At 45.6% G+C, this 284,679-nt stretch overlaps 5 protein-coding genes across 28 annotated transcripts; 3 read left to right on the top strand and 2 right to left on the bottom strand.

Moving 5' to 3' along the window:
• Positions 1–18,125: 18,125 nt before the first annotated feature.
• On the bottom strand, positions 18,126–82,756 carry COL6A3 (collagen type VI alpha 3 chain). The gene is made up of 46 exons (XM_075430646.1): positions 82,613–82,756; positions 74,153–74,301; positions 72,597–72,704; positions 68,208–68,810; positions 60,997–61,599; positions 57,569–58,168; positions 55,724–56,290; positions 52,375–52,995; positions 50,647–51,246; positions 49,465–50,067; positions 48,492–49,088; positions 46,829–47,175; positions 46,398–46,476; positions 45,914–46,059; positions 44,460–44,552; positions 43,955–44,008; positions 42,855–42,926; positions 42,138–42,164; positions 41,975–42,019; positions 41,823–41,876; positions 41,579–41,641; positions 41,106–41,171; positions 40,367–40,420; positions 39,734–39,769; positions 39,139–39,201; positions 38,767–38,829; positions 37,993–38,055; positions 37,373–37,435; positions 36,544–36,594; positions 35,973–36,008; positions 35,805–35,867; positions 35,597–35,659; positions 34,921–34,953; positions 34,781–34,817; positions 34,662–34,673; positions 34,006–34,499; positions 33,284–33,383; positions 32,081–32,779; positions 30,727–30,835; positions 29,737–30,017; positions 28,192–28,452; positions 26,401–26,475; positions 24,049–24,228; positions 23,883–23,936; positions 19,083–19,253; positions 18,126–18,887 (listed from the first exon to the last, which is right to left on the bottom strand). The coding sequence occupies exons 2-46, from the start codon at positions 74,238–74,240 to the stop codon at positions 18,847–18,849; spliced, it is 9,138 nt and encodes a 3,045-aa protein (XP_075286761.1). The 5' UTR covers positions 74,241–74,301; positions 82,613–82,756; the 3' UTR covers positions 18,126–18,846.
• A 22,576-nt stretch (positions 82,757–105,332) lies between these two features.
• MLPH (melanophilin) lies at positions 105,333–137,536 on the top strand. Of its 3 annotated transcripts, XM_075430856.1 has the most exons (17): positions 105,333–105,801; positions 109,836–110,057; positions 110,272–110,408; positions 111,826–111,864; positions 114,054–114,148; positions 115,203–115,331; positions 116,703–116,898; positions 118,242–118,402; positions 123,001–123,084; positions 124,733–124,924; positions 130,200–130,394; positions 132,596–132,751; positions 132,866–132,958; positions 133,449–133,514; positions 133,692–133,749; positions 135,102–135,199; positions 135,601–137,536. In XM_075430856.1, the coding sequence occupies exons 1-17, from the start codon at positions 105,692–105,694 to the stop codon at positions 135,625–135,627; spliced, it is 2,058 nt and encodes a 685-aa protein (XP_075286971.1). In that variant the 5' UTR covers positions 105,333–105,691; the 3' UTR covers positions 135,628–137,536. The 3 variants fall into 3 exon arrangements, with proteins under 3 accessions (XP_075286971.1, XP_075286973.1, XP_075286972.1); XM_075430858.1 differs by lacking the exon at positions 130,200–130,394; XM_075430857.1 differs by lacking the exon at positions 133,449–133,514.
• A 2,551-nt stretch (positions 137,537–140,087) lies between these two features.
• On the top strand, positions 140,088–140,670 carry PRLH (prolactin releasing hormone). Its single transcript, XM_075429616.1, has 2 exons — positions 140,088–140,202; positions 140,498–140,670. Exons 1-2 carry the CDS (start codon positions 140,088–140,090, stop codon positions 140,668–140,670), a joined length of 288 nt encoding a protein of 95 aa, XP_075285731.1.
• Positions 140,671–142,254: 1,584 nt separating this feature from the next.
• Positions 142,255–150,766, bottom strand: RAB17 (RAB17, member RAS oncogene family). Of its 5 annotated transcripts, none has more exons than XM_075430283.1 (7): positions 150,677–150,766; positions 146,627–146,823; positions 145,642–145,801; positions 144,101–144,252; positions 143,562–143,687; positions 143,260–143,353; positions 142,255–142,758 (listed from the first exon to the last, which is right to left on the bottom strand). In XM_075430283.1, exons 3-7 carry the CDS (start codon positions 145,781–145,783, stop codon positions 142,646–142,648), a joined length of 627 nt encoding a protein of 208 aa, XP_075286398.1. In that variant the 5' UTR covers positions 145,784–145,801; positions 146,627–146,823; positions 150,677–150,766; the 3' UTR covers positions 142,255–142,645. The 5 variants fall into 5 exon arrangements, with proteins under 5 accessions (XP_075286398.1, XP_075286401.1, XP_075286400.1 ...); XM_075430286.1 differs by lacking the exon at positions 150,677–150,766 and adding an exon at positions 150,163–150,206; XM_075430285.1 differs by lacking the exon at positions 150,677–150,766 and adding an exon at positions 149,126–149,253.
• A 15,791-nt stretch (positions 150,767–166,557) lies between these two features.
• Positions 166,558–282,681, top strand: LRRFIP1 (LRR binding FLII interacting protein 1). Of its 18 annotated transcripts, none has more exons than XM_075431156.1 (25): positions 166,559–166,708; positions 215,348–215,434; positions 222,642–222,659; positions 226,623–226,670; positions 228,300–228,344; positions 228,862–228,912; positions 232,530–232,562; positions 233,664–233,711; positions 236,217–236,273; positions 240,419–240,499; positions 242,800–242,865; positions 249,831–249,908; positions 257,484–257,516; positions 258,335–258,460; positions 259,665–259,736; positions 261,917–262,087; positions 263,040–263,132; positions 263,626–263,718; positions 264,917–265,009; positions 265,724–265,865; positions 275,846–275,892; positions 276,834–276,951; positions 277,438–277,517; positions 278,183–278,287; positions 279,714–282,681. In XM_075431156.1, the coding sequence occupies exons 1-25, from the start codon at positions 166,619–166,621 to the stop codon at positions 279,822–279,824; spliced, it is 1,986 nt and encodes a 661-aa protein (XP_075287271.1). In that variant the 5' UTR covers positions 166,559–166,618; the 3' UTR covers positions 279,825–282,681. The 18 variants fall into 18 exon arrangements, with proteins under 18 accessions (XP_075287257.1, XP_075287259.1, XP_075287260.1 ...); XM_075431158.1 differs by lacking the exon at positions 166,559–166,708 and adding an exon at positions 208,005–208,076; XM_075431142.1 differs by lacking the exons at positions 275,846–275,892; positions 276,834–276,951; positions 277,438–277,517; positions 278,183–278,287; positions 279,714–282,681 and adding an exon at positions 267,539–271,013 and having other exon boundaries at positions 166,558–166,708.
• Positions 282,682–284,679: the final 1,998 nt, after the last annotated feature.

The following is a 284,679-nucleotide window of genomic DNA, read 5'->3' as shown; positions in this document are numbered from 1 at the left end:
GGTGCAGATCTCTCCACTTCCCAGCCACATTCATTTTATTGCCTTTTGCCCATGTGCCAGCTCTCTATTTTTTTCTCCTTCTGTGAGAGGTATCGGAGTCAGCCTGTGGTCGAGTTTTCACGTTGTAGGGATGAATAAACCCATCTCTCTCCTCGTGCCCTTGCAAAAAGGCTCTCAGCGGATTGGCCTGAGCTGTGCATTTGCTGACCCCAGAAAAGGGAATGGATCCTCCAGAAATGGTGTTTTTGTGCAAGTCTGAACTTTTTTAAAAATTAAGAAAGCAAGCAGGAATGTCTTTGGCTCCTTCATCCATCAGCTTGGCCTAGGTGACACATCCCTGCACACTGGGAGCTGGGGTTTACCTGCTGCTTATCTGCGGCCATGGTGGGGAAGGAACTCGGAAACCTTGCTGCCAGCCAGCTCGGCATCGCACCCCTCTGCTCGGGGCTTGGGCTTTTTCCTGCCCCCTGTGAGAAGTAGGTGGGGTATTTAGGCTTTCACTATTTTTTTTTTTTTTTCCTTTTAAACTGTTTCATAGAAAAACTTGTTTTCTCCTGTCCGGAGGGTTAGAGGAGGGAGGAAGGATAAAGGTTTTTCAGCTTGAATCAGTTCAGAAGCAGGACAGGGAAGTTTTTTCCAGCGCAGCCCAGCAGCATGCAGTTACCTGCCAGCTTCACGCCCCGAGTGGCTGCCAGGAAAGTCAGGCTCTCATGCCTGGCTTTTATTTGCTGCGAAATATCGCCTGGATGTTTCTTCTGAAAAATGACAGGGCAAACAGCCAAATAATGAAGCTTTTGAGGACACGTTTTCAGCCCAGCAGTCAACCCTGTGCCGCTGGAGGAGGGATTTTGGACAAGCAAAGGGCTCTGCCATGTCTTTTCATACTGCGAAGTCCCCAGAAAATCAAGGGGGGCAAAGTTAAAGTAAAGCTCGAAGTTTTTCCCATATTAAGGTATTACTAGATTAAGGTATTACTAGAAAGCACTGAGTTTCTTTAAGCCCAGCTTGGGCAGTCAGTTGCTGTTTCAAGAAGGTGTTTGGCCGTCCCTGTAAAACATGAGAAACTGTGCGGTACGGTAAAGCTTTCTGCAGAAAGTAGTGTAAATGAAGTAAAGGAAAAAGATACTAATTGGAGGAAATTACTAGAAATTCTGCCTTGGATCAGCCGGCAGCAACCCCTGAGTTTCTGGAAAATGGCACAGCCAAGGGCTCAGGCTGCTGGCTGGGTTACTGGCTGATTTTTACTGTTTCCTGAGGACTGGCCACGTTGGTAGGGCTGCAGTGGGCATCCAGTGTGTGATTGTGTCAAAGCTCGTTTAGCAGCTTGGTTAACGACTGGGGTGGTACGAGTCACTGTGAGTTAAAAAAAAAGACCATGTGTCACTTTTTGCAAATGGCTTCCAGAAAGCAGCTTTTGGCCAGGAAAATGAGACTACTGGATAAAATAGGTGATAGCCATCTGAGTCGCTCGGAGTTCAACCTAGTCTGTTTTACTCTTTTCAAAGAGAAGCAGCTTGGGGCTGCCCTGGAAAAGGTGCATCTCCTGGGTGTCCTTGTGGTGCTGGACAGGGAGAGTCTTGCCGCTCATATTTCTGGGGGTCCGAATCCGTCTGGGGCTGCGTTGGCCACACCTGGGCCATGAGGAGGCTTCCTCCCTCCCGAGCGCTCATCCCTTTCCCAGCATTTGGATGCCCAAAAGCTTCCCCAGCTGCCAAGAGCCCTGCAAGGACCAGACCATGATTGGTGTTGAAATGGGCTAGAGCTTTGCTGCTGCCCTTTCCCTCCGAAAGTCCGTCTGTAAAAGCTGTAAGGCTGCAGTAAGGGTTTGCACAGTAAGGGTTTCCTCTGGGAGAAACTGACCCTACCAGAAGGGGTCATAAAATATTTTCCATTTTAAACAGAGAGTTCTTCCTCTCGCTCCCACCCCACCCAGTCTTCACTCTCCCTGCTCTGTGGGGAGCTGCTGATGGGGTTTCATTGCTGCCTTGTGAGCCCTCGAGCCTCTCCAGAGAGTCGCTCAGCCTCTCTACATCAAGAAAAAATACAAAGCCACCAGCTACAAATAAAAGGCCCTGAAAATGCTTTACCACTAATCGGGTGTGTTGGCAAGCGGTGCTTGCGTCATGGTGGTTCCCCTCCAAAAAAACCCCATTTTACAGCTCTTCTTCCCCTCGCCTTGCTGATGGGTCCGAAATCAGAGCAGCCAGTGTTGTTCTTTCCTGCCAGGAGGGTGAGGACCACCATCACCAGCAGTGTTTCCCTAAGGCGAGGGCTGACGGGACCCAGTGAATGGCTCTGCCTTGGAGACAGGCGAGGTGACCCCGGTGGAGGAGGGACTAATGTATAGATGCTATATAATCTCTGGTGTCAGCAGGTGGCACTCCTACTGCTCTCTCTCTGCATATACAGGGCTGCACGGGAGCGGAAACCTGTAGGATTTCTGGCCGCGGAGCAGGGAAGGTATCTGGGGATGGGAAGATCTTGGTCCCTGAAGCTGCTGCACTCACTGGAACTTGAACTGTTGAACTGTTTCTGCCTTCTGATTCCTAGCAAGGTTGTTAAAATTAGACAAAAATAAAGATACAGTTTACCCTCGGTCTAGGATAATGTCAGTAAGAGTTGGATGAGTTTTGCTTTCCAACTTTTCAACACCAATTTATAATCCGAAATAGTAAAATAATTATTTTTCAAAGCTCTCCCAACCCCAGGACATCTGAGCACAAAAATAAACGGGCAGCAGAGGGGAGCTGAGAAAGGGCAGCCGGCCCCGTCGGCGACGCAGTGCAGCTGGCACCGTGACTTGCCGTGCAGACACCCTGCCGCCAGCACACAAGAGCCAGCAAGTCCCCAAAGCCGCGCAGCATCGGGAAAAGGAAGGATTAATTACTGTTAATTGCTTTGAACAACAGCTGGATAGTCAGGGAAAGGGCTCTTCCCCAAGAACAGGGGGTTCCCTGTCTGCTGCAGCCCCGTGGACCGTGCAGGAGGTTGCTCTGGTCCCAGTGCTCGCTATCTTATTCGATATTCTCTATTGAGAAACAAATTACTTTAGGCTCACAGGCTGGTTTCATTCTGGTGGACCTTGAAGCTTGATGCATAAAACGGTGACCAGCTCATACACCCTCCACTACAGCCACAGCCCAGGGGATGTACTTCATCCCACTCTGGGCTACAGATGTTTTAGGAGATGCTAGTGCAGCCCTCGACATCTCCTGAATATGTGGTTTGACTCGCTGCTTATTTCCAGCAAGCTGGTAGAAGGCCTGGAAATGGTCTATGAAAGTGGCTCAGCAGACAGACAAGTCCTGGGTTTCCCTTGTATATCTGTATGTGCCACACGTGGTCCTGAGGAGGGAGCACTGCATGCGTGGAGCCCGACGGTGTCCTATGGGACCATGTGCACGGCAGCAAAGCTGCTGCCTCTGCTCACACCTAACCTAAACTCCCTGCTGCAATTTAACTGCAGTCTGATTTATCTCCACTGCTATACAGAGGGCAATTTACTGGTTTTACATGCGGACTGGGAATACACAGGGGGAAAGGCATTTCCCTGCTCCTCCTTGGGGTTTGTTCTTGGTTTCGAGGCAGAAGAAGTGATTTTTTAAACTCCCACAAGCATGGGATGAGTGCAGGAGTGAACACGATGCTTCCCAGGGTCGTGGTACCTGGTGTTCATCGTTAGGAGGATTAGGTTCACGTTTTTAATAGGAAATGTGTGCTGATGCTGTAAAACTTAGGGCTGGAAGAGATGCGTGAGGTCATTGCATCTTTTTTCTGTGTCAGTGCAAGACTTCCCCTTCAGCCCTTTTCCAGCAGATTTCCAACTCTCTGTGCACATCCCCAGTGGCCGGGCTGCTACTGCCTCTGGGCTGACTGCAAGCGGCTGATGCGCTCAGTCCTGCATCTCCTTCCCTCGGTAGCTGGATGATGCTCTCACATCATGCTTCTCATTCCTCCTGTTTGCTCTTCCAAAACATCTCCGCTCCACTCCCTTCTCTGTGTCCCCACCCTCCCATCTCTTCTCGTGGGTGTCCTGCCCTGACCCTTTGCCACACACAGGGTTTGACTTTCCCGGCGCCGGCGCTGGCACATCGGAGTGGCTTCAGGCAGTGATGACAGCTGCCTGTGAATCTATTTTTTCACCCCATTTTAGAATAGGATAGCATCCCTGTGGGCGATGCATGGGGAAGCAGACCCCTGCTCCACCCTGAGCTCCCCATGGCACACTTCTGGTTCCCACGCTAATGAGAAACAGCTTAAAGCATGCTTGAACCTCACTCACTTTTCGCACAGTTTCAAGAGATTAGTGGGGCTGGGTTTACTGTCGGGAAGAAAGTCTCCTTATCTGCCTTGCCTCACTAATAAATCACTTCCAGAAAATCCCAGCTCAGGTGGGACGGCCGTAGCTGTGCCAGAGCTGGATTTTCTTAGTCACCCCATGCTGGTGTTGTTGATAAGGTTTGCAAGGTTTGCTGGGTGTGGGCATACAACCTGCCTCCACCACTGTGCTCTGCCTGCTGCTGAGGACGAGACAGCCCATGGGGGGTTCTCTGAGGGTCCACAGGGACAGTACAAATAAAATCCTGCCTTGTAGATGCTTTTACAATTCCCAGAGGATAGTTTAGAGGCTTTATCAGTGGTTTATCACAAAGTGAGGTGAAGAGTACTGGAATATCTAAAGTACAGCTGACGTACCAAAATAAAAGATGCTTCTTCTGTCAGGCCATGTCATAGCTGACCTGGGGAAGCAGATCTTCAGTGGGGGCACAAAACATGGCCATAGTACAAGAAGATGAGAGGAATAGGTGTTGTGCACAAATAGAGCAATGAGGAGTACGTGGGGGTTTGGTAAAAGAGTTCATCTGTGGCAGAAGCATATTTCTGCAGTATATGTGAAATTTTTCAGGAAAAATGTAACAATATTTTTCACTGGATGGACCTGCTGTGATGTGAAGAGGTAGGGGATGAACTACTTCTTACGCTGTGCTGTGGGATCCTGTCTCCACGTGGTGGTCCTGGTCTTGTGGGAGCCAGAGGAGATGATGACAATCACACAAATATTGAAGCTGTTGCTGTTGTTGACCAAATTCTCCTCTTTTTCCATCAGCCTGGCCCTTAGAGCAAGAGACGTCGGCCGTATCATCAACAAGGGACGTCATCCAAATGTCATGCGAGGATTCATGGCCGCAAATCATCCTCCTGTCTTAACCAGCTCAGAGAGGAGACCAGCCAAGCAGGGTCTTTAAAAACACTTGCTTCTCCAAACAGTGAGTTATTTACTAGCATCCCTCACTGTCTGAGTGCGTGCTGCTGTATTATCCCCGCCACAAGCCTCACAGTCAGCTCCTTTGCCCCTCTCCTGGGCAAAGAGGCAGTTTACCTGATTGTACATGTATTAAATAGATGCAGGGGTCAGAGCACTTTGTATGAGCTCAAAAGACTTTGAAGCTAATATGAATTTTTCCCTCATTTCTGGATTTGACAGGAGCGCAGTTTTCAGCAGAGAAGGGCCTCCCTTGGCTCAGTGGCCTGCCCTGGTCTCTTTCCCACCCCTTGTCACCTCTGTGAGCTGCTATAGACTCATGTGGACTTGGCTTGAAATTTTTTCTTTTTTCCTTTTCTTTTTTTTTCCTTTTTTCTTTTACCTTTTTTCTTTTTCTTTTATTTATTTTTTATATACATATATATTTTCTTTTTACTTTTTCTTTTTACCTTTCTCTTTTTTCTTTTTTTTTCTTTTTTTTTTTCCTTCCTTTTTTCTTTTTAGTCCTCCTTTTTCTTGTGCTGCCTTTTCTGTCTTTCTCTTTCCTCCTCGGTCAGGCTGGCAGCATCCCAGGGATGAGCTAATGTGGCTCGCCGCTGGGTCCCGGATCTGCGTGGGAGGCAGTGAGATGATGCTCGGCCGCAGCTCAGCGCAGTGCTGGCCACAGCTGGGGTCCGGCCCCAGCCCAGTGAGCATGGAGCTACTGTGTGCCACCAGAGCCTGGGCAGGCACGGGGCAGATACAGACACCTCGGCGCTCATTTTGCTGGTAGTGCTGGAAAGGGATTGCAAAACTCAGGTGGTGTCTGATCCTGAGACCAGTCTCAGGTGCTATATGGAGGAGCACAAGGGAAAAACATTGCTGCACCCTGCAGAGAGGAGTGGGACTGGCTGCCGCGAGGCCAGGGTGATGGGCCCTAGGGTCTGGCTGAAGCCCACCCCATTGCGAGGCGGTGAAGCCTGCGGGAGGGTGCTGAGCGAGGCCACCCCTGCTCCCCAATTCCTGCCAGGCAGATTGTGACAGGATGGCATGAAATTTCCAGCACGGGGAAGTGATGGCAGCTGCCAGAGAAAGGGGTGGGTGGGCTGATGGCGGGGTGAGCTGGGGGGACCCCAGGGAAACAAATGGCTCTGGTGTGCTGACACTGTCCTGGCTCTTTGCAAATGTGCTCTCTCTCCTCTGTAAGCTGCCTTTCAACTTTGCAAGCAAGCATCCCTATGGAAAGACTCTCTCCTCACCAAAAATAAAAATTAAAAATAAAAGAAATCGAACCAGGGAGGGGTTGGGCAGCTCCTTATGTTTAAGGAGGACCTCCTGGCCACCAAGGTCTGAGGTGGTCAAGCCACAATGACTCCTAGGGATGGCAGCAGGCAGTGAGGGGTCCTAGCAATTCATAGGAGGTGCAGAGCATCTCACAGGAGCAGGGGGATTAAGCAGCAGAGTAACGGCTTGTAGGGGCAATCTGAAACACAAGTACAGGCTGGGTGGACAGTGGCTCGAGAGCAGAACTGAGGAGAAGGACTTGGGGTACTGGTGGATGAGAAGCTCAACATGAGCTGGCAATGTGCGCTTGCAGCCCAGAAAGCCAACTGTATCCTGGGCTGCATCAAGAGGTGTGGCCAGCAGGTTGAGGGAGGGGATTCTGCCCCTTTACTCCACTCTTGTGAGACCCCACCTGGAGTCCTGCGTCCAGCTCTGGAACCCTCAACATAGGGAGGACATGGATGTGCTGGAGCGGGTCCAGATGACGGCCATGAAGATGAATAGAGGGCTGGAGTACCTCTCCTACGAGGACAGGCTGAGGGAGTTGGGGCTGTTCAGCCTGGAGCAGAGGAGGCTCCGGGGTGACCTTAGAGCCGCCTGCCAGTACCTGGAGGGGCCTACAGGAAAGATGGAGAGGGACTTTTCACAAGGGTGTGTAGTGATAGGACAAGGGGGAACGGCTGTAAACTAAAAGAGGGCAGATTCAGATTACATATTAGGAAGAAATTCTTCACCATGAGGATGGTGAAACACTGGAACATGTTGCCCAGAGAAGCTGTGGCTGCCCCCTCCCTGGCAGTGTTCAAGGTCAGGTTGGATGGAGCTCTGAGCAACCTGGGCTGGTGGAAGATGTCCCTGCTCATGGCAGGGGGGTTGAAACCAGATGATCTTTAAGGTCCCTTCCAACCCTTACCATTCTATGATTCTATGATGTACACCATAAAAGATGGCTGCCGTTTGAGGCCCAGGCTTATTTCTTTCTTGGCTGATTGTGTTCTCCTCCATTTCCATCCTATCACCCATGTCTGTAGTGTATCTGTCATCCTCCAGCTGCTCAGCAGTCTGGACAAGCCTCATATATTTTCATGTTACATTTCTTTTTTTCCTGTTGCCAACCCCAAAATAAGGCAATTGGGTGTTATTCCTAGGGGATGGGTCAGTGACAAATTTGGGATTGCACCATCTCCCTTGGGATAACCAACTCCATCCATTTGCAAGTGGCTTTGCAACATATCCATAAGATTTCAGCAATGCTTATTGGAATAGGTGTGTGCTCATTTTAAAAAATGCCAATATTTATCTCCTTAAACCAGCGTTATGCTTTGCCTGAAATCAGGTGTCCAGAGGTGCCGGTTGTATCTCATGGCAAAAGCTCCCACTGGGTCTCTCTCCTGAGGCAGAAGGTGGGTGAAATCACAGTGCAAGGTGCCGTGCAGTGGCCTGTGCTTGGACCAGTGGTGGTCACCAGAGTTCCTTGCCAAAGCATTTTCTTGCAATGTTATCCCTGTTGTGGTCCTTTGAGCCAGAGGAGGATTGCCTTGGGTGCAGATGTACTGATGCACAGAAACAAGTACATAAAAAAGGCAAAGAAAACACCTCCTCAGCCCCCTTTCCACTAGACCATTGAGAGATCCTGCATGTCTTGCTTTGCATGACCTGCCTGATACCCTCAGCTCTATGCAATACAAACCTGCTCTGGTTTTATTTCAAAATACTCTAAGAAATGTAATTCTCTGTTGTCCCCAAGTGTTGGGAGCTCTATGAAGCAGAGAAATGACCAGAATGAGGCCTTAAAGATGCTCTCTCCTTCTCTGTCCAGCTCTGTGCATGTTCAGCTTCCAGGTTTTGAACCTTCAATGCAAATTTATGACCGATGGAGAATTATTTGTGTTTTGTGCTCTCCCATACTGGGCTGCCAGAGTCTTGCGATGGTGCTCAATAGGAAGCTCGCTGCGAGATGCTCCTTGGGCTTCACAACATCGTCTTTCCAGCTTTTCCAAAGTCCACCATGGGTCTGTAGCAACACTCCCAGGGATTTACAGCTGGGAAATAGCGGTGACCTCCTGAGAGAGCCTGATGTCACAAGATTTTTCAGCTTGATTTCCAGAGCAGTGGTCTGGATGTGCTTCAAAATTCTGACTGCTTTTTCCAAGCTGAGATGTTGCTTGGGATTTTTGGGTTTTTTTTTTTTTTTAGTGGACTCTCCTTTCCCCAGAACTCAAGCAGTCTTGTGCAATCGGTGTCCCTTCGTAGACAAGTCTGTGAAAAATGCGGAGATTTCCTGAGAGCAGTGCAGTGGAAATTCTTGAGATTTCTGGTGCAGACAGACACGGAGCTGGAGCAGGGAAGGAGGAGGCATTGGTTTAAGACATGGATTTTCTGCAGAAGCAAATCCTTTCTACTCATCCTCTCCAGTCTGCATCTGCAAAAGGGTTATTGATCTCATGGTAAACCAGAACTGTGGGTAGACTCAAGCATTTGCCACTGTGCCTAGTTTTCATTGCTACTTTTCTGCCTCTGGCAGTATGGGGGTTTGCAAAAGGGTCTTGGACCTTTCCCTGTCATGCACATCACAGTCAGCTCAAGCCAGGCCTGGCCATACACGCTTCTCCCTGATGTGCAGGAGATGCTCTCGCCAGCTTCCAAACATCCAAGTGATTTCCATCTGTGGAATGCCAAAAGAGCAAAGGTGTGATGAAAGCTCGTTTGAGGTAATGGATTTTGGTGGTGCATGGCTGCCACCTCTTGTGCCAGGTCCTCCCATGCTGCTGCTGAGGCTGGGGAACTCATCATAGGCAGCCTCTCGCCTGCCTGGAGGAGCCTGGTGGGATGCGCAGCACCACAGAGTAGCAAGGGAGGCTTTGCAAACAGAGCAATGATGATACCCCGACTCAGGGGCCGCTCCTGCATAGGGAAACTTGTCTGGGAAAAGGTTTGAGCCCACGTCTGCAAAGAGGGGAGCCAGGAACATGGGCATTCGAGCATCAGCCCACCACTGGTTCAGTAAATCCTTGAGCCCCCATGGAAGAGAGCTGAACTTACTACTTACAGGCACAGGCTGTCAAAGACAATTTGCAAGCAGGGATGTTCCCATCCCTGTCTTTACGTGACCACCAGCATTAGACAGCCCCACGATGGAACACAGCTGTAGGGACGATGCACAGGGCTGACCAGAGTACAGCCTGCTCTTTTGCAATGAGTTTGGCTCTGGACTATGAGCAAAAATGCCTTTTTATTCCCAAAAATAAAATTTAAAAAAGAAAGAAAAAAGCAGGCAGGATTCCAGCAGCTGCCTGTTGCAGCAGCAGCAGCAGAAGGGTGGAAATGAGGTGCCAGTTTCAGTGCACTGCTTCCTCATTGAGCGATGCTCAAATGCCTGCGGCCAATAATGAAGTCTCAAACTGGGGACTTCGGATGGAGGGGTGTCAAATGGACCAGGGACACCTTAAAGGGATTAAAAAAGCTATTGAATGGCACCTAACTGGGGAACAAATACACTCTGAGTTATTAAATGGAGACGTGCCGGTGATGGTCATTGGTTCCCAAAGCCATGGAGTGTTGCAAGCCCAATGTGGAAAGGGTCACCATCCATTTCCCTATCCTCACTCTCCTTCCCAAGGCAGCTGGGGCTGGCCCATGTTGGAGGCAGAAAAAAGAGCCAGATACAGCTTTGTTCAGACTGGGGGAAAAATACTAAAAATTGGAGGTAACCCTCAAGTCAGGCTCTTTAATCTGGGGTTAACCCCATCCCCAAGTCCGCGCAGGCATGACACTTGCCTTTCTCACTGGCCTCTCACTTTCAGGATTAAGATGCCTTTGATACCAAACACTTCAGAGCTTGTTAAGCTCTTCCAAACAGCAGATATTTTTCTAGCCCTAACAAAGCTTTTGCACTGGGCTGCTAAACCCGACTAATCCGCCCTGTCCTCCTGGGAAGTGGGCGAAGAGGGGCTCTTTGGGCTGCATTGTGAGGATGCTCTGACTGGCCTATTTCAAGGAATAGCCTCCCTTGGGAAGAGAAAGATAATTTTTCCTTGCTAGGAGAATTAGCACTTGTTTCTAAGACCATGGGCAATATGCAGATGTCATGTAAAGCAGCTGCTACGAGCTCCGAGATTCCCATGCTGCACTTAATCTTTGTTGTACCAATGTGCAAAGAGCTGTAACTGTCCTCAGAGACCTTTTCTGGTGAAGTTTTTCAGGGCAATGTTTGCATTTTTAGGTTCCCCTTTGGACAGCTTTCTGCTTTTTGTCCCAGATTGACACCTACAACCTGCTCTGCATTGGCAGGCATGAAGAAGGAGTGCAGCTTCCAGGCTGCTCCTGGGCGTGCTCCTCTGCCTTTCTCCCATGGCTACTTCCATCCTGGGGGAGAAATAGCATTAAACAAAATAGCTAAGCTCAGTGAGAAGCCAGTCTGGGACCACCTGCATCCAGTGCTGGGGGGCATTGAGGGCAATGCAGAGCTTTTGCCCATGGTCTGCATCCCAGGGAAGAGGGATGGGGGACACAGAGCAAGAAAGCATAGGGAAAACGAAGGAGAGTTAAAATGCAATTGAGGCTGGTGGAGATTTTAAGTAATTATTTTGGAAACAGCTTCAGGATCTGGCATCTTTTTCCTGAGTATCAAACTGTCAGCTGGTCCATCCAAAATCTACCCTTGCATAACTCCGAGCACCACCAGCCCAGGAGCCCAGGGAGGTGGACCTTTCGCACCGTGAGCCCTGCGGGGACCCCAGCACCCAGGGCAGGAGCACAGGGTCGAGCTCACTGGTTTTTCCAAAATCATTTCTTGTGTCTAACAGCCTTAAAAAATGAACTGGGGCAAAATGCAATGCCATGAGAGCAGCAGAGCTACAGGTTAATGGGAAATATCAGGCTCGCTATATTTAATCCTTCTGCTGCAAAATGCTTCTTTTAAATCATTGATCATCTTTTACTTAGAAAATCATTCTTACCACAAAAATTGCCAGATTTCCGGGGAAAAAAGTGTGAGCAGTGAGTAAGCATATTTAACTTTCCTTTCCAAATGGTTCTTGTTTAAACTTTAAGTTGCTAGACAGTAAGTGGTAATGCTGTCATCCGAGATTTATGTGTCCTGCAGTTAAACGGTCAGTAAATACAAGGATACTTTAAGGGCTGGAGTAGGGAAGCAGCAGCAAGCCGGGCAGGGGAGCCTGAAACACGTACGCCATAGAGGAGCGGCCGCAGGAGTCCAGTTATTTCCAAAGTAGGCTGTGTCATGCCCTCTGCAATATTCCAGTCAATTTAATGCAATGCTCATTTTTTTTCATTAGCCTCCAACGCAATCTCCCCATCTGCAGAATTAATCACTGCTGGAAAACTAGGCAAATATTTTAGAAATAGCAAACTACTGCTTTCATCCCTAGCAACATTATTTCAGGCCTTTCAGTTCCGCTCCATTTCATTGACCAAGCTCACAACTTCACAGATCCCAATTATAAGCTATATATTATATATTAGTTACATACATGCTTAAATATTTTCTACCTTTTTATAAGAGTGACAACTAATATGGCCTTTGCCCACTGGGATATCCTAAAATTGAGACATTTGCCTCTTAGGTGAGATCCCCAGCAGCACACTGGGGTGCTTTCACCCCAAGTTTGGAAGCTGATTTTGGTGTCTTTGAGAGCTGGGTGTTATTCCCAGGGAATTTCCATGCCTCTCTAGGTACTGAGCTGGGAGGGTCTCAGTTTGGAAATCCCCGTTGCTTGCACTGGCCTGGGAAACCACACCATGTGGTCCGCCCTCGGCAGAGCCTTCCCAAGAGCTTTTCATCACAGATGGCCAGAAGATGCCCCATCCCTGGGAACGCAGGAGGAACCTGCACAAGGCAGAGCCTGTCTCTCTCCCACACATCTCACTCCCTCCCTGGGTGGGAAAAGTCCAAAAAGATGGGTGCCTTGGCCTCGTTCCCCCTATACCTGCCCTTCCCCAGCCCCACTTTCCCAGACAGCACAGCAAAAGCTGTGCCTATGTGCAAATGTTCAATCATCTGCCCAGGTTATGTCTTTATAATATCAGATTTTAATGGAGTAATACAGTGAAGTCATCACAGCCGGCTGCACTTTTCTTTCGGCACGGTCGCTATAGCAGCGAAGGTCAAAACAAAACATATAGTTCACCAAAGCAAAGTTTCCTGGCTGATGGTGTTCATTTTTCTTTATGAGCTGACTTTGGAAGACAGCGGAGCAGCAGCTAATGGAAACTCGAACGTCTTTCTCTCTCCCCTGTCTGCTCCTCCGTCTCCGCGGCAATCGAGATAAAGGTTAGACATCTGGTTCGGATCTGCTCTGTTTAACTGAAGAAAAGACCCGCTCCTGCTGTCTCATAAATCATCCCGCAGCTGGAGCACAGTCTCAGCTATTTGCTGGGGTTGTTTACCCCACCACATCCAATTTAGCCATGGGTTTTGCTTTTGGAAAGCCTGCGCTTCCAGTGAGCTGCCTGTTGCCATTTTGTGAGCAGTCCCTGCCTGCTGGGCCGGGGCTCTGGGTGGGTGGAAAGGGCTGAGAAGTCACCATGGGTTTAAAATTATCTCGGGATTTAAAGCCATCCGGGATGCTGGTCTCGGTGGCGGGCACGCTAGCAGTGGTCAGCTCAGCTTGCGGGCACGGCGCTCACTTGCAGTGAGCTCTCTGCAAGATGCTGCTCCTCAGGAGAGAGCACCCTGCCCCAAAGTGCTTATGGGCGCGCAGGGACCGTAACACATGGACAGAAAGCAAATTATCACCTACAAAACCTAACATCTTCCAGATCCCCTTATCTCAGCTTATCCTTGTTACTTGGAGGTTCAATGACTTTAGGGTTGGGAGATGTAGTATTTCCATCTCACAAGCAAGAGGCTGAAGCAAGAAGGGATGAAGGGTAGGGTGCTGGCCACACAGAAAAGCTGTGGCCGAGGAAATGCCCACGTGTAATCAAGACACTTATGTCTTGATTATCTGACTATCCTTTCTCCAGGCTCAGCTGTTTCAAGTTTATCTGCATCTATGCTGAAGCACTTGGCTACAGTCCTAATTTCCAGGAACGCCCGGCATGGAAGACATCCTTTTCCTTAAACTCTTGACCTTGCAATGTCAACACTCAGGGTGTGGGGTGTTGCTTTGGTGTGGCACTGCTGGAAAAGCCGCCTTAACTGAAAGGAGCTAGGCAGGTACATGGGTGTATATGTGTATATACATCTATATACTTTTAGACTGGCGTCTTTTACTGATGTAATAAATTTAATAGTGGATAATAAAATGTGTCAGGGACACTTTCCCTCTCCTTGTAAAGGTTTCCCAAGAAGGCTATGATTAAATGCAAAGCTACAGCATTAAGAGAACCTAACAATGCACACAAACACCGGTGCCTTCCTAAATTTAAGGGTCTGGCTGCAAAGCTTAACTCAGCTACATGTCCTACTCTTAATTTTTTATGATACCGTCAGTATCATAAAAGGTTATGTCTCTGCTCTGGGGTTGAACTCTGTGGTTTTCACCAGCAGACTCGTAGCTTACTTGTATCCAAGGGCAGCACTTTCATCCAAAAGCCTCCAGGTTTCAATTACAGTGTGTGATATATGAGATTGGCTATTGCAAAATCCGTGTACTAGTTTGTCCCAGGGACTGTCCACTCTCACCCTTTAGGGCAGTTATAGGATTGCCCTAAATCTCTAGAGTTTTCTGGGAACAGGCTAGACAAACCTTTGCAAGGCTGATACAGGTCAGGTTGACCCTGCCTTGGAGACCTGCATAAAGTTCAAGCAAGTCTTGGATTTAATGCTTTGTCTGCAAGTCCTAATGCTAATTCTGTCCCAGACAGCAGAGCTACCAGCCTTTATTTTACCAGTGACCCTCCTCACAAAGTGTTTCACACTCAGGTTGCCCAGAGGAAACCACAATGTCCTACATCCCCTCCTGTATCCAAATCTCCTTTTCTTAGTGGGTCCTGGTTGTCTGAATGTAGGCCCCTGCTGCAAGTAAAGATACTCAGTGTTGGTTGACAATACCTGCATGGGGTTGGAGGACACAGTGAAGGTTATGGGGACCCCATGTGCACCATGCAACTGGTGTCCAAGGGTTTCTGAAATGACACATCATGCCTAGATGCAGGCAAACCTATCCCACACATATTGTCTGTATGTATGGTCAGACCTGCCTAGCGTCGCTTCATGGTGCCTCAGGGCATGAGTCCCACAGGCAAGTTATGGTAAAACATGTAGCCAGGCCTATCCAAAAGAAGAAGCAAGCAGGTCGGAGTAGGAGGAGGATGCCAGGTTACCCTTTCCACTGACTCTGAACTTTTTTATCAGACGTCTTGACAATTAGCAGAAGTGGTGTAGCTGTTGTGGTCTGGCAATGAGAGATGCAGTTTATAGAGAGCAATAGTATCTTTTATTAGGCTGATGTGCTGCAAGAAAGCAGGCTTTCAGGCCCGTCACTACAAGAAAGTTGCTGGAGCGTGTCCAGAGAAGGGCAACAAGGCTGGTGAGGGATCTGGAGAACAAGTCTTATGAGGAGCGACTGAAGGAACTGGGGCTGTTTAGTCTGGAGAAGAGGATGCTGAGGGGGGACCTTATTGCTGTCTACAACTACCTGAAGGGACGTTGTAGTGAGGCAGGTGTTGGTCTCTTCTCCCAGGTAACTAGTGATAGGACGAGAGGCAATGGCCTCAAGTTGCGTCAGGGGAGGTTTAAATTAGACATTAGGAAAAATTTCTTTACTGGAAGCATGGTCAGGCAGTGGAATAGGCTGCCCAGGGAGGTGGTTGAGTCCGCATTCATGGAGGTATTTAAAAAATTTGTAGATGTGGCAGTTCAGGACATGGTTTAGTAGGAATGGTGGTGTTGGGTGGATGGTTGGACTCGATGATCTTAGAGTTCTGTTCCAACCTATGATTCTATGCAAGTCCCATTCAGGCCACAGCCCAAGAGTTTGAGAGCATCAGCCCAGCCATGGGGCACATCCTCCAGTGGCTCACTCAGAGCTCATGCCAAAATATGGAGAGACTTTCTGAACAGCACTAGACCACAGAACAAGTCTTCACCAGGAGACTTTGCTTCCAGTGAAGCTCTTTTATTTCATAACATGCCCTCAGCTTATGGGGAAATGCTGGGCTTTAGTCCAGCTTTTATAACTTTGCTGTCTCACTTTCAGGCAGGGGAGGAAAACTGATGCTGTACCTTTCAAAGCAACGTCATGGGCATTTTTGATGCAGGAGATTTAGATGGGATGCCTGCATAAGAAGTTCAGCTTAAAGGACTATGTCCTCTGGATTACAGCACATACATCCAACACATCTGTCGAGTTCATCAACACAGTATCTATATTTCTTTTAGGATGCTGCAAAGAAATGTTTCACAACAGGATGGAAACTGTTTAGCCAGCGCTAATGTGTCTGCAGAAAAAACACATTAGGGGAGCAGCCAGCTAGATCCGCAGCACAGGGGTGCTAATAAATGGTGGTGGGAGATGGCGAAGGCCACCCCAAGAGCAGCAGGGTGCAGCTGTCAGGGATAAACATCGGCAGCCAGGAGCGGAGCGTGCTGCTTGGGGCTCTGCCGGGCTGGGCTGAGCTATTTTTACTCCTGGTCTGGTCCTGCAGCCACGCTGGCAGATGTGCTCCCAGCTGCAGATGACTTCCATGTGTAATCCTGCGCGTCCGCTGGCCAGGGGCCCGGGGTGTAACGTGCTTCCTTATAAGGCTTGGGAGAGGCGACTGCAATGCCCCACAGCTCCAGGGATGAGCGGGGATGGGATGGGGGGCCCCTTTCCAAGGTGCCTGCTCCCTCCGGCATGCTGTGAAAACCCAGGCTGCGGCTTTGCGTCCTGTTAGTGCTGTAACAAAAGCAGCTTTCCTGGGAAATGGAGGTGGCACCGGCATTGGGAAATCCTCTCCTGTGCTGCAGAGGGGTGGGAAGCCAGAAGGAAGGATGGTTTGTGGGTAGCTTTAACCTAGCTGCAACTTTAATACCCTGTGAGAGCAAAAAAAGAGGGTGTTCAACATGGCCCTGTGCATGGTAAAATGCAGGGCAAGCTGCTCTGTCCTCTGGAACAGCCACAGCTGGGTGCAGCCATTACAAGAGCCAATTATCATAATAAATAAAAAAAGTTACCCGTTCCCCTCCTTTTTCATAAAGCCCTTGTGATGTTCTTGGAGAAGGGGCCAAACAAACAGCTCGGCTTCCCAAGCACGGCTGCCAGGGCTCAGCTTGTCCCCACTCAAGCAGTGTCCCTGCCATTCCCAAGCGCTCTGCAACTGGCTTGGTACTGATGTGGAATTTTGGGAGCTGGGCTGCTCTATGTGCCAGGAATTGCATAAAAGCTAGGACACCTAAAAATGTAAATTCCTGCAGGGACAAAGTCTGGAGCAGCCCTATGCCCTCCCCTTGCCACAATGGATCTGCAGCCCTACTCACCTGCACAAGTCAAGGTGAGCCTCTTGGACCCTCATGGATTGTGTGCAGCACTGAATGGGGAACCTGAGGTGTCTGGCCAGCTTAATTTAGTCTTGTAAATGGTATTATGGAAGGCAGATGCTGTTGGGAGGGCTGCTTTCATAGGCATCGTGTACAACATGTGTGGAGTGTCTCGTTGGGATCCTTGAGTGCCCACCTGGAATGCTTCAGAATGTGGCAGCCCAAAGTATCAGGCAGGTGACCACCAGGTCACCTGCTCCTCGTGACAATCCCACTCCAACCCATGGAGGAAGACACTGGATAAGCACTAAATTGTAAGCTTGGTCTCCTTTCCAGGATTTAACCAATTCAACCCTGTTCTTCCGAAGTGAGTGAATGCCCTCTCTCCTGTGGACCTGCTCTGGTTTTGACATTCAGCTGCTCATCCAAGGTGTGTGGCTGCAAGGCTCACGTCTTCCTTCTGAGCATGGCCACCGGGCCATGGGCGCTGTTATCAACCCCTCGTCTGCATACCACAACTGAGGCTCCAGGAAATTCCGGACCTCAGTTGCACAGCCCAGAGCTGCCCCATGCCCTGGAGGGGTCAAGTACATCTGCTTCATGCTTTTACGGGGGATTTTCTGTAAATTTCAGCTTCCTTGGGTGAGTTCAGATAAGAATAGGAATATTCCGGGGTGAAAATCATCATTGGTATGGACAGCAAAGCAGACACCCGAAAATGCCCACGGGGTCATTGAGCCACGCAGGTTGGAAAGGACCTCCAGATGCCTCTGGTCCAGCACCCTGCTCAAAGCAGGGCCAGCTGGGGCTGGGTTGCTCAGGGCCATGCCCAGCTGAGTTGAAGTTCATCTAGGGCAGAGATTTCACCACCATCTCCCGAGTCATCCCAGTTTCCACCTTCTTCCAAGCTGAAAAACTCCAGGTTGTCAGCAGCATCTCAGTGATGTCCCCCTGAACAGCCATACTGCATCCATCCTCCCTTTAAGGGCCACTGGGATTTCCCCCCAGATAAATGGTTTCCAGACCCTGGACTCCACTGATGCCCACCACAGCTTTTACAAAGACAAAAACATGAGTTTCTCAAAACCTCCTTTAGACTTTATTTAAAAGTTCTTTGTATAGACTTCCTGACACAATAAAAATAAAATCCCCCTCCCACCCACTGTCCCCCCCCTCAATTGCTTTGCTTTGTATTTTATAAAACATACAACATCAGAAGAATGCCAGAGGCATCCTACACCACATTTAAAAATTTGTTAACTGAGGCCTTGGTCCCAGCAGTGCATTTGCATTCGGAAACCTTGCTTCCTTTTCCTTGCTAGTTCAGTTGGCCACGTATGTTACAAATGCATACAAGAGAACTAGTTTGAAATCTAATCCAGCAAAAGGAGAAAAAATAAAATAAAAAAGGAAGAATGAAAAATCAAACCGCTTGTTTATCAGAATTAGCTACTCTCTTACACGAAGTCTTCCCCTGTAAAGTTATGCTCAGTTATGAAAAAGATAAAAGCAAGCATGTAACAGTTGTAGTGAAATTATTATGATTTTTTTTTTGTCTTATTTTTACAGTGCCTTAGACAGGCAGACTGCCAGAATCGGAAAGAGAGGGTAATTTAGAGACATGTTCAGAGACAATAACAATCTGCAATTAGGTAAATATTTGGTAATGTTGAAGATATACAATATAACCCAGACACATGTAGCACTCAGTCCACAAACAGTTTAGCACCGTATTGATATGCAGCAAAACACTTTTTTCAAGGTTTGCATGGAAGTTAAAAGCATGAAATAGTGCAGTGCAAGGTAGTCTATACCCTTAGCTTCTATAGGGGTAAGGTGGCAACGGCTGATGCTCCTGACTGTCTCAGAGGTATGTGTTGGCAGGTTGCTGGCTCTATGTTTCTATTGTCGTCACCATGCCAGGGTTGATATTATCTGAAAAGATTTGGTGGAAACAGAGAAAATAAATGAGGTTATTTCGAACATGGGAAGCCGTGCATGATATTGAGGGAGGGGAAAGAAGTTAATTGCCAGCACCACAACCACTCTGATGTCACTACAGCCATGCACCAGACTGGAAACACCAGGGACTTGGCTGGCCCCCTCTCCAGCCACCCGTACGCTGCTTACCAGGCATGCAAACTTTTTCACAATCGGTCTTTGTGTCAAATCTGTTCTCATTGCCTCCGCAGCCGCTGTGCCAGAACCGGGCACAGCTTTTGGTCTTGGGATCATAGTGCCATTTCAGCACAAAGTCCTCGCATGGCCCCTTGTCTTTCTGTAGCAAGCAGATCTCCTTGACTGTGGATAAAAGCAGGCGCAAGAAGAGTCAGCAACAGCACCCCTGGGTGAAACACAGCCTCGCTGAATGTATTTGCATGGCAGAGAAACGCCCGCAAGCAGGGCTGGCATGCAAGCTCAGAAAGTGAAACCTCAGCACAGACTTTGCACATCTCCTGTGACTAAATCCCATCTCACAGTTTGCAAAGAGAGTGTCTGTCTTTAGATGCCTTTGCCAAAGAGGACACCAGACCTCATCCACAAGCCCTCGGCCGTGTTGCTGTCATGCAGCCATGGAGCGATGCTGAGATGAAGAAAGAGTGCTGCAAGGCAGCGCTTGCCTGCAAATCCACTGGATTTGCAGGAAATTAGTTGGCAGGTCTCAGAAGTAAGAGAGGACTGGATGGGCTGCAAGGGAAAATATATTTGCACCATCATTTTCCTATTAAAAATACTGGCTTCCCCTGAAAAGGGAAATCTTTTATGTGAAGGTGCTCCCGGACATAAGACACGCTGCCCTGTGGCATCCTGCATCCCTTGCTGGGTGAGCAGGAAACTAAATAACAAAGTACTTGGATGTGTTAAAATGAAATTGCCAAATAAAAAAGTAAAAAAAATTAAAAATCTGAGATTAGCCACTGATGTACCCCCAAGTCACAAACAAAGCATCCCCTGCAGACAGGGATGCAAAAGCAGCTCATGCCATCTCTGCTCAGCACAGTGTAACCATCAGCCATCATAGTTAGTCCTGGAAAAGCCTTGTTACCATAGCCCTGAGTCAGGCAGATCCCCAAAATTTCTGGTATCACGCTTATTGCTGCCACTTATGAGCGGTACGGCTTCAAGCTGCTGGTGTCCAGCCTTGGGAATGAGTAAAATCATTAAGACATCAGTCAAACAAGTATCAGTAAAACAGCCAGCACTGAAAAATGAATGGAGACGAGGAAGTGTCAGATGGGCAAAGTGTGGAGTTCCTCTTTCTAGAGGGGTATTTGCAACCAGGACTCTTTTTTTAATTAAGAAAAAAAAAAAAAAAAGTCTTTTACCTTCTTCTTCTTGTTTTTTTTTTTTTTGATTTTTTTTTTTTTTCCAAAAGAAAAGATAAATCAATGCGTGTACAGAGTACACCAGCAATGACTACTGGGGAAATTCAGGTCTTGAAGTTATCTTCTGATAATCTTATCTTAGGATCATGCCTTTTGGCACCAGGTGCCAGAAATCAAGCTACTTAATGGGCTTGTCTCTTAAATTGTGGTTAATAGTCCCAAATATAGTGGAATATATACTGAATATAGGAAAGAGTATATAGATATAGGGTGACTATATAAAGAAGTGTATTTGCAAGCAAGTTTCTTTGCGGTCTGATGAGAGCAAAGACATACTATACACTTCAAAAGTTTTCACAGGAAGAAGGGCGCAGACGATTATCCCTGAAATCTTGACTAGAAAGTAGGTCTGGCAACGGATCCTAGGCAATAAGAAAGCCCTGGCAGCGGGTTTACTTTAAAGGAAATTGCAGCTGGTGCTGGCAGTTGCCCAGAGCCGAGGAACGTTCGAGGAGGCCGGGATGCTCCTGGGATGGCCCCGGGGGGATGTGGAAATGCCCAGACCAATGTCAGGCATGCTTCTGGGCAGATGCTGCCAAGCGTCTAAACCTTTTCTGCCCACTCATTTTAATTGCATTTTTCCCTCTTCTTGTGCATTCAGAAGTCCCTCCGTGCCATGAGCAACTGAGGTTGTGGAGTCTCCCTCTCTGGAGATATTCAAGACCAGCCCAGACAAGGTCCTGTGCAGCCTGCTGTAGGTGACCCTGCTTCGGCAGGGGGGTTGGACTAGATGACCCACAGAGGTCCCTTCCAACCCCTACCATCCTGTGATTCTGTGATTCTGTGAATAGATCACTGCCAGAACAACGCTGTGGTCAAAGGGTTCAGGCTCAAGTGGCCTGGGCTGCGGTCATGACGGAGACTGGGTGGTTTGTTTGAGCAGCGGGTTTACTGTTTAGACAGGAGGAGCTGGGAATATGTCCTTTCTGAGAGAGGAGACATATCTGAAGTGACACTCCTGCCCATTGTCCTGTTCTAAACGCAGCTGTTTGAAGCAGGATTTCTTTTTCAATCTCTGTTTTTCCTTGGAATTTGAAATCAGCATTTACCTTCCAATTCAGCTTTGCTTTTAGGCTCCTACAGCCAAAATCTTCCCCATGCCTTTGGCAGGCTCTTTGCCTTTTCTATTCGGATTTTTTTTTTAAAGTCCATCTTCCCTTCTTTCCTGCCTTCCAAACTACTGAAAGCCACCAGATGTGGATACAAGAATGACTCTACCGCAAACCCTGCGCACCCTTTCCGGAGTCCAACCAGTAATCAAAACATTCAGCTGATGGGAGGTATAATACAATTTTTCTCTACGGCAGAGGGTCCAGGCAGCCCAACTTTCCCCTCTCCTTCATCCCCTTTGAGAGTGGAAGCAGCCTTTAGGAGAAGCAGTTGAGTGGGGAAATTCAACCACCACTTTAGAGGCAGATCTGGCTTCAGGAAAGCTGCAGAAAGTTTACTTGAATCATGATCTTCAGTTTTTCTGCCCTAATATTCACACCACAGGGGCTTGTGCCACTCTCCAGTTGAAACCTGGAGCACCATCAAATACCGTATAGTGACTGCTCCAGCTGGACCACTTGATGGCAATTTAACCAAAACCTCCACCCCCTACCAAAAACCCCAAGCCCAAAACACAATAAGTGAAACAAAAGCTTAACCAAAAATTTCAAAGAATTGATGGACACAAAGAACTAGGGAGCTAAAACATGTTTTAAGATGTGTCTGGCTCTGGCAAGTTCAAAAGATGGGGGTAGCCACTGTAAGCTGGGGTTTCAGTTCATCCTGTGGAGAAAATGTGCCTGGGCTCTTCAGTTGCACTCACATTTAGTTTTGTGATGGTAAAAACAAAAACCACCAAAACAACAACAAGAAAGTTAAAGATTATCACAGGATTTAAAAGGCTTCAAATGGGAGGTGGGTCTCGTGCACATTTTTGCACCCGAAGAGCCCTAAGCTTTGGGAGACCAACTCATTTCTCTGTGCTGCACCTGGCTCTGGTACCTGCTATGAGCTGAACTGAGAGCCCGACCCAACACCCAGCATTTTAAGAACTGAGCTGCACGTGAACTCCAGTGTCTCTTTTTCCATGGTGGATTCAAGCTCTGGTTTTGCAGAGAACAAAAAGAGAATAAAGTGGCAAATAGAGCAGGGGACTCCGGCAGGCAGGCAGAGAGGCAAACGTCCCTTCGGGGCCCCTCAGTTGCTTTGCTTGACTATCTGCCCAGGGCAGAACGGTGCCAAGTTCATGAAATATCACTTTAGCCTGAACAACAGTTGCTGGAAACATCATCAAGGCATGTGATGATGATCAGGAGGGGCTGGTCTATGGGATGGGGCTAGCAGAAACATGCACCCTCTGGAGAAAAACACATCAGGGAGGCTTCCCTGCTCTGTGAGGGTGAAACCCCGCTCTAGATTGAAACTACAGGTTTCTGCACAAGCCCTACGCTGCTTCTTCTGGCTGAGAAGTCCTCAAGCTGCAACCAATGAATCTTTGTCCATGATTCTTGTTTGCAGCCCAGAAGCACCTTACAATCTCCTTTTGCAAGCAGCTGCCACCTCAGGCATCTCCATGGCTGGTGGCAGCCTCCTCCTCACTTGCCTCTGTGTCTCTGCAGGGGCACCCACAGCTGGACGTGGGCTGCACAGCTGCCAGTGGCAAAAATTCAGGAGTCTGATTTAAGGAGCCTAAAATGCACCTAAGAAAATTAAATGGGTGGGAGGGGTCCTTAATTTGCCTTTACAAACCCTGTCATGCTCCTACAAGGATTAAAGCCCTGCTGTTATTAGCCAGACTTTGCTTCACCCCTAGGTTTCCATCCCGTCTCTGCAAAGGGCTCTGAAACACTACTAGAAGGGGGAGGTTGCTATGATAAGCAAGGCTTTGCTGGGGTCAGGTTCCCATCCCAAACCCTTGCTTAACCAACACAGGTGATTCCAAGCCTCTACTTCCTTCCCAGGTCTTCAAGAGGTTTGCAAACACAGCTCCTTAATCTCAGAAACTGCTTGAGGAGAGGATGTCATTGCCATTTTCTTGTGGGTGCCTCCCTCAAATTTGATTTTTATCTTTTGATACAAAAGGAGAACATCTGCACAGAAGACCCAAGCCCCACGGAGTAATTTTCCATCAAGTGTTTTTCTTACAGGCAGTGAAACATTTACAATTCTTTGCATCTCAGCAAAGGCACACAGCTGAGTGGTAGTGTTCGTTAGTTATGCAGTGATAACAGAAACTGCTTTGGAACTGGGCCATGCTCCAGTTCAGCAACCCCACACACTTCTCACGAAATCCAGTACATGATTTTGCCGTATAGCTGTGGATTGCACCCAGGTCGTGCAAGCGTGACATGTGCTGGTGTGACAGCACGCATGCAAGGTGACTTGCTCATGCAAAGCAGATGGTAGGGCATGGTCATGTCAAGGAGCAAATGAAAACCAAGTCTATACTACTGATGATCTTGTACTAGACAAGCTTGGATGCATGCTATGAAATGGTCAAGGTGAAATAATGGATTTGCTTTGGTTTGTGATTATTATTTTTTTGGGGTGTTACCTGGTGATAATCTCTTCCCAAGGTGTGGCTGCTGCATGGTTTTCTCAGCTGCTGCTGGAGGAAAAAGTGCATGGGTTAGGTTTTTAAATGATATTTTCTCTCCAATCCAAACATTATTTGACAGTATGAGAAAATACAAAAGGATTAATCCCCACGTGGTACTTACATGGTTTTAAGCATTTGCTAATGCACTCAGCTTCGGCCTCAAATCTATTGCCATTACCACCGCAGCCACCATACCAAGCCTGCCTGCAGATCTTGTTTTTGTAGTCAAAGAACCACACAATCTGATAGTCCTTGCACTGCATGCCCATGTCAAAGTCCAGCAAGCAAGGGTCTGGCCAATCTGCATGTCAAAAGGTGCAAAGGTTAAGTGACTCTCAAAGGGTTAAAAGCCAAAAAAGCAAAGAGATTGAAAAGAAAAAAGAAAAAAAGCCCAGTACAGGACAGGTGGCAGTTCCTTGTCGTGTGATTTCTCTTGCTGAACGCAAACCTTCCCCAGCCTCCAGCTTGCCTCTCCTCACTCTTCACTTCGTTGTACATCCAAACCCCAAGTCCCTGGACCAAGGTGGTGGGACCCCCTTAACTTCCCGCTGGTGCATCCAGGATTGAGGCCTCACACAACTCCCCCATTTATTTTCAAAGCTGTTTGTCTTGGCAGTAACTTTTAATCCTTAAGTGTGTTTAGTTTATCTTTAGAGGCAAAGCCGCACCTGGTAGACTTTCAGGCTTGATGGGGATTTAAACATATGTTACTTTCCTGCCCAAAAATGATAATTTAGGTACAAATCCCCAGAGTTTTTATTAGCAAAGATATGCCAACTATGCTAGCAGCTGCCTTGCCTTGTAAGGAGGGCAGAATTTGGAGCTTCCTCTGAGGTCCGTAGGAGTATTTACGCATGGATCTCTCTGGTTGTAGAGAGGACTAGAGAAGGCTCGGCTAAACAACCCGCCCCAAATCCCCTGCCCTGTTTAATGTTTTTAGCCTCTGGAGAAACTTCAGACTAGCACCCTTAGGGAAACATTCCCCCAGGCTGCTGGCTGCCATAAATCCTCAAGCAGAGACGTTTGCTGCAAGTGGATCAACAAGAGGAGCTGAGATTGAGAGGTCTGCGTTGAGTGACCACACAGCACATCCATTTTCCTTCAGGCAGACCTACACAAACCCTACACACCTTGTTTCCAAAGGGCTGGCACACAAAGGACTAAACAAAGCCATGGGGGTGCATGTCACCTGGTGAGGACAAGCCAGATGGAAGCTTCAGAGGGGATGTCAGTGCCACAGAGAGGGACTAAAGGAGTGGGAACACATTAGAACAGTGGGATGATGGGACATGCAGCACGGCAGCAATGAGATTGTCCCTGCCTGGCACAAGCGCTCAGCCCCTCTGCTACAGCAAGCACCAGTGGTACCACCATCCAGGCATGAGGGCCACACTCACACTTTTCAATGCGAGTAGACAGACCCCAACACCCAACAGCAGCTTTGCAGCTCTCGTTGGCCGAACACACTGAGCAGCAGCATCTCCCCATGCTCCCAAATCATCTCAGGAAGAAAATGAGCCACAGTGCAAGCAAAATGCTTAAAGAAAAACATGAGAGTGATGATTCAGGGATGAATTTTGGATGCCAGATCTATAGCTGGTGCCTGCGACACAGCTGTGCTGCTTTATGAAGGCTGAGAGCCCTTCCAGACCCTTGGAGGAAGGGTTGCAGCCTGGCATTTACAGTACAACGGAGTGTAATAGCGTTGATATAGTGACCTTGATGTCAACAAAAGCAATGAGATGATGTATTAACAGCTACAATGATTATGGGTAATTAACACAGGTTAACTGGATTAACGACAGAGTAGGAGCTGACAGGTTGCTCATTTAGAGGTTTACTACATACACCACTGATGGCAGAGAAACAGGGGACGGGCAGATGGGTGAAACTGGAGGGAAGCTACCAATTAGCCAAATTTATGAAAATGTTTGACACTAACTTCCCTGCAATCCCTGGCTGTTGGTCAAACCCTTGTTGAGAGTTGTGTGTTAAACCAAGGAGCCAAGATCTATTCTTTGCCCCAAATGGGGAGGGAGACTGTGAACAAGCATCAGGTAATGTTTTGCATCCACACCTGCAGCTATGCATGCTGGAGACACCATGGGGCACAACCTGTACCTGGATAGCAACCAGCACTTGGACCTGGGCTCATCTCCCATTCTTGCGATGGCAACAGCACCTGATTTGAGGCCCCCATGAGGTTTGCAGCAACTTCAGGGGGCTCTGGGTCCAGCAGAGGGCATAGACCCCAACAGACAGCTCAGGTCTGCATGGACAAGGCTGTCATCTCGCTCATAATCTGCTGGCTCTGCAAAGCGAAGGACTTGCAGATCCTTTGGTCCTAGCCGGGCTCTGAGAAAAGCCGTGTTTGCGAGCAGGCAAGGGGAAAACCAGTGCAAACGGCCAGGCTGTCGGTGAGGGTCCTGGCAGAACCCCACAGCCCACCACTCCCACCATCACCCATACTCACCGCTCTTGGGCCCTTCCAGCGGCTCAGTGTTGAGCATCATGTTGGCCAGGGACACCTTGGGCTGCGCTGGGGTCTCTGCGGAGAAAAAGCAGCGGGATCAGCCAAGGGGAAAGGGATCTGCAGCAGCGCCCTTGGCGCACCCATAAACAAGTTCACTGGCCCCAGCTCCAGCACGGGGGACGCACACAAGTTGCAGGAGTCAGGTCTGGATCTGTTTACTCTAGCACATACATTTCAGAAATGTTTATTGGAGGCAGCTGACAGGATGAGTAAACCGCAACCGCCCAGCCACGTCAGGAAGGGTTCGCCTTGTTCTCCTCAGCCGGTGGCTCCACTGCATGATCAGGCTCATCCTCAGAGGTGACTGCAAGGGAACATCCTCAGGGCCTCACACAACTGCGTTGGATGGCCCCCATTCACCCTACAACATGTGACTGGGCAAGGGCTCTAAAGGAGCTGTTCACAGCCTCTCTGTAGCCAGTTTACCTTTGCTCCTCTGGCATTAGAGATGGCAGAATAAAATTGGCATCCTCCATGGGAGAAAATAGTCCGTGATGGATCTTCTCTTGTTCCACTGCAGCCCTCAAGCAAAGTCCATGCATTGCATGCCTCTCCTTGATTACACTGCTCCCACACCCCTAGGAACTATGTTGTTGGGACCAGGGGAAGAAATCCCTCATCATGGAAAGAAGAACATGGTTCGTATTCCATCTTGCCCTGCATGACTGTATCATATTGCATCATGCCCCTTTCCAGGGCAACCCGTGGCTCATTTTCCATGAGGCTGGAGGGCAGGAGGGGGCTGGAGTCACAGGAAAAGTTGAATTTGCTTTTCTCTGGTGGAGGGTATAGGTGTGGGTAAAGGGGACAATCCTGCCCAGGATAAAGGTCACAGCTTGTGACCATAGAGGGCATCACTGCTGCTTGCCCAGTTTGTTCCCATTTGTATGGGAAATGCAGCTTCCCTGGGCATTGAGAGATCCAGCTCAGCGCATGTGGATGTTACTGAACACTGAAGTGCTACTGGCACTGAAGCCAACGGAAAGGCTCTCCACGGGCACTGAAACTGGCTCTGAAGTGCCAGAAGCAGCCAGATGCAGCACTGGCAGGACCAGCACTAACTTCTCCACACCATCAAGCCAAGCCACTTCTGTGCCAAACTACATTAAAAAAAAAGGCTGTGTCTTACATAGCAACTTCTGGCCACACCAAAGGGTTTGGTGAGGCTTTTGTGTGATCTGTCTGCATGGAGCTTGGATCCCCAAAGGACTAAACCCTCCATTTAATCTCTTTATGGGTTTTTTGGGGGGTAATATTGTATGCAAAGCAGATAGGTGGTTATGGAAATGGCAATCAGAGAAACAGCTTTTCGTGCTTATTTTGCAATCAGGCTGGACTGAACTTACCCTGTGTTAATCCAGTTTGACTCTTACTATTAATTACAGCAATGCCGGCTGGAGGCAGCCAAGACCCATTGTGCAAAGCCTCCTGCACGCACAGTAAGACAAACCCCTGCTCTGGGCCTGGCTTTAATTCTCCTACAATCTGTGTCGATTTAACACCACTGAAGTGTCAGCTTGAGTTTGCCAAAGGAACACATTTGCAGCGTTTCATAACTGGGTCCTGCTGCTGGTCCAGAGGATGCCAGACATGCAGTGACACAACTGAGCACTGCGAGGGCTGGATTGTTGGTACAAGCTGATTCCCTGTCCCTTACACGTTTTTTTCCATTTCTTGTGTCCATTTTTTGAAAAAATAAATGTTTATGTGTTTTCCTCAAATGGTACTTACTCGTGCTGAAAGTCCCTGCATAGGTTACTTTAGGTTGAGATTTCTGGTAGCCAGTAATAACGACAAGGTATTTCTGTCCGCTTCTGAGTCCTTGGATGACGTGCTCAGTGCCAGTCAGGTTTTGCTTCTGCACAAGAGAGTGGTCATGCGCTAAGGTGATGGTGACATCAAAAGTGTAGGCATTGTGTGGTTCAGGGCTGGCCCAGCGCAGCCTGACACTGTTCTCCGTGACATCTGTGATCTGGATGTCATGGGTCTTTGCTGCAACGCAAAATCAGAAGAAACACTAAGCAAGGACTTGAAGAAGAAATGTCTCAAGGAAAGAAGTGTCTCAGTGCTGCAGGCTCTCCTTTCCAGTCCACAGCAAATAGATTTATCTGCAGCCAGTTGTGGCATATGCAAACCAGGTTGTGACTTTGCTGTCTCACATGTCCAACCCAACACACTGCAGGAAGGCTTTTTTTCATAGCCTAGATGATTTATCAAGTGATTTATTTACTTTTTAATGATCCGCTGTAATCTAGCAAATCAAAGCAATTTTTTATGAGATTTACACAGCCCGAAATGTGATTCTCAGCACAACTTTCCCAACAACTGTAAACATGTCCAGTCAGACCATTCTCTAGGGTGCAACGAATTCACTAAACTGCTGACGATCTTCAAGCAAAGCCTGCTTAAGATCAAACATAACCTTAGACAGGTCAAAGAAGCTATTCGAGAATAGTTTTCCTGCTATGGCAGAGTATTGGATGAGACCTTTATAAATGCTCCTTGGAAGCAACAATGGAGCAAGAAACACCCAGAAATGTTTGGTCCCCACAAGCTAATGAAAGCATTAACCTTGCAAAAGCTGATTGCTTTTATTTATTGCTTTTTATTTACTATTTATACGGGGACATGCATTCATTGAGTTAAGCGTCCCTGTGCTTTGACAGATGTTCTTTGTTACTTGTTCAGCTAGTGCAGAGCTGCCTGCACCCCCTTGCAAAAACACATGGGAAAGCTCCTTTGCATGAACTGTGCTCACATGGAAGAGCTTTAGCATTCCCAAATAGGTCTCCACACTGATTCAGTGATGAACTAACTGAGCTAACTATTTATATTAGCTGACAGAGAATTCAAACAATGCCATTGCATGAATCACCATAAATAGCAAAACTTAGCCAAGGGGTAATGCTACGAGGAAAACATAGAAAGCAAATGGGCCACGCTAGAAAAAGAAGTGTTCTGTTGCTGTACTACTGAGCCAGGCAGCAGATGATGGATTGTCCCAAGTTTAGATGTCCTGCTGGTGTTTTACCTAGAGGCAGCCTGTCTCCCACCCAGATTTGCACAAAATTCTTGACACAACTTGACAGAGCCTTAACCCCCCCAGTGCAGATTTCCAGTTTTGAACCTAAAAACTTGTTTCTGCAAGCACAGACTTTGGCCCCCTGGTGACATTTCCCACAGGAATAATCCTCTCAGGGAAGAACAAAAACCACAACCCACTGTGGTACAGAGAAGTGAGAGGCACTGTTTGCGTGGGGAGAGCCTTTCACGTACCGCCTTGTCTTCTCCTGCCGCCTGCAGCGGCAGCTGTGGTGCTCGTGGTGGTGCGCCCGGTGGCTTTGGTGTGGGCGGCAGTTCTTGCTGCACTCTGCATGGTGGCATTCACCTGGACCGTGGTGCTGGCTGTAGTCTGGTCGGTGACCCTGGTCTGGGCCGTGGTGCTGGCAGTGGTCGTTCTGGCGTGGGCGCTGGTGCTTGCAACAGGCTTGGTGCTCGCACTGACTGTGGTGCTGGCACTGAGGGTCTGGATTACGGTCGCGTTGGGTGCCGCGTACCTGTCAAAGCAAAAGCGTTTGATACGGCTTTTCTTCCTCCCCCTGTATGAGCAGAATTTTGGAAATGGAGAGGATTTGACACAGAATCCATTGGCAAGAACCCCCTCGAGGTCAATAGTCTTCATCAGCTTTAGATATGCCCATGGTCAAGCAGTGAAAAGTGCTGCAGAGCCCTGCTTATCACTTGGGGCACAAGTCTGTCTATGCACCAACTTTACACACGGAAGAGTGAAAGCAGCAGACAGTTCTGTAGCATGACTGATTTCAAGGGGCTCAACCTGCTACAGCCAGACGAGCTCTGTGCCAGCGAAGAGTGAGTTTTGGTGACACAAGCTCTCACTTCTATTCAGAAAATATTAGGATATATTCTATGATAGATCCTGAATATCAGATAGCTCAGGACAGCCCAGCCTCTGAAAATAGTTCATGGAGTGAAAAGCCCCAAATTAATAGTAATTTCTGGAATTCCTGACCTGCGTGATGACAGTAGCATATACCTCCTTCGTATCCTTCATACATATATAAATACAAAATTTAACAGTTTTTTTGACATAGCACAAAAGAAACTGGTAAAACACTGATAATCCTGATTGTTAGTGTTGAAGTTGCTTTTTCTTTCTTTTTCCAAACCGGGACAGGGAAGTGAAAGTTTCTCCTCTGAACAGGCGGCTAGCAAAGCTCATTCTTTTGCAGACAAACCACTACTTACACTGCTTTGTTCCCAGCATGCCCAGGGTTCAGGCTTTTGGCTTGCTGATCACTCTGGAGCCACTCACACTGTTTCCTTATCTCCGGAGACAGGTAGAAAGCAAAGTCGCCTAGAAACAGAGGCTGGCATTAAACACTCTTGTTGAGGATGGTGGTTACCTACCAGAACCACATTACATGTATTTCTTCTTGATTTAAAAAAATCTCTTCTCTTCTTGCTTGCTCTGACAAAAGCTATGGAATATCTCTTGATGTTTGGCGTGGTAACTGCAGCATCCTGGGCTGGGAGATTTGTTATTTCAATTTACAAACATGAGAGCAGGAACTACAAGACACCAGAGGGCTGTATGTCTTAGTCTGTTACATGTAAATAGCTTTCTTGTAACAAGGCACTTCTAACCACACAGTTAATGTTTTTTCAAGAGTTAGGATCTTCCAGGACCCCTGTAAGTGGCAAATGGAAAAAGCAAACTGATAAAACCTAAACATTTATTTTCAGGGAAAGATGTCTTCATGTTTGCTTCCTACTTAGTGCAAGATATTCCTGAATCAGTGGTTTGTTAGCCCAGTAGACTGATTTTCAGGACTTTTTTTGATAGAACTATCTTTCCTAGAAAAGGCACAAAGTCCTTGCTGGCCAGGTCTGTATAGGATCTCTGGCATCTGGCTCTAGCTGGAGATCCAGCCTGGGATCTCTAGATAAGCTGCAATGCAAATTTTCAAGGCACAATCTGCACATCCCAAACACAGCAGCATTATTTATCCCTGAGCAAAGCATCCTGTTCATCTGGTCCTTAAATCTGCATACAGCAAATCCAGATCTCAGCATGAGCCATCCAAATGCCTGCTGGATGTGATGTTTATGCTGAAGTAGGGAAGAGAGATTTGCTGGGTGTTCAGAGAGCTCGGGGGGAGAGACAGTAGTCTGCTGGGCTGCAGAGGGTCAGGAGCCCCATCAGGACCAGACCCTATGGGATATGTTGCAGATGTGACCAGCAAGCCAGGCAGGATTAGGTCAGATCCCACAGATGAACCCATGGAGATCAAGTCAAACCAGACAGAAGTGCAAACTCTATTTGGTGGACCAACAGACAGCATGGGATGGGATGGGGAGTCCAAAGTGGACAAAACCCAGACATATTCCACCAGGTAGACCTATGAACAGCAACAAACAGACCAAACAGTACAGAACACAGAAAAAGAGACCATTTTCAGTCGGCCCCACTACCGGAAAAGGTGGTCAGGCTAAAGCTCACCCAACCAACAGGCAGGTAGGCCAAACTTCGCAGATTAACCCATCTGAGGTCACATGTTGCCCTTTCCATAATACTTTGGCTGCAGGATGTTATACTTACTTCTGATAAAAGATGGCAGCAGTCTCCCAAAGCGTAGTAAGGGCTCTTCATGAAGCTCTCCTGGTTTATCAACCAATTTGAAGAACACATCATTTGGCTCGCTAGCCAGGCTGTAGATATCTTTGACATTCACCTTCCTGCCAATGCCTAAGACAACAAAGAAGTATCCTTTGCATTTTGCATTGATAACAACCTTCTGCAGGTACTCAAGTTCTTGTTTGTTCACTTTTCCAGTCGTCATCAGAACTATGACTTTTAGATCCCGAGGGTTTGGTGCGTTTTCAAAAATATGAGTCATTGTGTGTTCAATTGCACTTCCTATAGCCCTCGTGCCATGAAGCTGGGTCATTTGGTTGTGTAGGTAATTAATGATCTTCTCTTTGGATCCATAATCAGTTAGTGAAAACTCAGTTTTTACTGGTGGGAAGCTTGAATTAGTTTCATATTCGTAAGGAGCTTGCTGGAGAACTGCCACTCTTGCATGGTGCTGAGATACTTTTGGCTCAGAGCTGATTTCTAGGTTACTTATGAGGTGGGAAATGTACTTCTTCATCTCGTTGAACTGCAGAGGGGTGGTGGACTCTGAGCTATCGATGATGAAAGCTATGTCAGTGTCTACATCTGTTGGGGCTGCCCTTCTGTCTCTGAATACAGGTCTCTGACTTCCAAAACCACAGACAGGATCAGGGTCACACACATCTAGGGAAGAAATACAGCAGATTTCAGCTGGAGGAACTGAAGATGAACCTCCCTCATCATTATAAAAATCTCTTGTGTCATATGAAATACTATCAAGCCACGGAGATTCACTGGGCCGTTAGTTCATACCAAAGTCTTTTCATCCCAAAGTACATTTAGTTATGCATTTAGTATCTTTATGCACTCCTTTGTCCAAAGGGAACCCTGAAGCGCTCTGTCATAAATGGCAGAAGGCCATATTTTTTAAAGCATTTAGCTATTGGTATTTGGGCTGTAAAAGTGGGAACAGCCAAAAAATAAGCTTCTCTTTACAAAGTGGAGAACACCCAGTGAACCTCGTTCACAATGCCCATGTTTTCTGCTCATCCTAAAAATATGAATCCCTTGTCTTTGACAGCTAAAGGGCTGACTCCCAACTGGGCTTCCCTTCTGCACCACTGACAACTGACTGCTGCATGACCAGAAGGATTTGGCACTGTCTAGAGGAGAAATTGGATGCTTTACCCAGACAAATGTGACAAGTCAAGAGCCTCTGGATAGTTTCATTCAGCTGACTGGCACTGGTTGGAAGAACAATTGCATGTCCAACTGCTGTGTTGTTGATCTGGTTAGATGCAAACAGAAAAAAATGGTGTTAGTTATGCTGCCTTCAGTTATTTTCAGTTCAAAGTAGGGAAGGGCAATCCACAACGCTAAGAGATTCTCTACTCGGCACGCTGCTTTTGGTAAATCCTACTTGGAGGGGTCTAATGGACCTGCATCAGTTAGTGGGACTAGTTTAGAGACATAAACTCCAAGAAAGCGAGTCAAGCACTTGAACCAGTGCTCAGCTGAGGCTTTTTTGTTGCTTTAAATCTCCGTACTTCCTTTCTCTCTGCCAATGGTACATCTACCTTCCCACCCTTTGCCTTGCTGTCTAAGTCAGACCTTTCTCACTATAGGGACTGTCTTTTCTTCTCTTTCATACCACACCTGGGGCCATGTTCTGGGAAAACAAATGACTCCTCATAACCTCACTAGCTTTTCACAGCATATGCCATGTTTTGGATTTCTCTTGCAACAGACATGACATGGTGAGTTTGGCCAGCAATACTTTCTGAGTGCTAAGCACTTGAAAGGTCTGTGGAAGACAACCGCCACCTGTAGGAGCCAATGCCATCAATCTCCCCAGCAAACCAGACTCAGATCATGAGTGGAAAAGGAAAGAAAGGGTGAATGACCCCAACCTCCAGAGCTCTGATGAGAACTGGGTCCTGCCTGCTGGTGAGGAACACGGGCATGACCCCAGCATCGTAGAGTTTCAGCACAGCATCATTCAGCTGCGGTGAGGCGCTTGTGTCCCCATTGCTGAAAAAGACAGCCACCTTCCTCATAAGGAAGCCACTTCGGGCACGCTTGAAGGTATTCCTGGCCACAAAGGACATGGCGGTCTCCAAGCTGCGTGGCTTTGTGGTCAGGGTCGCCTGGAAGTTTTGGATCTGCTGAAGGAGGCTTGATTTCTTCCTGGCGTCAGCAAAGCGGATCTCTGTGGTGACCTCATTGTTGTAGGTGACCAGAGCCACCCGGGCACCCCGAGGACAGTTGCTTTCAGCAATGGTTAAGTTGTTGACCACTCTGAGCACCGTTTGCTTCATCCTGTTGAAAGCATCCCTCACAACGCCCGAGGATGTGTCGATAGCGAAGGCCAGCTCGGTTGGGAAGACTGGGCACTCCTTCGGACCTGCCAGAAAAGTGCATTGGGAACAAATAGTGCCCCAAATAGTTGTCAGGGTGCAAGGGCCACCTCCTAGTCAGGAGTAAATTGTTCATACCACATACGTGGGGAGAGAAATAGTTCTGGCACACGGTCACACTGGGTTTTAAAGGACTGAACGTGACTTACCATAGCAGCAAGCTGTGGAAAAGATGAGGAAAAAAAGCAGTTTGGTCAGTGCCATTTGTGTAACATGATGGGCATACAAGGGTAGTGACAGGGAATTAGCAAAGCACTGATATACTCACGACATTTGTCTTTGATGTTCCGCACAAGCGCACATTGCTTTAGAAAATAAAATGAAAGAGAGAGAAAGGGAAAAAAGAGATATGTGACACAGCCAGCAAAAGAGTATTTCAAAACAAGAGAGAAATGATGCCACACTTACGTCTCTGGATTCTCCTTTATCACCTTTAAGTCCCTGTTTAAAAAATAAAGTAAAATTGAGCGTGATGTTTATTTTCAGGGTGCCCCATGAACCCATTTGGAATAATTATTTAACCACGGGTCATGCAGAAGCTAAGGGGAAACCTGCCTGTTTTCAGGTGCATTTCCAACAACAGGAAGAAATGTCAAGAGTAAACCTATCTGAAGCCAAACCCAAAAGGAACATTTACGATGCTTTAGGGTTCATGTGCAAAGCAAGCCAAGTCACTTCAGCTTTTCTAGGGCATTCTGTGCCAGTCAGATTTGATCATGGACCATATCCTGCATGGGGTGATAAATGAGAAAGAGCTGAGAACTTCCTAGGAGTGGTGTGCTGCCATGGGGAAAGCCTAGTGTTTAGTAAGAGCCTGTCTCTTGACTTTTTCCTTCTGCTATGCATTGCGGTTTGAGCACGGGTGAATATTTATCAATGATAAAGAGCTAGTTAGGAATTTAAAAAGACACATCAAAGACAAATAAAGAGGAATTTGCCCAACTTGAAATTAGAAGGAGATGGAAGTGGGCATATTATTCAACCTCTGGCACCAATAAGGACCACTGCATTTCTCAGAAAGGCAATTTGGACTCTTTCAGGGGAGGAAGCTAGAGGCTCCACCAGCAATGCAATGAACACCTACAGATGGTCCGGGGTATCCAACCTCTCCTTTCTGACCAGGTGTCCCAGGATCTCCCGCATTTCCCTAGACAAGGAAAGAGCAAAGAAATCGTCTCCATGAATATCTGCAGGACTCCCAGGAGCATGGATCAACACTTAGGGGGAAAAGATGCCCACGTCTTTCATGCAATTCATGCAGAGGCAAAAAAATGTGTCATGATCCAGCTTACTCTGCGGCCTCTGTTTCCTTTAGGGCCGGGGCCTCCAGCACTACCGCGGTCACCAGGTCCACCCTAGTTGGGGAAAACCACAAACAATAGCTCTAAATCTGCACAGGACCATAGGTAACAGCTACATTGCTTGGAAAATGAATGCATAGCTCATGGGCTGCACCGTACCTTGGGCCCTGGGTAGCCTATGAAGCCGCGTTCTCCCTGAAACAACATAAGGGTTTATGTGAATACAGGGTTTTAGAAAATGAACCTTATTCTGCAGGCAGATTTGTAACAAATGAAGGAACTAAATGACAAAGGAAAAAGAGAGTGAGACTGCAAATTCATTTTGCAATTTTGTTCCTCATAAGATTAACAAAAAGCAAACAGCTACTCTTCTTAAGGTCTGATTGCTTGTCTAAGGCTCATTTAAACTGTAGAGGGAAAATCAGAGATGCTGCTATACTGTTTTCAGAGTCGAACAGACATTCATGGGGCTTTCTGGCTAGAAGGTGCAAAAAGATTATACCTCCTCCTTTGAGAATGTTGATTTATATAGGCAAAACCAAGACAAAGACAAAGGGGAAAGGTTTGAAGACTCTTGCCTGATTTTCTTACCAGGGTACACATACGGCTGATTTTTGTTACTGTATGTGTCTGACTTTACCCAGGCTTTACCCTTGCACTGAAGACCTTGGCTACTTTCTTGCCCTTGGTAACTCACGTTGGTAGATGGGCAGGCTGAGCATACACCTACCTTTCTGCCTTTAGGACCTGGGCCACCAATTGCATCTCGTCCATCATCACCCTAAAATTGGAAAGCCAAAGTCATTAATATGCAGTCATATGTGAATAGCTTAAACTTCACAGATCCAGCGGCATCAATAGAAAGAACCCACTGATGCCACAGGCGTTTGAGAAGTTCTTCCATAGATAAAATTATTACAAGAAAAAAAAAAAGCACAAAAAGGTGGTGCTAAAACTACAAATCTGAATTAAAACCTACTTAGTATACACACATAATGTGTAAAACCTAGGTGGAAGTCAGCAATGGGAAGAAGGTTAGGAGGTCAGTCAATGCTAGGGGCGTGCTTGTAGCTGTGTCTAACCCAAGCTTGTCCTCCCTTGCTTTCCACAAACCACTTTTTCCTCAACTGGCTTCTCACTATACAGAGTAATGAGAATCAGGCCCCATGAAAGGGCTCACTTAGTCCATACCTCCTTTTAAAAGGTTATTTTATACTAGTACACAAGGTCAACTCAGGGTGTCTACCCATGCCTCATGCGATGAGCAAGAACAAGGCCAAGCAATTCTGGACAACCTCTGCCCTGCAGAGGGATCTCTGAGATGTTAAAAGTCATTTTTCAAGTGAATATAATTCACCTCCTCAAAGGGACTACTGTTACCAAATATGCTCACACTAGCTGCAGACATAAGGCTGATTTCCCTCTCTTATATTATACTATGGAGGATGCAAAGACCATAATGGAGCTAAGCTCTCCACTGTGAAGGGCTGTGACTGATTTGCCACAAGAGAGGGTTCAGCCCAGCTTCCTTAACGATATGAGTGCATGATCACACTTACCATCTCTCCTCGTGGGCCCTGCTGTCCATTCGGCCCTTTGGGTCCAGGGTTTCCAGGCTCACCCTGAAAACAGGAGCATCTGTTAAAGCATATGCTGAAACTCCAGGCAACTCTGAGCCTTTCCCAGGCCCGTCAGCACTGATTTCTTTACATAGACCAGTCTGCAGTGGTCCTTGCAACAGAAAGTCATGGCTGGACCTACATGGCCAGCAGGGCTACAAAACACTTGTTCTTTAGTGGGATCTTTGGTGAGTTCAGGAAAGCTGAGCAATGGGACATGGGATACCAACCAGCTCCCACCTCAGAATGGTGTTTTCTTTTTATAAACACTACAAAAATAAAAACTCCCAAGCTCTGGGGATTTTGCCAGTGCAAACAGACAGTGGAGCAGCCATGGAAATGAACTAGCGTGTCTGAATCTGAAGAGATAAAACCATGTGGAGGGTCTGGAGAGATCCAGCACGACCACCTTCCCATATAGATACCAGCTGAGAATCCACCCTGGAAAATTAATTTCTCTCCAAGATGTTAATCTCCAGTATTTTTTTTAAGCTCACTCCTATTCAGAAGCAGTTCACTGCTGTTTTAGTTTCTTATGCCCCATGCTCATGAAGACATACCTTGCGTCCCAGGGGACCCGTCCTGCCCCGTTCTCCTGGGGTTCCTGGTGGTCCACTACCAGCCTGGAACAGAAACAAGGAGACACACATTGGCAACGCATCAATATAACTGGGTGCCAGAAACTAGGGGATTGGGTGACCACAGAAATCATGTGTTTACTACTAGTGCTGGTGCCCCTCAAGGCAGCTTAGGAAACTCAGAAGTCTAATTCGTGGTTGGGAAGAGCTGAAGGACTGGGTCAGCTGAATGAGATAGCAGCAGCAACCTATATGGTCCCCAGAGAAAACCCCTGGAAAAGGGGTAAGCAGGAAGGGCAAAGTCCTGCTCAGGATGGGGAAATGCAAGATGTGTCTGGCTTTATGGCCATGAGTCTTCCTGGGATGGGCAGCAGGAGGGAGAAATAAATGCATGGGGGGGGGGCTTCAGCAAGCATGTGAGATGGTCATGTTCCAGCCTCAGCGGCTGAAATCACACCATGGAGGATGCTCTGCCAGTCACTCAGGGATGTTCTTTAATTAAAATCGCAAACAATAATGGGCCAAACGCTGAAATCTCAGCCCCTTTGTGGTTGCTTTTAACTCTTTCTCTTTTGTAACTCTTGATCAAGAAACCTTTGTCATAAGCTGAGAGGAGAGTGTTACAAGAGACTGAAACAAAGTTGTGGTTCTAGAGAGGGAAACGGAAAGATGCATTGGCTGCATCTTCTTAGCTCAGCAAGATGTTCTTGCTGAGCACAGTTGGGTCAATGGTTGAGAAGCAGCAGAAGGGTTTACCCTGGGTCCAGGAATGCCCTGCTCTCCTCTTATGCCTGGCGTGCCAATCTGGCCAGGTGGACCCTGTGTGGGGAGAAAAGAGAGACTATGTCAAAGCACATGGGCAGAAATACATCAGTGCTACACAAGATGGCAAGGGAAAGCAAAAGCTACATTGCCCAAGAGATGGTTTTCAAACACATCACAGCTCAGGAGGTGTGAATGCAATGGCAGGCTTGATGTCCTGGGGCAGGACAGCCAGGCCACATCACACCCAAAGATACCCAAATCCTGACAGTCCTCACTGCTGAAACTCTTTGAGGGAGTAGCTGTGATGAAAGAACACAACAGCATCATGATATAAGACATTCACTTCAGCATAATCTCACTGACCTGTGGCCCTCTCATGCCTTGTTCTCCAGCTGGTCCCGCTTGACCAAGTGAGCCCTTGGTACCCTTGAAGTGCAAAACAGGATAACACAGGTTAGCATGGGGGGACATGGTCAACACCATAGGGAGGGAAGAGGAGATTTCAGGGCATTTACATCTGCATAAAGAGCAGGGAAGAACAGTTATTTTAGGGAAGAACGGTTGTTTGGGGTTTATTTTCAGAATACAGTTATAGCAGAGAATGAGCACAGAACTGGCAGGGTAATTTGGCTCCTGCAATCAACAGGCATCAATCTCCTTCATGCTTTGGCCCCATTAGACTTCTCCAGCAGCACACGGAGACAAAGCATCTGAGCAGGGAATGCTGTGGAGGACGGGCACCCCCAGGGACAGGGACGCCTGGTTTTGCACCGAATCCAGCAAGGAGCATACAGGGAGACGAGCTGAAGGAGGAGGAGAGAAATTTGGAGGAGCGAGGAGGCAGAGTTGAAGATGCAAAGCCTGCATGTCTCTTCTCTTGGCACATCCCTCTGGGTGCTGGGGCTGCCTGGCTGGTGGAGTGGCAGGAGCCCCAGGTGTCATCCCCACCATTACTTACCTTAATGCCTATCGGTCCCCTTCGTCCTGTCATACCCTGCAAATGAAGAAACGATGAGACTTGTTACACAGGTGTGAACGCACATGTTTCTTTCTTGCTTTTAGATCTGTGTATCGCTGCTTCTCTTAGTCCAAAATTACATTTGAATAGTTTAAACTACTCAGGGTTTATGTTTTTCCAAAATTACATTTGAATACTTTAAACTACAAAGGTGAAAAACTTTGGCGTGTTTTCTCCTTCCTTGCATCCCTTGACCCTGCGCATAGGTGAGTTGCTCACTTGTGCGTGCAGGAGCAAGTGCTTTGCTACTGGTTTATGCACAACCCCTGGGACATGTGCTCCGAGTGACAGGCGGCAGAGGAGCAGCAGGCAATGCATCCCTGGTGCAGCTCCACTGATCTCAGCCGAGTTACTTGCATGAGAATAAAATCAGGATTAGACCTGAAAAGTCTATACAAGCAGCAAACTACCAGGCATTTTCCTTTTGTGGGTTTTTTTTGGTTTTTTTTTTCTTTTCTCTTTTTGTTTGAACTCCTGACTCTTGTAAAAACAAAACATGGGGGAAGGCAGGAGGGTAAAAAGTTATTGTCAGTCTAAGCTTGGCTCCCACTGACGGCAGGTCTGGTAGCTCACCTTCCTCCCGACTCCACCTTCTTGGCCATCCAGCCCCACCGGTCCTGGCTCTCCCTAACAGAAAAGCAAAACTCAAGTGAGAGCCCTGAGATGAGCAGACACCAGGAAAACAGGTTCAGTTCTCAAAAAAAATGGGTCCTTTTGCACTATCACACACGCTGCTCGATATGCCAGCATCGGTGGAACTCACAGAGAATTTCTGTCAAGTTTCTGAGCTAGCATAAGACGACATTTCCATTCTTTGGAAATGTCCTTCTGACATTTGAAGAAGCATTTTTTATTCTGAGCTGATAAGAAAACAAATGGCTTTTAAAATTTTCCAACACCCATGTGGGGTTGCGGGTTTTTTTCTCAAAGGTTTCAGGTAAATCAGGATGTTCTGATTTGATATAATCGAAACAGTTCTCTGCTTTTGAATAAGACCCACAAGAACATACTAAGTTAATTTGCAAGTACAAAGTTGTTTTCAGTTACCATCTCTCAGAAGGCATTGTAAAATAAAATAATTTAAAAACAAAAAACACTTTTTACACAAAACATCTTCTAAACTGACGTCTTCTCAGAGAGAAATTTTTGGTTGCAAACCAACAACATTTTCCGGTGGAAAAATATTCCATCGTACAAGGCATGATGAGTTTAAGGAACTTGCACCTTTTTGGCAGCATCATTTTCTCTTACTTTCTCTGTCCCATCCTATTGTAAAACTAAAAACCAGCTAAAGATAACAAAGAAACTTTACCATTGGTCCAATTTCACCCTTTTGGCCTCTGGTTCCCCGTTGAGTATTGTCAGCTCCTGAATCTCCCTGAAAGCAATAAAGCAATGAGAAACATCTGTGTAAATGGGACATGGAAGTCAGACATCATAAACTGCTCTGCTATAGTTCAGAACCAACATTTCTTTTCTTTTATTTTTATTTTTTTGACCAAATTAGATGAAGTATTATTGGTGCTCTTGGACAGACATGTCTTTTCAACTGAGAAATAATATTCTTGAAGAAGAGGAAGGGGAATTTTAATATAATGAAACAGTGATTGACAGGTTGGTATCAAGAGGCATAAGTTACCCACATGTCATCTCCAAGTCCTTACTCTGTCGCTGGACCTACGCCTGTCAAGCGCCATTTAATAAGCCTGAGTACACATTTGCTAATGCCACCAGAACCAGTGGAAAGTGGGGGGAAAACCAAGAAGATGACTTAGCAGTATTTACCGGGTCTCCACGGAGCCCGCGGTCACCTCGTTCTCCTCGTTCGCCTTTAGCTCCCTTATCACCCTGTGGGAAGAGACAGAGAGTTAGCAAGAGCAGCCCTTGCCTGCTGAAAGCATCTCTGCTCCCGAGGACCTCTGCCCAGGTCCTTGACCCTGAGGGGAGCATGATGGCTTTCCACCCTCCCCTGGCTCAAATCCATCTTTCACCATCATTTAGCCCCATCATAAATGCAATAAAAGCCTACCCTCCTGCCAGAGTACCCCTTCTCTCCAGAGGAGCCGGGCAAACCCTTGTCTCCCTGCAAAGGAAAAATATTTTAGAGGAGTATTTGCCACTTTTGAGGCCCTGCCACTGAAATTTCTTGTTATAAAGAGAAAAGGAATTGAAATGACTGACCTCTTCTCCATCAATGCCATCCAGACCCATTTCTCCCAGTTCACCCTGCAGAAGAGAGGCAAGGGGCAAATGCTTACCGAGGGAAAGGAGAACAGGGAGGGGAATATCGATGTGTCCATACGCTCACGCTCACCACTGAAGCATGAGGAAATTAGCTCCATACCTTCTCTCCTGGGAATCCCCGAGAACCCTAAAGAGATCAGAAAAGGGAATTATTTTTAAATATGAATCCAGATCCAGTCTTGGTGGTTTTGTCCAAGGCTGGACAGCTTTTTAAAGAGACTCAGTATCTCAGCTGCAACTAATGGTCTTGGTTCATGCACTCCTCTGCTCCCTGCCAGAGGATCTTGTGGTCGGAGCAAATAGTAGGAAACATCCCCTTAATATTGCTGAATATTTCCCGTAAGTATTATATGTTTCAACACCTTTTCTGGCTTGTGGCGTGGCTGCTGTCCTGAACCATTTTCTCAAGGTTCCTCTTTAAAGCAGCAGGCATAGTTCACTTCTCTCCTTCCTCCCCAAAAACATATCTCCACCCTCATGCTGTCCCACCCCTGGGAAAAGACACACACATGCCAGTTCTTGGTGTTAAGAACAAATTCATTTCTTTTTACATTTTCCCCCTAGAGCCAGACTTCAGAAAATAAATCAGCTTTGTCTGCAGACTGATCCTGGGTCGCTGGACTGCCCTTTTGCACTTCATAGAAGCGCTAAAGCCATGACACCCACTGAAAGCCTTGGTTCTTGGCCAGACAGACGCCACCACTTGGGTGGACTTGGCAGCTGTTGCATGGCATCCTAAAGCAGCAGGAGTTGCCTTCAGTGGACTCCCACCAGCCAGATTCTGTGTCTGCTTCGTGCAGGCTCCTTCCACACGTACCTTGGTTCCTCTGTGTCCGGGGCATCCCTGGAAACCCTGCGTCCCATTCACACCTGGCGGTCCACGCTCACCCTGTTGCATGGAGGGGAAAATGCAATGGTCAGGGTTTGCCTGCTCAGGACATTTCTTTAGCTAACCATCTCAGCAAGCACGGGAGGTGGCTTGGAAGCACAGGAGCAAATGGAGCATCAGGTTTTGAAACGTCAATGTCCAGCCACCCCACCATTGCCTGCCCAAAACCTGCATCCTATAGAGGTGAACTGCAATTGTTCATCACTGAGAAGCATCCTTGCTAAACCTTCAGCTGTGAAAGAGCTTTACAAAACTTCTGCTTCAAAAATAAAATGACAAGATGAACCCCCTCAGAGTTCTGCGTAGATGTCTAATCCCATCCCGACCTTAAAATCCCAGGAAAACTTTGCATCGCATGCGGTATCTGAGAGCAGCATTTGGCTCCTGCCTGTGCTATTGGAAAAGCAATGAGGACTGCCAGCTCCTCGGCCTCGACTTCACCTCCTGGGTGTGATGCGTGGGGAGTTGTTTATTCCAGGGATGACATGGATTCATGAAGTAAGATTTTGGATGAAACAGTGCTAGTGAGAAATCATGGGACTCATGTTGTCTGCCACTGTGATGGATAGAAACACTCCTTCTTGGTCCCATTCTCGGACTCACTCATATCCTTCAGCTGTATTTGATGTGGACAACTTTGGCATAGGCTGAAGCTTTAATGAAGTTGGGAAATTTGTTGTGTTCATAATCACTCTGCCCTGCTCACAGGTGTTTGGGACCAGCTGCAAACATTCCTACCTTCCTTGGAAGAACAGCACAGAGCTTGGTCACATCAAATAATGGGAGTTATTCCCCCATCATGCCTTCTCCAGCTCTCAAGGAGCTCCTCGCTGACCTTCTCCCAGAAGCAGCTGGGACCAGCAACTCAGGCTGTCGGGTGGGGGAGACACAAAGTTCTGCTTGCTCTCTTGTCTAACCCACTGCTGCATCCCCAGCAGAAAATATTTAGTGAAAAAGCCTCCAAATGCTTCACTATGTTGAAGTCACTAATCTGAGTAGTACTCTGCAGAGCAGGGGCAATCACTTACCGGTCCTCCTTCATCACCAGGATAGCCTCCATAGCCAAGATCACCCGTGGCACCCTAGAAGACAGCAGAGAGGATTCTGCATTTCTTTCATAGTTCTGTGATCTCCCTCTAAAATGATTCTCAATATTTCCCTAGATTTGCACAAAGGAGCTGCTTGGTCAACTGTGTAAACAAGTTAATGAGAAAAACCATCTCCCTTTGATGTTCCCAAACTGTCCACAAGACACTTCACCCCCTCCTTCCAGCCACTCATCCCTGCCTTCTTGGTTGTTTTACAACACAGAAGCTGTGAGGAAAGGGAAGAAGAGCAACTTTCAACTGCTGTGCATTGCCCAGGGCCAGTTTTAAAATGGGGGGGGGGGGGGGGGGGGGGGTAAGTGGAGATGACTTCCCCTTTTGCACCAGCCAGTACAACATGCGCAGCCTGCACGTTATCCACACATCACCACTGTGATGGACACTGGCCTCGCACGGGGACACTTCATCCTCAGGTGAAGCAACCTACCTTTGGTCCTATGGGGCCTGGTGCACCTCTGTCCCCTCTCTGCCCTGAGCACTTGCACGGGACCTTGCAGCACGTCCTCTCTGCGATGTTGTCCTGCAGCAAAACGCACATGGCACAAAGGGAAGGTGTTAGAAACCTGGCAGAGACCCAGCTCCATAACTACTGCAAGCCCTTGGGTCTATGCAATTGCTCCTATGCTGAGCATAAGGTTGGTCCAGAAGCATTTTGGGGTCTGTCTGCCTTGACACAGCCACAACGGCAGGAGAACAAGGTGTGTGTTGGCAGACTGGGTAGGCTGCATGGCTAGGAAGCAGCAAAGTTATCTTTTGTGTATGGACAACAGAGGCAAGGGTTTAAATGGGAACTGCGTGGGGCAGAAGTTGTAGAGGGCAATTAGTAGAGACCAGTGCCTGTCACTGAAGAGGGCAATCTTGTCTCCAAAGAAACAAATCCTGGCTGTGGAATAGGCCATGAGAAAGTCATTGCAGTGAGTACCTCACCAGCAACTTGCAGGCTGAGAACAATTTGTGAGAACACAGCGAAAGAAAAAAAAGAAAAAAGAAAAAAAAGACACTAATTCAGAGAAATAGCAGCTTGGTTTTGCATCATCCAGTAGAAAGAAAAAAAAATAAAATCACTTTCTTTGCCAAGTACATTGCTGGCTGCAAACGTTTCCTGCCAACTTTGCACATTTACATTTTGAAAGGATTTTCCTAGGCAACTGAGTTATGTGGGGATGGGCTGAAGACTAATTTTTATCCCACAACCCAAAGTTCACTCCCAAGTGGCTGTACTTTGATTTTCAGAGAAGGGCCCGGCAAGGTTACCACAGAAGTCAGTAGGTAAACCCAATCTTATTAAATCTGCTAGAGAAGGAGCTTAACGATGGTGGTAGCAGATTTGAAGTTGGGAGGAACTGGACATACTGGGGTTAATAGCAAATTAATTATTACCTAGAGAGGTACTAGATTCATGGAAGCAAACTAAATCTATGGAGAAGAAAGGAAAACTCCTTCATCTGGTAAAAGCATGTCCAGAATACAGACAGTGTATCAACGTAGGGAAAGAAACCTAGAAAGCAGTGCTTCTGCAAGAGATTTAACACTGACAAGGCATGACAGTGCATTACCCACAAGGTTAAAAAAACTAACAGTATAACTACAGGCAGAGAGCAGGCTTTTTGATGGCATCTCGTCCTATCCGCTTTGACCTAATCCAGTGCACTGTAGCTTCTGCTGGAATAGGGCTTCTCCAGGAGCATTACAAGGCAGCACCATGACCTGCTCCTAACTTTATGTGCTATGGCATCTGTAAGAAGAGCTGCCGAAGGTAGGGAGAGGAGAGGACAAAAGCCAAGAGGGTATAATTCAGCCTCAGTTCAGCCCTGCAGGAGATCCAGCCATTGGCTTTCCTCCAGTGTTACAAGGCAGCACTGCCTGTGCCAAGTCACTTACGAGCTGCTCTGCCAGCTCGAAATCCAAGTCCAGCAGATTAACTCTGAGCGGTCTGTTGTAGGTGAATCCACGACCAAACTCCAGCTGCATCACTTTGTCAAAATCGCTCACTCGGTCCAGCCCGACGAAGATGAGAGCACTGACACCTGAGAAGGGGGAAGCAGAAGGGGCTGTGTGATGGGGCGAGGTGCTCTGCAAAGCCTGCACGCCCTCCCCTCCCCTTGTAAGGATGGGTCGTTCTCAGACTCTTTGATTGCAAACACAGCTTATTCAACCTAGAACAAGCATCTTCAAGAATATTCAGTGCAAATTACCCACACACTTAGCTGCCAGGGAGAGCAATGAAGAATAGCAAGTGCATGTAGAAATCATTAAATCCGTATTCATTACTGTCAAAAGCTGGTGGATTCAGGAGAAAGGGTGGTAAAATGGGCCGCAAGTTAACATGGACTATAATCATTGCCTTGATGAGTAAAAAAGTTACCTTCTGTATGCAAAGCAGACGAGGCAGCCTCCAGCTGATCTATCGAGTCATCTGCACCATCAGTAAAATGGATTATGACCTGGGAGAGAAACAAATTTACCTCAGAACCCAGAATATTTCAGGTGTGAAACACAATCAATGTGCAACCTGAAGGACCTTCCTCCAAGCGACATTACATCTCAGAGGACATGAGGAAATTGCTATGCCCTTTCCAGGCCACAAAGCTTTGCATTTTTGTGCCTGATTTCGGTACATCATACCATACAGGGGAAATCTGGAAAGAAACAGTTTTCAGCCAGCTCATGGGTACTGGCTGCAATAAATTTATTTATTTAGTTTATTATGCATTTACCGTTGCTTTGCCAACTAAAATACATCGGAAGTCAGCTTTCCTGGCCAACACCATCCCACTGGCTTTGGTTTTGACTTACCTTGGTGCTGCCAGAAGGTGCAGATCTGAATTTGTTCAGGTAGGACTGCAGCGTCTCTGCCGTGAGAAAATAGGGCCCGCGAGTGCGCATGCCTTGAAACCTCTCAAAGAGCTCTGGCTGGTACTCAGAGAAGTCCAGTCCCTCAACTGGTGCCCCCCGAGCCTGGGCCATGATGGCTACCCTGACGCTGGGCGCCTCGTTGCCACTGCAGCTGATCTTCTGCATCTGCGTTATTCTGTTCAGCACAGACTCAACTCTGGACTCCAGACCTCTCTGGGAATTAAATATATTTTGGCCAGGCCCAACATCTGTGACATCGAAGCCAATTATCACATCTAAGTCACAATCTGAAAGGGAAACGCAGAAAAAGAAGGGAGAGGAGAACATCACCATTGAGCAATACAACCATTGCTTTTCAAGTAATGACTTTCCTAATTATTCTGTTAGTCATTAGAGAAGACACTCTCTGCATTGAGAACTGCTACCATTTGATACACAAGTGCCTCGGGCTTCCTTTCATCACAGCAAGGAAAACGTGGGAAGATCTGCATATATTTATTTTCCTGTGCAATTGTTACTTAGCATTTGGATGAGCCGACTAAATCAAGTCCAATAGAAATTTGTGTTTTCATCAGGCAGCCAAGACTGCTGCTTTCTCTCCACTGTATGAAAAACTGTTGCAACACTGTGGAAGTACCTTCTGCCTGTGCTTGAAGAGGTCACGGGGACTTAGAGGGAGGAGGCGACAGCCAGATGACCGACCTCAAGTGCCTGGAAGGTGTAGATGGGAGTTATATGCGCTCAATTTTTCATCTCGTCTGGAGCTGCTGCTCAGCTCAGGGCTGCTGTGGCTCTCCTTCAGCTTCTCCAGAGATTTGGGAGCTGCCTCTGCTCAAAATCCAGAAGGCTGAGCCGGTCAGTTGTGCTGGCAGTAGGATTGGCCATACTGTCGTAAGTTAAAGCAGCTGCTGGGAGTCTGGTCCGATGGCAATACCAGCTTGCTTACTCACCCCAAGTAGCCAAATAATGGGATTCCTTTGTAAGGCAATTTTACCTTAAACTACAACCACTTGTGCCCTAGCTTTTTCTCATATAACTGTCATGAGATCAAGTGGGTACCCTGGATAATCTGGCAGGAGAAATTCTGATTTCCAGCACATCATGCATGCCAAGGACTTAACGGCCAAGGAGTCCAGTTAGCTTGTTATAAATGCAGTGGGCAAAACAAAGACCATCACTTTTCGTTTTGGCACTAAACAAGTTGGTCTGCCAATGTGCTAATGGCATCATATGCCTGCACATCAGGGAAGGAAGTTAGTGAGATTTAGTCTAAAGGCAGTTAAATAATGGAACCCCTCTGATGCAGTGGTAGGAGGCCAGTGATTTACTGTCTGCCTGCCATATCTGAAAGTATTCCACCACGACTGCACCTCTGTGGTAATGGTACACCAGTCATTCATGTGCTGAAGCACACGAACAGGCAGCTTTTGTACTAAAGGCTTGCAGCCTACCACCACACTCATGGAGGAGGTCTGAGCCCATACTGCACCTCAGGCTATAGGCAAAGCACAAGAGCGGGATAGGCAAGTCCATCAAAATGCGTTGGATATTAAAAGCCACCCTCAGGAATGACCTGGGCACATTATGAAAGGATTGTGCTTACCTCTTGTAACATCCGTTGGGCACAATTTCTCCTGCATAGCAGCTTCCAGTGTAACCAGGACCTGCTCATTCAGCTCAGACAGCTCCTGGGCTGTTGCCGCTCTGAAACTTGTGGCACTCTCGCTGGCAAGCCTGCTGACTTCCTTCAGGTCAATGTTTTTTAAGCCTACTGCAAATACCTTGACGCCTTTCTGCGTGATTTCCAAGGAGGCACTCGGCCCATCATCTGAGGACTTCCCACCCGTGACAATGAAGGCAATCTGAGGCACCCTCTGGTCAATTCGGCTACCGGCCTCCTTCACAAAGTGTTTTGCCTGGATATGCTTGATGGCTGCACCGGTATTTGCCACTACACCACCTTTGTAGACAACGTTGCTGATGGCATCTAAAATCTGAGGTTTGGTGGAGTAGTCCTTGAGGAAAAACTCATCGGTGACATCTGAGTTGTACTGGGCCAATCCTACCTGGATAGAGTCGCCATCCCTATAAATGGCATCCACCACAGAGTAGACAAACTGGAGAACTTCTTGGAAGTTATCTCTCCCCAGATTGATGGAGCCATCCAGCAAAAACACAATATCAGCCTGCTTCTTACCTCCTGAAAAGATTACAAAGAAAACACAGTTATAAATTGTTTGCAGCATCTGTAATATTTAAGATGCTTAGTGCTTTGTGAAGTAGTTTCTCTCCTGTGTTTCTCTCTCCTTTCTACCTCTTTAGAGTCTTTGGCATGATTTTACAAGGAGAAAGTTTTTATACACCACTTTATACACTTCATACAACATTACTTGTTTTTGTGGTAGACACCGTCATCTCATTTACTTCTTTCCTATGCTCAACAAAATCTTCTTCAAAGTGTTCTTTAAATCAATGTGACTAAAGGGTTGGGAATCAAAAGGTGTTATTATGGAATCATTTTCACATTCTAACTGTGCTCTGTCCAGAAAAGTCTGCAGGATGAGTAGTAGTCTTACCAGGTCCTAAAAATCGAGGGGTTTCTGTTGTAGGTATCGGAAGTTCTTCAAGAATATTCTGCACCTTCTTTTCTAATGTTGGGAGTCCCGTGAAGTCCTGTACCACAAGCACACGCTCAGGATCATTGGTAATGACCTGCAGCTGGCCCCTGTCCACGTTCCTGGCTCCCACACCCAGAGGCTTAATGCTTGTTGAAGTGATCACGTTAGCAGGCCTGTTTACATCATCCTGGGACCGGTCTCCAAGGATGACAACTAGATGCTGGGGCACTCCATCTTCTATCCTGCTCCCTGCAGACTTGATAAAGTAGTTCTTCACTGCGTAGTCTAGGGCTTTGCCAGCGTTCACGGGGGACCCCCCTCTAAGCCTCAAGCGGCGGATGGCTTGCAGCACGGCATTTTTTGATTTGTGAGTCTTCAGGTAGAACTCAGGGAAGACGTTGTTGCTGAACTGCACCACGCCAATTCGCACTTTGTTTGGCCCAACTTCCAGCTGCTGAACAATTCTGCTGATGAAATCCCGAATGTGAGCAAGTCCATCGGGCCTAACGCTGTCGGAGCTGTCAATGAGGAAGACTACGTCCTTTTCATCACCAGAAATAACTGCAGGGAAGCAAGGAGAGAGGAAATTACTCATGTGCCAAGTCTTTGCTTAAGCTTTGCTGGAGGATTTCTGTGCTATCTGCTCTTGTGTGACGTAAAACTGCGCGGCATATTTTCACAAACTTTAGGCACAGTGCTATGGGGAACGTCTCCAAAAGGGCTTGTGTGTTAACAGTCTGCCTAAAATTCAAAGCATGAGTTACTCAGAGCTTTATCTGTTTGACTCATTAATGCTCTTCTCTGGATTTGTCAGTGTTTCCAGCTTCATTTTGCCCCAGATTTATGTCTCTTTCCTAGAGAGCTGCTAAACGGGAATAGATGGTATTTGACTTGAAAATGAAAATATGTAAAATATTTAGGTACTTTACTTGAAAATCAAAAGTTATAATGTATTTAGGTACTTGGTTAGAATTTCCACATAACTAAAAGTTTTCTTCTAAAACTGTACATGTGCTACACCTTTGCTTTTTACTAAGGAAAACCTCAGTTTAGAGAGAAAGGATGGAAAGTTATTTACACATTTGGGCAACATTTACTTGAATAGCAGCCCAGAGGCAGCCGGTGTTGACAGAGCCTTACCTACGGGGGGTTGCACATCTCCCAGCAGCCGTCTGATTTGGTCCCCAGTCAGGGTTTCAATAGGAGTCAGCAGCTTCTGCTCAAGGCTGGGCAGTTCCTGGAAGCTGGAGACTTGGAACACGTAATCAGGACTAAGGGAAATCTGTACCATCTCCTCAGGATCCACATTCTTCGCTACCACCATAGGTGCCACCCCCACTTGTTTGACTTGCAGCGATGGGTACTCTAAGTCATCGTCAGACTTTCGGGAGGAGAGGATGACCAAAAACTGAGGGACACCTTCCTCGATGCGGCTCCCAGAGGGCCGGGTGAAGATGGTCTTTGCCACAAACTCAAGGGCCTCCCCCACATTCACCTGCTGGCCCCCCTGCGGCCGCAGACGTCTCACAGCACTCTGCACCTCATCCTTGGTGGAATGGGCATTGAGCAGGAATTCCACGTGGGGATGCTCACTGAACTGGACCACTGAAATCCTGGTGGTGTCAAAACCCACGTCCAGGTTGTTCACTATCCTCCCAATGAGATCACGGATAAGGTAGAATTCCTGGGCAGCATAGCGGGAGCCATCAACCATGAACACGACGTCCCTCTTCACACCCGCTGCAGGAAAAAAAGCAGGAGTCAGAAGGTGCATCAGGCATTGCTTATGGAATGCAGCTAAGCTCAGCATCTACATCACTGGCCCATGCCTCTGGCCGTGGGGAAGGATGCTCATTGTTTCATTGCCTGTGATATCTCCTGGGAGCCCCAGCAGGCAGCTCTGGGTTCAACCCAGGCACAGGACCAATCTGCTAGACACATCCCCAGGCAGGGCAAGAACAGCAACTTCCAGAGCAAAGGAAGAAAAAAGGGAGCTGGGGAAAGCTGTAACAATAATTCTTGATGGGATCTCCACCCAAGGAAACGTAGCCTGGTGATGCTCCTTACTCAGGGCAGGTTGCCAGGCAGCCTGGGGTTGGTTTACACTCAGTACCACCCCTCCTTCTTTGACTTTGTCCTCTAGGAAAGCTTCTATCCTATTACTCTCTCAGCTTCTGCCCTTCCAGTATGACTTTTTAACTTCCTAATAAAATGTTTTCTGCAATGGTAATTCAAGTCAGAGCCTGAATTATCGCCAAATATCACACTGATAAATGGGGACAGAGGAAAGAAGTCTGTCTCTGAAGGGAAGGAAGTAGGATGGTGGACTTCAAAGGGACTGATCTGGGGCAGGTACCTTTCATCCCAGGCATACATTGGCTGGATTTCATTCCAAGCAAGACCAGAAGTGGAAGGATCCTTTTCCTGAAGCCCGCTTCCAGTTTCCCTTCCCCCAGTGAATGAGAGTAGCAAATATAAGACACATCAGCAAGCCTTACATTTAGCAGAAAGCTGACCTTGATTTATAGTGGTGTGAAGGCGTCCCTGCAGCATCTAAATTTACATCCCAGGAGGAATAGCATGGACTTAAAATACATCAACTTAAAATAAGATTAAGGTGATAGCATTCACTTTGTGGGTCTTGCATGTGGATACAACATGGACCACCTTGAGCTACTGGGATTAAAGGTGGCTCTGCTTAATTACACAGCTCCTACCAAACCTGAGTACGTCAACAGTCAGACCAAGATGGACTTGGAGTCTTAGCTGTGACCATCTTTGCTTTTCTCAGTTTGTGTTGCAACCATGATGTTACTAAACATCATATTTTGCCGCTGGGTCTCGGTGCAGACACAAACATCTTCTCACCTGGGCTGGGTGATGTAAAAACCAGATCAGGGGCAAGTGACTCTATCTCTTTCTTGGTCAGCCGGATGACTCTGTTTGAGACGACCTGCTGCACCGTATCCAGCTGGCTGAAGTCAGGCACAGAGATAGCAAAATCTGGGAGGAAGGAAATTGTCTGCAGCTCTGTGAGGTCGGCATTTCCAATCCCGATGCCAAATGGCACTGTGCCACTCGTCTTCAGGACCACTGAGGGCCTCCTCACGTCATCCTGGGACCGGTCTGCGGTCAGCAGAATCAGGAACTGTGGGACACCCTCTGCTATCCTGCTGCCACTCGACACTGTGAACACATTCTTGATGAGATAGTCGAGGGCTGCTCCTGTGTTCAGAGGAGATCCTCCCATAATCTTCAGCTCCTGAATGGCGCTGATGAGATCTGCTTTGTCTTCGTGGGTGTCAAGTAAGAACTCGGGTTGTATGACATTGCTGTACTGTGCGACGGCAACACGGACCTTGTCACGACCTATATCCAGGCTTTCAACAACTCTTTGGACAAAGGTCTTCAGTAGAGGGAAACCACTTCTGACACCATCCGAGCCATCGATTAGAAATACCACATCCTTCTTCTCACCTCTCTCAACTACTGTTTGAGACAAGTAAGGGTAGGGGGAATAAGTGAGATTCTCTCTTGCAGTGATTATTATTCTCCACATACATTGAAACAGAAGACTGTAAAGCTTGGGGAGGGGAAACTGAGGTGTGAGGATGGGTGGTTCGTTTCCTTTGCCATCAGGTGCAATCTGTGGTGAAGAGGCAGATGGGTGGAAGTCGGTGGAAACCGCAGTGCAACACATGCCATGCCTTACCCACCGAGTCATAGAATCATAGACTCATAGGAAATAGGGTGCCAAGAGACTTCGGGTGCCATCCCCTACCTGAGGCTGGGAGAATATGTTCGCTCCCAAGGGGGCTGGGAAGCTGGTGTGTGGCTTTGCAATATGCAACAGGTGTCTGGGCCATCAGGGATATTCTACTCCCAAAGAAAACGGAGTTTCTGAAGGAAATGGCATACTAGCGAGCAGGTGCTCACAGGGAGCCAGTGAAGAGAGAGAGAAAGAGAGAAAAGCTTTTCTGAGTCATCACTGAACTTAGAAATAAATAATCCAGCACATGCTCAGACCAAATAAGCATTTGCTGGAAAGGACATCCAACTGAAAATGCTGAAATGCTTTTCTAAAATGCTAGACACTGAGTTATTTTTTTTTCTTACTAACTTCAAGCACTAAAAATATGCTAATTGTGACCAAACTCTCCTTTTTAAAAAAAATCAAGACCATAAAATGTCAAAGATCAGGGAACTCTTGATGCATTCTGCTATTCACTAACAGAATTGCAAAGCTTTGATTTAGCCAAGCAGAAAACATCACTGCCTCTCAAACACAGCAACTGTTGGATGACATCCCCAAAAGTTTTGTTGGCTTGTTTATAGCAGGGTCAAGTGGGACAAGCAGGAGCATGATCTGTCCCTCAGAAGAAAATCTTAAATATTTGCTTATGAATATTGGACATATAAAGAGTTAATGAGGGCAGTCGAAGTCTTAATGCAGACTTCAGATCAAGTTTATTACTTAAGAAGAATGTTGGAGACATGGTGGGTTAATGTATAGGACTGGAATATTAATATAAGTTCTTGAGCAATACAGGTAGCAAGAAGGAGCAGACATAGCCTGGTGTGTCCAAGTCTCACACACTTCCCTGAAATTCAGAAGCAGGGGAGAAGAGTCCTAACAAAAGTGTCTATGTAGCAGATATAGAAGAAAAAAATATGGGTACTCTTATGAGGTGGCTCTCTTTTAGCCAGGAATACTAGGAAAAGTAGATGGATGTAGCTATTTGTGAGCAATTAGCATAATTATTCACAGTACTTGGTGGTCAAAGGGATGCAAAATTATCTTGACAAGAGAGAAACGGTTTGAAAAGGGAGGATGCAATTCAAGAGCACTAGTTGCATTAGTCTATGTTGAGGCAGCAGCTTCACAAATAATGGAAGGGCAATGACTCCACAAGGAAAGGATGGGGAAGAGATGACCAGGGGTCACCATGGTTACGCTCTGCTCATTTGGAGTAGGCTGACATTGGAGAGACGAGGGGGAAAATGTAGAAGATCTACAAGACCTTCAGGGAAAGACTGAATGATTGAATGAGCTGGGTACAAAGATGGTGACATGAAGACCGAGACAAGATGTATATGGCAAGCTTAAAGTAAATGAAAGGCTGTCACACAAAACATGGGATTCAGAGAATCATAGAATGAGCTGACGTCTATATCCTTGAGTTGAAAGAGATGCAAAAGGATTAAATTACGACTAGGAAGGCAGAGGTTTCTCATTGAAGGAAACTATCTACCAATAAGGAGAAAAGCAATTGAACAGATTGATTACGGAGGCTGGTGAAATCTCCTACACGAGAGGGTTTTCAGAACAGATTAAACCAATGTTAGATGGTTCCAGATAAGAAGATGCTGTTGGGGACAAGGGTATGTAACAGATGGCACCCTGAGATTTCTTCCAGCCCTATTTCTTTTTTATGTTTCTATGATTCTAAGTCCATCTGCCCAGGAATTTTATGGCGAGGTGACGTGGAAGTTTTTACCATTTTCGTTGTCCCCAACTGCTGTTGGGAGATGGGTTAATTCTCAAATTAGGGCTGCCTCAGGAAATCACAAAGCTGCACATGCATCATTTCCAGTGCTGCAGTGTCAATTTATAATTGTGTCCATGTGATTCTTTTTGTGACTTCTTTTTATTCTTTAATTAATACATACTCATCTACTGAGCTTGTAACAGTAACTGAGCCAAGAACATCTCACTTATTGGTGCATAGGTACAAAATGTAGAAACTACCATTGTATCCTGTGAGAGATAACGGAGCAAGAGTGAATCCAGCACACTGCAGTGCTCCTTACTCACTGCCACTCCTCCAGAAAAGGATGAATGGAAAGAGAAATTGAGACAAGCCTTTATTTGCTTCTTCTAGACCTTGCCCAACATTGCACATCAATTTATGCAAGATCTCTGGGGTGATGACTCTCTGTTATTTCAGGTTTTTACCATGTTTTACACACTGGTAACAGAACCTACTGCAGCTCTTGCAGCTGAAGAAAAGTTTTTCTCCTTATTCTTTTTTAAAATTCAGTTTGGACCCTAACAGTTTGCTGGATCAGTTTCCAAACAGAGAAAAATTGAAGTACAATAGCAGTTTCTACATAATCGTTTTAAACATCACCAGAGACAATCACCCCAGTTCCCAAATTGAGGGGGGCATGTAAGTGGTGTCTGACAGCCTCTTGGAAACCCAGGAGGTCCCTGTACCTGCTGGCTGCAGCTGGATAGTTTTCAACAGGTTGACTATGTTTGGCTGAAGCTCTGAAATCCGAGGGAGGGAGTCGACATTCAGAATGAACTGTGGGGCATAAACGATTCTTTCCAGCTCTACTGGGTCAGCATTTTTGGCTTTGATAGCAAAGGTCACGACTCCAGCTTGCTTCAGAGCATCTGATGGTTGCTCCACATCATCAGTTGATCTCCCAGCAGCAAGGAGGACCAAAAACTGAGGAACCCCTTCTTCGATCCTGCTTCCACCTTCCTTCACAAACAGCCTCCTTATAGCTTCATCTAGTGCAGCTCCAATGTTCATTTGCTTCCCAGTTTTTATCTTCATCCTTTTCACTTTGAGAAGCATGTCATGCTTAGATGGGAGTTCGGCAAAATCAAATTCAACTTGGATGGTGTCACTGAATTGAGCCACAGCTACTCGTGTGGCATCTGGACCCACATTCAGGTCAGAAATAACTTTGTGTACAAAGTCCCGGACAGCAGGAAAGCTACCCAAGAGGTTGGCTGAGCCATCGATCAGGAATAAAATATCTTTCTTGCTTTCTAGAATAAATTCACAAATGAAAAGAGGGGAAAAATATGAAGGCATTTTTCTTCTTAAACGTTATCCTAGAAACTTCTCTGCAAATTAGCTGGGTTTCAATATGCAAAACAAGTGATTTTCATTTACCAGAGTATTCAAAGTCTACAGGACTAAACAGTACCTTTGACATTTATCTGAGGAAAGGGATGTAAGGACACCTCTCTCCAAGGACTCAGTAAATTCAGGCACCAGACAGCCATCTCATGTATTGTATCACATCATATTAGTCATGTCATAAATTGGCTGTTTCAGATTACACCAGTAATGTTTATGTTCTAGCAATCTGTTTATAATACAGGCATGAAGAACAACAGCAGTGAAGGGTTTTTTTTGCTATTTAAAGGCTCAGTAGATAGTGAATAGACATTAGTTCATACACACATACACAAAGCATATTCTATGATCTCTTAAAGTACTTCTCCCAGCTGCAACACAAGGAGGCATCTAAATCCGTAGGCAAGTTATAAGTTTGAGAGGAGAAAAATCCTTTTGCCTGTTTCAGGTTGATGCCCTGTTAATTCCAATTGAATGTCCAAGGCAAACCCAAACACCTCATACCTTTTGTCTTAACATCTTTCATTTTCAGCTTAATGGTCTCCTTTCCGTACTTAGCAATCCTGCTTGTTTTAATGTCATCAGAGGCACTTAGCCACAGTAAGAGAATTAGTTAAAAAATACCTGTTTAGAAAGGGTTAAACTTGCCTATAGCTTTTGGGTTTAATGTTAGAGGCTAACTTTGAATATCTGGAGTCAAATTCAGCCTCTGTGACAACCTGCTAACAGTACTTTGACAGAGGCATTCCGAGGAAGGATGCAGCCACCCGTACCTGGCTAGACCTCTCTTTCTCTGTGCTCTTTGGCACGGCTTTAACTTTTCCACACCACTCCTTGTGGCCAAAAGTGCTTGCTCCCATATCCTGAGCTAGTGCAAATGATGCATTTACAGGCTGTGTCACTCTTACAGCAACAAAAAGGGAACACCTGAGTAAGTGACTAGTGGGCATAGATTCACTCGGATCATTCTTCGGTCCTGACCTGCCAAAAGACTTAAAATTATGCTGTCTTCAAAGTGTGCTAGCAATGACTTGAACAAAACCAAGAGCTGACTGTATTTAAGGTTAAGCACAGCCCTAATCACTTTGATGAGGCCTTGGACAGATGTGAAGGTATACACTGGGAACAGTCAAGAGCAACAAGATTAACTCAACGCAGTCAACATGAAGGAAGGTAGATATTACCTGTTGGGGCGAGTGGAACTTCTTCCACACCTCCACTAACATATGTTGTTATAGGCTTATTTAACTCCTGGGGTAAAGCTGCCAGAGCACTGAAATCATCCATATAATACACCATTCTTGGATTAAAGGCAATCTGTTCGAGTTCTGCCTTATCCGCACTCCTAACTCCAACAGCAAAAGTCAGTACTCCAGCCCGAGCTAATTCATTGGAAACTTGCAAGAAGGGATCGGCAGACCTCCCTGCTGTCACCAGGACTAGGACCTGCGGCACTTGTTCATTTATTCTGCTCCCACCAGCTTCCGTGAAGTGATTTGAAAGCACAAAGTTCAGTGCAGAGCCAGTGTTCAGCACTGACCCCCCCTTGGGCCTCAGCTGCCCCATACGTTGAATTATGTCTGACTTGGTTTGGTATGAGTACAGAAAGAACTCAGTTTTAGGAGTGTCGCTAAATTGAACTAAGCCAACTCGGATTTTGTCACTGCCGACATCAAGGTAGTTAACTAGGGTGGCAACAAAGTCACGCACAAAGGGGAAGTTGGCATTTCCAACGTTGAGTGATCCATCCAAAAGAAAGATGATATCCCTTTGGGTTACTTGAACTGCAGTAGAGCACAGAAAATAACATGAGACATTACAGAAAACAAAATAGATTTTTTTTTCATGTGTGCATACAGCATACACTGTACACACATGTAAACCTTGTTAGGAGGAAGAGGGAAGAGTGGGAGAGAGAGAAGAGAAAGAGCATGATCAGCACATAATTAACAAGGACCTTGCTGGAAATGACTACATTTGGCAGGGGAGGCTTCTGACTGGTATTGAAACATCCTTTAAACGTCAGGTTTACCAACAGGGCTCAGTCTCTGCCATGGTAGATGTTTACAACGGCTGCTAATGCCAGAGCTGTAAGTTCAGGACCTGGTCCTTAGCTGGCAAAAGCCAGCCTCATTGATTTTGGTGCAGCAATGCTGATTTAATGCCTGCAGACACCCTGCTTATCTACACATCACCACACATTTACTCGGGGCTTTCCAATGAAACTTTAGGGAACGTTTCTGCTTTCTGGCACCTGAAGTATGCTTTGACACCTAACACTATCACCACCTTGTTAAGCAAGCACTTGTTCCACACGGATGTTCCTGTGCATCCCTAGGTACAGAGAACCATGCCCTGCAGTGACTTCCATGGTCACTCTGTGCAGCCATCAGCAACGGGCATGCAGTGCAGGCTTAGGCTCCACTTGCATGGGAAAATACTTCTGCCAAGTCACCAATTTTGTCAGTATATTGAATGGGGATTAAACATACCTTTTACTAATAGGCTTAGAAAAGCTGGTCCAGAGGAAACTGCATCGGCTGCCTGATACACCTATGTTTTCAATGTCTGCATTTGATGATGTCTGCAGTTGCAGACATCCGTTTTGTGGGCTGTTGAATGGGGAGAAATTTCCTACTTTTGGCAGTAACCAGCCAGTTCTTGGCTGCTTTTTTAAGGTTAAATCCTTCCTCGGCTCTCTCCCAGCATCTGAGCCCCAAGACACAGATCTGCAATGTCACCCCAAAGACACCACAGGACCACCCTCCTGTGTTTTTTTCTTTAAACACAGCATGTCCAGATGACAGACCAAAATGCTGAAACTTTAAATATGATCTCAGAGAACGAATCAGTGGGCTCATCCAATGCATCCCCTGGATGTCTTCCTCCAAATAAGCTATTTGGGAACATATCTATGCCCATTGCTAATGTTGTTCAATAGCTGTCTGTTTAAAGCATTTGCCTATGGGTATACGGCTATATTCATCCATCTAGCTAGCTTGCCTTGTGCCTGTAAGCTTGCTGTCGTATATATAAAATATAGAAATACTAAGATATTAAAACCAAAACGGAGAAAGGGGCTCTTTGGAGTGCAACCATTGCTCTCAGATTTGATAGATAGTCTTGGCTTTCTGTATTTTTAATTTTTCCCAGAAAACCATCATTCAAGGCCCAGGGTGAGACAATATCTAGTTGAAATGTAGCAGTCTGCCTAGTGTCAAAATCAGTTTTGTTACTAATTATAGTCATTTTATGGGGTAGGATATGATTACTTGCTTATTGTATATGTGAATAGCTGTGAGTACAGTAGAGTAAAAGCACTGCAAAAAAAAGAGAAGCTGTATGAATCAGCTTTAAAGAACAAGGAAGTTTAGGAACATTTTTAATTTACATTGAAAAGTAAAAATGTCAGATTTGGTGTATAGCCATGCAAAACTGTATTAGCAGGAAACACATTCTGAAAAAAGGCTTATTAAATAATAAGTCCCGTGATATTCATCTTAATTAAGGACAAGTATTGGCAAACTGATTTTAAAATAGCTGCTCTTCATGTAAATCAGTCATAGGGCTTAACTCTTTAAGGACCCTTTCCAAAAACTCAGTTTCTTTTGCACTGTGGTTTATAATTTTAAATTACTTGAAGAAACTAGACATAAATATGGGCATGGTTCAACACCCACTTAAGCCAATAGCAACCTCATTATTGACCTTACTGGGAGGTGAAAGTCCTGTTTGTCTAATGTTTATACGCCATGGGACAGAAATGCAAGGTTCAAATATGATCCAGTGCAACATTAATTCAACCTCAAGCATCTCTATCAGGAAGAAATCCTGAGAAATTTGGTATAAAATCTCTATGCAGCTAGAACACCTCTTGAAATGCATGGGAAACTGCCTCAAAAGACATGACTCTGGCTATTGGATTGCTTCCAAAGTCTACTGATGTCAATGGCAAGACCAAGTAAAAAGAATCCACTGGCTTCATGGGGCTTTGGAACATCTTCTAAACAGATTAAATTAAAATCAACACTGCAATAGTCTCGTATGCCTCTTAAGGCCTGAGCTGAGTAAATGATAAGAAAACTAAATATGTTCTTAAAGGGTGAGTTTCAGTCCAACAGTGTCAGGCTAGCTTTCTCTGAACATCTCCATGAACAAACTTGCTCATTTTCTTTAAACTCAGAAGTAACTTTTAAACTTTCTTGAGCAAATATGTGCTACGGATGATTTTCAAACTGGGGAAGAAATTATAACATTCACAGTGTGTCCTGCTCATAGGTTACACAAACCTGAAGCAAGAGAAAAAGCCTCCACCGAACGATTTCAGTACCTAACTAGTAATGCACATCTTTCACGTCCAGACCTTTAATTGTTGGTGACAAACAAGGAATGGGACAAAAATCTCCAGGAAGGAATGACAAAGCTGTAATAACAACCATGCTACCAAATTCACTGATCTTTTCATGCATGTTTTGCAAATCAAAGAGACAACACATAGCTATGCTGAAACATGTACTTTGTGCTTTTTCCTCCTTATCTCTACATGTCATAGACTAAGAGTTGACAAAAATAGAAACCATATCTCCGTAACTAGAACAAGGTAATTAATTACCTGATGGTGGTTCTTGGATAATCATTCCTCCAGAGAGCGTTCGGATAGGTGACAGCACGTCAGGAAGAATGGCTTGCATGGACGGAGTGCGGAAGTCACTTGGGTTAAACACAAAATCTCTCTCATGGGCAATTTCTTCAAGTTCTGCCAGGTCTGCATTTCTTGACCCAATAGCAAGGATCACTATCCGGTTCCTTTTCATCTCCGCTGCAGCTTGGTCAACAGCATCCCTGGACTTACCACCAGTGATGAGCACCAGCATGGGGAGCACTCCTTCCTCCATCCTGCACCCGGCAGCACTGGTGAAGAAGTTGTTCCTCACAAAATCCAGTGCCGAGCCAGTGAAGAGTGCGGTACCACCCATGGGCTTCATTTTCTTCACATTAGCCATCACATCCTTTCTGTTCTGGTGGGTATTAAAATAAAACTCCGGCTTCACAGTGTCTGCATACTGTGCCACTGCAACTTGGATCAGGTCAGGTCCAACCTCCAGCCTTTGGACAATTTTGGCAACAAAATCACGAATAGAGTTAAAGAGGCCAGTCCCCAAAGCAGTAGAGCCATCTATCAGGAAGACTATATCCTTCTTGTTCACTTCAATAACTGCAAGTAACACATGAATATAATGTTAGAAGAAGCCTTCTCCACAATGTGCGCATCAATTCTATGACAACAGTTCAGCAACATTTAAGACTCCTTATTTGCTTGAAGTACTTTTACTCTCAACACTTTTAAAAGGGTCTTGCTTTCAAAACTTATTTTTTAGGTTCTAGCAGAGGGCTAATAAGAAATCTGATTGAATGTTTCCCTTTTCTAGAACACCGAAGAGTTGCAAGAATTGCATTGTTTATAAAACTTTATATTAAAATGCATATACATGTCAAAACAAGAAAGAAAGGCAAACAGTCAGGAGAAATCTTGGCACTCAGCTGGCATATGAGATAAAATAAGCAGGTGATGCTCCCTCTTTCTGCAGTGGACCCATCCGAATTATGCCAGAGAGTGGTTTGGTCTCACTCAGGATTAGGTTCCCAAGAGCAATGACACAAGAACAGTCTCCACTTACTCAACATACCTGAACTTCAGGTCATCACATCCTACATCTTATTCCTTGTCTAATAAAAACAAATTATGATTTTTTTTGGCACAGCTAGCCCAGTCATGGAAGAGTTGAATTATGTTCTGGTTGCCATGTCTTTAACAAAATGAGTCCCCTAGGCTGTAATCTCTGAAACTTTATTACTGACGATGGCATAGGACACAGAAAGAGCACAATTAGCTTCCCAGTTTGCTGGCTAAGTCTGAAGAAAGATAGTTAGGAGGAAAAAAATGTGTTGTGATGCATTGGAACCAAAGCACCATCATATTTAATACAGCAAAGGTACATAAAAAAACAGTATATGTTAACAAGAACAATACCGTTATGATGCATTATACGTGCTCTTTATGAGAGATAATTTTAACAGTCTTTTAGACAACCCTCCATTATTCTTTGAAGCAGTGAGCCATGGGTAGTATTGTCAAGAATCCAATTCACATCATCACCTCCTCGATTTCATGCCATTGAAGCGAAAAAGGAAACCTTGTGTGGCTTCCAGATTATGCTGGAGTGTTATGGACCATTATGTCACATTGGACTTGGGGTGCCCTTAAATTGCCTACCCACCTAAGAGCTCCTGAAATTGGGTCAATATTCAAGGTAGCAGATCCACCACCTCCCGGGCTCACTGCTATGCCCAGAGCACAGTCTGGGGGAAGAGGAGACCCAGCACCACCAGGATCTCACACCCCTTGGGGCAAGTGGTAGCAAACACTCTCTTGTCCTGCCAGGATGGAAAAGGGCAATCCCTAGCCCCGTCAGGGCTCCCCTGCTTGGAGGCTATTTACTTTGGATTTGAACAAAGAATGAAGCTTTGGCTGCAGTCCTCCTTGGCCGGACACCAGCTGGCCATGGAAAGCAGTGCTTCCAAAGGCTGGCCTCCGTCAGGTTTCTCATTATGGGTGAGTGCCGTGAGATTGGGCTACCCCAAGGAGTGATTTAGTACTCGAGTTGACATCTGTGGCTCAGCTGCCCCCTGTGCCCTTGGACCCCGAGAGACCTGTCTTCACCACAAGGAGCCAGCCTTTGCAAAAATCTCTTGCAGAGTCTTGCTGGAAATTGTTCAAGCAATGACCGATTTGAAAATTTGAAGCTTACAATAGTCCGCTGTGGTGGTATCGGACACAAAACGGTGAGACCTTGCATGAAGTGAATGTGGTGGTGCCCTCCCTGAGCCACAGCCTCATGTGAGATGCTGGTGGCTTGCAGTTGACTGCACAGACTGTCAAAACAGAGCTGCTCACAAAGTAACACGGATTTGTTTAAACTATCCTCATGGGGGACTTCAACCACCCTGACATCAGCTGGGAAGACCATACAGCTACGCAGGCGCAATCCAGGAGGTTCCTACAGAGCATCAATGATAACTTTCTGATGCAAGTGGTGGAGGAACCAACAAGGAAAGGCGCGCTGCTGGACCTCGTGTTAACAAACAAGGAGGGACTGGTGGAGGACGTGAAGGTTGGAGGTAGACTCGGCTGCAGTGACCATGAAATGGTCAAGTTCAGGATCCTGCGTGGAGGAAGCAGGGCGATAAGCAGGATCAAAACCCTGGACCTCAGGAGGGCTGACTTTGCCCTCTTCAAGGAGCTACTGGGAGGAATCCCGTGGGCCAGGGCTCTCGAAGGCAGGGGGGTCCATGAGTGCTGGTCGCTTTTTAAACAACACTTCTTTCATGCACAGGAGCAATGCATCCCCCTGAGAAAGAAATTTAGCAAAGGAGGCAGGAGACCTGCATGGTTAAACAAGGAGCTTCTAGCGGAGATCAGGCAGAAGAGAAAGGTGCATGGAATGTGGAAAGAGGGACAGGCCACTTGGGAAGAGTACAGAAACGTAGTGAGAGCATGCAGGGATGCGACGAGGAAGGCCAAGGCTCACCTGGAATTGAAGCTGGCAAGGGATGTCAAAAACAACAAGAAGGGCTTCTTCAACTACATCAGCAGCAAAAGGAAGGCTAGGGACAACGTGGGGCCGCTGCTGAATGAGGCGGGTGTCCTGGTGACGGAGGATGCGGAGAAGGCAGAGCTAATGAATGCCTTCTTTGCTTCAGTCTTCAGTGCTAAGACTGGCCCTTAAGAATCCCAGGCCCCGGAGGTAAGAGAAGAAGCCTACAAAGAGGACGACTTTCCCTTGGTCGAGGAGGACTGTGTGAGGGATCGCTTAAGTGATCTGGACATCCACAAATCCATGGGCCCCGATGGAATGCACCCACGAGTGCTGAGGGAGCTGGCAAATGTCATTGCTGAGCCACTCTCCATCATCTTTGAGAGGTCCTGGAGGACAGGAGAGGTGCCCGAGGACTGGAGAAAGGCCAATGTCACTCCAATCTTCAAAAAGGGCAAGAAGGAGGACCCAGGGAACTACAGGCCGGTCAGCCTCACCTCCATCCCGGGAAAGGTGATGGAGCAGCTTATCCTGGAGGCCATCATCAAGCAAGTGGAAGAAAAGAAGGTTATCAGGAGTAGTCAGCATGGATTCACCAAGGGGAAATCATGCCTGACCAATCTGATAGCTTTCTATGATGACATGACTGGCTGGGTAGATGAAGGGAGAGCCGTGGATGTTATCTACCTTGACTTCAGCAGGGCTTTCGACACAGTCTCCCATGATATCCTCCTAGGGAAGCTGAGGAAGTGTGGGCTGGATGAGTGGTCGGTGAAGTGGATAGAGAACTGGCTGAATGGCAGAACTCAGAGGGTTGTCATCAGCGGCGCTGAGTCTAGTTGGAGGCTGGTTACAAGTGGTGTCCCTCAGGGGTCAGTACTGGGCCCAGTCTTGTTTAACTTCTTCATCAACGACCTGGATGAAGAGTTAGAATGTACCCTCAGCAAGTTTGCTGACGACACCAAACTGGGAGGTGTGGTAGATACACCAGAAGGCTGTGCTGCCATTCAGCGTGACCTGGATAGGCTGGAAAGCTGGGCAGAGAGGAACCTGATGAGGTTCAACAAGGGCAAGTGCAGGGTCCTGCACCTGGGGAGGAACAACCTCATGCACCAGTACAGGCTTGGGGTGGACCTGCTGGAGAGCAGCTCTGCGGAGAGGGACCTGGGTGTCCTGGTGGACGACAGGTTAACCATGAGCCAGCAGTGTGCCCTGGCTGCCAAGAAAGCCAATGGGATCCTGGGGTGCATCAAGAAGAGTGTGGCCAGCAGGACAAGGGAGGTTCTCCTTCCCCTCTACACTGCCCTGGTGAGGCCTCATCTGGAGTACTGTGTCCAGTTCTGGGCTCCCCAGTTCAAGAAGGATGAAGAGCTACTGGAGAGAGTCCAGCGGAGGGCTACAAGGATGGTGAGGGGACTGGAGCATCTCCCCTACGAGGAGAGGTTGAGGGAGCTGGGCTTGTTCAGCCTGAAGAAGAGAAGGCTGCGAGGGGACCTTATAAATGCCTACAAATATCTGAAGGGTGGGTGTCAGGAGGATGGGGACAAGCTCTTTTCAGTGGTGCCCAGTGACAGGACAAGGGGCAATGGGCACAAACTGAGGCACAGGAAGTTCTGTCTGAACATGAGGAAGAACTTCTTCCCTCTGAGGGTGACGGAGCACTGGAACAGGCTGCCCAGGGAGGTTGTGGAGTCTCCTTCTCTGGAGATATTCAAGACCCGCCTGGACAAGATCCTGTGCAGCCTACTGTAGGTGACCCTGCTTCGGCAGGGGGTTGGACTAGATGACCCACAGAGGTCCCTTCCAACCCCTACTATTCTGTGATTCTGTGATCCCCTTCCCAGAGCCATGAGATTTCCAGTATTCATCCCCCAACCAGGTTTTTTCGTCTCCAGGGAGAGAGCTGAAAACAAGAAACTTTCCAAAGGGATACCAAAGGCTGAAATCCCTGCTTTGTATCACCCAGGCAAGATGTCCAAAGTGCTTCCTTCAGTTGTCAGCAGCTAGATACCCAAAAATGGAGACCCTGGAAACTTCTGGCTTTATATAGAAGTTTGTGGGAAACATCAAAGGGGCTTTGCAGAGATGAGAGGCTGGGAAGAAATAACTCCCTCCGCTAATCATTTCTCTTGCAGCTCTCAAATCCTGCAGTATGTTTCCTTAGAGAAGAGGAATGCAAGAAACAAAACCAAAACCCACAGGAAGAAACACCCCACGGTGCTAATTTCAATGGACACAATTAAAGCAAAAGCATTTAAGGAAGGCTGTACATATCTCATAGGGTCTGATCCAGAGCCCAGTGAAGCCAACGGCAAGTCTCCCAGGAATTTCAAAGGATTTGGGATAAAAGCATTTGTAGCTTTGACTCTAAAAGTTGGGAAAGTCAGAAAGTGTCAGCATCAAACCCAGCCCTGCATAGCTCCCTCCTCGCTGCTATCTCAGCTGTCTTTGGTGTAGCACTCCACCTAATTTAATCATTCAAGCTCCCCAGTAGTTAAAGGAGAGGGGAGAGGGCATTTCAAGTCATCTGTTCATCCCGGGAGGACTAACGTACAGCCAGAGAGCTAAAGTGAAGTGAGGTGACTTTAGTACTTCAGAGGAACGCTTGGCATCTCAATGGTTTGGCATCCATTTCAGGCTGCAGTAGGTGTCCCAAACCAGTGCTTTACACTGCAGACTTGCAAGGTACTGGTGTGAATCAAACAGACCAGTCAAAATTAATTTCCATGGACATTAGGCAAAGGAAATTCCCTAAAGCTCCTTTGTAAACACCAACCTCTCCATTTAGCATATCCATCTATACGTGATTGTACAGGCTGATGCTGCTGTAGTACCTTCTACAGATGAACTTGTATTTTAAATGAAAAATATGCAAGTGCAGATGAACCCGTATGTACCAACATTTTAAATCTTGCTATTCAAATAGCATTAAAAAGAAAGAGAGGTTTCCCATTGACTTGCATGGGTTCTGGCATGCACATTTTAGCTAGACACACACACTTCAGCTTATTTAGCTAAATATGGTTCTTGTGGGGTGCTACAAGCAAAAGTTCTTTGTGTTCTTTCCTGGAATAATGAAGGCAAGGTCATAAAATGATCTTTCAGGAAAATTCCTCCCTTTGATTTGAGCCATGGGATAGCAATCATGTTTAGACATAGATCAGCGAAAACATCTGGAATGCAGTTTTATATGTCAACATACATCATGAGTTGAACAGTATGTACGGAACTCCAGACTGGCACTCGGATCCCAAAAGTGTTGTTCATATTAAGCGTGCTGGTAGTTAATTGCAGCAACTCCAGCCTGGCCCTTCTCAGAGGCCTCTGAAACATGACATATTGTGTCTTTCATAAAGCCTCTCTATCAGTAAGTTTAACTTAGTCACAAAAATATAGAGTGAGAAACTCTTTATCACCTACTTGCTCCATAAATCCAGATATTCATAGTTCTACTGCACCCAAGCTAATACTGGTCCAGAAAAAACATCAATGGGGACTTGAGAGTGACAGAGGGACCTAAGTGGAATATTGACACCTATGTTTTCGTTTCCCATGGCCTCACGGAACGCTGAAAACTTTCTCAGCTTATGGACTGAAGAGAAATACATGTTAGCAAGGTAAGGATTTCACTTCAGAAGAGCTAAGGGCTGTTTTGCTTTGAAGTTTAACAAAGGAATTTCACCCTTTTCCCAAGGATAGTGCACAGTTTCAATGAGGTATGTAATTTTACTGTTTTAGTAAGCTGATAACTTCAACTCTGTGAAATAGGATCCGTTTAACATCTCTGTTAGCTTCCCCAGTGAAATTTCATTCTGATGACAGTTTCAATTGACATATAATGTACACTTATGTGATAGAAAAGTTTTCAGAACTGAACGTGCTGCAGTATTTACCACGGGGGTGCTCAGATGTTTATATATAAAATACATATATATATATAAGGTTTATATGAACTTCTTTATACTCTGCTTGTGTTTTTCTAAACCCCATGCCATGCCAGTTACTGACACAAAAACCTCACAAAAGATAACCTACTGGGCAAACAAGTTTCTGTACATTAGCCGCAGGACTATTTGTCTTTCACATTGTTTCTCCATAACCAGCCCAGAGAGATGCACTGCAAAAATAAAAAATCTAAATTAAAAAAATAAATATGTTTTTAAAGCGTGCAAAAGCTCATTCATTCAATGATTCATCAAAATGCAACAGTCTAGAAAGGCATACATACCTTCAGTCACAATGGTTGGGGCCTCTAACAAAATGAGTCTTTGGGCCACTCCAACAATGTTGGGCAGTAATAATTCTCGAAGAGCATCAAGGTTACGGATATCCAGGGCAGTAAATGCGAAGCTTCCATCAGTAGCAATCTGCTGCAGCTCTGCACTGTCAGCATTCAGGACCCCAATACTAAACGAAAATATACTAGCTTGCTTCACCGCTAACAAGCCCTCTCGGATATCATCACTAGACTCTCCACCACTTATCAGCACTAAAATCTGAGGCACCGCTTCCTCTATCCTGCTGCCTCCTGCCTGGGTGAAGAGGTTCTCAACCACAAACTCCAGTGCCGCACCGGTGTTCGCTTCCTCGCCACCGCGGAAGCTAAGTGCCTTCACGGCATCGAGAACATCCGCTTTTGTGGAGTAGCTGTTCAAAGCGAACTCGGTTCTGGGTTGATCACTATACTGCACCACCCCAATGTGTATTTGCTGAGCTCCAACTCTGAGGCTTTCAATCAAATTTACAAGGAAATCACGTATGGCTTGAAAATTGACACTTCCGATGTTGTCTGATCCATCAATAAGGAAAATAAGGTCAGCAGACTCTTGAGCTTTAAAAAAAGAAATGCAAAAGGTGAAAGCATTAAAATGAGTGATTACATGCGGTTTTACAGTGTTCTGACATGTTTCTTGGAAAACCAGTAAGAAACACGAAAATGAGAAAACAAAACACATGTTCACTGAGGAGGTGATGTTTGCCTCTTAGTTCTGCATTCTGATTGAATATGAGCTCCCAGCCCCATCCCAGTAGCATCTGCTGCCCATCAAGAGATGCCTTGAGCGGATGCAACCTGGGCTGGTGGCTGCAGTTACATACAGGTCAGCATTACTGGCACACGAGGAGAAAACTTGGCAAACCGTAATTTTTGGAAATCTAGATCCATTCCATCAGTGACCAGCACTGTCCAAGTATTTAGATAGAGACAAAAGCAAAAGGTGGGTTTGGTGGCAATTCACTCTGCAGACAGCAGTTGAGGACAGTAATATCTGTAGGAAGTTTTCCTCACTGCAGTCTCTTTTTTTTCGGGGAAAAAAGGAAGAAGCCACCATTTACTGGGTACATGGAAAGTTTCGGCTTCTCTCTGGCAATTCTGCTTTTTTGACGGTTAAGACCAGCAGATGAATGTATTGCCTTCTCCCAACATGAATGATCATTTTCTGAAATGCCTTTGCTAGAAACAATCATAAAGGTTTTGGTTGTGATTCTTGCTCTGTAATTCTTTTACCAGCTGTCCAGCATACATATTATGGTATTTGTCCAGCAAGCTGACCCACACAATTGTCAAACCATGCCATGCACAAATTGTCTTGCATTAATTACTTTGCACGAAGATGCATTGATTATCAGTAGAGGGTTCTGGTCTGTATTTTTCATATGGACTCTGGATATTCAACCAAGGAATGCAGAATCAGGTTAAAACAGGGTGATGAAATCAGTCATGACACAATTATCCAACTCGTTGTGACCATACCCAGATGATCACAAGCACCTGCTGACAATATACACACACCAAACAAAATTTTTATTGTTGTTGAAGGGAAGCATTTTTGCTGTGAGACTTACTGAAGCAGGCCCAAAATGCCCTGGTGTCTGCTCTTACTCCTTTTACTCAAGTGATCAAGTGACATCAATGTCACCAAGAACTCTAGGCATGCAATACGGGGGTGGGGGGGTGGGGGGGTGGGAGAAGACCCCAAAGCATGCTCAAGTGTTTCTATTTTATTACTCTCCAATATTGTCAACAAATCAAATTTCAGACTATTCACAAATGACTGACAAGCCACTTTTGGAAGTCCCATCTGACTTTCAGCTATTGAAAGCCAAAGGTGAAGCTAGTAGTAAAACTGACACATAATCTCATGAGGTCAGGAATAAACCTGTGGTCTTTGCTAAGAACCAGCAATCTCAATCAATTTTTTGCCTGTTTAGTTGTTTTTCTAGTAGATGTTTTCATACATCACAATGCCACCAAGAGATTAAAAAATGCTCCAATTCCAGCGACAAAGGAGAAGGCTCTCCAGGGCATCACCACTTCCCTGGGCCAGCTCAACAGCCAGTGTTGGCTTGGAGAATATCAGCGCTGTTCATAAATGCAGGGGGCTCCAGGATTTATTTAAGCATCACTAAGTCAAAGTTTAGGGGTGCTTAATGTTAGCTTTACAGTGCTATTTTCAGTTAGGATGTACACTTCTACTTCATCATGTAAATGAAATGGAAATCTCAAAACGGTTGTACCCAGCGCTGTTTTAGATACCGTAGACATCTTTATGAGAAACAAAATTTCAGAAACCAATGAGTGTATTCACAGCAGCATGGGTCAGTTCCACAGGAGAGAAAATAGATATGAAATCATGGATGCGTTGGATAATTTGTCATCACTGTAAAAAACTCTTGTACTTCAGTGCGCATTTATGGAACAAGCCGGTGCTGGAGAACGAGTAAAAGCATGCTTGTTACACAACTAAGCAAGGAGGGTCAGATGAGACAGACAGCTAAGATTTAACAAATACATCAGGGCAAACTTGGGGCTGACTTTCATACTTACACTAGTCAGCTCTGGGGACGGCCACAGACCATTCTGTTTCGTATTACGGTTTATTTCTAGCATAACATCCACAGCATTTTGATACATTTCAACGCTACATTGAGTTATCAGCTGGATAAATGCCTTAAACTCTTATGCAAACAATTAGTTGTACCATGTTTTGCACACTGTTGTCATCCAATGTTTAGGATTGGTAAGATCTTTTTCCATGTTTACTAGTATTCTATAGATTGCCCGTGCAAGTAACACAGGGACAAAACTACAACAGTAGAAGTAGCTAAAGTGGAAGGGGGAGGGGGGGAGGAAATGTTTACAGAAGTTATCTTTGTATAGAAATGAACGTGGAAATGCATGATATGCACGAAGTAGGAATTTGCCATTAAAGCTTTTATAGAAACCTCTGTGACTCTAGATGTTTATATGCTACAGAGTCACCTGCTGCCATGCCCTAGAGGACAGCCAGCCACCAAAGACCAATTCCCCTACTGATTTCAACAGCAAAGCACTGGGGTCCTTCATGGCGAAGATGCTGAACAGCTACTGCATTGCTGTCAGAAGGCTGGGTATAGCATGTTTTTTCAACATATATTGACATGATTTTCTTAGAATTGGCGAACCTCATGTCATCTTTCTGGGGCAGCCGCTTTCCTTCCCTGTGGCTTTCATGTGATCAGGATATTTGCCCTGTCAAGCACTTTGCACAATAAAAAAACACACATGAGCACAGTCTTTTGGTGTTGCTTGGTGTCATGCAGTGATGGAGAGCACCCAATGGGGCTGGCGTGAGGGTTAATCAGGCAAGACAACACAGGGGGATTAATGTTACACTGCCTCATTACACTGCCATTGCCTTACATCACCCCACAAGCTATTGACCTTCAGATGGAGTCTCAGGAATAAAAAGAAAGGTTTGATCTCCGGGACTTCTGTTTTGAAACACAACAAAGCTCTCAGAAGGCCCTTTCCATGCTGAAATTTCATAAACAGAGAAGGGACTGAGGAAGATTCTCTTCTTTTTTTTCCAGGCAAATTGGGCCCCTGGCTTGCGGTCAGCACAGATCTGTTGAAGCCAACACGGTTTGCAGAGAGGTTTCAGTTACAGGAAAGGTCCAGCACTCTGGCAGGTGGAAGGCACCAGCTTGTAAAGAAGGGATTTGAGTGGCATCGCAAAAAGGGACTCCAACCACAAACCTTCTCCAAGCGGATGAGGACAGAGGCTCAGTGCCAGCTCAGGGATAGGATTTCAGCAGAGAAGTTCTCCACTGAACTGCGTTTGCGGTCTTCAGCCAAGAACATGACTTTTTGGAGTAGCACATTGCCTACCTCCCCCACTAGCTGCAAGAGGACATCCCACATAGTGTTCCTGCAGCCAGCAGCGACCTTCTTGGTCTCCAGAGTGTTTTCTGTCAGGGTCTCACAGAGTCACCAACACGGTTGGTGTGTTCATCCCCTATTTCCCTGCCTCTGGGATGGATAGGATGGGGCAATTTAATAACTCTACAGAGCTCCCTATGTTTGCATTTCCATGACATGAGTGCAAAAGGATGGCCATATAAGGGGCCACTGGCTGTCCAAGGGCTCCTGTGCTACCTCCTGGCAGCTCTGGCAGGCATGCCAGCTCAGTCTGCAAACAGTGGCATGCTCAATTGCTAAAAAGATGAGGCCACACGCTTCAAACCTTTATTTTTAAACCTCTGAACGTCCATCTCAGTCTTGCCCCTACAAAGGCTTCAAACAGCACAACGCCAGCAGATACCATGCTGATGGGAGCCATCAGCAGTCGGCCATTACCTGTGATGTCTTTAACCAGTCCTTTGGCCCCAGCCTTTTCTGAAGTCATAGATGAACGGACACTCGCCACTAAATCTCCAACTATGCCATGGAGAGCAGTAAAATTCTCTAGGTTGAAAAGGTGCATATCGAAGGGTTCGTTCGCTATTTCCTTTAACTCCCCTTCCACTGCATCCTGCACGCCGATCGCAAACATGTTTACATGGGCCGATTTAAGGACAGATGATGGCAGAGCCACATCATCCCGGGATCGTCCGTCCGTTAACACTATAATAACCTGGGGAACGCCTTCACTGGCTCTGCTTCCAGCAGCTTTAGTGAGATGGTTCTCGATTAGGTACTCTAATCCTTTTCCAGTCTTGGTGCCTCCCCCCATGTAAGGCATGTTGGCAATATGGGACAGGACGTCTTGGGTAGAGGGGTAGGTATTTAACTGGAACTCTGTGTGGGGGTTTCCGCTGAACTGGACCAGTGCAAAGCGAAAATCATTTTCTCCCACATCTAAAGCTTTTACAACATCATACAGAAACTCTTGAACAAGTTGGAAATGTTCCTTCCCAATGCTCCAAGAGGAATCCACTAGAAATATTATATCAGCCACGGCAACGGTTTTGACAGCTTTAAAAAAACAGATGGGGTTTTATGATTTTCTATTGGTCAGCACAAGCATGCCTCCTCCTCCTCCTCGCCCAAATAACCGACGGCCTCTATCGCATGGTGAATATGAAGCTTATCTTCCCCTTATCACCCGCAGACAAACAAGCAGAGCTGGGGAATAACTGGGCAGCCATCAGCGCCCTGACACTGCAGGCATTGGGGGGCAGGAGGGAAGCAGCATGTGACCTACCCTTCCCAGGGAGGGGGCTGCGAGATGCTTCTCTCCTCCCAGACCCTCGCTGCATGGGTTTGGGCACCAGCCCTGAGCCAGACAAAGATGCCTGTGGCTTCACATGTGAATTTAAGCTCACTCAGCTTCAAGTCTCCCATGGTCTCCTGTGCTTTTTTTCTCTGGCTCAGGGCTTTGCTGGCTCCACGGCAGTGCTCGAGGAAGAAAGAGCTGCTCAATTTTAGCAGCCTAGGTGCTAGCGTGGGTTTTCCATATTTTTCCTGATGCTAATACCGCCTTGTGAAACGAGCTCTGGTCCCAACGGCACCAGTGCCGCTTCTTAAAAAAAACATATATCTTTTCTGCAGGTCCGTGGCAGTGCTCTCCTTGCTGCAAAACACCCTCCTATACACGCAAGGAGGGCAAGAAAGCTCTGTCCAGGAGAAAACCCTCTTGGGGCCACCCGGGGTGCGTGTCCTGCACCCCTGTCCCCAGTAGAACATCCTCAAAGGCACGCCACCTACCAGCGACATGCTCGGGAAGGCACTGCACGTGTTGGCCAAGGTTTGGGTCCAGAAGGACCCTCAGATGAGTGGGAGCTGAGGAGCAGAAAGTAAATCACAACGTACCATCGACATGCATGTTAAAAACCAAATGTTGCGAGCATCTCGGTGCAAACTAGCGGTATGTTTGTACAGGGTCGAAGTTGGATAAAGCAGTCTGCTCTTACCTGCTTGCTGCTGGGCACAAACCGAGCAGAAGCCTGACAGTAGGAGACAAAATATTACCACAAAGGGCAAATGTCGATGTTTCCTCATTTTGGTCTTTTATCTGAGTTTTCCTTTCAGTCTCTTTGTTTCAAAGCACCGAGTGTGAGACCTAATGGAGAAAGAGAAGGAGAGTGAGAAACAGCAGCAGTGCTGGCCAAGGATGAGATAGAAAAGCCAAACCATGTAGCTTTGTGATGCTTTTGTGGCACTTTAGTAGGAAAATAAAAAATTGTAATGCTGGACAGTCTGCTTTATAGCAAGCATTTCTTTGGAGGAGGAATCGTCACTCGCACAATTGGCATTTAATCACTCTGTGGACTTAGATGGCTTTCTTCTTGTCTATACTGTTCCAGGTAATACCCACAGGAATATGGTCAGCCTAGGTTTCTACCACCAGGCCTCAAAATATATGATGGCCTCTCTCCTGTGCTCCTCATCCATGGATGGCCACCTGAAACATCTTGACCAATGTGTTCCCTCTTGCTGCTGCCCTTTCTTATTTTATTTTTTACAAACACCATAATAATTGCCCTGAACATCCGTCTTTGCCTCAGCTCACCTTTCCAGCTGTCCCAAATATACAAATGGAAATTTAATTACTCCATACCCAAGTGAGTCACATAATCTGGCTGTACAGCAAAAAGCCCTCAGACTCCCCCAAGCTTGCAGCCTTGGAGGTGGAATAGTCTGGGCCAGCTGATCACATTTTGGAAATGCATCAAGAATAATATTGTACATGTCAGAGCCAAAAATATAATTTATGGAAGTTTCTTATCTGTGATCCACCTGGCAAGTCTTTTGAAACAATGTCTCTTTCTCTTTACTTATTCTTCATTTCCAAGCCTACAAAGCAGAAACCAGCAAGGCTTGCTTAACCAAGAAAATATCCTCCCAAAAGGGAAAGCAGTAATTTAATACTTTTCATTCCCCAAAAGGAGCTCAATTACTCATATGAGCCAAAAGTGATTCAAATATACCAAGCTATTAACTGGGTCATGATTAAAAAAAAAAAAAATAATTTTCTCATAACCATGCTTACCAACTCCATCAGCCCAGAGAGATATGACTAGTACAAGAGCCTAAGGGGGTTGGTGGGAAGACTAAACCCTCCTTAAGGAAAACAATGGTAATTACACAGATGGCTACTGTTGGCACCTGCAAACAGAACCAGGTGCTGGGAATTAGGGAAAATTCAGAAATAAACATCTGAACAGCAGATCCCTCTTCCACCGAAGAGATACTCCTCAGGGCTATCAAACAGGGGTTCAGTGGAAAGGAGGGGACAATGTCCATCTTGTTTCCAGAAACCCAGCATGATCCTGACACTTCCACTAGCTCCCTGCATGTCAAAGCTGGGTTGGGGTCTGGACTTCCACAGGAGAAGGGGTTTGCAGCATTCACTCTTCCAGGTGCTCCAAATGGTATTTATGAATGCCATATAACATGAGTCAGGCAAAAGCTAGCCCCTGCCTTTCCCCCCACAATTGTGTATAATAATAATCACACCAGGTGGAGAGACGTTTAATAGGCACCCAGAGCCAGCAGCTAGCACGCAGCATTAATTAAGATGTGACAACTCTTCCCTGTTATTGGCAACTACTTGATATATAGAGGCAGCTGCTGCAGCCCAGAAGTATCACCATCATTCGTAGAAAGACCAAGAAATCATCCTTGTTAGCTAGCACCAATCCATCCATCCATCCCCCTGGCTATTTTTTTCCAAGGCAGTCCTTCCAGTGCCTCCAGTGGGAGTGAACCTGCTCTGCTGGACCATGTCACTGATTTACAGCTTGCTCACCCAAAGGATGCATGGGGAGGAGAAAGCTGGGCTCTGCTCCCCCATGGGTGCAGGAGCTTCCATGGGCATCTCAGCAGAGTTCATCCCCTGAGCACACAAATACAGAAAGGTCTGTATGTCCCAGAGCTGAGGCTTGCAAAAAGCACTGAGCTTGTGATGACCACCCATGCAACCATCCATCCAACCCCATCAGAGCATATTCCCTCTTGGTAGAAGAGGTTTATGGAACGGCTGCAATTTTTTTGTGATGGACTTGCCTTGCAGCATCCATTGGGAGTAAAATGCTGCTACAAATGAATGAAAAATGTGAAATAAAATGCACACTGTGGAAAAACAGCCCATTAAAATAATGTATGCTGTAAAAGTGCTAGTATTTCTTTTCCGAAACACAGGAAGTTATGTTATCATCCTGTTTATTAGCTGCTGGCTTCCTAGCTCTCTGCAGTCACAACAGCTGGGGGTGAACAGAGCGTCAAGATAAACCAGTGAAAATTAATGTTTTGCCAGCTAGTAAATGACAGGAGCAAAGCAAACATTTGGGGTTTCTTTGGTCTGAGCACTGAGCAGCTGCAAAGAGCCTTACGGGGCTGTTTACAGCCATGAAACACAGCAGAAGGGAAAAGCACATCTCCCCGGTGCTACAAAACCTCCCCTGCCTGCAACACCTCCCATGACCCTCCCATACTAGTAGGCAACTGGACTTTACATTGAGTGAGATTTCCAAAGTCCATGGTGGATCTATACCTACATCTATAAGGCTCCTTTGATTTGAAACCCCTTGAAGAACTGCCTTGCCCATGTTCATATAAGGAGCCTGGGGGAGAGCTGGGGCTGAGCTCACCTCTATTAGGTCCCTTTGGGTTGTGGTTTGGTCCCAGAGCCTTGTGGCAGAGAAACCAGATGTGTTTTAGGTATCTCCACCCTAGAAAACCCAAACAGCTGAATCGTGGGTCAGCCCTCAGTGCACCATGAGATAAACTTGGATATCACACTATACTAAAACAACACTCAGTCACAGGCCCTGGCCAGCTGGGAAATACAACACGTGTTTCAAGCAATAATAAAATGGCTGTTCTTTTTAGTCACCTTCTTTTCTATTTTAGCCTTTAGGAGGCCTCCGGCTCTATTTGCAGCTTACTCCATGGAAGCTTCCTCTGTATTTATGGCTGTATGCAAGCAGGAAGTCTTGTTCATCAATAAGAGATAAGTTTTAGCATCACACTTCCCCAAAACCATCTTAAAAGCACAGAGGCTGAGATTAGTTACTAGAAGGAGAGAGGCAGCAAAGTCTTGCAGAAAGAGGTGGTTGATGTCTCTTAGAGACTGACTGATAGCTTATTAGAAGAGGCCCATTCAAGCACAGGTACTCCCAAGCAGGCTTTTCCTTTCTATCCCCAACGCCCTCCACAGCACCCTGGTTAGCAAAGGAGAAGGAATTGTGTGCTCACAGGGAGGGGTGGGTGAGGAGATGGCTGTTCCTGCAGGGATAGCTCTGGAGAAGAAGCAGCACAGACAGAAGGGTTTTTTGTAGAGGTAATGTGCTTTGGGGAGGGGGTTGAACCAAAACTCTGCTTGTATCTGGTTTGACTGTGTCAACAACAAGTCACTGACTCAGTGGGAGGAGTGGGCTTAAGGCAGTAAATGATGTGATTTTTATTGTTTCGGTGTTTAGAGGTAGTAGGTCTTTCTTGGCTTGCCTTGGTGAGGCACAGCAAGTAACTTGCTTTGCTCAATATGCTCTTGCTTTGTGTCCCAGACTACCACTGGTCACAAGATGGAGATTGTACCAGCTTGCAGGCAGCGGAGGATAAAAACAGCGATGTGAACTTCTGTTAATTGACTTTAATTCTTGATTATGGCAGGTATCTGTTTTACAACTTAATTCTCCTGGATTATTGTTATTTTTAATAACTGTGTTTTCAACAAAACAATTTCATCCTGAATTATTTTTTAATGAAAGTTCCTTGCAGTCCTTGGGGGTGAAAGCTCTGGTGGAGCTTTTGATATGATCACTGGAAGCTAGAAAAAAAAAATGCTGAAAAACCTGACAACTAAGAATTAGCACCAAAGTGTGGGTAGCTGGTCTCTTAATAACTCATGTGCAAAAATATTAACTCATGTAGTCTTCAATAATCTGAAGTTTTTATGTCTGTCTAGAATTTATGTAGTGTGGTGACCTCTTAGTATCACAGTATGTCCTCCATTTCATCAGAAGATATACATCTGTTACTAATAATGCTTTCAAAAGGCAATCATTTCTGCTACTAACTCAATGAAGTGATTTCCTTAAATATTTTTCCCAGCAGCTATTTTTTGCTTATTGCATACTTCTCTGTGCATAAATTTTTACATTTTACATAATTTTTTGAGTGCATGTTTCAAATTAACTTTCTAAGCAACCATTTGCTTGTGTGTGTTTTTCACTACAGTGTATTTAAAATAAAATCTGTAGAAACGCAAAGCAGATGAGTAGACTTAAAAAAAGTAAAACATAAAAGGCAGGAAAATCACTACATTACTACAGCTGTTACATATCACTGATTTATTATATATATCTCAGCTGTGCTGGCTGGCTTTAAGAGGAAGGGAAAGTATCTATGGCTTTGGAGTGAAAAGAAATGTGATGTGTGACATCTGTAGAAATGGATGGGTGCTATGGCAGGTAGAGGGAATAATGTTGTTGCAAAATACCCCTTAAATCTGAAGTCCTGGCTGGGCAGTGCTTCAGGCACTGATGCTATCTGTCTAGCTGGACTGTAAGAGAAAGTAATCAGCACAGCTGGATCTGTCGGAGCGTTTTTCTGTGCTAGCATTTTGTAGTTGCTTGATGCTTTTCTTCAAGGCTAAAGGACTGATCCGGGCAGAACTGACTCTTGGGGTATGATAACCAGCAAATCCAAAGTTAGTGATTCTTTTTGTCAAATCTGTTCCCATCGGATCTCCCTCCCCATGAAACGCTGCTCACCTCACCGCAGCAGCAGTCTCTGGGAAATGACAGAGGACCCAAAGCAGCTGTGGTAGGCAGAGCCATGACTTGTGTGTTCTTCTGAGGACAAATGGCCTAAGTTTGGGCAGCCTGTGCAGATTTTCTAGCTGGCACAGCCAGGGACCTTTGGGGATGCCTCACTGTCCCAGATCACAGTACACGTGGTCCAGTGTTCCTGCCTAGCCCTGGGGCATCTGCAAGAAATATCTTGACTAGAAGCCTGAAAAGCAATTGTAGCCCTTAAATTCGCTCTTGCACATGGGAGAAAGAGGGGAATTTGTACCTGGGTCCCAGCAGCTTTTCTGACAGATCTGGCAGGGCATGAGGTGCAGGAGATGAGATGCTGTGAGTGTCCTCCAGACCCTTCTAGAAGTCTACCCCATGGACATGTCAGGGTCAAAACCAAGGGGCCTCTGCCTTCATCTGCATTTGCTTTGTGGGGATCTCCCCATGCCTCAATATCACCCTGTTTCCCAGCCAAAATGCTTGGCCTGAAATCCCTTTGACTTGGCTGTTCTCTGCTATGTGCATGTCCCTGGGAAGCAGAAATGAAGCCATGAGGCTGCTGTAAGCCTTGCCAGTGACTCAAAAGTGGGCCCTGGCCACCCAGAACAATTATTTGCAGGCCCAGCATTGGGCTACACATCCAGTTTTGGCTGTGGAGCAAGTCAGGAGGAGAAACAGCTCCCGAAATCCTGATGTGGAGCCATGGTGGCACAGACTGAATTCTAGAGGTGATGCATACTTCTCTCTCAGCTGGATGAATGAATCCTCCCTTGAATTTATCTGCACTGTGAAGAGGTCTGAGCTGGGTTGAAATGTTAGCCAAAAGCCACTCCTGGGAGTGATTTGGACACCTAGGAGGCTAAATGCCATGATTTTTCCATGTGAAATAGCTCAGTCACCTTTGAAAAGGGACAGGAGTGTCCCAAGCCTCTAATCTGGCCACCACTTGCTCATATAGCACAAAATCTCACCTGGCCCCATATCGTCCAGGAGAAGTAAAGATACTTCTGGAGACTCAGAATGAGCTATATAGGCCAGATCCTGAATTTGTTCACAGCTCCAAGTGGAATCATTTCAGTTTGCACCGGGTCTTTTGAAGGGTTTCCATTAACATTGCTGCCATCTGGCAATGATGGCACTGGGAAGGTGAGGGTGGTTGGGCTGAGGGCTGCTCCTGAAAACATTTCTTCCTACAAAGGTAGACCTGAGTATTAAAAGCAAACAACCTTAAAAGGTTGGAAAATCTTCCTGCTTTTGCAGATGTCTTTAGCTCTGACTTTGAAAACCAGCATTCAGTAAAGCAGCAGAATTATACTGCTTTTATATCATACCCAGGCAAGTTCGCTCGGTGCTAGTGCTAAATATGAATCAGAAATTCACTTCTGTTCTTATAAGCATGTTGTTGGCTTGAAATCTGGTTGTTTTCCTCATCTGAGGACTGAGACTAAAATAGAGTAGTTAATAAGAGGAAAGGGAGTATTTGCTAAAAAGGAGAGGAAACTCCCTCAAAGATCAATGACTCTTTATGTATAGTAACCTAAGCCTCCCAGTGCCTCTCCACCCAAACAAATCGGCTCCTTAATGTGGAACACAGATCACTTAAAAGGTGGAAAAAGTGATGGGCATGCAGAGGAGCAGGGCTGGCCGTGATTCACAGTGGAGAGCAGGCATGCAATGCCACCCGTAGCCAGCCCCGCTGCTGCGCACACCCAGTGTGGGGGCAGGTTCGTCCCCTTGCTGCAAATCAAATGCGTTCAGGCTGGGGGAATACAGTCCAAGGCTGGCAAGACTGCAGTTACCCGAGTTTGCACTGATGGAAGGAATAAGATGTTCCCTTCCCTCCTGTTCCCGGACAGGCACGTAGCAAAAGTTAGGAGAGGAACAACATCTTTTTTTTCTCCTTGACTTATGGGAATACAGTGGGAGCTGGTTTAGCTCGCTCTGAAATCAGGGAAAGTCAATGCTTTTGAATGGAAAACTGTAAAGACTTCTGAAAAAACAGAAAGGGAACTGGGGAGGCAGCTGAAAAAGGGAAAGGGAATGAATGAATGATGATGCGGCAGCAGCAAGTGCGCAGCCCTGTGCTCGTGTCTTAGAAATGCCATCGCATTCCTGGTCATGGTCAGCCTCTCTGTAAAGACTAGGGTGGCATGAGGGTATAAAGTTGGGGATATAAAGCCTCTTTACCTGAGCTCTGGTACTGGTGAGTTAAGGGATGGTGCTGGGGAGGTGCAGAGCTGGGTCTCTGCTCTGCCACTATATTCCTATGTGGCCTTGGAGGAGTGCCCCAGGTCTTCACAACAGCCTTTGGCTGGAGTCATCTCTCTGACCTCCACAAAGCTCCCAAACTGGGTGGCTGTGCCCCTAAAACAGCACTATATAAGCACAGTAATTATCCAACTAACAATACTGCTTTTTTTTTTTTTTAAGCTATTAAGTAACGGGGTAAAGCCAGAAGTTTGAAAAATGCAACATTCCTCCCCTGAGAGTGTACGTGAATCATTGCAGCAACCAGAAATGAGCTGAGAGTTTCCCATTGCACCCGCTGGAACCAAAGTGGCTTTGGCCACCTCCGCTCCAGCCCGTTTTGGCCACTGTGCCTGTTCAGGAAACCAATTTGGCTGCAACCCTTTCTTGTTCCGGGCGCTGGTTGGGAAAGGAGGACTTTGCTGAGCCAAGAGGGACAGTGGTGGGGTGTCTCCATGATTAGTCATAGCCGCCCCCTTGGCAAGAGCATTGATGTGTGCAAAGCCCTGGGGAATTGAGGGCAACTGGGGCTATGGGGTGAATGAGTTGGGAAAGGCAGGAGGGATCAGGAATGGGGCTGTGGAGAGGAGAGGTGGCTCCATTCAAGGCTGGAGAGCCCCTGGGGAAAAATATCTAACATTTGGCCAATTTCCCTCTCCGTGGATGACAGTGAGAGGATAAGGATCATCCCTGGAGCCACAACAGTGCTGGCCCACCCTGGAGCAGCGAGGACATTCCCAGCAGTGGGAGCTGCGTGGGGTGGATGAGCTGACAAGCATCTCTGGCTCGTTCATCCTACCTTGCCGTGAGGCGGGAGGGGTGAGGGCTGCTACCAAACAACCCCAGCCCTGAGGGCATGCCTGGGGAGCAGGAAACACCTGTGAGACACCCTCTTAGCCAGAGTCCTTGCAGGGTCCCGTGCATGCACCCACCTCCTCATGCCCAAGCAGCTCCCTGAACCACTACATGTCCTCCTTGGGGCACCCACCCCACCACTTCCCGAGCATCTCTCTCCCATGCCACAAAACTGCTGCTGCAGTGACTTCAAGGCATCAAAGGCAAACACCGTCCTGCAGCAGCAGGCGAAAAACCCTGCTCAGTGCCTTGAAATGAATGCAATTCCCCCGCACTGGTGGGGCCATGAGTGTCCCCGTGCACCTGCGGTGGCTTGGCGAGGAGGCTCCTGGTGTGAGCGAGCCGGCTGCATCGCTGTGGTTTCCCAAGCAGAATGCAGACCCTGAGGTAGCTTTGCTCTGAGGACACTGCTTTGCTCAAAATGCCTTGAAAACTCCCCAAAGACTAACACCCTGTTGATGAAGGGAAACGCAGCACAGCAGCTGCTCAGCCTGGGCTAAGGGTCCCCGCGAGGAAAGCAACACTTACCCCTGGGCGAACCTCAGAAAAAGTTATTTATTCCAGGATTTTCCACTCCGAAGCGCCTCTCACCCTTGCTTCATGGCATGCCAGTGCTGCTCAGCCTCCCCGGTCCCCGCTCGCCGTGCTCGGTGGGGTGCAAGCACTGGTGGGGCGAGGGAAATGGGGGTGCGCTGGTCCCCGCGAGCCGGCTGCCACGGGTCTGAGCGAGGCCGGAGGAGGCGGCTGGCGCGGGAGTGTCGGGGGGCCGGGCGATCCGGCGTCGCAAATGGGATCCAGATGGTTGGTGCTGGCGTTCCCGGGGCTGAGGTCAGAGCTGCTCATGACACGCGGTCCCCCCCCGCCCCGGGGGACGCCTCCGCACTGTGTGGCTTCCCCTTCCCGCGCTGGCCCTGACATCTCCAGAATGCTTCTCCTTGTTATCGGTGAGAAGAAATACATAAAAGAAAAACGTCCCGCAGGGTCGCAGGAACTGATTTAACTATGCCTTTTGGTCGGGAAGGGCTGGACTTGGATGTTTGCAGGAGCCAGGATGTGCCAAGGACCAAGCCAAGTTACGCGGGGCTCTGGCAAAGCGTCGTTTGGAGGTGCTCGAGGCTGCCGAAAGCTCAGTCTCTCCCCCTGCACAGTTACGAGCATCAGCGCAGGGGAGACAGTCTCTTCTTAATGCAGTTTCGTATTTCCATGTAACAGGGATTTTTTACTTGCCCTGATGGTGAGGAAGAAGTAAGGGGATTATGTTATAGAGTAACTTGTAAAGAAAAGTTAGCCCCTTAGCATAAGGATAAATATTTTAAAGTATAGATAGGCTAGTGTGAAGTTTCAGATAAAAGTTTGAAAGTTCCTAAAGGTTTTTTTTTTTTAAAAAACTTTGCACTGTGAAAAAATACCTTTAACCTTTCATTAGGCAGACCGTATCAGGCAGGTTTGGGGACTAATTTTATTCCTCTGCTTCAAGTGACAGCATGTCACTGGTCAAAATTAAACATTTTGGTCTGTACTGGGTTGTGTTTTGCAGGAAATTCTGCTATGGAAACATTAATTCTTATCTTTTGCCCTTGTTTGGGTCCATATAAGGCTGGAACTGAGATGGTGTCGCTGGAATCAAATACTCAAATTCTCTTCATTTCAAATGGGGATTTATGATGTTTGCTCTAGGTTTTGTGCTGTTTGAAAGACTAGCCACATAAAGAAATAGCTGGAATGCTTCAGGAAAGTGCTGAGCCCTTGAACTGATGCAACAGCTCATTTTAGAAATGGTGCTTGGCTTGGCGCTTGCTGAGACTGAGCGCCAGCCTTGTGGAGGGATCCAGTGCAAACATCCCCAGCCGCACCCCTGAAAGCAAGCAGGGTGTCGTGTCCCCCCCCCCAGATCTGGCAAGCTGGAGCTCAAAGGCAGGGTGTTCCCAAATCATAAATGTGCCCAGCAAAGGGAGCTGCAGCTCCTCACTGGGTGTCAGAGGGCAGCTGAACAGGTGATGGAGGAAACGGGGTCTGCTGGAAAGCAAAGACAAACACATAACAGCAGCCAAGAGGGGTGAGGGACAGCTGCTAGAGGATAAAACATACATGATAAAGGTGCGCTTTGCTGGCCGAAGTGTCCAAACTGAATTCTTTTCCTTCTAAATTTGGTTTCAAGTGGGAGAGCCCAGCTGGGATGCTGCAGTGGCACCAGCACAACCCTATAAATCAGCAGCTTGTGGCCATGGGCACTCATACCCTGTTACCAGCCTCTTGCAGAACAGGCAGGCCCAGGCGATGTGCTGCCCTGTGTTTTCTCCTTTCAGCCTATCCTTGCACAGTAGTCAAAGAAGGGAGATGGGGTCTCAGCTGAAGGGACTATGGGTGTGGGAAGCTGTGCCAAAACCCACCTGGAAATTAGATGCCAGCTCTGGAGCAGCAGGCTTGGAGTCAAAATTGACCTCTCTGATGCAGATCGAGTGCAGGAAAAGCTTTTCTTTTCTGTCGCAGAGGGGAAAAAAACCGATTTCAGAGGGGAAGCAATAAATGCGCTTGAAATCACAAGTCCCGTACCCTTGCTGTCACCTCTCCTGCACATGTCTGTCTCTCTGTCATCTGTACGATGCATCCAGCAAGAATTACATCCACCGAGTGGGGCCCAGAAGTTCCAGGTTGTCACCACCAGCAGAAACCAGGATAGTTTGGTCACACAAGCTAAAAGGCAGCTGGGATCTGTATTGCAATTAGTTCAGATAACCTTCAGAAACCACAGTTTTCTGCATGGATGGCAATGAAGGAATGCAGAAAAACAGTTTTAAGTGACTGGGAAAACCAAAATAATAAAACACAGAAAAGCTCCAGCCACCCCAGAACAGTAGTGAAAAACAGCCGAGGTAGAGGATTGGAAATAAATAGTGTAACAATATTGACAAAATGCATACAACCTGCATACGCCTATCATAGCTTGATTGAGAACATCTTTAACTTGGAAGTTAGTATTTATTCTATTCGCATCCTGCATATGTCTTAATATGGTTTCAATATTGAAATGACTTTTACCAAGTGCTCCAATAATTAAATGAGACTATAAGAGGTCTTAAATTCCCATCTGATTGCCTTTGTGACTGTAATAACTCAGCTGAAAGGTTTTCCTTTCCAAAAAGGGGCTTTGTAGCTGGCGTGCAGAGGGAGAGCAGCCAGCCAGGATGCTGAGGGTGTTTCAGGGTGGATTTATTTTTTTTTCCACTTACGATACTTTTCAATCCTTCCTTTAGCAGTTCTCTCTATATTTGCGTTGGTGATCCCCAGCAAACCATTTCCCATCCGCCACGGCATCAAGGGCGGACGCAGGCAGGTCCCCACCAAGGCTGCTGCGATGTCCCAGGGGGAGAGCAAAACCTCTGGGGACACGGTGACATCTGCAGAGGCAGACTTATTTCCATCCCCAGACACCAAACAAACCCTCTCTGATAATTGGTAAAAGACTGAATCACATCATGTCGGTAATTTCTAGAAGCAGCTGGGGCTAAATTTAGCAAGATTTCCTCCCTGGTGTATTAATAACTAGACGTGATTAATGCTATGAGTCAGGAAGAGGGTTTTGAGGAATTCTCTTTCTACCCATGACAAAATGCCCTGTATGCTACATCCTTGCCCGAATGCAAAGGGAACCTTGACCCCAGAATAAGGGTCTCAGCTTGGGACCCTTAAAAAAAGGTCAGTGAAACAGGCAGGGAGTGGTGAAATTTTGTAGTTCTTTTCTGTGTGCCGATGCACTTTGGCTGGGCCATTTCCACCCCCAATTTGAGAAACGCTCTGCAGATTCCCCCCGTGTGATTCACACAAGAAGAGTGGCCGGCTCTGTGTCACATATGTGTGGGGACACCCAGGAGCTTCCTGCCTTGGCTCCATGCTTGAGCACCATCTACTGGCTTTTCCTCCAGGGACTCCTCAGGCATCCACCAACCCCAAGGTCACCTTCTTCCCTGAGAATAAAACCTGCTCCTGCAAGACAGGGCTGCTGCATACTCTGAAATTAGTGGGTACTGCCAAAACCAAGGGTTGTTCTGTTATTTTTCCATCACCAGCCTTCGCATCTGCACAGCGGACTGAAGGCACAGGGTCCAGCCATGGCCCTCACGCTGCCATTTCAAAGAACAAGATCTTTCTTCTGCTTGCAAAGCAAGGCAGAAAGCTGCTGTGCTCAAACAAGGGCAGAGCTGCAGATTGCATTTTCATTTTGCTCACACTAGATGGTTTTCATTAGTTCCAAAGGATTTGCTGCTGCTTCCATCCAAATACTTCCCCCGCCACCAGCACCCCGGTTAGGAAGTGGTCCAGGAAATATTTTCTAAAGCTTATTTTGGTTCTGCTTTTCTCCTGCGCTTTCTGTTTGTCTGTCTGCCTCTGCATAAATGTGTCCTGATGTATTTGTGCCACATTTGATACTAGCCTCAATGCTGAAACAACCAGGCGGAAATAGCAGGAGCATCTCTAGAGCGTGCAGAGAAGGTGGGGAGAAAGTGAGCTGGGCAGGTTAGGGTGGGAATTAAGGCAAGAGAAGAGCCACTTGGCTCTGCCATTCCCATCCTGCAGTGCTGGCAAAGAAATTAAAACACCTCCGCAAAATGTCCCTCCTATCCTCAAGGACAAAGTTCTGATAGTGGGTTCAAGGCAGACTGTGCTGGGAGGGATCTTGGGAAAGGCTTGGTAATGCTAGGAGCATCTTAACAACCTGGGTGCAAACCAGGCTTAATTGCAATCAAAGGCACATGCCCTAATTGGCACCAGGGGAGGGAGGTTCGTGCCCCAGCACAGGTCAGTGGGGTGAATATTACTGCGTTCCCAGGGCTCCCTGGGGTAGTGTTGGGGGAACTGTAATCTGGGGATCTCCTGGCTGTACGATCACAGGTAACTTGTCTGCTCTAGGTTCCTTGTCTGTGGTACAGTGGGTTTTGTCTCCCTAGCTTATGTGAAGGGTGAAAAATGGGGACTGGCGTGACTGCTGTAGGAGAAAGAGCTGTTGTATGGAGTTGGGCAGAGGCTGCAGTCTCATGGTCTTAGCTCTCACAATTTTGAAAAGCAACAGCAGGAAAAGCCTTAAGAATGAAGCTGAAAATTTCAGCATCTCCCATGTGACTGGAGGGAAAACCTTCCTAACAGAATAAATGGTTTAGGGCTAATTGAAAAGTGGTTTTCTTCCTTTTTTACCTCTTCTTTAGTGTTATCATTTAAAACCAAAGCTGCAATACAAGCTTCACCTAGTAGGGTTTATTAGGAGTTATTTTTATGAATTTTACTATTTATTAATATATATTATTAGTGGGGGTACTGAAATGCATTGTACTGTGTGTCTTCTTTTTTCCCCAAACCAAAGCTTTTATAAATCTCTGTGTATGCTAGAAAACACTTTTGATAAATCAGTGATTTCTTAAAAGGATGCCTGTTTTGTTGTAACATGTCTGAGGCTAATACTGCTAATAAATCACAGCAACGGGCTAACTCCAGAAGAAGGAATAAAAGCAAGCCTACACCAGGGCTGCATGTATTATCTGAGTGTATATATATATTCTTAATCTGTGGCCTATAGGAGAGATTGTAACTCAAAGAAACTTTGAGCCCTGACCAACTGCATCCTGCAGAAAGCCCTCCCGCTGGAAGGGCTTTTCAGTGTCCGTGATGACAAGGAACAAACTACTCTCAAATATGTAAATAATGTGAATATTTTCCCCTCTAACACAATGCGTAGCTTGTGGGTCAGTAGACTGTAATGTGAACCATGATGCTCAGCTTCTAGGAAAGATGCTAGCTGAGCTCTTTTTCAGAATAAAAGATGTGTTTTGGCCAATATAGACCTTGTCAGCTGATGCTTTGGGTTGCTCCTGTTTTCTTGCATTAGATACTTCCAGGTGATGCCTTGCTAAAGGGGATCAAAAAATCTTTCAAAGTCGTGGCCTCCGTGTCCTGTGGCAACTTTGAAGTCCTGTGCTGCATAAAAAGCTGTTTGAAATGGGCTGAATTTCAAAGGTTCCAATGAAACTTCCCTTTTTGTGATGGAAATGACTGTTACTAATTACTGGTGAGAGAAGTGAGGTGGCTTGAACAGAGCTGGAGTCAGGGAGAAGCCAGAAATACTCGCTGCCCACACGGGCGGGATGATGTAACGGCAGACGAGCTGAGGAGGAATTATAGGGAATTATTCATAGCTATGAATGAGTTATATTAGTCGGGAAGATACGGGGGGGAGGAAGACCTGAGGTTTTGCTGTAGCCAGTTCCTTGGAAACTTGTGGTCACTGCGCACCAGCGGTAAAGAGAAAAGAGGGAGATGGCGGCACTGGAAATGTAAAGCTCTGTGTTGATGTACCATATGTCTCACTCTCCAGGGTGTATGTTCTTGATAGGGGTCCCTATTGAAGGAATAAGAATATATATTTTTATCTTGCCTATGTGACCTTTTCCATGATAAATGGAATTTTTCACGAGCAGCTCTTGCTTGTGGGTAGGGTGAGAAGAAAGCCAAGGGAGCAGCAATGCTGGGGTCTGAAACACCCCATGGGGATTGTGACCTACACCCCAACCTCACCAGGGCTGCTGCTTCCCCCCAGGGGCACCAGGTCCTTAATCAGCCCTTGCCATGCTTTCCTGCCAGGTGATCTGTCAGAAACACTGCTTCTTTTTAATCTTTGGAGCTGATGCTAAGATGAAGAGGCTTAATTCAGGTGTGAAAATTGGGCCACTCCCCTGAAATCAAAAGAACTATGAATTAAGGGGAGAAAACTCCCACATTTTGCTCAAGGTAATCACATGGATTTGAGCAGGGCTGAATCCCCACTCCCCTTTCCATCTCTCACATCATGTAGCTTCTTGGTTTCCTCCCTGGGCTTAATTTCTCCAGCTTCATCCCACAGCTTATAGTCACTCTCTGGTCTCTTGGGCATTAATGTAGGACTGGTATTTTCTTTCCTGAGGGTGTGATTGACTGCAGGAGCCAGAGGGTGCGGGCATCAAAGTTTTGCCTCCTGCAGAAGCATGCTGCCCTCCCTGGGGAGAGTCATGGTGGGCAGAGGTGGCTGCTGCTCCCCAGGGCATCACGGATCTGCTGCAACACAGAGGGTGACACCTTATTTCTCAGTGATAACAAAACAGAGTGTTTGTTACTGAGCATCCCCACGTTGCATTGTATCCTGGCATTGCTGTTGCTAAAGGTACTGCAGGGTGGGATGCACTTGCTTCTCCTCCACAGGGAAGGTCCTTGCTGTCCCCAGCTGGTTGGCACAGGGCTTCTCATGCCAGGGAGTCCTGCTGGGTGAACACGGGGGTCCAGGCTGTGTAATCTTTCTCTCTCTCTTATGAACATTGCATCACTTGTTGGAGAGTCAGTATTAACAGTGTCTCCACATTGTAGCTGTTTTGTTTGGAGTATGTATATGGGCAGTATGTATTTATTCCTAAGCGGCTTGTCTGTGATTTGCACCGAGCATGTGGAACAACTTGTGCATAAGATCTTTGTGTCTGAGGCCTCTGGAGACACCGAGTTTCTAACAAAGAGGTAAAACTCTGTTGTTTCCACTGTGCCTTTTGCTGCTTTGAGTAGAGCTGGTGAGGCATCATTTGGGAGATGCTGAATTTTCCCCTGTAAATGGCTAAAGCTCCTTTGGAAACTAAAAAGCCAAGGTTTTTGCCCAAATCCATCTAGAAACTCACTCAAAGTATGGGTACGTTTCTGGCTGGTCTAGGCGGTTTCCAGAGTAATGTGTTTTTCTGCATGAGCTGCATCAGAGACGCAGACACAACCTCAGTCTTTAGTTGGATAGTTTTTCTTTAAGCAAGCACCAGTTCCTCAGCACTGCCAGGTTATTCACACACAATAAAATGCACACAGGTAAATACATGGAATTAACTTCAATAGCAAGCCTTGTTGTCCTGTAGCTCAGTTTTGGGGAGCAAACATTGAGTGCAAAGGCTCAGGGGGTTATGGAAACATCTCCTAATTACTGGGCAACCTCTGTGGCAATGAACCTTTCCCCATCTGCAAATGTAGGCATCCCTTTAGGCAATGGCCTCCTCCTCTTCCCGCAGGCACCTGCAGCTCTGGCGGTGCTGGGGCCACCAGGCTGCAGCCCCTGGGTTGGGTATGTCCCTGGATGTGAAAGATCAACCTGTCCCAGGGCAGGAAGAGGTGGAGACAGCTTTGCATGGTTACAGTTGCTGTTTACCACCCTTTCCAACCGCTCATGGCAGAAACGAGTGGAAAAAAAGCCTTCAGCGTTCCTTATAAAACCCAGAGCCAGCAGGCTTGCCAGCCTTAGTAATGTGTCCTCCATCAAATGCCTCATTCATTCATTCTGCAGTGGCAACACGTGAAAATCGCATCATTTCCTCAAGGCAGAACAACAGCATGCTTGTCCCCAAAAAAGCCCCGCACCACCTAGTAGCAGGTCACCTGTCTACTACAAGCAAGCTAGAACGGGGCTGGTCTTTATGGGACCAAGCATCTAGGCAAGTGAAACTCAGGAGGAGTGAGCCTGAGTGCCAGCAAAGCCTGATGGAGTTGTTCTGGCTCCCTGTGGTCCATAAACAATGTTGCCAGGCACGCTGGCCCGTTCCTTCTGGGATAGCACGTCACCGCTCCTAGGGAGGAGGCACACAGAGAGGGTGAGTCCATGGCAGATGATGCTCTGTCCAAATTTCTTGCTCCCAAACCAGCTATGAATGGGTGCTCTGTGCCATCACCCCAAGGGTTTGCCCGACAAGGCGAGCTTTCCCCTGGTCACAGCAGAGTCCAGCCTAGTGCTGGTCCTTTCATCTGAACCTGCTCTCCAAACCTCAGATGCTGGAGTATTTGAGCGTATCAAGCCTGATCAGCTTTCGCAGGGGATGTTTTATCCTCTTGCAAGCAAATAGTCTAATTCAACACCCTCCAAATACATGTAACTTCCGTCATCCTGTCCCAGTCTCAGACTATCTGCAGGGTCAGATGGTTTTATTGTGAATTTTCAAAGTGGGGATGACTTGGAGCTGGATTGAAGGTGACTATGCTGGGGGCTGTCTGCCTTTCACCAGGTAATGAGTCATTTCAGTAAAAATATGGAGCAGTCAAAACTCTGCTTTTTCAGTCTGATAAATGAGGTGGATTTAGCAAACATTCTCCATCTTAAACACCTGTTTTCCATCAAACTTTCTGGTAAATGCTGGATCAGCAGAGGCTTGCTGGCCACAAAAAGCCACTATATGAGACCATTGCTGGGCTTTGTAAAGATGTGACAAAACTGCAGCCCAGCAGCTTTGACAGAGCGCTGTTGGCAAGCAAGGTAGCCATGTGCCAGGGCAAGGCCTCATATCTGAGATAACGGATGCTCCAGGTCAAAACCCAGCCTTACTTCCATGGGATGCACCAGACTGCATCAGCTCTTGTAAGACAGAAGGCTGCATACTACCAAGCTCCTCTTCCTCTGTGGGGACGGGTCCCAAAGCTTGGATCTTCTTGGTTTATTCTGTGTGTGATTTTTCCTATTTTATCTAACACTCAGGGGTCTCTGGTCCTCCAAACAGAGGAGGTGAACAAGTGGTGGATGAGAACCATCCACAAACATTAGCATTTCTTTCATTGGTTTCCTCTCCCAAATCACAGTTAATCTGCGTTAGGCTTCCTCCCCGCCTCCCCGCCTTTGGAGCAATCTTATACTTTGGAAGATTTATTTGTTTGTTGTCCTTTGGCACTGGCAGCTTTGATTCCTCCATCCATTGAACTTATTGTTCTTGAACTAGAAAGATTCACATCCAGCCTGGCCACCGCTGACATGTGTTTTTGCTTTGCGGGGTCTCTTGCATGGAGGAGCAACTTTGGCAGGGAGGCAGTGGCAGGCACTGCAGGGAGATGGATCTTCCCAGCTTTTGCTTTGTTTGCAAGTGAAAGGTAGAGGGACCGGTGACCAGGAAAGGTGTCTGGTGAGTTACTGTTTTCGTCAGTCCTCCCAGGAAAGTGAAATGCCGGTAGGTTGCTGGCTGTCCCAAAATCATTCCTAATGTGAGTCAGACATCAAGGTAAAAGCTAAATGCGTGCATTGTCCTCAAAGCAAGGGTCCAGAGATGCATTACCCTACCTGGGATGGAAACCCAGAAATTAAAGATGAAATCAATGTCTACCAATTTTCCCCTAGCTCCAAGAAGTAATCTCCATCTCTTGCTCTACTGAAACCTGCTAGCATATCTGCGGCACCATCAGCTGCAACCTGGTCCTCTGGCTAACCTCATCCTCCAGCCTCTCCGCCCAGAAATGGCTTTGGAGATGAAGCGGAGCTCATCCTTATGCCTGGCTTTGAGGAAGCCTCATGGCAGGACTACCTCTCTTGCTGTACTGATTCAAGATGAAGTTATCATCAACCAGAAAATAATCATGCTAAGTACTGGGTGTTTGCATTCCTTTTTTACCTGTAAGGTAAACATTATCCACTGTGAACAAAACGCTGCTGTCAGGCTGGGGCTTAAGCTTTAATGTATGGCCCTTTCTAACCCATATGTCCAAAATCACATTGAGCACAAATATGGAGAAGACGAAAGCAACTTGTAGCTATCTCCAGGAGGAGGCAAGAAGAGCACCCTGCCGATGAGCTATTGAGGCAGGGGTTTAAATTCCCGCATACCCACCCACTGCTCCAGCTCCGCATGCTGTTCTTGGCACAACCTCCACTGGGCTGCCCCTAACCTTCTGAGGGCACCTCCTCTGGTGACGACAGCATTTTGGATGCTAACATTGTAAGGACTGACCTAGTGATGGCTGGCCATGCCAGCACTCTCCTGGGGGTCAATGTATTATTAGGATGCAGCTCAGAACCTGTCTTTAGCTGGAGATCCCTCCAGCACAGGGCACGCGGCAATGGATAATGTCCTGCAGACACACAGCCCAGGCTGCAGAATCGGCGTCTGAGGCTGTCCGTCAGCTTTTCCAAATTGCCATTCCCCACCCCGAGTTTGGGCGCACACACCAGAAGCTGACCTATGGCAGGGTATTTACTTGATGCCCAGACCAAGGAGGGGACCCTACTGCATGGCAGCTCACAGTCCAATCCCTGGGCCACGGTGCTGTGACAGCCTTGCAGAGCATCCCACTTCCTCTTCACCTCCAAAACCTGGCACCGAATGGGTATTAAAATACCAGCCGTTGCCCCTAGTTCAAGGGAGAATGCTGGGGCAGAGAACAACCCATTGCAGAGCTAACACCGAAGGTTTTTTGTGGATCTGAAACATAGGCTCGGTAATTCGACCTCCTCCTCTGCTCTGCAGCAGGGAGACTTTGGCAGAGTAGGAACGTGCAGTGATGTACAGAGTACAGCATGTACGTCGCTCGTGCTGACAGCAGCATGTTCTCACGAATTTCTCCACTGATCTATATCCTTGAGCAAAGCTGCCACTAACGTCTGTCTCGCTGTGCCACAGAAGAGTGCAAGCCTCCTCAGAAAACATCTGGTCATCTAGTTTCGCCAGCTCTCCGCTCTGTGAGTCCCTGGATCAAATTAGACGCTCTCGGGCTGAATGAAAATCCATTGTACGTGAAATAATCCCCTTGCGTCTCGGAGCAGGCAGTGAGGATGTCTGCAGGGTGCTGACGTTTCATCTTCCTGGAAGGGGTGATCTGGCCGATGCCTTAACAGCGGGAGCACTGTTTCGGGTGAGATGATGCAGTAACTGGATACCTAGAAGTGGGATGATCTCCCTGCACCTACGGCATCAACCCTGGCAGCTATATAAATCCCCCACGACAGGAAACAAGCCCAGAGAGTGTTCATGGACCTCTTCTGTGTTCAGCCTCTCCCAGGGCTTGCTGACTTCTGTGATGTTTTGGGGGCTTGGGGTGTCACAGGTAAATTGCTGTTGCACCAAGTGGCTTTAAGCTGACCTATATGGCTATAGAGATACAAGGTCCTGTATTGATGAATGCCTTAGAGGCAGTGGTTTCCTCCAGCTGTGCTTTGGTGGAGACCAGGACCACTGTTTTGGGTCAAATCTGTGCAAGGTGCTGTATGAACATAGGGTGGGAAATGACCTCTGTCCCTAGGGGCTCTCTGTCCAAAGGACAAGACCAATGAGGTCAATGGCACGAAAAGAAGTGGAAAACACTCATTTCCCCCCCAAACTGAGTACTTCCATATCTCAAACTGGTGGTCCACAGGCATCATAACATAGCTGGCCATAAAGTTTTTAACTGAGGGGGGGATGGGGAAGAGGGTATGGTGTATTTAAAGGAGGACGCTGCAGGGGGGACTAGATGTACAGAAAACAAGGGTCAAATCTTCTTTGATATTTAACAGCAGGAGTGATTTTTACATAAATGACCTGAAACACTTCACAGAAATGCCAGTTTGGCCTGTATTCAACTAAGATGAGAAATACCAGAGAGAGGGGAGGAGATTTGAGATTTTTTTTCCCCCGTAAGAGGCCAACCCTGGCCGGAATTCACTGGTCATGGGATAGCAGTTGGGATTTTCCTTCTCTACCAAGAGAAGGAACAGGGAGGAGAAAAAGGCAATTGTAAGCCCTCCCCGGAGGCTGAGACAGCTTTCCAAAGGTAAAAAAAAAAAAAAAAAAAAAAAAAAAAAATTAAGAGGGACTCTTAGAGATGGTGTTTGTTTCTTTTCCATGGTTTAAGCTTTTGGGAGGGTGGGGAGGACACCTCTCCCTTGACAGTACCTGGCAAAAGAGCAGTGAAAAACTTGTTTATGAAAAAGAAATATGCAGTGTCTTCAGTTATAGACAAAAATCCCAGTGTTTTGTCTCCATGCCTGGCCCAAAGCTGGGGTGGTGGAGCATGCGGAACGTGTCCTAGCTCAGGAGGCTGGGCTGAGCTGCTCCTGGGTGCCACATCGCTGGAGATTGTGGTTGTCTGAGGTTGCAAAGGGGGTCTTTTAGATAAGTCTGCTGGAAAGGAGGCCCTGGGTCTGGTTAGTAGGAAGAAGACAGGCAGAGCTGTTTGGTGTGTGATTTTGGCCATGGACTCCTTGCTCCTGGCTCAGAGCTCATTTGAGTGATGCTTCCACCTTTGGGTGATGGCCCAGTTTTGCTCTCTCTGAAAGACTAAGGCAGGAGGCTTCAGCATGCAGAGCTGAGCCAAACACCTCCAGCCCTGAGGTATCATTTGAGGTGATGAAGGGGTTAATATACTCTACAGATAGCTGCTCTCACTGCTGGGCTGACAACCAGAGGGAGAGGGAAAGGGAAGGCATCAAGATGTGCATCAGGGATGCAGATTTCTCTCGGGGTCAATGTACAGTGCGGAAATCGCAGCACTCTGCCTGGGAGCAGCAACAAGTGAACCGCTTTTTCAAAGCGACAACCCTTTTTAATATAAGGAGTTACTTTTGGTGTGCTGGCTTGCTGTATTTTTTGCTGGATTCCACAAGGTGGCACAAGGAAACTGTTCTCTCCGGAGCAGCATCCACTGCTGCTCGGGCTCCCCAGACTGCATCTTTCAGCACAGGGTCTGCACCAGCAATCTGTTGGGGGGCTTCAGCTCTGGACTCCAGCAGAACTGAAAAAATCCTGCATGAGGATTATTATAACAGCTCAAGCACTGTTTTTCTGGGTGCGCAGAAAGCACATGCTGAGCAGGGTGATGAGCAGCATATTGCTTTTGTTGCAGTTGGGAGCTTGCAAAAGAAGGAAAGATCTGAGGCTGGTCATATTTTGGCTGCTGCATCCATGTGGGGATATGTCCCCTTCCCCATAGATGGTCACAGGGCCCCTTCTGATGTTGGGTACTCGCAATGCCCCGGGCCCTGGTGCACCCCAGGATGAAATGTGAATTACACCAGAAAAACCTGCAAGAAAGTGAGCCCGACTCTGGCTGGAACTTTGTCAGAAGTGCCGGTAAAGCAGGAATCCACAACTACAGATGTACAGGAGGTGGTTTTTCTTTTATGAAGTGGAACACGCTTCCTGGTTGGGATGGGCTAAAAAGTTTCCCTTTTCCTATCAATTGAAGGACTGTGGCAAGACACCTCTGCCTCTCTCGCTGCTCACTGCCGTGGTGCTGCTTCTAAAGTCTGGAGTCATGCATGTTGTAGCCTGCCAACTCTGTCATGCCCCACAGACCATCCTTTACCTCTTCAGCTGGAGTATTTCTGGGTGGCAGCTCCCCTCTCCAGACCAAGAAAGTCATGCCCACTTCAAGCCACCGGAAGTTAGAACACTTCAGTGTTGCATCTCCTTTCTACAGAAAAATCCCCAGGCCGCCATTTCAAACCATGCCACAAATACCTTTCCTGCACCAGCCTGCTCTCATCATTGCTGTTATTCCCAAAATGAAGCAGGCCTGGCAGCTCAGATTGAGTGTCAGGACTCGTGTGGCTCGCCCAAAACCACACAGACCCAGCGAGGCTTCTGATTTCCCTTCCAGCTTGCTCGCTCATCCTGCCTCAATGGCTGGAAGAAAAGACAAGCAGCTTATGTTCGTTTATGACCGAGTGTAACAACGTCTTGATAAGCAGATGACTTATCCGAGCATCTCCAGCGGCCGAGGGAGACAAGCTGTATCCTGCAGAGCCAGCGAGTCACGGGTAGTTTGTGCGGTTTAGAGAGCTTTGCTGGGGGGAGGTGTTTTATGCCAACTCACTTCTATCATCTGCTCGTTGCTGTGCAAGTCGCCAGGTCCATGTTCACCTCTGTGGAGCCAAGGCCTCATGTTGCTGGGGGTATTTTTAGGTGTGAGGAGGTGACAAGGCTTGCAGAGGCTTCAGAGAGGTGGCTGGCATTTCACAGACTATGAAGCACCTAAAATCTGACAGAGACAAAGGTCTCTTGCCCTGCTTATATGGCTGGGATGGCAGAGGTGCTGCGGAGGATGTAGGTTAGGACCTGAGCTGAGGGACCTCACTACAAAGCTAATGCTGAGCTGCTGGCTGGGAGCTTCATGGGTGATGCTTAGATGAAGGACCTCATCCCTCAATATTTCCACCACTCAGCCCACACTGCGGCAAGCTGGCGATCTCAGCTGCGAGTTCCCAGAAACAGGAGGGGCAGGCAGAGCCCAGCTTTGTCCCCTGGCACATCCCGCAGCCCTCATGTGCCCCAGCCAGGCCTGCTCGGGCACAGCTATGCCTGCCCCAGCCAAAAAGCACTGCCCTGCAGCATGGACCCTCAGGGCTGGGTAAGTCTCCGAGGATGCTGGATTGCACTACTACTGCATCGTGTATATATATATATATATGCAATATGTATGTAATAATATGTAATGTGGGCACCCTGGGGTGATGCAAGTGGCTCCAGATCCACCTGGGCGAGTGGCACTCCAGCGTGGTTGCCCACAGGTGTAGGCTGTGAGTGATGGAAACAGGATAAGAGCTGATGTTGGCTCCATGACCTGGAGCAGCAGACGAGCAGGAACTGTGACAAGAAGCTTAGGAGCCAGATCCCAGCTTGAACCTTCTCATAAGACACTTGTTAGAGCAGCAGGGAGCAGCCCTCCAGGCTGTCACTTCCCCAGGGATGGCGGGTACATGGGCTCTGGGATGTGCCCTGCCTTTCTTGCATTGCCCCAGGCAATGGTGCCAAGCCAAGTTAATGCAAGGAGCTTTCCAGATTCAGGGAGCGGATAATTGTGAGAAGGATTCTTTCCTCACCCTCCCCTCTCTGCAGCCTCTTTGTATTTGGAAGAAAAACTCGGCCTTCCCTCCCTCTGCCTCCTCCAAGTCCTGGCAAGTGGCCACCTCACCCCAGCAAGGCGATGGGAGCCAGCAGCCTGTTCAAAAGAGGATGGGAATAATGGTGTTCACTGGCGGTACAGGGAAGAGACAGATGCATGGAAACTCATTAGAGAGCAGATCGACCGGCGAGGCTCTCCTTAGGCGACCTTGCTGGGAGCGCTCGCACGGCGCCAGGGCTGCCGGCTGCCTCTCGTTGGTCCTTCCCATCCCTCCAGGGTCACGTCTGGTAGGGAGAAAAGCAACGTGTTCTGTCTTTTCTAGCTGGAAGGTGTCTCGCATCTTGAACAAGGAGGGCACTGAAGCACTGGGACAGCTTCAGGACGGACCAGGGAGCCTCCTGGAAGCTGGAGCTTCAAAATAGACCCTAGGGCAGGTCAGCAGGCTGGAAACAAGCTGCAGCTCAAAACAAACCATGTGGCTGGTGCCCAAGCCACCCAGCTTGAAAGCAAAGAAGGGTGATGTCGAAAAGCATGGTAAGACTGGCATGGGGATAGCTGCCAGGGCAGGCAAAGCCGGAAGGTGCCTAGGGCTGGGTGGCAAGAATGGAGCAGGTCTCCTTTGAGGGCAAACTGTCACATGGAGCTTCTTCAGGCTCTCTGCTGGCCGATCCAAACCCAAGCCACAGCAGGTAGCATGGACAGCAATAAAAAAGCCATGTGCTTAGGGAGAGGATGAGTTTTGGCTGGACATCCATGGAGCTGCAGGCCCTGAGGCTAAGCCAAAGGCACTGCCCATCCGCTTGTCCCTAGCCTTAGGGCTCATCTCTTGGGCTCTGCATCTTTGTTTCCATGTGTCCATCTGACTGCCCAAACTTTCTCCAGCCCAAGACGTGCCTTCCTCCTTCACAGCCTTGCTTGGATAAAGGCAGAGACATCTCCGAGCAGGATGCACCTGGGCAGGTCTGGGAGTGCTGAAGTGATATCTTACATAGGATTCAGTTACTGGGAGGAAACAGAAGAAAAGATTATTACTTGTTTCAACATTTATTGAAAATAAATAGAACAATAGTCTGAAAACATCCCACACCATGGGCACACACCTGCAACCAGTGACTTAGGCACAATGAGCCCATACAGACCTAACAAATTACCTCGGAACAACTTTCAGACTCTAGAAAGGGAAAAACATAGCAAGATTAACAGGCAGGGTGAGGGAAGGAGAGTTTTTGGTGCGGTCGGCAGAGCTGTGCCAAGCTGTTCTTCAGCAGCAGTGATTGGATCTGACCTCTGCCCTCTGCCACCTCCTTTTAACCTCTCCAGGGTTAAATATACTTATTTTCTGCATAATGGCTCAAAAGTCATGTCTCCCTCCTGGTCAGTCTCCAGGTGTAGCTTACCTATGCCCCTTCATTGTGGGACATGATGCTCCTCATGGGGCTGAGACATGCGTCGTGTGCAAGGTTTTTGGGTAAAAAGTAACTAGGTTTTAGGATTTTCATGTTAAACAGCTCTTTCTGTGCACTCACAACTACTTAGTTGCTGTTTGCAGTGTTTGAATGTTGAAGGCAAGAGAATATTGATTTTGTTTGTGACATGGTGACTGGGAGCAGCATTTGGGAAGCAAAACTTAAGCAAGTTCCAACCCCAGTTCCTGTGAACCTCAAACTCCCCATTCGGTGAGGGGAGGATGCTCAGGGTACACAGGGATTTCCAGGGCGGAAAGCATCCTGCCTGGCCTTGGAGAGGCTGTGGTTTAGTCCATGGGGTCTGCACTGGGGTCCTCTGCCTTTCCAGGGCCTCAAGGCTTTCCTCACAGAAGATGATGAGCCCCTTCCCAGTCCTTTGTCCCGATCACCATCTTGGGTGGGTTAAAAAGCAAAACTGAGCTGTGATTGCTTGTGTAGGCAGTCAGCAAGACCTCCAGGAGAGTTTCTGGTTTGGGGTTTCCTGCTGGTAGTAACGGTCTGCTCTTCCTGTTCCCAGCTGTGAAGCATTTTCCCAACTGTTTTTAGGCTTAACTTTTCCTCTTTTTGACACCTGTGGATCTCCACTGATCTTCAGGGACTTCTGGTGTGCTTTAGGCAAGTTAAGTCCTGTATTACCATGCCTCCTTATGCTGTCTCCCCAACATCTTCTCTTAGCGAAAAGGCAGTAGCAAAGGATGAGTGTTTGAGGTCTGTTTCTTCTTTGCAGTGATATCAGCGTCTTACCATGGTATAGACCCCTCTGGGCTTTAGCAAAGCAGGAAGGAGTTCAATGATGACAGCCTGTGCCTTCAGACAGCCTGGAGCAAGCACCCTAGACATGCATAAGCTGCTTCGTTTCTCAGGCAGTTAGCTCTTTAAAACTGTGTTTGTTTCATTTTTGACCCTGCTAATTGTCTGAACAGGAACATCCAGTTAGTTCCCTTACTCGATAACTGATTTTCTTCACGTCTTTGTCAATGCTCAGTCTGTTTCCAGTATAACTGGAGAAGACTCCAGCCCCTTCCGCAGCATTGCTTGGATAGTGTTAATCCAAGTCCTTGCTGCAGGCTGAAATCCCAGGCACAGCATAACAAAATTTAAGATTTAAAGGGAAAAAAAAAAAAGAAATTGTCAGGATGACCCTCTTGAGCCTTTGCTGGCATTGCTTCAGTTTAATGTCTGCAGCAAAACTTCCACTTCATCATTGTCGAAATGTTGTGAAAAACTCTAGGTTTTACTGCGAACTAGATGGGACTATCCTGGAATAGTGCAGCTGGTCCATCCCCTGCCTTGACACAAGATTTCTGTGGCCTATGCTGTGTTTAAGCTGTTTGCAAAGACCTTCACCTCCACCAGTGATGAATGAGGAGTCCTCAGGCTATTCCAGACTATTGCAATGGAGGGTATTTGTACATGTGGGTTAAGCCCAGCCCTCTGAGACGGGCTGAGACATAGTCTGCAGAGGGAAGGGGTAGAAACTTGGCCATCGTGATGTGGTCTGGTCTCCTTGTGGAGCACTAGGAAGGACAGCGGATCAGCTCTCTTGTCGCTAGCTGTAGGGGAGTGGGAATGGACTGGCCTGTCCAGAATGAGCAGTCTCCTCCATCCTAGATCCTGTCATCTTTGAAGTATCAAAGTACTCTTGGCCCAATCCACCAGCATTTCGCGTTTAGGTTGTATTGAACTGCTGGTCTCTGGCATAACTCCCACATCAGTCTTATAGTAGGCAATGAACTTTACCTGGACTCAGGTGCTGACCCTGAAGGTGTTTCTCAAATCACATCTCCCAGACTGCAGGTAGAATTCAGGCACAGTCTCCACAGTCTGCATAGCCCAAAACACTCTTTGTTTTCTTCTGTTGCTGCTGTGTTGTAATAGGACATAATCCATTAAGGCACCTGTGATAGCCTTGAATACATGTTGATTTGGAAGTGATTTACTCATGTTTGTTCAGCTATTGTTTACCTTGATAATTCCTACAAGCTGTAAAGGGTGACAGCCTTTGCCGATATTTTACCACCTGTCCAAAGGCAGATGCTTGAATTATATTTTTTCATCACTGCAAATGACACATTCCCAAAGGACCAAGCTCACCTACCTTGCTAGGGAAAATATCAGTCCTGTGAAAAAACTTAATTTCTGGTGGGAACTCTCCCAGCTAACTTTTTCTTAGCGAATGTCTGGGTTTCTCTTCATATTAAGGCACTAATTAGTGAATAGAGGTTGTGGCATTTACACCTTTGCAAAGGTGACCTGGAAGCAGAATAGGGACTGTTTAGTCCACTCGTGTTGTTAAAACACGTGAGGAAAGAGGAAATAGTGCCTGGTATGTGGGAATACAAGGCTGTGAGCAGTTTGAGGGCAGTATGGAGAACTTGAATCAGGCTTTGGTGCGTAGTCCTCCCTGTAAACAATGCAAAGATGCAGCGCTGCTTATGTCAGGTTGACAGTAGACTTGTGGCATAATCTGTCAAAAATATGATTAGATCCGTATTAGAAAAATTGGGGTAGATTAAGGAGAGAGCATGTATCCTACTGCACTGCCATCCAGACTAAAGCTCCATAACACTCACATAGTTAGGAAAAATGTCCTTACATCTTCCATGTTATAAATGATACTCCACAAACTTTGTTTTCTAGTCCTCTGTGATGGCAGTTTTCTAATTGCAATGAATGTCAGAGCATCATTTTCTGTGATAATTAATGATGAATGGACATTTTCTTTAAGTGAGGCCATTGGGGTCATTCCAAACAAGATGTGCTCATGCCATAACATAATTAAACAGCTGTATTAATAGATAGAACCCATAATGATACCTCGTGGGTCACATACAGAAATAACAGCGGCGTTGTGCACTCCTTCCCTGTCCTGTTTGCTCTGCTCTGGCATGACGGGGATGAGAAGAGATCTTTGTAAAACGGCCAAGAAGCTGAAGGGAGAAGGAATGCCGCCTCAGCCATAAGAGATCTCATGACTCTGAGGTGATTGCAGGGGGATGGTGGGAGAGGCCGAGGCACCCATGAAATTGCCAGCACCAAAGGCTTCCTTAGGGTCAGCAGCAATCTTTGTTGCTGCCTTGTTTGTTGGAGCTGCCCTGCTTTTGATATGTTGCTTTGAACAATGATCTTGTGTCCTCTCTGCCTGTGGCTTGGAGATGAGCTGGAGCTGCTGGTGAATACTCCTGGTCTGACTCCACCTGGCTTTTGGAAGCTCCTGAATCTTAGCCAGATGCTTGGGATGACCCTATGCCAATGGGAGCAGCAAACACCCATGGGAGTTGTCTGTGGAGTGAGGAGCAAAGCTGGAGTAGGCACCATTGTAAATGAAGCCACGCCCCAAGCATCATTTCAGCAGCATATCTCAATCAGCCTGTTCGTTGTTGCCTGCATGGGAAGACCCTGTTTTTCCTGTTTTCAAAGCCAGGTTGGATGGGGCTTTGAGCAACCTGATCTAGTGGAGGATGTTCCTGCCCATGGCAGCAGTGTTGGAACTAGATGATATTTAAGGTCCCTTCCAACCCAAACTGTTCTGTGATGATATGATTCTATGAGTCATAGAATCAAGGCTGCAGGTGTACCACACTGTGCTGTGGTCGCCCCAGCATTGTGATCCACGACAAAGCACTGCTTGTGCAAGGTGGAGGCAGCACGGTGTATCTTACTCCTGCATCCCCAAGTGCCTTCTGACCATCTGTTTCAGAGGTGGCTGCCTGTTTTACATGCACGGTGGTGGGAACCTTTTGTAGGCATATCTTCCCTCTGCAGCACTTTTGGCAGCTGTTAGGAAAATCATCTATCATTATACTTAGAGAAATTGTTTTTTTTCCCCTTGATTTGGCCAGGCAGGGCCCTCTGCACCTGGAGATGCCAGGCTGAAAATGAGGATGGAGGAGTCAGAGTATTGGCTGATTTCACTGGGGTGGCATTTGCTGTCTTTAGAAGTGACTGAATAGTGTCTTCATCCATCGGGTTGGTTGAAAGCTGCTTAGGGGTACACTTCCAGTTATCAGCAAAAACACTGTAAAATGGACAGCTAGAGAAGGTCCAGACCACTTGTCCTGTATATCAGTTCACAGCTGTCTCACAAAAGATTACCAAGAACTGCAAAGATAATAGCTCATGTGAATATTCTTTTTAAAAGAGCTGCCTTGCATCTAGAAGAGCATATTTCTCTTACAGAAGATACCCCAGAAATGCCATTCTTCCATCCTCTGGCAAGACTGAAAATCAGAAATAGAACCGAGCTCCATCCATACCTGGTTTCCCAGGAGAGGCTTAGCTTGTAACACTTCTCTCCCCCATTGTGCCACTCAGGTGCCTGGAGCCGCAACAGAGCTGGGCTTGAGGCCCAGTTGAGCCTCCACCTAATAGCAAACACATAACTCACTTTGCCCTTTGTATCCCCACTCCTGACTTCCACCCAGTGCACACGTGGTCATCGCAGGCATTGGTGAACTTCATATGACGTTGTCTGGCCCTATGACATGTGATAGTGTCTGTGTGGGTGGCTCCAGGTTTGATTTTTTGTTGTTGTTGTTGTTCTTTTGCATGAGTTCATAAGATTTGGGAGCCTTTATTTGTGGTTGGATGATGGGGGAAAGAGCTGTGAGCAGGCAGGTTTAATTGTCCCTTTCAAAGCAGAGGATTCCTGAAAGCTGGTGGTTGCTGTGTCTGAACCACTACAAAATTCAATAAACTGCTTTGAAAAAGAAAAAAAAAAAAAAAGAGTCTTTCTTTGGTGGTACATACACCACCGAGCTGGGGGAGGAGAGTTTCCACAGAGAGACGCGGTTCCCAGGCCAACGTAATACATGAAATTTATTCTGCAGTCCTGCACCTGGAACGTTTCCCATGTGGTGATTTTCTGGTTAAACCAGCACTTTTTGGGGGTATCGGCACTGCTGAGCACTTGCATTTTTCACGTTTTCATTGCTTAGCAGGCCACGTCTTCCTGGTTTTGTGCAACTTCCTCGTCCTTTTGAAGAGAGCACTCGGATCTGGGTGGCACAGACTCCAGTGTTGGCGCGCTCCTGGCATGATTGTACCGACAGGCCCTGGAGCAAGATCTCGTTGTGATGTTAATTAGTATCTATTGACCCGCTCTGCTGTTCGGATGCAGTGGGGTGCACGGCCTCTCAAACACACTTACGTAAGGAGCAGCCCAACTGATGTCTGGCTCCTGCCAACAAACTAATTGCTTTTGCTGGGACTGCATCTCTCCCGGGAGAGGAGCTAGAAATCAATTTCTGGCTTCCAGTGAAGATCATGCGCTCCTGGTATCCAAGCTCAACCTTGCATCTGTAATCATTGCCTTTTCTGCATAAAATTCATCCAAGTTTGGATTCAAAATCCTTTTCTGGCTCTGTTCATAGAATTTAATCTAATCTTTGTCTCAAGTGAGTTACCGGGGTGGATAATTTCCTGCACCCCATGGGCAAGCGCCGTGTCTGAGCAGCCGGGAGGCTGATCCTACCAGGCAGAATAGCTTTCCTCTTCAGTATTGCCATCTTGCTCCCTGTTGCAATACCTGTCAAGGGAAAAAAAGCATGTTTAGTATCAATATTTTCTCTGATGAAGATCAGAAACAGGTTTCTGTTAATATACAAGGTCCCGGGAATTCCTGCTTAGACACACAGGGAGTGTTTTACTGAGCAAGAGAACAGCATTGGTAGCTGGATTATTGCAATATATATGCCTTGAGGTATGCGATGTGTTTAGCGTTTTTCTTAAAATCCTGTCAAACTATCTTTTCTTGCTAACTGTAAATAAGGAGTCTACTGTATCCTTATTAAGCTGTTTGCTACAATCAAAGCTCAGCTTCCCAAACTGCTGTGAGAGCAGTTAGCAAATGTGGGAGACCTGTCCCCGGTGTGTCTGTACTGGTGAGGGGAATCCAAATGCACTTGACTTTTCCTTACAAATCTGTTGGGTGGAGGATGGAATTTGGTGTAACGAGATCAGATACAGAAGAGCGATCCCGGGAGCAGAGGGTCGTGGTGGGGCAGGACCCACTGCGATGTAGCTGGTCCCCGGGGTGTGCAGACACAGCTCCTCCCGGCGATGCTCAACCCCCTCCCGAACCCCGTGGCCTGCCTTCCCCGGGGAGGCGTTTGAAGGTTTCGTTTGATTCGCACACCCTGCATAAAGCAGGCAGCTAATCTGAGAGTAAACATCTCCTTTAACTCCAGCCAGGCGGACGAGGTCTAGAGCTGCCGGCAGCTCTGGGCAGGACTCTGGGGGAAGGCAGGGCTGCCCGCCCGGGTGGCCGGGAGTCCCAGCAGGAGATAGGCACCACGCCAGTCCCGCTCATCGCCCGTCTCCACGGGCAGGCTCGCCCGGCAGACCGGCTGTGGTGCTGCCAGGAGCCGGCTGGCCTGCCCGCAGCTCTGCCTCTGCCCGTTTATATGGGCAGCCACGGAGGTGGGGCTGAGCTCTTCGCCCTCCGTCAGCATCCCAGGGTACGGGAGAGTGAGTGCTTGGGTTAGCGAGTAACGGGACCAGCTTCAACCCTCACCGGGACGAGATGGGGAGGAAGCTGGATCTCTCCAAGCTAACCGATGAAGAGGCCAAGCACGTTTGGGAAGTTGTTCAACGGGACTTTGATTTGCGGAAGAAAGAGGAGGAACGGTTGGAGTGAGTATCTGCTCTCCGGTCCGCGAGGTTGGGTGCAAGCAAGTTGTAGCCGCAGATCCCTTTACATCCTGCTGCATGTGTGTTGTAGGAATAAAGCAAAGCATTGCAGAGGAACAGCCAGGACCTGGCTGCTAAAAGCAAACCCAGTGGTTAACAGATTACGTTATCAGCGGTGAGGTGATGCGTTCGGGCTGCAAAGGTGCAAACGGGCACTGTGCCATCAGCGGTGACGCAGATTGGTGTCACTACGGCAGTTTGTGGGGACAAATATCTGGTCCCCACTCAGGAAACGCCTTTCTGAGGCTTTCTGCTGATGTGGCTCTCACAGGGAGACCTTAACTTGGAGCAAAGGATGGGATTTGGCTCCCTTGTTTTTGTTTTATATGATGGTTCTAGTGCGTTTAGGACAGGAGGGGTATTCATTGATTCAGTGGGTACTGCGAGTCCACAGACTCCTGAAAAATAACTGAGAGGAGTAGTAAACCTACTGTACTAGGCTTAAATATGCTATGCAGGGGGCTGTGCCGTTGTAGGAATGTTTTAAGGGGCCACAGGGAAAAGACTGAAAATCACTGGAGCAGTAAATGCATGCTCTAAGTTCTTATAAACAGGGCATTTGACAAAAGGGCTGTTTAAAAAAAGTTCAGTCAGATTAGATTAAATTTTGAGCGTGAGAATTTGTGGGGTTTTAGACCTTGATCATTAACTACGTCAGGCATTGAACTTGATCATTTCTTAACTTTATTTCAAGAAGCTGCAGCATCCCTGTTCAGGGTCTGACCAAGTTCTCAGTATTATCCCAACGGGATGACCCATGCTCCTGGGCTGGGTTTGGGCAGTGCTGCACCCCCACCGAGCCCTCATACCCTCCTAGCTTCCAGTTTTGTCAGCGAGCGCTGGTGCTGATGGCATAGTGATGCTCTAGGTACTGGGAGCTCAGTGGGTTCTCTATCAGATCCGTAGGAAAAGATGAGGGGTGAGAGCCATCTTCCTTCCTTCTTTTGGGATATCTGCATCTGAGCTGTGGAAACATTCCCAAAAGCTTGCTGTTGTGGGTTTCCACGCAAAGCTGCGTGGAAGCCTTCTCCGTTTGCACCATTAGCCAGAGAAAGCTCTCTGTCACATATTTTTAAACCTCCTGATTATTTTTGCCTAAGAAAACCCAGCCTGTGTGGGAGGCAGAGATAACTCAGTATCATGATCTACTGCCTTCCTCTGCTGGTAGCTCTGAAGTGCAGGACAGAGATCAGACAAGGGTGTTTAAAAAATATTGTCACCCTGGAAAGGGTGAATGTCTCCCTTGTGATAGATCTGAGATCTGCCTGGAGGAGGAGGTGGAGACCTACGTTGCTGTGCCCCGCAACAAAGAAATGGACGAGGTGAAGTCCTTATCTACTTGACCTCACCACCATTCTGGCTAATCTGAGTCTGCTCTGATGCCGGGAGGCTCCCAGATTGAGTACCCTCCTACAGGAGGTGCAAGAGGTTGTGCAAGACACGGGGAAGGTTTCAGGATGCTTCTACCTGGATGCTGTCTACCCTAAGCAGCGTTCCCTCTGTCCCAGCTGTCATGGCTTTTTTTTTTTTAAATTTTGTCATTTAATCCTGCCCCACAGAGGGTTGGCATTAACCTAGAGGTGCCTGGCACTGCCTAAGTCTCTAGGGTAGAGTTTGGTTGCCTCTTTCCTCAAGCTCAGCCACAGCCAAGTCCATCCACCAGATATTTCTGTAATATCTGGCATAGACCAGACCACCAGTCTGGGAAAATCTGCCACACTTCTGCATGCCGGATACGGAGCTACGTGAACATTTTCTGCCTGTAGCAAACTGGGATTTAATGTGATGTTATGGGAGACCCTGCAGCCATTCACCCTGCTCCCTGTCCTCTGACCATCCCCATTTGCTTTTCTATGTGTTTGCTTTTCTATTCACTGGGCTTGTCTCAACCTGCAAGTCTTGAGGAAATGTTTCCCCCCAGCTTGGTCTTTTTCTTCCCTTTCTGCTGCTTCTCTGCATTTTCTTTTTGGTAGAATCTATTCACCATCAGCAGACAAAGGATTCAGCTGGCCAGTAACTGCACAACCATGCGAGGGTAATGCTTTGCCCAAGAAATTGAATAATGGCCACTTTGTGGGCACTCTCCCTGCTTCTTTCCATCAACATCCCTGCCAGCAACCCCCCGTTTTGTGGACAGCTCTCCTGGAGCTCAACTGGACCAACCCCACTAAAGTTTCCATCCCACTGCTGCTGATTTATTCTGCCGTGAGCAGAGCAGGGAAAGGGCTAGCTTGCACTCCTGCCAGCTAGAGAAGACAAGAGACATATGATTCCTACAGGTTTTAAACTGGTTTGGCTGAGACTTGTGCTTTCTTCGGCAGGTCTCACGAGGGAGGGGAGGTGAAGGGATCCAACCAGTCTCTAGGAACCAGAAAAAGCAGTCTAGTGAAAGATTTGAACCTGCTGGAAGCAGCCTGAGCACGGGGTGGGAAAGGAGCACTGAGCCCAACCTAATGGTTTGCTATTTGGGGGTTTGTTTTCAGTAGCCACATATAAACTTACTGCTGGACATTTGCACAAGGTCATTTGAAACACTGGTAGGGCAATGAATAGCTGAATAATGAAACTAGGTGCCCAATTCAATCTTTATACTGATTTTTACATGTCCCAAATCCTCAGTTAATGCAAGTTGGTATCGCTCCAGTGTAACAGCAAAAACCTCCTTAACGCAAGTTGGTATCACTCCAGTGTAACAGCAAAAACCTCCAGGCATGCTGGCAGTGAGCTGGCAATAAGTCTCCATCAGAAAAAATGGGAACTGATCCCTAAAGTGCAAAATGATTTGGTTAAACAGAGATTAGCCTGATTTACATTCATGTCATTTCCACCATCAGCCACATCGCTGCTCCCGTGGATGTCCCGGCACCGCGCTGCCATGCCAGCAAGGCTACTGCTGCGGTCGTCCCGGAGTCCATCTGTCTCTCTGGTGGCTGGGGGGTGTCGGGAGCATCACCAGAAGCCTCATGGCCCACACTGTGCTCCTGAAGCAGCCTCCAAACCTGACTACTTGAGTTTTTTTGGCCCAGGCTGACTTCTGCTCTGGAAAATGTATCTTTCTAACCCTGCCTAGACAGAAAACAACCTTCTAGGACCTTCCCTACAAGTCAAACATTGCCTGTCAGCCATAGCCCCAAAGGCAAACATATCTGAGGTAGTGCGTGGCATGGAGAACAAACAGAAAGCCTTTGGGTAGTGCAGCAGGTCCCCACCGGTTTGGCAGGCATTTCAGCTGGCCCTGGCTGTCACTGAGGGTTCGGCCTCGCACAGGCACCTTCTTGCTTAGGGATATGGTCTAACAGCCAGGTCTGGATAGCGAAGGAAGCTGGTAGTGATGGAGTGCGAGGAGAAGGTGCTCTTGGAAAGCTTTCATGTTGGCCAGGCTTTCATGGGACTGTCATGAGCATCTCCTCCAGGTGCTGTCCTCTGAACAGCCAGGACCTTGTTGCACATCACTTCTGCCATCCATAAAAGTCTCTGCTGAATTAAGCACTGAAGGACTAGATCAAAACCCCTTTTAATTCCCTTTAATCACAGATTGCTTTTTTTTAAATCTGAGAATTCCAGAAAGCTTTTAATTCCCAGCTTCAGGCTCAAAGATTGTGTTATGTTGGGATGCAGCCAGAGACTTTGAGAAGAGCTGCTTTCCTGACATTCCTGGGATTTATGATCCATACCCTGTAAAGCAAACAAGACCGGTTTTGGCACAATCAAATCTGATCTTAAATTTAACAGCAGCAGATCTTAGTGTGTAGTAACCTGCCCTGAGTCTGGAGCCCACTTCTTTGTTCAGCTTATTTAACTCGTGATATGTTTTTTATTAGATTTGCCCTACAGCTGTTTCCACAAGCTGCTGGTCTCAGGATGTTCCCTGGAAAATCATTCCTGAAATGATTAAGGCATGACGGCTTTGCCATGTGAGAGTTCGCAGTGAAATGCTAACAAAAACAAGTTCCTGTGTTTTGGGATGTTTTCCACAGGGACCTGAAATGCAAGATAGACCAGGAGAGCAGCAAGAGAGAGTTCCTGACAAATCAGTCCCACCTCAACGAAACCCACTGCGTCCACTGCCTCCAGCCCTTCAAATTCCTGCTGAACAGCAAGCGGCAGTGCCTGGACTGCCACTTCCACACCTGCAAGAACTGCAGCCGCTACAACAAGAAGGAGCAAGGCTGGGTCTGTGATCCCTGCCGCCTCTCCAGGTACTGCTCCTGCAATGGAGGGCGAGGGGCAAGGCGAGCTGAGGCTTAAGAAGAGTCACCCAAACTCAGCATCCCTTTATGCTGGTTAGAAACTAGCTATACTGGTTAGAAAACAGGCTGGTTTTTTGTTAAGAGATGGTTTCTGAGTGAGGGTCTGGTCACCATGAGCATGGCTGGACTGGCTCACCTTTATGTGCATCCTCTCTTTGGGTAGGATCGTGAAGATTGGTTCCCTGGAGTGGTACTACGAACACGTGCGATCCCGTTTCAAGAGGTTTGGAAGTGCCAAAGTGCTGCAGTCCCTCTACGGCAGGCTGCAGCCAGGCCAGGGAGTCAACTCTGCATTTCTAGGTGAGGAGGAGAACTGGGGTTTCTTCTGCCCTGCTGTGCACAGGGCATCTGTGCAGCACCGTGCTGGGATGCACCAAGGGAGGAACATTAGCATTGATGCCTCTCGGAGTACTGTGTGGTTTTGAGACAGTGCAAAATATTTGGGGGAGGAAGCAGAAGTTCAGAGTGGTGCTTGCATACTGGGAGCAGCAGAGCAGATGTTCTTCATGGGCTCTTGTTTCCTCTTTTAAGCTTTAAGGTTTTGCCACAGACTTGAGAATATCTCATGCTTAGTTTTAAAAGTCTCATGTCCTGCAGTTTTTGAGTATGTAAGCATTGCAGGTCTTGTTTTTCTTTCCTTTATCTCTTTTTGCCACAGGGGAGAGCTTATGAAATTAACCCAAGTTTAACCTGCAGGTCCAAAACATCCAGCTGGCTGGATAAAGCCAGCACTCATTTTTTCACATGATCTAATGATTTTTACAGCCAATCTGATGATGCTCTGGCACTGATAGAACTGTATGAACGTTAGTGAGTTACCTGTCAATATAGCTATGTTGTTCAGAACTTTACTGATCTTTAGTATTTCTGAGATCGGTTCAATACTGCATAAACACACGATGAAATCTGTTGTTAATATGGTATGGTAGCTGTTAGCTGCCATCCGTACAACTGCTGCACTGCTTTGTCTATTGCCTTTGAAAACCAATGCGGACTTTATTCCCGTCTTGTGGAGCCACAGAAAACTTTGCACAAATACCATACACATGAGCCAATTCAACTGGTCCAATAGTTCTTTTATCAAGGCCACTCATGGCAGAAATATCAGAAAGAGTGTGGAGGGTTGTGGCGTCGAATATAAGATTAATGGACTGAGAGACAGTTTATACAGCGTTCAGTCTGAACATGCATCAGACCACACAGAAAGGACAATCCAAGAGGAAAAAGAAATCTAGCATGAGGATAACAGTGCTTTAGGCTTCTTTAAATTGAGGTTCTGATGTCTTTTTCAAAAAGAAGTGAGTTTGTTGTTATTACTTCATTAACACCAGTGAATTGGCTTGACCCTTGAACAAGCAAGAATCTCCTTGTAGGATGTGTCTCTGGTTGCAGGAGGTACAGCAGAATGATGCAAGGCCATTGCATTTTGTGTGGCCGTCTCCTGTTGGCTGTGCCTTCCCCTGCTGCTGCACTCACAGGCATGTTGCATCAGGACTGTGGAAAGGGTGTCAATAAGCTCTTTGACTTCTAAAAGTCAAATCCTGTCTCCAAATGTCTGTATTGTTGTTCTCTCTAAAGAGACTTTCTGATCATTGTGCTTTGTGATGGCTAGAGAATGAGAACTCCAGTTAACCATAGCTCCAAGGATTCTTTTCTGCAGGGTACCTGGAGAAAATGTGCTTATTTATTTTTTCCCACAATTTTTCTTTTCATTTAGGTCTCCATGACAGAGTTTACAGCCTGCCAGACATTAACAGTAAGTGAAAAAAGAGGATTGCAGCATGTGGCTTGCAGTTCAAGAGAGGTTTCCAATATCTTTTTCGCTTCACACCCTCTGGCTATGGGCACTCCAGCATGGTTTGGTGTGGCTGGACCAGGGAGGGTGTCTCTCCACCGTGATCAAAGTGGACTGTAATGTTGACAGTTGGACTTCATGATCTTAGACGTCTTTTCCAACCTATGATTCTATGATTCTATCTCTTGCACTGGTGCACCTGAGGTCTCCAAGGGTAGACTTGGATACAACAAGGCTCTTATTTACACATTAAACTTGAAGCTTGCAAGTACTCATCATCTCAGTGCACCTAGGTCATTGTCACAGAACCTGATTTAGGATCCTGCTGACTATGCCAATTTGTTGCAAATGAGTGATTTAGATAGTTTAAAGAACCACTGTCAGAGGTGTTAGCAAAAGTGGTTTTAATGTGATATTGTAAAAGTGCGACTTAACAAAGTTCGATGGCAAGGTTCACTCTGCTAATTACTACATACAAACATACAAATGAAAATTGAGTTTAAATGATTCGCAGAGAGACTAGAGACAAAAGGGTGAGGAAGACCCTCCTGTTGAGTCACGAGGTTCAGAATGGACCCTCTTGCTTTCTAAACTCCTTCTCAGAGAGGAGCCTGGGTGTGGCTGGATTCTGACTTAACCCCAGGCTTGATCAACAGTTTATGTCTAAAGGATTATATATGCATGTTTCATTAGCTCCAATTCAGCATGTAATCAAAGTTACCAAGAGAAAACCAAAGTTATCATACTACAGGATTATGCGTGATATAGGTCGCTTACTAAAGATCTGCTGAAAGATCTCTCTGCCTTGAGGAGCTACCTTGAGGGTATCCCAGCTCAAGAGCACATCACTGCCACGCTGCCTAGCAGGGAGAGCTCAAAAAAGGGTCACTTAGGCTGTCATATTTATGGAATAAAGTGGTTGGCTTGTAGTCAAATTACATGTGATGGGAAAGATATGCATGAGACTCCCTGTACCCACAACTTTGTTTCTTGATAAGTCTTGGAAAGCCACCCGCTATTCATGAGTAAAATGCATGAAACCCACTCCTTTGTGGGTTTTCAGAGAACATATTGAAGTGAGAGGAGTTCTTGTCCCAACTATGGCTCAGGCCTTTACCTCCTCCAGAGCCTGCACCAGACCACCGCCAACCTGGTCAAGGGGTCGAATGCACCCGTCATGGTCATACGCTTAAAGCTGGCCATATTCTTCAGGAACCCACTGAATGTGGGACTTCAGGTCGCTTTCCTTAGGAGCCCTTGAAGGAAAGATTCACTGCACCTTGCCATTTGATATAGGAAGAGTGTTTTCCCTGCCTTGATTTTGGACTCAGTCTGGCATTTATGCTCTTCACAATGTACTGCTGGCTTGGCAGTGATCTGGGCACAGAAATGGGGACCCAGAAAGGAACAGGTCGCTGATAGATAGCAGAGTTGGCTGAGAACAGCTATGAGTAGTGGAGGCAGAGCCATATTGGGCTGAACTGCAGTGCCTTCAAACACTGGAGTCACTCAGATGGACCTCAGGGTGCTCTCTGTGGTGCAGATGCCCTTCAAGGCCAGGTTGGACTGGGCTCTGAACAACCTGATCTAGTTGAAGAAGTCCCTGCTCATTGCTGGGGGGTTGGACTAGATGACCTTTAAAGGTCTCTTCCAATCCAAACTATTCTATGATTCATCTTCCTACGGTGGTTGCTTCCATATCTGTGATGGTGCACAGCTGAAAGGGGAAGCAATGAGAGGCCAGACAAGCTTTTGCAAGATCAAGTGTTAAAACTGGGTGTCTGCAGTGATGCCTGGGAACTGCACCCCAAAGGGCTTCTACCTTACAGACCTTAGACTGAGGTCGCTGTGTGCCAGATGCAGCACCAGGGCTAGCTTAAGATCTTATTGTCCCTTTCCCATCCTTTGTCCCCTTCCCTTTATTTGTGCAACCTGCTGACCATGGTGTAGTGTGCAAAACAATTTAAAAAAAAAAGGAGATGGAGAGGGAAATGTTGGAGGTATTTCTAATCTTCACCTCTTCACCCCATGTAAGAAGCATGGCCTCACCTACAGGTGCGTTGGTGTGACAACCACGGTGGGGTCTTACCTCCTCCAGGAACAGGGTGCAGGAGCTGCCCATACACATCATGCCATTGTTTCCCTCCCAGGTGAATGCCAGCTCCTCACCAGCGGTGGCACTGGGGACGACAGCGGTGATGAAGACGATGTCCTTCGTGGAGCTGAAGCAGAGTGCTACAGCAGAGTAAGCGTTTTGTTCTGGGGCCCCTTCTGCCTCACTCTGTGCCCTCAGCTGCTGCTGGCCTGCATTGGGTGGTGGTGGCGGTGGTGGCAATGGTGGTGGCTTTCTGTGCTGCTTTCAAAATGGGGCCTTTCTCTCTGTTTTCCTTTTCTGAGATAAGACCCTCTCCCAGTTTGCATAGAAACTACCAAGTCGGTAAAATCACAAACGCTTGTCCTCTGGAAAAAAGACCCACCCTTGGCACTCAGGAAGTCCCTAATAATTATAGAAGTCCCAGCTCCTACCCACTTAATGAGAACTCACCTGGTTTTTGCCTAGAAGTGATACCTGGTAGAGTAGCAAAGCACAGCTGGGTTCATTGATTTATCTCCTGTTTTTTGCTGGGACTGTGTATGGATTGAAATGCAGATTAAGAAGTCTGATGGGAAGTGTATTTATCCCTGCAGCACATATGAGATCTGCTGGTGTGTTTGAAATTCTCATAAGGTTACATACACACTGTTGTATACACACCATATCAGCCTGCGGCTACGGGGATGTGCTGCATTTCCCACAGTTCATTTTGATCTGCTTCTGAAGTCTTAGAGACTTGTCCAAGCTGCTCCTGCCCCAAGGCAGATGATGACCTCCCAGACATCGGGGGAGATATGCCCACAGCATCCTTTCTCTGCAGACACGGAGATGCTTCAGGACTCGAAAGCACCTCGTGGATCTCTCTCTGAGCCGTAACCTGGCTCAGCTTTCCTGCAGTGCCTTTACAAACCAGGAGAGCTTCTCACTGTCTGCTCCTGGCCACAGTCCTAAGCCAGAGACTGTGGAAATCAGGAACCCACTTTTCCTTGACTCCAGCATAAGCACATGCTATCCTATATGCCTGGCTCCCTGCAAGCAGGACAACATTGGACTCAATTTTTTTTTTGCGAAAAGCAGGACGCTTGCTTTGGGCTGTGCAGACTCAGGCAAATGAAGGAGACATGGGCCCTCCCTCCCCCTTTCTTCAAGGTCAAGTGTGTTTTATGCTGAATTTCCCTTTCTTGCACTTCCTACGCTGACTAAGATGCGCAAGACAAAGCGCCTGCTGTCTGTCCATCCCTTTGATTTTGAACTGGACTCGGAGTATTCTGCTCAGTCTCGCCGCCAGTCTGTGCAGCTCTCTCCAGCAGCCAGCAGCCCGGATGCTTTCCAGGTACTGGGAGAGTGCTGGGGGGGTTCCTTTCCTCTCTTCTTCCTCCTTGATACTTCTGCTGCCTCCTCCTTCAGCTGGTGTTGAGAGGCGATGGTGCCAATCCTTGATCCCCATAACCCTGCTTCCTATCTGTTCTCCCATTTCAAGTCCTTTGCCTCAGGCTGAGTCAGGAGCAGGACATCTGACTGAAGTGAGGATTAGTGACGAGATAGCAAGAGGCCCTCTGCAGACAACAGTTTTCTTGTGTTGTCCCAAGGCTATGGGACACCCTAGTTTCCAGTGAGCTTCAGCACTCAAGGGATTAAATGAAACCAGATACTTCTCCCATCATCCCATCCATTTTGCAGCTGGTTTTGCCATGTGGTGGCACTGGGGATGTAGTTGGCAGGCAGCTTCACGGAGCACACTACACTTCTGAATCCTGCAGAACTAGCGTGACTGCAGCAATGGCACCTTCAGGGTGGAGGTCCACATCAGTCAGAGGGGAGAACAAGGAGAGAACAGAAACTGCATCAACATTGGTTATTTCTATACAGAGGATTATGCGTGTCTTAGTGTGGGGGGGTCCTGACCAGGAGCAGGACACACGGGCAGCTCTAGCACAAGCAACTGCAGTGAGCTGTGCCCCATGATCCCAGCAAGGGCTTGGGGTCAGCCACCCCCAGCTTCCAGCTCTGGGGAACAGTGCAGACGGGGCTGCCCTGGATGTGGCAAAAGGTCTTCCAGACTGAGATGCTTCAGATCAAGCTTTTTGGACTGCTCCTGTTCTGCCTTTCCTGTTGAAATTTCACTTCTAAAACATTAAACAGCTCCTGCTTTCTTCTAATGATGCAGTGGTACTTTAATCTCTACTCCTGGGGAGAAATAGAATGTGCTGAGGTGTGTAACAAAGACTTTAAAACAACATTCACACCATTCCATGTAAATTGATAAGAATTTGGGGCAACCATGTTATCTGAGCCCGTCCTCATGCAACAGAATTCAGCATGAGTCTAGAGGGCTGGCCTCAGCTGAGATCATCTAAATTGGATTTGTCTGTTGCAGATTATTGAGGGGGCAGAAGGCAGCTATTGTTTGGATAAGCAAAAAGGCCTGGTATTTTAAAAGACTGGAACTTTTGGCAGCCTAGCTGAAGGGACTCTGTGCCTAGTTCTCGTAAAAATTAACAGTGCCCCCTGGCAGTGACAAGAAGTATTGCTCAGGGTTCATCAGCAAGATAAATAATGCTTTAAAATGGATTATTAGGAATTAGCATTGCAAAAGGTCAGTCCATGCATGGATTTGAGGATAAAGCCAGGAGCTGTTAGCAAAGGTCGGGAGAGGCAGGGAGTCCTTGTGGGCAGCTGCTCAGCAGCAATCCTTGTCCCTCAGTCCTTCCCAGATTTCCCAAGCTCAGCCGAAGATGCCTCCCAGAAGGAGCCCAGGATCACAGAGGCAGATCTGGTCTTCCACCACGTCTTGCAGGAACAGGGACCAGGTGTGAGCCCCCCAGAGCAGCACTTCAGCACGGAGGTTCGGCTTACCGTCAATTCACGGAGAAGGAGCCTGGAAAGAATTGTAAAACCTGGTAGGTGTCTCTGGTCAGGTTCCTCTTGTATCTTGGGGCAAAGCAGCTGCAGGATTTGGAACAAAATTAAAATGTCTTTGATTTTTTGAATAACCTCAAAGCCACTAAAAGGCTGCAGTGTCAAGACAAAATATCCATGCACAAATGTGATTTTCTTTTTTTTCGGTGAGAGAATCCGCTGAAGTTATTTGGTTCTAATGGGCTGGTTTTGTCCCCAACAAACTCATTTCTCAAAGCCAGAAGGGTTGTTTTTAAGGTGTCCAGCCCTTTCATGTCTGGAGGTCTTGTCCAGAGTAAGAACTAGGTACAATGAAATCACACTACTAGAAGCCAGACTAGAAACAACAGGATGAATTTCCTCCTGCAGGCAGCGACAGATGAATTGAACTCCTTGACAAAGCATGTTGTAGATGCAGACATTTTTGAGTTTTAATGGGACTTGAACTGGAGTAAGACTGGACAAGGACTGGAGGCAAATGCTGGGGGTTGCTAAGTAGCATCCTTGCAGCTGGACAAGGCGCACCAGCAGGCTGCGGGATCCGTGATTTCATGAGTCTATAAATACCCTACCAAATGGCGGTGCAGAATTTGCCTTTTGCAACTATTGTCTTTCACGCTGTGATAGCAGAGCTGGGAGGGTTGGGTGCTGGCTTATGCACATGCAGCTGTAGAGTGTATACACATACCCTTCTGGGTCTCCAACTGCTTGGTTGTATTTTCAAGTGCTTGATTTTCAGGGCACTAGGAAACACTGGATAAACCTTACGGTGCACTGTTTAAATTCCTACTCTGAGCCCCTCTGGAGCGAAGAAGCAGCAGGGCCCACTGGCTTGTTAATTCAAATTTCTGTTATTGTTTTTGTCTCATTTGAAATCCTCCTTTAAAAGGGAGAAATTCCACTCCTTTTAGTGCTCTGTCCTAGACTGATACCTCTCTAGCCTGAGATAAACATCTTCCAGCACCTGAAAAATGCATGAAGGACAATGTCCAAACCTGTGCTCCAACAAAGATGGGAAGGCAATAGCAGTTCTTGGTGAGGGGCCTGCCTATTTGGGATGTGAGAGAGCAAGGATGATGCTTCTTTTGCCCACCGCTATCTCAGCAGCACTGTGTGGGACCCTGCTGAACCAGGTGCTATGCAGCCACAGTGGATGGAGCTGCAGCCTGGCCCAGCGTAGCCATCCTTAACCTTGGCCTCTCACATCTCCTGCCAAAGGAGAGAAAGTGCGATTTGGAGAAGTGCTTCATTATTTCCTTCTCTTAAGGATGAGGCCAATGTCCAGGAAACAACTCAGGGGTGTGAATCTCTTCTACCTTTGTGCTGAAGCCTTCTGTTTCCAAAGGCAGCCCCTGGAACGAGCAGCCCCGGTCCCGATACTCTGCAGATATGGACACCTCTGACGAGGACGTGAAGGGAGCCCAATTCACTGCCTACCCACCCCATCACGCAAAACGCCGGAACAGAGCCTCCTCCCAGGAGAACGTCAGCCACTCTGGGAATCAGGTACTAAACAGCTGTTGAACCTCTTGTGAGACCAAGTCTGTGGCCAAGCCTCTTTTGAAATAAATGGATCTTCTTATCGGTGAGGTGCAGGATGGTTCAGAGAAGAAGTGAAGCATTGGTGGCAAACCAAGGTAGTCCCCCAGCCAGGATGCAGAAGGGCAGTTTGGTGCCCATGCTTACCTTGTGCAGGTCCAAGACAGAGCACAGTGGATCCCAGATCCCTGTGGACTTGAGACCTTCTCTCCTACTCTTCAGCTCAGGAAATGAAGAAGCTGGGAGTGTAGCCACTGTGCATTGCCAGAGCAATACAGCAAGCCTGTGGGATGACCTAAGAGCTGGTTCATCTAGGTGTCACATCATGGTTGCTTGGCACCAGCAAGGTGAATGCCCAGGCCATGTCCTGCACACAATGTTGTGAGGGACCTGCCAAGCTGGTAGTGAAATGAGAGCAGGGCTGAGTCCTGGGAAGGCATGTTTAAGGCTTCTTCACTCCTTAAGGTGAGGGTGAACAGACGCTTTCTCTGTGTCGTTGGGATGATGCAGAAGTGCTCTGGAGCTCTGTGCTTCCTCTCCCAGGCTCACCTCCCAGGTCTTCCACTCTTACACACATGGTGAAGAGAAAATTGGGTACTGGTGCTTCACCCTGCCCATGCTGCTGTTGCAGTAACAAGCCTGCCTTCATTGCTGTCAATTTTCCAACCTGTCTTTATTAATCTGTGAGTTACCTATGGTTTTCTGTGTTCCCAAAAAGGCTTTCTTCAGTTGAACACGATGGTGCTTTATGATGAGACAGACGTTTGGAGAGGGTTGCTTAATAAGTATCAAGCTCCTTTTCTTCCTTTGCAGGGTGTAGTGTTCCTGCCCTGGTAGGACTGGGTCAGGACGACCTGTCACGAATTGTTCCTGAATGATGATAATAGGGGGAACGGTCTAGAGAAGGATGTCAAAAAGGCTGCAAGCTCATGTTTTAATTGTCTGGCAAGGACCTGCAGTTCCTGATGCCACCTTTGAGAATGGTGGGTGGTGAGAATAGTAAAAAGCATCCCTCAGATCTCTTGAGCAGCAAAATGCAGGGTGGTGTTTGGCTACAGATACACGGCGAGAGCCAACTGCCAACCTCTGCTTACAGCTGGTAATTTTGCACATCCTGGACCCCTCTTTGGGTAATTTGTGGGGGGATCTGTAAGCACAACCATCCCTCAGCAACACACTTCATGTGCCTGTGTAGGGAAACCTTTTCTTTGCCTTTTACCTCTCTCAGCACGTGTTTTAATTAGTAAATGCCATTCCTTTTTCAGTCAGCAGTAAATGGAAGAACCCTGGACTGGGTGTCCTTAATGAGGCCGTGATACATTAGGCATGAAATGTGCACTGTGCTCTGCAGTGGGGAAATGGGGCCAAATTCCTACCAATGCTTCATATGACTTCCTTCATCAGCTGGGCAAGCCCTTGCTTCAGGGCGGTCCAGTGTGATTTGTGGTTTGCTCAGTCACACCAGTACGAAGGCTGCTGTGGAGCCTCACCACTCTAATGGTTGCAAAAAATATTCTCACTCCCAATTTAACCCCATTTGCTATTATGCCAACATCATTCATTAGCTTAAATAGCTCTTCATACTTCCTGCTTTTTGTGCTGCTGATGTGTTTACAGCTAGCAACCACCCTTCCCCAGAGCCTTCTCCTCACCCAGCAGGCAGAGACCTGGCTGTGTGCTGGACCATTAACTTCAGAATGATGCACATGCACGTTGCTGTTGCTGTTGGCCAAGGAGAAGCTAGGTACAAGCCTAAAGAAGAGAGAAGGCAAGAACATCCAGGTTTAAGTGCTAGCTGTATTGGCAGAGCTGGAAGAGGTACAGAAGAGGCTGGCATCCATCCTCTAGTCCTGAAGTTGGAGGAGATGAAGGGGATGAGGCTGGCAGGAGGGCAGAGGCAGGCCAGGAGGGATTTGGGACAGAGAGCAGCAGACTGAGTTCTCCCGAGCAGCGCAGCAGTGCCTCTTAAGCTGCTTACAGGCACTTCCAGGGTATGTCACATAGCCATCATCAGGGCTTCTGGGGTATCCCAGCCCCTGATGGGACATCCCAGGGGACAGCGAAGATAGCTCATTCCGACTCTGGTTGCCCTGCACTGCAGAGTCAGCAGCAGTGGTGGGGCTCCCTGAGAGCCCCATCCACCTTCTGCTAGTGAACTACTCCTGAAGCTGCTCTTCTCAGATGCTGTGCACTTTGGCAATCCAAGATGTTGGCCGGTGGGTTTTAGGGTCCAGAAGCTTGTTTGCTAAACCTGGTTAACCCTGTACTGAATCCCACAGCCTGGCTTCAGAAGCACTGTTTTCCTGGTAGAGACCTTGTTGGTATATGACGGTTTCAAGATATGGAGAGCTTAGTTCTTTGCCTTGTGTTCCTTTGACCCCACAGATCAAAACCCTCTTTCCTAAAACTGCCTTAGGTGCAAGTTCATCAAAATGTGGCTGATATGAAAATTGCTTTTGTTTTACTTCTGGAGAGGATACGCTTTTCAGGCCTAAATGCAAGGAACTTCACTTTTCTGGTAACAAAAGGAGAGGCTATTCCCTATCCCTCTAACTTCAGGAGCTGAAGATGCTAGAACAAATTATACAAAAAAGAAAAAACACTATCAAAAATGTTTTTAAACCTGATGAGATGTGAAAAGAAGCCTGGAATTGGTAACTGTGCAGGTCTTTGTCTTTAGGTCTTTAGAAGCTGGTTAGGAACAGGACCAAGCCACAAAGAACAGCACCAATTTACCAAGTTTTCCCCAAAGGCCATTCTGCTATACCTCAAGGGAGCTTAGTGCTCCTGGATTCCCGAAGTCTTTATGTCATCTGGCTACTCTTCTCTACATAGAAGTTTTGTTAGAGATATTGGGAGCTTGAGAGTTTGGAGGCAGCACCTCTGCTAGAGCAACCTGCCTTCCCTCCCCAGTAGCAAGCAATAGTTTGCCCTAACTGACTGATGTCCTCCTTATGGGCTGTGCCTCTATGCTTTAAATGTTTTAATACAGAGCAGCATTTGCCAGCCTTTGTCATAGGGAAAGCAGTGCAGAGCAGTCCAGCCCCTGACGGGGACGCACTCTAATGGGGTGACCACCATGCATTAAAACCAGCCTTGCCTGGGAAGGAGAACGAAAGCAAGCCCACCAGCTCCTATCCTTGTAGCCCATCAACAGCAAACCGTGCATTAAGCTCTGACCTCTCCCAGCCTCTGCATTATGCAGGCACGGTAGTGCCCGGGCGCTCGGTTCATCACCATGTCTTCATCTGAAGATGATGGCCCATCACAGACTTCTCATTGTCACTGGGAGTGATGCAAGAGTCAGACCTTAAACAGTACTGAGAAACCACTTAGAGATGGATTGGATTGCTTCCTGCCTGTGAGTTTAATGCTGCTTAAAGATGCATTCAGTTCAGGACGGTAATTACAGCACTCTGTTCTCCAGAGTGTCAGGTTTTTAGATTCATCTTCCCTTAAGTAGATGCAATCTCTCTAAGCTGTTGTGAGGATCTAATTAATCGAACGCTAGGAAGCACAAAAACTAAGTGAGGGGATGGAAACAAAACATGGATGGCTACAAAAACAAAGCCAAGCTCTCGCATCTCTTTGTTAGTGCATTTACTTACTGCATTTGCTGCTCATTCCACTTTGAATGGGAGGCAGCCACTCAGAACAGAAAGTGATGTGAGAGGTCCTGTTTTATCTATATAAAATGGGCAATATTTCTCGTCATTTCGGTTTGTTTCTCATGATTTGTTTGCATCAAAGGAGAAAGACTTGGGTTTTTTTAAAGAAAACAAAACTTCAATTTCTAAAAGGAAAAGAAGCCAAGCTTCCTTTTATGTTTTCAGTGATTCAACCACAAATATTTATCTTGGCTCTGGAGCATAGAAAGCAACTTCTCTTTGATTTTCAGGATTTTGTCTCTTCTCTCCATGCCCCATTATTCATTTGGAAGAGTGAGGGAGAAAGGAGGGGCAAGCACCTTGGTAAATCAGTGCACGGAGAAGTTGGAAAATTTCAAAGTGTGTTGGGGAAAACTTTTGGGTTTAGTGTTTCTATCTGGAATTTTTCATGGGAAAGTCTTACCTTCTTCCCTCTTCCTTTCCAGCACTGTATTGGCAGGGGGGTGATGGGATAATAGCTGCTTGAAAAACGTGTTAGTAGGAAGAGAAAACTGCTGTTGACTTGAATTTGGGGCAGCATGCGAATGATGGCAAGATAGATGGCTTTGTTACAGCCTGATGCTTTTGTCTGGACAAGGGACACAACGGGGCCGGTGATGTGGTTTTATGCTCACTGCATCAAAGCTACTGATGCTTTGGTGGGAATTGCAGTGTGCTGGGTACCCAGCTTTGAGTTTTCCAGATTTGAGGAGCAGCCATGTACCTCCTGGAGCTTGTTGGGGTATCCAGGGCCATTTTTTTAAGATGTTATTTTTTAATGTCTTTTAACTGAGCCCACGGTGGCGGTATCTTAGCTGCTTGCTTTTCTTCTGCTGGTTGCACTGTTTTCTCACTGTTCTGGCAGCGGTGGCTGGTCTGTTCTCTACTGCTCTTCTTTCTTTCTCTGCTTTCCTCTAGATTCAGGAGCTCAACAAACGCATGTCAGCAATCGAACGCATGCTGAACCGCTTGGAGGAAAAAATGCTGGCGCGCTCTGATGAGGTAATCGGGTAAAGCCGGGGCACTGTCTCCGCAGGGAGACAGTGTGGGCTGTGCTGGTCCCTTCCTCTTGTCATTGGAGGGGCTACTCTGAAACAGCCGGCGTTGCAGGGAGAAAGCTGGAGAGGCAAAATGGCTCAGGTTGTTGGATTTCAATCCTCTGTTTTGACTTGGAGGTTCTTCTCTAGTGCCAGGTGATGAAGTGCCTTAGAAAACATTACATGGCAGGACAGAAACAGAAGCAAATGTAACCCATGCTATTTAGGCCCCCGTGCAAGGTAGTGCCTTCCCTGCTTCTTCTGCAGAAGGAAAACTGGTTTCAGGTTGATACTCTATGAAATATTGTATTGTTACTTGGGTGTCAGTACATCTGCAGAGCTGTGATGGTTCGTTTGAAACCATGTGAGAATCAATTAGTACATATAAGGAAGTCACTTGGTTCTTGTGAATAGGAGATCTGAGTCAAGAAGTCTTGCTGTATCTCTTCTGAGCTGCCCTTGTCTCACCATGCCATCAAGCTTGGAAGAAAACAGAGAAATTAAGTTAAAGCTGGGCAGCGATGTAGAATCTGTGAATAACTTCGCTTAACAGAGATTTTGGGTTTCTAATTTTAGACTGTGTACTTTTTCTTGGTGTGAACCCATCACCATGAGCTGCTCTGGCAGCTGATGTCTTGGTAGGACAGAGAGTGATAATTACCGAGAAGATCCCTAGGCATAGATGAAACAATACAATTTCTTCTTTTTTTTCTAAAATTCCTAATGGGGATGGTCATGTCTGTAATGATTCAGTGTTTCCTTCAGTAAATCAGAACAAGGGAGTAAGAGATATGCACGTTTACAAGTTCCTATGCTTTATTACCATGTCTATGGCAGATCGGAGTAGAGGCAACAGGTCTAAACTGCTGAGGGACAGGTTGAGGTTAACTATTTCTAGCAGAAAGAATAGCAGAGTCTGGGAATAGGTTGCCTGGGAGAAAGATTGTCTGCTGTGAATGCCGTTGTTCAAGGTTGTTAAAATCAGCCTAGACAAAAATCCATCCGGGATGACAGAGATAATTTATTCCCACCTTAGCGCAAGGGACAGCGAGTTCAGTAACTTCCGGACATCCCTTCCAGTGCCTGGGAGTTTAATAGGATTCTTTTCCAGGTAACATGAATTGCACCTAGTAACAGGGCTGGGTGGAAATATGCCACCTATCCCACAGGAAAAATTTGCTGCATCTTTTCTCATTGAAAATAAAATTACCTAGAAGCTCCAAAAGCTACCTCAGGGAGCAATAGCTCACGTGGGCACTTCCCTTAGCCTGGTGGACCATGTCTTTAGGTCACTGTTATCTCTGCCCTCAGAGCCACCAACCACACCATAATTCCTAACAAAAATATGGTGAGTTTTGTCCCCATATCCCCCCTTCAAACATTTTCAAGGGTGGAAAAAGACAATTTTCCACAGGGAAAAACAAGCAGTTGGACAGCCCCTTGTGAAAATGGGTGCAGACATGGGGCTCCAAGTCCCCTTTGCAAAGTCAATCTATGGCTGCACTCCTTGAGCTCCTCTGCTGGACAGTCTTGGTGAGTGTGTCTGGACCCAGGCATACCCTGCTGTCCACCACAGGAGACTTTCACACATCTCCCTTCCTCTGCTCGTTCAGTCTCAGGCTCCAGAGTCCCAACTTGATCCTGATGTCGAGGAGGAGGAGTTGAAGAGGAAACTGGAGGTGTTAGCCAACAACATCAGTGACAACGAAGTCTCTTCTGAAGAAGACGACCGTGAAGAAAAGAAGAGAGCGAAGAAACCAGATATTAGTTCCTCCAGTGATGACCTGGCCAGAGATGCTCGAAAGGTAATCTGGGTCCTCCCATTCTGAGCATTCTGGGCTCCATCTGTGGTGCTTTCTGCTCTTTGTGGCTTATAGCTTACACCATGGTAAAGCATTTCTTGTTCAGTCCCACACCTCCACCTTGACGCCTCCTAGGGCTGTGATGTGTCTGACTCAGCTGCCTGCTTTACAGAATCACAGAATGTTAGGGGTTGGAAGGGACCTCTGGGAATCATCTAGGTCAACCCCCCTGCCAAAGTAGGTTCACCTAGCGCAGGCTGCACAGGACCAAGTCCAGATGGGTTTTGAATACCTCTAGAGAAGGAGACTCCACCACCCCTCTGGGCAGCCTGTTCCAGTGCTCTGTCACCCTCAAAGTGAAGAATTTCTTCTTCATGTTCAGATGGAACTTCCTATGCTTCAGTTTGTGCCTGTTGCCCCTTGTTCTGTTGCTGGGTACCACTGAAAAGAGTCTGGCCCCATCTTGTTGACACCTACTGTTTTGGTTTGGCCTGGATAAATGCCAGGTGCCCACCAAAACCACTCTATCACTTCCCCTCCTCGGCTGGACAGGGGAGAGGAAATATGATGAAAGGCTCATAGATTGAGATAAGGACAGGTAGAGATCACTCACCAATTACTGTCACGGACAAAGCAGACTGAACTTGGGGAGAAAAGGGAGTTTAGTTCATCACCAATCAAATCAGAGTAGGATAGTGAGAAATAAAACCAGATCTTAAAACTCCTTCCCCCCACCCCTCCCTTCTTCCCAGGCTCAAATTCAATCCAGTTTCTCTACCTCCTCCCTGTCCTGCCCAAGCAGCACTGGGAGACGGGGAATGGGGGTTGTGGTCAGTTTATCAGACGTTGTCTCTGCCGCTCCTTCCTCCTCAGGGGAGGACTCCTCACACTCTTCCCCTGCTCCAGCGTGAGGTCCCTCTCACAAGAGACAGTTCTCCACAAATTTCTCCAACGTGAGTTCTCCCCATGGGCTGCCGCTCTTCATGAACTGCCCCAGCGTGGGTCCCTTCCATGGGCTACAGGTGGAGATCTGCTCCACCGTGGACCTCCATGGACTGCAGGGGGACAACCTGCCTCACCATGGTCTTCATCACCATAGGTGACTTCATCAGCATAGCTTCTAGGAGGATCTGTTCCATGATCTTCCCAGGCACAGAGGTGAGGCTGACAGGTCGGTAGTTCCCAGGGTCTTCCTTTCTACCCTTTTTGAAAAGGGGCACAATGTTTCCCTTTTTCCAGTCACTGGGGATTTCCCCTGACTGCCCTGACTTTTCAAATATCATGGAGAGTGGCTTGGCAACTATATCAGCCAGTTCCCTCAGGACTCGGGGATGCATCTCATCAGGTCCCATGGACTTCTGTACGTTTAGATTCCTCAGGAGGTCCCGAACCTGATCTTCACTTACAGCTGGAGGGATTTTACCCTCCTGGTCTCCTTCATGCCATCCATCGACTTGGGAGGGGTGAGGAGAGAGGTTGCCAGTGAAGACTGAGGCAAAAAAGTTCTTGACTACCTCAGCTTTCTCCTCATCTGCTGTTACCAGTTTGCCGGTGTCGCTCATGAGCTGAGGTACGCTTTCTTTGACCATCTTTTTCCGGCTGACATACCCGTAGAAGCCCTTCTTGTTATTTTTCGCATCCATTGCCAAGTTCAGCTCCAGCTGTGCCTTGGCCTTCTTGACCCCATCCCTACACAACCGGGCAGCTTCCCTATACTCTTCCCAGGAAGCCAGTCCCTGCTTCCACTGCCTGTGCAGTTCCCTCTTCCTTAGTTTGACCAGCATCTCTTGTCTCAGCCATGCCGGTCTCTTCCCTTCTCTGCCTGACTTCTTACACTTGGGGATCCAGAGCTCTTGTGCTCTGTGGAATACATCCTTAAAGTAAAATACATCCTTAAAACAATACATCCTTTACATGCGGGAAGCTTCTCTCAGCTTCTCACAGAAGCCACCCCTATAGAATCATAGAATCATAGAAAGTTTTGGGTTGGAAGGGACCCCTAGAGGTCATCTAGTCCAAGCCCCCCGCAGCGAGCAGGGACACCACTAACTAGATCAGGTTGCTCAGAGCCCTGTCCAACCTGGTCTTGAATGTTTCCAGGGATGGGGCCTCCACTACCTCTCTGGGCAACCCGTTCCAGTGTTTCACAACCCTCATTGTAAAGAATTTCTTCCTTATATCCAGCCTAAACCTACCCTGTTTTAGTTTAAAACCATTACCCCTTGTCCTGTCACTGCTGTCCTGATACCAAAACCTTCCACACAAACCCACCCTTAAGACATTTATAAGCATTTAGAAGAGCCCCTTTCGGTCTTCTCTTCTTCAGGCTAAACAAGCCCAGCTCCCTCAGCCTTTCCTTGTAAGAGAGATGCTCCAGTCCCCTAACTGTCTACCTAGCCCTTTAACAGAGTGCCAAGGAATAGGGAACTCCCAGCATGTTGGATCTGGACTTTTGTCCTTGTGGGCTCTCTCAGTCCTGTCCAAGGGTCAAAAGTAAAGTCTCTTAGAGGTCTTGCAGGCTACTGCCCATGAGGGAAAGGTATGCAACCTCCACATCTATTTAAAAGACTTGTCTCAGGATCTGGATGTCATTACAGAGAAGAGGGTCCCGGGGTGGGAGGAGAGCCCAGTGATGATTTAGTACTGGTAGCGTTTGTCAGACACCTGCTACAGCTTGAAACATCTCTTCCAGACCTGTCAGTGCTCCTGTGCTAGGCAAAGGACTCCCAGAATCCCTGGCCCCACTTTCACTCTGCTAGGTCAGCATCTCCTGTACTTACAGCATTGTGATGGCTCCTGTACCCTACTCAGTAGCGGGTGATCCATGGGGACATGGGTCAGGGAGAGGAGGAGGGATCACAGCCTCTGTGCAGCCCCATTCCCATCAACCCCAGAGGGTCCCTCACCCCCATGGCCCAGTGCAGCTCTGATTTATCCCCTTGCCTGCTGGGTGCATTTCAGAGATGTGCTTTTCCCCTGTATATCCCTGTGGCAGGGCTGCAGCGGCATTCGTTTGCATGCAGCCTTGCAGGGGAGAATTTCTTCCCTGGCTGGAGATCGAGAGCAGACAGAGGTACTGGACTGCTTCCCCCACACCTCGCCCAGCGGGCGGTGGGACTTGGTGACAGCCTCAGGGATGAGCCACCAATGGCGGCTCAGGTGACTCCAAAAGAAAGGAAAATCTCGTGTGTCCCCAGGTGTGTGGAGCCTCCCAAGACAGTCCATTAGTGCAAAACGGAGAGGTCAGCGTTGCTTCTTGGGTCTCCGATGGCTTACTTGTTCATGCCCTCCCTTCTGCCTTGGCGGTGGATGGGGTACGCGAGCGTTTGCTCTGACACACCCGGCACTGGCGAGGGCGGCGAAAGCAGCGAGCGGGGGCTGTGCTGCCCCTCTCCTCTCCTGCAAAGCTCCTTTCATCCAAGGTTACAGAGACTGCTGCTGTGCCACAAGGGATCTCTTTAATGTGTTTTTGTTCCTCAGCCTCGCAAGGCAAAACCTGGCTGCTGCTGGGCTTGGAGAGTGTGGCTGTGTGTGCACACGTGGTGCATCTAGTGAGTCTGTCTCAGGACAAGTCTCTGCAAGGCTCTACATAAAATCTCAGGATTAGGGCAAGCGACTCCTCCCGAGATGGCTTCTTTCACAGTTTTGTGTACTGTTAGCTGCCCTCTTACTGCCACTGGATCAGCAGCACCCTGCATTCTTGCCAAAACCTTTCTTCACTGCCTCCTTTTAACGGAAAGCTGCTTTTAGATGATTGCTGCAGCCAGACTAAACTACCACTCATCAGCTAAACCATGTGCATCTGCTTAGTAACCATTTCCAGTTAATTGCAGCACAGGGGATAGGTAGTAACTCACCAAGCCAAGGTAACTTAATTCCTGTGTAAGCTGCTGATCTGCAGCAGACAGAGGCTCAAACCCCAACCTGCGCCGAGGAACAGGGAGATGTTAATGGGGTATCAAGGAGAGCTTCTTCATTCTCATAAAATGAAGCCCAGATTCTCCAGACCTGCTACTTTCTTTGACCAAACCAAGCTATGAGCAGGGAGGATCTAGGCATGGTTGTCGTCTCTCAGTGGGACTGTGTAGGCAGGGAACACAGGAGCTATACAACCGCTCCTAAGCACTCCAGCTGGGTTGCCACAGCTCAAGCAAAACCAAATCTGAGAACTGAAACAAAATTCTGCTTTTTGCATCACAGCAACACTGAAAGTGTCAAATACCTTTGTGCAGCATTGAGTTAGAAATGCCTGCAGTGATGTAGACGGACCAGCCTCGGTCAAAGGCTGTGTCAGCATGGATTTATTTTTTTAAGAGCAACTTTTCTTCTACCAGATCCAGAGCTGGATTTTGCATGATTCTGAGTGTGCTTTTATGTGAGTCTCCTCTCCAGTCAGGAGGAACTCTTCTAACTGGGGAACACTGCAATGAAAGCAGATGATGCTAATGGAAAATGTGAAAAAATTATGCTGTACCAGGAAGGCACCATAAAGTGATAAATATGTCAGCTGGACTGATCTAGCTGATTCTCTGCAGGACGGCTCGCCTGGAAATACGTGCAGTTGTAAACACAACTGTTTGTCTTGTCACCAATGCATATATCACCCACATCTCCTTGGTTTCTAGGGAATTATCAGTTGAAAGAGAGATGATGAGTATCTTCAGTCTGTTTTCCCATGTGCTTAGTGCCTTATCAAGCAAAAGGCAGCACTTAGGAGTGTTATTGCCATCAGTGCTCCTTGGAGTGGGAAGAGGGGACAGTAGTCCCTAGTTCGAGTAGTGTACCAATACAGTTTTATGGGTTGGGGGTTTTTTTTGCCACAAACTTAGGGAGTTATTTGCATCCATGCTCAGGCCTGCTGAAGAGTAAAGCAATATACTGCAAGTAAACCTTACCTGCTGACTAACTGAGTGGCCTTCGGGTGGCCCGGTGCTGCTGCTGTCGGACAGCTCTGGTGGCACCGCTTCCAGAGAGCAGCACATCCCTTGAATAACCTCTTTTCCAAGCCTTTTGAGATGACTTCTTTTGTCACAGCCATCCTCCAGAAAGCACGGGCTGAGATCAAAGCTCTGCTTTAACCATGCATCCATCTCCAGTGGAGAGCCCTTCAGGAACCGTGTAAGCCCTTTAATTATCGCTTCTCCATCTTTCTCCAGCTCCTGAAGGTCTGACGCCCCTTTCACCCCCGACTTGTGCTGTTTTGTACAACATGGTAAAATAACGTCCTTGTTTTTCTCCCCCTCCCACCCTCCGCTTTGGCTGTGCTTGGCGTTCGCAGAGGTCGTCGGCTCAGGCTTTGAGTGAAATCACAGCCAAAGTACTGAGAGCCATAAACGCCACGGAGAAAGCGGTGTGTGAGTCTTTGCATGGAGAGAGCCAGTGCAACAGTGGCTGTGCCCTCCCCACGGGGCACCTTCCCAGCCTGGGAGATGAGAAAGAGGTGGCCGAAGCGTACCGTGACCTTGAAGAAAACGTAAGGTTCACGAGAGCTTTCTGCAAGCAGGGAGGGCGTTGGGTGGTGGGAATACAGAGGAAACCCCCCAGAATTTCTTCTCAGTGGGTAGGTGAGCGTTAAAAGGATGGGCACCGCAGAGGGATTAAAGAATCCACTCTTGTCTGATGGCAGCCAGAGCTATCGTATGAGGGAGATGGTACAATAGCAAGTGCAGATGCTCTGTCTTGTGGCTTCCCTTGCCTCGGTCCCCAGCTCCCCCTGAGTGAGTGCCAGGGAAAGAGGACAAGTGTGGTCCCCAGCTTGCTGTAGCATTGCTTTGCTGGACTCTGGCAGTCCCGTGCTCCAGCTGCAGCAAAAGCTTTTGTCCCGCTTCCCTTTGGTTCCTCTCCAGCACTGCGTTTCATCAAGGCTTTTATGAGCGAGGATAGCATGACCTGTTCATGACATGATCTGTTCACTAAGGGTGACTTGTGCCTGGGGCTGATGGGCTCGTGCAGGTGATAAGTTTACATCTAGAGCATAATCTCCTGCTAGTTTTTTGTGATACTGTGAAGCACTGACAATTTTTTTTAGCTACTGTAAACCCGTATTAATTGATTCCTCGTGGAAAGTAGATTGCACTCACAGCGCTGTTTAGCAGGCCTCTAAGATACTGTTCAAAGATGGGGCAGAGAGTTGCATCTCCATCCGGGTGGTCAGGTTTCACTGTCAGAAATGTCCTGCGATGGGGAGCAAGGTTTTATAACACACTCTGTGGCTCATCTCACATCAATGAAAGCTTACACATATAAGCAGGGAGCTGCTGGGAGCAGAGTGTGCTCAGAAACTGCACCGCCTGGCTGGTTTCTGGCCACATGCAGCATCTCGGGGGAAGAGGGGGGGCTGCATGAAGGTTTTGAGGTTCCCCCTCTCCCAGGAGAAGGGATGGGGCTGGGATGGACATGAACATTTAGCTTAGTGCTGCTGTCATTAGCAGTGGGGCAGGGACAAGGCGGTGGGTAGACGATGGCCCTGGGAACTGTGTGCTCATCCTGCCATTCCCTCGGGTGCCCTGGCTGAGTCATGGCTGGCTCGCTGCTCTCTAAGGGATGCCACCCACCTCAGAGGGTGCTGGGAGCATTTGACCCAAGAACAAATTGTGTCCCTGTGACTCACAGGTTGAGTGGCTTCATGGATAGCACCTGCAAATGTTTGCAGCTGGCTAAGGCCTCGGGGTTTGCACTGGGATTGGTGGAACATGGGCATGCTGCTGTGATTTGGGTGGACGGTCAGTACTTCAGTGCATGCGGGGGCCTCATGCCAGGCACTTTTGCACAATACCCAGCCCAGGAAAAGCAAAGTGGGCTGGAGGAGCAAGAGTTGCATTAGCAGTACCAAGATTTTAGGATCAGTCAACAAAACACCTCTCATCATCTTATGTGATCATGTACAGACATATTAATGTCTCCTAAATTGCCTTGCTTGGACTTGCATCCTTGTAGTAGCCCAGGAGGAGGCAAGTGACAGCAAAACCAGTGGATTTATTGGGGTAGGTCCTTTTACCTTCCTTATCCAGACAGCAGAGGTAGCACATTGCTTCCAGTAGCCACCATGCACTCCCAGCCAGCACTCCTTGGCTTGTCCCATTGCTGTGCTGGGCTCCACTCGCACGCATGTTTGCTGGGGCTTTTGGCCAGGATCACTTCCGTGTGTCCAGAGCAGTCCCTGGGCAAAGCTGCCTTCTCCAGGAGTTGGGCTGGTTAGCTGCCCAGGGCCAAACTTCCAAATCCTGACCCTACTCTCAGGCAACCCAGTAGTGCAGACACCCTTAAAAAAGACTGAGTGGATTTGGAGAGTCAGTCTGTCTCCTCCCCAGCTTGCTGCTACCATGGAACATGGCAGCCTGCACTTGTTTGCAGGTACCTGCCTCCCCTCCGAGCACACGGCATGAAGATGCTGATGCCTTCGAGCAGGTCACCGAGTTTTGGTCCTTCCTGTGTTCCCACTGAGCCTTTTACCACTTCACCCCACCGGTAATTGCTCTCAAAAAGCCCGAGGGAGGGAGGAAATGAGATGAAAAGCCCTGCCAGAGCTGACTGATACTGTCTGTGCTGCAAGGCAAGAAGGCAGTCACAAAATAGCGGCAGGAGCTGTTGCGTCTCAGGCTGCGGTCACACCAGGAGAGGAGGACTTCAGGGAGGTTAATTCTGCAGTGTGGAGGTTTTTTCCTTGTATTTCAGGTGTACCTGACTGCTGGGAAGACCTACCTGCTCGAGAAGACACTGAAGGATCTTGAGGAAGGGGCTCGGCACAGCGGCACTACTGACTCGGAGCTGTCAGAGCTGGAGGGCAAAGTGGCCTCAGCAGCCGCTCAGGTGCAGCAGGCAGAGAGCGAGGTGAGGGCTTGGCTCCGAGAGCTGTTTTGCCCAGACCCCTGGCCAATGATGGCAAACGAAGCCAGTGACAAATCCTCTGGCCACCATGTGTATGGTTTTTTCCTCCCTCTAAAGGTATCGGACATTGAATCTCGAATTGCGGCTCTGTCTGCTGCAGGGCTGACAGTGAAGTCAGTCGAAAAGGCGAGGAAGGAGTCGAGCGGGCAGGTGAGCATAGAGGACGGTGGGTGCGAGAGGTCTCCGCCCTGAGATGTACGTGCTCCCCTGGGTCGCTGCTGCCTTCCCTGGGAGCTGTGGAAGGCTGCCTGGCTTGCTGACCTGTGCCCAGCTCCCTCCCTGCTGCCTGATGCTCTGCCCCAAGTCTCCAAGAGTGGACACCTCACTGAGGATAATGCTGATTCCTTACCTGCATCAAGGGAAGATTTTGTATTTGGGGTGTTCTTCCCAGGGCTGCAGGGAGGGTACACAGGGCTGCTGCATGCACCGCAGCCTGGACTCAACTCCTGCCTTTCCATACCAATTTTTATAATCGCAGTTCGTCAAGCAGAGTCGCTGCCTTGGCAGTGCGCTGCCTCTTTTGCTCACCTTAGGATCAAGCCAGGCTAAACAAAAGAGATGAAAATGCAAAGACAGGCAGACCGAGTTGTCTGCCTTCTCTGCACCCCCAGAAAAATCTCTGCCATTTCTCTGCCTGCAGGCTGCCTGCCTCCACTCTCCCGGTCCCACCAGCAGCAGCCCAGGGGAGTCTTCAGATGATGTTAAAGTGAGTATGTGTTTAATCTGTGCTGGCTAGTGCACCTTCCTGGTGTGCGTGTCCCACAGTGTTAAGCACAGGGACAACCAGGGTCTCCAGGGAGCTGCTTTCAAAGTGGTGGCCTCCGGGGGGACCTCTGTCCTCCCATCCCCTTCCCCACAGCAGGCTGCTCCCCTTCTCTTGCAGGCGATGCCCGGACCACAGGAGTTCAGGAGGAAATTCAACAGTCCCCTCGAAATCACCAGTAAGGACCGCAGCTCTGCCTGTGGGAGGTGGGGAAGTGTGGGTGGATGGGCTGGGCTTTGGGGGACGCTCAGTCCTCTCTTTCTGCCCCTAGTTGTGTCTCTGCATTGGGGGTCTCCTTCCCTGTGCTCGTGGCCTCCTGTTAGGATAGCCACAGCGGAAACCTGTCGTGGATAGCCTAGAAGGGAGGAGGCAGCGGGCAGGATCAGGGACAGTGACAGCAGGGTGGAGATCAGGCTGAGCTGGCTCAATTCTCCAGGAACCAGGGCTTTCTCTGCAGCCTGGGATCCTGCCAGTTAGACCTCAAAGCTTCACCTAAGCCTGTCAAGTCTTCTGATAGCAATTTCTTCCTCGCTTGGTCATCTTGGGGAAGGTATCCTTGACCCTGCTGCCCACCTTCCTCAGCCACTGGTCTCTGGTGGGTATCAAGCAGTCCACCACAGCCCAGTTATGACAAACAGCAGATTGGGAGTGCTTCGAAGCAGACAGTGACCTGAAACTTGGCACAGCAGCTTGTGTGACAAGGAGCAATCACTGGAAACATTTCATCCTGACCAATATCTGTGAGACCCATTAGGAAATGACTTTTCTATTTCTCTCTTATCTCACCTCATAAGCTTAAAGACAGAAAGAAGGGCTCTCTGTACAGATAATCGAAGATGAAGGGAGGGAAGGGGAGGAAAGATCATTTAATGCAGATCCCCCATGCATGCAGACAATTAACAGTCCTTTTTCCCAGACTGAGGCTGGTAGGCGGAAAGGGCCCTTCTTCTTGTGCTGAGGAGAAGTCATCCTCCTTCCTGCAAAGGGCAGGCAGATAAAGGCAGCCCAGGGGACACTTCAGCCCCGTGAGGAGATAGAAGGACAGGCAATTGGGATGGACATCACCAGGCAAGTCTAATCCCTTCTGCCTGGGGTGGGCGATGGGGTGACTCGCTCTCCTGACTGCCCTCCTCACAGGTCGATGACTTGCAAAGTTGGGCCTGCATAGTTGCAGGTGACGGAGAAGAGATGACTTCGTAGGTCAGGAAAGTGTCATAGGCTGGTGGGGTCAGAGCTCCTCGTGGGCTGGGCTTTTGCCATACCATGGAGTTTTCCAGAGCAGAGGTCTTGGCATTTGACTGGTGGCAGGCTGACCCAGCTTGCACAGCACTCTGGAAACCCAAGCAGTAGCAGCTTTTGTCTCGCTGTTGTCAAAGAGCTTCCCACTAACCTCCGAGAGAGGGAAGTGCAGTGATGCATCCAAAACCACAGTCAGTGGGGGATGATAAAACCCATGTGACTTGGTGGGTAACTGAAACCCCTAGCAAGGTGGATGAGGACCTGCTGCCCATCTTTTCTATTTTGCTGTAGGTCTTGATGACTCCTTTGACCGCAACTCCATTTACCGTGGCTCCCTGACACAGAGAAACCCCAACGGGAAGAACAGGAGAGTGGAGAGGCTCTTTGCGGTATGAACGCAGCCACCCAGAAGGGTCGCTCGCCTAAGCTCTGTGTGGGACCTGCCTCCCTGGGCTTGTGCAGAGTGACCTGTCCCACCCTGTGCTCCCCTCGGGCCAGTGGAGCCCCAGGCTCTCACCATTGGTCTCGCCATGTTGGCCGGTGAGGGTAGACATGATTGCGCATCATCCCATGAGGTCTGGGTTGCTGTAAGCCCCAGGGTGGGGAGACTAAGCAAGATGTATATCTTTGAATTCTCGCTTCCCACATGGTCCATGGGATGGGGCACGTCCTCACCCTATGCAGTGGCAGCTGGAGGGGACAGTGAGCGTGCTGGCCTCCTCGCCTCGGGTGTCTCGGGGTGGTGTGGGCACAGTGGTGAGCTGAGGTTTCTCCCCCTGGTGCCTTGCAGAAGCCTGTGATGACTCACCTGTCCTGAGGAGAGGAGCACCGTCCTGCATTTCACCGATGGTACAAGACATCAGCACAAAGCCTCACCACCTTCCCCAAAATGCTTGCTCTTCCTTCTCCTGCACCCATCTCTGAAACCCCATACAGGAGGGAAGCCGAAGGCCATGGGCAGGGGCCTTGCCAGGAGCTGCTGGGGAGAGGAGCGAGGCACTGGGTTGTGGACACATGGCCAGGGGCTCTCATGGGACGATGCAGGCATGAGACCTCAGCTTTGGGCAGCTCTTTGGTACCAGGTCAACCAAAGTGACCAGAGAGGTGCAGAGCAGGAGCGACCGCCTCATGGATGTCCATGTGGCTTTCAATCGTGGAGACTGGGGGCAGTGACATGACGCTCACTTGGCAAAAGCTGGTCCCAGCCCTTGACAAAAGGCCAATGTCATCTTCCACAGACATCTCATCACTGTCAGGGTCTGTCTCTGCTCTCTCCCAGGCTGTTGCTGAGCAGAGGCAGGAGCTGACAGCAGGCATGGGATGCCCTTGAGGTAATCCAGGAAGAGCAGGAACCCAGGCATTGCAGGCTGGGATTCACATCCCAGCACTGGTCCCGATGCCATGTGCTGTCCCTTGGAGCATTGCTTCCCTTCCCTGAGCAGCCAAGCAGGGCAAGAGCAGTGCTGGCTCCCTCCCACCGAGCACTTGGCCAAAAGATCTTTGCAAGAAGCTATGCAGACACCCTCTGAGGCTTCTTGCCACCATGCCTGAAGCAGCTGTGACCATCTGGGGATGTAAGTGAGGTGAGGCTTGCAGGAAATGGTGGCAAGAGAGGTTGGAAGAAAGTCCGGAGGTCTTGTTGGGGATTGTTCTGTTTTTCCAGCTCTCGAAGATGTCCCCTCTCCCTGCGAGGTTATACCAGCAAGTTCAGAAGGACTCAGCAAGCAGAGCATGGGTGCTTCTCTGTAGTCACCCTCCTCCAGAATCCCCAAACTGTTTGGTTTTCTCCAGCATTCAATTCTCTATATCCACTGATCACGGTGGATCCATGCCTGGCCCCACACTTGTGCCCAGGACATCAGGATGGGGAGGGGGTTGCTTTCCCTTGCGGAAAATTTTGGAGGAGGTTCAGGTTAAAAAATTTCTCTTCATACCAACTGGTGTCTGTCCTTTATAGCCCCCACCTCCCTCCCTCCACAGTGGGTGATGCCAGAAGGATCGCTTGCAGGTGGAGCGAGGATGTCAGACTGATGCTGGCAGTTTCCCATCAATGGCCACTCAGACTGGACCATTTTAGGGTATTCCTGTGCATCTGAACTAAAACCACTTTAGTTATGAGTGGTAGTGTGAATTCTCGTGCAAGCAACACATTGACATTTGTCATTGGTAGTAGTAGAGACTGCTAACTGTCTAGAAATTGGTCCTGCGCTCATCCCAGAGCAGTCTTGTAAGTCCATAGCCTGGACTTCCCAGCTGGAACCAAAACCAGTTTCGTATTTTAAAACTAAATCCTTCTGGCCTGAAGTTCGAAAGGGTAAGTGCAAAGCACTGCTGTTATAGAAACTCTCCCAGACACTGCAGCATTGCCAGGTGCATCTCCTGCTGCTCAGCTGGCCTCGATGCTAGGATGGCAGCTCCTAGGCAGGCAGAAGAGACCTCCACCAAGATCTGGGCAATGCTATGGGTTCACACCCACCCTTCTGGTGTCAGGGTTCAGCCTTCGCCACAGTCACACCTCTTGCTGTAACCAGTTTCAGCTGTAACTCAAGTCCTTCCATGCAATTGCTCAGGTGCTTGACCTTGAGAAGAAGCCCTCGCCTTGAGCCTCAGCAGTGCAAGCTAAAGCCTTGTTCAGGCTGTAGTCACCCACCTGCTTATAAGCCGGCTCCCTGCCCCATCTGCCTGTGTAGAGATTATATATATATGTACACTAAATCATGCAATAAAGCCAATTTTGTGTCCAGAACCTAAGGCCCATTTTGCAGTGTCTGTTTTTTCAGCTCACTCAAGCAAAAGCTCCTTTCTCTCCCTGTCCTCTCCTTTACCCAGCTGGTGCACACCTTGTTTTAAAACTAGGCAGGTGAAAGCAGGCAGGAACTGAATCCGCAGCACCGAAGCAGAACAGGGGGCAATGGCGATGAACGGGATGGCAATATGACCTGTCAGATGCCGGTCACAGGGCCGCGAGTGGGATGAGCGTGGGTCAGTGGTACCCAGCGGTGAGGCCACCCAAGCGAAGGGGATGCATGGCTTGGGGGTAAGGAGGGGCTGACCCTGAAACACATCGCTCTGACTTGCGTGGAAACCCAGGAGCAAATCTGGGAGCTGAAGCCACCTGAAACACAAACCCACAACATTGAGGGGTTGCTTTAAATCTGTATTAAATAATAGCGACAACCTTGGGGTGGAGAGAGCCCTGCTGAGCCCAGGGTCTGGGTTTCCTTGGCTGATGGGGTTTTTTTCTCCTCTGTGCCTCCTGCCCCCTGCCTTTGATGCCCCTCCACAGATGCCATCCTCTGTCCTATGCTGCTCCTGTGACTGTCCCCCACCCTGGCTGTGCTCGGGCATCGGAGCTGACTGCAGCATGAGATGGAGATCTGTCCCAGCGCAATGCCAGCCCCACATGGGGGTGGCAGGCAGACCTCTTCCCCCTGCCCACACCCCACTAGTGATGGTGTCTTCACCATCCTGCCAACGTGGAGATGTCCCAGTTTCGGGATGTCCCTCAAGTCTCAGTAACTCCAGTTTCATCTGGGGGTGGATGTGTGTCCAGACCACAACCAGCCCCCTGTGCTGGGGACCCAAGCTGTCTCCTCCAGCATCACATCTGGCAGAACAAATATCATCAGAAACCTTTACCTGGGGGTGGTTTAACCTATTTAAAAAATGGGAGGATTGAAGCCCACATGCCACAGGGATGAGCCCGCTCCTGCCAGCCTGCACAGCCCAGCAAGTTGCTATCCCTTCTTCACGTTTAATTTTCAGATTTCCTTAAAACTGCTTTTGGGGGGAAAGGGAGGTTGAAGGTGAAGGGTGGTGGCAACCAGCATAACCCCTGTGGTGGAGATGATAGTTTGCAGCAACAGGACCTCAGGGTTCAGGGCAGCATCACCCACTGACCCCCTGCAGTGTTCACTGGGTGAGAACCTCCCTGCAGGTGGGGTGATGGAGCAGAAAACTTCCCCTTGTCCGAAAATAACACCAGGTTGAGAACATGGATTAAGATATTCCCAAGCTATCTGCCTCAGCCGGCAGAAGATAAAATGCTGGTCCCTTCTGAGTCATGAAAATCCCTGTGCTGATTTGATGAAAGGGGACGGCAGGGAGGGGAGATGCCCCAGCTCGGTCCCCGCGGGGCCTCGCCTCTGACATCAGCACAAAACCAGCCATAAAAACGGCAACCGGAGGGGACTCCGGCTCAGACGGTGGCCGTTCGGCTCAGCAGGACGGCAGCCGGGCACCTCGCCTCGCCTCGGTAAGTGGAGCCCCGGCTGGGGGAGCGCTGCTTTTCTCCCTCTCATGATGCTTTTGTTGCTGGATAATTTCCCGAGAGCTGCTTTGCCTGTGTGTGCCTGTCTTTGTGTCTGTCCAGCCAGCTGGGGGGTTTCCAAAAGGGGCTTATAAAAAGTCGGCAGCTGCAGCAAACCTGAGCTCTTAGGAGCCCAGACTGGCTCCTGCCCGGCGTGCTGCAAACATCTTTGCAAAAAGTCCCCGGAGATGAAGCTGCCGCCACGACCCCGCTGTGTCCTGCTTAAGGCTGCTCTCCTGCTTCTGCCCCTCGCCCCGCTCCCTCATTGCAGATGGCTGCAGAAGTCCAGCCCATTGCCCAGCCCACCCTGCACTGTCCCGCTCGTTTCCTCGGTGCTTTAAAGCATGGTACTGGGTGCTCTGGGTTCATCACTTTGGCAGCCAGGTCCGGGGGTGGGTGCCCAGGGCGCAGAGGTGGCCGTGGTCCATCCATCACTCAGCATCCAGCAGCAAAACACATTTGTGTCTCCGGTCCCGTGTTTTGGTGCTGGCCCCACTCCCCACCTCCTGGGCTGCGGGGGCCATGGGCGCGCTGGGGTTCCCAGCCAGAATGGGCAATGACAGGCCTGGCCTAAGGCACTAGGCTAGGACAAAACACTATTTTAATGAACACGAAATTTGTACAACTCACGTTTGGAGGGCAGACCTTTCCCAGAGGTAGCCCCAGGAAAACCCCCTGCCCTCTGCAAAACCAAGCTGCTTCGAGCCCTTTGCACCACAGCCTGCCCAGGGATGCTGTGATGGGGATAGCAGCGATACAATTGCCCCATCCCCTCTGTCGCAGCCTTCCCCTCCTGATGGCGGGGTCCCCCTGCGAGCATTGAACTCAAGTGGGGTGTCTCCGTGATGGCCAAACTTCTTTGCTCCCGCAGCCACATCGGAGGCCCCACCGTCTTCGTGGCACCAGCGAGAAGTGTCAGGGGCTGGGAGGCTTCGAGGCCAAGCCGCCACGGCCGGAGAGTGCTGGGGATGAAGCTGGGGGCCGCCTGCCTTCTGTGCCTGCTGCTCGCTTGCCTGACCCTGCCCATCGCCCACGGCCGCATCCGCCAGCGCTCCATGGAAATCAGGAGTAAGGAGAGCAGGAGTAAGGGACTCCCCCGAGCCAACACCCCCAGCCCCTCCTGCATCCCCAGACTCAGCTGCGTTTTGGGGGGGGGGGGGGGGGCAGAGGGGAGGGGGGAGCGGAGGGCAGGGTGTTCGCTATGCAGAAGCAAAGGTGTGCTTTGAAATAGCCTTTGCAGCAGCTTTTAGGTGCCCCCCAACCCCTATTCCCACTCCCCGGGGTTCATCATTCCCCCCCCACATGGATGCAATGCCCTGTGCCCTCCCCGTGTCCCCTCCATTCACCCCCTGACTGTTCCTCGGCTTTTGCCTTGCAGACCCGGACATTGACCCCTCCTGGTACACGGGGCGCGGGATCAGGCCGGTGGGGCGGTTCGGGCGGCGGCGAGCCCTGGGCGACGGCACCCATTCCGGGGGGGCTGGCTGGCGGCAAGCCTGCGCGCCCCCCCACCCGCACCCCCAGCCCCCCCGGGACGACTGGAGCCCCTGAGCTGAAGCCGACAATAAAAGCCCCTCTCCTCTCAGCCCCGGCGTGTGTCCCAGCCTCTCTGCTTCGAAATGCAGCGCAGGGGGTTGCGGGGGGTGACAGGGTGGAGGGGTGCAACCCCCAGAATTTCTGGTCTCGCCATGGTTTTGCAGCCTGCCCCAGCGGCGTGTGCACTGCAGCAGCATTTCCCTTTCTTCACCACATGGCTTTTTTATCCCCCCACATCCCCCAAAACACCCTAAAAATAAGCCCTTGAGGGTCCCCCTTTCCCAGGTGCGTCCCCTGGGGTCCCCACAGTGTGTCCACACCCATTGGTGCCCCCAACACCTTCATTTCCATGGTTTGGGGTCAGAAACAGCCACTCCATTTCCATGGCCCAGGTCAGAAACACTCAGGGAGCACACAGGGCCCTGTCCCTTGCACTGCACGTCCCCAGACGTCCCCTCATGAGCTGTGTCCCCAAGCCAGAGCATTTTACCCCCTCTCTACTTTGGGGTGAGAGGGGCCACAGAGGAGGGTGAGCCTCATCCCTCACCATCCCTGCATGTGTCTCCTGGCCCAGCACTGGGGGTCCAGGGCTGTTTGGGGAGGGAAGGGTTAATCTCGGGAGGGAGGGGGCAGATGAGGGGGATGAGTAGCACTTAGCACCTCTGCCTCCCAGCTGCCCTAAGGAAGGGGATTTAGGCAGGAGGAGGCAGCACTTCCCAGTTCTTGCTGGGAAGGAGATCCTGTTCTGCCCCGGGGACAGCTCAGCCCTCAGGAAGCATCTCAGGTGGGTGCTACTGGCTGGTGTCGGGTCCTGTGGGGTTGGGGCTGGCCTGACCTGACCTGGCAAACCTGGGCGAAGGGTGCTGTGGTCCGCACTTCTCCAAGGAGAGCATCTTCAGTGGTGTCTGCTGCCTTGTGGCTGAGCTCAGCCAAGCCTGGTCCCATGGGCTGGCATTGCCGTCAGGGAACACCCCAAAAACTCAGTGGCTGTGTTGCCTTGTGGACAGGCTGAGCGGGGCTGCTCTTCGCCCACAGCTGTGGCAGCGCTGCTGCAGCTCTCCTGGAAAGGGCAGCTTGTCGTCTGGGTCTGGGTTTGCTGAGCACCAGCATGCTATCGGAGACAGCCTGGGTGCTTGGGAGTGGAGGAGGAGAGAGCATCCTGCCCCATCCAAGACACGGCTCTTTCCTCCTCACAGGATGGGCTCCTGCTAGGGCTGTCCCGGCACAGCAGCCAGCAAAGGCTGTGGTAGCTCTGCAGCACCTCCTGGCACAGCTTCTGCCTTCTTTTCATCCAGTCAAGGCGCATTCCCGCAGCATAATTCATAGTGCACAAAGGGGAGGCCCTGCAAGGCACGGGCTACCGTAAGGCCTGGCATTGGCTTTGGCCCTGTTCTACCCCCACACGTGGCTCTTACATCAGCAATAAATTGGTGATCTCTCCCAAGCATGGACTGTGGCCCCTGTAAGGGGCCAGTGGGGCGAGACAAGCACTGGTCCTGGTCCCTGCTGCCTCCAAGTTTCCTGTGGTCCCCACCTACAGGTTGACATCCAGGTCAGGAATAAAAAATAACACCTTAAGGGCAATATTCTCTTTATTTGCAGGCTGGGGGTACAGCCACCAGGATGTACCTGCTTCGCTCTAGAAAGTTAAGCCCTCCCTTTTCAGATGGGAAGGGACACAGAGGAGCTGGCGCGCAGCTGGGGCAGGGGGGATGTCACCAGTTGGGGATGGTGGCAGTGGTGCTGATGGGTCACGCTCCTCCCTGGAAGCTGAAAGCTGGTGGAAGAAAACCCTGTGCTTTATCTCTTGGGTGGAGCCACGGCTGGAGGGTTGAAGAGACCCCGTACCCTGAGGATGGGCTCTGCCCTCGTTCCGATGGGGAGGGTGGTCAGGCTGAGCTGCCCCTGCACTGCTGCATTCCCCCTGCTTTGGCATTGCTTCTCTTGGAGGCCTCGTCCAGCCACTGCTGAGGTCCAGAGCTGCCCATCCTCAGAGCTGGCAGCACCCTGTCCTTGCCCTGCTCTCCCCCAGGTCAACTGTTGTCCTCCCACGCAGGGACGGGGCAGATGCCTTCTCTTGCTCCCGCCGCAGAAGCTCTTGGGCTGGGAAGAAACACAAGGTGAGAAAGGGCACAGTTCTCCTGCCGGTGGGGTGGGATGCAAAGGCTGTCCCATCCCATCCCAGGGGAGCCACTGATCACCACAGGTACTGTCCCACAGCAACTGTTAGATCTCTACTGAACAGCTACACCAGAGATGCCACTACACCTAGATTAGATGCGAAAGCAGAAGAAAACTGGGGCTTTGGAAGAGGGCCTGAAATCTTTCTCTGATATTGGAGTATCCAGGGATGGATCTGTCCATCCTTTTGCCCTAGGGGGTGTGGTGTGTTTGATAGAAACCACGGACTGCTGTTGTTGTGATCCCTGCAGCTGCTGGGTGTGGTGCAGGCTGGCCCAGCTGGGAAGAAGATCTCTGTGGCAATCATGAGCAGTGAAGGTGGTCAGCTTTGCAGGGGGGAAGGCATTTACAGCATTGAAGCAGAGGTTTGGGGCCTGTGGTTCACCTGCCTCTGCTCTCACCTAGAGCTGTCACACAACTCACCTACGGCCATGAAGATATCATTTATTTGGTGGTTGGATTTTGCAGATGTCTCCATGAAGAGGAGGCCTTTGGTCCTTGCAAACTCTTCCCCCTCCTAGGTGGAGACAAGCAGAGTTACTCCCCCCAGCCCCCTTTGGGGCTGTTTGTTCATTTCCAGTGGCATTTCACAGCAGGTCAATAGTTGTACGTGGACTTTGGAGGTGTCCGAAAGCCTTTTGAATTCTAGGCTTTGCTAGGACATATCACAGTGCTTGCTGGTGAGGGGGTGATGAGAGGGCCTGGAGCTCACCGCAGGCACTCACCTCTGTGGCAACTTCTCGCTCAGCAGCAAGGTCCGTCTTGTTGCCCACCAAAGCAATGACGATTTCATCAGGAAGGAATTCCTTTTCCAGGTCCCTCAGCCACAGCTTTGCTCTGTTGAGTGTTTCCTGGAGAGATGGAGGCAAAACCACCCACTGATTGGTTTTGATATAACTCCTTATCTCGGGCACTAAACCAAAGGGGGTGGAAGAGAAGTGGTGGGGAGGCTTTGACTCCCCTCTCTCTCAGGGAAACAGGTCACTGGTCCTCAAACACTTTTAGAGCTAAATCAGCCTTGAATGGGACGTGCCCTTTCTGCATGGCAGAAGAAATCACTCCTGCGCTGGTGGTGTGGTCCTGCAGAGGGAGGGACAGCCCCTGGCATGTCCTAGGTGGGACATTCACCTTCTCAGGCAGTGCTTGTGTACAGCTTTCTGCTCTATCAAAGACAAACACCATCATCTGGACACCTCTGCCCTGCCAGTGCTGCTGCAGCATGGCATAGTTTCAGCACAGATGGGATCAGCATCCTCTGCCTTACCTTGTTAGCGATGTCGTAAACAAGGAGAGCAGCATGGGCATCCCGGTAGTAGAGGTGGCAGACGCTGTGATACTTCTCCTGGCCTGCCGTGTCCCAGATCTCAAGCCTGATGGTGGCTACCTCCAGATTGAGCAGCTGTGTGAAGAAGGAGCCTGCAAGCAAGATGCAGGGTGCATGTTTATTTGCAGCAAGAGCAGGGCACTCAGATCTGCTGCCATAATGTCAAACCTATCCCAAGGGCCGGTAACGATGCTCTAATGCACAAAACTGGGATGCTTTTCTCAGAAGCACTGGCATTGTTGATGGGATGGTGTGCCACAAGGCAGGGCAGCCTGTGCCAGGCTGGGAGCCCTTCCTGGCAGCAGACTTGATGCACACCAGTTTAGAAGTCAGATTGCTCTGAGCTTTGCCGGATAGACCCCAGATCGAGAGCCACCTCCACCTTGCTGGAGGGTCAGACCCGTGAGAGCTGTGAATAGAAATATCCATAGAAAAGGGCTCCCACTGGAGAGGAGCCTCCATCACTGCTCCCAGGGAGAAGATGGCTGATTGTGGACCAGCCAGAGCCAAGGCAGAGGGACAAGGGCACCAACCATCAGCTCTTCAGGCTCCAGGTGGAACCACAGCCTCTGTGCCTGCTGTGCCTTGTTAGGGCAAAACCCAGGTACATCATGCAAAATGAACATCTATAATGTCTTGGTGCTGTAGGAAGCTGTGCTGATGCGAATGTACAGGGGAGGCAGCTTGATCCCAGCAGACGTGTTGGCCGGGGGGAGGTTTTAGAGGGAGCAGGGCTTTCACAGCTCTCCCCATGGTTTTCATCAAAGCATGAGCATGCATGTGCCCTGCCTTCAGAGTTGGGTTGTTCAGCATGGCTTCTCAGGACAGGATGCACAGGGGCAGATGTTCTCCCCTTTACCAGTGGCGCAGAGCGTGGAGGTTGCAGCCTGGTCAGGGCATGGGAGGGTCTGCTCTCTCATCTCAGCAGGCAGGCTGGAGGAACGAGGCACTGCTGTGAGCCCAGGATAGAGCTGTGCAGTGGGGGACCGGCCACAGCCATCTGCCTTCTCCTGGGCTCTCCTGCCTGCTTGCACCCTAGCCCAAACTCCCCTGCTCCACAGGGACATTGAGGCTGGGACAGCTCATATACAGGGTGGACTCTCCTGGGGTGTCTGGATAGCTGTGAGAGCAGCACAGGACCAAGCATGCCAAGAGCAGATGGGGCTGTAGAATTTGGATTCCAGGCTTCACATTTTTTCCTGCTCATCTACCTCCAAATAGCAGCGCTAAGCCAAACCTGTGCAAGTTGGATGTGGCTTTGCTTACAGCTTGATGCTGAGGGAAATGGGCTGCAGAGATCTGAAGGTGACAGCCATGTGGGACGTCTGGCTCTGGGGCAAGTCTGTATCATGTTCAAAAGTGGGTCTGTGCTGCTGCAGGTTACACCAACCTGTTCTCCTGCATCCCACCCTGCTGCAAGGAAGGGCGTCAGGCCTGGTCTCTTGTCCAGAGCCATCAAGCTATTGAAGCCACTCACTCACATCCCACTGTTGGCAGTGACTCCTTGAAGTCATTTTTGACGTATCGGTAGGCCAGGCTTGACTTTCCCACTGATGTGCTCCCCAGTAGGACCACCTTGTAGATGTAGGTGGGACGAACCCCCTCCAGGGAGGTGCCCGGCATTGCGTTCTGCGCTGTGCCCTGCAAGGAAACCAACTCCAATCAACATGCATCTGCAGTGATCCCATCAGTGGAGCATCCTGTATCAACTCCTGACCTGTGGCAGTAGAGCAGGTGGGAGTTAACCTCAAAATAGACTAGAATAAAATCATTAATATCCTGAATCAAATTTAATACATCAAACAACCTGCCACTGCCAGTTATGACCAGAGGGTGGAGATGTTTAGGAAGAAATTTGATGCAAGAGGCCTTCTTGGATGTAGACGAGGAGACTGGATTGGGCATATCTCCTTTAAAGAGAGGACATGCTGGAGAAAGTTAATGGCAGAGGGACATCACTTTTGGGTGTGCCTTGCTCTTGAGCATTCCTCGTTCCCCAAAGTTGTGCTGAAGAGCTTAGGCTGATGTTCCATGCTTACTGTAGCTCTTGGTTAGAGGTTATACCAGGAGAGCCTAGCATGGGCATAGAGGTGATGCTGCTACCAGCTTGCTAAGGACACAGTCCAGAGGATGGCTGGGCACCTCAGGAGATAATGGGATTTGTGGCAGCACCGCTTCAAGTCTACGTGTTGCTCACCAGAGGGGAGTAAGCAGCAGAGGACCTGACTCGAGCACCATTGAGGACAGCAGCACACAAAGCAGACAGCATGGACTAAGCAACCGCCTGCAGACCAAGCCTGTGAAGTCTCATGCCCTCATGACTGTTGCACCACGGCATGTGACTCTGCCTCACTAGGGGTGGAGCTATGCTGCTTAGTGACCAGGGATGGTGGAGGAGCATGGCCCAAAACAACGGTGGTTGCCTCAAACCTGACTCGGAGAGCTGCTGCAGAGCGTTGGCTGTACCTTGGGAAGGTGGCAGTCGACGTGATACCTCCTGGGTGGCACGGTTCTGCTTCTCCAAGCCTTAAGCTCAAGGATGTGATGCTGCCTTGCTGTCAGTGCAGGGCAGGGAATAACGCTGTCTTGCAATCAGCCAAAGCTTTGCCCCAGCTCCTCCTTACAGAGCTCCTCCTCTAAAAACACCCAGTTCACGTGGAGACCTATGGAGGAGAGGGAGGGAGATTCAGGCAGAGCTTGAAGATCATGGGGTGTTGAACTGAGCATGAGAGGGCATGGGATGACCTTGCATTCACTTGTCCTACCTCATGCAGCAGCAAAGGGGAAATATGCCACCAGCAAACCTGCTGTGTGCAGAGATGGGATGTGCCTTCCACATGGATCTAATCTTCTAACACCCAAAGGCAGCAGAGCAGCCTTCTGAAGGGTGTTGAAATATTAGTGCCTTGCTGCAGGTCCCTGCCTGTGTGTCCTGACCCTCTCACCGCTACAGTGTGCCAGGTGAAGAGTGACCCATGCCAGGGTTAAGGCTGCTGGCACGGGGTCCTTCCCTCCATGTGCTTTTGAAGAAAGCCCTGGTCAGCCAGAGACCAGGGGCCTGCAAGACTTTTAATGAAGATTTGTTGCAACTACTGCAATTTCTGTGGAGCTCGCAGGAGTGCAGAACTTGCAGGTGAGCAAGAAAAAACACCTCTATGAATACACCTAACAGCGGCACTAGCAATGTAGCTCCTGGCCCAGGAAGGTCTCTGTGGCTTCCTCATCTAACAAAAGCCTCTTGTTCCTGAGCACTGCTCATCCTACGTGTCTCCTTTATTTTGCCCGTCTTCCCCCTGCAATCTGGCAGGCTCCCGACCTTTAATTCTTCTCCCTTCTCTGAGCTGTTATGAAAGCATGCTGTCATTAAGAGCATACCTCTATGCTGGCTAAACCTGGGTCTGTATCTTTAGATGCAGGTGGTTTTTCTGCTCGAAGAGATGGGCTTTCATCCCCTTAAAAACCAGCAGTGAAATGTTCTTCCCCAGCCCATACAGCCCAGTGATGAAGAACAGGATCACAGTTTGTGCACAACAGCTAGTTGAGGGTGAGTTGTATTTTTTTTAAGCAGGAAAAAGACAAATCCTGTGGCACAGTGTAAGGGTGCTCCTTATAGTATTAATCAGCTACATTTGCCTCTTTGTAGGCCTGGAAGCAAGGCTGCTATCCTTTCTGGGCAGTTACGTTAGCTACCGTAGGTGATACGCCATAAAACTCTCTAGGGAAGCAAGAAGCTGCATGAAACCACCCAAGATTGTCTCTCTCAAACTCAGTTTCTCGTTACTTCACTCTGCTGCTCTCTGTTTAGCCCTAGAAGGCTGTATTGATGCTGGAATGATAGAAATTTCCTTGCGAAATTTTCGTGCTAGTAGGTACCTATTAGAGATGGAGGGTTTTGCCAAAGTTCACTTGAAACAATTTCTTTTCCATGCTAAGAGGCAGAAGGTGAATTTCCCTTTGCACCCGAGGAGAATGGCAAGGAAGCAAAACAAGTGGCTTTGTTCTGTTCCAATGGAAAATAGAATTTACAGGGAAACTGTTCTTGTTCTTTTTTTTTTTTTTTTTTTTCTCGAAGAAAGCAGTGTACAGAGTAAAACCCTGTGCTTGCTGGATAGGGGACTAAGAGACTGTCGGAAAAGCCCTGCAGACACCTCACGTGGCTGGTAATCACCCTTCTGCAGCTCTTCCTTGCACTGGGGAAGAGCCTGTCGGCAAGACCCAGCTTGAGGTTACAGCCAGCTCTGTAAATCCAGGATGCTGCTCTGGCAGGGTTACTGATGTCCGCTCCAGGTGCGGACAAGGGTGCTGCTGCCTCGCAGCAATCAGCATCGCCGTTCTTTCAGCCTGCGTTGGCAATGAAGCAGAGGAAGCTCGTTCTTCATCCGGAAACCTCCCTGACTTCTCTGGACTGGGACTGACTGACTCAGCATATCCAGGAGAAACTTTTAAAGCAATATTGCTGCTGATTTCTGTGAGGTAAGCCACAGCAGGGTGCACCTGCATGCCAGAAATCTTCTGTTGGCATCTCTAGAACAAGTTTGACTTATTTCACTGCAAACTCAAAACTCTGAAGAAGTCACCAATGCCTCGGCACGAAATGGCTTTAGCAAATTTTTTTCAAGGCTGAGGTGTAACCCGAACTGGGACTGCTTAGATGCAGGATTTGGGGGCTTTTTAGTTTGATCCTGGTAAAGAATAACTCAGCAATTTAGGGAGCATCCTGGGGAACAGCTGAGGTGTTACAAGTCCTTTCCTCACACTTAGAAGACATGCTGAGGGGCAGGGAAAGCTGAACCTGCTCAGATTCAACATAAAGAGCCGGAGATTAGTCTAGACAAGCATTTCTCTTCAATCATCAACTGCAAAAATCCTGTTGGTGGATTTAGTCTCCAGATACAGCTTAATTCTTTGTGACAGCTGTGTCTAGCAGCAGATATTCAGGGCAGTCTTGGGTGATCTCACACTTACCTAGAAGGCGAGTGCCGAAACGGCCGCGACACAGATCATTTCTCACTTCCTAATGGAGGATTAAGCACTGCTGCACCCGGGAAGTTGTATTCTCAGCCAGACACCCCCATTTCCCCATCTTGATGTCTCCTCTCTCCTTCCTGTGGGCAGCGGGTGGGTATGCGGAGGCAGCTCCGACCAGCGTTAACCAGCTTCTCCTATGGAGCCCACTGATTTAATGTAAATCAACTTAAAGGTAATATGTTTGCCGAGTACGGCAGCAGCACCAGATCAGTGATACTGCACTTGAACCGCCTGTCCTCACTGTTTCCAAGAAGGAACCTGACAAATACGTTTATGAGGGTGACTCAGTTGTTTATAATTAGCAGGAAAGTGGGCTTTATCTGAGGACCATCCTTTCAAACTTGTGTTTTAAGGGCACAAACACGGGTAATAAAAAGTAGAAACATGGGGTGGCAGAGCAGGTATTTGCGCTGGAACGCAACTGCAAGGGCTTGGCTATTGCCACTCAATAAATTAGTATCTCTGCAGTATTTTTAACTTGGGGAGGGGGGATCCTGATATTTATTGTCAGGGGATAAGCCTTTTACTTCCAAAGGAAAACAGTAAAAAAAGAAAAGAAATGCTTACCTTTGGGGATCGAGCTACTGAGAAGTGTTATTTAAGACTCTATTTAACTTCCTGGGAAATTAATGATGTTTAAGTCTAATGATGTCTAACTGATGTCTAAGCTTTTCTAAACCACAGGCTCTAAGAAGATCTTAAAACCTTTAAAGACATTTGCTGAGTTTCTGCAGGGGTGCAGCAGTGAAAAAGAACCACAGTTAAAGAGCTCCTTGGAAAAACCAGGACCCCAACACTACCCATGCAAGCCTGTAGTATCTAGCCCTGCAATTTTTAGACATGATATTTTTAGCTCTTTTCAGATCTGGATTCCCTCCTCACCCCTGCTGAATAGTGATCATGCATCTATCTCCCCAGTTAACTTCTGGTATTAATCTCAAAGCACTCCTCTGCTTTAGGGAGCCTCCTCCTACCTGCTAAAGCTCTCACAGTGCTGGTGTACAAGCGTGGCCGCTTGGAAAGTTCGTTTAAGCCAAGGTTACCAGGGGATACAAAAATCCCAGCTGCTGACTTAATGCGTAAACAGTGTTACATTTACATACTGCTGATTTCTCAGAGCTAAGAGGAACAGAATAAGGGTCATTAACTGTGCAGCCGGAGCGGGTTGAGGAAATAAGGCAGCAATAAACGGAGACTGCCCTGGGCTGTGTATGAGAGCAAGCGCTCTGCGAAGACCTTCACCTGAAAGGATGGGGGTTGGGCAGAGGGCTTTGTACGTCTTCCTAAAATCCCTTCTCTTGGGCAGGGAGCTGCCGATGACGGAGCCACCCATCCTGTTGGATGCAGCTTTGCGGCTGGGGTTGCGGGGCTGCTTCCCGGTGGGAGCGTGAGAGTCCCGGGAGCTTGCCTGGGAAAAATACCTCGGAGATGGTGGGTTGGGGCTGGGGCCTGCCCTGTGGGGAATCTCCTGTCGGAGGACGCCTTTACCTTCCTGAAGTCTTGCTCTCCTCCCAGCGCTTCAGTCCGTGGCGTCAGGGCTGCCGGGGCGATGGCCCCGTCCGGCTGCTCGAGCCTCTCCGTGCTGAGGGCAGATAAAAGTGAAACCACACAATGGTTCCTGGAGAGCAGTGTCAAAGTGACACGCGACTGGAGATCGGTGAACCTTAGACCTGCCAGCGAGCCGGGCAAGGCGGGACTGCAGGGCTGCCCTCACATCAAGCAGGGCCATTGGCCATGCCCCTGCACCCCCTCCTTCCATCTGTCCCTTCCTCCTTCCCCACTCCCCATGCTGGGGTTTGGTGGTGGGTGGATGGGCAGATGGATGAATATATTAATGGATGGGTGGGTTTTTCCCCATGCCTCAGGGTCCAAGGGCAGCCTGGCTATGAGGGGTGTGGGGAGTAACCCAGCCCACACCCCACCATGGGAGTTTGAGGACTGGGGAGGGCTTGGTGTGGGGCCGGCCAGGGACCTTGCCTTCTCTGGGTTTTTATAACATGGCAATTTCTGCTGACGTGCGTTAAACCTGGCTTTGGTCTTGTGCCAGGGTACAGGCTCAGATAACTTGGGTCTGGGGTGGCTGAAGCAATTTGTTTTGAGGAGCATGGCTGGTTTATCAGCTGGTGGGAGACAGCAACACTCGCTTCTCTTGCAAAGCGCTTCAGCAGGCGAGTGGAGATGTGCAAATCCAGCAAAAACTGAGCACTTGGGCTTTTACTGCATTTTAATTAAGGTAATAGCTAGTTAACACAGGCAGCTGGGGTTTGGTGCTTTGGTGAAGGCTGCTCTTGTTAAAGCTCTAATGTCTTGAGAGAGGAATTACAGCATGTTAATGCATTGGGATAACAGGTCTGGAGTGAGAACAGGAAGATCTTATAATTAAAATTCTAAACAGAATTAGTTTTTGTGTTTCCATTGCTCATCTTGTCATAGTCAGTGTCTTTCCTTTAAGTAACAGCTCCTGAAGTTTTCTGGAAGTTAAAATAGAATTTACAAAATCTACTCCTAATTGTTATTGGGAGTAGGGTGAAAATCAGGAGTCTTACAAGCAAGCTTAAAAAAAATGCCATCCCAGTTTTGAAATGAAGAGTGTGTCTTGTGACTTCCAAGGCCTGACTGCTGCAGCTCGATTACTTCCCATTTCTAGGATGAAATGCCACGTACAGATGCCAGAGCATCACACAGGTTTCATACGGGAGCGGTGCACCCATGAAGTGGAATCGCCCCAAGAGGTTTTGGTCTGAGCCAAAGGAGAGTGTTTCCCTCCGTTCAGGAAGGTGTCCATACACAAATCTGCACTGTCGCAGGAAAACCAGCGTTAGCATACCCACATATGCCTCCAGCCTGAGAGCAGATCTCACTCTGAATGCAGCTTTTTTGCCACAGGTAAAGGAAGCGTTACCTTCCCAGCTCCCTTCCCATCTGCTCTGCAGAGGCTAGAACTGGATTTGGGGATCTTTTGACGATGATTCCTGACAACCGTATGAAAACCCAAACCATCCGAGGCTGGTATCACGTTTTCAGCACAGGAGCAGTATATGTGCCCCTGTCCCTCTCCCATAACTTGTTTCACAAGGCTGTGCTGTGAGATGACCTGGCAAAAAGCCTTATTTTTTTTCCAGGGCTTTGGATAGATTATTTCTTCAGTGAGAGTCTCAGTGTGACCCTGTGAATGGTTGCACTGGTACAGCAGAGGGACAGAAAGGTGTTTAGGGTTTGGGAAGGGCTGGGGGCGTGGATTCCTTAGGCTGGGATTACTGCAGAAAGAATGCTTGCTCACAGCAGTGAGCAATGCTGAAAGGCAGTCTGCTTCCATTTATTAGCTGTTTCGGACCTACAAACTATGGTAACTTCATGCACCTGAACTAAGCATCTAATTCTTAGTAGAAAATGAGGCTCTCGGTCTTGGCTGGAAGGCTTTGAAGCCCTATGAAAGGGTTGCTTTGTAGCTGCTGAAAGAAACCTCATTTCCAATCTGTGCTGCTGCAATAAGCACCCATCTCATGCTCTGTTATTTTCATACCAGGCTCATCTGCCCAAGCAGATGTCAGGTATCAGATGCCTTTGTCAAGGGCTTTTATAAAAGGAGATGGTGTAAATGAGATGGCTGCACAAAGTACTGTGGCCTGACTGGTGTAAATGCCCCTGTGTCCTCTGTGGCCCAGGTGAGCATGCACATTGTGTGGACTGGGGCATCTGCCTTCTCGGGCTCCTGGTGAACCAGACCCCACTAGAGGGCACAGCTCTTCTGCGATTTCAGGCAATGAGTCTCATTTCTGGACTGGGCAACCAGACAGACACCAGTTGGTGAGAGTGGCAAGAAAGCTGGACCAAGGTGTCCCACCAGAACTGCATCCAGACAGCCAGCTTTTCTTTGCGTGGGCTCTGTTCTCCAAAAAACTGGGGTATGAACCTTTGTGATAACCGCTGTTGCAGTGTCAGGAGGCCAGAGCTTTTTCACATGGTATCTCGGTCTGCTTGCCTGCTTCTTGAGTGTGCGAATATCTTGCTGACCTGGATCCTCAGGATCAGACCTCCTTCAGCAGTAAGTGATTTGCAAGTAAAGACTGTGACTGCCTCAGAACTGGATTGGAAGAGCACCTGGAGTGACCCGCACAAAGCTGGGGGATGCATCTTGCTCAGTTGTACTTGTGCAGTGAGCGGTTCCTTACCTGAAGTAAACTTTACTGGTAAAAACTGGGCATTGGTTGTTTTTCTGAGGTTAGGGATTGCATTTAATTTCATGCTTACCTGAGGTAACTATGCCACTAGAATTTTCAGAACAGGTCTGGTCACAGGGGTGATATGGATTAAATATTCCAGTGCATCAACGCGTGATCTGAGCACCTGGAACCCCCTTCTAGACTTTCCCCACTGCTTCACCTCAGCCTTTTTCTTTGAAGGAAATGTTAGTATTTCAGTACTGCACAGCAATGCCAGAACAGGTCAAAATAAGACTCCTAGAGTAAATATGCAATAATAATTCTAATATCATATTTCTGGCTCTGTTTACTGTGTAACTTTGGGCAGGTTACCTCTCCTTTCGCACTTCCTTTGATTAAAAGGAGGCACAAGGACACAGATCTTTCTGGAGTAGTTTGGGAGCTCCTGGAGGACTCTTTTCCAGTGGTTGTGTAGCACTTGGTTCCTCCTGACTCTGACTCCTGTGAGGAAGCATTAGCTCACCGATATGAGCAGTGTAAATCATCTCTTGGTTAAGGAAGAGCGGTTGGGTGGAAAAGGCAGCAGGGTTCGGTAATAAAGGCACTACCCTGAGCTGAAAAACACTAAAACCTCAGCTTTGCCAACTGTCTGCTGTCTGCCCATGGGATGAATTATTTTGTCTCCCCTGACTTCTTTCTCCTGCTCCCTTTGGCTTGTCCACTTGGTTTGCGTGTTCTACCTGGTGTGCTCTGTGCAGGCAGCTCAGTGCAGGAGGTGTGATCTCCATCGAGGCTCCCACACTGTTGAACCAACACTAAGACCTTGTGTTGCTCAGAAATTTTTTACTGCTTAGTTTCAGCTTTGGCATTTTTGGATCCCTGGGATCCTGGAATCATAGAATGGTTTAGGTTTGAACCTTAAATAGCATCTCATTTCAACCCCCATGCCATGGGCAGGGACACCTTCCCCCAGACCAGGTTGCGCAAAGCCCCATCCAACCTGGCCTTGAACACTACCAGGGAGGGGGCAGCCACAGCTTCTCTGGGCAACATGTTGCAGTGCTTCACCACCCTCAGAGTAAAGAAATTATTCCTTATATCTAATCTAAATCTACTCTTTTTCAGTTTGAAGCCATTACCACTTGCCTTATCACTCCATGCCCTTGTAAAAAGTCCCTCTCCAGCTTGCTTGTAGGTCCCCTTCAGGTACTGGAAGGCTGCTATAACACTAGAATACTGTAAAGTTGTTCCTGACGGGTCATATTTCATCCAAAACACTCCCTTTTCTTCTTAGCTAGTGCATGTCAAGAGTATGGCTGTGGTCTCAGCAGAAATGCTCAGCTGAGCATTGTATGTTCCACTTGCTTGGGCACTTCCAGGCTCTTGTTTTACACTCGGATTGCAGTGACATCACACCGTTTTGCATGGGGACAGGTGGCCATGATCTCACTCCTGAATTTGGCTGGTCTGACAAGGAACAGATAATTGAGTGCATTTCAGCTGCCTGGATTATACCGTGAGCACTGCTGTCCATGTTGCCTCTTGCTTTCTGAGTGGCCAAAGAAAATGTCTGAAAGCACAAGTGGCTTTTTCCTTTCTTTTTTCCTGCTACTGCTGGCGGATCTGAAGGAGAAAAAATGTGTTATTTGCACTGGAAGAGCTTTTTGAAACTTTTCTGGCCTAAAGCATAGAGCCAGGGTTTGCTAGAGCTGCTTTAAAGTTACACTTGTACAGGCTGAGGCTGCTGCAGTAGGGATAGAGCAGTGTGAGCTCACTAGGTATGGTGGCCTGGAAATCCTTGTTTACTTTTTCAGAAAGCCATGGATCTATAATGCATGTGTGTATGCATGCAGGCGTTTTAGAAAGTATGGTGTGAGTACGTGATAGCGTCTGAATCCTGCTGCTGTCCTGTGCCGTGGTCTGGCAGCTTCAGGGCTCTGGGCTGCACTGAAAGTCCACAGTGGCCACAGGCCACTGCTGACCTGATGTAAAGCCTCTGCTGCTGCAAACTGCTCTATATATAGGCTCTGATGGGCTGCCTCTGTATCGCCAGGCTTTCCAAGAGTATCGCCCGTCATCTTGATGCTGTTGCAAAGCCAACACTGTGTCTATTGTGAGCTCTGGCTAGCTGGACAGAAGTGAGGTTGTGGTCAGATATAGACAGCTGGCAATGGGCATGCAGAGCCCAGAATTAATGGTCACAGAAATGTGGCTTTCGTTATGACCTTGCCTAAGTGATTTTGGCTCTTGGGTCAGCTGTAGGACAGACAACTTGTCTCTGCACCACCAGCTTCAAAGGAACCAGTCACTTGTGTGTGAGTATATATAGCATGCCTTGCTTTTGGGATATAACTATTTTGGTTTAGCTGGTATTGCTATAAATGAATTCACTGATCAGACTCCACCTGTGCTCCTGACCCTGCTCTTACAGAGCAGCTCTCCTCACTATGCTCCTTTCAGCAGGGGTCCAAAATGCTGAGTGTTGGTCTGGGGAGCCCCCGGCCAGCACTGAGAGAGGTGGGCGCGCTGCCTCTCGCTGAGCAAGCCAGCCTGGCCCTTGTCAGTGGCCAGCAGAGACAGAGCCTCAGAAACAGGCTGGAGCTCTGCTGTTTTTAAAAGCCTACTTGTTTCAAGAAGAAATATCTGAAACTATGGCAAGCAAAGTGAATCCAAAATACTTGGTCCATCAGGATGTCACTACAAATTATGTTCCCAAAAGTGTTCACCGTACCTTGTGCTGTTAAACGTGTAATCCCCTGTTTGCATGATGGTTCTCACAGAAAACTTGGGTAAGAAGTTAATCCCAAAGGTCTGTCTTGGAAGGGAAATGCTTTTTCTAAACATGTTGGTCTTTGCTGTTTCTCCTTTTCTATGTGTGCAGTAATATCATGAACTGATGCAATAAAATGAACTAGAGTTCGACGCCTGAAGACCCACGGTAGGCCGCTTGTGGTCATACAGGCAAGGTTTGTCACTACTGCAATGGAGCTTTAAAAGATCATTTTGTCAGTTTTGAGAGGAGGAAAGGCTGTGCCTTTGCTAATGAAAAAAGATTGGGCTTCTCACCATTGCACTGGTAGAGAGTTACGAAACGTTTTGAGGCTTGATCGACAGATCATTTACACTGAGGCTCGAAACCGAGCCTGCCGTGAACCGCTTCAGGCTTCTAAAATGCTAGTCTTCCTGTATTAATTATTAACATCGCTCAAACACTCCAGAGATTGGCTTGGAAACATTAAACAAGCTTAATATTAATGGCTCCCAGATGATAAGTGATGGTGAACATTAGCATGTGCTAAAAACCGAGGAGGGCAAATAACTACTGACTACAATAAACATTTTAAGTACAGTGGGATTAAATTACAAAAAGAATATGAGAGTGAACCACAAGAAAGACTTTCCTATAGCATTGCCTGCTACCCATCCAAAAAGACAGGTAATATTGTTTACTCCTTTGAAATTACGCTTCACGGATCACAATAAACAGCCTAGAAGCACAGGGATGTGCTGAGGTCGGAAACGTCTGCCACACACCTCCTCACGCTTGAGAGGAGCCGTGCTCTGGCTAGAGGCAGTTGCAGGCAGCTGCCTACCCATGCTGGTTACCCGCTAGCCACAATCCCTTGCAATTTATAGGGGATTTTTCAAATCTTGTTGAAGAGTTGCTATGAACAGCCTCTGCTGAGGGTGCTGGAGGTGGGGGTGGAAAGAGATGCAGTGAAAAGTAGTCCGTGTTCCCTTTCAGTGCACGAAACAGTTCTTGCCATGTGTCTAATAATTGCAGCTTTTGTGAAAGTTGCATGTGGCTTTCTCTAGTGAAAATATATGCATCGAACGTCGTCTTAGATCAAACTTCATGTTCTCTTTTACTCAGTAGACTTTGGCCAGGAGGACCCCCCTCCGCAAGTCCAGCCCACTGCACCAAGAGAGCTGTGATGGATGCAGAGACCTTTGGGTCTAGCTTGGGGACCTGACTTCAAAGAGAGAGTCAGCTCCTGAAGGGTATGGAAAGGAAGGAAACACTTCTGTGAAATCAGACACGTTGTTATCTAACAAGGTGCAGGTTTTGCAGCTTTTTACGTGATTAAAGCACTTCAGCACTCTCTTCCACGTGCACAGTCGGGTGCCTACCCTGAGCTCTGTGTGCTGCTTTTTTGCCAGTGGGGATATCACATTTGGGATGGGTCTTGACCTCTCCGATAAACTTTTGGCAACCGGACAGCTGGCTGAAGCTGTTAGTCTGAGACAAGCGCACGCTTACAGATTGATCACACGTGTTCCGTTAGGAGACTAGGCTAAAAATGGCTGTAGGCGGTACCTTTCTATGCGAAGGGCTATAGAGGAGCTCACCGACAGCCAAAAGTTGCTCCCAGCTCAGTAGCCTCCCCCAGAAGTGTTTCATTTGTCTGTGTTTGCGAGACAGAACACAACCGAAAACGGTTTGCCAACACTCGGAAAGAGAAATATCTAAGTAATGCTGTCTAGCACAGACTTGGAAAGCTCATGTGGGTGTGAATATAATTTTTTTTCCCCCTGGAGTCCCCACCCAGCTTTTGGATGTATAGTACAGACATGTTCATAGGGCATTTTATGACGATTTTGCCTCTCCGTGCTTTGCAGCGGGCAGGTGGCCACATCGTAGTCTTGCTTTTTTAGGTCACATCTAAATGTTTGGCTGGTTTTCAGCTGGTTCTCAGTCTCATAGACTGGGTGTTACAGGCATGGTCTGTAAATGCACAAGAATAGAAATTATTTCATCTGCATGAGCTTCAGCAACCTCGTTTAACGCCAGCCACTGCTGGAAGAGTAGTAAAGCAGTTCTTCTGCTGCGCAGAGGTGAAATGAGTCATCTGTTGCCAATAAACTAGGAAGGAACAAAGATGCCTCTGGGGGGAAACCATTATTTGCTGTTACCTAGAGCAACTTCTTTTATAATTGAAAAACGTATTAAAAATTATTTTGGGAATTTCTAATTAGTTGAGTTGAGCCACTAAAGCACTCAGGATGTTTCAGAAATTTCAACCAGTGACTGCCCCAAAAAAGGCCACCACAGAGAAGTTTCGTTCCTGCCTTTCCCCTCTGCCACCACAGCCACAAAGTCAGGGAGGATGAAAACTTCTGCAGAAATTGAGGTTGAGCAATAATCCCTGGGGAGATGCCTCCTGCTAACAGTGCCCAGCCCTGCAATAACTAGCTATAAATTGGGTAGCTGTCCTTAGGGAAATGCACAGCTAGGAAAGGCAGAGGCTAAAGAAAGGAAAAGCAGAGACTTGTGGCAGCAGACTTTCTATTCCTGCCTCTGGCATCTGTTTCCAGCCTGGTCCTTGACAAGCCATTCAGCTGGCTTTGGAAGCTGGTGGTTTGCAGACGCAAGCACACATTTTGCTTTCTGTGCTGTTTGGGGTATTCAATGATTTATTAATTTATTTATTTATTTATTTATTTATTTATTTATTTTTACGTGCAGCTGAAACAAAAGGGTTCTATGACAACTAACTGTGTTTGGGGGAAAAAAAGTCATATTTTAATTGTTTCTACAATTGGAGGCAAAACTAAACACTGGAGAATTGGACACTTGCCTGACTGTTTTGGCTCTTTGTTGATGAAGAACAGCAGACCTAAATCCTTCACATTCCTACAGGAAAGCATCAGAATACAAGAAAATGGTGGCTGGTGCAGGACTGGGAAGGGATGCAGTAACTGACGGATTAATTGCTTGGGGTGCAGGGAGCAGTAGAGGGCAGGGAAAGCGCGCTGGGCAGATGAGTCCATCCCACATGCCATTCATCAGTCACTGTGCACGAAAAAACAGGAATTCTGAGGGATGCCAGAAAAATGTGTTATGACTTAAAATCAGATGAACCAACTCTAACACACACTAACATCTGAAGTGTTTTGTCTCGGTTTCCTCTGATGTTTTGTTACCAGTATCTTCTTTCACTTCCCAGTTTAGACAAACTTTTGTACTTCAGGAAACTATAATGACCTGCCTTCCTGCCCTACTAGCGATTATCACAGCTGGAATCTGAAATCCTCTAGCACCAGCATGGCTGGTAAGCCAGGAATTATTAGCTGACACCAAAGGTTTGCTGCTGTTCTGTGTAGCTGGGTGACTGGAGAGCTGACAGGAGATGGGGTAGTGATGCTCATAATGTGGAACCACGAGACATCAGACACAGGCGCTCTTCTGTCTGATGTTACATGGTTGGAACCGTTCCCTGAGAAGAGACGTGGCAATTTTTAATTTTGCTATAAAATAGGTGAGTGGAAAACACCTTGACCCTGACAAGCATGAAAGATGGTTAGATGCAAAGCGTGGTTAAGTCCTGCTGTGCTTGAGAAAAGGTATGTTTTGCCTCTGATTTGCACTTTGGATGAATCTGGATGGATTTCCACAAGGACAACAAACGGCACCTCCTTCCCCCTCTTCCACTCCAGCTGAGAGAGTTAAACTGTGATGAGGTTTCACATAAACTTTTCCAAAATGATGTTCATATGCCATTTTACAGAACAGCATGACTAATTAGCGCAAGCACTTGGTCTGCTACAAACAATTGGTTGTTTTTAGACCATATGTTGTGGCTATGTTTTACCGCAGTCCAAAACAACTAGAATTTAAGAAAGCCTGGAAGGCCTGATCGGAAAATGTGGCTCAGCTTAGCTCTGCAACATTTGGGATGGGACTGGATGAGGCCACACAGCATGGAGCAGACAAACCACGGGGAAAACGAAATAAGCAGACGGTGTCGAGCCCTTGTAGCAAGGCCGCGTGATGCCTTGCTCTCGTGTCTACGTGCTGTCAGCGGGGCGAGGACACCATCACAATGGCAGGAGGAATACTTTGATAGATTAATCCCAAAGTGATGCAGAGCCAGTTCTTCAGCTCCTTCAGCTGACGTAATGCATTGTTTTCACCGAAGCCATCCTGAATTCATCTGGCTGAAGGGCTAACTAGTTCAAACTATTTTTTTGGACAGATGTAGAGGCTGTATTCCCAAATTGAGTATGTATATTGATCTCTCACCTGCCTTCTGCCCAGGGTCTGGGAAGAAAAGGCAGGGGTTATGCAGGTCTTGTCACTCTAGACCCAAGCGTCCCACAGTCTGGAATGGGTTTTGTCCCCACAGCACTTGAGGTAGGAAATAAGGAGTGTTTTTAGGCTAGGTGGAAGAGATGTATGATGTATTTTCTTCTGAAAATAGCCTGGGGCTGTCTTAAACTTAGGGTTTTTTTACACAGCAAGAGATGAAGCCAAAGGAGGAGAAACAGCCAGATTTTGCAGGTTGCTGCGGTGCTGTGGCAGGCTGGGAATGGCAGATAGGAGCGCAGATAGCTAACGGCAGACCATAACAGGCTGTCTCAGTGAGCCAGATGCGGCCATCGGGTGCTATTCAGCAGCCTAGGATAGGTTTGGCTGCCCTCAACTACAGCTGCTGTGGAGCTGGCTTCACTTTGCTTCACGTTGAAACTCTCCGAGCCACGGCATGTCTGCTGCTTAATTAGATTAGGTCCACAGAGGCTGCAGTGAGCAAGTTCCCATTTTTAGCCTGAGATGGGCAGTTTTCAGAGAGTTCCGTGACAGTTTGAAAATTGCAGGTACATTCCCTGCTTGGTATGGTAATGGAGAGTTTGCACGTGTTGGTCTGGGTGAAGGTTGGCTTACGTCGGTGGGGCCAGAACAACCTCTCCGGGGCTGTTGCAGTGTCAGCCGTGATGGATATTCGCGTCCCAAATTTAGTGGCAGGGCAGAGAGCCCGCAGTGTTTGGGCTAGCGCTTGTTAAGGCAAACAGACTCTCAGTACGATGCTTACCACAGACTTAACATACTTCACCCCAGCTACCCAAAAATTGCTTTTGGATGCATGTCCAGAACTTTGGCAAGAAACCTCCGATTTCAAGACTACAATTATATATGACCTGTTTAGCTGTATGCTTTTGTGCTAACTTGGCTCTAAGCTTGATATAGCATCATCACCACCCCTTTTCTTCAAAGTAGTTTACAGAAAAGAGATGCAGTTGTTCTGCCTTTGCCTAGACAAGCCAACCCCTTCTCATCTCAGGAAAGGTCCTCCTGCTGTTCATCCTAGGAGCTTTTCTCTCTACAGCTGTGCAAGTTTTTCTTCTTAACATGGAAAAGCAGAGTTTCAGGCACTGTTTTAGGTAAGGTCTTGTGGATGGTTGTGCAATGGCATAAATATTTGAATTGGTAGACCCTTCCATGAAGTGCTCTAACACTAAATGTCATTCTTTGGTGTTTGTGTTGTGACAGTGGCACACAACCAACCTGTGACCAGTTTATAACACCAGAACTTCCTCGTCTTCCCTCATTTACAGCGGATGAGATCATGCATTTACTACTTGACATGACATTTCCTGTCTGCTTGATTTCATTCCACTTTTTTCTCAAGTCCTTAACCTCTTCCCATTCTCGTATGACTTTATCCTCCTTTACTGGTGATGCTCCATAACTCTGTGTCATCAGCATATTTCATTAGTGCTGCCCTATTTGTGTCAGGGCGCTAATGAAAATATGAAATGAAATCAACCCCAAGCTTAACCTTTGAAAAACTCCCTCCAAAGGAAGATTCTTCCTCAACCTTGAAAGGGATTGAATTCCGAGACCTCGAGATCCCCAAAGTGGCATCTTCAGTGACCTGAGAAAAATTTACAGATGAAGAACTATCTCTCATGACATGCCAAGGTGACTTGAGGAGGCCAATAAGTCATTGAGAGTTTCTGGCAAAATGAAGACAACCAATAAGCCCTCTTCAGAAAAAAACTCACATCTTTGGTATAGCAAGTAAGTTGCTGCTGGTAAAAAGGGAACAAGATAATCATCTCCTGCTCTTGTGTGATATATTTTTTTTCCAGTCCTCTGAAAGCTTGGCTTGGAAGCCTACCACTTTATGCTCTGTATTCTCCTTCGTCAACCCAAGCTCATGGATCTCTTTTCTGGACCACCTGGGAAGGCAGTTATCAGTTACGGCTTTGCTGTGATGAATCGCTGTCTAACTACAAGCCCCAAGCTAGACACAACGAAGCTAAGCAAGGTTCCCAGTGTGCCAGAGCTCCGCTGATGCAAATAGCGGCTCTGCTGACTTGAAGACATGAAGCAACAGTAATGAACCTCATTCGGACAAAATCTGCATGGACACTACCAGTCTCCTGAGCCTTGTCTTGACACTGCTCAAATGTGGCAACAACATCTGAAAGCTTTTCCCAGGAGGTCTCATTTGCTGAAGAGGATCATCTTGGTCCCTGTAGGCGGTCTAGAAAAATACAAGACCTTTAGCTGCACCAGTGTTTTTTTCTGCAGTATTTCAATGCCAGCACATACTTGTCTGTGATGTAATATTTTTCCATTAATAAATTCGCAGACCCTGCTGGATACCACTGCTGTTATGTTTGCAAAATGTTATGATGTTAATGGAACTCTGCTTGTTTCACGTATCTTGACAATATGAAATACCGGCCTCCTAAGTAGTAGATTTTCCGAAGTATTTAAACCGTGCCGCCCTCCTTGGAGTAATGGACATCTTGTTAAAGCCATCAGACTTCATTTCAGGTTTAGTGGATGACGTGATTTAACGGTGTAGTGGAGAGGTGCTGCTGTGTTTTCTTCTAACACCATCAGCTAGCCACTGGATTCCCCTATCCCAGGGCTTTCCGCTAATAGGGTTGTAATCATATTTTGCCATGCAGAGTACAAACAGATCCATTTTATTATGTAAAAGCAGTCTGTTGAGTACACCAGCAGCAGCAGTTTTAACAGCTGATTGCTTATTCTGATCCTCAAGAGTGAGGTTTTACAAGACGGCTTGGTTTAAGAGCAGCACAGAGGGAAAATTGTGTCTTTGGGGTGTGCTCTGCATGAAACGGCCTCCTTGTACACAGGATGTTGGAGAATGAGCTACACATTATGCACTTAAAATAGAGCTCTTTGAAACTGGCACGGGATACTCAGTCTTGTCCGAGTATCATGAATCACTGTTACGACTCTCAGACAAAACGAGCCTCAACTTTGTGTTGCTCGTTAAAATAAGAAATGTACATTTCAGTATTTCATTTTCAGCTGCACTCACTGCACTTCAGAGCATAGCCAAAACTAACGTGTTTGAATCATTATTTCATATTCATTTGGACAAATTCTGTACGTATAGTATTTTTACAACAAGAAGGCTTGTTTTTACTTTATTAAAAGGAAAAAATTATGTGTCTGGAATGCACGAGAAAAAAACTGCTTACACTGCAGCGCATGTTCAATGTGTGATTTGTGATTTGAGATCTGACTGCAGTTACCCAGTGGCTTCTTCTCTTCCAATTTCTCTGCTGTTTTATTGGTTTTTTTTAAATTTCCTTCTTTCTTTCATTCTTTTGTAAGAGCCCTCTCAACAGTAGATTTTCAGACACAAACCTGCCTAGCACAAGCCTCAGCTTGGCTGTGAGGCCAAGCCTCTGCAAGGCTTTCAGCCAGAAAGGCAAACCGCACTCATGCAAACCTTACTGCACCGCTGAACTGGAAATTCCTTGCATGGATACAGTGATGCAGCTGCACAGGTGGCTGAAATCCCTGGGTAACACGGACCTAAAAATAAGGCACTGCCCTGCCTCTTTAGCCAGAATTCCTCAAAGGGCAGGGGCGAATGCAAGGATAAGGGCTCAGGGAACAAGCTATGCGAAGTCTGAAAGGGTGATAGTGCTAAGCCAGGTTTCGGGGAGGTGAGGTTGGAGCTGAGGTGGCTGAAGAAGGGAAGCCTGCAGGACATCTAGGAAAGCCAGGCACAGCAAGGCTTTGCATCCATAGCAGGGTCAGGGCTCACTTTTCAGGCCTCTGTGCTGCCTTGAAAAGCAGGTGCTTTTTTTTCAACTTGTGTGGGGTCAGAGTAAGCTTGGCACCAAATCTCAGGACGCGACACACTTGTTTCTAACGCCCAAGGGAGGCGGGGAACTCATCTATCTGCTTCTGCTGAGAAAATCATCATTTGGTTCTTGTAAAGACACACCGTCCCAGGCGTAAGAAGCAGTGTCTGTGCAACACCAGTACCCAGTCATCGGAAGAGACGTGGTTCCCAAAACAACCGTAATGTGAGCGGTGCGTGCACGCACAGCCCGAATGCTGTCTGAAAAACAAAGGCACAGTGTTTGGCTGCTCTAAGATAGTCACAGACATTGAAACAGAGCTGAAGTGATGGCAGGGGTGAAGGAGAAGGTGGGCTTCGTGTTCCCTTGAAAGCAATGCTCAACAGCAGAAAACTGTCAAAAATGGAGGGGTTCCTCTTCAGGCTGCAAATCCTAGGGCAATCGCAAGAAGAGAATCGCTTCAGCACAGGCATCAGCTATGAACAGGCACCTTGATGTCACTCGTATAAAAAAGCAACAAGCGAGAATTAAATAGTTTCTGAAGAACAAGTACCAGCCTGGGACTGATGGAGGGCATCTATACCCTCTTGGGGAAAGGGATTCTGCTAAAACTAGGGTTATTTTGTTCTGTTCCTGAAGCAGCCACCAGTTGCTTTATGCTCTGATACTTGCCCTCCTGGGAAGGGATGATATATTAAGCTGCTTGACACAGTTTTGAGTTTGAGGATGACCCAAATCTCACTCATTGTACAGGAAAAATGCCAGATAAACACTGGGCTGACCAGCGCAGGCAGGTGTTGTATTTTACATTTATCTTTGAATCAATGGTGAAATTAAGCTGGTGAAATTAGACAGGTGGTGCCTGGACAGGCTGGAAAGTTGGGCGCAGAGGAACCTGATGAAATTCAACAAGGGCAAGTGCAGGGTCCTGCATCTGGGGAGGAACAACCCCATGCACCAGTACAGGCTTGGGGCTGCCCTGCTGAAGAGCAGCTCTGTGGAGAGGGACCTGGATGTCCTGGTGGATGACAAGATGACCATGAGCCAGCAGTGTGCCCTGGCTGCCAAGAAGGCCAATGGCCAATGGGATCCTGGGGTGCACTAGGTGGAGTGTGGCCAGCAGGTTGAGGGAGGTTCTCCTCTCCCTCTACTCTGCTCTAGTGGGGCCCCATCTGGAGTACTGTGTCCAGTTCTGGGCTCCCCAGTTCAAGAAAGATGAGGAGCTACTGGAGAGAGTCCAGCGGAGGGCTACGAGGATGATGAGGGGACTGGAACGTCTGTCCTATGAGGAAAGGCTGAGGGAGCTGGGCTTGTTCAGCCTGGAGAAGGCTCAGAGGGGACCTTAGAAATGCTTATAAATATTTTAAGAGTGGGTGTCAGGAGGATGGGGCCAGACTCTTTCCAGTGGTGCCAGCGACAGGACAAGGGGCAATGGGCACAAACTGAAGCAGAGGAAGCTCCACCTGAACATGAGGAAGAACTTCTTCACTCTGAGGGTGACGGAGCACTGGCACAGGCTGCCCAGGGAGGTTGTGGAGTCTCCTTCTCTGGAGATGTTCAAGACCTGCCTGGACAAGGTCCTGTGCAGCCTGCTGTAGATGACCCTGCTTTGGCAGGGGGTTTGGACTAGATGACCCACAGAGGTCCCTTCCAAAGCTGAACATTCTGTGATTCTGTGATTCTGTGAAATTAAGTGAAATCGAATGCAGCTTGCAGGTCTTTGTCAGTAAGGGGGGTGGGGGATTTCGCAGCCCCTTTCTCTGTCACACGTCTGCGAAACGTGTTCGGTGTCCCGAGCTTGAGAGACTGGTAATTCCTACTTCAGGAATTATCGTGAGAATTGAGGCACAAAGGCTGTGACAGGGATCCTGGAGACCACACACTCCTTGTCAAAGTGAATTACCAAGCACTGATGTATTTGACACTGGAATTAGTCGCGTCCGCTTGCCCTTAACACGAAAATTAATGGCGGAAGGGATCCCCCGGGGCTGCAAGGCCGGGTGAGGGTTCGGGGCACTCCTGCGTCTGCGGCAGAGAATCCCCCGCCCCGGCTCACAGCTGGGGAGGTCTCCCCCATTTCAGGGCTATTTTCGTCAGCTTTGCGGACGAGCGGCCTCGGGAGGGGCGGTACCGGGGAGCTGTGCCCGGCCAGTGTCGGGTGCCGCGGGGAGCTGGGGGCGCAGCCGCCCCGGCCCTTCCCGCCTCCCGCTTCGGGCGAGGTGCGCCAGGCGGTGGCCGGCTCGGCCCGGCCCCTCCGGGCGCGGGGCGGCGGCGCATGCGCACGGCGGGGGGCGGTGACGGCCGGGCTCTTCACGCCGGCGGGCGGCTGAGGCGGCGGCCGGTGGCGGGAGGGCTCGGCGGGGCGGCGGTGGCGGCGGCTGGTCGGTGGTGGAGGAGCGGCTCCGCCATGGGGACGCAGGGGGCCGGGCGAAAGCGGCTGCCGAACCGGGAGCGCCTGACGGCGGAGGACGATGCGCTTAATCAGATCGCCCGGGAGGTGAGCGGCGGGCGGCGACCCCCCCCCCCCCCCTTCTCCCTCCCCCCCCCCCTCCCTTCTCCCTCCCCCCCCCTTCTCCCTCCCCCCATCCGCCCCGGCTCCCCCAACGGCCGCGCACGCGCCCCCGGGCAGCGGGGCCGGCGGCGGTTCGAGGGCGGGGGGATGAAAGCCGCTGCGCCTCAGCGGTGTCGGCCCGTCGGTTGGCCCTGGGGCACCCCTGAGGCGTGAAGGCGCTCGGAGCGTTTGTCCCTGAGGAGGCAGAAATCCCTCCCTGCCTCAGCCCCTCGGCGGGGGAAAGCCGGGGGTCTGCGGCTGGGGCCGGTGGCAGTGACCGGGATCAGGAGAACAGGCCGCTCTGGCTTACGTTTTGTCTTTCTGTGTATCCACAAAAACCCTGAATACTGCAAGATGATGCTAGGTGTAGGCACAAGTGGACAATCTGACATGGAAACTGGCTTATATTTATATTTAACGAGTACAGCTTGCTGCTCTGCACACTGCATTGTGCTTGATCTGACTTTAAACAGTTAAAACCAGGTGATGTCTGGTTTGTTCCTACCTCACAGAATCACAGAATGGTAGGGGTTGGAAGGGACCTCTGTGGGTCATCTAGTCCAACCCTCCTGCCGAAGCAGGGTCACCTACAGCAGGCTGCACAGGACCTTGTCCAGGCGGGTCACCTTCTTACTCTTTCTTGTTGTGTGCGGTTGCATTGGTGAATAGGGTGATGTGATTTGGGTTTTTACGGTTGCCGAAGCTGACACAGGTTGTTCTGCATCCTTCCTCCTGTGGCTTTCCGATGGGGCAGATGGGCAGCCCCGACCTGAGACCGGGATAAACTGCCGTGGGGTTGTTCTTTGCTGTGCCTGAGCTGATCCGATGCTGGCTGCTGCGGAAGGTGGCTGTCCTCTTCCCCTGGCATGGGTTATGTGTGTCTGTTCTGCCCCTTGTGTTGGTCTGACCTCAAGATGGGTTTCAAGATAAATGGTTCTTCTAAAGAGATTTAAGTCTCCTTTGGTTTCCTTTCCTGGATTACAGTTGCAGCAAGATCAGATGAATGCTAATGTGCCACTTATTTTTGGTGGCAGCTGGCTGTTGGATTGAGTTAGCCATAACATCGTGCACCTCAGATATTATCACTAATGGCAGCCCTGGCATAGGAGGTCTTTAGTATTCTTGTGGACCATTTTGAAGTGGTTTGTAGCATCTGTGGAATACATGCAGTAGACTAATTTCTGGTGAGGCACTGGCACAAGTTGCCCAGAAAAGCTGTGGCTGCCCCCTCCCTGGCAGTGTTCAAGGCCGGGTTGGATGGTGCTTTGAGCACTCTGATCTAGTGGAAGGTGTCTCTGCCCATGGCAAGGGGGGTGGAACTACATGATCTGTAAGGTCCCTTCCAACCCAAACCATTCTGTGGTTCTGTGTGAGTGATTTGGATAGTATGTTTCCAGAACTCAGATGTTTGTGACAGTGTGATGAGAAGATGGAAGGTTCCTGGGGGTGGAGTTTGAGGTAGGAGGACAAGAATGTTTCGTGTCCTGGACAGAAGATAGCAAGTAAGAGTGATTGTGCTGTCTATTAGAGTTTGAGTCATCATAACATCCTAGGAATTGCTTTGGGATGAGGGCTGAAATTCCATGACTGTGTCCTAGCCATGCTGTCATCTGATCTAGAAAAACCTCAATCTGCAGCAAGGGGCCTAGGTTGTCCTTCTCTGTTGCACGTTTTTCTCCCACTTTCACTTTTCTTTAGCTTATGTACTGCTTTTCACTCTATTATAAAGTGGTTTGAGTCCTGAAGTATTGTGTTGTTTTGCTTTTTTATTTTTCTTTCTGGGGATTGTTTAAAGGACAACTCCATTTGGTCAAAAAGCATGTCTTTTATCTTTTCCCTTGAGTGCTAGAACTGTGAACTGCCAAGTTCAAGGTTCAACATTTTCCCATATTATTTTAACTCTTTGCTTTACTCTGCCTTGGGTTTTATGCACTTATAATAGTTCTGATTTTAACTGCCCATTCCCCATGGAAGGAATCCCAGATGAATCCTTCCGTATGATCTTAAGAACTCTTAAAAATGTAAAGTAAGCCTTGTGTCTCCTCCTAATGAAGATGCTGAGAGCCCTCATGTTGAGAAGTGTGCAAGGGTTACCGACGTTTTGACTCTTCCAGCCTTCCTTTCAGGTGTTTAGGCAAAGCTGAGAGACAGACATGTTGCGTTTGTGCATGGGTCTTCACTCTTCCCTATCCTTTGGTCTACCTTTGTTATCCAGAATCCACAGGTGTATCTGCAAGTTATTAGCAGATTCTGGGGTCTCATTTTGCTGTCTTCAGATGGGAGCCTAAAAGAGCATCCAAACCAGATTTATTTACAGAGGTACTTCTACCTTGGGATCTCGGGAAGGAAATTGAAATGTGTGTGTCTTCTCTCCTTTTGGTTTTCCTCCAAAAGGACTGTGCTGCTTTGACACTTCCCAGTTTTGTTTTGTAATTGTCACAATATTTTGGAAAACCAGCAATCCTTGCTTTACTGTGTGCTTCTATTTTGTAAAGACTCTCTTAAACTCCTGCGGTTTGAAGCATAAATTTTTTTTAATATGCAACCGAGATGTCTTGCTGTGTACGTGCAGTCTTGCGTAGACTGAAAAAGAGCCTTGCGCAGTGAGGAAGGCAGTCCTCGCCCCCACGGGATGTGAGAACCGTCTTAAGAGGAAGTAACTAAGCAAGCGGAAGGAAATTGTAAAAGTAAAGCACGTTGTAGTGACAGGGGTTTAGCAGCAGTATTAGTCACGATAAGCAGCAGTAGTAAGTTTTAGTGTTTGAGACAATTTCTGAACTAGATCAGCTGCAAGTAGTTTATCACTTTGTCTAGACCTGTTTAGAGCGGAGGAGGAAGGTACAGTTACTGTAAATCACCTTGCCCATCAGGGAATGGTAGTAACATACCGTTAAACCTGGCTGTTGAGTTTCTGACTTACGTGGTAATTAAACAGACAGCAAATGTGTAAATGTGGTTAACATAAGAACATGGTGTCCTCAGTTCCTAATGGACACAGATGACTGCCACTCAGGATTTGCTGTATGCACACCTAGCTTGTATTGCTGAGGTTGTTTTTGCTGGGTGTCAGCTCTTACAGACGAGAGCGAAGCTGATCAATGATAGGCTTCTCTGCTTTCAGGCTCGTGTTGATGCCAGTAGATTATTCTGTGTTTAGGTCAATGGAAACTTTTGGGCTATTTTATTCCTCTCCATGAATACATGCCAGCAGTGCTTGCAAAATCTAGCAGTTTGATACTGCTCAAGGCTTGTGCCAGCAGAGCCAGCAGGACTGTGCGGTCCTCTGTCCGTTCTCTCAGGCTGGTGTACGCGTGGTTCGGGTAGGCAGAGTCCTGGGCTGCTGAACCTTACAGGGACTGCCCTCCTGCTTGGGTTAGATGGGATAACTTGAGATGTTGTTTCTAGGGGAATATTTTTTTCTTCCCTAGCTTCAACTCTGCTCTTTGCTAGCTACAGTAGTAGTTATGTGTTACATGAGTGGGAAGATTTTTGCAAATCCATGGAGTAGCTACCATCTGTGTAAGTGAGATTTCTCTTGTAGGCAGATAATATTAGTACTGGTTTTTATTTTCCTGAATGAGGAGGGACAAAGTCAAGGTAAATTTCTTGTTTTTGTTAGGAAAGTAGTTTGTATCCTGTTTTATAAACAGATGTGTGTTATACAGCTCAGAAAAACAATCCTACCTTGCCTCATGTCCATGCTAGAAATCTTTTCTTTTTCGTCTGGCAATTTACAGAGTAGAACTCTTAGCCGGCAATTAACTTGAAGTTAGTAATTCAAGCAACATAACTTTATTTTTACTGTTAAAGAAAGTAATGTTATGAGAGTTGCCTCTTCACTCTTTGTACACTGTATGTCACTTTCAAAGTTTCAAGAACTGTCACCTACATACTTATACGTACCCAGTTATTATTTTTTTAAATAACTGGCATGGTCAGTTTATGGGCTGTAGGTTGGATTGTTTCACTGAAGTTTTTAGTTTGGGCCTTGACTTGCATTTCTAGTGATTCAAAAATTGACATGTTACACTCCTATGAAGGAGCAGAAAGTGTAGCTGATTAGAAATGGCTCAAAATGCAGGGGAAACCAGCCAGCCAGCTTTATTGGTAATGGTAAGAAAGGACTAAGTAACTTCAAAAGCCTAGGTTGGAGTGATGGAAACAATTTGGTAAAAGTCAAAGCTAACACAAGCAGAGTGGATATTTCTATATGGGAACACAAGCCACAAACTTTGAGCTGTTATGCAAACCAGAGCATTTAAAGCAATGTATTCCCTAAGAATATACTAGCTGACACCCATGTAAGATCTGTGTGCCTCATTAGTATAGCGGTGGAACTTTTTTGAGCAATATTTGGCATTAAAGAGATACATGAAGACTTTTGTAAGCTGGATAAATATTCCAAGAGAAGCCCTTAGAAACAGTCTGTTTTGTGGCACCTGTTGTTTGTACTTGCCTTGTTTTTTCGTTTCGTTACTTTGCCTTTGAGTGTTAATATATCAGCCCAAGAGAACAAATGATCTGAAAAAGCATGCCTGGCTGTAGGTCCTCTTCTAGAATAGAAAGTTATGAAATCAAGGGATGCTCATGGAGGGCTTGACTCAGCCCGGTTGACCTAAATATAGGAAGAAGGGAGGGCTTTGTAGGCGATGCTTGCCAGTAGGGTGTGGAAAATTGTTCCAAAATTGAGATGATTTTGTGTAGCAAATGTGCTCTTCGTCGAATGCTGCTTTTCCCTAGTGTTTTACATCTTTATATCCAAAAAATGGCATTGGTTTCACTTATAATCCTTCTCAAAGGAAATGTGTGAAGGGGTAGCTTTGGATAGTTTAAGAAGCGAGACAAAAATCTTAAGACCCATCTTATTGTAGTTAAGTGGTGATTGTAGCCTTTCTCCCAGTGCACAATCTGCCTCACAGTATGCCTATTGCAGCTTCAGATAATTAGTTGTCTGTTTTTTGTGTCCATGCCTGGCTTGAGTCCTCTTCAGCTGCTCTCTTGCTGTCCGAGGAAACAGCTGTTTAAGAACTGTGATTCCTATTTCAGTCAAGCAAGAGACTACTGTTAGGATTAACAACACAGGGAGCCCAGCCTTTTTCTTTGCAAGCCCAGATGCTGAGCTTGTCTGCTGGATGTAATACTAATCATTACCTCATTTAGAAGGATGTTTTTCCAGGCCTGTTGCTGAATAAAGTTGAAGCTCAAGAGTACTTGCAAAGCTTTCAGCACTGTTCAGGGTTAGGTGGGGCTTTTTTTCCATCCTTTGGTTGCAACGAGTATAATGCACAGAGCATTTTGGGCTTGTGACACAAGGTATTTGTCCCTCCTGTCAAGTCAGCAGGTTGCCAGGAGCAGTGAATTTCTCTAGCTAGACATAAGCACTCATAGGCAAACCTTAAAATAGCAGCTCTGAAATACCAGCTGTTGTCGCACTTGTGTAGAAATACTTTTTGGGGAAGAAGTTGCCCGTGGGAATGGGGGGAGGGGAACTGCAGTAAGCCAGATTTTCCTTCAGATTGTCGTAGGGTGGCTTTGAGAGTTTTTTTTACATATAGGAGATGCTTCTGAGAGGGGAAAGTGGACATCATTGCACAGCCATTTAGTCTTGGAGCTCTCTGCTTCTGATGTTATCTGGTGCTCTTGCTCACCACTCGGTCTACTGGAGATGAATAGCTGGCCTTGTGCGTAGTGGAACAACTGATGTTTGGGCTTTCATGACATGGTAAAGATGAGGGAAGCTCTGCTCAAGGGCTTCTTATGGGAAGGCATCTGTAACCATTTACTCCCAAGACACTCTCCTTTTCTCTTTCACCGTATTTCAGTTAGGGAACAAGAAGTAGGCTGTAGAACTCTCTCAGCTAAAGCTGGAAAAATAACTGGTATGTGCATTGAAATGAGAATATTACATCAGTCAAAAATATATTTGAAGAGCATCCATATGGGTGAGCTTGGTCTTCAGTCTTGCAAGTTAGTGTTGGCCAATTCCTGGTGAATGCGTTCTGCACCCCATGGGTAGCTGAGTCACTGTGGTGCAGATCACTGCGGTTTAAGGTTACTGCGATTGCTAAATACCACCATAGCATCTTTGCCCATAATTCTTTTTGAAACTCTTAAAAGTAAGATGCTGTAAGGTAAACTGCTACTGGTGAAGAGCTGCTCTATGCTTGTTTGTCCTCTGCCCTGTGAGTAGTGTAACCTCTTACAGGAGAACAAGACTAGCAACTGGAGGTAGTAATCTCTTAAACTGAGTAGTCTGATGTGCTGGAGTTCATTTGCAGATGCTCCTGGTATTCTGAGGATGGAGAACCACCAGTGTTGCTGGTGGGTAGCTAGAAACGTAAAGCAACTCTCAAAGGCCTGGTTGAAACTAAAGCGTGGTGTGGCATAATAAACACTAAATAAGGCAATAGTTTACTATTGGTAATTTAAAGGTTTCCATTACCTAGGAGAAATGGAACTAGTTGCCATGCAGCGCTTGCGGTGTGTAAATGACTTCAAGTAGGTGAATGACCATGTGATGTATTTTTGTTATGAACATGTAGAGTGGGTGTGGAAGTCATGTATTCAGGGGCTGGGAAAAAGCACAGAAGTAATACTTCTACGTTGGCAGGAATGTGCTTGTTTTGGGATATGGATGTGTGACTAAACCAAAAAGTGGGCAAAAAGAAGCATATCCCTAGTTAAATGAAGCAGCATCCCCAAGATGGATTTGACTTGCACATCAGCAGCTAGCCTGCAGTCGTGTTCTCTGTGGCTTCATCCCTTCAGTGTGTCAAGTTTTCCTTTAACTGAATTTCTGATACAGTGTGTACCCCTTTAGGGTGTGGAATTCTGAAGGGGGGGGATGGTTGTCTTCAAATCCTGTGAAAAATGTTGGGTTTTATTGTCAGACACAAAAATTTGAAAGTTATAACAAAACTAGCTGTTTCTGGGTTAAGGAAGGGTGGATGTTTTGGGGTATTGAGTATAATTGCACAAAGGGCAGAACTCTGGTCTAAAACTTTGAGTGACTAATTCTGACTTGGAAGCTCTACTGAATAGATTGAAATAACTTTCGTTAATTTAGGGACTTAATACAAATGTTCAGTGCCAACACAAATGAATGTCTGAGCTAATTGCTCATGAAAAATTTCTGACCTAAACCCTGGAAGTTGATTGCTTTGTGATGTACTTTCAGTAAAATATCCTGGGTGAGATCTGAAAAGAGGGGATTTGTTCTGTGGCATCTGCTTTGCCCTTCTGCACGCCTGCAGCCTGTGAGCCAGCAGCTTGGCATGGGCTGTGGTTTCATCCACCTAAATACTACCGCAGCATTTAAGAGTTGAGCTGGAGACTGTGAACAGGGAAAGTGATCCGATAGTGCCAAATCCGAGCTGTGTTCCAGTCTCAGATGTGGTGAGGAAGCCTCTACATTTCCTATTGCTTCTAGTTCCTTGGTGGCTCATCACAGCTCATTTCTCCTTCCTGCATGCTGCTTTTTTGTGCAAGATGAATTTCTTTTGTGATGCAGCTTAATCCTGACGCTATACTTGCAAAAACACTGGGTGGTTTCTAGTTCTTTGGTGCTTCGGGAGCTCCTGTGCTCTTTGAGAAAATGTTGAGATTTTACTTTTTGTGTTATATGGTGCTATACAAGAAATCAGAACCTTTGGTAAACCAAAATTGTCAGGTGCATCACCACTGCTGTGTTCTATTTTTAATACCTGGCAATTAGGTAGGGCGGTGCTTGTTATCATTGGCATATGAAGAAATGCAAAAACAATAGTTAAGTTTCAGAGTAACAATCTTCTTTGCTCATAGCTGTCGAAAACTTTATGTGAATGAGAGTGGACTATTCAATTTGTATTTAAACTTCTACCAAAGAAACAAGCAAGATAGTATCTCCAGCTGCTTCTGGCTTCTTCAAAAATAGATTCTCAGAGTTGGGTTTTTCCTATCTTAATGTCATTACTTGCAATTTTTAGGTGTAATTAGTGCCAGATTGATTTATCTTTCCCGGAATGGAAGGTTTACTAGAAGCAAGTTCCACAAAAGCAGTTTATTTGCATGTTTACTGGTTTAGTTGGTTGGTCAGTGACTTGTATTCTAATATTGCCTGCAATGAAGTGATGATGCCACTGTCCCGAGTGGTCCCAGTGGTGATTCTTTGCAGACTGTTCTTGCAATCCCACAGAAGCCTTGAGCGCAGAGCTCTGCACAGACAGGGAACGAAGAGGAGTAGTGTTTCCTCCCTCTCGGTCTCTGCTTTTGCTTATCTTGTGACCTTTCCCCTCACCAGTATCTGATTTAAATTTAATAGTGTCTTCTTTTTTCCTTTGTCTTCCTCTTTTGAGTACTTCCTACTTCCCAAAATATCCTTTCTCTGATCCCACATTTGAATACTGAATTTAGTTGAGTCTGTCTCTGCAGTCTGCTTTTGCCAGCCTCTTCCAGTAGACAGAAACAGAATACAGGAGTATCTGGCATGCTAAAAGCTGGGTCAGGTTTTTAAACTTGTTCCCTCAGGTCAGATGGATTTCAGGCATGCCCACTTGGGTCTTCTAATTATGGAGCGTTTATCAGCTAACATACTAGGATGACAGGAGAGCAAGGAAAGGCTTTTGGTATGCTTCACACGCAGAAAAATCTCTGGACTCCAGTGTCCCATCAAACTCTTGTAGCTTCACATTGTTTCCCTTCAATCTTAAAACACACATCGCTTTAGATTCAGATATGGCTGTTTATACTGGTGCCAATGTACTACAGTCTTCACATGGAAATGTGAAATTATATTTGTTTTTGCTGACTATGAGCAGTAAAAGATAAGACTACTGTGTGTGGTTTTTTAATCTGTGTAATCGCTTCTTGTTTCTCTCTGATTGCAAACTTGAAGTTCTTTCACTTGAGTTGCTAGGAAAATAGCAGATACAACTTTAGGTGCTTTTAGAAAATAAGTCAGTTTGAACATGAATGGTCTACAGCCCTGTTGCTTTGCTGTGCAACTCTGCGTTTCCCATAATCTGTTTTCTTTAAAATATCTGTTCTCCTGTGTGAAATGTGTGTGTGTGTGTCTTGATTTTTCTTGTTTTGCTGAATGTATTGCTGGGCTCTAAGAGGATTTACTTTGACAAATATGTTGAACCAACATCTGTTGAAAATTGAAGTGGGCTTTTGGGACATTTTTTATGATACCCAAAGGTCATGCTATTCCATTGTCTATTAAATAGGAAATGTAAATCTGCGCTGATGTGAAATGAGTACACTGAAACAGAGATGTGCCCTAACCTTCACATGAACTGTGGAGGAATCTAGGGGCTCTGGGAAATAGTATGCTTGTGTGTGGATACAAGGGATGATGTTGGTATACGTAGAGAATGTCAGTGTTTTATTTATAGAGGGTTACACAGTGTTTTTAGTAATATTTGTACATTCTTGTCTAATTACACTGGAAAAAATCATTATTTGGTAATCTAGAGTACGCAAAGAAAGGTTCTCTGTGGGTGCTGGTGAAACGCTTTTGTATCACTGATGGAATAAATACATGCTGTCAGACTTACCAACAATTTTCAGACTAGCAGAAAGGCATGTGGTAACCCAGAACTTGTGGTCTAACAAAGCATCCTATAAATTTAGCGGTACAAAATAAAGATTAATGGCTTTGTAGTGAGCCATGCTGTTACAGCAATCTATCCTAATTTTTTTTGTTAATACAGAAGCAAGCTTCTCATAGAAATCTGCATTACCTAGAGTTGCTTCTCTTAGGTCTGCTACCTGTGCAGCTGGCATAATGAGTCTGATCTTTCAGTCTTCCCACTATAAAATCAAAACAGTGTGCTGGGAAAAAAATAAGTCAAATATCTTGGATACGAGCTCTGTGAATACAGCAGTCAGGTATAAAAAACCTTACGTATAATGTGTCTGATTGCTTGGTGCACCTCAGGAGCTGGTAGTAAACCTTAAGGGAATTAGGTTCTCATAATTTCCTCTAATAGAGTGCGATTCCCAAAGGGCTGAGCTTTTGCCTCTGGTTTATCCTGTTCTCTCACCGCTTCTTGTTATTTGCCATGTTTCGGACACAGCTGTTTGTGACATTAAACTAATTGATCAACATAATTTGAGTGTTAAGTAGTCTGTGAGACTGAGGATAATGTTATAATTGTATTTGCTGGGTGGTAATCGCTGGTAGGGGAAAAAAGAAGTAAGCAAAGAGAGGACATGAGCAAGGGAGGGCTGCTGCTATGTGTCTTACGCTGTTGATGTATTCCCAGCAGCATTCCTTGATTTTAAGAACTCCAGTAAATAACTGTGAAGGTCACTTTTGTTGTACAGCTAAAGGTGTTTGCAGTCTGGTAGTGCATTTCAAACTGAACTCACTTTAACTAGTTAAGTGTTAGGACACAAATTCTCCAGGTAATCCATTATAGCTCAGACCCAGTTTGGATACAGTAATCCTGTCCCACCCCCACACAAAAGCTATCCAATCGTTTCTTAAACAATGCTATTTTTTTAGCTTTAATCAGCTGATGGGTTGTTCAGTGCCATTTCCCTCAGGGCAAGTTGTGTTGCCATGTCCTGATTCTCTCTGGGAATTCCTCTTCTCACGAGGTAACAGGTTGTGGAACCGTAGGAAGCATGAGAGGGTAGCTCCCACACACTGGCCAGGTAAGAGTATCTTGTAGATAAACATTTTTGAATTGATTGTAGTGGTGAGATATGGAGGATAGTGTGTGGTGGGTTTTTTTTTTTAAAAAACCCTTATTTTTGATGGGTCTCTTAAAATTCCCTGAGAAGTGTGGATTTTTAAAACGTTTTCTCTGTGAAGTTTCCTGTGTGCTTTTTCTGCAAACTGAATGTAGAACTTGGCCCCTCTCCTGAAGAGACACGGTTAGAATGCTGTTACTAAATGTTTGAAGTTTGATATTTGTGCTTAAAGGACAGAAAATCTGGTAAAGCTCGATGCAGTAGAAGCTGTTATCCATACTCTGCAGCGTACAGCTGTACTAACAAAAAAAGGCAATTTCATTAGGCTTTTATTTAGGTGGTGCCTCTGGATATCACCGCTTTTCCTTAAATCGGATTTGCTCAAGCAGGTTTTGGCATTTCTTTGGCTGATGTTACAAATCAAGAATTTCAGCTTGTACTTGAAATGTCCTGACTCTTCCATCAGAATATAGGTAGCCTGAGGGAGAGCTGCAGGTTATTTGTTATAGCAGAATATGCAAGTTAATCAAAAGCACAGTCTCTCTGCAGGAAGGTGGTACAATTTAAAGAACTGCGTGCAACTCTTTCCTACGTAGCTCTCCCCAAACACTTTTTACACACAGTTAACAAGTGGTACAGTGCTTAACAGAAGTATAAAGTAGTGGGGAGTATGAAAACAAATGACAGTTTTTGCAATAGTTCTCTTATATATGGTAAATGTGTGTGTATGATTTATACAGGAGACAAAAACAGTGTCCTATGGTGGTCTCTCTTGTAGGGTCAGTTTGTGTACTAGACTTCTGCTCTTCTCCAGTACTTATGATGACTCTGGATACTTTTTCTTAAATTTCATATAAATTCAGTGTAATTAAAGAGGCAATGAAAAACAGTGCCTTGCAACTTGTAACTGTTAGACTGTAGTCCCACAAAACATCATATTGTAAACACAATAAAATGGTCTATTACCAGATTGCTTTATCAAGTCTAATCAGTCTAAAGAGCTAAATTTAATTAAATCTGCTTGTGGATGAGAACATTCCACCCATGGAAAGGTGCACTAAAGGTGATCTCCAGTTTTGAATATTAACGTTACATGTAAAAATGCGTGGTGTCTTTCATCTGCTTGAAGCCAGGTAGGAAGGTAGCTTTAAGGATTTTTTTATTATTGTTCATTATTATTTGAAGAGGTCTGATCTCCCTGACTTTGTGACAGAAAATAGAAGCATACCTAGAAAGTGTGAGGAAATAATTTTGTGTATTAGATGTATGTAGTTGTATATATTTCGAACTTCTTGGAAGTGTTGTGTAAACAAAGATTGAACCCTCTGTTCTGACTTGGTGCTTGAATGTTTGCATTTAACTCCCACTTATTAAAGTACTTAACTGTAAATAATAAACTGTTTTTGAAATATTCTGATTTCTATGTCGACTCTTTCAAGAAAAAAGGTTCTTACATGAGGAAGGAGGAGAGCATCTATTTTCACATACATGGCTGGGAAAGAAAAGTCCCACTGAGTGCCCATGGAAGGTGTTTCACCACTAAGAAGTTGTCTTGGACTTAATTTTTTTTAAAAGGGTGCTCAAACAATTTTGTAAAGTGTCCATATTTTTGAGTAGCTTCTGTAGCATTATCCCTTGTTTTAACAAATTTTTTTATTACATTTTGGAAGTAGGCTCTGCACATCTGTTTTACCATGAGAGCTTGCATCAAGCATCACAACACACTGATTTCCTCTTGCTGTCAACGAGCTGTAGGATTAAGGATCAAAACTGTTGTCATGAGTGCTTAGTGTAGATAATATAATAATTATTTTGAATCCCAAACAGTTTAAGTAGTACCAATATCAACTGTTAGTGCAGTGTCCATATAACTGAGTTTGGTTATACAAGCTGGTAAAGTAAGGCTGACAAGGACATTGTCAAGTGTTTTCTTTAAAAGAACGTGCTGTGCAGCACCCGAGATGAGGAATAATGCCGTGCTAAATGGTCAGTGCTACCTAACACTGGGGGGATATGTGCTAAAGCAGCAACAGGCGTTCTGAAAACTAGACGTGTTAAAAATCCTTCCTGCAGCCTTTGTCAGTCATTATTACAAATATTCATTTCACTTGGGTTTTTGACGTTAAACTTGAGCATGTTCCCAGAAATGACATCATGGGCATTGTGGGAAATCCTGCCTAGCAGCCTTGAAAATCCAAGTGTCATCTCAGGAAGGCCTGCAGACTTCTGTAAACTGCATCATGGGTAACTGTGTTGTGCCTAGATGGTGGTGGGTGAAACCTTAGGTAGATTTATTTCTATGCAGGATAAACCCCATGCTCTTCTGTTTGTAAATACATGAAGATTTCTTGGATGTGTCTTCAGATATGTTGTTTTTAAGAGGAAAAGGCATGGGAAGTTAGAGGGGGAGGAAGCAAAGACCAGCTGAGGGAAAGGTCTGGTGCAGTGCAAAAAAGCAGCTGACAAGGTCTGATGCTGTGGGCTAAGACTAGGTGCAGATAACACTCTGTGTAGTGTAACTCCTGAAGTATTTTGTCTACTTATGTGCTCAAATGTTTATTTCTCCCACTTTGAGTGGCATGCTTTAGGAAAGGCTTTTACTGACTTAAAGATATTAAATAATTAAGTGTGAGTGGTAGGCGTGACAAGTCTTTCCAAAGACTGGATCATATTTTTACTTGTGTTCTACATCCACTCTTGAGAACATTATGCTGTGCTTAGGTCATAGGAAGGTAAGTCCAAAGGAAGACTTCTTTTTTCCCACTCAGGAGACCCTTTATTCGGTGTTGAGCAGGACATGCTATTCAGATATGCTGTGCACCAGATAGCCAGTTTATATATAGCAACAACACACTTCTAGTACTCTTTAATGTGCTAAGCTTGACAGGATTCAATTTGAGACAGAGTAAGTAGTTACTCTGGCTGGATTTGCTTGTGAGGAAAAGAGGGGAAGTATGGTATGACAAATAAGGGCAATCCAGGTATTTAACATCATAGACTGAACTGTTTCCTTCAAAATATTATACTTGCTTTAGAAATGGCTAATGCAGTAGTTCTGTCATTTTATTTGTTGTCAGACTGTCTTCAGTTTGCTTTTGCTTCAGTTCTACAACAGAAATACAGGCAGACTGGGTTCAATGAGATGTAATATTCATCCTAATACAGCCAAACCAGGACAATTATATAAATAAATTTAATTTCCAGTTCTGTAGCATTGCACTGAGTTCTGTCTGAATTGTGACCTGATTGTACAGGGAACACCTTGGAAAGTACAGAAGTGAGATTTGTTTTTATATAACATAATGGGTCTTGTTGACAGTCTTCTCTTAATTATTGATTTGAAATAACTTTTCTTGCACAATGGTTTTTAAACCAGCCCTATTTTTATAGTGCGTGAAAATACTTAGGCTGGGTGGGAGTCTGCAATAAATATTTTTATTCCCTAAGGTGATGGCTCTTGGCCAACTTCTGGGCTCTTACTCATCTGCTGCTGGTCTTAATTCTGCTGAATTCAACCTTTTTATCTCTGAAGAGCAGAAGTAATTACTTATGCATGATTCTTACTCCTGAGTGTTGCTTCATTAGTGACATGTTGAGATTCCTTGGTTCTTGAAGGCCGTTCATTCAGGAGCCTGGCTATGCTGCTGCTGTGTTTGACATTGTGCAGCTCAATCAACATAAGATGTTGGCTTCAAAGTGTACTTGTTTCTTTCTCAAGTTTTATTAGAGCTGGAGACCCTTGAAGGATTGTGTGACTGGCAATGCTTATTACAACACTCTTTTTTCCATCAAAAAAAAAAAAAGAAATCAAGTTTTCAGCATAAAGGTCTCTCTGAAACAAGAAGCCTCTCCAAACCGAGGGCTGAGTCTGAGCACAGCAATGAAATTGCACTCTGATGGTTTTATCTCCTCATCCTATTTGGCTGCTTATGCTGTGAGATTATGCTACATAAAAATGAAACCCCAAGACAAAGAAAATATCCTACAGCTTCCTAGAATCCTTTTTAGTTTGTCAGGCAGTGCTTATTTTAGAAATGGGCTAGTTCAGGGGCATGAGAGAAAATCATGGTAATGCCATCAAATGCTTCAGTAGTCAGATGTCAGAGTACTCGGAATTTGCTTTGCTTGAATGCTTTTTAATGTTACCGCTTTTAGAAGATAATCAGTGTTCTGTGCAACTGCTTTCCATTTTCATGTATCTCATGCTCACGTCAGCTGTATTTGTTATGGAATATTCTAAGCTCATCACATCAAAAAGTTCTAGACTTTTTCTGGTTACACGTAAGTGAAGTGCAGAAAACTGCAAGAGTCTGTTTCATTCTGTTGTCTGGTGACTTCTTCTGCCACAACATTGTTGGAAATTCCAGGGGAAAGCGTTATGGCTGGAGTGGAAATGGAGAGTGAACTTTCTTCACTTGGACACTGACTCAGACCAAGAACAAAGTGATCCTGGCAGAATACTATGGCAAAATATATGTTTCTGGGGCAGGCAGATGCAAGGTTTTACAACTGCAAGGTTTATTCAGAAGAGGAAAAAAGAAAAAATTAGTTGGTGATCATGCAGAAAGGGAGGAGAAACAGGAGGGATGTGTCTGATGCTTTAAAATGTCTTTGAGAGCAAAACGCTAGTGTCGATTTTAACAGCTCCTTAGAAGTTCAGGGAAGGGGCGTGATACTGTAGGTCCACGCAGTGTGCCAGTAAAGCAGCTGCCCTTCTGTAAGAGATGGGGGGAAAATCGGTGCTTAAGTCTTGCCTGACCAGCATAGACAGGAGAGCAGAACCCAGTTATGGTGCGTCTTTATTGCCTGTTTCTCAACTGCCAAGCAGTCACTTCCTTCACCTCGCTGTTTCCCGTTGTTTGAGAGGTGAAACAGTGCTGGCTCTGGCAGGGCTTTCGGCTCTGCCGGGGCGATGCCTGTGGTTTAGCTAAGTAGAGTGTCATAGGAATGAGCTTCCTGCCGTAGCCCTTCTGTCCTCTTCCCCTCCCTGCCACTGACTCATGCGTGCGATCAAATGATGAGGTTAACCCCTTAAGAGGAAAATTAGTAACTTTTCTGTGAATGCAGGGTGCAGGAAAACTGATCTTTCTTTTTTCCTTTGGAGTGTTAGTTTTGCCTTGGTACTAGAAATGTACTGGCCAGTTATTCAGGATGAAGTAGGTCAAAATGTGAACTGGTGCATTCTCTCCAGTTTGAGTGTCACAGGCAGAGGTTTTCTGCATGTGTATGCTGCTGGCTAATTTGCAGTTCTATTCTGAAACAGATTAGAGATCCACAGCAGCTTTTTTGGTTCAGTGTCTTGGACATTAGTGATAGCGTTACGACAAAGTCCTCTTTCTTTGTAAAAGATCTGCCTTTTCCTGTCTAGATTTGGCAGGATAGGAAGCCAAAATTGAGGTGTTATTGTTGAGATTAATTGATTGGAAAGTTAACCTTGGTGCAGCCAGTCCTTCTTCTATCTCCTGGTCAGGATGGTTTAAATCTAGTGTTGATCTTTAAGCATCTGAAATCTGTTATAAAGTGATTACATTGGATGGAAATGCATTTTGTAAACTTCAGCCTCAGTTCAACAAAAATTGCACTGGCCCTGCTTATTGTGAGTATAAGCTCCCTAGTGCAATAGATGTTGTATTATGATACTTCTAGAAGACAAGGTATATATTTAAAAGCATTACTGATTTATTAATCTAGATAAAATGAGCTTTTGTGCTTGCCAGTTTTTTCTGCTCTTCTAATCTTTTTTTTCAATATGCATTTGAGAAGTTCTCCTCCCACACCCCCCCCACAAAAAAAAGTTTGGCAAGTTCAAACTATGTAACTCAAATATTTACCTCGGAGAAGAGAATCAGTAGGACATATGAGTTAATGAATGAGGTGAAAGAGTAGACAGGATAAGCCAAGAGACTCTTAATAGTTCTGGCTGCTTTTGTATGTAGCGCACCTTTTATCACTGCATTTGGACTGGAGTCATTTCCTCGCATCCAAGATGTTTGGCATCCTACCTCTTCTTTTGATCCAGTTGTAGAAGCTTCAGACCATGATTGTTTAGCAGTAGTCTCAAAGAGCTTTTAGAAAAGATCTAGAAAAGCAACCTGGTAAAGTTCAGGAGCAGAACCATTGGCTTCATCTGTTCCCCATGCTCCCAGAGCGACAAAGCTCTATGTGGGAAGTGTGTGTGAGCACAGGGTACAAAGTCCTAGCTCAGTTGCTGGCACAGATGGCATACATCTCTGAAGGGGCTGTGGAAGTTCCTCCTTGTAGGAAGGCTGAAAGCTTAGCTAACTTCTTTTATAAGATTATGGTGCAACCACTTGCCATCTGAAGCTAGAGTTTTGTCAAAAAAGACATTGAAAATGACAGCTGAGAGCTGAAAAAACTCGCACACCTACAGGAGGAGAGACTCCTCATGCCTGTTGCTGTTCAAAGCTGGTAAGCTCTCTGGTAGCACCTCGCAGCGTAACAGATGTGATACTAACATTACCATGTGGTGGAACCAGGTATTAGTTTTGCAGGTTTGGACTGTGGGGTAATTTTGTGAAGTCTGCATGACACAGTAAATCTGTACATAACAACTAGAGTTGAAACAGCCTCTGTGCTACCAGTTTGAGATCTCCCGTGGCCGCTCTCCTCTGCAGCTGCAAATCCTCCTATTTCTGCTCCTCTTAAAAGGTAAAGGCATCTACTTTTCCCGTTACAACAGTCCCCTGGTAGACCCCTGATGCTTGCAGTCATTCAGATGTCACTTGAGGCTAGCTCCTTAGCCAAAAACTAGATTTCCTAATTGCTACCAAATGTGAGTTGAGGTACAAACACATGTGGAAGTAAAGTGATTTATATGAAGGCTGTAAGAGTAGTGTCAGTTCTTTCTGACGCTTTCTCAAAAGTCCATTTCATATACCAGTGAATTCTGGGATTTGCTGGAACAGGAGGAGAAATACAGACTCATAGTTCATTGCTAAATCTTGTCTGCAAAGATGTTCATTTGCCCCTTTCAGCTGCTTATTGTACTGAGTGAAGTAGCTCCATCATGCTGAGCAATTCAGTATAACATTATCAAACTGATTCTTTTAAAAAAGCAAACACAAAAAACCAACAACCAAAAAAACACACAAAACCCCCCGAAAAATTTCTCAGAGCTTTGATTTGTACTGGTAATTACTGCAAAAGACCTTTCTGACTCTTGTAATTAATGTTAATAGCCTTATAAATATTTGACAAATGTAATTAAAGGAAATTACATGTTAGAGAAGTAAAGATTAAGTTGCTATGTTGATGAGGACTAATAGAGTCTAGCAGAACTCTGACTTAAAACAAGACCACACAGAGAAGGTGGCAACTTTCTGGCAAAAGTTTTATTGATACCTCTAGTTTCAGAAAATATTATTTACATACCTTGTGCATCAAAATGACTAATTGTATGGAATATTTTCATAATAGTAAATATGCTAGGTGTACTTGTGTAAATAGTAAATAATGGAACGTAGAAAAAATATTCAGTTAAATTCTCCTAATCTGTGTAAAACTCCAGTTTTATAGTGTCATAGTGTGTCAAGTTCTTAAAGGTGCTTTTTGCGATGGTGTTTGGCTTTTCAACACTGAATTTTATTGGCGTTGAGTTGAAAGTGGCTTTACCTTTCATGAAAGTGAAGATTTTGTGTGCTTGACAAAAGGAAGGGGTTTTAAGATCCCAAACCTTTGGCAGGCTTTGTGTGATTCACAGGATGGCGTGTGGAAATCAGTTTAGAAAATTAAACCAAACTTTCACATAACTCTCCCCCCCTGCCGTGGGAATGTGTTACATGGTCTTCTATCAATACGGACAAGCGAAGAGTCCACTATTAAAGAATTTTCATACCAGGACTGGTCAACGCTGATATCTACAATCTCTGCTTGGATTTTTGAAGGATAAGTTACTTGCATCATCTTGAACCTGATCTAATCTCTTTCCCCTTTCCCCTGTTGAAAAGGAAGGGTGAGAGTATGTTTCCTGCAGTCATTCCCTTGCAGGGAGGCGAACAAATAAGGAAGGTTTGTGTTATGTGGTGCAGTTATGAGAGTTATTTGGAGATGGCAGAGTTGGTCAACAGCTGCAGCCCTCTGCTATCGTGTGAATGGTTTGCTCTTTGCCACACTGCTTATATTAATGAACTCCATCTGTACATAGTGTAGTCCGTAATAGAAAGCAGATTGCTGGGCTGATGATGTCTGCGGTGCAGTATAGATGCACTGGGTTGCCCAGTCTACTGGGTTGCCGATGAAGGCTGAATATCAAAGTGAGGCAGATACCTTTTTGATTAGTGCAGAAACAGTTTCTAAGATGTTGATATTGTGCCTGAAAAAGAAAGCGATTGGGGCGTGGGGGTAGGGGTGAGGATGATACAGCAGCTGCTTGCAAAGGGGCTGACATTTTTCTGAAAGAGGCAGATCAATCTCTGAAATTTATTTCATAGTTAAATCCCTGTTGGTTTTTTTTTTTTTTCTCCTTCAGAAGTCATGATGATAGTGGCTTGCCACTGGAGATTCCCTGCTGTCAAAAGTGGGTTGTTTTTCTAGAGTCTGTGGTTTTACTCGGATAATATATTGGCGGAGCAGCTTGATGACCTGTCTTTTAAGCTTTCACTAAGACATATGTGACAAAGGAAACACAGAATGCATTCATGTTATAGTAAATTCAAACCAAAATCAAAGCACTTTATCAAAACAGAAATAAGAAAAATAACTTTTAGATTAGACTTTGTTAATAAGACTTCAATGACGCTAGTTTTTAGCTGCAGCTTATTCGGGTGAGGTTGCTTGTGCCTGAGTCTAAATATATGAAGTATGGCATCCAAAGCCATAGTTGGCTTACTGGTAATGTACGGTGTAGCATATTTTCCTTCTCCTCTGCCATAGGTTGAATATAAATCCTCAAACAGCTTGCTATACCAAAAATAAGGCTGTAAAAATATCTGAGCACATGGAAAAATAACTCTCCTATTACTACCACATTAGAAATTAAAACAATTATTCAATTTTAGGCATGCAATGGGGACCTCTTAAATTAGTAACCATTCTGTGAACCCAAACATCCAAATTGTAGGCAGATTTCTGGAAATGAGCAAGGCAGTGCTGGCACGTGCACTGAGATGGCCATTACTCAGTAGTATTTCAGAGGAAGTGTTTGTCTGACAGCTTGTACTTCCAATAGCTGACACTTTTCAACTGAAACTGTATGCCAAATTAGGTAACTTTATGTTACTATTTTGCTCTTTGTATTCCACTTGCTTCTCCTTAGAGTGCAGCATTTACAGAGAGGATGCTTAATTTATGACTGACTGAATGCATAAATTAGTCACCTGAGCACTTGTAATAAACTTAAAGTGATACTATGGGAGGGAATTAATGCCTTAGGTGGTCGTTAGTGGGATCTGTAAACTCATCTCCAGCTATCAGTATTGATACTAAGGAAGATACTGTTGCAGTTGGATGCCTCCAAAAACAATTAGGATGGACGACATCCAGAAAAAAACTCACTTGCAAATCTTGGGATAGTTAACTGATGGAGAATTCTCGGTGAGAGGAATTTACACTCTATCTCTCCTTGCAGTGTTTATAAGGACTTCAGGATTGTGGCCTGTTGCAATATTCTTGCTTACGTTAGAATCATCTCAGACTTCCAGGCAAATTTGTGAGTAGGCTGTTTGCTAGCGCTTTTCCTGTTAATGAAAAGTTAATCACCGCCTACTCACTACAAAGCCTGTGTGAGGAAGGAAGGGAGAATACAACTTCTTCTGATTGACATAACTAGGAAGAGGATGCGAAAGTTCTAAACAGTAAAGCTGTCTTAGTCCTGTCCCTTAGGTATTTCTTCAGTTTAGTTAAAAGTTAAACATGACATTAATGTCTTATTCATCAGAATACAGGATGTTCGTTCCAAGACTTTAACCACAAAAAACCTGTGGTTGATGTGCTAGGCGAAGTTTGAGATTCTTTTGTCTGCATTATGGAAATGCCTAAATGTCATTGCTCCTGAAGTTACTTTGCCTGTATTTCTGTCTTGGTTGCGTGAGGGACCAGGAAACAGTCATTCAATTTTTTTGACTCATAAATTCCAGTATTTTTGCAATCCCTTTTGTCACCAATAAAACTGTAGCTTCGACTTTTTGCTTACACTTTGTGCTTTTGATATTTCGATACTGACAACTCTTGGATTTCCAGATGGAATTCATATGTCATTAGCAAAGTTAATAATTTATCAGGATAAATTGTCATCTTAGTTCTGAGCTTCCCATTCCACCTCTGCCTGGGAGTGTGGTGCAGATGTCCCCAAAAAGGTACGTAGATTCGCACAGTATTGAGGAAGAAGGGCTGAGAATAACTGCCGGTTAGTTCCGGGAGGTGACCCTGTCTTCTCATGGATCCCCACAAGTCCTGAATCTAATCCCACTGAACCTGGTGGAAATTATGCAGAATATGGTAAGGCCTGTGGTGTTGGAGAGCCTCTGATACATCTGCAGAAGGGATCAAGAAGAGGAGTTGAAAAATACATTCAGACCTTTGTGTTCAGTTGAGCTGTTTGTGTCTAGCGTGGTTGAGTCTTATTTCTGTGCGAAGAAAGTCGGATGCAGTTAATCTTCTTACTGGACGCAAGAACACAGTGCTGTGTCTCTGGAAAGCTTTTAACAGCATATATACTTTCATGGCTTCCAGCCCTGACTTTGAGAATAAAAACACTCTTTCAGGTGAGATCAAGCGTTCATGAAGAATTTAGCCTATGCAGATGGTGCTTTGTAGCACTCACCTGCTTCTGCTGCTCCCAGAGTTACAGGTCTTATTTTCTGCTTGGGCAGTGTGGGTGAGAGACTGACTTTAGCATGGTGGTTGTTTTTGGGAGCCTGTCCTCCTCCTGTTTGTAATAAACAAATACTCCGCTGGGGATGTGACTGTCAGTTGACAAATATAAAAACTAATGCTAAACACGGGATGAGAATAAAGGGGTTTTGACTGGATTAACTGGGATTTTGCTGGAGAACTGGGTTAGAAATTTACTGTAGCATGTGCCAAGGTTCCTGTCTTGTTGAATTTGCTGAAATGGTTCATTTATAAGTTGTTGCAAAACTAAAATATTATTAGACTCTGCTTTACTAATGGTACAACTGATGGGTGTTTTGAATTTTAATATAAACTGTTGCTGATGTTGGTTTAAGTTTTAGATTTGGAAAAATCAAGACATTGCCTGTTTTTAAATACAATATTCTGTAAATAAGTCTGCATTAATAGAGCTTAATAACTTTTTACTTCAGACCACTTTGTCCATAAGGTCTTCTGGAGCAGCATGAACACTGAAACCTATTGACTACCAGTGAACTGGAAATCAGAAGCCTAAGGCTCAGATCCGTGAAAATACTCTCTTGACTGGCTAGGTCTCGGTGACTTCAAAATCACCTTGCGCTTTCCCCCATCTCTGTAGTTGTCTGTGTTTTTTCTTCTTTGTTGTGCGATTAAAGCTCAGCTTGGAGACGGCTGAGTGCTGCTCTCCAGTGTGACTGCATCCCATTGGGGCTTGGCTAAGTTCAAGAGCCCAACACCCTGGTTCTTCTCAGTAACCAGAGGTTTAATGATGAGAACATTGTACAGATCCCGCTCTTATGTTCTCTGAAAGCTTTAGGTAATTGAGTCTTGCAGGTTGTGTCGACGAGACTGAAAACTCCAAGGAAAGTTGGAGGGAAAAGGTTCATATTTAAAAGGTTGATTTTTATAATTTCCAGTCTGAGCAGTTATTGGTGACAGTAGTGAAAAGAGGAGAATCAGTGCTTATATTTTTAAAATAATAAAAATAAGTACTTTTTAACTTTTTTTTTTTTTTTTAGTATATAATTATTTCAGTTTCTCTTTGAAACAGCTTTCTAGAAAGCCCAGTAATGTGTAGATGGACCATTGCCTGGGGAGCTGGGACTGAGGATGCCCAGGGGCAGTGTAGTATGAATCTTAATGGAATGGTCTTTGAGTGTTCTAATGAACACATTTGAAGGATATAAAGCACAAGAACTGTGCTCAATTCGGAATTAAATGCCCCTGTAGCATAAAAGGTTTAAATGACACTGTGAAGAATGAAAGGCTGATTTAAGGAGAAAAGACTATTTTTATATATAGCTTGTGCATTAGAAAAAAACGCCGTGGCATACTGTCAATTCTGATGCTTCTTTAAGATTAGGAATATAATATTCTACTTGTATTTAGCAGAACTCTGCCTCTGTATGGACACTTGAACATTTGTTTTTATTGTCAAGGCTGTGGGCAGTTCTGATGGATTCAGGACAGTGCTGGTGCTTCGTGTCACTGAGGGACTGTGAAGTTGGGGACTTTGATACTCTTTATGCTATGGCAACATAGAAGAGCCCATAAAAAGCCCCTAACAATTATATTTATGAAGAGTATCAATACCTACTAGACATGAAGAAATCTAGTTTTGGAGGGTGATGTGTGCTGTGGGGAATACAGACTCTTAGAGTCCTGTTTTGGCTTTCATGTAATCAGAATGGCATTTGCTAGTAGTAAATGTATTTAATGAAACTAATTTTAGAACTAGAGTTCAGCATTTAAATTTGTTTTTTTTCTTGTTATTCTCACAACTAGATCAGGTCTTAGATTTTATAATAAACAGGACTTTGAAGCCTCATTTCTTCCTCTTCTGCCAGGTACTGTCACACAAGTGAGAGCACATGGTTGTTACCGGCTGTGTAACCTGTAGTCTTCATGTCGGACTCCATTTTTTTAACACTGGAATCATATTTCCAGCACTAGGGGTTCTTTTTTCCTTACTCAATTTTCCTTACTCAATTTTCCTTTTGTTCCTGATCTTTTGTTCCTTTTGTGAGCGACAGAAATACTGTTGTGCAAATCAGCTGTGTTGTCATGGGGAAACTTCACAGCATGAATGTGATGAAAAATTGCCAATTTTTTTTCTCTTACGAAGACACCACAGGGCAGTGAGCAAAGGAATTGTTTCCTCACCACCCTATGGGGCAGTGTGTGGATGGGCAAGGAGTGATGGGCAGTTGTGGTTCAGCTGTGCCACTGCTACTGGGTGTGAAAGCTGAACAAAGGCAAAGGGAACTGTCATCTGCTGCCGTATAGGAGTATCCCTTGTCATCTGTCAGCAGTCCAAGTCAGGCTTTTCTTAGTGCAACAGACTTGAGAAGCACTGTATCTCCCGCAGAAAGAAGCACATGGTGAGTATGCTTTTGCCATCTGTCCCTTATCGCTTGTATCTATCTACTGAAGACCGGAGCTGTTGTTGCTCGGGAGGACAGAGCGGGACGGGTGGCAGCTGCTGTGCTGGCAGTGTATGTTAATGCCCTAAGGAGATCGGATCAAGCAGTGCCTGCCCACGAGCTGTGAAAGGGGAGTAGTGCAGGAGGTACAGATTCAGCACAGGAGAAATGTGTGAATTCCTCTTGTGCATGCCAAAGCTTTCACCACGTGAATGTTCAGGTCCTGCAGCTGCCTCCATGGGCTGGTCTGTGCGTACCTCATTGGTCTTCTGCACAAAGGTTTTTATGGGATTGATGATAATTGGCCTATTTAGGGTTCTTTCCGCTGCAGTGAAATTGATGTAAGAACGTGGCAGAAGCTCAATCCTGAACATCGTTAAGGCAAAATAAACCTTTCATCTGGCTTCGTGGTGGTGAGGGATAGCTGTTATTTCAGCTGATGCAATATCATAGCAAAATTTAAAAGGTCAAATAGATACTGTTTCTTTATGGGGCACATAATCAATATGCCCAAAAGTACACTTATGTAAAATTTACAGGAGTAGCAAAAACTATACAAGGAAGGAAAAGATAATAAATAGTTCATATATACTTTTAATTTCTTCATAGAAGAGATGGCTATAATAAAAGCTATATGGTGTTTTTTTTGTAAGTAGCTGGGAGTATATAACTTTACAGTGCCTGTGGCAGAAAGCTTTTTTTTTTTTCCTCCATAGTGCTTAAGCCACATGAGTCTGCGTGAAAGTGAGGAATGGATTCTAGTAGTAGTGTACCAAGGCTGTCAGCTGCTTTGTTATCTACACGCCATTTTGAGAACAAAAGCTAAACAGGGTGAAACATCTAATACAGAGCAAACATCATGTTTGATTCGGATCAGCCAAGCAGTTTATTTTGATGTGGATGATGGTATCAGCCAGATAACTTGGCTACTATTGACCTGGTAGTGATACCACTGTTACACTTGGTCTGTACTGTCCATCACAACTACAGCAGGTTACATAGCAAAAACAATTAGACAGGCAAGTTGTGATCTCTGCTGGTCTCTGGAAGCTGCCAAAATATGAACAGTTAAAAGGATATTTTATAAATAAGAGAACAGAAACAAGTACTTATTTGTGAAGAGTAAATATTGCAACAGAAGTGTAATGATATTCCATTACACTTAATCTGGATGATTTATCTCCAGAGGTGTTGAAGGTGTTAAACCTGAGCGTGGTGAACAAAGTGAGGGCAATTTTGTATCAAGCTTTTAAAATTAGTCAGCTTGCTTGTGTTTTTAGTGGGAAAATTTGTGTCAGAGGAGGTCAGATCATGACAAATAATTTCTGGTTCAGAAGAGGCAGACTTGTAAGCATCAGTGTGGGATGCTAGTACTGTGTGTGTGTTGGGTCCCCTGCAGTGGGCATTCGGGTGGCTGAGCTCTGCTCTCCACTCATATTTAAAAGTGATATCTCCCAAGTCAAGCTTGGATGTGATTTACCTGCCAAGCAAGTGTTTGCTTTGCTCTCCGTGGTAAGCTCAGTGGGGTCCTGTATCTGATGCAGAAAGTAAAATGCCGTCAGTGCATATGGGGAGACGCAGGGCTTGTTGGATTCGGTGCTTGTGTCAGAGTCTAGTCCCTGCCTGATACTCTGTGTGTGACTCGGGCTTTGGGCTCTGGGGGTAAGTGTGACCATGGCAGAGCCTGCTGCTGGGCTGGCTGCCAGGTGCCCTGCGGAGAAGCTGCAGTGTCCTCAACAGGAAGGCTTGCAGCCCCAGGGCACTTCTTAAAGATCCATGTTTTGTGAATATTCCCTATTGAAACCACTATGCATCTTGCATCTCAGCTACTGTCTGGAAATGTTGGAGGGCGGGGGCATGCTTCCCTCCCACTGCTCAAAGAAATATCTGGAGTAGGAGAGCCTTATTCCTAGGTTGGAGCAGAAGAACTGGCCAGTGAGGAATAGAGGTTGGGCTGAGGACCTCTGTGGCTTCTGGCTGTCCTGGCTGCTGCTTACCCCGTGTTAAGTATCTGTGCTCAGCATTTAGCCTGCCATGAAGCAAATCCTGATACATGGTTAATATGAAATGACTTGTTACTCCTTGTGAATTAGACATTGCCTAAATTCTTTAAAAAAAAAAAAAAAGCAATTGGCTGTTTGTTGCATAGCTGAAGGGCTGTGTCCACAGGCATATCTCTGTGTGTAGAGTTTCCTTAGGATGATACTGTGCACTTATTTGTCTCTTAAATAATTCATGGGTGGATTTTTCTCCTGCTGCTACACTGCTCAGATAAAAAATAATAAGATGTATTTGACAGGCCTTGAAATATTACTGGACAGCCTAACTTCTAGCTACTAAGTGTGCCCTTGGCACTGATACTGATTCTTCTGTGACCTGTTCTTGTGTACAGTGTTTCCTTGTACCCAGGTTAATTGCCAGAATATTAGCTGTAGTGGCTTTGCAGGTGTAGTGTGTGACGTTATGGTGATCCAACAGGTACTCCTTAAGCATGTGAGAATCTCCAAGCAGTTTGTTGCAGCAAAATGGTTATAATGGCATTTTTGTAAAAACCTGGGCTGTTTATCATGCTTATTCCTAGAATATGGCTGGATTTATGGCAGAGCTTCACCCATTTGAAGAGATTTAGCCTTGCTTTCCCAGACCCGCTATGGATGCTATACTGGATTTGCATAACCTGTAGTTCTATACTCTAGTGGCATTTCCAGTCTTGGTACTCCAGGCTGTCAGTGAAGCGGACTTTGCCGACTCTGGCTCTTGTCGAGCCGTTAACATGACTGGGGAGTGTCCTCTGAACATTCAAGGTTGCTTTCAGATAAGCTTGACATTGCCAGAATTTCAAAAGCCCTGTTGAGTTAGTAACGATATAATTCTACAGCCCCCCCCCCCGTATTAATGGAGCAGTGATGTTACAGCCTCCACCCCCCAATGAATGGAGCAGTGACATGACGTTGTGATACTGCGACCCACTGGGAAGTGACTGTTTCACTAATTGTGTAATGGTGTAAAAACCTGCAGCTCCACGTGTTGTTTTTTTTAGAGGAAATCTTAAACCTGCTGTTAACTAATGCATGACGTACTAAGCTGAATGCATTCGTATGTTGGCCAAATACTCAGCACTTCTAGCTTCTGTCAACACCTAATTAATTGTGTTTTTCAGAGAAGCAGTGCATCGCTCCCCTGGTTTACTTTGTTCTGCTTGCTCTCTGCTAGCAGCTCTATGCAGAACTGACTGTACAGCAGGAACACTACATCTCCTAGATAGACTGAGGCTTGATGACCTCAAGGTTTTTTAAAACCTTTTTTGGCTCCTTTATCTCTGCGTATAAATAGCTCACAAGTCTGTTCCTCAGCATTGGCTAGACCTAAAGTAGTGTTAAATGCTTTTGCAAGGTGAAAATAGGCCTTCTCAGTTACTTGTAGATGGACCATATCCAAGCTGTATGCTATATTTACACACTTTTTTTCCCTAACAAGTTTTACTCTGTCAGATGCATGCAACGTCTGCAGATTCTGTATAGTATAATTAAAACGCACTCCTAACAAAAGATTTGTTCTGGACTTAAAGCCAAATAAGTTTCCATAATTCAGTCTATATCGAGCTACTGTCAACATCTCTATCTTAAAATTATTCATACAATTTTTTAGGTAATATTTTGATCAGCAGTAGTTCTTAGATAGTTTGAAGAATCATTTAAAACGGTCATGTAGTGCTCCTTGCTTCACTGGTGTTTTCTGTGAGTAGCAGAATAAGTTTGCCATTTATGCCCTTGAGTCTGAACGGATTGATTTTTTGGAATTGGCTTGGCAAGTGTATGTTTTTATCAGCAGGCTGCTTGTAATGCAGGAGACAGGAGTGCTTCACAACTGTATAAAGTACACTGGCACAGTATCCTCCTGTAACTGCCAGGGAAGAGCAGGTGGACGTTGGAGTTCCACAGGGACAAGCTAGTGGATTTATCTGCATTTGCAAAAGGTCACAAGGAATTCTTGGTGACCTCAAGGAGATGTTTTTTCCTTTCAGGCAGCATCTCGGGTTTCAAGGAGCTCTGTTACTTCCCTGGTTAATTGGTGCTGTTGAGCCAGGGAGATTTGCTACCTATTAAAGTATCATTGCTTCTGGTGACAGAGGAGGCTTTGAGGTCTTCTCTCCAAATTTTAGTTGGTTTACATTCTTGTACTATCTGACTGTGTGAGGTGATGTGGCTGTAAGCATCATCAAAGGTTTTGCAAAGTTCCTGTGAATCTTTTCTGAAATGTTACTCTCTGTAAAACATGAACTGTTGTCGGAGCTAAGAAAACAAATGGAAGTTACTCTGGTGTACAACTTCCTTATGTATTACTTTTTTTCATACAACCTAGAAGCCTACTCTAGCCTTAGTAGTAAACTGTATCGTGATTATTAATAATATTTGACATTAATATTCTTGAATGATTACTAGCAAACCTGGTATTCTGTTAGACATGCCTCTAAAATCAGTTAAGTTTTGTATGTCTGTGACTCTGAGTAATTCTGCATCCATAACAGACAGCTTCAAAAAGTCCGGGAAGCATGAGGGGCAGTCAGAGCTTTTATAAAAGTCTGTGCTGGAGTGACTGATGTGTGCAAGGTCTATTCCCAAAGGAACCCAGAACATGGAAAAACGGGTTGTGAGCCTTTTCTTTTTTTTGTCTGAGTTTGGCTTGTTAGCCACTGTGCTGGATTTTACAGATGAATGTAAAATCCTCATTTTTTTTTTTTTTATGATCCAAGGCATAGTGTCAATTAAATTCAGATTCCTACTGTTTCCCCCATTTTCAGATGAGTAATGTGTGCATATAATGAAGTACCTGTTGAGGTCACTGTGGATAAACAGTGGGGAAACCTGGGCAGGGAGAGCAGTAACAAAAACTATAGGGTGGATGAGAAGTCATCCACAGGGACCCTCCAGGAGCTGCTAGAAGAACAACTAGTGATGGGACTCTTGGCAGCCTCATGCCTCAGTCCTTCTGCGCGGGGCTGGCCAGTTCAAAGCCCAAGGAGCTGGCTGCTCCCAGAGCAGAGGCTGTGGGAGACCCGGCTCCCCAGCACGGGCTGGGCTGTACCTGCCAGCTGCCTGCAGCTGCGCTTTGTCGGACCTCCTGGCATCCTCCCTGGCATCACCTTGAAGCATGAAGAGAAGAAAGCCCATCTCCAAGTATTCTTCTGTCAAAAAATCTTCCAGCAGTCTCCCTTCTCTAGTGCAGCTTATAGTTGAACGTGCTTTCTTTATAATTACTGCTCTTAATTAAAAAAAGACAATAATAATAGATCCTGAAATGCTTGGCTGCAAGGTAGGAGACAGTGATGTGGGAGGTTCTGCCTTTAAATAAGCATTTAGGTGAGTCCTCAGCTTCTGCTTTGAGTTCTGAGGTGCTCCTACTTAAAAAAGACATCTAACTGTCAGCATAGCACGCTGCTGTCTTCTTTCTATTCTTTCATGTAAAAGCAAGGCTGTCTTACATTGTGGGAGCCTGCAAGAAACAATATTGTGAACCTTTTCAAACCTCTTAACGTGTTTTTTCTGCTGTGTTGAAGTGGTGCTGAGTGCAGAAGCTGTTACATTTTGAAAGGCTGGTAGTTAAAGAAAAAAAACCGTGGGGTTTTGTTGAAGCTCTTCAAAAGTACTGATGAAGCAGAGAGTGAAGATACAGAACATGAATTACTGGCAAAATAAGGTTAGGTAGGATTTGTGGGGTTTTGGGGGCCTGCGGGATCTGGAAACTTTACAGAAATTCTAAATATCTCCACCCCCCTGCCACCTTTTTTGGTTTGCTTCTTTACCTAGGTGGTTGAAATGCATTTGCTAAGGGTAACAATTTAAGGAAGGCTGAATTGCCATGCCCTCTGTAGGAATAGAGGAGTATCTACCTTCTCCTGTGATCTCTTACCCTCTTTGTTATCCGAAGGTCAGATTAAAGGGTGCTAGTAACTTTCATCCATATGCTCAATGACTGAATAGTCAGGTAATTAAACCTTTATACTGAAAATTCAGGGATCCAGCTTTGTGTGATGGAAGTACTGCCTCTTTAGAAACACAAAAAATGTTTGCTTTGCTTGATTGCTCCCTCTTGTGGGTTTCAGGCCAGTTTAAATGAGCTTGAAGTTCATTCTCTATCTTTTTAGGTGAAATAATTGCTCAGCAGTACTCCTCTGATATACTGGATGGGATTTTGACCTTAAGACTTGCTTCACTGCATAGCTCTACAATTTTGAATATTCTTTTACATCAAGAGGACTAAATCTGTATAAGTATTTAACTCACTTTTTAAACTTTTTTTTCAAGAACTTGTACTGCTATGCTATTAGTATAGATTTACTTTTTTGTAAAAGCAGAGAGAAGTCTGTGTCGTAACTGTACCAGACCTAGCATGTGCTATATTGACAATATTAAGATCTCTCATGCATCTCCTCTCCAGTAGTGAGCGCTTCTGAGTTGCACCTCGGGCTATTGCTCTTGTCTGCAGAGAGCTGCTATGTTACGCAAGTTGCTCCTGAAAACTGAATTCCAAAGAAGAGCTCTGTTTGCTTGGTCAGTGCTCGTCTGTATACCCAATAAACACAAATGCTGGAGCTGTGCAGAAGTTTAGGTTTTTTCCTTGTAGTTTCTCAATTGCTCTGCTGGCATAAAGTCTCTATATGTAATATGTTGTGTCTGAAGATTTCAAAATAGTACTTGTATTTGTTTTCCTCTAGAGGGGCGTATAATCCCTGTTCTCTGGATGAGAAACTGAAGCACAGTGGAATTCTGAATTGCTGCTAATTGATGGCAAAGACCTGTGCAACTTCACTGACTAGTTCTTGGCCTGAAGCTCTTAAAAAACTTCCCACTGAAACTTAAGAGACAAATTGTTCTGACCTATTGCAAAATGGAAGGTCTCACATTAGTGTGACGCTGCAGTAACAGCAGTTCACATGACCTAATTCCAACCTTACACCATTTCAAAATAATGGTACAATTTGTCTTAGCATTGGAAGCTGTTCAGTTTCAATTACTTATGTTGAACGGTTTGCATACAGGAACTGGAATATGGCTACTAAATCTTGGGTCCCCCAGGCTTTGGCACTTGTCTCATATGCTTTTATTAGCCTTTTTTTCTTTTCCTCTTCCTCCTGCCTGGTTTTTAACTTTCACTAACATCTTATTGTCCTTCCTTCTTGTGCTCCCTTGTTCTATGTTCATCATCTGTTTTAGCTATGTAATGTTTTCTGCATATCTCACTGTGTGCTTTGTTTGGTCTGCAGTATTTTAAGCACCTTTTTCCTTTATCTCTTATCTTCTTTACTTCACGCTACCTGTTTGCATAATTTCTGAATACTGTATAACTTGCATGGCGAAGAGCTCGACGCTTCATTAGTGTTTGACCAAGTGGCTCCAGCTATTGGGTATCTGATAACATTTGAAATCTTTTACTGCCTATGTACCTCTTCAAGAGCATACAATATGGGCGAGTGTTCAGTGGATTACCTGAAACTTCTGATCTTCGTTTTACTTGGCCTTAAAAGAGTAAATTGGTCTGAAACTCGTCTGGATGCAAAGACTGCAGTTCTGTGGGGACCCAATGCTGTTGGTGGACACATACTTCCCTGTGAATGCATCTGCTCTTACTGTGATGCAAGTAAAGGCAGGTTTTTCATTGCTGTTTTCTTCCTTAAGGTGATTAAACCAGAAAGCAGGTGCACTTGATTTGAGAAACAAAACAGAACTTAATCTTGTATTTATGCCCTTTCTTAAAGCTTTAGATAACTTCTTGTCACAGATTGGGTAATTGGTATCAGTAACTTTTATTTCAAAATCTGTTGGGTTTTTTCTTTTCTGTTGTGCCTTTTCTTCTCTTCACTGGTAGTTTGAGCATTGTTTTAAGTAGTTGCTTAGATTTATATCTACATTTTAATGTGCTGTAAGTCCAGAGCTGTGTTTGAGATTTTCCAGCTTTTATTTGGATGAAATTTGCAGTTCAGTAAAGACCAGAATGTGGTACCCACAAATTACATTGCTTGTATCAGTCTCTGAATTTCAGTTCCTATTTATGTTTAAAATATTTTTACCAGTCAGGAACAAAAACTCTGCTTATGTCTGTGTTCAAAATGATGTTGGCATTTGCCCAGCCCTAGAGCCCTCCCCAACCTGTGTTTATGCTGTAAAGATGCGGGACGAAATATTGCTGTTTATTGCAGGCTCCAAATTTGGTTATTGTGCTTACTTTCCCTGTGAGCATGGACAAGACAAATGTGTTTGTTCTTCAGTTAAATGTACCAATGGCTGAATTAATTTTGCGTGCGTGCTTACTTACTGAGAATCGCTCAGCTAACTTCCCTGTGTGCTGGATGCCTACGGACTGGTCCGGCTGGGAAACACTGGTTGCAGCTTTGCTCCCTTGCTGGAAATAAATGGCAGTTGAGCACCAAGAGCCTGAAATAGAATTCAACTCTTTTTTTTTTTTTTTTTTTTTTTCTTCTTTTTGGTGGTATCACACTAAGATATCAAACTAGCAAGAGTTCAGGGTCGTTTAGATGGTAACTTATGTTTCATGTTTCTCTTTATATTTGGTTCAAGAAAAAGTTACCCAGTTCTGGATGTTACCAATTCATTTGCACTACCTGGATAACCCTAGTGCCTGTATTATAGCAAGCATGCTGGTTTTTCTCTGAAGAAAGAAATGCCGAATACCAAACATGTGATTTTTTTGGTAAAGAGAGATTTAACGCCTTTTGAAGTGTACATATGATAGACTTGCGTGGGAAGGGTTTTACAAGCTCTTCTCTCCCTTAGGTACCCCCTGTTTGCAGAGGACCCCTCTGTCAGCTGGATTGCTTTAAGCCCCTTAAAGTCTGCAGTGAGCTCTGTGCAACTTTAGTTACAAAGGCTGTTCTACAATCTAACAGAAAGGCAGTATTTAAAAAGTACTCTGGAATACAACTCTTCTACCTGAGTATTTTGAGGTTCAGTTTTATCTGAATTTTAAACGAGGAAAACAGTTGCTGCACAACCCTGCTGAACTAATAGAGGGAGAACTAGGAAGGATCACTGTGGTCCCTGTAAAAGTTTTCTCTCTTTATAAAAAGAAGTTGGGTAAAGTAAGTGGAAGAAACCACTGAATGCAGCTTCATACAAATAATTACAGGAGACAACACAGGGAAGCTTTGTATGCTTTTCTTGTGAAATTCCAGTTTGTATTTGCTAATGCAGTTAGCTGGTTTTGTTGAATTTTTTTTTTCTTTGTAGTTATCATTGAAAACTCAACAATTCAGATTCATTTATTTGAATTGGTGATAAAGCTGTTTCCAAGGTCAATGTTGAATCCCTCAAAACTTATTTTGTGAGTAATAGTCTTGATCTAAAGTATATGAGTGCAGCATTATATAGGGTGTTTAAAACATGTGGTTTTGTTCCTTGAGATAGCAGCTCTAGAGTGGTATCCAAATTCTTCTCTGGTGGGCGCAGCCACTTAGTGACTAGAGCTATGTTGAGAGGAAACACCAGTTGAAGAAGTGACGTCAATGTGGTTAGTTGACATTGCGTTGGTCCTTTGCCGTATACACCATCTGTAGAAAATTGGTCGGGATTTAAAGCCGTAACATGCTTCTGCAGAGCTGCCAGCCAGCATTCTATACTGGAATGGTTCTTTCCTCCCTGTTTTGTTTTTTTTTTTGAGAGTATGGAAACAGGACAAGGTGTTTATTGCTAAATAGCAGTGGAAGTGGTATGCCCTGTATATACAAACTGTCAGTTTAGGATCACTTTCTTTGTCAGCAGTGATCTTCCTGTTCTGCAGGCTCTGGAGCTACAGTACTTATGAAAATATCTGGTTTTGCAGGATTCTACAGAACTGGTGAATTGTTGTGCTAATTTTCTACTGAATCTTGCCTCTGAAGCCACTCTGAACTCTCCAGCGTTTTTTTTCATTGAGAGGGTTTGTTTGAATTGAAAGATGTGCTTCGAGCACTTTTCCCCTCTCTCCTCCCACAAGTCCTGTGCATCTTGAAGTGGAATCCAGTTTGCAGTGAACCCATCTGCAGCTAAGCTGCTGGCTTAGTATGCAAGGGGAACCCAACGTTGCAGCAGAGACCACACCAGGAGTAAGCTGCTGAAGAACTTACTGACAAGCTCTTTTTTGTTACTAGTGTGCAGGGGAAAGGTATGTGACCAGGTAGGAGAGCGAAAGGGACCATATCACCTTCCTGAGTAACAAGTAAATTTTAAAACAATATCACTTGTAAGCCCCAGGGGGGTGGGGAATTTATGAAGGGAATAAATGCCTCTCAAGCACTGCGAGGATCTATGGAAATGATTGATTACAGGATGCATCACTTCTAACAGGTGTTTTATGATCAATTTTGTGTGGTGGGATTTACTTTGGTAATCCATGCAAGCTCATGATGGAGTTCAGTTACTGTTTAGACTATATTTTTAGCAGCAGCCCCTTGTGACTGCATGGCAATATAATTTATGAAGGAGGATGCAACTCCCTAATTGTCTATTACATTGTAGAGCTGTACATGCTGTTCACTGCAGTGTTCTGCAAAATAAACATTCTCCTTTATGGGGAAAAAAGGTCCATGTCAACAAGACTTCCCAGCCTCTGGTCACATGCTTAAATTATATCTCCGAGATGAGTTTCCTGGCAAACACACAAGTAAATGTTTCTCTGAAGTGGACAATGTTCATGTTTAAATTCCTTATTAGCTGTGAGTCTCTTCCCCTTCTCCTTTGCCCAGTCTTTGGCTCAAATTGTTAAGCGAGAAGACCAAGAATGCTGACCCCTTAAGCAGAGATAACTCACAACAGCACCATCGGCATGTCAGAGGGGAGCGTCTGCCTGTTCGTACTACTCCCTGCTTCTGGCACTTGGGAATTAATGAAAAGAGAAAAACAAAACTCTAGTATTCTGAGAAACTTTAAAAACAAAACGTAACACCCTTGCATGAAAAACTTTCCATGAAAAAACTTTATTTAGTCTCCAAGACTGAAGTTTGGTGGGAGGATTGCGTGGTGCATCTGAGTCCAATTCAAAAAAGTATGCTTAGGTTGCAGTTAAGGTGGTCATGGGAAACACCATAACAGTTCCTTTGGTCGGTTGTCCTCTGCAGGTGTCCTTATTATCCCCTTTGTATGGGGAAAATAGGACACTTCTCAAAGTAAATTGTTAATTTTTTGCAAAGATGTGTGATAATGAGATTCTTCAGTGTTTGCAAAGGATCTTAAGGTAAAATGTGATCATTGTACGTTTAAGATGCCATACTAGTTTATTCTCTGTAGTGAATATAGTCGAATATTTGTGCTGAAACCATAATTATGCGTAGCTGTAAGTCTGAATTTTTGGACTTGGCTGTTACTGTGAATTGGATGTCGGTTGCCTTTTTATGCGTGTTGAGGTGGAGAGTTTGAGGTAACCATGGTGCTTCCAGAGTTTTTCAAATGCTGCTTGCATTTCCCCACATAATGTTCCTGGTGGAGGTGCAGAACCTCTGCCCTTCTGTGTGGTGTGCTTCAAAATTACTGTTGGTTTTCCAGTTTACAAAGTTTGCAGTCATAGCAGAAACAGTTAATGCAGCTTCCAAACCTTTAAAGCTGATTAGGTTTGAGGTAGAGCCTGGGAGATGGCAAAGCTTAGTATTGTGGATGTACCAGCAGAGAAGCGCTTTTCTCCAAGTAAAAGTCTCTCACTGGATCACTCTTTCATATTTTTTTTTTTCCCCACACAGATGTCTGTATGCTCAGGTTCTATGAGATGCTCCTAACCAAAACTTTTTCTGTCTGATCTTTTAAAATCCTGTGGATATTTTTTTTTTCATTATTAAGCAAAGGAACAGAAAAGTTTGAGTAGGTCAGGAATTTATTGGTTTATGTGAACTGTTCTTAAATCTGTCTCTTCTAAAATGGAAAGATCATGTAACTTTTCATATACCCGTATTTTGGAAGCTTTCTGATAGTGTCGAGGCATTAATATATTCAATCTCTAAATTTTCACAACAGTGTTGCTTTTGAATGGATTCCCCGAGCTGAATGATAAGTATGCCTGGTATAGGCTACCCAAGAGTCTTCCAGCTTCCCCACTGGCATGATTCAGTCTGTCTGACTTTGGTGTGTCGAGAAGCACTTGTGCCTGGTTCAGCAGTTTCCTTCCTCCTCCTTGCTGCATTGCATTCTGGCCTCAATAGAAAATAATCTGTTGATACTGGCAGTACGTTTTGGTGGTGAAAGCTGGACATTGTTTTCCTAAGCAGCACTTAGTTGTTTATACTTGAGTTCATTGCCTTGGTTACAGTTTACAAGAAGGTTTTGTTAACTTTGCCAACTGAGCTGCAAGGGTGCCAGGATGCCCACTGCAGACTGGGATGATGAAGTGAGATGCATGCGTAGTTTCTTCTGTCTTTGTGACTTCAGATGGGTGTTACTCCAGAGATTTTTATAGACCTTCTTGAATGTTAGAAGAACAAGATTATGAACTTAAAAAAAAAAAAAAAAAAGCTCAAATAACCACATTTTTCTTCTAATATGATGTACTTTCCAGCCCTTTTCTCCACAAAATGAGACTTACTTTGTCTGTTACCACTGTTTGGAAGACCAGTAGTAAATGTGACATGGAGGGACATTACTGAAATTTTAAGAGATACTACTTGAAGGGAATAAAGGAAATGTGTAATAGAATTTATTTTTCTTAGACATAAATGAAATGGACTGAGTTACATATGTAGGTGATAAATAGTGTTCCAAGGTGGCTGCTGATAATGCTTAAGAATTGATACTGGGGTGGGCCAAGCTGGAGCCAGCATGCTCTGCATTGCTTTTTTTTTTTTTTTTTTCAGTGTTTGAATCTTTCTGTAAAGGTTTTGACTACGTTATTGCTACTTGAATCCTTGCTTCCATATCTTTTAAACTACCTCTGGCATAACACACCCTTAAGACCAAAAATGATCAATTGGGTGTGACCTGTGCTGGAAGCCAGGCTTCCTTGGAATTTGTTTGCATGATCGGTGGTTGTAACATACCTTGCAGATGAGTGTATCATCTTTCCCTCTTCCTTTTGACGCAGCTCCTTGGTGGTTATGGGTCAAGGGTTGCAGTTCTGTGAAACTGATTTCTAGGATTTAGGCCTGTATTTGTGGAGGAATACATTGTGTTGTGTGCAAGCATGCATATTTTTTGTGTTTGGAAAGGTGAGGTGTGTTCCCCACAGAGATAAGAAGTTTGTGTCATCAGCAACTCAGCCGCTGTTCTAAGCGTAGTTAGTTTTTTTTCTGCTTACCTGTACCAAGATGAACTTGCTGTTAACCTACCAGGTTTCTAAAAATGTAAGCTGACTATTTTTTTGTTTTTCTTCCCCTCTCTCTTCTGTTACCTGTTTTTCTTATGCTTACTTTAGCATCGTAGTACATGTAATGCACACTTCCTTCATGAACATTCTTCCTGCTTAGTTGTCTCCGAGTTCATGTCACTCTTGCAGTGTGGCGTTTCAAATGGGGAATGCACAGACACAGGAACTGTGCACTGAAGACGTGATATTTAGCAGAGCTAGATGTCTTTCTGAATGTGAGGGAGTTATGACTAGATAGACACTGCATTTTTGAGAGGGTAAAAAAAGAAAAGATAGACTAATACCCGCTTTCAGACAATGTTCTGTAAGTGCTGTGAGTACCCCACTGCTCCCCCAGGTTACATAGCTCTGACTCCTTCCAACTGCTCCTAACTGCTATCAGCTTAACGATGCTCAATAGTTTTGGCAAGTGAGCAAGTCAAATGCATCAGTGGCTTCCCACATTGTGGCTCAGCTCCTGTAGTTACAGAACTGTATGTGCTTGCTTTTTATTTAGCAGTGTTTGAAGGATCCAGTGGATTGTCCGGCACCTGGAGGAAGAAGAGATGAGGAAGAGAGTGTTTATGTGGGTGCATGGAGAATTCCTGTTCTTGGGAAATATGTCGAAACCTGTTTGGAAATCCAAGCGGAGTGGGGCTCGCTGCATATAAAATCAGTTCAGACATGCTGAAGTGTGTGTTTTGAATGCTGTCAGCTCTGTATAACCAAAAAAATAGAGGTTCACCAGTGTTACAAAGACCTCCTGATCCTTCAGTTCCTACCCAGCAGGTCCATAGCACGCTTGTGTTTTTGAATTTATGCTGAAGTATGAAGTGCTTCCCCAAATAAACTAAATAAAAACAAACATCTTGGCTTCTACATTGATTTAGAAAATAATTGGAAAAATGGGGGGGGGGGGGGGGGGGGGGGAGTCCTCAGTAATTTATGCCTTGTAGAGGAAGTACTCGCATCTCTGGTGTATCTTCCAAGTGACAGACAGTACAAAACCTGTACAGATTGGCTAGTACATGTGACGGGAGGTTATTTCATTAACCAAGAAAAGCGGAACAAATTGTCTATTTTAAGCAAAGATGAAAATATGAATACTTCTTCATGCTGAGTTGTTACGATGCTTCGGTTTTACATGCTTAACATTAATCCCTTTTCCTTTCCTTCTCTGTTAAAACTTCTACGTAGAAAGTAAGACATGTTTTTTTCCTGAAGAACCAACTTCGGTGCCTGGCCCCCAGCTACCTTGGGGTGAGCTGCCACAGTCCAGCAGTGCCGCCTTCACAGCTGATTGTGGATTTCAGATTTCTGCAGTGCTTGGTACTGTTCAGTGCACTGAACTGAAATGTTGAGCAGACTGTGGGAATTTGGGCATAACTTCTCCAGGACTCGGGGCTGGTCACAAAAGACAGGCTTGCTCTGCACGGGAGGGCAGAGTTGAGGGGTTGCCAGCCTGAAGGCAGAATCACCCCGGGGACAGAAAGCACCGCTGCAGGGCATGCCAGGGTCTTCCTTCAGTTGCTGTAGATTTCTGTTGTTATTTGCCCTTGCTGATGGAGGATAAGGGACTAGCAGACTAGGAACTGTATCAGCCTTAAGTAACGGGCTTAGGGCTGTGTGTTATACCACCTGAGCAGGAAAGCGTTATCTGATTGTGTTACATTGGCCTGGTTCCTGATTTCAGTATCAGCCATACTGGGGGATCTGCTGAACACAGATATAAATTACAGATACTTCTCTTTACTGAATGTTGACTGCCTATGAGGTGTGCTGGGCAGATTATATTGTCTGGCTTCCCTTTCCCCTTTCATTTCATGTATTTTGCTGTGCAGGGATACCTGTCTTGCCCTCCAGCTAGCACGTGTTTACCGAGAAGCAACTGACCACAAGGCCGCAGGGTATCGTTCAACCTCCAGTTGTCATCTTTGAGTGGCTTAAGCCTGTCTTCTAATTAAAAAACAGTACCTTTGGGGCATGTGATTCTGTTCCTGCTTCACAGGAACATACATTATTTATAATTTATTAGTTTCTTTATGTTTTCATACACACATTGAAGTGGATTTAAGACAGTTTGGGGTTTTTTTTGTTTTTTTTTTTTTAAAGCAAAGTTGGGTCCTTCGCTCTGTAATGAAGGAAAATACGAAATAAGAGGAAAAAAATTTGTAGGCTCAACAGGTGGTTTTGGAATTTAATGAAAGCTGGAGACTTTGGAGAAGTTATTGCAGCCTTTCAGCACCTGAAGCGGCCTACAAGCAAGCTGGAGAGGGACTTTTTACAAGGGCATGGAGTGACAGGGCAAGTGGGAATGGCTTCAAGCTGAAAGAGGGTAAATTCTTCACTCTGAGGGTGGTGAGGCCCTGGCACAGGCTGCCCAGAGAGGCTGTGGCTGCCCCCTCCCTGGCAGTGTTCAAGGCCAGGCTGGCCGGGGCTTTGAGCACCCTGGTCTAGGGGAAGGTGTCCCTGCCCATGGCAGGGGAGTTGGAACCAGATGACCTTTGAAGGCCCCTCCCAACCCAAACCAGTCTGTGATTCTATGACGTGCATAAAACTGTAGTCTGTTTTACGAATGCAGAGCTTCCCCTCACTTATGCAGGATTTCTCCCAGGGCCAGTGGGAAAGTTAGACATCCCTAATGCCTTTTATTTAAAGGAAGCATGTCTGGCCTTTCCAGGGACAGTGGGAATTGGCTGGGGTCCAGGGACTGTCAATGAATCCAGCTGAGGTATTGCCTGCAAATGTAAAGTAGTGCCAGCACTTCCAAATTAGCTGAAATATTGTCGGCAGCGTGGCATTGTGTGCTCTGCCAGCGTGGAAAACTGGATTCTCCGTACCAGGCTGGCAGCTCATGGAAAAACTGAGCTCAGTTGCTGGGTGGAGGCTTCGCAGGGCTCCCCGACCTGCGCCGGCTGACCAGGGAGGAGAGTGAGCGCGGGGTGCTGTTGCTAAGGAGCGACCCGTTTTGCTTGTCTTTGCAACCAGAGAAAATCCGGTGCCAGGAAGAGATGACTCTTTGTGTTTTCTGTTGTCGCTGCTGCAAAATTGCAATGGATAAAATGAGCTGCTTAAGCTTCGGTAGTTCTGCCTGCCGTGGTGGTTCCCTCTCTGCCAGGGGTTACGTGTGTGCACTTCGGGTGAGATCGGGGCAGTCAAGGGGTGGCACGAATTTCCACGGAGCCGAGATTTCTGCGCTGGCTGTGCCTTGAATTGTTCTGGGGGTGCTGTGCCACTTAGTGCTGTTCAAAAACACTTGTGTCCTCCCGTCCTTCCAGTTTCCCTTGCTGTGTTTTGGGCTCATCCAGCTCATCACAGGAGGCCTTTCGAAATGCAGAATTCCCTGTTTTTTGGTCCAGCCATTATTTCCGATTGCTCTTTTCCAGTATTCTCAGACCCCAAGTAGATACTACTTTTTTTTTTTTCCTGGCATTTTCTTTTGCTCTATTTTTTTTTTTTTTATTCCTTAGAGTGCAGTGCTGTTTCCTAAAGAATAAAATCAACAGAGGCATGTCCAGCGTTGCTCTCCTGTTTTAGGCTCAGCTCTATGCAACGCAGCACACCCTACCAATGTAACTCCAGCAAATTAACAACAGTCATGGAGTTGATTTCTGCAATGCCAACGCTGGTGGGTGTGAATATATAGATATATTTATAAGCATCGGCTTGAATGTTACCTTCCGGTACGCTGGGAGAGGGAGCTTGGGTGGGCGGGCTGGGTTACGGCTGGGGGGTCTCGCCTTGCTGGAGCGCAGGGAGGGGGCTGCAAGCCGTGAGCCCGTTCTCGGACGAGCGTCCTGTGACCCGGACTGCTCGGGGGCAGCTCGCTGCGCGGCGGTTCGGAGCTGCCGGTAACCGCAGCCGAGCACCGACCGCCGGCAGCCGCCCGCGGGCTGGGCCGGCCCGCAGCGCCCCGCCCCGCCCAGGGAGCCGCGGGGGGCCGGGCCGGGCCGGGCCGTGCGAGCGGGCGGGTGGCGGCTTCCTGCGGCGCGGAGCGGCGGGCGCGGGCGGCGGCGGCCATGGAGGCGGCGGGGGACTGCCTCAGCCCGGCCGCCCGGCAGCAGGTGAGGCGGGCGACGGGGGGGCCGGCCCGGCTCCGCGGCCCTCCCGCGGGGACTGGCCGGCGGCGGGGGGCCGGCGGGGTCCCGTCCCGAGGGGGTTCGGCGGGGCGGGGTGGCGGCCGCGGCAGGTAGCTCGTTCTCCAGAGCGTGTGCACTTTTCTAAGGTTTTCTATTACGACCGGAGGCTAAAACGTGAGCTGCTTGCCGCTCGGCGTGGTGCGGGACCAGACAGGCCAGCCGAACCTGTTGAGTGTTGTCTAAATAAAGTTTCAGACCAGCCCGGTGTGACGGCAGAACGTTAATGGGCGGATTAGTCGTGTCGACATGCCCTGCTCATGTCACGGTGCGAGCGGGAGGGGAGCTGCGGGACCAGCCCGCAGTGGGGCCTCCTGTCTGACCGGCGGCGCTGGCCTCTGGGCGTTGGGAGGGATCCGTGTGGTTGTGCGCGGGTGAAGGTTCATGGACCTGCTGCCTTTCAATCCTGGTTTGCATTGAAGAGAAAGGTGAGGAGTTAAGCAGGATATGGACTGACCAGGCCCTACGTGATTCATAGGCTCCTTGTCATCCAAGTCGTGCAGAGTGTGCTTATATTATAACTCAGGTGCAAAAAATGTCAGCTAAATATGCTGGTGTGACCTCTAAACATATGAGTTGCTTATAGACGCTCTTGTTTCGATGCTGAGCAGTGCACGATAACTCATGGTGAGCTCCTGGAACTCGCTGGTTTAGGTCGCTTGTTGCTCAAGTGGAGACGGGAAAAACATTGCCATGGGTTAGTGCTAGCTTTAACTGATGGTGTTGGTCAACTGCGTTACAGGAATATTGCAAATCACGTGCTGCTTGTCTAAATAGACTTTAAAATCTGTAGAACTCCAGCAAACCTTACCAAGTTTCTTTCGTCTGGTGAAGCGTGTGACTGATGTGAATGAGTTGTATAATGTTTGATGAAAAGCCTTTACATGCAGAATATTGGAATAGGGCAGCATCAGTCATGAAGAATTACTCCTGCCCCAAAAGCGACTTGCCGGTTGTATCTTAAGCGTGTTGGCAAGAAGTTCAAATCAGCCTGAGAACAGTTATTGCAGAAATACAAAATAGCAGTTGTGTACAGTGAGCAGGTGTAATTTGGTCAGGCAGACTTGTGTTTTTAAAGCTTCTCTGACAGTGGGATCAGAGATCTTGCCGAGTATGGTTTGGTGTTGGCAAACTAACACTTCAGTCCTCCACAAAAGCTATGATACTAACTTTGATTACTAGGCTTAGAAGCAGATAATTTTGAGTACCTTGAGATTAAGGGGTGCTTCGTATAGATCGAGGACTCTTACGTATGTAGCTATGTGGCAAGTCAACACAGTCATTTTTTGCTGCTCAAAAAAGCAGCATAATTTCCTGTCTTTGTTGGCAGTTTCTTGGGGCTTCCAGTCGGACAATGAGCTCTTGGACATTTCATAAGGGAAAAGCTCTGAGAATGCACACCTTCAGGATGTGTGTCATTAGCCTCTACCTAACCAAGCCACCTAAATAATTCTCTCATCGAAATGATAATGAACGTGCAGCTTCCCTAACGCTGCGCTGGGGCCAGGAAGTCGTCGCTTCCGTAACCATTGTACATTATACGCCGGGCAGCTCTGGCTGTAGGTGCCACCAGACCTCACCTCCTCTCGGGGAGTGGTATTTACAGTGGGGGTGTGGGGGTAACTCCTCAGCAGCTGCAGATCCCACACTCTCACTTCTGCCCACTGCCGCTTGCTGCAGACAGCAGAAGATGCTTCTCACCCTTTCCAGCTAATGTCACATCTCTCTTTTGGCTTTTTTTTTTTTTTTTCCTCAGATGAAGTTGTGCTTCAGTAGTGAACCAGGTTACAAGCTGCTTAGTTTTTCCCTGTTCAGAGCTAAATCTACTGTACTCTGTAAGGCAGGATAAAGGTCTGCTGCTGCACGGGACTGGATTTTTATTTAAAACCTAAAGTGGGCATTAAGCAGGGGTGTCAAGTGCTGAGCAAGTGGACCAGTAAAGCAAAGAGCATTTTGCAGGGCAGCAGTATACTTGTTTTGAGGCTTAGAGGCTATAAATCATTCTGGGCAACTGCAATAAAATGACAAAAATGCAGGATGAGTAGTTGTAGTGTTTGAGCAAGTTACATAAATTTAAGCAATTATTTTTCAGCTGGTGTGCATTTTCCTGTTCGTCTCAGCAGTGTGGTTGCCATCTCTTCTTGTTTTGCCCACGGGGCTTTACAGAACCCCCTTAGGAGTTGTTTGGTTTTTTTTTTAAATGATACCCGCAGTTCAGCTGAAGCTGCCAACTCTCCTTGTCAGATGAGCAAGACTTTGTAAGAGGGAAGTTACAAAAGCTTTGTAATGAGTGCAGTTAGGCTTCATATTTTTATTCTTCTGGTTTTTCCAGCGATCTGTCACTTTTGATTGAGGCTTGTATTGCTCACTGAGTTGCTAGTGAATTGTAGATGATTTTTAAGATTAGTTCCTTCAATCTTACTAATTTTTTCCCATCTTGCATCTGTTGAATAGTTAGTTATGCTGGCAACCTTGAGACCGTCGTTTTAGCTTTTGTAGTATGAATTTCAGAAGTCTGTATAAATTTATTGGTGATTTCATGACATTCAGCTGTGTCTCTTGCAGGCTATGGTGTCTGTCTCTGCCACTGCCCGTAGAGGTGGCTTGGGTGTGGGCTCTGACAAGTGCTTGGGCTGGATGAAGGCCAAAGTCATCCAGGCAGAGCCTGTTTTGATTTAGTCAGCACAGAGAGAGAAATGTGAAGTTAAAGCTGCTGTTTGCAGGGTGTGCAAGAAATCAAGGTATTTATAGCACAGAACTATTAATGTGAAAACAGAGTCCAAGACTTTCAAAGAGTGTGGTTTGACAAACTCGGACAAGTTTAGTCATACCCCTGCATTTGAGGAAGAGGTCCAGAATAAATCTGACACTTTTATATAGTAGTCTAAAATTTAGTCTGTGGATGACAGTGGAGGTCGTGTTACGAATGTCCTGCCGCGTGGCTGGCTGCTGGGGTAGCTACTCTTGTCGGTAGCTGAGCTATGCTTCTGCATAGGAAAATCTGTATGTAATTGCTCCTGTTTGTCTCCCACACTTGCTGCAGAGTTTGCTGGGCATTAAGGTTGCTACCAAACTTTTAGTTTGACTTTGATAAATTCATACACAAGAAGTGTTAGGTGTGGATTCATCCCTGCCCTGATTGATTTACTTCCTCTGAGCTCGTGAGTGATGCCTGGTTTGTCACCAGTGCCACCTACAGAATATCAAAAATGTTTATTCGGGTTGAGTAACTATATCAAAGCGTGGTAGAAATGGGATTATGAAGGGCACAGGCTGATCATTTACCAGCCTCATTATATCATAATACATTTCTGCCGTGTTGGAGAACACCCACCAAGGGCTCATGAGTAGCCTCAGAGGAGTGGGATTTGGAAACGCTGAGATCGGACATTGGACTTGCGCAGCTGCGGGACTGTGTGGTGTCTTTGTCAGATGAGGACTTTCATGGGGACCTGTGAGTATTCGGGAGCTCTGACTTACCCTCCCACGGACTCTAGCGGCCCTGTTTTCTTAAAGTGCCAAAGGGGGGTGACGAGTAAGAGCATGTTAAGTCTTTCTGAACTAACCTTACCTGAGGAAGTGAAGTAAATTTTATTTGATGGAGGCATTTGGTTCATGCGTGATCATGGCTATTCATGTCACTGATACCACCAGAGACCATTGTTTATTGTATTGATCAGATCATTGCACTGAGAGCTTTTTCTCCTTGTGTGTTTCTTGTCACCCATAGTCTCATTTTGCTGTGGATTCAAAAACCCTTTAGGGAAGCGTGGTCTGTTTCTTGTAAATCGCCTTTGTCCAGCACAGATGAGCAGCATTATTGTCAGGAACCACGATGCAGATAACTGTATAATCATCTAAATAGCACCCAGATGCTGCTGAGAGCACACTTAAAAATGTAACAGTCAGTTTACTTACAGTATTTGATGCAGAGTACCAGACCGTAAGGTAGGAACTAACAGCAGCATTCCGACATACAGGCTGAGGTTATGAAGAAGCCAAGAGCCAGGCTCTTTATGGGGATGCATGGCAGGAGGATGAGAGACAGTGGTTTTAAATTGAGAGCAGGTTCTGATGCGGTTTGAGCGCAGTAGGGGAGAATATTCATGGTGAGGATGGTCAGGCATCGAAGCAGGATCCTGGAAAGGCTGTGGAGCTGCCAGCCTTGGAGGTTTTTAATAGCTAAGTGGACAGAGCCCTGAGCAACATGGTCTGAATTTGATGCTGACTTTGCCTGAGCAGGAAGAGGTGGACTTGGAGGCCTCCTGAGGTCCCTTCCAGCCTGAATGATTCTGTAATTCTTTTGTTTGAGGTGATAAAAATGAGTTGCTTAGAAATAGTGGTGTTCTGGGTGGAGTAACAATTTGTTGACTTCTTACAGAAGTTCCGGTAGGTTACGTGCTGATGGCATAATTTGTGATGCTAAAAAATATGTTTAAAAGTTATTTGAAAGGATTGAGAATATATTGTTTCTCTTGTTTGTATGGAAAGATAATTAATGCTGAAGAGCATGTGGCTATGGAAAGAAAAAGTTCATAAATAAAAAATATGCTTGTTCCAGATGTAAGCTGTAGTTAGATACAAAGTGAAAATGCATTTTTACTCTTGCATCTCTTGAAGGTTTGCAAATTGGCTTTGCATGATCAGGTGGTGGACTGCAAAGCTGAAATAAGAGACACCCAATGGATTGGCACTTAAAACTGAAATGTGCCAGACATGTAGCCTGTCATTTACGAGGATGTTGCACAAAGAAAAACAAATTTAAGTTACTGCAGTTGGTATCGGTGTCTAGGGAACTGGCGAGCCTTGTGCTCAGGGAGGCCTTAGCATAACTTGCTAAACTTTTTTTTCCCCTTCCATTTTTCAAGTTGCTTCATTTCATTGTATATTGTGTGCACTTCTGGAGAATACATAATTCTGCAACATAGCTACCACGCATGGAAATCCTTTGGCCCTAAGCATACAAGGAAAACAGAAGGGGAAATGCTTATAAGCATGTGTTAAACACAACATCTAATTTTTTTACATACAGGCATAGAGTTTTTCTAACATGAAAGCTCATCTGGTTATTGACATTTATAAGGACAGTATTTACAATAATTTTAATATCAAAATTATCTTGTATCTGTGTTTTTTCTGGCAGATGGGAAGTTAGAGATAACAAGTTCTGTACTCTTTGGTGTATTTTGCTTATGGAGAATTTAACATCCTGTATTTTCCTTATGGGAGAAATATAGCTAATGGTTTGCACTGCTGGTGTTCTTCACCCAGCTCAGGTGCAATTTTCAAATGTATGTACAGAGTTCAGTTTGTTTATTTTCATTTTTGTGCTGTTTCTTAAGGCTACTTACAGTTTGCGAGTCATAAGGAGTCAAAGGTGTTGTTTAAAGCTGTATCTCCTGTTTTTCTCCCCCAAAAATCACTAATAAGCTGGACTCTTCAGAGCAAGATTCCCATTCCTTGGGGTCTGTGCACTTTGTGTTTGAATGGCTACTGGCAAAAGACGGTGGTTGTTATCCTGGTATTGAGACCATCGGTGCATTTTGAGGTTTCTGTCCACAGCAGGACCAGTTACCTGGAAATTCAAGCAATGAACTGAAAAGAGAGCAGCGCTCTGTGCGAAACAAACCCTTTTCTCTTTCTGCCGTGGGCATTTCTGCCCTCTGAGTAGGTTTTTCTGTTGTTACAAGTAATTTTTCAGGCTGAAGTTGTCTGTGTTGGAAGAGTTAAAAGCTCAGTTGATTTAACTAGATCATATCTGCGCAACAGGGAGCTGCAGTCGTCATCAAAAGGAATCTGACTGCCTACCAGTTCGAGTCTAGGGGCAACGGAGTAAAATGGGGGAGAATGTTGATAACTGAACAACAACAGAATTTAGGGATTGGGGCTGTTTGTGGTGGGTTTTTGTAGAAGGTGGGTGATGTGAAATTTTGGCTTAATGACTGTATATTTTGGATTTTCTTATCGTTGGTGAGGATTAAAGACCTGCAGCACTGCATGGCTACTAGTCCTCCCATATACCAGCTTGTGCTTAGTTCTCATTAGCCCTGTTCTGTTAGCTGGAAATTTCAGCCAACGTACTCTTTTTTTTTTTTTTTGTCTTTTTTCTGTGTTTTGTTTTGTGTTTTTGAAGGTTAGAGCCCTTTTCCACAAGTCTTGAGTGGCAAGTATACTTACAGAGGGGAAAAGAAATTACACCTTTCTTTTTTCTGGTTTTCCTTCTGTTTAAGAAGTGCTAGTGAAAGCATTGGAATTTTGATTTCGCTCTATGCTTGACCTTGATATTATTGTAGTTTTTCCTGTTAAATTGGATGTGGTACTTACAGTAGACGGTTTCAGGAGCAGAGGAGTTGGGTGTAACGCCAGGGTGACTAGCTGAGCGATGCCTTTTACACCCTGCTGAGCTATTCTGAGTTGCACTGGGCAAACTGCTTGCAGTCACACTGTACCAAGCTGGAGCTAATTTTACATTTTTTCCCTATAAGACTAACTGGTTTTGCCTGGGATTAAAAGGAGAATATTAAAAATATTACTGTATAGCATGTTCCAGCACTTTCAACGGGGATGAAGTGAGGAGACACTGTAGATCTCCCAAGGGGCCTGTTCCTGGCAGATTTCCACTTCAGAGAGGTATGGGCTTGAATATGGACATCTGAAGACTTTAATTGAGTTTGTGCATTTTCTCAGGTTCCCTACTCCCTCGCCTCGATCATTGCAGCCTTAGTTGTGCATAGTCATGCTGAACAGCAATGTTTACTGAACTGTTGTGCCCATGTATGTGTGCACAATGTCAGTGGTTAGGAAAAATGGCCCATAATGTGTTTGCTGTTGGTCAGATTAATTCATCAATAAAAAATAATCTGCGCCATGGGGTTGAGGGGAGGGGAAGAGTAAAATCCACCTTTCTTAAATAAATCTCTGTTTCCTCTCTGCCCACACGAACAGTAATTAAAGTAGTGCAGAGCGCTTTTAAACACAACTTCTAACTGAGTGTAGTGCCTACACAAGGGTGTATTACCTGCCTGTGAAGCATAGCAAGTTATGGAAGGCAGGGCCATTACTTGCAATAGGGAATTAACTCCTACAGATGTATTTACAGTCTTGCCGAGTCTCGTCTCCTTATTTCGTGCCCTGATTAACAAGTGTGTTTCACACGGCGTTATCCAGCTTTTATTTCATTGCTGTGTTCCCGTTTGCAGGCTGAAGCAAGACTCGCAGCAAAGCGAGCGGCACGGGCAGAGGCACGGGAGATCCGAATGAAAGAACTGGAGAGGCAGCAAAAAGAGGTATGGTCAAGGCTCTGGGGGGGGTGTTTTGGTCATCTTCTTTCCTGAATCTATATGTATATAATCTGAGATCTTGGAACAAAGGATTGATCGTTTGTCTGAAATGTTAATAGTCTGCATGGAGCTAATGCTGCTCAGTTAGTTGATCGTAGGATATAGCCTGGAAAAAAATTGGGATTGTGGCAACAGTTTTATCTTGGTGAAGCCAGTGTAATTATTCACAGAAAACACTGGTGGTTAGTTTGTAATCATTGTTTAATATTAAACTTTGAAGTATGCAGCTTGTTTGTGTGTGCGTTGGGAGAGTGGATTCTTATCACTTCATTAGAAATCTAATGAATACGGAAGACTCTTGGCCCTTGTATAACTCTGCTAGTTATTTTGCTTTGTTGCTGTGAAGCTGGCATTGTGTTCTCCCTTGTTTTGAAAAAGTGATGGTCTGCTGTTGGCAGAAGTAATGATAGAAGCTGAGCTTGGCAGAACGTTACCTTCTCTGAAGTGTTTGGATTACATGCCTGGTGTAGTCTATTCCAAATTCTGGATGAGCTAGTTGTTTTATACTATCAGCTGTACTAAATGCCGTTCCAGTCCAAGAAACTGAGAGCAGCACTTGTTTTGAAGCTCTAGAAGTTAAAGCAGTGCTATTAGAATGGGGCTGTAAGCACAGGTTGGCACAGGTGAGCCAAACCATTGACAAGAAACAGAAGGGCTTAAAAATTGTATTTGTTGATGTGCATTTAATGAAACAGCAGAACAGATGTAATAAGGCCAGCAGCAATCGTAATGCAATTTTTTTTAAATTAAATTTTGAAAGGGTAGTGGTAAGGTGTTTGGGAGCAGGGTGTGGGAATGCGTAGTAAGAATAAATGTCCATCTGTGCTTTAGGGTGCAGAGAAGGATTCAGTTTAGCTTTTAGACAGTGAATTGGGATGTGATAGCAGACTAGTGTCAGTGCAGGCTGTAGTAATCAGCCTGGAACAGAAGCGCTTGGGCAGTTTATCCATGCCCAGCTTTGTGCTGGAGCATCCTGTCTAGTTGAGGCACGTTTGGACGCGTCTTACCACCCTGTAGCCGCAGGAGGGTTAGATGTACCTGCAAACGCACTGGCAGTGCGAGCTGTGTGGGAGTGTAACCACAAGACCTGTGCTTGGGGGAGAGAGGAGACTTCTACTGCTACAGTTGCTGCTTTTTGAAGGATGTTTCTTGCAACCTGGACCACAGTCAGAAGGCCTGAAGTGGAGACGAGCGTCAGTACTGTCCAGTTGCTGCTGTGCCTACAGCCTGAGCAGTGGGACTTGCCAAACAGCCTTTGGAAGATCTGTGGCAAACAACGACTGGGTGTTTTGTTTGGGTAGCAACCTCAGTATAGGTGTCATTGTGCCTGACAGGGGTGTTCCCATCTAATTTGCAGGTAACTTTAATGGAGCTGATGACCCCCTTGAAGAATAAAAGCGGATGACGGAAAGGGTGTCCTTGTAAATTGAAATTTTGCCATGAAAACTAAAGCTTGTGTGAGCGCTCATGCAGTTAATAACAGAAGAGCTGGTGATCTGAAAATCTGGGAAATTTTCTTTGTGTAGATAGAAATCGAATGGTACAGGATGTCGCTCTGATATACCAAATTCAGTGAAAGCTAAGCCAGATGTCCACTGCAATCTGGTTTGTAATTCACTGGCATAAATTACATAATGTGACCACATATATGAAAAAAAATTACAGAATATCCAGTCTTGCAAAATATTAATCTTAGCCCTTAGATGCAAGGTAGAGCTAGTAAGGATGGCTGCAGGAAGTTTTTCATTGCCACAAGTATCTTGCAGATATAATAAAAGAAAACATAAATACATAAATTCCCAAGCAGCAATCAACACAAGACATTTGGCACCTACCCCTTCCTTGGAGGAGAACATACTGTGATACTGGTGTCTGTACAGCTTGTTATATGCCGTCTTCCATTTTCCTTCGCAAACTTTTTGGGGGAATAAATAGCACATTCCCACTACTGCTGTGTTGAATAACCAGAACTTAAAGCACTTGCTTTACTGCTTCAGAAGGCTCTTTAGAGCCAGTTATAAGAGTTAAAAAGCAATAAATATATTTATTGCACGTGTATGTACTTGTTCATGCTTAAAGCAACGTACATGCCCTGGCAGGCTTCTTGTGGAGCATGGATTACTTGAGAATGTATTTATATTTGGTCTGAGTTAAAAGTTTACAGATGTTACTATTACAAGCTATAAACATGGCACTATAGCTCTTTCTGGCAGTGAAGTAGGGTGTTTTAAAGGTTTGGATTTGGACTGGAAATTGGCTCCTCTCCTGCCCACCATCTAGTATTAATGACATTTCTTAATCTTGTGCTTCATTTTCCTCATTTTAATATAATTGGGTGACTTTTGCATCATGAGTGTACATATGTTATTTGACTAATGTTCTGTTTGCCATTACAAAAGAAACATCAATGCAGAAGCACCAGGTATCTGAGATTTTTGTTCTCTTAGGAATGCTTCTGTAAGTAGAATGAGCAGCAACCGCACGGGAAGCTACTAAAACACCTGGTGCTGGGGTCTGTAGGCTAGGACCAAGGACTGGTCGCAACTGTGTAGTAAACTCAGCAGTCAGTGGTGAGGGCTACACGATACCATACCAAGCTCCCCTCTTGGCAGAAATTACTTCATGTAGCTCACATAATTGACAGCAGAAATTGCTGCATGGTTGATTCTTTTGGAAATTTAAAATTGTGTTTGTCATCAGCCATGCTACTGATAAGGTCCTTTGCTTTCAAAAAGAGCATTCGATGAGAAGCTTCTGGCAGGCAGCTTGGCTTCGGGTGCTCGTGAGTGCGCTGGCTGCTGGTGTGGGCTCAGCCCTTGCTCGAGCTGCCGTGCCCCTTACCGGTGGTCGCTGCTGTTCAGCTCATGCGCTGTGTGCTCGGAGGAGTGGCTTTGGTAAACCTGGCTTGAAATATAAGGTGACTCTAAGAATTCTTCTGGAAACTCAATGTGAAGCAACGTCCTGCTGCAGTAGAACAATAATTGGAGAAACTACATAGCAGAAATAGATGGGCTTTTGGAAGAAAAGACTCTGAATTGCAGTGTGAGATGTGGGAAGGTTACCGTGGAAGGCTGCTGCCGTTCGCTGTGGTGGGGCAGGATTGTGGGTGTGTTCCAGAGGTGGTATCATCGCATCACCTCATGCCAGGCAGCAGGAAGAAGGCTAAGTGTGTCAGTGTGGGTGGTTGGGGTTTTTTTATTTGTTGTTGTGTTGTTTTTTTTCTCAAGGAGAGGAAGGTAAGGAGGAGAGCATGACTACAAGTAATCTGCGTAGGTGAAAATTGTTTTCTGTAGCTGAAGAAAGAAAATTAGCACAAGGATCATGATCTGATGTATGCTGATTTATGAAGGTGAGGGTAGTGGTCAGTCTTCAATCGTATGTAGGTGTGTGTATTTATGTAGAAAAGTAGTGAAGGGATTTCTGGTCGTGAGGCCCCGAGAAAGGCACAGATCTAATAAATGTAACTGCTTGAATGTTTCTGACTTCTTATTCTGTGCTGCTTTATTGTTGTTATCCACTAAAGTTGTAAATAATTAATCTGGAGTTCACGGTAGGTTTTCTGGTATGCTTCCATGCATAGTAAGTCAGTACACGAGAGCTCTTATGTGAGGCAATGCCGATGCATGTTCTGGGCTGAAAGAATGGTTCTGATAGATGATACTTGCTCCCTTGCCTGTTTCCATGCCACTGCCACCCCCCAGCTGGTGGGAGTCAAGAGCAGTGATGATGGGTCCCATACCATGCTGCCATGGTCTTTAACCATTTGGTTTACAGTTGCATAGTCTAAAGCCAGTCTGTTTGGCTTGTACCGTAGAGTTGTGCTTGGTACTGAGACAAATGCTTGTGTGTGTTCAGATATTTGTTTTTAATTCGTGCAGAAGAGCAAGTCAGGAGTTGTCAGCTCAGTTCTTCTGAGTAACAAATTGTTAATTCTTGTGGGGCTACCAGGTAAAATGGACAGAAGAATTTTTTCCAGTGGGTTTTGGGTTTTTTGTTTCTTAGAAGCTTGGTGTGAGATCTCTTATGGTCTTAGTTTCTAAGAAATATTTAACAGTAATGTTTCAAGACACGTAAAAGCTGCAGGATTAGGGCTAACTGTAGAGAACGTTTTATGTAGGAGTACCTTCTGTGTGTTCTGCTGGCAAGACTTTAAATGTCTCTTCAAGGACTGACACTTGGAGACCACAATTTAAGCTGATATTAGTGCCTGAAGTGAAAAGAGAATGATCTCCTCCCACTCCTTAATCTGCAGGATAAGATTCTTGCTTGCCAGTTCACACAGCAGATGAGCTGGTACTTTTAGCTCAAGGCGAGAGCATTCTGCTTGTCTCCTGGCTTCATTTTCAGCTCTCGCTTTAAGGACACAGCACAAATCTTGGCTTTGTTGTTCAGTAAATTGTTTCTTTACCAACATACTCATTTGCACGTACTTTTCCTCCTTTGGATTCATATTTCTTTGGAATAAAATATGTTACTGTACTTTCTGTCATGGATTTCTTTTTTCCTCTGTTAGTTCCTTGAGCACGTAGTGAATTTAGTGAATATAATAAAGCCAGGTTAATGTGGGCAGAAGACTTGCAAACGCTCTCAATCTGCTCACCCATCCTGTTGACTGTGACTTGGGCCCCTTCTTCCAGTGCTAGGATTTGATGCCACAAGTCTGACCTGAGTCAGTGTGAGTCCTATGGCACAGCTGGCTTTCAGGATTGAAGCAGTTTAAAATTCCGGGCAGTGGAGGAAAAATTAGAGAAAAGTGGAATTGTCATGGCTTGAATGGGAAGGGAGAGACTGACTGTGGAACTTGGTGCTTGCATATACAGGGAGGAAATTGAGAAGGTTTGTGATGGTTAATCTGAATCTTTCTTATATAGCCAGTGTGAAGATACGCAGGAAAATTTGGAGAGGAGCAGTGTTGGAGGTGTTTTTAGTAGACTGTGGGTTTCTGCCTTCTGCTGCCATCTAACTGTGCTACACTGGCTTGTTCTGTCCTGCTCGAAAGTTATTTCTATGAAAAACTTTGCTTTTGTGGGACACCTCACGTGATAAGGAAATGAGGAAAGCAGTCTGCCGCTAATACTGTGGGCAAGAAGACATTTTTCGTCATACCATAGTACAGGAAAGTGCTATTTAAGGCATTTCTCTGATTAAATGTCTGTTGACTCCATTAATCTTTATTGCAGAAATGCCCCCAAAGAGTTTATTGTTTAGAAGTGTGTGTTTTTTCCTGTAACATACTATGTAAGGTGGACAGTACATTGATGAGAGATCAGTCACTTCAGAGCAGAGCTGTTGGGATACCTGTTAGCTAATGGATGACCGAAAAATTTTGAGTTTTATAAAAAGTTGGAACAGTTACAATGACACACTTGACTTTGTCCCTGTGCCCCTCTCCAGCGCCCTCCGTGGTGTCTGGCCCTGAAGAAGGGCCTCGTTGTTATCTTATCCATTGGCAGTCTGGGCCCTGGACACAAGACCTGTCGAGTTTCTTGCTTCGCACTCAACAGGAATACCTGCAATGCTAAGCCTGAAACATCAGGCTCTGGAAAATAATACTTCTATAGTGTTGCCTCGAAGCGTGGGTGAACCAACGGCATGGAAAAGTTAAAGCTTAAAGGTTAAACAGCTCCATGGTAGTTCTTTATCTAAAATGGTGGCGTGTGGCTTCTGTGCATGGATGAAAGGCGCTCAGCATGTGCAGCAAAGCAAAAGATCGGAGTCAATATGCAGGCTTGGAACTGTGGGAGGTTTTAGTTCATTTTCCTCTTCAGGGTTTTCTTAGTAAAAGGTAATCAAGGTGACTAGTGTGTGGGAGTGCTAGCTTCAAATGTGGGTCTGAATTATCCCCCCTGCACTTGTAGGAATCGGAATTAATGCTTCTGAGGCATTAAGCTGTGCTCTGCAGTTGTCCTTCACAATGATGAAGGGGAGCCTGATCAGGCCATGGAGGCAGGGATTGAAAGAATTACGCTCTGCTTCCCGGCATTGGGACCTGGCTTCACCTGAGGTGGCCCAGAAGAGCGATGCATGACAGGGATCCCCTGAATATATCCCAGAGTAGAGGAGACGGAGTACCCTGCCGTCGTCTGACCAGTGGAAGGGTTGGAGTCAGAGCGAAGTACCGTTCCCGCTGGGTTGTACTCGCAGAGCAGAGGGCAGGTGTTGGCGTTTATTCAACATCAGTCCCTATCTAAGAAGATAAGGAGTAAGGCAGCCAAGGGCTTTAAGTCCAGAGCTGTGATACATTTTCTACAGATACAAAGGTAAGTGTTCAGCAGAAAATACTGGCAAGAATTGAAGCTACAATTTCCTTCCGGATTTGTGTAGCCAGTTATGTAGTTTTGAACAAGGGTTTCTTGCTTCAGAAATGCTAGGTGAGATGCAAGAAAAAAGCAAAATTCAGATGTATTAGAGTGGCTGTAATGCATTTTTGTATTATTAAAGTGGTTCAAGACTATGGAACAACTTTGTAGCGTCAACGGTACATTTATTAGGGAGTGCAAATGGCGTGAGACTCCGTGGAAACATTAAAAATTGAAAAAGCAACCTGCAGAGATCCTCCCATGTTAGCAATACATGTGCAAGAAATTTTCAGAGACTTTTAACAAGCTGACACTGTGCTGTACGCAGATGAGAGATGTATGGCATTGATGCTTTTGTAACTATGCTTCATCAGTTATGGACAAAACTTGTCCTTAAAAAGAAGAACAGATTTTCTGTAGTTAACGCTGTTTGCTTTTATTATGATGGTAGATGTGCAGTTGTCAAACCAGGTGAATATTTGAGCATCTGTCACTTGGAGGGAGGGAGGCTGGAAGTGAGAGGTCCCAGCTAACAGCCAGGTTAGGCTGTGGGCCGGTGCACAGCCGGGGGAGCAGCTGTGGCCTGTGCCTCCCTGGAGCCCAGCGGGCCTGGAGACAGGGATGCTGCGTTCTAGCTGTTCCTGTGGAGGAGGCCTAGAATGTAAATGCTGCTTTCACTCTGTTTAACTCTACAGGGCTTTGATGTGTGCTTTTCTGTATTTGTGTTTTGCTGTATATTCTGTATAAATGATTTTTTTTCCCATTTAGAATGAGTTATGGAACATTGCATCGCTATTTATTCATTCATGCTAGTTTTTGTTTCTGTATTTCTTTCCTTTCCCTTTTTCTCGTAGATCTATCAAGTTCAGAAGGTGGGGCTTGCTTTCTTTCGTTCTTGTTTGCATGTGTGTGTTCCCACGTTATGAGTTTTGCTAGTCTTTCAGAAAAACCTCTAAAGAACGGAAGATGCACAGCAGGCTTTGTATTTCCAGGCCATCCCTCCCTTCCCTCCCATAGTCTTGTGGGGTGGATAATAAAGGGGAGTGGGGGAAGATGACCCTTATAAAATGTACCTGGTCAGGCACTTAATATATTTTTTTTCTACAGACTATTTGGTAAAGAATAAGTGATAAACAGAAGAGTAATTTGGCAAACCAGCCATCATAGGAGGGTATGGTGGCTCCATGTGTCAGCAAGAACCATACAGACATTTGTGTTGAAGGTCAAGAGTATAGCTGAAAATATATGTCGGGCTGGGCAAGCATTTAACAGGTGCCAGCAGGGAGAATGACTTTCAGATGACTTTGTTTGCAGAAAGTCACTGAGGTAAATCAGGGATGCTGTGTTTGAATTTATAATCTTTTGGTAAATAAACTGTATGGCCTTTCTTCCAGTGTGACCTAGACATTATAAATGCTTTTATATTGTTCAGTCCTCTCTCACTTCAATTTACAGTCACAATCTCTTCCCTCCTCCCAATCTCCTATTCATAGTTCCAAGTGATGGCAAAGATGATGATAATGATAATAGCTGTAACTGAGGTCACTTGCTATGTAACAAAGGAGAGTTTTGGGGTTTGTGTTATGATGTCTGGCTGCTGTGTACTTCCAGCATGTGAACTGTGTGGTACCTAGAAAGGGAAATCACTCCCAAGAGATTTTACAGGGAAGGAGAAAGCATATATTTCTTCAAGCCCGTCATTTTCTCCCTTATTGAATCTTTCTTTTTTTCAGAGATATTTTCATTGCTTGCTGAATGATAAATGTCTCCTAAACCCTCTGCCTGTTTATTTTGTTCTGGCACTCCAGCTGCCTTAACTGCATGTTTTACTCGCTTGACCTAGCAGTGCGTGTGCTTCTCGGAAATGCTGTTCTCCTCTTTAAGTGCACACGTATGTGAAAATAGCTACTCAAATCATGTGCTCTGGTATGTAATCCTGACCCCATCAATTTCACAACAATTATATCTTACTCTTGTTTTTATGCGTGGAGTTGACTACGTACTGAGTGACTCAAATTAACATCTGCCCATGGATCAACAGTCTCGTTATCAGTCTCCTTTATAGGAACTAATTTCATCTTGTGGTAAAAATGCAGCCCTGTGGGAGACAAGGAGGTTGTTTACTGTTGGTGTCCTGATGTGGATGAGAAGATAAGTGGGTTAGCCCTGCAACATCCCGTGGTGGGTTTGCAAGTCTAGCAGTTTCACTGTCTCTTAGTGAGCAAATCTGATCTGGAATTCTCGCTCAGTGGTATTAATGTCATTAATTATTTAGTTGTAATATCACTTTTCAGGGTAAAGGGAACTTGAGTCTGGCAGAGGCCACTGACAACAAACCAAATGAATGAATACACACTATTTCTTCCTTTAACCCATGTGGCCATTCAAACCAGGCCCCTCGGGGCAGAACAGGATAGTTGGAGTAGAGAAAGAAATGAGAAGTGGCAAAATATCTGAGACTGCAAATGCTGCTGGTTCAGTCCGGTGTGAGATGTGCCGATTAAAAGATTGTAACTGAAAAATAGTCCCAAGGCAGTGCCATTCATTAACTTTTTGCTTTTCGGGATATTAAACATGTAGCTATGTAATTTTAAGAGGTGGAGGATAAGACTGTAAGTGTAACTGAACTTGTGACATAATAAGCCTTTTAAGGGGTATTTCCTCATCTCCCCTTATGCAAAACTGAGTTCAGAAGCCTGTGTCAGAAAGTAAAGAGAACAGAGGGCAGGAAAAGCAGACCTCACAAACATTATTAGCATGTTTATGGATCCTTCCTACCTGTGAGAAAGGAATCTCCATTTTCACAGTGTCTTTTCTAAATCGATTTCTTGTGTTAGAAAATGTTATACATTTCGGGGGGGGGGGGAGGCAACAGGGGGAAGCCCTGAATAAGGCTTTGCCTGACCTGATTTACTACAAAGCATATAATCTGTAGGTTCTGATGATGTACGCAATCCTGACCAGCTGGAGTTCATGTTCAGGGGTCGTTGTCAGGATGTGATGTATATAAAACAGCCTGTTACAAATTTCAGTTTTATGTGTTATGCTTCTGCCTGGTAGTAACTAGTCTGAGCACTTGTGAGGAAGTGTGTAGTGCTTGAACAAACAAAGGTTCATGTCACACACTCTAATTTCATGTAGTTTAGGGGAGAAGTTTCACGTGTGCAGTCTGGCTAGGCATTGTGTCGGGGTATTAGATGTGTTTGAGCACACAGTAAGATGCTTTGTAGGGAAAGCAGGGGAGAATACTTCCCTGTTCTCATAGGGATGTGGTTAAAGACCTTGTTGAACTGTTGTCTCTTTTTCCTTGTTCCAGAGAGATGTTTGCATACTATTTAAAACTGCAATGCAGTGCATTTATTTCCTGTTTTCAAATCACTGGCCTAAAAACTTAGTTTTCTAATATTTTTTCCCAAGTAAATGGGATTGCTGTGAGCTCCTGCCTTTTCCCAATTTGACCCCTAAACCAATAGCATTTATAGGTCCTTCTACAGTTCGGGCTGCCCAGAATCTGTAATTGAGCACCCTGCTGCCTATTCTACTTTATAACGGACTTTCTTCTCTTCAGCGCTATTAAGATTAAAATGAAGATGACCTTAACATGCAAGTAGTTCTGTTGTTTAATGAGGAAGAACTCTTAAGTGGGAATAAACTGATACAGTATCAAAGAACACATAGCTGTTTGTTCTAGTTTATTAATAAATAGTGAATGAGGTTTTTAACGGTGAAAGTAAAATTACATTAATACCATTGAGCGAGTGCTAAATGCAGAGCATCATACAGAACAGGTTTCTGATTTTCTTTTGATCATTAGCCAAGGTTTTGACTGTTGATACTCCTGCCTCCTCAAGCCTCTAGAAAAGCTGGCAAGTACATGCTTGTTTTTTCCACAAATACGTGAACCTCGAAGCACATAATCCAAGTTTTTGTGGAATACCTATTATGCTTCCTTAAGCAGAATTTCCATTTTTCCAATTACTGTGCTTTAGGCCAGTGATTTTTCTTTGCACAGGAATGTTATGGTAACCATTATAAATGCAGACTTCCTGAGACTGGGTTTGAAGCGCGTGTCTGGGGAGGAAGAAAAGTCCTGCTAAAACTGTCGATCTTTGAAAAATTTGCTGTCTGGTAGAAATGCAAGTTCAGCTCAGGGAAGTTCGCAATGTCCTGAGAAGAACATATGAACTGAGAAATGGTTCAAAAGGGACAGTCTGCTAAGAAAATGCATGGTGTTTGGTAGTGAAATGCAGAGAGCTTTCCAGTCTTGGCTGCATTGGTGAAACATGGCCTAGAGGTTCCTCTACTGTCCGCAGCGGTGATACCACCACTGTCAAGATGGTTGTAGCGTAGGCAGAAAGCCTTGTGCTCTGGCAAGCTCTGAACACAGTGAATAAGAATGCACAGACATTACTTGTATTGTATTCAATTTGGCTTCCCCGTTTGACAGATCTGTACAGTAAACATGATTTGACAGCATTTTTCATCCTGAAAGTGTTCTGTTTGGATCTCTTGTAATGAGTCTTGACTGAAATGGGTCAGGAATTCAAGACTCATTATGCTCCTTGCTCCAATCCCCCCAGCACTGTTATTCTGCACTGCTGAGAAAGAAGCTGTCGAGTACCCTGGCTGTACCCCAAGCACCCCTTTCCCCTCACCGGGTGGCTTTTCCTGGGCACGTGCTGCAGGGATGTCTGGTGGCACTCGGCGCAGCTTTTCCCAGCATGTTTGTGTGTGTGGAGCTGTGTGACTCGGCCGAAACCTGGCAGTGCATGTCTAAATGTTCTGTGTTTGCCTTTCTCATCTAAATTCTGTTTTTTTCCCTTTTCTGTCTGTAGAAATATTATGGTCTGGATACTAAATGGGGAGACATCGAGCAATGGATGGTAGGCCTTGATCAACGTAGCTAAACAACATGGTGTTGTTTCATGTGTTGAATTTTTGTATAGTTCATAGAGTTTGAAATCCCACAAAGCAGGTACTTTCGTGTATTGGAAATGAGACTTCTACTCTTATTGCAAGGATTAATGCAGTCCACGTCAATACCTGAAATGTGGATTTTGATCAGCTTAAAACTGGCAAGGGTTTGGTTAGAGCCATCTCTTTCTGCAGACCTGTCTCCACCCTATCACCTGAAGATTAGCTTAGCATGTAGACCTGCTAAAGCCACTGGTGATACATGTAGTCATTTTACTTCTTGTGGATTTTGTTACAATCTGAGTCTTCTGAAATCTGTCCTCAGTTAAACTTTGTGCAAGTTTTATCCATGTTTCTTCAGTTACCTTTGGATGAATTATTACTGCTACTATGGCAATGCTCACTTTTTCTGATAATGCAACGTCCTGAATTTTACTATTTGCTAAGCCGCTGAAGTTGGTACCAGATAGGGTCTGTGCCATTACCAACATCTGCCTGTTTTAACACGCATAACGTAAGGTGAAGAAGTTGCTAAAGGGCTGGAAGACTTTGGCTTCAAATGTCTTCCAGACAGAAGTCACTTCAGGAGCTTGCCAGTGATGCCAGGTGAAAACTGTTGTTTGTGGCCTTGCCCTTCAAGCTAGGTAGAGCACACTGAAAAGGGTAAAACTGAACAGCTGACTTCCAGCATGGAAGATAACTTTTCAAACTCCCTGCCTTCCTTGGCCGTTGATAACTAATCAGCATAATGCTAGTTTGCTCTGTGCCTTCTTGAAAGCCTTCTGCTGTATGGACCAAACATCCAGCCAAGATGCTCCAGTCTCATGGATAAGCTATGAAGTCTCTTCAAATCCTTGCTTGGTGAGCTTAGCTCCACCTTACTAGCAGTTCCCTTGCTTCAAAGTCAGTCCACCTGTGAGAACCATTAACTACAATGTTGAAACCTCCCCCCCCCCCCCCCCCCCCAGTTTTCTGTCACTGTTTTTAAATTCGATGTAAACTCAGTTTGGTAAAATCAGTTTGTTGAAATGTAATACATAAGACAGCCTTTCCAGCGTTCGCACAGCCTCTGACCTGCAAAAGGCTGCAGTGCTGTGTGTCGCAGGGGCTGTAAGCAGAGCACAGATGGTTTTGTTCTGGAAGAAGGGGCCACTCTGTGCCCCTCTGGGATACTCACTAGAGAGACACCATTGCCCTGCCACGTTATTTCAATTAGAAGATTTCTGAGATTTATTTTGAAGGACTGCAAACTGGAACGTTTAATTACAAAAGCGCTGTAAGTATACTGATTCCCAGATGCAGAGAGATACACTTCAGACATTTTTGAGATAAAAATGAAGACATTGCTGTGTACAGTTTTTTTCAAAAGTAACGAAATGTGTAGCAGAATAAAACAGAGGGGAAGAAGGGTGGGGTCACAGATGAGGGGGGAAAAAAAGGTGTTTCTCACTTGACAAGTTGTCACCTTCCATTATATGACTTAACCTTACTGACTCTTAAACATTGCTGAAGTTCGGTGTGTCTTTCTGAAAGCGCTCCGTTGGTGTATCTGTCCTTTCAACGCTTCACTCTTTGTTTTTTCTCTGCTGCCTTGGTAGGAAGACAGTGAGCGTTATTCCCGTAGAGCCCGAAGAAATGCCTCGGTTAGTATCTACTTTTGCTTTCTCTTTTTAGCTGGACATTTCAAATTAAGAAAGCAGGCGCGTAGAAGGCAGTTCCTTTCTAACAGAAAAAACAAAACAAGCTTTCCCCCCGCCCCAGCCAAGTGAAAACCCCAAAGCCACTTCCTGATGTTTCTGCCCTCTCCCCAGTCACTCTGGGGGAGCTTTTGCAAATGTGCAAGGATCAAGGGGGGCAGGGGGTGGAAAGTGGGGAAAGAACCTGCTTGGAGTGTTTAATGTTCGTTTATTCAGAGCAGGGACCACGAACAGGGAACACTGGACCAAGCTTTTCATTCATCCTGTAGTAAAATGCTTGACAGTGTTTCTTGGGCAGGGTATGGTTTAATTTGCTTCCTGTTTATAGTTTTAATGCGATTCTTTTTTAAAGACGTTTATTTTGTATGTCTTTCTGTTCCATCAAAATCATCAGCATTTACCTCACTACCTGTTACTTCTGTTTTTTTCATTGTTTTCTTGTTTTTATACTTTCTTTTGGTAGGCTTCAGATGAAGATGAGCGCATGTCAGTGGGTAGCCGTGGAAGCCTGAGGGTTGGTAAATTATACAATTTAAGTGTGCATGTGTGTGTACCAATGTTGCTGTCCCGCTGTACCACCAGACTGGTTATAGTACTCTAGTAACATCGTCCTTCCAAGGTCTTGATATGTTCCATGTCCAAGGCATGTGGGGGGGTTTGGTGGGGGTTTTTTTGTTTTGTTTTTTTTTTTTGAGCACATGTAGTTCAATAATTCTTTCAGCCAAGAGAATTGTCAGATTTGTATGCACTGTGCAGGAACACCAGTGGAGAAAGTGACTTGTAGAAACCTTTCTGGTAAATGCTGTTCACTGTTACTGTTGTAGGAAGTACTTGGCCAAAACACTGGTATATGCAGCTATTTCTTGTATGGACCTTGTAAGCTCCTCAGTTTTGTTATTGATACTGAGAATTTGGGAAGTGCTAGCTTACTCTGTGGTCAATGTCTATTGGCTCAGGAAACCAAAAGCAAATTATCAGTGGAAAGAAGTCTTAACCGCTTTGGAATTGCAGGTGAATGCTCTCCTCAAAACTGCATTAGAGATACTTGAAAATCATCTGCAGACTTGAGTTTGATGGCTGGAGGAATTAATAGGGCACAGAGTGCTGCTGTGCACTAGTACTGATCTGTAGAAAAAGTTCAGATAGTTTTTACTCAAGATACACATGCAGTATTTGTCCAGATAATATAGAGGGGTACAAATGAACTCCTCTCTAGCACAGACATAATCAGCTCTTGTAATTATGAAGATAGTTTAAGCAGTGTAGATGTGAATAGCTAATGCTGTTGTCTCAGCTTGTGTTGAATGTCTGCAGAAGGCGGTTGGAGCACACTGCTTCCGAGAGCTACGGAGAAGTATTCAGCTAACCACAAAACTGAAACAATCTGTAGCAGCACTGTGGAGGAAGCTCTCAGCAGTCCTGAACTTGAATCAGTTGTGACTAGTTTATGTTACAGAGTCATTTGTGGCTAAAACGGTTGTGTTTGAGAATAACTTGTTCTTCTACTGATGTTGTTCCTTCCTTAACCGTGTAACTAGTGCTACTGATAAGCTGGACGATCAGTTATAATTCTACAGAACAAGCAAGACCTTTATTATTTATAGCAAGATATTTATTTGTAATCCTTGGTTTCTGGCTTCTTTGGAGATTTCATGTCATAAAATTACTTTTTTTTCTCCTTAAACTTGCTAATAATTACCTAGGCTAGAACTACCTTTTTTTCCTGACAAAGTGTCCCCCAAAGAACAGGATTGAGTGAAACAGCTCATATGCCTGTAGAAGAGTTCTGGAAGATGAAAAAAAAGTAAGATTACTACTGCAGAGCCTGCTCAATGATTCCTGATGTAGCTCACTAGATAGCACAAGATGTACTTGAAATTAAATATTGCCTTGTTCCCTTTTTAGTGAAATCTTTATTACTACTTATGAAGTGCTGTTAAAGTTTATAAGATTGCAAACTTATTAAATTGTTTTTCCAAGCTAGAAGATGCCTTAAAACTCCAAAGATTCAATGAAGAGAAGCTTATCTTCACAGCTGAATGTGAAAACTGATGTTTATTTTACTTGGAGTTAAATTTGGACATGTTTATGGAAGTGTTTTTTGGAGGGGAAAAAATCTGTAGAGAAGTTAAAAAGTCAATTCTTTCTATTTAGAAGGGGATTACAATACAAATAGGTCGTTTAACCATGGCTATAATTGCGTGCCCCTTGATATGGCAAGTTGCAAGCACACTGGCACTGTACATAGAGCGGGAGCGTTGTTCATCTGAAACACCTTTTGTTCATGGAAATGCACTACTGATTCCTTTTGACGTGTTTTTGTAATATGTTCCACATTTTACTGTTACATACTTAAACGCCAGAAGCCTTGCATTCTGTTTCCCAACCGTCCCTTGAGAAGAAGCTTTCCTGACTTTTTTTTCCCCAGAGCAGCCAGTCTCTGGGCTGCCAGCATGCCTTCAGGCTTCGATAACCACTGCTGGTCTGGCGAACAACGATCTGCAGCTGGTTTACGCGGTGGCCCATAAATACTTAATACTTGTGCAAAGAATGCCCTTTTCTAACAGAAGGATCTGGTTGAAACTCTTCACCCTGGTATTTCCACTGATGTTGCACAGACTCCCCCCTCTCCTCGTAAAGTAGCATTTGGTGAATGTTCTTATGCAAGCTGACACTTGGGCATGCACAGGAAAAGAGTTTTGACAGAGCTTCCTTCCCTGAGCCGAGTGTCGCTGGGACTGTAGAAGAAAGTAAATGTGCAGGTTTGCTCTTCTGAACTGAAGTTCACCCTTATATGGCTTTGAGTTGTTTTACTCGCAATGAATTGACCATTGATAACTTTCCTAATGCGGGTTTACAGTAGATGATTTTAATAGTTTAGCTGTATCTGACTATTTGTGAAGGTTTAGTTGCTGCTGCGTGTGTCCAAAACAGCAAAGCAAAAAAATGAACTACGACCAAGCAAAAAGTACCTCTGAGGTCCAGAGTTCACAGTTTGGCTTCTGAGCTATTTTAGCATGAAGAAAACACAAAAAAAACTTGCCTTGTGTCCCCCAAGGGTTTATAAAACTAGTCAGAATTCTGTATACTCTTTTTTGGTATTTGAAGGCTCTTTCCATAGTTGTGGGATGCTGTTGTAATTGGTCTACAAGACTTTCATTTACTGAAAATGGATCTTGCATCTTCAGTGCTCAGACTCACTGCACAGTGATGAGTTGCTGGCCTTAGAGGCTTACTTGTGGAAGCTGTGCTTCTTTTCTGTACAGAAAGTTTTCAATGAAGTGAGCCAATGTCAGAAATGTATTTCTCCCTAAAACTTTACCACCCTACTAGTCTGTGTGAGTTTTATTCTGGATTTTCTCCTGGATTATTTCGTAAGTAGATGTCTGAACTGCAGGCACCAGAGATCTGCTGAACTGGCTTCTGGGGAGCTGGCCTGGATGCTTCCGGCCTAGCAACCATCAACATGGACTGCAAAACCACCTGAGATGTTGATTAGACCATGGTAGCAAATTGATTTAAGGTCCACAGCTGTGACTGTACTATAAACAGTGGCCTAGTGTGTTGATACAATGCTAGCTTGAGTGTATCTCCACCTCTTGCCAGCAGACCTTCAGCAGTGGTGAAGGGGCATCTTTTAATAGCTTTTCTGTTGGCTCACCTTGAACCCATCAAAAATGCCCTGCCTCTCCTGTTTCAGAAGTTGTGCAAGCTTGGTTCTTTATCACGTGGTTTTTCCAATGGAAGCTCAGTAACATAGTCCTGTGTTCGTCAAGACACTCAAGGCTTTCTTCACTCTCTTCTACTGCCAAATGTCCTTGTTCTCCCACTTCTCAGCTGGCTATCTCTAATCTGAGACCATCCAGTGTAAAATATTGATGTGTTATAAATCACTCGTGATGGAGTGTTTACGTTTTTCTTGTTTTGTTTGCTCCAGAGTTCCTGACTTTTGGCTTTGTGCAAGAAGTCCTGCATTACTACAGTTCTTCAGTTGGGATTTACATGTCTGTGCATGTTTGGGTCTTTTTATTTGGTTGCTTGGTTTGTTTGGGGGGATTGTTTTGATTGCTGTAACTTGGTTCAGCGTTTTCCTTTGTATTCTGATTTTTCTTTCCTTTCATGCCTTGACAGTCTCATTTGGAATATGCCAACACCTACCCAGTGGTGAGAATAGTCTGCAAGTTGCAGTGTGTGTTAAAAACTAATTGTGAAGAAGAAATTAACATTAATTGTGATAGCTGATCTGAGATAAGAGATGTTCTAAAATGATCCTGAGGCAGTTCGTGGTCTCTGACGTAAAGATGCTGCTTCCCTCGCCTACTACTCTGACGCAGCTAGCATGAAAAGCGCTGAATGATGAGAGACAGCTAAGCTAGATCTAGTTTAGTAGTTACCGTTGGACAGAGCAGAATAGCTTTTATTTCCCCTAACAGACTTTCTCTGTTACAGTCAGTCCATTGTTTGGCCAGGTATTTCTGGTTTGATTTCAGCGTAAATCCGGAAAGGAATAAAACTCTCACAAACTCACTCTGAATAGATCTAGCAAAGGTGACAGGACAAATATGCTGCCTACCAAAGCTGCAGCTGGCGTATCAAGCTGTTACCTTTGCTTTGGAGGATAAAATCAAACTCTGTAGGTAATAAGATGAGAGTAAGTATTTGGATTGAACACGTTGAGATAAAGCAGACTCTTGGAAGAATAGAAAGGGAATGGAAGGGAGAATGAGGATTGAGACTTTAAGCTCAGTTTAAAAAACTTCCTTGCACTGTTAGCAGTGCTCTCTTGCATAGAGGTGTCTCAGTTTCTGCAGAAAGCAGACTGCAGAGAGCAGTTTTGCAGACTCTCTAGCTTTTTCCCTCTCCTCCCTTCCCTGTGCTGTTTCAAATGAGGAATGCAATGTATCTGAGTGACCTATATACAGAAATAGTTCAAACACATTTGGATTTTGCATGGATGTATTGATGTAGTAAGTATAGACAGCTGGTAGCTCTTTTAATTGACTTAACCCAGCAAGCATGAATTATATTAACTGTGGGTACTAAATTTAACAGCACTATCATCACTTTTAACAATATTCTTTAATAACTGGTCGTTTGACTTTGAGATTTGATTTTTTTTTTTCATGTGTGCTTACTGAGCCATGTTGTGTAGAGCTGGAGGAAAATTGAACTGATGTTTCTGCATGTTGATATGCATGCCTAGCTATGGATGGGTGCACATAAACTCAGTGATCTTTTCATCCTGCGTTCTTAATCTCACTGCAGGCTGGATTAGAGAATGAGAGGACCAAAAAGAAGAACTACTCCAAAGCAGTATGTATCTTGAGCAACTGTTTCAGAGAGGTTTTTGCATACAAAACCACTGTGATAGGACGAGAGAATATGTGCAAGCCTGTTGGCTGTTAAGAGCTCACCAGCCTAATGTCCAGGATACGGTGTAGCTATGGGGACTTCTTGGGTCTCGAAGAATAGTGAGTATCGCTTCATCTGCAAAACGTGTCGTAATCCAAACACTTAGGTCAGTGTGGTACCTCAAGGGCATCTTGAAAAACTCAAAACCTAACTTGAGCTTTAACGTTACACAGAAATAGGTAATATTGATAGAATATACATGTAGTAAAGGCTGTACCTTTCCATAAAGGTAGTTAGAATACGTATGTAGTAAAGGCTCCACCCTTTCATAAAGATGGTTCTGTATAGTTCTGTGCCTTACTAGCACCTGTACAAATAGGACACTACCTAGAGCAATGCAAAGCCAAACCTGGATTGAAAGTAAAGATTAAGGTGCTTTCACACAGTCAGGATTTTAGCTGAATCTCATGAGGAGTGATTCCAGGGAGTGAAAGAGTACATGAGAGAGGGCTGGGTGGTGTACTGCTGCTGTGGATGGAAGGCTGCTCATCTCAGAAGGACGTTGCCAGGCTGCACTGGGGTTCTTCAGTAGACTGGAAAACAGCAGAGAATTTTCTGAGAAGTGGAAGTGGGGTGTGGGATTGAGAAAGAAGCCTGAAGCAGCAGCATTAGCCACAGTCTAAGGTAAAAAGTGTTGCAAGTATAAATGGACATAATCATCTGTTTTTAGAGGGGAAACCAGTTCTGCAGGAGTTTATATTGCGTAGTCATCTAAGTGCAGGGAGCAAACGAGGTTTCACGTGAGGTTAGAAGAAAAATACTGATAATAAATAGGAGACAACTTGCTAAAACTGAGCAGTAGTAAAGATAAATGAGGAATACCACATTTGGGAAAAATGAAATACACTACTACAAAGTAAGGAATTCTGCACAGGAATGGTTCAGATAACGATCTGAGGTTGCATTTAGTCAATATTGCATTGCTGAAAAAAGGCAAACAGTTCCTCAGCGTGGTAACGAAAGGGACAGTGGAGGTGGTGGGTCTGCATGGTTGAGGTTGCAGCTGCAGTATTGGCTTCAGTTGCCAAAGAATCATTTTAACTATTCTTCGGGAAAGTGTTAGAGAAATTCATGGAACCCGAAAAAAACACACCTAGTAAAAACTAGGAAGAAGCCAACCTGTATGAGAAGGCTACAGCGTTATTTCAAATCAGTTCTTCAAAAAAGAAGCTGGATATTGATCCTCTGTTTGTGGTCATAATACTGCATTTCAGTAGAGAATCTAAGCTTTTCCCAGAATTTGCTTTACCAGCTTGGGTCTAAACTGGTTTCTAAGTTAATTTGTTTATTTTTCATGGAAGCCACTTATATGATAAATATTTTGCTTGGAAATCAATTCAGATAGAGTTTAGTGGATTTTCATTTTGGAAATGCATTAAAACTTGGACTTCAAAACTTAATTTACATAGAAATTCTAATTAAATTTCCACTAAATAACACCCCAGATACACAGAGTGCTTCCTCATTTTCTATGTTAAGCCAGGCCTCGTTGTGAAGTGGTGCCAGAATAGTGAATTGCTTGAGCAATCTGACCTTTTCAGAGTATCGACTGAGGTCTCTTTTGGGTCTGTCCTCTTTTCTTCAACATCATGTTTCCAGACTAAAAACTGCATTGTAGTGATCGTTTTATTTTATTCCTGACTCTGCTGCCTTAGGGACTTGAAGCATCTCACCCTGCTTGTGAAATGCGCGTTCGGAGCCTGTTTGTTTTTTTTCCTTGAGAGAAAACATTTTGATGATGACAATGCAGGCTACCGAGCATGATGGAGGACAGCGGAACCAAGTAAAATCTCTTACTAGTTGTTGGCCTGCCGCACAAAATGCTGGGATGTGGCAGATGGTCACTGTCTGGGTTTAATTTTGATGTAATTGGGGAAAGCTAAAAGATACTTCATACAGCATTAGATGTTTACTAAACTGAATTTCTCAAATATAGACTTAGAACTAAATTATTTTGCTATATTTTGCTGCTCTTTAATTGCTTAGCTGCCAGAGGTAGAAGTAACTACAGTGATAAATTTCCTTTATTGTAGTCTCTCATCCCTAGTATCCCCTTTTTGTCCTGTATTCCCTTCAGAGTGTTTGAAGAGACAGGTGCTATAGTGCAGTAATAATAGGGGAAGCAAAAGTGTTTCTTAACAAGAAAAAAAGGGGTCAAAAAAGGCAAGTAACAGTATCCTTGACATTTTTGGCTGGTATACAGGTTCTGATAGACACTCGAATGTTAATGTCCTCATGTTTGAAATCATGACCTAATCCTGCACTTCTGTTCCTGGTGTATCTTTGAAAAGTTCTGACTCTGCCTTTGCTTGTCATAAGTGATGACTTCTGCTAAAAAAATCCAGTCTGGGTCTGTGTAAATTTTTTTCTCTCCTTTGTTTTCTTTTTCCTTTCCTTCTGTAACAGACCAATGGTTATGAGGAAGATGTGCATGGATCATCCCGGAGTAGAAAATCTAGCAGGGTTAGTAGATGATTTGTATTGCTATAAAATCTGTTGCTCTATTTAATGGGATTAAAGCTAATTAGAAAATTCTTTTCTGTGGTAAAGCAGGTTTTTCCTGTCTTGCACATTGTGGGTTTTGCAGTTTGTCAGACGCGGAGGTGCAGCAATAAGCTGATTAAAAAATGTACATATAAAAAAACTAGACCATAAGTGGGAAGGGAAGTCTCCAGATTTGGTATGAGAAGAAGCTGGAAGCCGGAACTGCTTAACTTGTGAACAAAATTGGGTAGAAGTTAAATTGTGACAAGAAATACTTTGGCAGAATCTGGCACGGAGGATTCCCATCTGCTGGACAACGGAACGATTGTTTTCCAACTTGTGCAGCGTGTTCACATCATGCTCTAACACTGAAACTCCCAGTCTTCACCTGGAATTTAGTCCATGTCTTGAAATTTGCATGTGTAAACTAGACTTTGGATTTTGAATTTTCCCCAAATGTATGCTGTATATTTGAGGTTTTCTTAACTAAATTTTTTTTCCCCTGCTTCATAAACTGTAACCTAAGATTTCTGGAAACTCCCACAGAGGTGAACAGCCGGTGCAAGTGTTATTGCCTAGCTACTTACCATTCATGTGCTTTTTTTTCTAGAAATATTACTGTCAAAAAAAGGCTTAATAATTAACTTCATTGTGTGTATGTGGGTCACAGTGTTCCCTTCTGTTCCAGCAGAAGTGTTTTGTGCCAATTATAGGAATTTGTTGTCCTGCTTTGTTAAATATTTGGCTTTATTTAAATTATGTAAAGGTATTGTCTTAAGCAAAGCCTCTTTGGGGGGCAAGGAGGGGAACTGTTTAAGGGTTTTTTTCCTTCCCTTTATTTTAAGAGGCAGACGAAAGCTCAGAGCCTCTTATCTTTATGCTATCAAGACTTCTGAAGAAATTTAGTGGTATGCAGACTAAAGCTCTCTGTTTAGGGAAGAATAAACTACTTTTAAGACTCCATTTAGCTAAGTGTTTGAGTAATATGTGGTAAACATCAAATAGAGTTGAGAGAGTTACTTTAAGCATGAAGTTAAGCAGGCGCTTGTATAAGTAGTGAAATGGGACCTTATATTTTATATCCATTTTAAATTGTTGCTTCCATATGATTTTTGCATTTAGCTTGTATATGTGGGTAAAGGAAAATGAAATACCGTTGCTTAAACTGTTAAGAAAAAAGTATGGCCTATTGTTGGTACTCTTGCTGAGCCATTTGACAAGTTCAAGGAACTCTGTTATGTAGACCTTATGACAAATCATGTTCTGACTCCTTAGTGACATACTCCAGAGCTCCAAGAACTGCAGGAAGAGCAAAACATCTGTAAGAAAGTCATCCAGGGAAAAGGAAGTTGTTTGTTTTCTATTTAAATGATTTAAAATCATCTTGGTATTAGGGTTTACAGCATGGAGGTTTAGTCTATATAGAGCATAATTACAGCAACATCATTAGTTCCTTGCAGTTTTCATTACTAACTGTAATCCAGATTAATTGTTACTTAGAAGGGGCAGGAAAGTTGGAGGGTAACTTAGAATAGCTGAAACTCCAAAACCAGTTGATACCAGTTTGGCTGGCATTCACCTTTAGGAGTACTCTCTGCAACAACCCCAAACCTAACCGTAAAGATTGTCAAAGTGACAATGAAAAACTAAGGAGGCAAATTCTTCAGGTCGGCAAGGAATTGATCAGTCTACTGATAATTTGTTTCCAAAATAGGTGTCCAATTTTAAGTCATAAAATGGAGCGATGTCCACATGGAGATCAGCCTTTGTACCCTGTAATTGCAGTATCACAGGTTGATTCCTTAAATATGAGTCATGCAGCGTGCCTGGGTAGTCCACATGCAGATTACAAACTCTCGGTGGGAATGAAAGTAATTTCTTTAATCTCAGTTCAGTGTGTTCAGACTTCAGTGAAGACTTCAGTCTTATGGGCATTCATGAAAAATGAGGCAGAAAGTTTTGTTGATGTTTTGGAGTTTGGGGGGAATGGGGGGAGGTTGGACAATGATTTATCCTCAGTATAGACCTGTGGGTGTTGTCTTATCCACAGATCTGTTTGCCTGCAGTGACAGAAGTCCAGTGTCAAGAACAAACATGTTTAATTTGGTGCAAATCTCCCTCGTTTGTAAATGGAGTTAACACCCACATGATTTATAGTGATGATGCAAGGATTAGTTAGGCCTTGTAAGAAAGCTGAGTAATTTCTGACTACTGAAAGCAGGGTATCTGGATTGTCTAGAGCCCAGTAAGAAATGTCTGGAGAAGCAGGGTGTTGGAGAATGGCTGGGAAAGGAGAGCTCTGGAGTATAGGAAAGAAGGGAGAGGTGTGGAGCTCTTTAAGAGCAACGATTCTCACCAGCATGCGCGCACCTGTGGGAAAATAAGGAATCTGAACAGTGCCTGGGAGGCTTTGAGAATACCTTTCGAACTTGCATGTTGTGGCAGGGCTAGTTACAGGAGGCTGGGTGAGCACAGAAGTCGTTTCACGAGGATGGGGATGCGGGGAGGTGGCATGTCCTCCCTGGGCCCTGCACGCTGGCTGTGGCAGACTGCTCAGGCCTTCCCCATGAGGCTTCATAGCCTGCCTGCTTGGCTTCGGGCTGCATCTGGCCCTGGCACAGCAGAGCAACTATTTTGTCACTTTTTAGGTGTATTTTTAGGCTGCCATTTTTCTGAAAATGAGGAGAATAGAGAGTCTTCCTAGTATGGCTGTATTTTTCTTGACTCCTTTGGCTCTATGAGATGCGTAGTATCTTAGACGTGGATTTCCAGTCAGTATTGAAAACAGACCTTGATTTGCAAATTTAAATATCTTTCCATGTTAGACACAGCTGTTTATAACAACTTGAGTTGTTCATAATATGTTGTTGCTAGTGCTTTTGGGAAGCCAAAATACTGAGTTCCACTCTTATAAATATCCCACTGCTGTCAGCCTTCCTGCACCCTGGCAAGCCCTGCGTGCCGGCTTTGTGTTGAAGCGTTTGTGTGGCAGAAATGCCCCCAGATAATACACGACAGCAGGAAAGCTGGGCTGGCATCCTACACTCCAGTACAGGTGCTGGGGGGAATAAATGGAGGTCTTGTATATCATGCTAGATAAATAAGGTAGTATTTTGGAGGGTAAGGATGATTTGAAGTCCACTGGAGTTGTCAGTCACTACTGGTGTTTAATTTATCCAGTCTCACTTCTTACAGAAGAACTTTTCTTTGCATTCAGTCCTGCCGTATCCGACAGCGGGCTGCTCGCTTTTCCTGCTGGGCGCACCCGGCAGTTTTGGCCCCTGACTTGGCTCTCTGTCTCCCAGCAGAGTTGTCCTGATGCCTTCTCCTGCGTCTCTTGTGGGTTTAGGTTCTAAGGCATAAACTCTTCAACAAATCAGAAGGAAGCTGACCTTCTCTCCGACCAGTATGTTTTTCCAGTGCTAGATGGGCAGTGGCAGTCAGCTCTATTGTCTGCAGCAGTGGAACTGCACAGGAAAAGAAATCAATCCTCTAAGGCAGGAGCCTGGTTTTTTTAGGTATGAAGCTGTGATGCAGCCATTTGTTCTAAACTTGAGCTTGGAAGATAACTTTTCCAGCATCTTGTAATACAGGTGTTGTGTGTTCTGTTTTACAGAAGCTGGAAATATGTTGGTAAATAGAGCTTCACTTAGCTGGAGTTAAGATGAAACTTAGGTGCCAGAACTGCATGCATGCTTCTGAAAATGTGGTCTGTCTTCTTCGAAGTCCCATAGAAACCATGTCCTTGCAGCATACTCTCACCTTGGGTCATAGCTACAAGAGGGGAGGAGGGAACATGAGGGTTTAAGGCCTTTTCAGTGGGAAATAAACCAAATGGGTATTTTGTGCATAAGATGCTGTAGGGATAGAGGAGAAGCCTTTTGTTTATATAAAAACCTCTACCTTACAGATTGAAAAGGCACACAATTTTTGTACATCCTCACATCCTTAATACAGTTTCCTTAATGCAGTTATCTCTTCTATTTGTGTCTGTGATCACTTTGAATCCTTGTTATTTGTTAATCGCCTAATTTATGTTTTGCTTCCCATTTAAAGGAATTTAGAAAGTCCTTCCTGTTATGAAGCTGAGTTCTCAAGGGGTTTTTTGTTTGTTATTGATGCAGGCTTCATACTACTCTGATCTGGGTCTTCACAACAGCGGCTATGCTTCCACATCTCAGCCTTCTTCCCAAAATGGAAATTGGGTCTGTTGCTGTCTGGCTTTACCTGGCCTGGATGCGTTCTGACTTCGTTTGGATAATACAACCTCTTGTACTTAGGAATGAATTTGGCCCAATTGTCAAGAGTGTCTGTGGCTCATTTTTTAGTAAGAGTTTTAAAAAAAAAAAAATTCTGAAACTAAACCAGACCTTTTAAGATTGGAGTGAGTAATGAGAGCTGTTTTAAAATGAGCACAATTAGTTTTCCTTTGCTGCTTCTCCCTTTCCTACACTTACTTTGTTTTGCTTTGAGCCTCAACTGGTCTGGAAAAATAAGGGAAATCTTAATTAACTGAAACTCTCTATTCTATTTGAGGCAACTTCTCTGCTGACCTTGTCAGTCTAGCAAGCTTGAGACAATCCAGTCTGCATAAAATGATGTTACGAGCCAGTAATTCACAGACTGCTAGAAGAAAATCGCTGAAGCTTCAAAATCACCCAGGAGGTTGGATTGTCCGCCGCGTGTGGACAGAGCTCGGCCGGTCCGGCGCTGGCAAAGCAGTGCTCGAGCAGTGGTCCGCAGCCTGCCCTGCCTGACGGGCAGCAGCAGTGCCAGGGCATCGTTGCCTGGTGCCTTGCGGTGGCTGGCGCTGGGGTCACGGCAGGTGGTGAGCGGGGGGACGTGCAGCTGCACGTTGTCTGTGGGCTGGGGACCACTGCTGGAGTATCTCCTGCACCTCGTGATGCCGGACGCAGTACGGGCTCTCTGAACTTAACCGCTGCGTCTGGTGAATGAGGGTTACTGACAGCGACGTCGTTTGTTCTGTGGTGCTCTGACTTAAATACTCGTAATTTTGCCCTGAATTATTTGGGTTTTTTCTGCATCTTTGTTTAATAATAAAATACACAAGAGGTGAACTTACAGCTGTGTGAAACACTTAAAATGTGTAACTTAAGGGACTTCTGTCTCTGTATGTAGCTCTTCTTCTGACTTTGGCTGAAGTGAGGAGAAACGCCCTTTCTGGCTGCCATGCACAAATGTGTGTGAGACAATAACAACTTAACAACCTAAAATTAAATTATGCTGTTTTGCTTTTGCGTACTGTCGTGTCCTCCCTTCCTGTAGGAAATGCATGTGTCTGCTTGGTATTCTTAGTCTTTGGGAGTTGAGATCTAATGCTTCTATGGTACCGATGACTAATATTCTCTGTGCTGGTTTTCCTTCTGTTGTAGTTTAATAATCCTAGTCTCTTGTCAAGATGGTTAATTCTGCCATAGGCACCTTTTTTACTTTTGTTTCATTTTCTATGCAAAAAAGTTTTGTGGTTGTCTTCCTCAGCCCTCCTTGCTGTACAGTGATGCCCTGCCAGCCAGAAGTTACAGGGTTGGTTGTACTAATGCTCGAAACACAAACACCTAAGCTACTCACCTTCAGCCATGCATATGTTGTCTCTTCCCTCTGTCGTTCCCGTTGGGTCCATTTATTTCACACTCTGGTGTCTGATCCATCTGAATGCATGTGTGCAATGCTGTTTGTACAGACCTGGATTTGCTGATCCGTCCTTTTATTCCACTGGAACTGTGCAACCACTGCTCGTGGGGTTGTCATGCTGCCGCAGACTTCTCTCTGGATGGGGACAGTTCTCTTCGTTTTGGTGCATTAGCTACGTGCGGGAGCAGACCAGAGAGGCTCAACATCAATTCTTTCTGGTTGTGTAACAACTAACAAAAATCTGTTTAAAAATTGTTGAAGCCAAATTCCAGTGTTTTGTTTAAAATGAGTTTATCTCAGATTTTTTTCTCAAAGCTGAAAGGTAGACTTTTGCTACTCCTGTGTTTCCTGAGCCATATATTTATATGCTAAACTGGAGCCAGTCTTAGAATATGCATCTTCCTCCTTTTGTATTAATTTAGTAAACTGACTAGTAAGTGAAGTTTATTAGGTGTGAGTTTCTCCCCGTATTTTGCCAGCACCAGAAATGAAAGATAAACAGATGTGAACAACTTAAGAATTGATGTAGCTGTTTTGTTGGTAGGCAATATAAACTATTGAATTGATAATTGGGAGAATGGGTGGAAATGCATGACGGCGTGGTGGACTGGGGGTGTGTGTGTCTGATTTCGCATGTGCCTTATGGCGTTTCCCAGCTCGCTGACTTCAGGTTGTGTTAGATCTTCACCTGCATGTTACTTGTGGTTGCATACAGGACACATGTCCCTGTCATTGCACATACTGTTCATTCCCTGATGTCCTTCACGCTGCACCTTCTGAATTTGTAATGCTCCAGACTGAAACAAGAAACTAGGTCTGCCAGTCCTGTTCTGACTCTGTCTTTTAATTGTAGGCATCTGTGTATGACGAGAGCGTTTACAGTGGGAGTCGTCGGTATAGTGCCTCTAGTTCTCGTGCTGTAAGATGTTTTCTGCATTTCCATGTTGTCTTGTCTTTGTCCTCCAGTAACCTGTGTGTACCAGAACACAGCCTTTTCTGGGCTGAGGAGCGCTTAAGATGGACTGTGTGAGGTTCATAGCCAGCTGCTGTAGGCAAAAGTACAAGCACTGTTTCCGTGAGGTGCTGTGAAATAATACGTAGTGATTTATCAGCTGTTGTAATGCCTGCCTTTGCGCAGGCTGGCCCTGGCTAGCACTGACAGAGCCTGGAGCTGGGCACTCACTTCCCCTGCGGCGAGGGGAATTCAGCTCTGCTTTGGAAAACCGAGAATAATACAAGTTTAATTTAAAAAAAAAAAAAAAAAAAAAAAAAAAAAAGAATCACTTTCCCATTTGCACTTACCTGCTAGCGTGGAGTAAAGGATTGTTGTGAATGCATGGCTTGTTTGGGCTTGTTTGTTGGATTTATAGTCTGTAGTGATATCTCAGGCAACTTGTGACAACGTTTTTGAAATACATGCTCCTGTGAGTGGAGAGCTCTGTCATTTATGAGGAGAGACGATATGAGGAATGACAATATAAATTCTTTCCTTTCAAAAAAGAGAGGCTGCAGGACTCGGTTTACAGATTGGAAGGCAGAAAATGTCTTCACCTCTTCGCAGATGGGGCCTCCGTGTCATGGTGGGTGTTTGGACCAGGCAGTACCTCTGTTGCTGTTGTATCTGCCTGGGCAAAATAAACCAGGTGTTTTTTTGATTTTTTTTTTTTTTTTTTTTTTTTAAATTCTGCTCTGTGGATCTAGTGCTTACTCTGTCTCTGAACTCCTTTGCTGATTATCGAAAAAATCCAGACAAACAAAAAAAGCACCAATAAACAAAAACACTACCACCCAAGACCTGAACAGAAAAAAGCCTGAAGGCAAAGCGTCAATGTTAATGTTAAAAGTTACAATCTTATTAGCTTAGAGCAAGAAACAAACTTTCAAGAAGGCTTACTAAGTGCTTGTTGGTCTTTAAAGGGCTATTCCATCCTCTTGCAATCACACTGATTCACTAGTTGGGTTGTGCATCTTGCTACTACTGATGTCAAGTTTCAGATTACGTTTTATTTCACAATAGTGCCTTGTTTTCATTTGGCTGCCTTGGAGAATTCATCGATTCTTATCCATTTGGACTGTTGTGGCAGCCTGCGATTCAGTGAATTTGCCACTGAAGGCGCGCTGAGCTGGGTGTAGCCCTTTGTTTTTATGGGTTGTCTTCCTTTGAGATACGTCTCTCAAAGGTCCAGATGATACACTGCTACTATGGGGAGAAATCACTTACAGTGGGCTCTGAGTCTTTCAGCCACAGTTAATAGCTTGAGCAGGGAACACTGAATAAAATGCTGATGCCTGTTCCCCTTGCTCTGTCCCCATTCTGCCCTGTGCCACAGGTATTTGGAAGCCTGTGTATCACGCAGCCTTGCCAGTTCCTGTTGCAAAGTTGCCTGTAGTAATGAGAGTTGAAATATGAGGTTTTTGCCTGAAAGGGAATTGCCTTGTCACAATTGCCGAGTTATCTGTGGTTATTTTAACATCTCTGAACCTCGTAGCACTTTTAACATGTAAAGGGTGTGCCATTTAGATGGGTTTTGTATGTTTTTGGATGATCACGGGACAGGTGAATGCAGGGGATGAGACTGAAACTGCCCTTGCTTGGTCTCAGCTGAACAAGTGGCACAGGCTGCCGTATTCTGCCCTGCAATACAGAGAGTGCAACTAGAGAATAAATAGGTCCTGTGAAACATTAATATGGGATTCATCAGTAGTTAATACTTTTCCCTTGTCATTTATTTCAAGTTTATTCTGCATCCTTGTTATGTTAAACATAAAACACTAGTGATGGCAAAAGGCTTCTGTGCTAGAACTACTTAATAAGAAAACAAAATCTAAATATTTACTAGAGTGCTTTTTGGTTTTTTTGGTGTTTCCAATTTAGGAATTGAAGTAGCAGTGATTGTGCACGGTTTACAAGTATTTTCAACACAGTTCTAGATTTTGCATATTCTAATCTCTGAAATGAAACTCTGTAGTGGAGGTGCGTGAAGCCAGTGCCACTTCGTGTAAGACATCTGAGGACACAGCTTTGTCATGTTCTGCCCTGCTTCCAGGGCTTGACAAGGGCTACGCACCTTGGGAACAATGTGGGGCCGCTGCTGAATGAGGTGGGTGTCCTGGTGACAGAGGGTGCAGAGAAGGTAGAGTTACTGAACTCACCCCTCCCGAGTCGATGGATGGCATGAAGGAGACCAGAAGGGTAAAATCCCTCCAGCTGTAAGTGAAGATCAGGTTCGGGACCTCCTGAGGAACCTAAACGTACAGAAGTCCATGGGACCTGATGAGATGCATCCCCGAGTCCTGAGGGAACTGGCTGATGTAGTTGCCAAGCCACTCTCCATGATATTTGAAAAGTCAGGGCAGTCAGGGGAAGTTCCCAGTGACTGGAAAAAGGGAAACATTGTGCCCCTTTTCAAAAAGGGTAGAAAGGAAGACCCTGGGAACTACCGACCTGTCAGCCTCATCTCTGTGCCTGGGAAGATCATGGAACAGATCCTCTTAGAAGCTATGGTAAGGCACATGGAGGCCAGGGAGGTGATTCGAGACAGCCAGCATGGCTTCACCAAGGGCAAGTCCTGCCTGACCAACCTAGTGGTTTTCTATGATGGTGTAACAACAAGAGTGGACAAGGGAAAACCAATGGACGTCATCTATCTGGATTTTTGTAAAGCCTTTGACACGGTCCCCCACAACATCCTTCTCTCTAAATTGGAGAGCCACGGATTTGATGGGTGGACCATTTGGTGGATAAGGAATTGGTTGGATGGTCACAGCCAAAGGGTAGTGGTCAACAGCTCAATGTCCAGATGGAGACCAGTGACAAGTGGAGTCCCTCAGGGATCCATACTGGGACCAGTGCTGTTCAATATATTTATCAATGACATGGACAGCGACATGGAGTGTACCCTCAGCAAGTTTGCAGATGACATCGAGCTGAGTGGTACGGTGGAGACACCAGAAGGACGGGATGCCATCCAGAGGGACCTGGACAAGCTGGAGAGGTGGGCCTGTGTGAACCTCATGAGGTTCAACAAGGCCAAGTGCAAGGTCCTACACCTGGGTCGGGGTAATCCCCGGTATCAATACAGGCTGGGGGATGAAAGGATGGAGAGCAGCCCTGCTGAGAGGGACTTGGGGTTACTGATAGACGAAAGGCTGGACATGAGCCGGCAATGTGCGCTGGCAGCCCAGAGGGCCAACCGTGTCCTGGGCTGCATCAAGAGAAGCGTGGCCAGCAGGTCGAGAGAGGTGATTCCGTCCCTCTACTCTGCTCTGGTGAGACCTCACCTGGAGTACTGCGTTCAGCTCTGGAGCCCTCAGCACAAGAAGGACATGGAACTGTTGGAGCGGGTCCAAAGGAGGGCTACAAAAATGATCCGAGGGCTGGAGCACCTCTCCTATGAGGACAGGCTGAGAGAGTTGGGCTTGTTCAGCCTGGAGAAGAGAAGGCTGCGGGGAGACCTGATTGCAGCCTTTCAGTACTTAAAGGGAGCCTATAGGAAAGATGGGGACAATCTTTTTAGTAGAGACAACAGTGACAGGACGAGGGTTAATGGTTTTAAACTAAAACAGGGTAGGTTTAGGCTGGATATAAGGAAGAAATTCTTTACAATGAGGGTGGTGAAACACTGGAACGGGTTGCCCAGAGAGGTAGCGGAGGCCCCATCCCTGGAAACATTCAAGACCAGGTTGGACAGGGCTCTGAGCAACCTGATCTAGTTAGTGGTGTCCCTGCTTGCTGCGGGGGGGTAGGACTAGATGACCTCTAGGGGTCCCTTCCGACCCAAAACTTTCTATGATTCTATGAATGCCTTCTTTGCTTCAGTCTTCAGTGCCAAGGTAGGCCCTCAGGAATCCCAGGCCCTGGAGGCAAGAGAGGATGACTTTCCCTTGGTTGAGCAGGACTGCATGAGGGATCACTTAAGCAATCTGGACACCCACAAATCCATGGGCCCCCATGGAATGCGCCCACGAGTGGTGAGGGAGCTGGCGGATGTCATTGCTGAGCCACTCTCCATCATCTTTGAAAGGTCCTGGAGGACAGGAGAGGTGCCCGAGGACTGGGGAAAAGCCAATGTCACTCCAGTCTTCAAAAAGGGCAAGAAGGAGGACCTAGGGAACTACAGGCCGGTCAGCCTCACCTCCATCCCGGGAAAGATGATGGATCAGCTCATTCTAGAAGTCATCATCATCAAACAAGTGGAGGAAAAGAAGATTATCAGGAGTAGTCAACATGGATTCACCAAGGGGAAATCATGCTTGACCAATCTGACAGCTTTCTACGATGGCATGACTGGCTGGGTAGATGAGGGGAGAGCCGTGGACATTGTCTACCTAAACTTCAGCAAGGCTTTCGACACTGCCTCCCATAACATCCTCCTAGGCAAGCTCAGGAATTGTGGGCTGGATGAGTGGTCGGTGAGATGGATTGAGAACTGGCTGAATGGCAGACCTCAGAGGGTTGTCATCAGCGGCGCTGAGTCTAGTTGGAGGCCGGTAACCAGTGGTGTCCCCCAGGGGTCAGTAGTGGGCCCAGTCTTGTTCAACTTCATCAATGACCTGGATGAAGAGTTAGAGTGTACCCTCAGCAAGTTTGCTGATGACACCAAACTGGGAGGTGTGGTAGATACACCAGAAGGCTGTGCTGCCATTCAGCGTGACCTGGACAGGCTGGAAAGCTGGGCAGAGAGGAATCTGATGAGGTTCAACACCGGCAAGTGCAGGGTCCTGCACCTGGGGAGGAACAACCCCAGGCTTGGGCCAGACCTGCTGGAGAGCAGCTCTGTGGAGAGAGACCAGGGTATCCTGGTGGACGGCGGGTTGACCATGAGCCAGCAGTGTGCCCTGGTTGCCAAGAAGGCAAATGGTATCCTGGGGTGCATTAGGAGGAGTGTGGCCAGCAGGACGAGGGAGGTTCTCCTCTCCCTCTACTCTGCCCTAGTGAGGCCCCATCTGGAGTACTCTGTCCAGTTCTGGGCTCCCCACTTCAAGAAAGATGAGGAGCTACTGGAGAGAGTCCAGCAGAGGGCTGCAAGGATGGTGAGGGGACTGGAGCATCTCTCTTAGAGGAAAGGCTGAGGGAGCTGGGCTTGTTCAGCCTGAAGAAGAGAAGGCTGCGAGGGGACCTAATATATACTTACAAATATCTCAAGGGTGGGTGTCAGGAGGATGGGGCCAAAGTCTTTTCAGTGGTGTCCAGCAACAGGACAAGGGGCAATGGGCACAAACTGAAGCATAGGGAGTTCCGTCTGAACATGAGGAAGAACTTCTTCCCTCTGAGGGTGACGGAGCACTGGCACAGGCTGCCCAGGGAGGTTGTGGAGTCTCCTTCTCTGGAGATATTCAAGACCCGCCTGGACAAGGTCCTGTGCAGCCTGCTGTAGGTGACCCTGCTTTGGCAGGGGGCTTGGACCAGATGACTTACAGAGGTCCCTTCCAACCCCGAACATTCTGTGTTTCTGTAGTGCTTTGTGGCAAGTAACTAAGCTTATGGTTGTACTGTAGCTGGGGTTATTTTCAGCTTACTGTCTTATAATTTGTTAGTACTGTAAGCTTAATTTTCATTCAATACTGTGCCACTTTGTTAGCGGGACTAATGATGCTGAAACAGTCCTCCAGTAGCTTGGTGAAGACCTGGCTGTCTCTGTAGCTGAGGAGTCCAGGGAATTCCTGTAGTGGCCAGGTAACTTAATAGAAGAAACCTTAAAAAAAGACAGAGTATGTGCATCCCAAAAGTAGGATAATCCCTTAGCTTTCACTGTTTTTGTAGGTGAGCAACAGTTTTAAGTGCCTATAAAATAAACTCGTAAAGGTCATTAGCAGCATAGTCTGAGCTGCTGAGAAGAGCAATTCCTCATGGTGGTTCCTGTCCCTGACCTGCCTCTGCCCTGGTGTCCGTACAAGCTTTTGCACAGGAAACTTGACAGACTGACATGCCTCTTTACAAAGGCTATGCTCGCAATTGCCTTGAGATGGTAGCAATAGGAGAAATCTCATGTCCGATAAAGCTCAACAACTTCTTTAATTCACCTCCATTCTGAATGTGTCAAAGCATCCCTTTTATGTATGCTTACATATCTTTATAGAAAGTTCATCTAAATACAGGATTGAGTGTGAAGCTGCTACGCTGAAATCTGAAAACGGAGGATTCTAAAATGAATTTCCAGATGAAGTTTTAGTTCTGTTTCCCTGACACTTAAAACTTTAATTTCCCTTCTCTACTTCCACTGCATTATAACCTCTGGAAAGAAAACAGTGTAGACACATTCTTTGTCCTTGTCAGCAGCAAGTCAGCCCTGTCTGTTCTACATCACTACTTAGATATTTGTTTTTAAGGAGGACTAAAATACTTTCTTTGGCAGGAGATGAGGACTGCAGGTGCTGGAAAAGTGGGAGATATACTCAGTTTCTGAGATGGTCTCAGTTTTTACTTTAACCACCACACAGAAGGGTGTTTGTTGTGTTGGCCTGTGGAGCATGGTTTCATTTTATATGTGCACAGTGTTGGAAACATGGGAAGAAGGCTCACCAGAGAACCTCAGAGGTCTTGAAGACTAGTAGGATCGAGCCGTTTGTATAGAGACTGAGAGTTCTTTACTTGTGACTGGTATCTTAGAATACTGATTATTTATTTATGTATCTTGTTATTCTAAGAATTGAATCCAAACTCTACTTGGTCCGTCAACTTGAATTACTGCTTGCCTTAATTTTTAAATGAACAGTTGAGCTGTCTGTTCTCTGACTCTCACTGCTATCCCTTTGTCCAGCTGCATGTAACCGTTTTTGTAACTAACTTCAGGTGTAGTGCTCTGAATCCTCTCTTGCTTCCCTTCCCAATTCTAATACTTTTCTCTTTTTCTCTGCTTGCTCTTCTTGGTTTACCTGCGGCAGCCTTCCGAGTACAGCTGCTACCTTGGTTCAGGATCTCGGGCATCCTCAAGAGCCAGCTCTGCTCGAGCCAGTCCAGTGGTGAGCTCCTCTGTTTTTCTTTGTCCCTAAACTGTTTAATTCTTCTGTTCTTCAAGGTCTCTTTTGTACGAAGAGGTCAGTGTCTCTTGTGAGACGGTTTTGTGTGGTATTAGTTGGACTTTCTGGGCAATGCTTAAGACAAAGAAGGGGTGAACCAGGTGAGAAGTTACAAAACCAAAGTAATTTCTATGCAGATGCTTCCCTGTTTTTACAACAGAAATACACTTTGGACTCGTGACAATACTAAATGCAAGGCGTGTTGTGAGAAAGATTGGGTTGTTGATGCTAGTGGCACATCTCCTTTGGTTATTAAAATCAGGAAACCCTAAATCTTACTACAGCATTCAAGTAATTTAGTTTCTCTCCATTGAACAGTATTTTGGTGTTGTGTGGCTGTAGGGCTATCCAGAGATCGGATTTGAACATGTTTGTTGGATTGTAGATTACCAGGCACTGCAGAGTCTTTAGCATGGTGAAGTGCTGGAGGGGGTTACACGTACCCAGTGTGTCTGGCCAGCATGAATTCCTCAGCAGTTGTGGCTGCGCCAGGCTCAAATGCGAAAGGCTTTTTCAACTCCTTTGACTGTATTTGGCAAAGATGAGACTTTCCCCCCTGCTTTTTACTGATATAAAGTAATTGTTTTCTGTTTTTTCAGTGGCATGTTGGTGCTTTCACTTTATGATTGTTCCATCTAGCTGTTTACAACTCGGAGTATCTTTCCTGATTAATTTCAGAGCAAGGCCTGATAGCATGGTGACAGTAGCAGGGTGCAGTAGCATGTCTTTTAGAGGAAATGTGCAGCTTACAGTAAACTAGTCTATAACAAAATTAATCGTCTATGGAGAGCGAGTTTGGAGATGTTGCACTGAGTTTTGGTAAGCTGGTTTTGCATTGTGGAAGCATTTTCCCTCGTGAAGTTTTAATGTGCTGGTTCTCCTGGGACCTGTCATGCGTTACCTACCACATCCCCAAGATACAAAGCGATGGGGAGGGTGATGCCACAAATTAACATACACATCATGCTTCTCTGGTCAGAACATCATATTGCTTTGGTGCTTTGCTGAGAAGCTGAAACTTAAACGCTGTAAATATTGCCTTAAAGAGTAATTAAGAAGGAGCGTCTGGATAGTCAAAGAAGCTACCACAGTATGGAACACGGTAAGCTGTAATACTAACATTTAGTGTTCCTCTGCAGTAAACATGCATAGCCTGCAGTGAGGAGTTGCTTTGTATCTGATGTCCGCTGTCATGCTGGTTCTTTTTTCAAACCTAGCCTGCGATTCAAATCCCCATACCACAGAGGTTTTATTTTGTCCCGTAGTTAGAACTGTGCAGCAGGTCTGCATCCCGGTGGTGAAAGGTGCCTGAACTTTCCAAGCAGGGTTACTTCTTGTCATCAGGCAGGGAATAGGCGAGCCTTTTGATCATCAAGCGAGTCCTCTCCTTCTAAGTGAGAAAAAGCTGAATAAACGGGCTGCGGCAAAAGAAAATGGATCTGATAGAATAGAGCTATGTGCTCTGAAGTATTGGTGTTTCTTAAAGACAAGGGCACATCCACTTTTTAGAATGATGATTTATTTTTTTAAAAGGGTTTTCATCAGGTAATGTATGGCAGCTGGTGAGCTATAAATAAATCAGTATTTTAATTAGTGTCTGAGTCCCTGAGCTATGAGTTTTTGCAATATATATCTTGCAATAGTATTACTTAAATGACTTTGCAAACTGAATTTCAGTTATCCCCAAAGCAAAAAATAATCACAAGAGCCGTCAATTCCATTAAGTTCTTTAAGTGTAAGAATTTGGTACCCATACATTGATGTAACCATACAGTATGTGGTTTTTGTGTGCAGTTTGTCATTCGTGCAAGTTGCTTACAGTAATCACAAAAAGCAGCTTGCCCCTCCTAGGACCTGTAAGGGGTTTTTTTGCCTTTTAATTCCCTGCTTACTCTTTGGACTGTTTGCATGCAAGTGGCTGGAGATGGTTAGCTGTGTCAGCTGGAGCGGTGCCGAGCTGAATCTGCTCTACAAGGAGACAACAGGGTTTTTATTTATTTATTTAGTGGTTTATTGCAGGGTGTGAAGACCTTCAGTTATTTCTGTGGCCTTGAAGAGCTGAGAGTTAATGCCTTAGTCGGTCTAAAAGACACCACTGCAGGGCTTTGCCTGTCCTAATGCAAGGTAGTACAAGCCTTATTAATGGGGTAGCATTGTTCTTAAAAGTTCTAATTATTACAAAGGGTCAATGCACCAGCAGTGAGTCACTTTTTTTTTTGGTTCCCCCCCCCCGCCCCCATATTAAACAGACCATGCCATTTCGTATAACTCACAGTAAGGAATCGCTTGCCTTGCCTTTTACTGACAGGATTTGAGGCATTTTGATAATGTTTCCAGTTGTGTACTTGATCTTGGTAGTAAAGATGCTGAAATAGAGCCCTGTCTTCTCAGTGGGCTTAGCAGTGAGTGTATCAGTTCCACTTGTGCATTCCTGAAATGTCATCTGCTTGGACTTCCTAAAGGAAGAATTTAAGTCTCCTTGGACGATGGTGATAACTTAGGAGAGGAAACAAGTAGTTGTTTTATCTGTATCGGTACTCTACGTTAGAACTGTTTTAATATTGCTAGCCTCAAAAGCTGAGTTGTTCCTTGCCTTAATGTATCAAGCCATATGCTTTCTGGATTCTGCTTTATATATCTTTTGGCATTTACACACGTAAAGATTTGATTCCAAATTTACTTTTTAAATGACTGGCAGAGGAGGAAGGAAAGGGGAATATCTGTTGGGTTGAAAAGCTGATTTTGCAGCGTACTTAAGTCACTTGAGAGTGTGATAGCCTACAAAATCCGTGTACTGTAATCATGAGTGTTTAATACCAAAGTTAAATATGATTTTGTTATGATTAGGGGCATTATTAGGCAGAAAACCAAAACAGAACCGTTCCAAGCCTGACTAACTGTCATGAGAAATTATATACTAAGAATGGAGAATGATTCAATTTAACTTTCTAAAATAAAGCATACAGTATTTTCTTACTGCAGTCCCTAAGTCTTTTCTCAGAATTTTGTTTCCCCCTTCTATCACTGTTCGTTAAACAATAAGCACAAAGCGACAGTTTTCCTGCTGTGCACAGCTTTGCCAGCTTGAGTTCGGATTTGTGTTACGTTTGTAATACAGTAAAAGCCAGGAAGATATTTAAACGCGACATATGACTATTTATTTCTCCTTGTATGTGGTTTTAAGAATCCAGTAATATCTGCTTGAAATTTGCTGTTTGATTATTTTTCTTTATTGTTTTTCCTATTATCCCCACTAGTAACTACTGTCTGCTGTTCCTGCAGTTTCTGCAGATATGTTGGTTGATAGTAAAGTATTATACTCAATATAAAGTACAGATCTTAAGACTACCGAGAGCAAGCATCAGGCCCATCAGCACAGGTGGAGGTAAATCTTGTGCCTGAGCTGGTGGCATGTTTTGGCTGAGATGGGCTTTTTAATATGGATTGCTGGAATTTTTCTTTCTTTTTTTTACGATTAATAAATTGCTAGTGAGAAGCTGTCATTTATACATTTGCAATGGAATGCAGAAGTGTTTCTCTGAAGACTTTCTGAGCAAAGGAAGGGAAAACAATAGGAGAGAGGATGTCTTGCTACCCTGAGAAGATGCCCTTTCATATTAACTCTCCCCCTTCCCACGGAGTCTCAGGCAGCAGCAGGCACAAGCAGTCAGTGTGCAGCCTGGCCGGGACTGACGGCAGCGTGATTGTACAGAGCGCGGGACTGAAAATGCAAGTGCTGCTTCACAGGAGTGCAGTCCTCAGCTCGTACATCGGTGCACAGTTGTGAATAGCTTTTTTTCATTTGAAGGAGGAGCTTCTTGTGTTCTCACGAAACAAAATGAAGACAGTGAGACTTAATTTTCATGGAAGCGGTTATCAGCATGCTCAAGCTTTGCCTTCCCTCCCGTACGCTTACAGATTTACGGTAGGCGTGTATCCCAGCCCAGCAACGGAGTCTGGGTGTGCTTTCGGCCCCTCCGGAGTGAGGATTTGCTGCTCTGCTAGCTTGCATTTCAGAGACTGATAAGTTTGTTTAAGCAATGCTGTTTGGCATAACACTCATTCCTGAGTGAGGATACTTCTGACAAATCCACTTTAGACCTGACAGAGTTCAGCAGTGGTTTTCCCCAGACTTTTAAAGGCTTATTGCTAATTGCTAGTGTTAAGGTGGCTCTCATCGTTACTGCCTGCCGCAGCCCAGCTGATCAAACTGGTAAGGTGGGGATTGTAGGAGGGGTTGTATAGACTGCAGTACTTCTTGTTCTTTAATTCCGGTTTTTGCAGATACCATCCCGCGTTCAGCACTGCCTACTGCAAGGGTTTTTCTTTGGTGTGGGCCGTATTTCCATTTCAAATTGTGCTGTACTACTTTAAGAGCAGGAAATGATCTTAATTTGATTTGTCACCAAAAAATCCCCTTGCTTTTATGAGGAAGTTGATCTAAGTATAAGATATTAGGTGGAGCTGAGCAGTGACAGCTATGTACTGAACATGCTGAAGTTGTTCTTGTACTTGAGGGTGGTATGTGGTGCTACCCAGCTGCAAGTGTTTCTTATTTCCCTTCCTCACTAGCCTTGTTTGCAGGCTGGATCTGGAAGTTGTGCCTTAGTCCTGATTCCTCCAGTGATTTAAAGATCTGAATAATTTTTTCTTTACTTGCAGCTGGGATGTAGTGCTTAACTGTCCTGAGGTCTCTGGCCTTTTCAGTAGGTGTCTGAGAGTCGTTTAGTTGGATGCACTGTGATAATGCTGCAGGGGCTCTGATTTTGACCTGGAAACTCACCGGTGGCAAAGAGCTTCGAGGGTTAACCTGCTAGCTGACTGTGGAGTAGAGAGAAATACTTTTTCAAACATGATACTAAAATGTTTTTATTATCTATGAAAAATGGGCAATATATCCATATATAGACTTGTGGAATGATTTTCCTCTGAAGTTTCCAGCTGTGGTAAGCCTCTGATACTGCTGACATTTTTGTAACATAGCTCTGGATTTATTCCGAAATTGCTGTCAGAGAAGGCTGAACTCACATCCCGCCACACTTATTTTGCAGAGCAACCTATTTCCCTTTCCAAAACAAAGACGTGCATGCTGGAGTTCCTCGGAGAATTACTTCCTTTTCCTGCCTTTTTACGCACTCCAGTACAAATTGCCCAAGTTGTTGATGAAGAGGAAGATAATCTGTGATTAGAGGCAGACCCGTACCCCTGTGGAAATGAAAAATGATACAGTGTTCTGTGAATTAAAGGTCTAGTAGCATTAGATGAATTCTTCTTTAGCTCTGCTCTTCTAACAGTTGTTCTTTTAGTTGTTTATATTTTTATGTGGAGAAGTCCCAAAGCCAGTGTATTTGTATGAAGGGCTATGCGGAGTATAGTACTGTGAAGGGGAGAGGTGGTTTTCTGTTTAATCATTACAGTATTCTTTATTGAATGATGATACAGAAGACAAGTATTTTAGGCAAGAATTTTGTGCAACTCCAAATAAAAATAAACTTTTTTTTTTTTTTTTCTTGATCTTTCTCTGTTTGATTTCTTACTGGATCAAATGCGAAAGGGCTTGTCCGGACCGGGTGAAGCCTGAAAGCCTGGAGTTCCCTCTGGTGGCTGACTGCTGTTGGAAAGCATGGTAGATCTTTTTAAAGGAGTGATACTGTGAATACATTAATCTAGAGATGAGCAGAATGAACATTATAAAATACTCACCTAAACCAGCCTGACGTCTTTCTACAAGACACTCTTTACAGCTTTTGGTGTATTGATGCCGCGTAGGAGGAGAAAGTGCTCCGAGTATTTCATTCACGGCACCAAATGGATGTGTGTATGAGGGCCTCACTAGGGAAAACGACATCTCCCTGATTTTCGAAGCTACTAAATAGCATTAATTGTTAAAGATTATGCTACCTCAGAGAATTATTAAAGATTGTTTTTCAATAAGTGTGTAGCAAGTTTCACAGGTGTGGTTATGAGTGTGCTGAGTAGAACTGTCCACCATATGCATATCTCACTGCTTTGTCTTCAACATTTTTTCCCCTTGTAAATGGAAGCTTTTATTTCACTCATGATGCATCATTAAAACAGTATCAAGATTTTCTACCTTCTTTAGTTTATTAAAAAATGAGTCTGCACATTTTTTCAGACAATAGAGGACATTCTGCAAATGGCTTAGGGAAAATAATGTTTTGAGTTGTTCCCTGAACTTCCCAGAAGTTGACATGTTCTGGACTTCAGGAGTTCTGCTGAGCTTTTTCCTTTTACTCAGTCCTTTTTAAGCTTAGTTCCAATTTAGAGGGAGATATTTATAAAAAGATTCTGTTGTGAAGTGCTTCTCCCCCTGCCCCCTGAGCAACGTGAATCGTGATGAAACGCTTGATTTTAAACTTCTGCTCTTGGGAACTAGTGTATTTTGTTTGGTTTCAGAGCAGGAGAAGGTTGATAGGATGGTACCCATCAAAGAAAACCAAAATCTGCTCAGGTTGTGTGTGGGTTTTGCTCTGTAACTTTCTTTTAAGCATTTAAGCTGTCTGTATCCACGGTATTTTTCTGTACTCCTGAATGCTGCTTTCACTCTGTTTTGTTTCTTCTAGACTAGTTTTAGTGCAGGACCTCTCTTCTGAATTGGTAATTTCCAATGAAGTACTGAAACCATAAAAGAGCTGTTTGTTTAGACTTTGAACTGGTCCCTGATATTTGACCCGAGTGTCAGTTTTTGGAATCTCAGCCTTACTTGGATCTTTGCTTGAAGTCAGAGTTGCTATTTGTCTTATCGGGGTTTTAAGCTTTAGATCGCTTCCCCCCTGCACTGCCCTCTTTTGGGAGTGGTGCAGATACAGTACTGTCCTTCAAGTTTAACTTGGTACCTTGCTTTTTGGGATGGGGGAGGATGTGCTGGCAGGCTTCAGAGGTAGTACTTTTTAACGTAACGTCCATAAAAAATGTAACTTCAAGAAGCTATCTTGGTCTGGAAATCTATTGATCTTTCAATTAAAGAACTTAACCTCTCTAAGTAAGTGAATTGCTATTTGGGGTTCATTTGAGGCATATTTTTAAAATGTTCTAAAGTAAATAGAAGTAGCTGCATATGTCAGCACAGCAGTTGCATACAGCTGTTTTTATGTCCAGAGAAAGACATCTAGGGCTCTGAGTTCATACCGACGTAGGGCTGTATTCTTCCATTGTTGACTCATATATCGAGTGTCATCTTCATGTTTGAAACATTGTGATGTAGAACGTAGGGGGAAAAAAGTATTACTGTCTTATTTAATAGACTAAATAGGTTTTTTATCAACAAGTATATTCCATTTAATTACATCCTGCTTAGAAACTTGAGGTGGATTGTACAGCCTTGTGCCCTGAGATACCACCCAGGACACTGCTGTTCTGAATGAGCTGGCTGCTTTTTGAGGGGATAGAAATTGCTAATGAAGTCTTTTACAGGTTTAAGAATTCCCTTTCTGGTATCTTACTGCCTTCACTTGTCCTCTGTTGTATAACAGTTTTTTCTACATCTCTGTTTCACAGATTGAGGAAAGGCCAGAAAAAGACTTCGAGAAGGTAAGAAGGACTTTTTGAATTATTCTGCCAATAGCACTGTCTTCATGTAGAACTCACAGTGAGTGTACAGAAATCTTCTAGAAAATCCACTGTAGGGCAAACTTTGAATTATTGGAGGCTTCTACTACCACTTTTTTTAAAATAACCTTTGAATAACCACAGAGCTTTAAAAGTTTAAGTAGTTGACCTTCAATACCGGTTCACTGAAATTGCTTTAGGCTAAGCCACGTGAATGCTGGTTTTGTTTGTTAGGTTTTAATTATGGTGTTACATAAAAATAAATAATAACAGTAAAAATTGGTAGATACTGCAGTAGTGAGTAATTGGCTTAATGCAGAACCCTCATTACACTAAAACAGTTAATGAGGCAGCTACTGCTGAAGAATAGATAAATATCCATGAAAGGAGAGGAGCTTGAGGGGTAGTCAGAAGCATCCACAAAATGTGTTACTACAAGTTTTGAAAATATCTGGCAAGATGTTACTAGCCCCTAAAGATTTTGTCTAACTTAAAATTAGTAGTTAGAAGCTAAGCCAGGCAAAGTCTTGTTTCAGTAGTGTTTAGATACATCTGATGAGCCTTTTCTCATTAGTTTCCCTTTGATTTTTCCTCTGAGAAAGTTATATTTTAATCAAATTTGCATAATTTAGAAGTGCCAGGGTTGGTGTAACGTATGTATTAGAAAAAACAAACAAAAAAACCCAACCACAAAACAATACAAACCAAAAAGCCCCCACACCTGCAAAAAAAACCCCCTACAAACCCACAACGTATCTAGAAAAACAATTATAACCATTTTTAAATGTGTGTGATTGTAGGGAGCACGTACAGTTTCAAGTTTATCAGCAGCTACCTTAGCTTCTCTGGGTGGGACTTCTTCACGAAGAGGCAGTGGGGATACGTCTATCTCAGCTGACACAGAGGCGTCTATTAGAGAAATTAAGGTAAGAAATACTTAAAACCAGCATAATTTGTTAGGAATTTGTCTCTTAACTATGGCTTTTTTGATCAGAATGTTTTTATGTCTTGCATTTGATGAAGTAATAAACTGTGAGATTACTGGAAAGTAGTGCTGACGTTCCCATTGCTAGACCGTGGAAATTAGCAGTAAGAATTGGGACTGATAGGCTAATACTAGCTAGGACTATTCCCTATATTACTATTATTAAATAGACTAATATTATCTAAAGGGTATTATTAAATATGCTTTAGACTTCTTTCCAAAAAAGAAAACTGTCTTGCCTCCCCCTTTTGGCAGTTCTGACCAAATGGAGTGCATACTGTAAATGGAAAGTGAATGGCTTTATTAGAGCGATGCTGCTGGGAAGCTGGTGTGTATTGCGGGAATATTTGGGTAAAGTCCTATGGCATGTGATAGCAGACGGGACTGATCAGAATAGACACAACTCTTCCTAACCTAATTGAAATGGAAAATGGACTCAATATAGCACACTGATGGGAGGACTGAAATAATGCAAGAAGCACTGCACTTGCTGGATGCTGATTTGGGGAGGACGCTGTATTTTGTAATCTGGTTTGTGATTCCATGAAGTTAGACGCATTTGAATAGCAAAGAGATGTGCAATCCAGTGTTCGTACCACGGAGTGCTAGTCCGGGTAGTCCATAACTAAACTGTTTTTTGCAATCTGTTTTTTAATGCTCCATTCTGAAGACTATTTTAAAACGGGAAAATCTGAATCCTGTTAACTTTCATGCATACAATTTATGACTCTCCTGAAATTACAGCCACTTAGAACATCTGTGATTTGTATTAGGACCTTAGATACAAGCAGGTCTGCCCAAGTTTCAGCACTGTAACACAACTGAGAGGTAGCCATTTGCTGGTGACCAAGGACAAAGGAGGAGGGAGACTGTGGAACAGGACTTATAATTCAGTGCAACGGATGGTTTTCATACAGTCTTTCCTACATCTCTAGTATAGCCTGTATTTCAGGCTTGCTTTAGCAGCCCTTACCCGTAATGCCAGAATTCTTCAGAGGGTGATAGGCTTCAGGTTAGGATTAGACCCCTTAACTTGTGTGGTAGAAATATTTAAATGAGTTTTGAATACTTGCTTTTCCCTGTCAGCTGCGCTTCTGCCCATTAGTTTCAGTGGCATGATTCACGTTTCTCACCATTTCTCTCAGGATATCTATGAGTTAAAGGACCAGATTCAGGATGTAGAAGGCAAATACATGCAGGGACTGAAAGAAATGAAGGTACTGGTTTGCTGCAGACTGGGATTGTGATCATTAACACCAGCTAAATGTTCAGAGAGTCGGTGTGAGGCCTAGAACTGACCATGCATGCTTTCTTTGGGGGGGTTGGGTTGTAAACCGTGTGAAAAGCATTTCATTAACTGGAAAAGTTCCAACCTCGATTGATTGTGGTGAGAATTGCTTCCAAATGTTAACTGAAAGGCTGCTGATTACTATTGCATGTTGTCTTTGCTGTTTTGAGAAGGTAATAATTTTGCTAGAAAGCTAAAATTATTAGGGTTTTTTTACAGTTTTCTAATCCAGGGAGCTTCACAGTATTGGAAGATGAATTAAAACTTCATGTCCTACAGTGTTATGGAAAATTGGAGTTTAAAAGTTTGTGTGTTTTTGTTTTGATAAGGTCCAGCATGCCTCTGGAACGTTGTGCATGCGAGGTGGTGACTACCGTTTTGGTTTCACATTTAGATCACAGAAGCCACCCTTAAACAATTCTTGTAACAAACCTTCATGTAACAAAGCTTGTTACGTGAAGAATGAACGCTCGCACCCGTTGGCGCGAAAGAAGCACGAACTGCTTTCATGAAGCCGTGCGTGGATTTTGGTGCAACCCTTGTACACCTGTGTACTTGACTTGTGCACCCGTGTAGCACCACCTCGTAAGTGAGCAGCAACATGAGCTGCCTTTTTTGGAAAAGGCAGTCTTGCAAATATGCGTGTAGACATCCAGGCATATAGTGCAGCATTTATCAGCATTAATTGCTCGCTGTGTCATCGGCTCAACGCTGTGACAGGTGCTGCCATCTTCAGTGAGTTGTCAGTGGAAAAAGAAAAAGAGTAACTTGGCGCTTTTTCTGTAAAATCTGTTTTTTTTCCCCTGATCACTGTGTAACAGGTATTAGCAAAATAATAACACTGCATTTAAAAAGTACGTAATTTCTCAATCAGTGTCCCTTAGACTGCGTTTTGTGGTGATTTGTGCCTAAGCCTCACTGCTTGATACTAAGAAAACAAAACGTAGCATGCTGAAGGAGTGGTGCAGCGACTACCTTAACTTCTTACTCGCATATACGTCCTTTCCAGCCAATTTCTGAGGTTTGGTCCTACCACTGTTGCCAAATCCTGGTGGCTTGCCTATGTTTGGTATTTCTCATCACTGGGCTGGAAAGTGCACCAAAACACAGTTTGTGTTTGGAACTGTACAAATTCGTGTTCTTAAAGACAAATTTTCTTATCTGTCAATAGACATGTGAACTAAACTGATTCAGACTTAAGTTTGTAATCATCTCACCACTAGCATCCCCAGTTCCATTGGCTGGATGAAAAAGGAAGTATATGAAACTCACCTGTGCTTTAGATGTAATTATTAGAATTACTTAAGTTCCGAGAGAAATTGCTTGATCTGTAAACTAAAATGTTGACATGAGTGTCCTCCTTGGTTTCATATTTTCACTGTTTTATTTATGTATCTTTTGTTTCTGTATTAAAATCAAATACTGCAAAGTTTGACTGCACAATATGGAAAACGATCCTGATCTTTGTTGCTATAAATACATCAGTATCTTAGATTCAGGTCCAGTTGATAGGAGAGGTTTTCGAGACCCTGGGAATTGTCTTACAGAATAAATTTGTAAAGGGATGTGATATAGGAAGCCTAATAAAAAATGATACATCAGGTCACAAAAGCTGCAGCTTTTTTGTGGCAAATTCTAGTTCCTTGGTGGTTCCCACACTGCAAGGATCCCTGAAATGTGTCAAGTGGCTGTCAGACTGCCTTAATTTAAGGCCTAAGATCATCTAAAATGATCTTAAAACAAGGCCAGTTTACCTTTAAAAGAAAAAAAATTCCAACTTGTCATTTTCAGCAGCTGCTTTGAGCTGCCAATGTGCAGGGGCAGGGGGAGGAGGGAGAAGGAAGAAAACTCTGAGGAGGCAGAAGCTGAAGCAGCAGAGAGCAGGAAACATTTTATCTGCCCTGAGGTAAGGTTCCTTGCTCATAAACGGTTGTCTGGTGGGAGCACAGGGCAGGTCATCCTCACCATGGGACAGTTGGTAAGCCTCTCTGGTTTCCACAGGAGTACTCAGCATGCTTGTGGTTTAGTACTTCATTTTCTTGTTGAAGGTCTTGGTTGGTAAAGTGTCCTTTATAACAGAATCTGACTGTGGTTGCTTATTCTTTGCAGGACTCTTTAGCCGAAGTTGAAGAGAAATATAAAAAGGCTATGGTGTCAAATGCTCAACTAGACAATGAAAAAACAAATTTCATGTACCAAGTAGATACCCTGAAGGATGCGCTCTTAGAGTTAGAAGAACAGCTGGCAGAATCCAGGCGACAATATGAAGAAAAAAGTAAAGTATGTATATAGCTATGGCATGTTATTTAACAGGAAAAGTTTGGGAGGGGGACGCAGAGACCTTTGGGAGGAGGCAACCAAATTACTATTCAAGATTTTAAACAATTTACTGTTTTAGTTACTATTAAAGCAAGTGGAATAGCAGCATATTGTGGGGTTGTGATCATACAAATGGGGATCTTCCCTAAGTTTCTGTCTTAAAGCAATTTCTGAAGAAGTGAAGAAATGTTTTATATGGTAAGGCTATGTTGATATTATCACATGTCCTTTTACATGCCATCTTTAGAGTAAATTCAGAGAGTTTGTTCATAGTGACTTCTGGAGTATTTTTACATACAAAGCTCTCTTCAGAAGGCCTGTGGGACAGTGGTGCAGTTTATATAGTTAAGGCAGCTACTTGGTTGAGAGTGGAATTAAATTTTACCTGAATTCAGCATCTGACAGCTAATGAGTTGGTGTTAAATAATAAAGCTGTGGCTTGTGTTAGCTTTTCAGAACTAGGTCTTTAGCTTGGGACATTTCACTGTAGTGTACTTCAAAAACACATAGTTCCTGGAAGATACAGTGTGATTTTCTGTTTTGTTTTTTTTAATTCCACAATGTCTAGCTAACTTTTAGTACTTGACTGTGTGGAAAGAGTGGGTTAAATTCCCTTCTATTCATCTGTGAAGTCTGTGGGACAAGAGTTGTAAAAGCTATTCACCACCAGCCTGCCGCTCAACTTACGAAACTGGCTAAGTGATGTCTGCCACTTCTATATTTGATAGAATAATAGTTTCTTGGAAAAAGGACAAATAAGATAAAAATCGTACTTTTGTGGGATTGTGATTAGAGAGGTATTCAAGAATTGCATTGCAGTAAGCATTTTCTTTGTGGTTGGGTTTATTTTCTTTTTTTTACGGAATGCTATTTTTGATCAATAAAAATTTCATTAATATTTCATTATTCATAGGAATTTGAGAGGGAGAAGCATGCTCATAGCATATTGCAGTTTCAGTTCATGGAAATCAAAGAGGCTTTGAAGCAAAGAGAAGAAATGCTTGCAGTAAGTAACTTTTTTTTTTAAATGGCTTCTTTGACTGGTATGTTCCCAGTTAGCAGTAGCAGTGTAGAAGGTGAGGCATGGAGAGTTTTATTCCCTACTCAAGTTTCTCACCTGAAGAAATGCTAGTGTTTCAGGCCATACAGGTTCAGAGCTGACTAATAGAAATAGTACTGTCATAAGTATTGTCTGAGGTTGGACTTCTCTTTTTTGCCCTGTCCGTAATACGAAGCAAGCTGTACTTCATGCAGCTGTTTGTGGAGATGCAGGGGAAACTGACAGAACGGTCCAGCTTGCTTTAAGGCATCCCTGGGACGGCAAGTTTTCTTCAGGAGCGTAGATTTAGTTGAGGTGTCAGTTAGTGTGAAACTGTGCAGGTAGATACTCTTGTACTTAGCACCTGACATTTTTCATTCTTTGGCATCACTGCAATCTTAACCTTCTTTGTTAACCTGTTACCTGCTTTCTGTCTTCTTGTTTTGCTCCTGTCTCTCAGGAAATCCAGCAGCTGCAACAGAAACAGCAGAGCTATGTCAGGGAAATTTCTGATCTTCAGGAGACAATAGAGTGGAAAGACAAAAAAATAGGGGTAGGACTGTCAACTCCTGAGATGTGTTCAGAGTGGCACTGTTGTTCTCCAGCTGATCCTGCTTTTGCAAAACCTCATGAATAAAATGCTCCCTAGTGACTTTGCTTGGTGTGGCTGTCTTACTATATTACCAGTGAATTAGCAAATAGCAGATTTTGCCTTTGGCCCGTATCGTAAAATCCAAGAAAAACTTTATCAGCTGGTCTGATTTTAAAACCTAGGGCAATTTATTTGCTGTGGTGCACCATTTGTATTTGCCATATTCAGAAAGGAAGTGCTATTTATAATACAATTCCATCAGCACTGAATTTTTGCTTATTCAGATTTAATCTGTGGACTAAGCAGAAACTGGAGTGTGATACAGAAGCAATATAGCTATTTATGGGCTATTGGGATGAAAGTCTCTAACTTTTTCTTGCTTCTACCACCTCTTTCCCACCACCCCCTGTCAAAGCCAAATAGAAACTGACTATTAAAGAAAATCATGGTTTTCTTTTGTAATGATGAGTACTGAAAGACTTTCTGAATACAGGAGGAGAAAGAAATCTGGCAACTTGCTTGTGCTTGCGATGTCCAATAACTTGTAGCAATTTGAAACTCAGAATTTTCTGATTTTTGTTACTGTTCTATTTGTGTATTTATATGGAAATATTGGGGGGGGGGGTCAGTAGCAAAACATGCATTTGCACATGGTGCATCCCAGTCTAAAGATGACTTATTGGCAGCTTTTATATTAATTGAAATGTACTGCACCTGTTATCGTAACCCATGGAATAAAAACAGTATTAAAGTCTGCTGGGCCTGCTTTCATGCCGTTCTGTTAACACACAGGAATTGCACTGTCTTCAGTGTGCATTTTGAAGTAATATGGACATGAATTAATTTGTCTAGTAGAGAAGAATGAAAAGTGGGTCCTCATTTGAAGGATCCCTAATGAAGGGTTGGGCTCTTTAATGCCTTTAGTAGGAATTCCTGGTTGTTGAATAAGCTGTGTATTTCTTGGATTTGAAGTTTATCTGTGTGTATGTAAACTTGGTCCTTTAATCTGGAAACTTTACCTTTTCATACCTGCCACTTCCATGAATCTCTAAATATCTTAAATCTGCTCATTCTTGTTTACGCATGCTTCTCATGGTCTTTACTTGTCTCCCTTCCTTTCTTCACATCTCCTCGCCTTCTGTCTGTGTTGGGAACTCAGGCATTAGAGAGGCAGAAAGATTTCTTTGATTCCATAAGGAGTGAGCGGGATGACCTTAGAGATGAAGTGTTTGTGCTGAAGGAGCAACTGAAGGTATGCAAGAGGAATAAAAGACACTTACATTCTAATGCTGACTTTTTCCTCCTCCCCCCCCCCCCCCCCCCTTTTTTTTTTCCCCAGAGAATTTCAGTCTAGCTTAGTAGCAAGAACTTTGTTTTCATGTTGCCTATAAGTTGCCATTTTGGGGAATTTTCTGCATAGAATCACAGAATTGCAGAATGGCAGGGGTTGGAAGGGACCTCTGTGGGTCATCTGGTCCAACCCCTTGCTGAAGCAGGGTCATGTAGAGCAGGCTGCACAGGACCTTGTCCAGGCGGGTCTTGAATCTCCAGAGAAGGAGAATCCACAGCCTCTCTGGGCAGCCTGTTCCAGTGCTCTGTCATCCTCAGAGTGAAAATAAAGACCGTGAAAAAAAAAAAAGAGAGAGAGAACATAAAGACCTTCCTCCTAATATTGATGCTGAGCTCTTAGTATGGACTGTAGGATTAAGTAGTTGCTTTTGTAGGAAACTCTTCTCTTTACACAGCAGATTTGTTTAGAGAAAAAAAAAAAGCTGGGATCACATGCTTTCTATCATAGTGGCTAAACTGAGAACTGTAATATTCTGTGCTCTTTTCTGACTTCCAGCCACGTTTAATGGAACGATTGAAGCAATTGTTTATTCAGAATGTGAAGGACAAGAACAGCCGAACTGTCCTCCGCTTTCTGAGCAGCAGGCTTTAAAGCATTGCTTTTGCCTCTCCACAGAAACATGGAATAATCCCAGACTCTGACATAGCCACCAACGGGGAAACATCAGACGTTCTTGATAATGAAGGACACTTGGATTCTTCCAAAAATGTTCCAGGCACAACTCAGGCGTTGAAGACAGGAGGGGATGGGATGCTAGGTAAGTGCTGTATATCCTTTCACATCTTTCTGTCTGTCCATTCATTCATCTCTGCTTGGATTTTGGGCATTTGTTAGTGGGACAATTAACACATCACGCAGCATGCTACTTGTCGAATCACTTCCTATGCATTTTTCTGCTTAATATTTATTGTCACTTCAAGTATGTTGTGCAGTTTCCTGCAAAGGCAGACTTCATTTCCCATTCAAGGTGACAAAGGACGAGAATACAAATATTACATTACAGATAAGTAGCAATCATTCAGATTACTATTTAAACCCTGAATTTGAAAATTGCCCCAGAATAATCCTGCTGTTGTTCAATATTTTTCAGCATGTATCTTAATTGGAAAAAAAGCATTTTAGTTTCTAATAAAAAACTTGTATGTTGGCTGATTTATATACCTGAGAACTGTAAGTGTCTGCTGAACAACAAACAGTGCTGGGCACTGTTAAAACACACTCATGTATGAATTTGTTCTGGGTGTCAAGCACTGTTGACCAGTTCATATTAACACTTCAACATTTTTACCTGCTGTAATACAATTAACGCTGTTAAATTCAACGAAGATAACTCTGAGATGGATAGTGTTAGGAAGGAGAAATCTGGTTGGCAAAAACTTTCTTCTTATGCAGTTATGATGAATGACCTCTCAGAGGACCATTACACTAGTGGAAGGAAAGGAAATAATAGTTTTTGCTGTTGGTTTTGTTCTAAATGAACATACTAATAAATAGCAACAGGCAGCCAAGTGTTGCAAGTGCAAGCTATCTTGCTTTTAGCTGTTGGCTGCTTTTTCCTCACTCAGTTTTTATGTGGAAACAATATGGAACACGAAAACCAAGGTAAGGGTGCATTTTTAAATGTGACATGTTGTATCTCTCCTTTTTTTTGTTTGCTTGTTTTTTGGATTTTTTTTTTTTAAATAGGTACAACATGGACCAAAAAGCTAACTGGTGAAACAATGTACACTGTTGTTCTAATACCTGTTGCTTCTAAATAGAAGTTGAAGAAAAACTGTTACAGAAACCCCCACCAAACCACAGAAGTCCGCATCCCTTTTGGTAGATGAAGTGGCTGTAAGGGGCACTAAGTGCCTGAGCTTTGGTCTGTGTCGGTAATGTTAAACAGCCAAGCCATTTGCTTGCCAATCAGATTTTACATTCAGTGTTTGTCATATACACTGATGATGCCTGTTTATGACACTTAAGAGTAAAATATTACTGAAAAATTTTTGATTACTTCATTATAATGGCATCAGACACACTCTTGCATGCATAGAGTGGTGTTAGGGCTAAAGTTGTAGAGCATATTGCTGAGAAAAAATAATCTTTACTGTTAATGCTACACCTGCAAGTATTACTGTTAAATTGCACTGCTTGAAACAGTTGTTCTCATCTACAAAAGCTGTAATTCACACAGCCAAGAGCATAAATGTTTTACTTTACAAAGACGCAAGCCAGCACCAGAGACTTCTTGCTTTCAGAGGGTGGTGGTGAATTTCACTGATCAAAGCCCCTGGACCCTTACTAATTCAATTGCTGCTTTGCCTCACGTAATTGGCAAAAGCTGATCTTTTATTAACCTATTCTTTGATTCATTCTCTTTCGGGTTTTAAGTGGGGAGGTAAGTGCTACGGTGTGGTCCCTTCAACTTTCTCAATGGTCTTTTAGGCAAAGCCAATGAAGTGGACATGAAAAATGAGATTTTGGAGGATATGGGGAAAAGAGAAATCTTGCAGAATACTGAGCATGAGGAACACAAAGAGGAGTCTGAGGAGCAGGAAGTACAGACATTTCATGCTGATGAAAATGCAAAGGCAGAAAAAATGGTTGAAGAACATGATGCCTTGTCAACAGTGATGTTCCCAGATAGTAGGCTTACAGAACAAATTCAAAGCCTTACAGAATGTGTATCAGGGAGCGCTTCTTCAAATGATGGTAGTGACGCAGATGATTTGAGGAAGGAGATAGAGTCCACCGGCACTGCGGTCCCACAGCCTGTTAGTATGGAGGCTGAGCACCATGACTTAAATGCAAGGACAAATCAGGACTCAGAGCTGGGTTCTCTGCAAGGTCATCAGATTTTTGAGACTCCTCAGGAAATGCCTAGTGTCTTAGGAACAGAGCCTGAACTGGAAAAAGCTACACCCAGACAGGAAGAACGAGAGGATCTTAAAACTAGCCATGGCCTGAGTGATAATGAAATGGATCAGGAAGCTGACATCACAAGCAAGAGCTGTGAGTGGGTTTCTAACCAGGCAGGGCTCCCAGAGGTTACAGCAGCAGGCTTGCTTAGTCAAGAGGTAAATGTGGAGAGTCACTCTGAGGGACTCCAGCACTCAGAAGAAAGTGCTGAAAGCAAGGTTACAAATGACTTGGAGGAAAAGCTTGCTGAAAGCAAAGACGTCAGTGATGGAAGAACTGATAAAACAGGAGGTGATAGAGCTGAAGAAGATGATGAGGCTGGGAACGCAGTTCAGGGTCAGACGAGGGAAACAGAATCTGGGGGTTTGGAGGGGACAGAGTCCTGTAAAAGCCGTGTCCCAGCAGATACAGGTGAAGGGAGCAGAGATCAAGCACACATCCAGCCAGTTTCTTCAGGGGACAGTCCTTTAGCATCATCAGAGGAACAAAATATGCAACCTAAAACTGAACTTGAAAATGCTGTGGCTGAGAAGGACGGACAGAAGGAAGTATTAGTGGAAGAGGAGGAGATGAGTTCAGATTCTGCAGAAACAGGCGAGCAAGATAAGGCATCTGTGGAGGCTGCAGGCTGTGTGACTGAGGTAAAAGAAAGTGTGCTGCAGCAGGCAGAGCCAGACACAGGCATTGTGAAAGAGATGACGACTCAGGAAACCAGTTCAGACCCAAGTCTCTTAGATGACAAAATTAAGGAGTCAGAATTGGAAACAGGGGATGAACCTGGGGAAGGAAAGGGAAGTAGGACAGAACAGGTAGAAGATATAAAGCGAAAGGTGGAAGTACAAACAGTTCAGTGTAGTGAAGAAACAACAGGTGATACAGTGGAAGAGAAAAAAATTCCTCTAGAAGGTGAAGCGCAGAATGTAGTTGAACAAGAGGAAGGTGAATCTAAAGAGGAGTCAACTGTAGATGTTAGTACTGAAAACAAAGTTGATAAGGAAACACTGAAAGAAAATGAGCAAGAGTTAGAGCTTGCAGACCACCATGGTGGTGGATTTGCTTCTGAGGAAGGTGCAAATAATTCCCTGGCACAGAAAGCTGGGCAGGATGAAAATGTCAGTGAACAAGCTAAGCTGGAGGGTCAAGCAGAGGAAAGACTGGAAGATGATGGTGATGCATTTGATTTTGATGGAGAGTCAAAACAGATACTAGAAACTGATGAAAAATGTGATGGTGAGAAAGCTGATACACAGAAAGAAGGTGGTGCTGTCAGAAAAACTGCCCAAACAGACAAAGCCGGAGAAAGACCAGACAAAATAGAAGCTGAAGACGCCTTGACTGAAGACGACAGCTTGCAGGATAAAAAAGGAGAGAAGTCTGAAGAAACAGGGTGCTTGCAAGGGGAAGTGTCATGGAAAACAGATGAGAAGACTGACGTCATGGAAGATGAAATCGACACATTAGATTCTAATAAAGTGGAAAAAATATCGGATGAAAATGTTTCAGAACAGGATTTGGAAAGTGCTGGCAATAACAAGGATGAAAGCAAGGAGGATTTGCAGGGTGGTAGAAGGGGTAAGGGTAGATCCAGGGATGACTGTACAGTATCATAAGTTCAAATCACAAGGCTACACAAGTTACATGCCGTTTGATCTGTCCCAGTACAGAAGCATGCACTTTGCACAATACATCAGACCTTAGGAATACCCTTAAAGTTTTTTTTCTTTGTAGGTAACACTATCGTGTAAGTGGTAGTGATGCAAGTATTAAGTTATTCACTGATGTACCTAGCTACAACAAGACCATGCATGGGTTTGGTTTTGCTGTGTCTCCGGTTCAAAGTTTATCACCAAAAGAGCAAGCTTCACAAATTGACTATTCAGACGATCCTGCAATTAAAGTACTTTTAGCGTGGATAACTGCCACTGAGGAATTTCTGTAGGAAATTATTTTTTTCTAGCCTAGATGATAGATGCCTTGAATGTACTTCCTTGCATTGGACCTTTTTGAACTTATGTACGTACTTATGTGTTCTTACACATATGACATCTGAAGTAAGTACATGAACACTTCATGAAGGAACTCAGTAGATCAGCAACACTGATCTGATATTGGAACTTCTTTCTGAATGATTAAAGCCTAAGAACATTTTTTTTTTTATTGTTGCTGTGGAAAATTTACTCTCATTCCACTTTGTTTATTTCTAATATGGTCATATTCCAAAATATAGTTAGATCACTGTGAATCTGCTTAGTCTAAACACTTTGGAAGAACAATATACAGTTTGAAGAAAGTGCATCGTACAGGTCTTAGTTAGCTGAAAGGAATAAATATATACTTGTTTACTTCATTGAGGCACTTTGCACCACAATAGGCCTTTTACACCATGTCTCACATGGGGGTTTTTTATTTTTTTTCCAAAGAAAAGTGTCAATACACACTGTAATGTGTGTTTAGGTTTGCTGTCAAATACTGTCTGCTATGAATATATAAAATACCTATTTTTCCAAGGAGTTTTTTGTTTAAAATTGCATTTCCTTACTGCATTATGATTCTGAAGGAATGTTTTTCTCTGAAAAATTCTTACCTCTTCCTTTCTGGAAAGAAGATAACTTTGCATGTCTTCATTCTTGTTGGATGTCAGACCAAAGACGATTGTTGTTCTGTGTGCTAGCCCCCGTGCCTTTTTGAAAAGCTGGATGGCTTTGAATTGCTGGCATAAATTAGGCACTTTGACTCCAGTGGTGTATTTCTTCTTACATCTTTGCTGGTGCTTGGGAGGAAGAGCATGTTTTGCATACTTTAAAGTTCATTTAAAGTTGTTTTAAGCAATGAATGTCCCAGGGGAATGCAAGTTGAGGAGTTGGGGGGGAGGCTTTGGAAGAACGTATTTGTGTTGATGTTTCAAAGTGTGTGGAGTACAAACAGACTGCAAAATTTCAAGATGTATATCAAAATGTACTGAGCTGTATATAATTGAAATAAACATATTTTCTACTTTAAATTGCCTGTCCAGAGTACTGTTTATAAACCTGCATAAATATTTATTTAAATCTGTGAAATTTTAAAAACATTTTTTCTGCAGTTTTTTTAAATTTATTGTGTTGTGCTACATAGCTAGAAGAGCTATCTTACTAGGAATGGGCAGCCTTGGTGTTTGAAGACCTTTAATATATGATGGCACCCTTAACAGTAAACCTGTAACAGGACTGCAGACCTGTAAATCTTTTCATATGGCATCTCTGCAACTTACCAACAGTTCCAGTATGGTTTCTGTAAGTATTAACAGTTGTTCTTCTTAAGGGCTTACACTAAATGCTAATCTTCAAGTCATAGATCTTTAAAGCATCTCTTCCTACTATGTAGCAGTGGTTATTTCAAGATTTCTCTCTGCTGTACTCGCAACAGTAATATATAGTTTAACGCTGAAAGTATTTTACATTTGTTTACATTTAAATGTTAAATACACTAAAATATATAATTAAATATTCTTACCAGGCTTCACCTATACTTGTGGAAGGATCTATAAACAAATCTGAGTTAAATTAGGTACATGCCAGCATTTCATGTGTTTTTCATATGAGTTTGTCACAGAAGGAGAACCAACACTAGTTTTAACTGTCCGTGTACCAGCTTTTATCCCACAGTGACTGGCCAGCTCTTAGTGAAACTAGGGCAGGAGCAAGAACATAGACAGGCAATGCAGAATAGCTGATGCACTAGACATCCATCCTGGAACATTAGCGACCTCGTACCTCTGTTGGCAGCTGGTCCCTGGCTTCTGGAATTGGGCAAGTACTGAGGAGGAGGTGGTCAGGATGTTCTTTTACCTCTTTGGTTTTTGCTTGAGTAGATAGGCACATCAGGGAGAGGGGGAGGTGTCCCAGATGAATCATCTTGAAGGTAAAGAGATCTACTAGACGTTATATTCAAAATTTAATAATTTAAATATTATATCCAGCTAGCACTGAGTGAAACGTGTGCCATTAGAGAGGGAGAGGAGACAGCGTCTCAGGAGGAATTACCTAGAAAGTGTATCTTTTGCAAAGTTACACAATAGAAAACAGTTTTTGACTTCCCTGTGATACATAACAGATACAAGAAAAGACCTAGCTTCTCCCTTTCTTTGTTGGTTTTGACTTTCAAAGACAGCAAAATATGAAAATCAGTCTTTTCATGGTCTAACATGAAACCAAGAAATCATGAGATAAACTAAAATCAAGATTCATATTTGTTGCTATTACATTATCCATTTTGTTTTGAGCAGGGACAGTGCACTGCTCAGAGTGCTTGTTTCGCAGAGTAGCTCCATAGCTCCGAATGTATGCTGGGTTTTCTGTTCAATACCTAGTGGCACATGTGGTCTGTAGCCCAGGTTTGTGCATTACTGCGAATTCAAAGCTAGCCTCAAAGAAATTTTTTTTTTCTCCTTATTCAACAAGTAATAATGAAAGGCCTTCGTCAATATTTCCTTTATCATGGAAAAGAACAGTCCTCCAGTTCACCTCAAAATTAGTATTGCAAGCTGATGTCTTCTAAATCCCATGCTTATCTGTCCCAACAGCCTGTACCCAGCAGTATCCCTCTTCTGGGAAAGAGAGGAAGGCATTCCTCAGTATCTTCTGTTGTTGTTTGATTGCTTTCTCCTGATTCAAGATAAATTGTCAGATCTGGAGAAGGTTTATTATCTAACCTGCTGTTGATGGGGCAGTTGGATTCTGGCAAACTGTTCTGAATAGCTGCTTGGAGCTGCTGGTGAGATGTCATGTGATGCCTTCCCACCCTCCAAGTACTGTTTATGCCTCTCATTTGCATCAGTATTAATTACTTGCTGGGCCACACATCATGTAAATCATTCAGATTAAAAACAGCTGCTTCCCACCCCATGCTCCCCTCCAAATAGAAGGAGACATCAAGTACCTGTGGCTGATGAGGGAATATGACGTCAGCTGTGCCAACTGCAGCAGCACCCTAGGTAGCAACACCTTGAGTCACCTGCAGTATCAAGGTCATGAGAGCAGTTGTTGGACTGGCACACAGGCCTGTGCAGTAGCAGAAGATGCTGGTAACCACCACCTGTCCGTCTGTCCTGCTCTCTCCCAGGCCTTGCCAGGGCCCGGCTCCTCGCATCAGCCCTCTGTTAAGCAGCTTTACGTGTGAAAGTCATGAATTCGACCAGTGAGTAGCCCGGAAATCATGTTACCAAAGTTAAGTGAGATGAATGTCATGCTCTGATTATTCATTGTAGTATCTTCATCTGTGAGATAAGGATAATGATTGTTACAGATGAGAATTTTAATTCGCTGCTTCGTGTCCTAATTCAGTCAACTGCTCTTTTCTGCTTGCCTGTTCTCAAGGTTCTCAGATCCCTGATTTATTGGAAGAATATTTCCTAAATTCAAAAATAAGGTGGCTCTGCAGAGATATCTGTTAAAGCTAAAGTGAGTTTTTTGGTGTTAGTGCGGGGTGAAGTGAAACCTAAAAGACCTTCATCTATACATGTAGAATACTTCCCACATAAATGACGGTTTTGTGTGGTCTTGTAAATCCTGCTGCCAGCATGTCATCTGTCCCAGTGGGATGCACAGATGTCGTCTGTAATGATGGGAGAGAGAACTGGTGGTGAGACTGGATTTCAAGGTTCGTCCCAAGATGCTAACATCCATTTTGCAGGGAAGGGCATTGGGGGAGGCTGATGTTCGCTCTTACTGGAAACCGGAGGAGGTGTCCTTTCTTCTGGCAGGCGTATTTCACCCTGAAGCAGTGGTCGTGCCAATGAAAGTTACTCAGCTGTGTGCAGGACTAAGTTATTTTCAGGATCAAGGTGGATTATTTGGCCCCTCTGCAGCCAATAAGTTTGGGCTAATTTTGTAGTGGCATAGAGATTTCCTTCTGCATCAATCCTTGTTCTCTTTCCAAGTCTTAGTAATTCCATTTCTTGATCTCTGATGACCTGTGACTCCAAACTCTGTTACCAAGTCTGAATATCTCTGACCTTTCTTTTACTATTTGCTCTCCTTGCTTTCACAAGTGACTTATTTTTCTTCTTCCATTCTGTCTTAAGCTTCCTTTTCCTTCACATATAGATATGTGAAATTGTTTTATTATTTTGAGGGGGTTTATACTTGTAGATCTTTTGTTACTCTTCATAGTTTACAAAAATGTGGTTTGTTTGTTGTTTTTGTTTTGTTTTTCCATGTCAATGCTCAAGTGTAACAATGTTGAGTGTGTGTTACAAATGGCTAAAAAAAAAAAGGACGGGACTTGCGGAGGTTCAAAATGAATGCAGAGAACTGCTGAACGGGAATGTCACTGTAAGATCTGTATTTGGGTATTGCATCAGAAGCCAAGGTAAAGGTTTTATTCTGTGCTTTAGAACGACTGCTGGTATATGGGAACTTGCATACCCTGGAGGAGAATGACTTACCACACTATTGCTAGCTGGTGGACTGTACTTGTCTGCCATATAGAGGGACTTGCATTTGAAAACTCCATTTACCCCAAGATTTGATTCCGTATGCACTCGTTATTCCCGTTACTGTGTGTGTTAACAAGAAAAGTGGTGAACCACAAGACTTTAGCCTGTTCAGGATTTAACAACAAATGAGGACGACAGTGTTGGTATTTTTAAAGCTTTTCAAAAATACTTAAGTGTATCAACAGAATTTACCATCCTTTTATCTGTAATCTGTCAATTGCTTTCCTTAAGTTTCCAAAAAGGCCTTTTTCTCGAGTGACCTTTGGATTTTAACCATCTAATTAACAGACCAGACCTTAGATGTACAGTTGAGCTCTGAACACTTACTGGCTTGGTCCTGCACAGGTGGCCACTTGCTGGCAAGTGAGGCAAGCTAAATAAAACTGCAATAAACATACACATCAAACTTGTGGAGTAAGAAAGATCTGCCTGAGGTCAATATATCCTCTTCTAATAAGAATATTTAAATGCTATGTTCCAGTGTACTTTGGTTAAAGTGTACCTGAACAAACTCAGGTTTTTAATATGTGAGGTAATTTGAGTGATAAGAAAATTTGTGAGTTAAGATTTGTTGCACAACCATTTAGTACCTGCTAAAATGATTTCACGTCTTGCAGCCCTTAATAGGGAAGAAAAAACCCAAGTGATTTGGTTGGTTACTTCTAGGATTTTTTTCCAAGTTGTCTTATTCCATAGTGTATGCTTTATTAATCAATGCCACACATATCTGTGTGCTGATCTGTGGCACTTACAAGTTGAAGTGTAACTCAACAGTTGGTCCAGATTGCCCATTGCCTGCCTGATGTTTGACCAGGAGAATTGACTGTGAAGGATTAAAGAGAAAAGAATGTTTTACCAGACTGCTGCATTTGAAACAAAAATAATTTAATGGACAAATGTTTTTCTTGTCATAATACTGGAGAGAACACAAAATGTTATTGCCATGCTGTTTAGTAAAAGAAGTAAAAAATTTGAAGTGTTGAGAATGTACTTAGCTATGATTATAGGTGTTTACAGTATTTTCATTATGTTAAACTGTAAAGACTTGTGAGATTTTGTGTTGCAGTTGTGTTTGACCCTAGAGTTCTTGCATGCTAACCTAATGTAGAAGATTAGCCTCTTTGCATGCAGCTGGGTGCTGCTACTGCCGTGACAAGCATGTTCTGTGAGAATGACATAACCTCCCCTGGCTGCAGCCCCTCCCCAGCCCTGTCTGTGGCCTCCTTTCCTGTGGTACGTGCATAACTACCTTCATTGTTAGTTTCACTAACCTTGATGGTTCAATCTTGTATCAAATGCACCCTGAAATGGGCAGCTCGATCCAATCAGCACTGAACTGGCCGTTTTCTCTTTTTCAGACAGGCTGAAAAAACTCATTGATGAACGAGAATCCTTGCTAGACCAGGTAAGCACAGGAAGACACAAATGCTGTGTTTGCTAAATCTGTGATAAGAATAGTAGAGATTAAAAAAATCAAAATAGCCCTCACATAAGGTATAGAACAGCAGTGCCATTGCCTTTCAGAATGTGTGCTGGGTTGCTCTTGCTTAGGACGTGGAGCGTTGCTTGACCCTTTGTTCTTCCTCTGAAACATTTCTGCGGCATGTTAACTCAGGATATGGGGGAAGACAGACGAGACCCAGTGTGCCTGTTTCATGTTGCTAACCAGTCACATTCAGTGTCCGTAGTTACCTTAAACTCCTTCTCCAGGATTATTTCTGAAGAACTATACTTCAGATTGGCCAAGCCAAAGGGAAAAACAAATGTGATCCAGAAACTGTAGAAGCAAATTTTATCTCCAAGGGTAAGCCTTCCCAATTGCTGGGTCTGTGTGCAGTGGACCCTTTGGAAAGAAATGCTGGAGGAATTACAATAGATGGGTAAATAGCAACAAGAGTAATTATTGCTGGTACCGTGATACTCCTTAATGGGTATAAAGCTTATTCAGAAATTTTTAACTGATCTGTTTCTCTGCAGGATGCTCTATGCATTCATGGACTATATCCCTATATCCTTGGCCTTGAGACTTCACACACAACCAAACACAGTTTTGGGTTTTTAAGAATGTTCTGCGTGAATGTGCCTACAGAACATGTGGCTTTTCTAATAAGACAGTCTTCTTCCACTTGTTATGTTTGGTCCTGAACTTATGCATAAGTGCTGATACTTAAAATATCATCAGTCATTTGCCAAAAGGATTTCTAGGAAATTATTTTGTAACAAAAGATTATTTTGGAATTTAGGTTTAAAGAATATAACTTGTTTTGTAATACTTGATTGAATTTGAGTACCAAGCCACATTTTTCCCTTACTGATTTTAATAACTAACTATGTTGTGTCCTTCAGGTTAAAAAATTAAAGGGACAACTGGAAGAAAAGCAGAGGAATGGCAAGATGGAAAGTACGCAGTCAGAAGATGAAGTTCTAGAAAACGGAACAGATATGCACATGATTGACCTCCAAAGTGAGCTAATTTTGATTTTAAGAGAACTTTCGTGTTCTGCCTGTGAGTGAGAAAATGTATCTGTACAGTAACCACATGGCTCTAAGTAAAAGTGAGCCTTCAGTTCTGAGGGAGCTTCAAACTGGGACCCAGCCAATGCACCTCTGCTAGAAGTGAGGGATCAGTTACCTTTTGTTTGAACAGGACTGCAACTGGAAATCTCCCTTTTGTTCCCCAGGCGAGCTGGGCTGGAATTCCTGGTTCATTCTGCTTTCAGAGTGGTCAAAAGGGAATTGGGCAAGACTAAGAATAGCTCCGGTCTGCTGGACACTGAGTGGGGCTAACTGGCAGCTCAAATGTAGAAGGGAACTGGTTTGGCGGACAGCATTTGCTACTCTCCTGCTGCCCCAAGGAGATTCCTGTAGCATGGAAATTTTATGACAGACTTTTTAGAAGACGGTGTTGACACTTGTTCTGACATCTCTGATAAATCTGCAATTCTTTTAGGAGATGCCAACAGACAGATCAGTGATCTCAAATTTAAACTAGCAAAGTCTGAGCAAGAGATAACAGCATTGGAGCAGAATGTAAGTTTCTGGCTTGTTCTGTTTGCTTAGGCATGGTGAGAATGCAAAGAGAAAGTGTATTTTGTTGTGTGATATATGAAATAATGATTCCTGTGATTTTTCCCTTTGAGTAAGAAGCAGGAGCGTTGGAGCATCAGGGCTACTGCACTCAGGTCATAAAGACTAAAATGCTTTCATTTATGTATGGAGAAGAGTGAATATGTTATTCGTCTTTACCAAAGGAAAAATGTTCAAAGACAAAAGTATATTTAGAGCACTTACGAACTCTTCGGAATACTCTCTTATGCCTAGCTGTCGACAATTTTTAAGTGGCTCCTGGCATATGATGTAGTATATATGGATTTTATACAAGACTGTTCAATTTTGGCTGTTTGTTCTTGTCCAGAGTATGTCAGCAGTACTCTTGAAGAGATAAATTTAGTCAGTGGACTGTATGTTTTTTTTGTTGCTGGAAGCATGTTAAATAAGGATATGTATAAAACATCTGGAGGAAGTTTCCATGGCCAGGCTTCCTTGGTATGAGGGATTTTTTTTCCCAAAATACACCTTTATTTTATTAAAGCGAGCATCTGTCAGGTTATTGCTTAACTACTGGTGGAAGAGTAAAGCTTCAGGGTAACTTCTTGGTACAGCTTTTAACTAAAAAAAAATTGCCTTCACCTTAGGTAATACGATTGGAAGGTCAGGTAGCCCGATACAAAACTGCTGCTGAAAATGCTGAAAGAGTAGAAGATGAACTGAAAGCAGAGAAACGCAAACTACAGAGAGAGGTAACTCTAAATGCAAACTGTCGTAGGCTGTCAGTCAGCCTGCACTGCATGGGGGGAGACCTGGCTGGCTGGTGCATTTTAGAGGAGGAACTACCCTTCTTGGCAGAGCCAAGAGTGAACATCTACTTTTTTTCATTGCTGTAGTTATTTGTTCTAAATGTGTAGCCAAACTTTCAGCACTCAAACTGGAGTAACAGTCACAACTGTGAACTCGGGCTGCCATTTCACCATTCCTTCCTAAACTGACCTGTAATGCCTTGCTGTGTACCAGAGTTGGTTCTCTGGAGCAAACTCAAGTTCTTCTTGTGCAACTTGAATCTAGAAGCAGCCTTCAACTGCTCACGTTTGCATGCTACTTTGCAGCGGTGAATGTTCCTGTGGTTTGACATTCATCAAACTGAAAAATTTCTATTTCTACTTTGCTGCCTTGTCCTTTGTTGCACTTGAAGGCTCGTTACTTTGGGTGGTACAAATTCTGGGTTTGTAAATAGAAGTCACTGGTCTTTTTAGAACGTGTCATTCAGAAATTACAGCAGTAGAAAGCTGGAAATCCTGCTGTAAGGTTAATTTAGGCACTTCATTATATAAGCACCATGCCACGCCTTACCAGGAGTGACAGTCTAAATTTTCAAGTTTCCGAGTCTAAACCTGAGTGCTAAAGGGATGCAAATTCTTCTTTTTGATTGTGGTTTTCTTGCCCTGTCAATCTATTCATGCCTGTTCGCTGTTGTGTGTCCATCTGCAGAATCTGTCCGTGTTTGTGTCTTAAAACACTGCATCTTCAAGCTGTCCGTAATTTTGACCTTACTTTTCTTACCAAACTTCATGTTATCTCGAAGTAGCTGCTACAATCAGCTTAAGTATGTTTGTCAGCTTCTTTCACACCTGCCTCCCGAGTTTTTTTTTTTCAGTGTGGCACTCTGCTTTATCTAAATACTCCTTCTACTCTGCTGCCTATAAATACTGCCGTGTGCAGTCCACCTCTCTCTCCCTACCCCCATCCCGTGGCGGGTTTTGTAGAAAACTAAGCTACTAAAGTCACGGCTGTGGCTGTAGTTCCAGGAGCCAGAAACATAAAAGCCAGGCAGCGAGACAGGCGTATGTCACACAGCAGATACCTCTGGGCATCCATGCCTCTGAAGTTGAGGCAAACTCTGAGCCATTTGTTCAACATTCTGTAAATACCTTGGATTCTTAGCACCATGCTTAGAAAATATCTCTCTGTGTGTGGCCTTCAAAGCAAGAGCACAGGCAGTTACACCACATTTACTTTTAACTCCGCCAGTAGGAATTTTCAGCTGCTTTATCTTGTAAGGAAATTCCAGCAATATGGTCAGTTAGCGCTGGTAACTACAAACCTCGCTTTATCTTGGGAAAAGGAAAACAGTGTGAAAGCTGTGGGTGTTTTTCTGCTTCCTTCCTCCAGCTTCGTTCAGCATTGGATAAAACTGAAGAGCTTGAAGTCAGCAATGGTCACCTAGTAAAACGCTTGGAGAAGATGAAAGCCAACCGGAGTGCTTTACTGTCTCAGCAATAACCACCACCTCTCGATGGCAACTACTACAACTTGACAGAATTGGAACAACGTTGCAGATGCTTCTGTCTCTTGCTGTCCGGGATGCTTTGTGTCATGCCTTCTGAGAACAGACAACCCCAACATTTGCTACGTGCCACCCAGCTGTGGTTCTCTCTACGCAGATTCAAACCTCCTGCACTATATACATAGAGGTAGCTGATCCAAATGGCTGTGCCTGCGGGAGCCCTTCCGCACTGTTCTTCGGGTACATTTGAAGTACAATATCCATCTACCGTGTAAGAAGCACATTGGGCGTCGCGTGAAGTTCTCTATCCAGAAGGCACAGCAGCCATTTATTGCCATTTAAAATGGTATTCAAAGAAAACACTTTAACTGGACTGGAATTTTGTGTCTTGCTGAAAATTAAAAAAAACAAACCAAACACTGTAAGTTTTGGACTTTCTCATGACAGTATCAGTAATTTAGTGACTATGGTAGTTATTCATAGTAGGTTTTTCATTTACAAATCACTGTGGAACCACAAGCCATTACAAAGCAAAACTCCTTCAGTGGAAACCATGGAAGAAGATGGTCTTGGAAGCAAAAGTGACCTTAAATGACTTTGCCAATAAAACAAAGGTGTTTGGAGGGATTTTTGCACCAGTTGAATCATAAGACTGTTTTATTTCAGGGTAAATAGGCAATAGCTCCCTTGATTTTTCAACTTTTATTTGTATTATTTAATCCCTGCTCTTGGAATTGAAGTAAACTACTTTTAAAGGATGCAAAGTTGCATTAATAAACCAGCATAAGGCCGTGTTTTAAGAAATGGTGGATTTTGCACTTAGATCACTCACTTCGGTGCATTTTTCAAAGCAAGTGTTATTTGCTTAAAAAAAGTATGTAATGGGTTTTTTACATCAGAAACTATCTACTGGTCCATGAAGTACCTGGAAACTATGCCGCTACAAAATACAAGTCTAATTTTTAAAAAGTAACTGATAAGTAAAGAAGCACTTTAGAAAATACTACTGCCTATGGTTTTTCTACAAGTACAGAAGTAGCAAATTATTTCCTTCTAATGTCATTGTAAAGGTTTTCCACTTTTCATGAAAAATAACATAACTAGTAAAAACATCGCAGGCAGTTTATTATACACGACTAGCACTATAGTTCTGGTTTATTGGAAATTGTTCTGAATGTACTACTCAAAGGAGAACAGCAGTTACCTGAAGAATAAAGCTGTCCTTCCCCTTCAGCCCGAACAGAAAAGCCCTTGAGTAAGGCAGGTGACCAGTCTATTAGCAATCTGCTCTTGCTGTGGAGCAGCATCTCCTGTTTGACAGGTGCACCTTCTGTTGATGCTGGCTGCCTCAGTAAATACGGTTCTATCAAGCCAAATCCAGACCTGGGAGACCATTTCTTCTTAACTTGGTCTTCAGACTCTCCACCCAGATCTTTCCCTTATCCTCTTCCTCTCAAACTGGAGATTAGAGTATAAACCGCTGCTATTTTCAACATTAAGGGTATCACTGGTATCTTCTTAGAGCACCTTCACAAATAAAATAAACCAAAATCAGTATCTGAATGTGTTTCTCTGGTTTGGCTAGAAAATAACATCTTTCTCTTCATCTCTTCTGAGTGTACCTGAAATTTAGGAGTGAAGGATGAAAATTAGTATTCCAGGGAAGGGACAAAGAAGGCTTGCCCTTTTTTTTTTTTTTGTGCCCCCAGGGAAGGTATGTCCTTGTTGATCAAATGTGGTGGAACATGGGGATTAAAGGAATCTTTTTAAATAAAATTTCCACTCCAGCTAGGGCTTTGGGTTCTTTTTCTGGCTTTTTGGGTTTTGAGAGGAATATTCAGGTGCAGAGCCAGGTTCCTTGTGGAATACCTCAAAATCGCTGTGTATACCAACTTACGATTTTTATGTGGTTGACTTGTGTAATTTCTGGTGTACAAAGCCTCTGGGGCCTAAAAAACTAATCTAAGCGTTTTTAGGAATGCAAACAAACATGCTAAATACAAGATCTTAGTAACTGATGATAAGGTGTATGATTGCCACAGGTCATGTTCTTATTTGTGGTGGCGGTGAAGACTGTCTCTTGTGGCAAGATTGAGGAGAAACAGCCTAGCAACTGAGCATTGATCCAAAAGGCTAAATATAATACTTTGCTCATCAGGAAGTGATGTGTTTATTATTTCAAAGTAGATTGCATCTTGCACCCCATAAGCATTAACCTCATGACAAATCAGATATGTAGTTTAACCTGGATATGCTCTTAGTAGATATCTTCGTGTGTGATGAAGTAGCTGAATGCTGAAGCCACATTTTTTTCCCCCCTAACTTTCAGTATGGACTAGCTTTAGAATAAGGGAAGAAAAAGTACTGGTTGGTTTACTGCAAACTGTTTTATGTTTTCCGGTGAAGAAGGTACAACAGCGCATCAAATGGTAATAATAGCACATGCCCCGGTCCTTTTAATTGAGCTCCAAAGGGGAGATCCTCAGTACCCAGCCCGCTGACTCAGCACGGAGCCAAGGTGGTGGCAGCCTGGCGAGGAACAGCTCCTGGGGGAATCAGGATAGGTTTTCCTAGAATTTGTATTTAAAATTTCTATCCTTTGTTTTATTTTTAAATGTTAAGTAATTTTATTGTTTGCAAATGGAATGTTACCCAAAATGTTGGGGGGGTATTTTGGTTTTTGGTTTTTTTTCCAGTCAAACCGATAGGAGATACGAGCATGGAAAAGGAAATTCGTTAGCAGAACTCGCCAATAAATAAAAATGTCACTTGTTTGGGTAGTTTTTATGAGTGGTCTGTCCTGATGATATTACCGGTAAAAGTTCTCTTGGAAAATACAGACTTTTTGGATGATACTGGTGTAACAGGCTCATTTTCCTTTTTAATATGTTATTGCAGATGCATAAATGTGAGCGATGCTCGTTGTAAAACTTACAAAGGCAGCGGCTTGTGTGAGTAAGGGCACTGGTGTGAAAAATACCTACAAATGTTAACATTTCTAATAGCAGGGTGTGTTGGGGGAGGGTGGGGGGCAGGGACTGTGGCCTCGCAGGAGAAATGTGAATGGCATTGCTCATGGGATTCGTTCTCCACTTACAGTATTTATGGTGAACACAGTAACTTTCCCTGGAGGAAACCTGCACACCAGGAGGCAACTTGGTTCATCAAAAACCGGACCACTTTAGTATTAATTTTCACCTTGCGCTCCTCACGGGCACTGCCATAGATCACTCAGATGAAAAGTACTGAGGAGGAAGGGGGCAGTGATTGTCTCTGCTTCAAATCGATCGTAGGGGTTTGGGGGTTAGTTCCAGGGCAGTATTTACCAGGTCCTACCGCCTCTCCCCTGCCTGTAGTTCGCGCCTTCAGGCCGACAGCCGTTCGGCTGCCAGCAGGTCGAACAGCCGGACAGGGAGCCAGGCGTCCGCCGCCCCGCGCTCCGACCCTGAGGCGGCACGAGGAGAGGGGCGCGGCCGCTCCTGAGGCGATGTGGGCGGGGCGGGGGCGCGCAGGCGCTGCGTCGGCCAATCATGCGCTCGAGCGCCTCTCATCTCAGCCAACGGGCGGGAGGCGCGGGCGGGGAGTAGCGGTTGGCGGCCGTTGGGCGCGTGCTCGGCGGGGCGGTTGTGGCCCGGGCGGGACCGGAGTGCGCGTAAGGGGCCGGAGCTGGACGCAGGCGCGGAGGCGGGTCGGGCCGGGCAGGGTCGGGCCGGGCCTCGTCTCGTCTGGGTAGCAGAAAGGGCGCTGAGCCTTCCCGGGAGCCGGGGTGAGCGCTGCGAGGGGCTGTGCCCCGCCGGGGGGTTCCCCTTGGGCGGGCGTTGGCGCCGATCTGCTCTGAGGGGAGGGCTCTGCCCTGCCTCAGCCGCGGTTCTCCGCGCTGCGTCGCGACGTGGAGGCCGTGCTTCAACCTTGGTGCTGGTTGCTGACGGACTTGGCTGTTGTAAAGCATCTGCCTGCATCGTTCATAGCAGCGACAAGGTTATTGTTATCTGGGGCATACCTAGAGCTGTGGTGGTTCTTGTTTCTTAACTCGTTCTTAAAGAAGTAAGTGGGGGAGAAAAGTCACTTCTGTCTGGGAACGTGCTGTAATTTCTCTATAAGTGCCTGAGATGTGCCTTGGCAGCATTACAACAAGATTTTTAATTTCATAGATACAGTTGCTCAAAACTTCAGTTGGGAGGTGAAGGTAAAGTTAGGGTAATAAGGAAGCTAGCATTTGTGGAACAAAAATAACTGCAAACGTGCGTAATGAAATCATGGTAGAGGTATTTTTGGAGCGTGACTGACTTCTGTTGATGAATTCTGTTAAATGTTGTAAATTATTTTTATTATTTAATTTTTATGTATGTTAAATACTATTCATTAAATAGTAGAATTTTTAATGCTGATCCTTAGCAGAGGAGAATCGGTGGATGCAGAGTCGAGAAAGAAGCCATTTTTCCCTGTGAGGAAGGGCTATCCTGAAGTTACCGCTTTGGGTTCCATTCTGCAAACCTTCCCTTGCAGATACGAGTCCTGGGTCACGCTGTCTGCAGTGGACGGAGCTCATGTAACTTGTCTGTTAATCCCAGGGCAGTGGCCCAGAAGCAGGGCTGAGCTTCCGGTCTCCCCTCATGCTCCAGCAGCAGCCTGTGTCTCGCTTCAGTACTTCTTCACTCGGTTCCGTATGGGCTTTGTTTCACCATGCTGGAAACTTCCTCTGGAGGATGACCCAGGGGCATGTGTCTTTAGAAGCGTGTGAAACCCAGCTTATGGGCCTGTTGGTTGGGCTTCCTGCCCTCGCAGGGGGGAGAGTTACAGACAGGACTGTATTTTGCTGTGCTTTATGTAAGATTGTAGTCAAGTTAGAGA

The sequence above is a fragment of the Opisthocomus hoazin genome, chromosome 9 (assembly GCF_030867145.1).
Source record: "Opisthocomus hoazin isolate bOpiHoa1 chromosome 9, bOpiHoa1.hap1, whole genome shotgun sequence".
NCBI classification, from domain to species: domain Eukaryota; kingdom Metazoa; phylum Chordata; class Aves; order Opisthocomiformes; family Opisthocomidae; genus Opisthocomus; species Opisthocomus hoazin.
Note: the sequence above shows the minus strand (reverse complement) of the source record. Positions and strands in the feature narration are given on the sequence as shown.

Bases quoted from the DNA above. Each gene is read 5' to 3' on its own strand.
- COL6A3 (XM_075430646.1), bottom strand. From the start codon at position 74,240: ATGAGGAAACATCGACATTTGCCCTTTGTGGTAATATTTTGTCTCCTA. The intron at 38,830-39,138 runs GTCAGTGAGATT...CTCCCCACACAG, and splicing joins AAGGCATGAGAGGGCCACAG to GGTCCACCTGGCCAGATTGG. The intron at 35,868-35,972 runs GTACGGTGCAGC...TTCCCCAACTAG, and splicing joins TAGGCTACCCAGGGCCCAAG to GGTGGACCTGGTGACCGCGG.
- MLPH (XM_075430856.1), top strand. From the start codon at position 105,692: ATGGGGAGGAAGCTGGATCTCTCCAAGCTAACCGATGAAGAGGCCAAG. The intron at 132,959-133,448 runs GTGAGCATAGAG...CTCTGCCTGCAG, and splicing joins GGAAGGAGTCGAGCGGGCAG to GCTGCCTGCCTCCACTCTCC. The intron at 133,750-135,101 runs GTAAGGACCGCA...ATTTTGCTGTAG, and splicing joins CAGTCCCCTCGAAATCACCA to GTCTTGATGACTCCTTTGAC.
- PRLH (XM_075429616.1), top strand. From the start codon at position 140,088: ATGAAGCTGGGGGCCGCCTGCCTTCTGTGCCTGCTGCTCGCTTGCCTG. The intron at 140,203-140,497 runs GTAAGGGACTCC...TTTGCCTTGCAG, and splicing joins CAGGAGTAAGGAGAGCAGGA to ACCCGGACATTGACCCCTCC.
- RAB17 (XM_075430283.1), bottom strand. From the start codon at position 145,783: ATGCCGGGCACCTCCCTGGAGGGGGTTCGTCCCACCTACATCTACAAG. The intron at 143,354-143,561 runs GTGAGTGCCTGC...GTCTCCACCTAG, and splicing joins AGCGAGAAGTTGCCACAGAG to GAGGGGGAAGAGTTTGCAAG. The intron at 142,759-143,259 runs GTGAGTTGTGTG...GTTTCTTCCCAG, and splicing joins TGATATCTTCATGGCCGTAG to CCCAAGAGCTTCTGCGGCGG.
- LRRFIP1 (XM_075431142.1), top strand. From the start codon at position 166,619: ATGGGGACGCAGGGGGCCGGGCGAAAGCGGCTGCCGAACCGGGAGCGC. The intron at 233,712-236,216 runs GTATGTATCTTG...CTTCTGTAACAG, and splicing joins AGAAGAACTACTCCAAAGCA to ACCAATGGTTATGAGGAAGA. The intron at 249,909-257,483 runs GTGAGCTCCTCT...TCTGTTTCACAG, and splicing joins CTGCTCGAGCCAGTCCAGTG to ATTGAGGAAAGGCCAGAAAA.